Source organism: Microchirus variegatus, assembly GCF_963457635.1.
Source record: "Microchirus variegatus genome assembly, chromosome: 7".
Taxonomy (NCBI): domain Eukaryota; kingdom Metazoa; phylum Chordata; class Actinopteri; order Pleuronectiformes; family Soleidae; genus Microchirus; species Microchirus variegatus.
Window position 1 is genome coordinate 12,315,788 of NC_139808.1, and position 263,424 is coordinate 12,579,211.

A 263,424-nucleotide genomic window follows, 5' to 3' on the forward strand; every position below is an offset into this window, starting at 1 on the left:
TTTTGTTTGTTGGGTTATGTTTCTTTCTGTTAGATAATTACACTGAAAAAGAGAATCCTTATTTGTGAAAAATCATCAGTGCATATCATACACTGTAAATAGCATTCAAATGTATAGATCAACCATTTGCGTCCAGAAGATGGAACTCAAAGCTTATTGTATCTCTTCCTGAATCTGTGTCTCCAGACTTTTGCAGATTGTTAAATGTTTAATCCATTTTATTTGCATGACCAATGTCATTTCAAGTGACAACACGATTCAGGATTCAGGTCATGAAATTGCAATGTCAAGGTTGCTTTCATTTAAGAATGAAATTACTGAAGAGCATCTGGTTGGGGAATGCCTCTTATGCTTGTAATTGTGTTTGGTCATTATGTTTTTCCCCCATGATGCATTTTGAATGAACATGTGAGTGGGTAAAGCATTTCAATAAAAAGGTGTTTCCATCACACATTTCACTTAACCGTGTCCATTTTTTTCAAAGCAAAATAAGTCATTTTACATTTTCAGATGTGTGCTGTTATGTCCGTGTAGGAATCTTTATCCACTTTTCCACCTATGGTCCCAGCACGCCCCGCCTCAACACAGCTCGGCATGGTTTAGGTTGGTTTTCCACTACGATGGGCGGAGTCATCACTGCACGGCTCCATGAAACTGCCCTGACTTCATTTTACACGCGACGCACAAACGAGTGAATAGTGACTTGTAAAGCATTTGTTTTCAGTCTAATTGAATCATTGGAATCGGTTAATTAAAAATATTTGTTCAGTACTTTCTCCGGAGACTCCGTCTGACACAGTCTCTGGACTGAAATACAGCGGCAGGGTTTGTGATGCCGTTCGCTGGTCGCAATCAGCGGTGCTGTCACTAAATACACCAGACTCCTCTGTTAAACATTGCGATTTTAGACATTTCCATGGTAATTTTTGGAGATTAACCCACATTTGTTTAGGATTGTTAAGTATTTTTAACTGTTCTACAGTTCGGCATTGTTCTGCTTGATTCTTGTGTCTGACTTCCTGTGACGGCACTCTGACCAATCGGTGGCCGGCAGTCTGGCGACGTCAGGCATTGTGTCGCCTCAGCTCGCTTGGAACCTCGCCAGAGCAGGTAGTAAAAAAAAAATACCTGGTACCAAGTACTTTGCTAGTGGATATGCAACTTAACTGTGCCGTGGCGAGGCGAGCCGGTGGAAACGGGCCATTTGTCAGAAATCTGTCTCCTATCTCTCTCCAGTGTCTCTTTTTATTAAGCAATTATTTAACCCCCAGTGTAGACCAATTTACTTCTGCCCGATAGTTTTTCAGTCTGTTAATTTCACTGACTTTCAGCCAGGTCCACCCTCAAAGACATGCCATGAATTCACTTCACACATCCTCCTCTTTTTACGTCTGACTTGCTACATTTTTTTTTTTTGCTGTGTTGAAAGATGAAATTTACTTTATGGCTGCAGCCATTTGAAATGTGCTGTGTGGCTGAGTCAGCCGAGTACAGTGCTGCGAGTAATTGTGATGATAGTTGGCAAATAAGAAGATCACAATGCCATTTGCTGAGGCATTGGACTGCAGTGGCTGTTGAGGAAAAAAAAAAGGTGGGTGATTTTTGTTCTGATTACAGCACCACTGTTGTGTGTGTGTGTGTGTGTAGCTCTGGGATTAGTGGAAGCAGTTGTAAACAGCTGTGTTTTGGTCTGAAGTGCACTGATGTTGTTGCTTGGCTCTCATCCCAATCCAGGGAAGATGGTTTATTTATCATTGTCTGCATGTGTGCATATCTCTCTGACTGCCTATCTGTCACTATATGTCTTTCTGTTACCTGTCCCCATGCCTCAGCAAACATTTATATTTTGATAAAGCTAAACCTGACACTGCACGTTGAATTCTATTTGTTTGTATCCTTTTATATACATTTCTGAATACATAATCATCATTAAAAACCTATGTATGTACATTTGCATCTTACTGACACTTAGATTTGCAAATTTATTTAAGTACCCTCAAAGTATCATGCTCAACAATCCTTTCAGGTTTGTTTTGTTGCTTTGGAGTTTAAGTAACAATAAGTTCATCTGTCTGGTGAGAGGAACATATCTTTATTGCCACAGGAGGGCACCATATTCACACTATATGTAACAAGGCAGAGAATCCTTCCATCTGTTGAGAGGACTCAACAGGACAAAGACAGGTTAAGGAGAGAGGGAAGACAACGTGGGAGTCAGAGAGGTACAAATCAGGGTCGATAGATAATGACTGGACAGAGAAAAGTACAGAGAGCATCAGAGAAATATGCCAATGAAAGAAAAAAAGGAGGGAGGAGAGCAAGACAGGAGATGAATAGATGGTGGCAGAGAGGTAACAGATGAAATAAAATGAGGGGATATTGGATGCATTGGAAAGACTGAAAGAGACAAGCACAAATAGATTTGTCCTACTTCTTCTGAATAATCTCATGTTCATTTCATATTACTCATATTTATTCTAACTGCTGTGGACATAATCTACCTATTTATAATGTCTTCCAACCTCCACATTGACACACACATGCACAGTTTAATGAATTAAGCCACACATTTATATTGCTCTCTCTCTTCAACACCCCAATGTCTTATATTTTTCGTAAAACACCATTTGTCTTTTTTTTCATTAGTCAGTTTCTGACATGTTTCCACCTCCTCCACCTTGCTCCATTATTGTTTTTTCCAGCAGTTTCTTTTATATTATTTTTCTGTCTACTTTATGTTTGTAAAATGTCTTTGTCCCTTGAGTGTTAATAGCGTCAATGGAAAAACCTTTTGTGACTTAGTCGGTGCTGATGTTTACTGCTTCAGAATACCTGCTAATCAAAAAACACTAGCCAGTCCATCCATATATGGGGGTGTTTCAAGAGACTTTGGGGGGCCCAGGCACACATCCAATCCAAACTGGTCGTTAGTTGTCTAGAAGAGTTTGTAAAATGCATGGCCCTAACGTGTTGATGTGAAACTAAATGTTTCTTTAATGAAAACCATGAAAAGTACAAAAAGGCAAAAATAATGTCAATTATCAGAAAAGGGGAAGGGAAAAAACACAGAACTAAATAAGAAAACACCTGAAACACAGCTCACCTCTTCTCGCCTGAAAACTAGCCTAGCCTCACCCTGAAACACGGCTCACCTCGCCTAACTTCCGCTCAACTTGCCCATCGTGCCAACCTCGCCTAAGCAGGTACTAGTACCAGGTACTATCGCTTAAGGAAAAGCAATATAACCGTATAAGAAATACCATCTAACAAGATACAAGATGGCAACTAAAAAGATACAAGGAAAACATTGCTTAGAACCCAAAGTCCGTGAAAACAGAATGAACAACAAACACTACAGCAAAAAGTTAAAACCAAATGCATGTCCAAACATCACATGTAGATGGATATAATCATAAAATCAAATAGTTGTCTCACAAAATTGTTTTCGCTGTCGAACCAAAATTGTGCAGCTGTTTTACAGCCCTTTGGGCAATCCCATGTGGTGCCAACCTGTTGCAACATCCCTGATTGTACAGTTTATAAAATGTAACACTATTATCAGCCAAGTGTGATTTTTATCATTGATCACCACTTCAGACAGATGGATGTACTTGCCAAAGACTCTAGGAAAGCAGCGATGAATAGAAATAGCAGATGATTTGGATCAGCGCATAACTCACTGTCAAACATTGCACTTCTCTCTCTGATGAGATGAAACGGACGGACAAGCATTTACAGAAAAAAACAGGAAAGAACCATTTAAGTTCAAACCATGTGCTACTGACATCATACTGCAAAACGTCCATTTCTCATTGTCATCCCAGTGTTTTGCAGGTGGATGGTGTTGATCTGCTTCACAGGCTGTTCGCTTCTGCTTAACTCAAAGTGATGGATGATACTATTCTGGACTTCGTTCTGTAATATCCGTATTGTAATAAATGTGAACATTTTCTCTCCATTTTGCTTTAGTCACACTGAGCAGAGATAAACTATATAGGGGCCTTGCATTTTCAGGTCTGGTGTATTTGTTTTATTAAAAACATGGACTTAGCATAGTAGAAGAAGAATTTAGTAAATATTTGAAAGGATGATGAATGATAGACAACAATATGTGGCCTCAACAAGATTTTCAATCCATTCATTTGATCAAAGAAACAACTTGTTATTATTTAGCAGCAGAGATGAGACATTAAGGATGCAGGTTGTTAAAAGCATCGGTATTGCATACAACGTACAGCACATCTATGTGCAGCACATTTTTCCACTCAAGTTAAAAGTTATTTTAATATATATTTTTTTGCAGTAAAGGGACAAACAAAATACCCTCAAAGATTCAGTTTGCAGGTTCTCCCCTTTTCCAGATGTAACTTCTTAAATTTAATGAACAGGAATTCTCTCCTCAAATCCACAGGGACTAAAATAATCACAGTTTAACAGGAGGCTTAGATGAAGCCAAGTGCAGCAAGGACTCTGTAGTTAAGTTTAATCATCTCGGTACAGACTAGCAAGCAGGGACGAGAGTGGTGAGGGCAAACAGATACCAGAGTGTGTGCGCGTGTGTGTGTGTGCACTCGTCAACCAGCGTGTGTGTGTACATGTGCACAGGAGTTTTGGAACACTCAAGGGAGATGAGGCGCACCGAGACCTGGTGTGTGATTCACATTACCACGGGACAGCGTGGAAAGAGCTCAGCTCTTTAACGGTTTCACTGTAGGAGGCCAAGTCAATCAGAGAGCCAAATGGGTCGCTTCAAAGCAGTTTGGAGCACAGAGAGTGAAAAAAGAGCAGGAGACTAACACAGAAGTAGAAGGATACGGACGACTGCAGACAATGCTCTTAGAAAGCAGGGATAGAAGAAGAGACATCTCAATGAACAAACAGCAGGTAAGAAATTGGGGTATCAACAACAATCAGGGACGCCCCAAGCTGAATTTGATTTGGGATCCCACCTCCTCCCACCACCTCAGAGTAGACTTCTTATTAATTTGCACTTTTCATATCCAAAGTGACAAGTAAACTAGTTTTATTAATGTGCACTAAATGAGCAATTGTCAATTCCAAAATAAAACCAGACAACTTAAGCTCAACACTATTTAGATCTCTAAATATATCTGGATTTCCTTTTGCATCTTATCACAATGCATCCCCTATTACTCAGAATACCAAAACCCAAAGCATAACAATTAACACGCAGTTAATGCACACAAGCGAAGCCAGAGGAAAAACTGCCTCAACACATACTTTTTCATCCAGACACCCACGCATGCTTTGAAAGTCCTTAGGTCATTGTGTTAATTAATTTGCCTGTACAACAGCCCAGCATGGAGTTAATTAGAAAGTCTCTCACCTCCTGCAAGGCTCATGGATACCATTGTTTCTTCAGAATGCATTCAGCAGTGTGCACACTCACACACATACACACACACTGGGCAGTCTTTTGAAGTGGCCACTGAGTGAATGATGCAAGTAAATCTCCGCTTTGTGTCTGTTTGGCAACTCTTTACGGATGAGAAGGAATCATCCAGTCTGGTTATAAAGTGGAAAGAAAGAAAAAAGCCTTAGGTCACATGGGGCTGTTGCTGTATTACAGTTTTCCTTCAGCACAGCATGATGTCAGTTTTGTGACAGATAACACACTCTGAAACTGATCGTCAACATTCAGAGGTGCTAGTGACACACATTGGATTTAGATGATCAGGTTCAAGCGGCCTTGGCAGTTTGTGCTCTCTGAGTGCTTTAGTTGTCAGTAAAATCAGAAAATAATTTTTCACACTTACGTTTTTGGGCACTTGGGAAGAAGAAGAACTCAATTATTAACTAAAGCTCATGAGTTATCATTACAGTTAATGATTTTCAGCCCTACAGGCAAACACAAAAAAAGTCTTAAAAAGAATAAAAAAGTAGAATTAAAAGATAATTTTCACAGAAATGGTTTGATTTGGATGCTAATTTGAGCGTGTATTTGGAGCTTCATTTATTTCTGGTTGACCCTATACTGAAGTAAGTCTGGCAACTAAATGTTTTATGTTATCTGTTTAGTTAGTCTGTGTTTCTTGCATGAAAACCCCTTGTTTGCCTGGATTTTAGATCCATTTAGAGAGCGAGAGAAAGGCACTTTCACAAGAAAACAGCAGCACAGGTGCGTAGTGCATAGATATCACACAGTGGACCGTTGACACATTCATCATAATTCTCCACAGGATCTGAGACAGTCGCCTTGAACAGGCATCAGTCCACATTCTTTTTTAAGGCCCTACTTACAAACAAGACACAATACAGACATTACTATCACTTCCACTAATAGTAATCTGTCAGCTCAGTGGTTGGTTGGTTTGCTGCTGGCACTCACATCAACAGGAGCTGACATGTCAGATATTTATCTATAATCTCTGCAGTTATACACTTTATTTCTGCTCAACTTTGACTGTTTAATGATTTCTTTTGTTTTTTCTTCTTCATTTGGGGAAATTGTGCATTCTGAGCAGGTAACCAAGCAGGACAAATATACTTTTTTTGAAACGATAATCAGTTTTGAGTCTGATTCTGATAGGATGTCTGGTATATTTTTATTTCATATAATTAACAGCATTTTACACATGGCTGTAATCAGAGAAAATGTGCAGTAGGGGTGCACGATAAATCGTAAAAAAATTGAAATCTCGATTCACAACTACACGTGATCTAATTTCGGAGTTTCTCACCCCAAACACGGCCTTGGTGCTGCCTTCTCTCTCAACATATGAAACGCCTTCACGTCATTCAGTGGAGGCAGAAGCCCGTCTGCAGTTGAGAACAGTGGCACTGAGTGAGACAACATAAGAGAAAGTGTGTGCTAATGAGAAATAAATACAAAATGAATGGATGGATGAAAACCCAGTTAGTGACGAGAATCACACAACCACCCGACCCGAGTTTGTGCTGAAAAAAGTTTTGCATACGGATCGCAGGCTTTCAGCAGTGCTGTTGCATTTGTTTCCCAGCTGATGGAGCTGCTGTGAACAACAGATCTACCCTGACACTCCTGTACTGATTCCTGTCGTTCTTAAGCTGGATTTCTTTTCTTTCTTTTTTTTGGAGAAGCCATCTCTCTATCTTGCCATTTCAAACTCACTGGTTCACACGTCAGACGGAGTTTATTGTTTTGTTTTGGACTAACCCATGAGAACACAGACACCGACGAAGGCAGATCTTATCACTGTGGTACAGACAGTGATTCCCAATTCCCATTCTTAAAAATTCTATTTTATTTTTGTTTTTTTCTCCACAGTGGATCTGTTGACGACACCCACTGCAACAATGGTATCTATATAAATACAGACATACAAGCACTGTCACCTCTAATCACCACCCGAGTCGCCAGAACTCCCCCACTCTCTGTGTTCTGGGACCTCCGACTTTAAAATTAACATTTAGTCACTTATACCAAAATTTTCATTTGGTTTAAATGCATAGATCATTTAGTTAAATTATGATTGGTATCTTTGAGAAAATATAAAACATTGTGAAGAATGGTGAAACAAAATAGAAGCAGGGATTGATAAAATGCACTGAACTTCAACAGTGTCAACTAGCACATCATTTTGACTTTTCACATAGTTACCACGTCTTCTGATGGCAGCCTTCAAAGTTTGCCAGCAGCACTGACTGTGTAGTTAGTGAGATGATACCATATGCTATTATATATTAATATAATTGTATATATTTAACACACACATAAACTAGCCATTTCCACTTTATTTTGTCAACTCTCAAATTTACTGACACTCCATGGTGATGTATGTGCCTCTCTTCATTAAACTTAATCCATCCTTTAGCTTCACTGGACAATTATGACTTGGGCATCCTGTGTATGTGTATGTGCATGTGCATGTGTGTGTGTGTGTGTGTCAGGAAATGCTGCAGTATGTGCCAGACAACTCAACATTATCTTCTCTGCACACACACCACTATGCTCCTCATGACCCATTTAACTTTCTCTGTACACCACCGACAGACTCGTTACCCATGGCAACGCATTGGCTGGAACGCACATGTTTAAAAAGGGAAAATATTGTGTATATTTGTGTTACAAGAGAGAAAGAGAGTTAATCATAAGTTAGCCATGATGACATGAGAGTATTTTGTGTTTCCATGTACTTTGTTTAAAGTTATTAAGGGAAATGTGCTGCATTTACCTGAGTTTAACTGAGAATTCTCAAGATCAAGATGATACAACTTTCTCAGAAATGTATTACAAGGAACTACTTGTTCATCACTTTGCATTATGAAAAATAACTCTACAGAAGCAGTGCGATGCTCCTGCAAATGATTGCAAATGTAGGTCAAAGCAAGTTTGGCAGGTGAACTTTCAGGCCAGAGAAGTTGTTGCCTGCATGGTTTAACATAATCAGTCAAAATGGATACGTTATGCTTTATAAACAGGTATACTGAGGGTATAGGCCTGTGCATGGGCTCCTGCATTTTGCTGGCATTCCGCTCCACTTCCACTTTTAGCAAGTTTCTGTTTTTAAAATCCTTTTCCCTTAGGAAACAAAAAACAATAATGTGTGTGTTGCAAAAGTGAAAGGCGGTCTTGATTGTGTAGTCACTCCAGCCTTCTTGCCTTTTTCCCTTTTGTGGCATTTTCTGTGCAGGGCGTCAATGGAATACAAACAAGCCAAGTCATTTTCCCCCACCAGTAGAAAGATACTGGGAGAAGCAGCCCAACCCTTTTCTATCACAGACTCAGAGAAATAAGAATAAAATATTGTATTGTTAGACTTGGACTTGTGTTAAAAATCGGAGCTGCTTGTAGAAATGTGTTTCGATCGAGGATGCTTTGGTTGCCCACCGATAAATTGTCTGTGGAGAGAACAAAAGATTCAGAACACATCGATGGAAATGCAATGGCTGATTTCTGTTATAACGATATGCCATGAACTTGCTTGTCGTAAAAATACTATATGTGGTCTGTCTTTCAACTCCAAGTCTTCTTCATCTCTCGTGTTGCTTCTTAGACTATTAAATGGTCTGTAAGTTGTCTGTATTTATATATTGCTGCCTCTGGCAGGGTACTACTCTGTTCACCTCTATAGACGTATATAATAGACAACACATAAATCAGGCAACTCGTCTCCTCGCCAGCTGTTTCGTCATAAAAGTGAAGATGGTGGATAGCTGTTGTGCCTCGGATGGTAAAACAGGGTAACAGGAGGGCTTTTCTTTTTATTTACAAAAAACGCCTGTAGGTCTGTGTGTGTGTGTGTATATATATATATATATATATATATATATATATATTATTATATATAAATTAGGAGAGATCGGTAGATGGAGAGAAAGAGTTTGTTCTGCAGTTCTCAGCTATAATTTGTCCTACTTCCCTGTTCTGCTGCTCCCTTGCTCTACTTCTATCCACATTTACGTTTTTTCCATTACATTTGCACGTTCTCTCTTTCTGTCCCTTTCCCTTTCTTAAATACCTACAGGGAATGCACTGTATGTGTGTAAATGTGGATCTGTGAATAATCGCTTAATGTCTTCAGCAGTGCAAGACTCTTGTAAAAGTCACCTCAGCTCTGGCTTCTCATTAAAGCTACAATTGCTCTATTTCAGCTAGTGCTTATAGGCGCTGGCACATTGATTTAGCAAGAATCTCTCCAACAGCAGCTTTGCAGAAAGTATGCCCTCAGTATTTCACAGAGGAATTAAAGAACTTTCTAATATATTTACACTAATTTAGTTTGGGGTTTTTTTTTTGTTCAAGCCTAGCCCCAGCCCCTGACCCTTACAATATGGTGAATCAAAATGTTCTCTATAGGTCAGGCACAGTATTGCCCAGAATTCAACCAAAGTGTAAGCTAATATGGGACATATACAGCTGTGAAACCCTAAACATTATAGTCATGTGGCTGTTGAACTTGTAATGTTGATTGAGGATCTGGATTTCTCCTTAAGGCTCATTTCTGCCTGAAACCTTCCCACAAATGAAGCAGAACAGGCTGATTTAGGTTACATAGTGAATATCAGTGTTTAATTATTAAGTATTATGAATTGGTATGGATCATACACTTACTATTGATAATGCAACATTAAAATAGCACAGCAATAGCTGTATAATAGCAAAACAGTTCAACAAAAATGATGTGAATGCTAGTTCAGGCAGCCAACTCGAGCTGAATTTTAATATCCATAAGACATGTCATACTAGTTTTGGAGGGGTATTCAAGCTGTAAAATTTCCCATCTCTCCCTCTGCCTGCATCTATATACTGCCACTCTGTGCTCCCGTGCTTTAAGCTCCACCTCCACCCCAGCATCCACCTGCAGGCTCCAACTGGGGGGGTTTAAGATGTTTGCTCATCACTCCCCGACATGTCATTGTAAACATTTTTGTGGAGAGTAATAAAGTCCGAGCCTGGATGCCAAAACTAAACCATTTGCACTGGGCTGCAAACATTCTAACATTCAAACGTGAGTTGTCTGTCTTAATTATTGTGATATTATGTATTTGATTCTAATTTGCACCACATACTTTTGTGTTCTTTTGTTCCATGTCTGTTTTTTACATCAGGCGAATTTTATCTAGTGTCTGAAAACCTGCCTGATAATACAACACGCCACATTATAATTTAAGAGTTTGAGTTCATTAGCCATAATAGTAGATTATTGCCTGATAAGACAGCCATATGGGGGCAGGAAAACAAAAGCTAAGGAAGGCAGTGGGAGCAACTGATGGACAGGAGAGGGAAGAGATAATAATAGAGCTTTTTGTTATTCCATTATGTTATGATGCCATTTTTTGACAATGTAACCCTTGATATCAGTTAGAACACATTAAGTTTAGTTTTTTGTTGCACGCAGACGACATGTGCACATTATAGATGCAAATGATTTGGAATAAGTGAAAGATAGATGATGTGAAAGAATGGAATAGATGAAATAAACTATGTGAAGAGATATTAAATGATAAAAGAAAGGGAAAATAATACAATTATGCAAAAGATCATAAAGGAGACGATGAACATGATGGGGCCGTGGTGGCTGTTGTGGAGACAAAGAGACAAACTGCTAAGTGACAGAATGAAAATTGTGTGTGTGTGTGTAAGAGAAAGAGAGGGAGAGGGAGAGAGAGAGATAATGAAGTGTAGAGAACTGCAGCATGCAGCGCGCTGAGTCTTCTTTGAAACTGGAAGCACCGGCTGAGACTTTTCAAGGCTGGATGTGGTGAAATGGGGTGGGTGGGCGGGTTGAGGGTACAGAGAGAGAGAGAGAGCAAGGGGGATAGAGCAAGAGAGGAGGGAGAGAGTAGGTGTGCCATGTTTCCCTTCCTCCTTCTACTCCTTCTTCCTCGCAGTTCCATGTTTGCTTCATTCTTCGGGGTTTTCCCTAAGGTGAAGAAGAAAAAAGAGGAGAATAGGACAAGGAGGGAATAACAAGAAAAAAATAAGATACAGTCGATAATGGCTGAGCTGTTTCTGTGACAGAGACGAGAAATTGTACAGTTGTGAAAGTTATCACGATTCACAAAAGACTACACAAAAGGGTGTGAGGCAAAACAAAAAAAAAGACACGAAAAGGAGAAAAGAAGAAAAGAAGCGTGATTCGGCGAAAGAAAAGAGATTCCGGGAACGTGCACGGCATCTGCGGCTGACAGGTGAATCTCGGTTTGCCAACATGGACAAAGTGGAGCAAATAAGGAAGATGATGAGGAAGATGTCACCGAAGAAGAAGAGGAGAGAAGGAGGGGGAGGAAGAGGAGGAGGACCTGGAGAGCTTAAGAGCCCGGACCCCCTTTATGACAAACTCTGCCGCTTCAGCCTCTGCATCAGTGGTAAGAGGTCACACCCTTTTGTGTGTGTGTGGTGTGTGTGTGTGTGTGTGTGTGTGTGTGTGTACAGTTTCCACTTGGGCTGCTGTCTCGATGTGACTTTCCAATGTTGCAAAATTGAGGTTCGGGTAATCATAGACTTTAAATTGACTGTATTTTTAATTGTCTGTTAATGGCCCTAAGGCTAGTGACCTGTAAAGGGTTACCTTGACTTTCTCTTAATGTCAGCTGGGATTGGTGTGATATACAGTTTGTGTATGAATGTTATTGTGTCTCAAACAATTTTGAGATTAGAGTGCAAACATGCACGTCCATGCACGTGCTGTACTGACCAGAAATGTAAAATGCTGATGACACAGTAAATAGAGTAAATGGTTTGTATGTAGTGCTTTTTTCTAGTCTTGAAGACGACTCAAAGCTGCTCTACAGTTATGCCATTCACCCAGTATCGATGCCAGAATTTAGATACCTCATGTTCTTCAAAGACTTTGGAAAGCATTTCACTGAGATTTTCCGAGGATTTATTTTTTAAGTTTCTTTGATCATACTAAACTAGTAGAGAGAGAGATGAGTCTGAGTGTTGTTTTTTTCGAACCCCCATTTATATTTTATCAAACAATACTTCTATAATCACAGGCAGACTTCAAACTTCAGCAAACAACCACCAGAGAAACAATCGTTATACTGCGGGGCAGTGAACGGTACCTTTGAAAAACGAGAGGGGAACGTGAGTGTATCAAGGCAAACGACGGCCAAATCGCCGCTCTGTTTCAGCACAACAGATGTTTCTTTTCTCGCATAACTTTTGCCATTCGTTGGCTGCTTTTATCTCCTGTGTCGGGCAGCGACAGAAGGTCATAAATGTTAAGCGTGCCTTGAATGAGTGCTGTGGGTTGGACCAATGGATTATTTCACTGGTGCATTATTGTATTGGTATTTACCTCTTGCTCGCATGCTGGATAATAGTCATGCAGATCATCTATACCTCTGATTTATTAGAGGTAGTTTCACCTGTGGTCAACAGTAAGAAGTGACTCAGTTTTGATGGCCATGATATTTCTCTTTGCCTCTCAGCTTTTGCGTTTGCTTTCAGACCACGTTTGTTCTCCATTCCTCATTCCACTGGGGCAAATTTTAGTCCACAAATGTCTGCAGCTGTTTATCGTCATGAATAGATAAAATCTTTCTGTCACTTTGACAGCACAACAGTAACCTGAGATTTGGATTAGTTGAAGGTAGGGGAGCATGAAAACACGAGTCAAATAATAATAATAATATAATAATGAAACACCTGAAAACCTGCCTTTTTCCAATTTTCTCTCTGATAAGAGGTATCACATCCAGTAGTCCTTAAAAGCATGTTTAAAAAAAAAATGTAAGTCTCTCTCTCAAAGCCACACACAGCACTTGTCAACCTATCTTTTTAAGTGCAGGCAGGTTTGATTGTCTTCCTCTTGCCCAATAATTGTAGCAACTGACAGATGGCGATGGGCACAGTTCTCAGTTGAGACATGCAGCTATTTGCCTGTTGTCTCAGAACAATGTGTCTGTGCATGTGTGGGTGCTGAATATGTATCAGGTATTTTTATTTATTTTTTTAAAACGAGGGAAATGCAGGCAATTATGGGATGCTGGAAAATAATAACCTTGCCTTGAGGGCAGGTTGGACACATCACATCTGTCTCACATCTGTCAGATTTCCTCCTCCAAGATGGCTGTGTGCCACAGGTGAAAAGCAGCAAAAGTGCCAGCTGTTATATTTTTTCAAAATCAGAATGTGCACAGGAGCTGTGCACTGTAGCAGAAAATTCAAATTTGCCGACGGCAAATTGCTCGAAGGCCAAGGTGAGGGACAGATATAGAAAGTGTCTTGGATTAAAATAGCAGCCAATATGCTGACATGTGTATTGTATATGTTAAAAGGAACATGCTCATGTGCAGAGACATGATATAAACTGGCACTTGACAGTTTATGCAAAGAGGTGTTTTGGTAAAACGAGAGGAGACAATGTGGATGCAGTTTTTTGGGAAGGTGTTTTAAGGTGGGAAATTAAAATGTGAAAATGTATTGCGTGGATTTAAATATAGTACCATGATGCATTTACGTTTCTTTGACCTCAAGTTATAATTAAATGCAAGTTAATTCATTGAAAGAGTTTTTGATGGCACTGCCAATAATAAAAAAAAGTCTCCCCAATGATATTTTTCCATACAACACATATTTTCACATGCAAGGAAGAGAAGGGGATGTGTAAAGATGTCGTCAAGCAGAAAACATAGTTTTATAGCAAATCCTGGAGGAAATGTTGGACCCTTAGGGCGTTTTCTATCCACGTGGGGACCAAAAGCTGGTCCCCATGAGTTTTAGGCTTAAGATGTGCATTGTGTTTAGGTTAAGGTTAGGATTTGGCATTAACTGGTTATGGTTAAGGCTCACACTTTGTTCAAGCTGTTGTGTGTTGGACCTTTTCAGACTGCAGAAACTGGCAGATGATGCAAACTCGATGGGCAATCGGGTTGAAAGAAAAAAACAGCCACATCCTAATCCACGACTCAAAGCTTCACTTTACCTGGAGCTAAAAAACTCATATTTGGTTGTTTTTCCACTGCTAGCACCACCAACCACCAGTCAAATCAATCTGAGTGTTTTGTTGGGTTGTTGTTGAGTTATGCCATATTGTATTACATCATTGTATACTCGACACTGTCTTCCTCCTGTATTTTTTCCCTGCCAATTGAGTGTCTGTCTGAAAGTCTACCAGCCTGACTTGCTGATGTGCTTGTGTCACAGATTTCTAATCCAGTGAGAAAGCATCTAGTTAGTTCTCTATTTTAAAGTAGATGTGCCTATTTTAAAGTTGATGTGCTATTGAATGGCTGTGACATTCTAATTGAAGTGTCCAGTTTGCCATTAGCGTCTGATGCGCAGCATCTGCAACTCAGTCCAGTTACTACAGATGTGAATACAAACTTTGTGATTTAACCGCGTAGGGAGCGTTTAACTAAAATTAGGAATTATCTAAGTGGGCTTTATCTCTGACTCATTCTCTTACCTTACCATTCACCTCTCAGTGTGTTCAGAGTCGGACCAACAAGGATAGTAAAGGTCTCACAGAATCACAGTCACTGTCGTCTCAATAGACTTCTCTGACTCTTTGAGGGAGCAGACATCTCTTTATCAAGTCCATCTGACTCACCTGGCTCTGATAACGAATTTGGCAATTTCCTTCCCATTTGTAATGTCTGGGTCAAGAGGCAGACGTGTTTGATAACCCATCCACACAACACGATTTGACCAATACCTAGAACTATCATTACTGGAAAAATAGAGCCTCTGTAGCTCTGTAGCCTGTAATTCAACCAGGGTGTTTTATTAAAATTGTCTGATAGTTGAAAAGCACCATTTTCTCATAAACATGTAATTTGTTGTGCACAGTTTGGTTGACTGAAGATTCCCTAAATAGAGTTTGATTTGGCAATTTCCTTCTCCTTCGAAAAAAAATCCGACTGCAGGAGAGGTTGATTCATTTCACCTTCTGCACTGGAGCTGATGACGTTGAGCCATTAATAGGAGTGACTGAGTTGTGAAGTGCTGCTTTAGATGAGATCTGGGGGAAAAAATGAGAAACTTTGCAGTGGTTTGGCTGGATTTGGCTCAGTGTGGTCTCACTCTTTTGTCACGTAACTGTTACAGTTTGATAGTTTTAATCCAATCCAATATTTAATCTCTGCATATTTACTCTCTGCAGGGTAATCTCTGTTTGATTGCTCCATCTTTTTAATTGAGAGTGATGCAGACCAAAATAGACTGTTTAGCACTTGTTGCCTTGTTGACCTCTTAATCGTCTGCTGGATAGTTGCAGTATATGTTGTAAATGCAAAACAGACCCTGGTCAAGCTGGTGCATGCATATCTGCATTTATTTATTAAACAAATGTAAATTCATTTAAGAAATTGTCAAAATTGTTCTTGAAAACTAACAGATCCCAGGATGGTGTCAGGGAGAAGGTGAAGGAGAGAAACTCGCTGCATGTGTTGCAAAATATGTTAATACAAGTTTCACAGATTTAGGTTTTCATTCCATAGAAAAAAGAGGAGGGTTGGATTTTGGGTGGAAATTGCCCTGTGGCAATTCCTCTCATGTAATCTACTGTTGTTGCCCACAGGGAGCGCATTTCACACAACACCAATGTCTCTATTTGGTTCTATTTCACTGGATGCTGAACATGATTTGTTTGCTAATATAACTTTTGCAGAAACCACTGAAATCTTCCTATAAAATGTGATTCAAATTATCCAATTACGTATAGCATCAGTGTCTGTCAGTTTAAAGGTGCATTGTGTAATAAATCTAAAGCAACTGGCCATAACATATATGTCACAGAGACTCAGGAATAATGTTCATATAACATACTGAACTCACCAACAACAGTACAGCCAAAATATTTGCATTAAAAAAAATTTTTTTGCAGATTGCAAATCATGTTTATGTTTTGAAATCATGTTTTTGCATGAAGCGCCACCTACCGCCGTCTACCAATCATTGCAGTCAGTAGAGTCTCAGCTGCCGAGCAACCACGGGTTGCCAGTTGTGTCAGAAAACGAAACCTAAAAGACCACTGTAATTTGAATTGGAATGTAGTAACCATTTTTGGCCACATTCTTACATATGGTGCATTTAAGTTGCAAATATTCCACTACTGGTTGTGTTGTACAGTGGGTTTAATTCACAAGTTTGAGTTGAGTTGTATCTGTGCCACTTTACATTTAGTGTTACTTCCTTTGTGTGTTTTTATACAAACCTGTTCAGATATAGGACACAACACCTTTTTGAACCAAAGACAGATGAGTCCCACAGACCAGCTTAGTGAGCACAGGTCTCTGCTTTGAGGTAAATAGCCTCAGATGCAGGAGGGAAATAGAAACTGCTCCAATGCTGTTGTGCAAAGGGCTTTGTTTGAAAAAAGCAGCTACCGTTTTCCTTTCATGGCATCACGGGCCACTGGATTATGGCGTTTTGTTGCATTGTGGGATTGATTGTAGCAGTGGATGCTGTTGCATACTGTTACATCAGATGTTGAAAAAGGAGAAAATTGTTCAGAGAAAGGGTTGAAGTAGGATCGGGTGGGGGCAGAGGGAACAAAATAGAAGGATTCACAATGTGAAGAAACATTGGCATGAATAAAGAATGGGAAGGTAGAGGAAGGCGACTTTTGTAGGTAAAAGTTTTAGCAACATCAATTGGTGAAGTTGCATGTTGCTGATCACCCTTCCCTTTCAAGTATATAAGAGAGGAACACGTAGAGTAGGTAGGTAGGATGACAGATGTGAAAATGACAGATGGGTGAGGTAAAGAAGTAACTAGTGAAAAGATGTGATTGAAATAGAAAGATGAAGATTATCTATTTGTCTGCCGGTCCTTTGTGCTGTGTAAATATTTCTGTACGACTGTAAATGTGTTTGTCCTCTGTTTCTGCTGTGGTTTGTTGTTCATGTTTGAGTTTCTGCTTTGAGGTGTTTTTTTCACTGTTGTTGTGTTCAAAGTAACGGCTGTCAGTTGGCCTCCGCTGTGTGGGTATTCTTTTTTTTTTTTTACTGTAACCATTTTTATTTAAAATTCCTGTCTGTAAAATGGAGATGTAATGACCAAATCTTTTCATGTATCCTTATTTATTTCAGCAAATTTATTCATAGGCAGTTTCATTGTTTTCATCTTTTTTGGTATTGCAGAAATAATAATAGAATAAATATCTAACTAAAAATAGACTAAAATACTACAGTGATTCTGTGATTCTACTGATTCTGAATAACAATTATATATATATATATATATATATATATATACATACATACATATACATATATATACACACACATATATATATATACATGGTATATCTGTGTTTAACAGGTTTGGAACGCAGTTACATGACTCCACTCTCTATACGTTCAGAAAATCTGTCTACATTTTCAAAACTAGTGGCAGTTATTTAATGTTTTGTAGTAGAGCTTAAAAGAATGTTCAGGTTTATCAGAGTGTCATTCTTGATGTGACCACTGGAGTGTGTGAGTGTGACAGAGAGAATAATTCACATATAGCACTACAACTCCATCTCCATCTCCTTACCTTCTCCAATCTAGAAATTAAGACTGATCCCACATGTACACACAAACACACATATGCCCTACACTACATTCACTTTATACACACACACACATGCCCTTCCTTCACTTCCTGTTTCATCTCTTCTTGTCCATTACCTCCCATTTCCATACTATAATAAACCATGGCTAAGAGAGGTTCTCTTAATGGTTCACTTAAAACCCTTTTAACCCTGACTTCACTCCACAGTGACTTCCTGTGAATAGAGGAGTCTTTATACTGAAATTCGAAGCATTTAATTTGTGTCCATTAATTTGTCTCCATCAGTTGGATCTCGTTGATAGTGCTGTGTCCCCATTATTCACAGTTGTACTTTTTTATTTATTTATTTATTTATTTATTTGTTTTAATACACAAACATTTTTCTTTGAAGCACAGTACAAATAATAACAATCATTTCAGAGCATGCTGCGGTCATATTTAATGTTCAGTATGGTGTCATATTCCCTTATAATGATTTTACACTATTGCATGGAAATGTACTCACACTGTTCAAAATTCAAACGTATTATAGGAGCTAAAAGGGACAGTGCATATATTTTCATCCATACCAGAGATTACATATCATCAGACCATAGAAGAAATATAGAAAGGTGTGTAATGCCATTGATGGCAGTGCAAGAATCATGCCCCACAGCTTTATTCTAGAAGCCAGTAACAATGACCTGACTTACAATAATTGTATTAACCTTGAAAAATGAGTTGTTTGAACTGCAGCAATATTGATATGCATTGATTGATGGAGCGAAAGTATGATCCATCCCGCTAGGTGGTGCTTGGAATTTGCTCAGAATCAAAATGATCAGGAAGTGGAATTAAGTAACGGTTGAATCACTGATATTGTGAAGAAAAGTCTGCAAATATATTTTGTGGGACAGGGCTAATTAAAATCTGATTAATGTGAAGATATTGTTTTGTTATGCCTTGGTATGAATGTGTATGAAAAAAACAACTTACATTTCTGGATTAATGCCACAAGAAGCATCCAATCCGCTGTCAGTGCAACCTTGATATCCGACTGATGCAAAACCATGGGATGAGTTTGGGCTAAATCTGTCATTGCTTCTCCCCATTGGTTGCTGATTTCTTTTATTTTTTTTTATTTTCACTTCCAAATATCCAGTACTAATGTGATGCTGTTTTATAGTCGAGATCTGACGATGTGGCCTAGATTCAAGACGTGCACACAAACACAAACTGAGAGCGAGAGAGGGAGAGAGAGAGAGAGAGAGGAGGAGAGCGAACACAGACAATGTAGACCACATTGCTATGTGACACAGGGATGTGCTCTCAGAGCAGAATATTCACTAAGATGCACACACACATACACGATATAGTGCGTAGGAGGAGGGCTCACCCTGGTGTATACGCATGTGTATCGGAGCACTAAGCTTCTTGCTTTAAAATTAGCACTGATTTCCATTCCTGTAAGACTGGAGTGGAAAAATAATCGAATGGAAAAGGAGATTAGACGTAGGCTATAACGTGTATGCAATAGCAGGAATAGTAGATTATTAGGTGCATATTGATCTGAGACGGGAAACATACAGTATGTTTCCGAACATAGCTACAATGTTGTATTTGTGTAATCAAAGTAAAAGTCACAAAAATCTCATAATTGGTCATCTAATGCTTACACAGACATTGTGGTTTGCACATTTGTGCGTGGCACTGAATACCTAAGTATGAATTGTATCAGTGGTCAGATGCATCGTTCTTCTTTGCTCCCTTTCTTCCCTCCCTCAAACAGCTTCGGTTTTACAAGGCATCACAACAGATTATTATGTAGAACCTAATTACTCTGCGATGACCCATAAAATAAACATTGCATTTAAACTGCCGATCCAGCATTTGTACATAGTACTTTTATCACCCATTTGTACCCACAATATTTCAAGAATCCTGACTTGCTGTGGTCCATGTAGCACCTATTCATATCAAATAGAAGAGGCACCAAAATCCTATAAAAAAGGGTTGTGTTTGGAGAAAAACAGTAAAGCAATAGCCTTGGTTAGAAGTCAGTTTTTTTTATGAATTTTAATATTCCTATAGAATATATATATGTGATCAGGTAGGGGTAGGACCCAATTGGAGTACACTGAAATACATAATTAGTTGGAAGTGTCCTATATATTTAAAGGCAAGAGGATAAGCCACACGAAGGCAGGTAATGGCAAAGCCCACTTCTCTAAACAGGTTCAGAGTCTCTTGGGGTCTCAAGGAGGGTTAGAGGGGCCAGGCCGAAGGGGAAAACCCAGCGAGCAGTTGAGTACAGGGAGGCGAGTATGCCAGTACACACACACACAGTATCAGAGTCAAGAAACAGGCAGGTAAAAAAAACAAAAAAAAAACACAGTGAGCAGCCCCGGGAACAAGCAGACAAGAAACAGGTAGGGGTTGTGTCTGTATGTTTGCCTATAATTCTCTGAAGATGTGATTTACAACTTAATGTCTATTTTGGATCTTTGAAAAGCCAGTTTTAAACAGGATCATTCCCTTTGTGTGTTTATACATACATGCATACATTTATGTATGCGTTTACATTTTACGCATACATTTATACACAAACATTTATATGTGTATGTGTATGACAAGGCCTATGCACATTACATTATGTGTTCGTGTGTGCCCTGGAGTAAGAGCGAGTGGGAATCATGAATATTGATGAGGTTGTTTGCTGATGATGGATTGGAAATGTCAAAGAAAGAAAGTTGTACTATATGTATCCCTCAGGGTCCTGCAGGATGCCCCTGTCTCCTCACATCTTTGGATCTGCTGTGTTTGCTTCTCTCTGCTATGTTTACTTTAATTGCCTGCTGTCTGGTCAGACAAAGAGTAACACGTTAAAGCCAAAGGTGAAGGGGCTGTGAAGGCTTGGGTCTATCATGTGTTTCTGCAGCTCTTCTTATCATTTGTTGAAATCCCGATAGCCAACAATAAATAGTGTTGTCCGCTGATGTCTCTACTCCTCACAGTATTTTAATAATGACACATCTTTTCATTCAGACCACATGAGCCTTACCTGTCTGGTCACCAACTGACCCACCTGCACACACACTGTCTGTGTGCCTGTGCTTTTGCACTGTGAGTCTTCACAACAAAGCAGATAGGCATATATTATTGATACAGAGACATTTGCCAGAAGTTATTGAGTGACAGAAATATGACAGAGAAGGTGCAGGCAAAATTTTCAACTCCATACAGACAGATTCCAGTGGCTCAATGGCAGCTACCTATTCCAGACTTAAAGCCCCCTATAAAGCTTCTACTCCTACCAACAATAGTGCTTTATCAATAGAAAAAAAACTTCACCCAACAAGGCTCTGAGGAGAAATTCTGGGTTTGGTTTGGAACCATTAGTCACCTGGAGAGGGGAAAATAATTAGTCATTTACAATTTTGGCAAACAAATCAATGAATAGCCTGATGATATTGTCATTGTTCATCTATTAATATGATGATATGCAAATTTAAGTGATTGTTTTTGTTGTAATCCAGCCTCTGTTTACTCTTTGTTAACATAAATCATGCAACCTTTTTTAACCGCCGGAGTTTGTCTGTCTGTCTGTCTTTTGGTTAGCAATATAACTCGAAAAGTCACGGACAGATTTGGATGAAATTTTCAGGAACAGTGATTAGTGAATTTTGGGCGTGATCCATAGACGTTATCACTGGTTTCAACACTTGCTTTCTGACCCAGGCGCACCGGCAAGGTGTATTTTGTAGGCACTGAGCTGCCTCGGTGGAGGTCTGCACTCTCCGAGTGCTTTTCTAGTGTGTATGTTGCGTCCATCTGAAAAACAGTTGTGTCAAGCAGTACTATAATGCTGACACGGTTCGTTCTGGTACAGTATAGTGCGGTCATGAATGGTAAAGACCTGGCCAGGCTTGCGTTTCGACTTACCGTACCTTTACGACGAACAGTACCTTTACTCGGTAGTCTTACCGTACTATTTCACTCTGGTACCCCAAGGGAAGGGTGCCAAAAAATGGAACGGTGGGAGCTGGTTACCAAATTCTTTTGTGTTTTCAGTCATACAACCTCTTTGCAGCCGCCTCACTTTGTGCTCGTGCGACGATGCTGTTGTCTCTGCCTGTGTTGGCGTAAAATGAATCACTTTCTGTGTGCGACGCATCTTGTGACACAAGATCTAAACACCGCTGTTCTGATCAACACAGAGTGACTCATGTGGAGCTGAAAGGGTTTTTACAGCATTGCGTGAACTCGTTTGACAATGGTTTAAATGTAACTGACATTTCGTCTGTATTCAAAAGTTACATCCTGCAATTTTAAAGCTGAGGGAAATGTCTAGTTTCCTTCCATGGGCATTCACCTCCTTCCTCCTTATGTCATGAACACAGTTAGTGCACATTACACTGCCTAACCATGTCTTTGTAGATTTCTGATTTGGTTAAGTGTAGAATACTTAAAGAAATATCCTGGAATTAATATTTTAAATTGAGGCCTTTGTCACTAATCAAACATCAGTGAAAGCTGTCGGAATATAGAGATATTTAACACATTTTATTTGCATATTTCACCTCTCAGCAGCTTTATAGATCCAGTGTCTATAGGAATTAGTCACCTTGAATCGTGGAATTGCCAACTGCAGCAAATTCCACTCACCCCTCACTTTCCCAAGCATGTCAAGGATCTATGGTGGCCTTGGCTTATAGCAGAAAGGATGTCGTCCTGAAAAAATGTGGCAAGTCTTCCATCAGCTTATGAACTTCCCGTAATTGCAAATGTTTTAATGTTAGATGTGTTTTAAGGTGCAGGCAACGTGTTTACGAGGATGCATTATAAGCTTCTGCTTTAAAATAAGCAGTAAGCTCTGGCTGCAGTTTTTTTGGAAATTTAGAAAGATGGCAGAGCAGTGTGTTGGCTTCCTTAAAGCAAAGTCATTGCATGAGGTAGTATGTATGATTCTAAGACTATGAAAACCATTATGTCATAGTAGTAGTATAGTGATAATATACACATACACGTTTATGGGTAGTCTGTTTAACTTCTGCTAATAAATCGTCTTTAATGTTACAAACTGGACCTTTGAATGGGGATTGTTCAAAAGCTAATAAACTTAATTGCTGTTCCAAATTGTAAAATCACACAAAAGATTTGATTATCCATATGGTTTTAAACAATGAAAAACAAACGTCTAAAATGAATCCCCAAACTCTCTCTCTCTACATATATATTTATTTATGTGGTGATAAATGCAGTTTTATGAACAAACATCTCATTTTGAAGTCTGCATATGCTGGAGTAGTGGAATAAAGTTTTATCCCCTGCAAATAACATTTCTGAATTTACAAAACAGACTAGAAAATTGACACAGTGTACCTAAAATAGTGTGCTGCTATGTGTGGGTGTCGCTCCATTCAGTGTACACACTCTGCTGACTCTTTCGGTCTTGTTTTCCAAACTCTGCTGCATCCTCACGGGAACGCCAACACTCTGAGCCATGCAGTTCATGTGGCTGCTGATTTTATTTTATTACTTTTTTTATTATGTATTAATTTTTGGAAACCATAGTCTTTTTTTGCTTTTCCTTTTTTTACAATGCATGTCACATTAATTGTGACATGCATTGTAAAAAAATGAATTAATTGTCACACATTCTTTCTTCCTCCCTCCTCCTTTTCTTCTCCACCTCTCATGTGCCCTTTTTCGTTCTATTTTCTGCGAGCTGCAATCTATCCCCCCTCTGAAAACACCACTCTTTCCCCGTCTTTTGTTCCCATTTGTTTCATTTCTTCTCAACTTCCAGCCTCCGCTCAATCACAATCCTCATTCCCTCAATCTCTTTTTCTTTCTCCCTTTTTTTAAAAAATGTATTGTCCAATTTTGCTGTTTTCTTATCCACCTACCCGCTCCTTCCTCTGTTCGCTGCTACAGCTCCAACATGCCTCCCCCTCTCTGTCTCTTTCACCTCCTCATCTTTCTATTAGTCTTTTCTGCTGCTGAGCCCATGACACATGCTGCTTTGATCACTCTATCATTTTTTGTCATAGCTAAACCCTTAACTCCAAACCTCTCATGACACAGATACTAAGAAATTGGAGCTTGACAGAAGATGAGAGGTTGACTTGTGGGGGGGGGGGAAGAGCAAGTAAGGAGATTATTTTTGGGGATGATAAAGAATGAGACGGCAACAAAGGGAGAGAGAAAGAGAAAGGGCAGCATGAGTCAGTAAAAGATAGAGACCAGAGAGGGGAGGAAGAGAAGTCGTGTATTTACTGTTACGGAGTTTAAAAACAAACAAACATCACTGTAGTAAAAAATGTTTTTTTTTTATTCCTGTAGCTGGAAAATGGAAGAAGACAGGAAGTCAACTGTAAAAATACCTGATGTTAATTTTACTGACACCTTTAAAACTTCTGTCGTCATTTTCACCAAATATTATGTTGGCCGCAGAATTCATGTACTTGAAGTGTATGTTGTGATTATTGTCAGCATCAATGTAGCAAGTGTAACATATATGAAATCATGAATCTCCCCATGTATAGCCATGCAAGTAGTTCTGTACACAAGGGATGTACACATATAGGGAATATGGTTGTAATGTAATTTACAACCATATTCCCTATGTTCCCAGTACTAATATGTTCTGATTTTAACACCAGTCCATTATAAATCACTTGGTTTTCATCACCGTATCTGTAAAATTACAGAGGGAAATCATCTTTGGGTTGCAGAAAAGTAAAAACACAACAAGCAATGAATGATGTATAAAATGACAGGAGAGAGAGCAAAAGAGAGAGAGAGGGAGAAATAGAGGAAGGGAAAGAAAAGGAAGTAACACCACGAGAGAAAACAGGAATTACAGATAACAAATATATGAGCTAGGAAGAAGAGAGGATGAAGAGAGAGACGGAGAGTGAAGGGAGGAAGGAAGGAGCTTAATTTTATACTACTTCCCACACACAAAGAGAGAGAGGGAGAGAGTGAACAACAAGAGTGAGAGACGGAGGTGAAAGATAGAAGGGGGGGCTGTGTGATCACTTTCCCCTGGAAGAAAAAAAGGACTGGCTTGCTCTCCCTCGTCTCTCTCTCCCTCTCTCTCTCTCTCTCTCTCTCTCTCTCCGTTTCTCTCTCTCTTTCTCTCTCCATCCTTTCCACGCCTTACTATGTCAGACTGAGGAGGAAGAAGAGGAAGGAGAGAGAGAGGATGTTCTCGGTTTCGCTTAAGTGCCGCTTAGGGGTCATCAAACACCGAAACAAGGGTACTGTGTGCTGCGGCGTCAGCAGTGTGATTCTGTGTGTGTTTTGTTGATGTTTGTTTGGTCCTTCTTAGATGTGTTTGATGTTAAATACATGTGGATGCTAATGTGTTTGCATATTTTGTATCTGTATCTCAGTGTGTGTGTGTGTGTGTTTGTAGGTTGTGCATCTCCTGTTTGCACGTTTGTTTTTATGTCCGTTCTTTGCATATATCACAGGAAAGCACAGTATCTACTTTCTTCTCTCGCTCTTCCTTCTGCTCTTCCACTTTTTTGCAACTTGCACTTAATTTCTGTGAGCAAAAAAAAACAGACTGAATGTCCTGAAGAAACTGCTCACATTCTGACTGTGGTTTGCATTGAAACAAGTGAAATAAGATCATCTTCTCCCGAGTTAATGTAATTTCCGTGATGACGGTAAACACTGCGCCTCTGCTGCTGTGTGGCGAAATATGAGACACTTTAAGTTTTTTTCTCCTGTGGAGTGAAGCTAATCAGTTTCAAATCAACAAGTTTTTTGTTTTTTTTTCTATTTCTGGAGGACATGATTGTTTTCTGTGAATGTGATCTTCGGCATCTCATTGGTGGAGATGTTCTAGTCAGGGAATTGAGTTTGGGTGACTTATAATGGCAGAGTTGTTGAAGTGAAGCAGAAAAACACTTAAACAAACACTGACTGGCTGCGGGGCCTTTTACTGTACATGCAACAACTTTTGCACCTCTAAAATTCATTATTTTTGGTGGAATGCTATAGCGTGATAAAAGTGAGATAAATATATGAGAACCATCACAACTAATGTTGATGCAGATGGCTGGACACACTAAAAATAATGACCCTGGAACATTATTATTTACTAGGATGTTACTCAGATGGTGCTGAGGATGTAACAGCAAAGCTGCTGTCATTTGTGAGCTTGTCTCCATTTAAGACACGCACAATGATGAAAAATTAAACCCTGTTCCCCAAAGGTGAATTATATGTTAGAGTTTATTTAATGCAAATGTGCACAATTACTTTGTCTAATTTTGAAGCCCAGGGCTTTTCAACTCCTTTTTTTGTTTGGTTGTTGTTTGTTTGTTTGTTTTGGCTTTTTGATTAATTCATAATGTGTTTTTTATGTTTTGTGTTTCAAATGGTTATAAAGGTTTCTGAAAAATGTTAGGTGCCAGGATTTCTTGCACTCTAATAGAAAATATTACATCTTGAGTAAGATTGAATAAGATTTTTTGAGCCGAATCTTGAATACTGAAGAATAGTGTCCTGCATGTGCTGTGTGTGTGTGTGTGGGTGGATGTGCGGGTGTTGAGCAGTAACTGGCTGAATCAGTGCCAGTTCATGAAATTTTATGACTTGTTATATGAAACTAATGACTCTTGTTTTACTTTTACACATTCTCTTATTTTGTGAAACCGTAGAGTGGGAGAATGTTTTTGTGTTTTTTTTCTTTTATTTTATCGAAAATTGCTAAACTAATTGCTAAACTAAAAGTTAATTTGTGTGATAGGATCTTCAAGCAGCAGCCAGCGATCAGTGTTTAAGTGTGTGTCAACACTTAAAAAATGAATAAATGAATATGTGAAGTTGGCAACAAACAAACAAAAAACTATTACATAAACATTATCTCACATGAAAAATGCATGAAGTGCAACTTTACTGCAGAAATAAACAACACTTAGAGCTTGTATTTCTTTAGTATTTGTTGTTTCAATCTTTTCTTAAGAACAGCAAACGTGCACAGCGTCTCTTGTCGGGATTCTTTCATCTTGTTTCAAAAGAAGTAGTGACTCACTCTGGTGAGGTTCTCTCCCTGCTCACACTCTTTGAGGCATTTGTAGCCTTTGCTTATTTCTCTCTTATGTAAATGCTGTGTTTCCTTTTATTGTTTCAGCGCAACAACAGGATCAGTTGTTGCTTTTGATGGATATGATTTGATTCTATTAGATCATATTAGTCCAGTCCTCTCTAATTGCTCAGTATTTAATTATGTACCACACTTTAATTCTGAGTTGTCTATAGTACTCAGCCTTTAAATACAGGCCTTACAATCCCAAATAGACAAGAGGAAAAACTTAATGTCTTACCTAATGTGTGGTTTTTGCTTGCACCCGGCTGTTATGCATAACAAATAGGAGAAAGTTTGTATTTTTGTATTATAATTATTATTATTTTCTGATGAAAATGGAACCATAGCTAGCTTGGCTCAGTGATGTCAAGTGAAAAGTCACAGTGACAGGTGATAAATGTCATTCATTTGCAATTAGCTTTTCAGTTTGGAAGCAGCATAAGAAAGACAACGTGTTGCCCTTTCATAATTAGTACATGTTGCTGCTGCTAAATGCTTAATGGCATCACCTGCTCTCTTCAGACAAATGTGGCCTCTGTTCATTTCTGACTGACGTGGCCAGGGCAAGTTCTTCTGAGGGACACTCAGTGTTTTTACATAATAACCCTAATGCAGCTTGGATAGACTTACGAGTCAAAACGTTCGTCTATGGGTCCCAGGTGAAGTCTTGAGTCTATGTGGGAAAAATCCTACCCTGTAGGTATGAATCAAACCTGAACTGTATCTGTAAATAAGATGTCCTGCACTGTAAACACAACCACCAAACCTTACACTGGAAATTATGCTTTTCTTTGCATTCACATATCTCAGTCCGCAGATTCTCTGTGTGAATGAACTCACTGTTTGTGCTGTAGCATATTTGTGTGCTTGTGTTCTACCTGCGTCTGATTTCTCGAAGGAGGTGAGGCGTCTGTAAATAGGTTAGCTGGGTGTTTATGTTGTAGATGCAACATCCTTTGCAACTGTGCATAATGTACATGTGTGTGTGTTGTGTACAAGCATGTGAGATGCAAGCTCCATAAACTCTGACCTCGTCAGGAACACTAGAGACCAAAACCTCGTCTTAATGAGGCAGAATCTTATTCTTTTAGGAACTGGTTAAGTTTTGGACTGAAATTTAAATTGTGGTGTGTTTAAGGTTAGGTTTAGGCATTAAGTGGTTATGGTTAAGGGGGATAAGGGTTTTGTCAGTCTGTTGAAATGAATGGTAGTCTATGTCGAGTTCTTAAAGGCTTTATTCACACAGCTGTGTGAACTTGCTGTGTGATTAAACCCTGTCAACAGCCAGAGAAGATTATGTGTGTGTGTGTGTGTGTGTGTGTGTGTGTGTGTGTGTGTGTGTGTGTGTGTGTGTGTGTGTGTGTGTGTGTGTGTGTGTGTGTGTGTGTGTGTGTGTGTGTGTGTGTGTGTGTGTGTAGTTTTTTAGGACTGAGTAACCATGGACATGGGTGGGAGCTGCATGCATAAACATCATTGCGGTTTCACTTTTTGTTGTTGGCCTTTCTAGCTGATGTTTCACTGAAAAGCCTCACACCAGCTGCCCTGCTGTTCCCTGTCAACCCAGGTTGTCACCGTTTGAAAAGAGTAAAGTCCTATTTTCTCCTCCCCATTATCTTACAGTCCCACATTTAGGCTTTCTTTGTGTAAGCTTATTTCAGAGGTTGAAAAGAGTGGCAGAATTCTTCACCTTGGCTTTACATAGTTTGTTCTAAATGCATTGTTCGCAACTCACAGGGAGAGGAGACAACTGCTGAAATCGAGGAAAGTGTTCTGGATGAAATCCATATTTAAAATAAGGCTGAAGCGGCTTGAATGGGAATTGTCTATATGCAGGATTTCTACACACAGGCATGAAGTGTGCAAGAGGTGTTGCTGAATGCGTTAGATAAGAGTTTCCCTCAGTGCTGCTATAAACTTTTGAGTATCTACAGTTAAATAAGTGTGGTGCGTATGCTTTTTTTCTTTTCTTGAATCTAACAAGTAATTTAATATAATTGTGACAGTGGCTGTAAACTTTGAAGAATAAATGGTGCATATATATATAATTTGAAACACATAATTACTCCACAAATAATAATTAATGTACTGCAAAGTATTATTTCAATAAGGACATTTCTGATACATTTCACAACCTGCTTTTGACAACTTCAGTGTGGACATTAAGTGCAGCTAATGTTCACATTGACCGATAGGATAAGCTGTGCACATTGCTATGAGCTAACTCGGCTATCTTCGTTAGATGAGGAAAAGCTTGACAAGGCTAACAATTAGAAAATATCACTAGATACAGGACATACTGTATAAACACGATATAAAAAAAGCTGACCTCGTTTGACTCCGTGATGAATCAGCCTTTTTATGTGGGGTGGTCAACAGGGGCAGCAGCATCTTACCTGCTGATGAAGAGACTGGCCAGAATAGAGAGGTCAGCTCAGTCCTGGATGGTGTTGGATGTTAGTTAAGCTCTCATGGCTGATAGGAAACCAGTCTCACCTACTGCAGAACACATCACAATTGATTCATCAAGTGTATAAAGGAGACATATCACAGTTTAACAGCTTATAATATAATATAATAGGTTTGTGTGGAGTTTGCATGTCATCCCTGTGTGAGCATGGGTTTTCTCTGGGTTCTCAGGTTTCCTCCCATCGTCCAACAACAGGCAGATGTTGACACTCTAAATTGAACGTAGGTGTGAGTGTGAGAGTGGTTGTTCTTTAATTGTGTGTTTGCCCTGCGATGGACTGGTAACCTGACCAGGGTGTTCTTCCCCTTTCACCCTATGTCAGCTGGGATAGGCTTGAGCGGCCCTGCGACCCTCATGTGGAGGATAAAGCTGTAGACAATGAGTGAATGTGATGAAACAAATATAATACAATACAAACGTATAAGTAATGTGACTTAATAAAAAAAAGCTAATATATCCAAAGCCACACTGCTGCACTAGGATTTACGAGGTATTGCCTGTGCTTTAATCTCCCTTTAGTAAAAGGAAAACAGTTGGATGAACCAGTGACCTGTGTGTTTTTTTGGAATGGCTCCACTTTCTCAGCTGCTCTGTGGAAACTGCTTGATTGTATCCCTTCCTCTGAGCAGAGGCTTCCTGGGTGTGAGCAGGTAAAAACTCCACTGGTGATGACTGAGATCCAATAGACTGAAGCAGCTTGGCCGAAAACTAGATTGTCCTCCACACTTTTCTCCCTGTGGTGCTCTCCATGGTGCTGATCTGTGGTCTTCAGTCACTCCCCATGGTGATGAATGTGTTATATAGAGTATACGCACTTTCTTAACCTTGTCTTTAGGAGTATTAAACCTAAAACTTAAAACTTAGCAGCATGTGCACATGATGCACATTATAAAATATTATATATATATATATACATATTTTTTACAAACTTTGAACAGCTTGTTCTTGGAGGCTTTTAGTTCAGCACATAAGATCAATGCTTCATTAGTATGAGTTGGCATTGAAATGAGTGGTAAGGGATACAAGGTAGAGGTTACCTAACCTTGGGACTGAGACCACAGTTTTCCCAAATATTATATCACTGAATAAATCCATAGGTTTTCTGGTGAAATGGCCTAATGACATTCTTCATTGCCAATTTCATTGACTTACATGCACATTAACTCCTTGTTTGATCAAAATCAGTTATCATAGCTTAATAGCAGTTGCTAAGTAACATCTAATTGTGCTGTAGTTGTAGTTGTGCTGTGACTAAAATAGGACTATACAACATAAAAAATGTCACATGTTAACTTTAGTCTCCTGAGCCTGGCTACAGACTCCAACAAGAATACGATACTCCATTGATCCCTGTAGGGAACTTTTTTTTTAACATACCCAAACACAGTTAGGGCACAAATACTGGAACAAAGCAGCACATTTGCATCAAGCAGTGATTTATAATCCAGCCTCATCTCCCAGATTAAAAAAAAAAGAAAAAAAAAAGTAAGTGTGTATGTAAAAGTAATATGTTTCTACAACCCATGGGAAACATTGCAGTTGTAGGACATTTACATTTAGTTATTTGGAAGATGCTTTTATCCAAAGTGAAGTGGCATACGCTGCAGGCACAGCCATCAGGAGCAATTTGGGATAAAGTGTCTTGCCCAAGGACACATACATGGGATCTAACCCATGACCTTCAGACCACAGTTTAACACCAATTGTCAGAAGACTTGAGAAGAAGTGTTATCACACATTGTATGTGTTTTCATGGAGAGGATGAACACTATGAGGAATAACCATCATCTTTTTGTTCCCAAACATGTCCACAGGTTTCACACAGTGTTGTCACACCATGCATATAGGATTTTGTCATTAACAAATAAATTAGATCCTCACATTCCATTGTCCTAACTATTTCATGAATGCCAAGGCCTCTGGTTGTAAGCGTATTTATAAATAAGTGCCTGTTAATTCAGTCTGTTTTATTTTTGAAAGCAAGCTGCTACAGTTGGATCTGCAATGCCAACAAATCTCAATATATTTAGTAGTGTTTCTGTTTAGACTTTCTGTGTGTGTGTGTGTCTCCGCAGAAGTGGCAACAGATTGGCCTTTCAGTTAAACTGACCCAAACGGCAGCTGACAAAAAAGTCCTCAGGCGAGACACAGAGAGAGAGAGAGAATGCTCTGCCAACTTGATCATACCATAGCATTTTTGTTGTTGTTGTAAATTGAGAACATCAAATAGAGGTAGCATCAAAGGTTGGGGAAAACTGTCCTTGAAGATCTGGTCTCAGTGGAAGTACGTAGGCTGCCCCTGTCTATCCCTGCCTGTATCAGCCAATTTAGCAGTAGGGATGAGAAGAAAACAGCAGGACCAGCTTCAAAGTTCCAAGAACCTGATGAAGAACTAAGCGGGATGCCTCCTTCCCTCAGGGAGAAATCCACAGATGTCTCCACTCTCAGTCACTGCGTCACTCTGCCTCTCGTTCTAAAAGACACAAATACATACTTTATATACAGCGCACTGTACACACCTTGGGGGGAAAGTGCACACAATTTTAGTAAACATAAAGGGACATGCGGTACCCAGTGGATCATATCACATGCCGTGTTCAAAACAACAATCACAGCTTCCTCCCTATAATAAACAGAGACTACTTACAAAGATATGGAGTTGCCACCAGTTACTTATGGAGCTGATAGATAGTGATAGATAAATGTTTCATCAGAGCTAAATATGGAATGATGGACACTGTAGACATGCCTTTGTGACAACTCAAAGAAGAACAAAGCCTGTGTGTGTGTGTGTGTGTGTGTGTGCATGCATGTGTGAAGCCTTTCCTACCCAGATGAATAAACTGACCCGATTGGACTGATTTCAGTCACTCTGTGGTGATTAGTCAACCTTAAGAACAGCTGCGCTGGAATCAATCCATGTGAAATCATTCTCAAAGGGCTTCTTTCTAACTGCGAGGATTAATTACTCAAATGACACTTTTCATGTTTACCAATTATCATTGGTTAGAAGATGATAAGATCATGAAAAAGCTTCCACATTCTGCCTTTTCTTAAATCTCCCTTCACAGTCTCCCTTCCCATGTGATTCTGGACATATGGCATAACCCCCACCTGAACAGGCTGTACAAGGGACGTCCTGATTTGACACCACCTTCTCTCCCCGGAACAAATTAACATGCAGGTTAAATATGGGTAGAGAGAACGAGACGCCATTTGTGATTCGCACTCGGAATGCATAATGTAGCGGCAGTTTGCCTTAGGCTACTCGCACTCTCGTCCAACCTTTTTTAATTTTTTTGCAAAAACGAGGGGAGAAAAAATCTGCTGGACTGTAAATGTTTATTCTGTTGCGTCAAATATAGACTTCCAATTCTCGCCTGCAAAGAAAAATCCACAGTGTAAAGACCACCCTCAATCTCCAAAGATTAAATCCACAGGCATCAAAGGTATGATGCCTTTTTCCAAACTTGTCACTCATTTTAATGAACTCTAAAGATATCGAAGAGGCAGAAACTGGAATCTATAATGATATCTATAATAACAATAGAAGGTGTGTTTACTCACAAGTGAACAAATGCTGATAAAGCACGCCAAGGTTTTTTTTTTTATATATATATCGTAACAGCTTTTGTGTTGTGCTAAATATGGCTCCTGTGCATCATCGAGCCATATTTTGACACACCTAAAACAATTTAGAATAACAGACTGGATAAAAACAGTTTTTACTTTACCGCTGTATTTCTCTTTTCACATGTTGTTAGCCACTATTATTATAGTTTATAATGTGAAAGAATGAAAAAGAAAATATCTGTATTTGCTTTTGGAATGTTATATATCAGGTTTGTTTTTTCTTTCTTCATTACTTGTACCTGAACTTTTTCTCCTTTGTAACTGTTAGCCTCATTGAACCTGAGTCAACACATACAGAGTCAGTACATTGACTGGTTTAGGTATATTCACTTCACCATTATTGAGTCATATGTCTGTTTATGAAGAGCAAGGGAAACCGAGTAAGTTTTCCAATCACAATAAGTCTATAAAGTCAAAAAAGTTCAGCAAGGATGAGCTGTGAATATAAAGTACACAAGTTTCAGGATGCAAAGTTGCTGCCAAGGGTCGCGTGGAAGACTTAAGGCTCTCAAAGTGACAACTTTCGAAAAAGCTGGGGAAGGCACAGATTGCGGTTCGGTGGTTGTACAACATAGATGTGAAGCAATAATGTGAAAGTATTAGTAGTTTTGTCAATCTCTATTCCTGAAAGATTTAATGATGTAGGCTTAAAATACATGTGGTTGTTAAATATGGCCTTGTTATTGTTTTTTTTTTTGTTTGTTTTTTACAAAAACTATTATTTTGCTGCTTTTTGATCCAGTATAGCCTGTTCACATTGGCTTATTCTAATGGGTGTTGAACTTCTAACCTTATGTAAGTGCTTTGTTTTACCCATCGAGCTGAACGGGATTTAAAGCCATGCTTTGCAGAGCTGAGCCCAGAGGCTTTGTGTTGCTCACTTGGAGGAGAGTTATGACTCTAATCAAGCAGCTCTGGCTTTATATTTTATGTCGACTTGCTCTTGGATTCATGAGGATTTCATCAGTGCGCCACATCTCATCTCTGCATCTTTGCACTGATCAGCAGGATTGTGAAGCGTTCATTTGTTTCAGCTTGTGTTCATGACGGGAGGGTCACAAGCATGAACAAGAGGCTAATAATGAAACTGTCACTCGATAAGTTTCCAAACAGGCTGTAATGTGCATAGCCATTTATTTAGTGAGTCTTTAGATTAAAAAGATGCTCGGTCAGTGGAACTTACTGTACAGTATGTCAGTGGTTGAGAATACATCAGATAGAAATCTACTGTAGTTGAAATACATAACAAATAAATTCATCCATTATTAATATTACTTGTGCATTGAGGCTCCTTGAGGGGGCTTGAGCTAAAGGTTGTGACTCATTGGCTTTATTCTCTGGAAATGTTTAGATTCTGGGATCCTTAGACAATAATATGAGGCTTCCAGGTTAGAGAGAAAATAACCGGGCCAAACTTCCGTCTCCTGTTTGCTGAACACAGTCCAAAAAGACAATAACAATACTTTGGTCGATCTCTGTTACTAGATATCTGCATATGGATGTGCATAAATAAAATCATTGTTATGTGGCACATTCTGGTCAATATGACCCACCTCTTTTACCCGTCACATCAACCGAGGTCTGTTCAAACATCTGAACCTGAAACAGAAAAAAGTGGGCTTCTGGCCTCAAATACTGGTGCTTATTTGTGACTTTAAATTGACCATATGTGTGAACTCTGTGAGCGAGAATTTGTTGTCTGTACGTTAGGCTGGCGACCGGGTCAGGGTGAACAAGGATGGATTTAAGCACAGTGAAATCAGTGTCAGTATATAAATGTGTGAGAACAAATCTGTTAGAATATATAATCGGTATGTTAAATGTGTATTTGGAAGGGACAAAAGTTGCCTAAGCCATAGTGTTTTTTGTGTGTGTTGTGCATCTGCACAGCTGTGGACTCTACATTCAGACTGCATTTGTGCTTCCTCAGTTCATATGTAAATTCTCAGTTTTTTTTTTTATGCTTCTCATCAGTGGCAAAATCTTGAATTATAATTGTGGGTCTGTTGCCTTTGTGTTTGCCTGAAGGAAACACCACTGCTGTGAATATTTCAGACTAATTTTATTTGTCAAAGCTCAGTTTAATTCTCACCACAGGCCTTGGAAGAGAACAGTTTGCCAGTTGGACACCGTAGCTTGTTTTATTTGTTTGTAGTTGGCACTGGGACAAGGCGTGGATCTCAGCCGGTGACGTGTTTATGGTTGAACACGCCGTTATGCTCTGAAACGTGAGGTGGCATACAAATAAACAAGCTTTTTATAAGCTGGAAGTAAACGAGTAGCATTTCTCTCGAATGATGTCTGCTTTAGATTCATGTAGGGATTACGTTATGGACAAAACCCTAGATTTTGTATGTCTACTGACAGTTACTAATGCAGTGTTTATAATTAAATTGGCCATTAGAAATGTGCTGCAAATGTGCTGTTCTTAATGCATCTATTAATGTCTTTTTCTTTTGCTAGATAATTTGTTAATGTTGATTTATGTTACCAAATGGTAACTGTATTTTTTTTTTTTAATAATAGTATAAACTAAGCATTTTAACCATTTTGAATTATGACATCACTTCCTGTTAAAGCCTATATATGGTGCTACCACTTCCTGTTTGGTCACTTCCTGTTTGGCCACAAACAGAGCAGCATGAGACATGCTGTCCACAAATGTTTGTTCCGGTAAAACGTCATAGAAGCAGAATGGTGAGTTGATGAATTCAATGTAACTTGTTAAAAGTGATATATTAATTACTCTTTATTTAAAATTATTTATTGACAATTAATGTTGAAGTGTGTTAATTGGATATTATTTATAAATGACTTTAATAAGTTGCAATTACAAAATATGACAATCGTTTTTGATTTATTTTTTTGTTCACAGTTTTTAACCTCAAGCCTTATGACAAAGTCTTAAGTAAATGGTTAGGGTTGGTGATCATTGGCTATGGTTTTGTCAGAGTTCATACAACCTGCACACGTTTTTGTTTTAATCCTCTATCTAATAGGCTACATTTTATTAGTGAAAGTAATGAAATGATTGGTGGGACTATTTGAACTATATTTATTGTGCGCTTTTGTAATGTGAAGAGGATTTCACAACAACAAATAATATGAATTGTTTCAGAAACATATTACAGACCCGAGCTTTATTCCTCTCCCAGGAGCCTTCAGCTTATTCAGGGTTAGGTGTTTTCTCTCACCCTCATGAAATGTTGGAAAATCTTTGTTTGTGAAAAGTTTATTCCCTGACTGAGAACAAACACACTGGCCCCAAGCTCTTTTCACAGCTACTGTATCATACAACTCTTTCAGTCTCACACACAAACGCACCTGACACCTTGATGAACTCCTGTAACTCAGTGCTGCTGACACCTTCGTAACGTGTAATATTACAGCAGAAATGTGGTGGTGGTGGAGCGAGTTTTAATCTGTCCGCTGCCCCTCCTCGGGGTCCTGGCTCAGCCTTTTTTTAGCGGTGCTGTTGTATTCAAGTTTTTTTTCCTCCATCTACCCATATGTACGGAGCCCCCGAAGTGACATGAGAAAAAAAAAAAAGACGATTGTTGTTATTATTATTATTTTTTTTAATATTTTTTAAAGATTTCAATTATTTTTTTTTTTTCGTCTTTTTTTTTTTTTCTCATGTCACTTCGGGTCATGTGTTCTGATTACATCAAAGTAATTACAGAACAAATATTCAGAAATAAGCTGGAGCTATTGCTTTGATTGGAATGAATGCTTTTTCCATAGTCTGCATCCAGCAGTCTTGACATGATAACACATTGATTTACTGCACTGTCTCTCTGGTTCCAGAAATCTGGCCCATAGCAGGAGAAATTTACAAACCGCAGGGAAGTTGAGATGTATATATTTATATAGGGAGAGAGAGTCGGACTATGATGGAAAACTATCTACAATAAGGAAAATGGGTCTAAAAGGGAGTAATTTAAGAAAATGCTGGATCATTAGGTGATTGTTGATCTTGTTATTATACTACTAAAACCTTTAGGATCATGTCTCATGATTCATTTGGTGAATTTACAACAGACTTTAACAGATGATCTGAGGCAATCCCATGTTCAAGAGTGCCAATATTGATACTTGCTCTTTTAGAGTATTTCCTGTTTCCCTGTTTTATTGCACCATAGGGAGTTGTTTGCGGTTCTGGAACAATTGCTAGGAGGTATAGTGGAACAGCCAGTAAGAGCACTCACTCTCTCTCTGAATTGCCCAGTGACGGTCAAAGATTCATGTAATTCATGCTAAGAGGTGCAGACATGTTTTTTCTTTATCAGAAGTCTTAATGGAATTATTGTGCAATAAAAGACTGTAACTTTCAAATGAGAAACAGTCATGCTTAAATTAATACTTCACAGATCTGCTATATAGGTTTGTGCTATTAAAAAACTGGTAGTATTTTCAAATGATCATGTTTCTTCCCTCAGTTTCCTCTGAGCCGACAAAGATCTGTATTTCTTGTCATGAAAAAAAAAAAAAATCCTCTGACACAAATTGCATAATTTTTGCGACGGAAAGTCCTTGGCAGTTCCACTTTTATACCTGAATGGTACTATAATTAATGCCATTATTATAATGTCAGATTAGTCATGACTGCTGTGGGAAAAAAAAGGTCTGCTGTGCATCAGAAGTGGTGTATAATTTATGGAGTCACTGTAGTGTAAAGCTCACTTCATGCTGTCGTGCAATATAACAAAAGACACACTGATGCAGAATGTTATTCTTAAAGCCACGATACATAGCTTTCACACACGCACACCAACAACGTTGCTTTTATCTGTGGGAGCTGTCATATGAAAACACAACTCCCACAATTATTCTATACATCCTGCAGCACTCTAATCTATATTTAAAGCAAAGCCAAATAGTCACATTAGAGTCTTGTGATTTTTTTTTACCATGTTGTATTTTATTTTTATCCTATTTTTACTCTTATCTTTACGTTATCTTTCTTTTTACTTATTATGCCCATTCAATAAAAAAAAAAATCAAAATAAACTGATCAACTTCTCGTTATGAAACATAATTTAGCAAATAAGTATTCATGTCTGTCCCTCATGCAGTATGTTATAGGGCTGTCGACTTCATTTTGCAGTGTGTCCCTGTGTAACAATTTCTGCTGAAATATGCCGAAACAGTGGTGCCGTGATTGACGCTGCAATCTTAATTTATGCCAAAAGCATTTTAACTCGAGTTCACCGCATACTTAAACAGCGGAGGTCATAGATGAGACGGGAAGAAGAGATTCATCTGAGACGACAGTACGTAAAGTCGGAGCGCTTCTCTGACTGCACTGTCAACGTATGAAAGTGTCTGGCTGTGTGAGTGTTTTCTGTGTGAATCTTTGAGTCTTCCTTCCTCATAAAAGATTTAAAAATCATGTTTAGATCCCCGTAGCATTCTCCTCTCCTGCCTGTGGTGTTGCATCCTGGTACATTATCATCACCTGCTGATCTGTGGAATATGAGCTGTAATGTGAAGAGCATGTGTAACTCAAAAAGTCCCCAGGGTAAAACCAGCTTAATAATGTAACAGTGTGAGACAAAAAGCCTTTGTTCAATCTCAAGTAAAATACAATTTAATGAAATGACTTTTATGTTTTGGTATAGTACTCCAGGATTGGTGTAGCATTTTGCAGCTACCAGTGTAGTGTGCAATCACGACAAAGAAACAACTTAAAGAGCTTCTTTTTTTCTTTACATGAAGGGAAATCTGTCATTTATTCAGTCGGGGAATGAAGCATCAAATGAGCAAGAGGGAGTAGAGCTGATGTGCATTTATTTATTTATTTTAAAATTGCAGGAAGACATAAAAATGTCTGTGAAATGCGCTCACGGATAAGGATTGAAGGATTTCTTGTGAAGGTTTTATGAAACCGTGCGTCACATTTCATCTAATGCCGCCGTGAGATTGACATTTTGGGATTTCGGTGAAAACACGTTTGTGATAAACTGCATCCGTTATTCATGATGCTCAGAGAATGAATCCTTAGGGCCACTTGTGATTCCCCAATTTTAAAGATGACATTGATAAAGACTGAAATGTCTGCTCAAAATGTTGACATTCCGACGATACATTGCAAGAATTACGGACCCGTCTTCCAGTGTGTCCAATGGGGCGCTGGAAAAACGCCTGATACGGACAAGATACAATCAAAATTTGTTTTAAAATTATAGATGGTGCCTGATGGACCTGGAGCAGAACTCTGCTATTGTTAACATAACAGCTGAGTTTAATTTAAACAGTTTAATTGACTCTTTTCTGTTATCTTAACACTTCTAGACTGCTTGTATAAATAGCACATTACAACAATGTGATCCAACAGTATCTGTATTTCTTAAATAATAATTAATGTGAAGAATTAAATTATCTCCGCCGCTACAGAGGGTGAAGCGATGATCAGCCTGAAAAGTTCAGAGGCAAATTAGTATTTATGCAGTAAAAGGATTGGTCACGTTTTGGTAAAGAGTTGGGACAAAGAGTCAAGCAAGAGCCATGGTGTGATTTACTGCATGATGCTCATGCATTGCAGGAACAGCAGCCATGTTACTGCCGCAGCAAAATGTTTTTGCCAAAATGTTGTACCAATAAGTGTATGAACCATTTAGTGTTGAAAACCACAGTCAACCTCAATATTGATGATTTGTCATAGAGCCTGTAGATAATCAGTGTAGATGGTGATTAAAGTGCAGTTTTTGGAGCAATTATCAGCTGAATCGAATTCTATTGGCATCGGAGTTATTTAAAATGAAGACGGAACCAGTCTTTGTCCCCATTCAGTTTTCCTCCTTTTTTATTTTCTTCTCAATCTGTCCCCACCTCTCCTTTTCAACCTCCCCCCTCACAATATTTCCCCATTCTTTGGTAATTGATTATTTCTCATTTTCTGCTTTCCCTCTGCATCTCATTTCTCCTATGCAACCTCTCATTTCTTTATCTACGCCCTGTACCATCAGTGCCCTCTGCTGATCGATGGCAGCTTCACGGCACACTCGAGAGGCTGAGCAGAGTGTGTGTACTCTGTTATGTGCTTTTACTGTTTTTCACGTGCTGCCTTGTGTGGCTTCAGAATCTCAGTGGAACTGTAGATAGATCCCTCAGTGTCTGGCACAGTTGGACAATGGTTTAACTGAGCAGCTGATACTTTGTTCTTCATTGCCCAGCAACTGTTCCTCCAATTCCCGGTGGAAGAGATAGCGCTGTCTCTGAGATGTCTTTGTGCATCCCTTAGGTTTTCCTCATGATGTTTTGATATAATATTAAAATGTGCAGCGTGCATTTTGTCATTTGGCATTTTGAAAATCTTTTCCCCCAGGTGCCTATTAAGTGACTGTGCAAGAGTGATGATTATGCATACTTCATGTCATTGTTACATTCAATTTGAGTTCACACACTCTCTTTTTTCGTGAACATGCATTTAAATTGGCTTGCCCTGATAAACGTATGGTAGGCTATAACATATGCGTGAATTTAACAGAAATCCTGCTTGTTTTAGTCTACTTTGATTAAATATTTATATTAAGACTGCACGAAGAAAAGAAGTAACAATATAGTCTAACATCTCTCTGCTCAGACTATAAATTACCTCAAAGCCTAATCCTTATCACTCATTACAAAGACCCTGGTCTTATTGCTAAGCTGAATTAATAGCACACATTATAGACTGGGATCAACTCACGATCAAAGGGGATACACACTTTGTGGGTGTCTGTGGTTCACATTTAGCCGTTTCTTTTGTTTAAAGCGGAACTAGACCGGAAGTTCCTATTATCGCTGTTTTTTTTGGTGTGTAGCTGCGTCATTACCTTGTTTAGGAAGCCTGACGGTTCGAAACAAACAGTTCAGCCATTGCTGAGAACGTTGTGTTTTATTGTAATCTCAGGGCTCAACGAGATCACTGAAAATCCCGTAATAGTTACGTAAGCAGCGGTTCTCCTGAACAACCGATCGTCCTCCTCCGGGCGGTAGTCCGGGCACATCCGGTTGCGTACATTGAACCGCAGAAGAAGAATAACGTCCGTTGTGGAGGTGTTTCACGAGCAACAGTGTCTTCTGACTCTGGGTCTGACTCCGGTTTAAAGTCATAAAAGGGACTGTGGCGGGGAGTCGTGACGAAGCTATTTTTAAACACTGTTAAAACAATGTTTTGATAATGAGGAGCAGTGCATCCGCCGTTCCAGAGGGGGGAGCTGCGCTTCTGAGAACGGATGTGCTGGATAGTACTGGCCAATCACAAGACTCTGTCTTCTGGGGGTGAAAGTTCACTCTGAAATCTCGCAGCAAAAATACACTGTCAGAAAAGAGGATTTCTATCGGCTATTTTACAGCAACTAGGAGGTTTTTGACCATAAAAACAAGTTAATATATGTAAGTAGACCTCCATAACTAACATTTATGTGCAACAGGACCACTCTGTGTGACCTTTAACGTTTTGTATGGCAGTAATGCATGCATAAAGTTGCATCACTGGTATTATTCTGGATATAATCAGCCATTACTGATACTGAACACATTCATTCACTGACAAACAGCTGAAAAACACGAGCAGAGAGGACGGCCTCTAAGTGGAGCTCTGGTTTCTTCTCATGAAAAAAAAAAAAATGCTGCTGCATGAAAATGATGTATAGCGTCAGACTCCTGATACTGTGATAGTTCATGTGATAATGAGATTTTAAAATGTTCCATGGCTGTGGCTAGTACAAATGCATTTGATGATGAAAAAATTTTTTTTGCCAAAGTTAAAGCTGCTGTGAGTCATGTCATCATCTGGCTAATATTTACCTAACCTCATGTGTGCCGATGTTCGCTTCCCCTCCTCCACTTCTCCTTACAAGCAGAGAGAGCTGCCTCATTGTGGCAGTCTAAATAAAACCCTCTTGATCAGTAATATGTCAATATTTAGAGCTATTTTAACTCAAGTATTTATGCAACGGCAGCTTTAATCTGAAAGAAACTGGGCTGCTTTTGAAGGCTGTGCTGTCGCCTTGGCCACTGGGAAAGAAGGTATACTCATTCTAGCTACTCCAATATCTATGCTGTATCTTATATGTGGGCTCTCAAATATGTAATTATTATACAGGTCATTAGTGTCCCCAGAGCTTTAAATTGTGCTTTCCAACAGTGGTGGATGATATTGATGGTAAATGGTCTTTTCTAGTCTTGATAACCACTCAAAGCTGCTTAACCCCGTTTTCACCCATTCACTCACACTTTCATACAGTGCATCCATGTGCAGCACACATCTTTCATATCCATTCACATGGTGTCAGCACAGCTGTCAGGAGAAAGGTAGGGTTAAGTGTATTGCCAAAGGACACGTCGGCATGACCCCAGAACCTATTTAATGTGCAGATGAAAGGGCAAGGCATGATGATTTCAGGCCTGTAGTCTCTTTTCCGTAATGTGGCGAGTGAAAATAACTGTCACCTGCCACTTGCCTGCAAATTTGTTTTCATATGCTTTGGAGATAAAATCATCTGTCCATCCCCAGATACAACTAACATTGTTTAACTTGACTTCTGTTTAGTTTTGTAAAGATTTCTAATGCATTTGATAAATTATTTAAGAATAAATGAATTAAGTTTATGTTTTTTTCTTTTATCAATCATTCAGACTAAACAAGTCTCATTGGGTCTACACCTCCCTTCTGTTACAATGTCAATATGACAGAATGTAAAATGTAGGTATTATATTGTAATCATAGTAAGGACTGGCCTGATGCATCTGTTAATATTTTGCTCAGGGGCCCAGGCAGTTGCCTGAATGCCTGCCCTAAAGTATGAGGGGCCGTGTAGGCCATAATTCTTTTTTTTACCTCTCACATACACAATTTTACCTCACACATTCACAATTTTACCTCACACATTCATAATTTTATCTCACACATTCACAATTTTACCTCTCACATACAATTGTTTTACCTCTCACATGTAATGTGTAAAAACATGTAATGTATGAGGTAAAACATTTAATGTGTGAGGTAAAAACATTTAATGTGTGAGGTAAAAACATTTAATGTATGCGGTAAAATTGTGTATGTGAGAGGAGGTAAAATTGTGAATGTGTGAGGTAAAATTGTATGTGTGAGGTAAAATTGTGTGTGTGAGGTAAAATTGTGAATGTGTGAGGTAAAATTGTGTGTGTGAGGTAAAATTGTGTGTGTGAGGTAAAATTGTGAATGTGTGAGGTAAAATTGTGAATGTGTGAGGTAAAAGTGTGTATGTGAGAGGTAAAATTGTGAATGTGTGAGGTAAAATTGTGAATGTGTGAGGTAAAATTGTGAATGTGTGAGGTAAAATTGTGTATGTGTGAGGTAAAAGTGTGTATGTGAGAGGTAAAATTGTGAATGTGTGAGGTAAAATTGTGAATGTGTGAGGTAAAATTGTGTATGTGTGAGGTAAAAGTGTGCATGTGTGAGGTAAAATTGTGTATGTGTGAGGTAAAAGTGTGAATGTGTGAGGTAAAATTGTGTATGTGTGAGGTAAAATTGTGTATGTGAGAGGTAAAAAAAGGAATTATGGCCTACACAGCCCCTCATACTAAAGCCTTTTGCAATGTCCACATGTGCAATCTTGGTGTTGCACATATGTTTGTTCTTGCATCACAACAAACACAAACCGTTTTTGTAAATGTGTGATCACAGTTTTCTTTAGTTTGAACACCAGCGTAGAAACATTGGTGCATGCTATTTTGAACATACATGAGTGTTTTGTGCACAGAAGCAGACACAGACAAAAAAAGCTCCTGTGAAGCTTCTGATCAGGTGATCAAACTCCCCCTAGAAGTCTGAGTGACATGGGGAACACAGGTGTGTGCGTGTGTGTGTGTGTGTCTCTCTCTCTTTGTGTGTATGATGAATGTTTGATTGTGTCAAGGGAGAACTCTGACATATCTGGAGCAGAGACAGATGACATTTTGCTCATTAGTGGAAAAGGAAGGTGATGGATGGATGAGGAGTGAGTATGCAAGTGGGGAGGACGGATGGATACATAGATGGATAGTTAGACACAGTTTAATTATAAAAACATAAGGACAAATAAGAGTTGAGAATATGAGAGAGAGGAGGTTGAGCTCTGCAAACCTGATGGCAGAGAAAAAGGATAGTATAATCATTAAGATGGGAAGAAGAGGTAAAGAAGGAGAGGAGAAAGTGATGAGGGATATAAATCCTGGTTTTATATTAGATAGAATGGCGAGGTTAATTCGAGGAAACAAAAGGTAAAAGGGCTGGAAGAAGACAAATGGGTTCCTTCCTGTCTTTAGATAAAGTGCTAACACAATCATTCTGGATTGAAGAAAGTGTTTTGTCTAATAATCATCATAATAATTCCCCGATTGCAGTGATGGTGATTATGAATTATTATTATTATTATATTGCATTTATGGAGCTGCATCTTTGCGATGATTCAGAGAAGCCAAGTCAGTGGAAAGAGCAGAGCGTAGACATAAATTCAGAGAGACTCGCAAAACGTGGCATCTGCGTCTTCCTTTAAAGATGCATGAAGTTTTTTTTTTTGAGGAAGCAGATATGAGGTTTTCGTTTGCAAATACTCTAATAAAAGGAGCTGAGCCCACAGTAAGGAAGCCTTTGTCTTCTTGAGGCCACGTTGTGAAATTTAAAACTTCAAACGTACAAAAGCAGATCCATTTTCTCTGTATGGACACTTGGCATGTACAGCTCTAAGATGCTATGAAGAGAACTCTTTGATATTCCAGGAGATTTAATTTGCTTCCCAAAGCAGCTTCACATCTTTTCTAAGAGGAAACTCGGAACACGCTCTCATCCGACCGAGGCATCCTGCATTATTCCTAAAGTGGCTTTACTCAGCTAGTGTAACGATGAACAGGCACAACTTTCTGTCTTTGTCCTACTTTGAAAAACAGCAAAGTTTACCAAAAAAAGCAATACAACATGTTAATATGGGCAGATTGTTTCGGAGAAATTGGCAAAATTGTTCTCATCAGGTGGGAGGGGCCAAGTGAAGCAAGCCTTTATCCCTAAATAGCCGGGAAATTAAAAAGAATATGTATAATGTTGGCTACATGAAATGTACTTGATATGCACATTACAGGATGATCAGGTCAATTTTCATGCTTTTTTGTCTGAAAATGTTTTCCAGTTTAGTTTAGTTATTATATATTTTTTTTATTATATCTTTTTTATTATATTTGTTACTTTGTTTTTGACGTTTCACTGTTCTTATTAAGGATATTTTAGACAAAGCATAAAAAGTCCTCATTAACTAAGGGCACCAAAAACAAAATGGTGATATATATATATATATAAAATATGTGTATTAATCTCCGTAACATGGTAGTTTGGTTTTAATAAAAAAACAAAAACTTTTGTCTCTTTAGAATGGAAGTCAGCGGACTCCGCTTAAGTCATTTGGTTTTTTTTTTAGTGCATGCAACCTGTCTACTTGGTTCAGGTAAAATCACAAACTCACTCTACCAATTTTGTGAGTCAGTGACCCTCAGTAACCCCTGTCACAGCTGCTTCTGCTTCCATTGCCTTTGTGGTTATAGCCTCTGCCACCAAAGCAGCAGGGGAGCACATCCGACATGACGGGGAAAACAAAGGCAAGTCTGACCCTGAGGACACAAACTGTTTTAACTGGAGTTCATTACTGACTCGCAGAGGTGAATGCGCTTACACCACATTAGCTTAATGAAAGAATGCTCCCCCGTCTGAGGTTGGCCTTGCGTAAAAACCTTCTCTTCCCATCGTTGCTTATTATGGATGAGGCTGTTAACATTGTGGAAAAGCCTTGTTTGTTTCAGCCCACAGACTTTGTAGGGTTGTTGTGTTGTGTTGCTAGAATCGGAGCATCGGTTGATCTCAGATTCATAAAGGGTTAGTAAGAGTTGAACATTTGGGTTATAACGATTTTAATATAAAAATCGAGAACGCACCAGGGCCACTCAGTTCCACTCAGTGTCAATGCACCCACTTCTCTTGAAAGATATAAAAAATTTATTTTCCCAAGCTGCAACTTACATTCCCAGAAAGTATTATATTAATATGAAAATCATTTCATGCTTTCATTATATTATTGACCTCCGCCAAGGAGGTATATGTTTTTGCCGGAGTTTATTTGTTTGTTTGTCTGTTATTTAGCAACCTAGTCTGACCCAGACGTGCCCGCACGGTGTAGGCACTGAACTGCCTTGGTGGAGGTCTGCGCTCTCCAAGTGCTTTTCTAGTTTTCTATGTAGAAATTAGAGAATCCTTAAAAGGAAATAGGAATGTGTTGCCATGAATTGATGATTTCTTGGGGGTAAATAATCTGCTGAAAGAAAAGAGATGACAGTACTCAGCCATTCAGCTGTGAGAAACTGAATTTCATCAACGGGAACATTAGAATCTATTTAGAAATCTAGTTTTTTTTTTTTGTTAGTTTTTTTTCCTGATGTGCTTCTGTTGTACTTTGATTTAGTTTTATGATAAACAAATAAAAATGGCTTTTGACACTTGGCACACTTCTACAATTTAATCATTTTAAGATACATTTTTATACAGACAAGTTTAGTGGATGACGTCTGCTTTAACCCAGAGACCCAGTTACAAGAGCAAGTGCAGTGAAGAATGCGAGTCCTTCCCGCTGCTCTCCTCTCACTGAACAAACACTGTGTTCACAGGCTGTGGAGAACAAAGACACAAGGGCAGGTGAGACAGAATTCAGTAAAGACAACAATGTTATTTTATAGTGTTATTATTGTCATTTTAGCCATTAAAGACCACAGATATGATTGACAGCTACTACTGTCCAAGAGATGCAAGAGCACACCTTCAGATTGTTGCTGTTTAATAAAATGTGTGATGTAGATTTAATCAGTTTGTACATTTAAAGGACAGACCTGTGTTTGATGACACCAGGGACTGCTTGCAAATCGAAGAGGCTTAGAAATGAAGTGCCCACCTGTAAATCGATATTTGACCGCATAATATTTAAACCACTGTTAAAGCTTTATTCAAAAACCTTGGTTCAATTATCCAACTAGAGCTTTGGAGACGTATAAAATATAAAAATATCAACACCAATATATTTCAGAATTTCTCTGCAATTTAAAAACAAAAAAGAAGTCTGAGAATAATGAGCCCCATGTATCTTACCGAGCATGCTTCATTAACCGCTTTGCAACCCTGTGTGTGTGGATGTATGTGTGCGTCCACGACCCTCATCAAGTCTAGCAGAATGCATTAGGAATTCATTATTTTTATGTGTGCACATTTGTATTAGTCCGTCTATTTATCAAACGGGTCCAAATTAATTGCGGCAGCATGCATGCGCATATTTATGTTTCTGTGTGCTGTTATGTAAAGTTGCGCATAAGGACACAAAGGGATGTGCCATTGTGCAAGAACAAAAAGCATGAACTAATATGTAAAACAAGTAAAACTCAAAATTCAAGGGATGAAGAGTGCGAGAGAGAGAACACCTGCTTTAGCTTCATGTCCCTGTTATTGAGGGCTAAGAATTTCAGAAAACATAATTTTAGAAATGAGGTCATTTCGCATTTAAAATTCTTTTTAGACTGTTTAAAAATGCAGTCAGATAAAATAAGTCGATTTACATGCAGTGCATAAGTCAGAGGCCTGCATTTTGCATTTTTTTAAATATTGAAATTATTCTTGTGTCCTTGTCAAAGTTTGCTGTGAGATTTAATATAATTTAGTGCAGGGATTCTGCTTTTAGTTGTGGGCGCCTGGTGGGCTGTGAAGGTACTACAGGTGGACAGAGAGAACATAAAAATATTTCTTTGTTTATTTCTTTCTTTAAATTTCAGTTTTAAATTGACCTTGAAATAACTGTAGCACATTGATGACCAATTATAAAAGTAATCTAATGTAATAAAACAAAGCAGTGAGATTTAAATGATTAAATGATCTGTTATTTATTGTGCATCTGACCTTTCTTACCTCCTCACATTCTCTCTGGAACTAAATAATTAGTTTGGGGATCATAGTTGACAGAAGACTCCAGTACGTGATGGGTCAGTATAATCAGTGTCTGTCAAATGAAAGCAATCATGAGTAATTATATTTGTTGCCTATTTAGGACCTTTCCTATGGTATCAACGGCCAGTACTCTTCATGGAGACCAAAACCTGGTCATTATAAGGCAAAAACTTATTTGTGACAAATGACAAAAGTTCATAATATTTGAATTGCACTTAGTTTAAGGTTAAGATTAGACATTAACTTAGCGATAGCACTTTATTTAGGCTGTCCAAAAGAATGGATGTCGATGTGTTCTCAGAAGAGCAGCTTTGAAAAACAGTGTGCGTTGATTTGATTTTTGGTTAAAGGTTTTGTTTGACTCCAGAAGATTTCCTGAATTAGAAATGGGTTCTGGAATTCTCAGGTTTTGGAATGAGTGGCAAATGGGGTGAATGTGTAGCGTGTTGAGATACAGCGTGTAGTTTCAAAGAATCGTCTGTCTCCGTCGCTCATGTCTCATCTTTGCTGCTGCGGTAGCTCACACTATTTCCGTTCTTTGTGAAAAGAGACTCCCTCTGTTAACTGGTGTCAGCCACATCTTTGATTGTTAACAAGCTGCCCAAATACATACAACTCCTGCCCCGTTTGTCAAGTAAATTACAGCTCCAATAAAATTAAAGCCCTCACTGACTGTGCAGGAAGCCGTCAGGAGCTGGAACCTGTCAGCATTAGTCAGTTTACACCTGTGTGTGTGTGTGTGCTTGTGTGTGACTTTACTCCCATCAGCCTCTGTGCTTCAATTTAATCAGCTTGACATGCCAGGTGGGATGAAGTTAATTATCTTGACCTGACCCGGAGAAACAAATGATCCCAAGCTGTGGGTGAATTCAATTTCAGTTTATCACAGGCTAAAATGGTGGCGAGAAGACTAAGAGACGATATCAATGCTGCAGAGAAAACACTTCACCATATGAATGAACAGACGTGGAGGAAGTGTATAGATAATTCATTACATTCATTCAGTGTTCCTGTGCAGCATGATGGTACAGATAGACACCCAGAAGTCAGTACTTGATGTCAAAGGCTAAATACAAAAATTCACTGACTCTATGAGCATATGTTTGCATCTCCATAATTGCTCAAAAGCTATTGATTAAAGGATATTCATGGAAATGTAACTAGAAACCAAAATAAATAATAGTAATAATTTTTAAAAAAGGATAATACGTTTCCAGTGTGATCTTACAAAGTAAAGATGTGGAAACTCTTGCTTTCAAGGACATATGTGAGAATACTGTAGGATTATTTCAGTATTTCTGATGACAATGTAAATGTTATAAATCTATTTAGCTTCTAGAAGTCAGTCAGATTATCTCCCATGTATGTGGTGCAGAGTAAAGGAGCCAAAAGAACTTAACCAGGTAACCCTTTGGTCATCATTGTTTGTCCTTTCCGGGAAACTGACAGAGTACCGAGCTAATGGATTCAACAGTGAAGGATTCACAAAAAAAATAGTTTACTTACAAAACATTGGATATTGAAATGAACTCACAGTAATCATATCTGTCTTTAAATGTCTCCTCAACTGTGAAGTACACAAGAAAAGCGCCCAAAGTCAGCAGCTACACTTATTATATGTCCCCAACTGAATATAACTGCACACTCCTGACTTGACATGGCAATGTCCAACTCTTTGCTGATGTTTCAATTTGAAATATAGAGCCAAAGAAACGTATATTTTTAGCACACAATTTGAGGTCATGCTCTCGAGTGGATGAGAGATGGAAATAACACAGCAGGAGTTGGAGCTGGGCAGACTTCCACATCCTTCCTCTCACAGGGCCGTTCACTTCAGACGTTTCACTGTTGACACCGGAGAAAATGAAAAATGTATATTTTCCCTTAGATTCAGGGATTTTTTTTGATATTTCTGTTGGTGACAGCAACCTTGGAACTGGCTGCAAGTTAAATCTTTCAGGCATTGAAAAGAACTTAGGAAATTAGCAAGTGGAATATAAAATTAAAAGAAAATCGATTATGCTGAGGACACTTTGAAGAATAAATAGACTGATTACATCAGTGTTTCCTCTGTTAAAAATGCTCATTTTACAGTGGGTGGACACAAAAGCATCAGTACAGTCTAATGCAACAAGATGCAATCTTTGTGCAACTAACGCTCTTTTCTCTTTTTTTTAATTAGCAACTGTTTGGCTTAAGTTTAAATGATGATGCAAATAATTAAAAAATAAAATTATGGAGTGCACAAAATGAAAATCTGTTGGCTAGTAGTACACGCACCATAAATGTCTCCACACCCGTCATCAAAAGTGTTATTGAGGTGATGCAGGAAGGAGAGGAGGGAATTCTAATGACTGCAACAGACCTAAAGTTTGCCAGAAGACAACATTGCTGACGGCAGCTTTAATTGGACGAATGGAAGTTTGTGGTAGTTGATGAAAACCATAATAACAATTATGTAATGTTGACTACTGTATTTAATTTTATAATTTAAGCCACAGTGAAATAGCTGTTGGTTGCAAAAAAAAAAAAATTGCATCTGATTTCATTAAACTGTACAGATGCTCATGTTTGTGTCCACCCACTGTAGCATGAGTGTATTTATACCAGACAGATAAAATTAGTAAGCACAGAAATGTAACACTTACTCCTGATGCAATCAATCAGATTATTCTTCTCATTCATATTCCACTTGCTAAATGGTAAACGTCTCATCATCCGTTGGCCGTCAAGTGCACAATTCATGCATTTACCGTCAAACAGTTTAAACTGATGAGGGGGGTCTTGAGTGTTAATCAGAAGGGTCTAACCCCCCCAGACCCCCCTGTATTTTGCACAGTGGCTATGGCCCTACTCCCACAGTCCAAAGACAGGTTATTTGGAGATAAGTAGTACAGCTGATGGACCTGTGGTACATTGTTTAAAGTGCACAATGTATGTTAATCCATATTAAAGTTAGAGATGCATATTCATGTCACAAATCAAATTATGTTAAAACATTATGTGGTAGCATTTGTGTCTGTGTTCTCTTCAATTCATATGTTTCACTGCTGACACATGAAGATGTGAACACATTTGTTTTCCCCAGGACAAAAAAACCTGTGACACACAGCACTGCTGAGCCTCCACATGTTAAAGACAGACGCCTGGAGACTAGGCCTTTACTTCAACCATCATGTTACCCGATGTTGACAGAACACACTTGCTTGTTCATGGTGATGCCTGGGCTTTGTGGTTTCACATGCCTGGAAGCTGCCTGGTGCAGATGTAGAAAATAACTATATTTCTAACCCATTTCTGTCTCTCGGTATTCTTTATACACAGATGTGGTGGCAGATATGGTAAGAGTTTGCTGTGTGAAATTTTTTTTAATTTTTTATTTGCAGATACAAATATATACAGAATGTGTGCATGAGCTGGATATTTAGAGCTCAGTTTCACTTTCACTTAAAGCGGACCTAGACCAGAAGTTCAAATTAACTCTGTTTTTTCGTGTGTATCTTCTTAAGTATTACCTTGTTTAAGAAGCCCTGAAGGTTCTAAACAAACAGTTCAGCCACTGCTGAGAACTGTGTTGTATTGTAATCTCGGGGCTCAGCGAGATCTCTGAAAAAACCTGGTCCGGTTACGTAAACACCGGTTCTCCTGAACAGCAGATCCTCCTGCTCCGGGCACTGGTCCGGGCACATCCGGTTGCGTACATTGAACCACAGAAGAAGAATAATGTCCGTTGTGGAGGTGTTTCACGAGCGACAGTGTCTTCTGACTCTGGGTCTGACTCCGGTCAAAGTCATAAAAGGGGGGGGGGGGCTTCTGAGAGCGGATGTGCTGAATAGTATTGGCAAATCACAAGACTCTGCCTTCTGGGGGTGAGAGTTCACTCTGAAATATCGCAACTCAGGAACAGCATCAGAGAAGAGGATTTCAATCGGCTCGTTTACAGCAACTAGGAGGTTTTTGACCATAAAAACAAGTTAATGTATGCAAGTAGACCTCCATAACTAACATATATGTGCAACAGGACCACTCTAGGTCCGTTTTAAAGTTTGAATTTTGGGGAAAAAAGGAGAAACAGAATTCGACAAGCCTTTGTTGACTCAGCATGAGTTTTTGAGTCTGTTTGAGTGCTTGTTTGACATTTGGTTGCACAACAAGCCAGAAAAGAGATTCAGGAGTTGCTGTCCATGGTGCTGAAATTCTGTATTTAGTCATGTGGCTCTAATCTGCCTTGTGTGGCTTATTTATGGCTCAAATTAAACCGTGCCGTTATCTTCCATCAACAAATTGTAGCCTAACATCCAACAGCATTGAACACACTGTATGTCTGAATACATGAATCACTGTTCGGTCATAGAGAGGAAGTCCCAATACAAAACTGTATAAATCTGTTGTATCAGATTTATTGGAGGCAGCTTTGCAAATAAAACTTCAATTTGGCTTCTTTTAAGACTGCTTTAATGTGGCACTACAGGCTGCACTACTATACTCACTGCGAGTATGATTTAAAGTCATCAGCACCAGATCAAAGTATTTCCAAGCACAGCTTCACACAGCTACATACTGTAGCAATACGGGGTGATCGAAACGTAAATTGGTGCCGACTCTCGGGTTTTGAGGAGTTTTGGAGTATTTCCATCCATATTGGATAAACAATGAAGGTCCTGCAGTTGACCATTATGTATAATTACGAATATAATAGCAAATTCTTGAGAATTTCATATAATAGACGACTCTTAACCTCTGCACAATAAGGAACATGGTGCAACATTTGCAGTAAAAAGATTCAGACCAACAATTTGTGCTCAACACAAGACGACACAGAATGGATGGATGAGGAAGTGACTCTGGTCAAGTGTGATCACCAACCTAACTGGGGAGTCGAGGAAAAAGTAATGATCCAGATTTTTTTTGGGAAACTTTCATCTTGTGGCTGCACCTTTGATGAAGAGGGAGATAGAGAGAGGGAGAGACTGAGAGAGGGGAACCTGCTTCATAAAAACCCACTAGACACTGAAGACTAGCAAAAAAAACTAGGGCATCGAAAGTCCCGAAGGCATTGAGCTTCATTTTATTTTTTGCATAATCATGAGAGAAACATGAGAGGAGAAAGGGGGGGGGGGTGTTGCTGTAATTAAATTAGTGCATAAAGAAAATGAGGAGGAGAACATGTGAAAACACGGATGTCGGCTTTGTCAGAACAGAATTGATATCAGACAAAAACATTGGGCTCAGGGCAGAGTTGATTCAAATTGATCATTTCTTTACCCATTTAAGTGTGAAAACATGCACGCAGGCTGCAATTCATGTGGTGTCAGCGGGGAGAACGGGGGTGGGGGTGGGGGGGGTGGGGGGTTGTCCCTTTGAGAGAGTGAACTGAGGTAGAGGAGGAGGGGAGAGAGAGAGGGGAGAGAGAGAGAGGGGTGAATGCAAACAGAAGTTCTGCCTCCCTCTTCCACCTCCGCTTCTTCCATGAGGAGAGAGTCCATTCTGGAGTCTGCGTGTGGTAAAATGCTTTTTCTTCAGGCGATATTGAAGAGAAGGCTTCTTCTAAAAGGTAAAATTAAAGGACTTTCTTGTCATTAGTGTTATTTCTTTATTTGATTGTAAACCTACCTGTTTAACTTGACACGTCGAACCGATTCATGCTACTTTCCCCATTGCTTGTCCGCTGTCATTAGTCTTTAATTGATCTTTTGCTTGCTGCTTTTCTCCCCCATGGGCTCTACAACCAACTTCAAATCCCCTCATCATCAAGCTTGTGTTTTTGTCTGTCATCACAGATGGGGGACATGGGAGAGCACTTGCTTTCCTTTTCCTTTCCCCAGTGGCGTTTGTTTTTGTACTTTTAGTATTATCTGTGTCGTGTCTGTATCTCTCTCCCTGTGAAGTTGTGTCCCCACTCTTCTTATTTTAAACCTTATACTTGCCAACATAACAGGTAGCGAAGGTAGCTCAGTGGTAGTGCGAGTTGTCTTTCAACTCGAAGGTTGTGGGTTCAATTCCAGGATCTGCTAGTCTACATGCCGCTATGCCCTTGGGCAAGGCACGTAACCCCACGCTGCTCCTGACGACTGTGCTGGCAGAGTCTGAGTGATAGAAAATGTATTGCACATAGCTGTGAGTGAATGGGTGAATGCTAAATATGTAGTAACAGCAGTTTGATAGGGTTATAAAAAAGCGCTATATAAATATAGCGTAAAGTATTGTACTTTGACTCCACTTTTTTCATTTGTAGCAGTAAAAAAAAGATACTGTTCTTAATTGACTCCCTTTGCTTTGTCCATATAAACGCTATGTATGACTGTGACTATGTGCGTGTGTGTCTGTGTTGACACTACAACAGTCTTAAGAGCAGACCCAATTGTTTGTTGTGCTTTGTAGGACGTCAAGTTTTTGAATTCCGTATAATTAAACAATTTTTTAGCTCGCAGCTTTATGCAAGTTGATGATGTTGTGACTGGGAGATTTAAATGTGTTCCCTTTCAATTCAATGTTATTTCTCATATTACTTTTTCATTATTGTGTGATTGTTATGAGTCATTTTGAATGATATATGTGGTGCATGTCTGCGAGGGTGAGAGGAAGAGAGAGATGTGCCACCCCCCCCCCCCCACCCCCCTCCATATTCTCCTGATTTATTTATGAATTTGGGGATCTATCGCTTTGAAGTTAAGTCTAGAGGAGCAGTGCAGAAGAAAAAAAAAAAAAGGCAAATGGGGACAAAAACGCCGCCTGTCGGTCTGTCAGGGTGCACTGCAGCCAGGAGTCTGATTTCTGAATAACAACAAGAGACGGAGCAGGTTAGAGTTGATGATGTGAAAAGCTCACAGTGAAGAAAATAAATGATCGATCGCACAGTGTTATGACCTTGAGCTGTGTCACAGTTCCATCAAATTGGTATGTTGCAAAAAGCACACATAAGTACTGCACAAAGCACCACTGGTGACCTGTTGTTTCGAAAAAAGGATGAATGACATAAACATGGCTGTCTTCCAGATTGACTGGGGACGACACAATTCAGTAGCAAAGGCCAGTTTTGTCTTTGGAAAAAAGGCCAAAGTCCGAAACAAGGTATAGCTGAAGATGATAAACCATGGCTTCTCCATGTAACTTTTATACTCAACATATCTGATGCTTTTCATCCGGAGGCAATTCCCCTCGCAGTAGGGGATGGCCTGGAGTTGCCAGTTTACCATACTTTGGCTTTTACATTGGCATCTCTTCTGTCCAGGCTGCTGAAGCATCACAGCACCTCCTAGTTGTTTGAGATTAACTAATGACATTAGTCATTGACGTTAATACAAATTCCCTTTGTTGTGGTTCCTTGTTTGTATATATTATTTCAAGAGATGGGGTTTAAAAAATCCCAAAATCTGTATTTCACTGAAATTGTTCTTAAGTATTCTATGTCACATTTATAAAAGTCAACTTTTGTCAGTGGACTGGACAAACACATTTTTGGTGTGTGTTCTCGCTAATGGAAAGCCACTTTTCCCTGAAGTTTTTTCATGGCTTTTGGAGGTTTATTTCAGAATCAGCTGCTTGGAGTTGAGGCTTGTTGTGGAGTTTTCTGACATTGCAGTGCCATCAAACCTTTTTATCATCTGTTGCACAAATTGAAACGTGCGCTGTGGCTGAGCAAAATTCACTGCAGAGTTATTCATACAAATTCCATTTTAGACTGAAAATATCCATGACTACTGTTGGAGATCTATTAGAGATGAATATCGAGCTCGAGATTTATGACTGACAATTATGTGACAATGATTTACCTCTTTTTGTTCATAGATTTTTTTTTTGATAGCATTCAAAATCTTCCCACATTACATTGACTTTACTCTCATTATCCTCCCACTCTGCTTTTCCATTCCTCCCTTTCACTTTTATGTCTCCCTCCATCATATAATCCATTTCAGTCGTCATTTTCCACAGTATCGTCTTTTATTTGCTTAATACGGTTATGTAATTTCATTCTGCTGACTATTTCCATGTGTTATGACCCCAGGTATATTTCTTTTTATGGAACACAATTTGTGTATATATATATATGTGTACAAATTGTCATATTATCAGAACTGTTTGATCTTGTTCTTATATCTGATGATAAATATCTGCCTCCACAGTTTTTTAAGTTTACTTTTTTCTCTCCATCCTTCTATCCTTTCCCATGTCCCCCTTTCTTCCTGTCTACATCTTTTCTCCCTGTGTTGTTCCTCTTAGCAATGCAGATGTACTTACTTTGATTTTGTCACCAGAGATTAATTAGCACTTTATTAGGAGACTTATTTATACCTCCAGTGGAGAGAGAGAGAGAGAGAGATAGAGAGAGAGAGAGGGAAAAAAAGAGAAATATTGAGGGAGATGAGGTTGGAGAGCGAGAAGCAGGAGAGCGGGAGTGTAAGACCGATAGACTGAAGCAAAAAAGAGAATGTGAAAAGGAGAAAAGAGAAAATGTGTTGAGCTGGAGGAGATGATTTAAGCAAGGCCAGATTGAAATGGTGGGGAAAGGGAGATGAGAAACAAATTAGACAAAAAAAAAAAAGGCACGTCCAGAAGAAAAGGAAGAGGGTGTTGGGCCTGGCCTCAGGGATGCCGGAGCACAACATAAAAAACATGAGCGGAGAGTGTGAATTGTGAGACAACAGTGAACTATTTATTATAATTTACAGTGTAAAGTGACTCATGAGAATATATTTAATAAAACCACTTCAGGCTGAATCCAGGCCAAAATAAATCTCAACTTCTCACCGACCAAAAACTGACTAAACACCATCAAACAACAGAAAGCAAAGACACACACTGATCCTTTCCTCCCTAGCCAAGTGCTGCTCAAACAAAAGTGGGAATTCATGCCTACCGTACCGTGACTAAACACACTCATGAACTTTACAACACTATCTACACTGACCACGCGCTGCTCTTTGTCGGGTTCAACTTTGTTTGTCACTGTTGCCTCCGTGATTTCCCTCTGCTACTCTTCTTCTGGTCTCCCGTGACCACATCTGAATTGCCAGTTGCTGGGGAGAGAAGAGATAGATTGTGCGACAGGAGTACCCACTCCTGTACACATGGCAAATCACAAAACTGCACACACATATAGGCCATAACGGGTCAGCCATAACAAGTATAAGGGGACCCTAGATGTCGTCTTCAACGTCCATACTTCATTCTTGAAACAATATAATAACAAAGACTTCAAATAAAATAGAGACAGTCAATACACCCAACCTCTTCCTCCAATCTCCCACCGACCATCTGCTTCATAACAACCACTCCAGGAAATGCCTTTAAGAGCATTTTACCTGATTTGCAACCATGAATTGACTTTAAACTAGTATTATCGGGGGAGGATATGAAGGTAACAGACAGGATTACATTTATCTACTTGTTCAAGTTTGTGGCAGGAGAATCCAAAACTGATCAACAGAAAAGAGGCCAAACTTGAGAGCGCCATATCCGTGGATTGAGCCGCATCTGAGGCTGGTGTCATGGAACCTTATTGTAAAGGAGATTCCAAGTTAGTTATTAGTTAGTTATTTTTTTGTACAAAGTCAACCAGTTTTGTTTTTTTTATCACATAAGCCTAAAGTCTTGTTAGTACTTATTACACTTAACACATAGCTATAACAACATGGTGTTAAACATATTTTACATTGATATGTGTAAAATGATTTTTCAGTTCGGTAAATGCTTGCTTGAAGATTCATGTGGATGTCTGACTGAGTTTTTGTGCCTAAAAATAGCAGAAATCATGAGCATGAATTATAAATGAATTAGAATATTAGTGCACACTGATTGGCAAGAAGAGGAAAAGACAAATATGAGAGAAGGACAATGAGAAAAAGAGAGAGAAAATCCTTCACACTTTTTTTAACGCTGGCCTCATTATGTCAAGGCAACTTACAACTGAGCAAAATGTGGGATGAGGGGGTGTGAGGGGGTACGTGGGAGTGCTGATGTTTCCAAAGAGGAATAAGAAAGATGAGATGAGATGAAATGTTTGAAATTATTTTCTGTGTCAGGGTTTTTATGTGTTTGTTGTGAAAGCGTAACACATTGTCTTTTCCTGCAGACATGCAACATTAACAATTCATTTTGAGGAAACGTTTTTTTTTTTTTTTTTCTTTTTTAATACGAAGTCATACAGAAAAAGGCTTAAAGGGATAGTTTATGTTTATGGGTGGAGTATATGTGTCGTGTAAAGTATCACTTTGTGAAAATAAATATCAGATAATTGAGGATTGGAGTTTGTGAAAGTTAAAATAACCAGAAAAAGAAAGAACGCTTGTTTATCAGTGAAAGGCTTCACATTTCACAAATCTGAAGGAAAACAGTCAAATAAAATCCATGTTGAAGTGTGTTTGTGTAGACGGTTATAGCTCAACTTTGGTTGAACTTTCAGCATTTTCTAACTTCAGGTTATCCTTTCTAACTTAATCTCTCTCTGGTTTGTTGTGACACACACAAACAGATGGGTATATAGATGAATCATTCATGTGGTCTAAATTAAATCATTGGTAGTATGTTTTTTACAGTATTGTGAAGCATACGGACACCTGCTTTTTTTTGTCAGGCAACTTTATTAATTGATGGCTATTTGTGCGTAAAAGAGGATATCATTTATTCGACAAAAAAGTATTATAGATCCAAATGATCATTATTCCTATCATCATTTAACAAGAGCAGTACGCATACAATTGCTAACTTTAGCTTTTATGTTGATTGGTTAATCTATGTTGAAAAAATACTGCATGTTTTGCATAATTTAAAAGAAATGTCATGACACAAGCTTCTATAATCTCCTTAAATAAGCAGGCTAATGAATGCCGCAGATTAGTAATAAATCACACATCCCTTTGAGTCACTAATACTCCCTATGCAGAGCATCCAACTGAACTAGAAACACAAGAGAACTGCAAAAGAAGAGACAAAACCAAGAAAACACTGTGGAAATGAGAGGGTGAATTAGGAGAAGACTGACAGGTAGCTGGCATGGCAGAAAGCTGACATTCCACCAAGAAAGAGTGGAAAACAGATTTGGGATTCATTTGCATTTCAAACTCACTTGAAATCCAGCCAGCAGTGTAAAAAAAACCCTGCTGATTTGCACTCAACTTTCATCCTCCCTGTATCTCATTTCATCTCTATCTCCATTTTGTGCTGTTTTCTAGTTTTACCACAGGTTTAATCTTTCTTCATTCTGCGTTCTGTTTTTTTTTTACTCCTATGTTCTTGATTTTTAATTAGCCATTTAACTTCTATACATTTTGTTTCTTAAGGCTGGATAGTGTAGATTATTGAATTTCTTGTTGATTTGTTTTGATTGTTGCAGATTCTTGGGCTGCTGACAGTCGTCTGGTGAAGTGTCACAGGTTGTTACAGATGCACTTTGTTAAAAACTGAAATGTGACATCAGGTGCCATGGTCGCTCTAGTGGGGCTTGTTTTAATAAAAAGCATATGTGTGGGAACATAAGATTATTTCACTTTCTACTACACATTAGTACAACAACTGGCCTCATTTGTGCCAAAATCTAATTTAGTGTTTTATTTTCTTTCTTTTTTCAAACTTGAGCATAACATCTAAGTTTGAAAAGCATGCACTAATGAATTACCTTTGCCCAGGAGAGTCTGTTTTGTTAACTTTTTGTTTATTTGTCTATCAGCTGGATCACTCAAAAGCCATCGAATGAAACAATATTCATGAAATTATGGAGAGAAGCGGGGCATGACCCAAGAATAATTCACTCCTGGAGTGAAACTGAAGGAGTTGAAGAAGATATCTATTTGTTTATACTTTCACTAACAAGGTTATAGAATAAAGGTAACAAAATATAGTGAACCTATTGCTGCTCCACGTTTCTCTTGATTGAGGAGTGTTTCCTTAATCCACTTATTTTCCTTTCTTCTGACTCTCGTGGTTTTATTTCCTTCACAGAACACTTTCATTGCTCCCCATTTCTGTCTTTCTGTCCATCTCCCAGTATTCATTCCATGCGGTTTTTGCTCCTTTTTCTGTGTTGCTCTCAGACAGTTTTTAGTCTGCATCTGTCCTCATTTGTGTCCTGCAGTGCCGAGTGCTATTAAAATGATAGAATGACACAACGGGGAGATATAGACTCGGAGAGGAAGTTAGAGGGAAGTAAAGGGACTGAAAAAGAGGTAGAAGTGACGTTAAAATTGGGCATTGAGACATGCATGTTTGCAATATGTGAGCAGGAGATGCTTGATGTCAGACTGACCTACTGATATTAGATTAGGTGTTGCAATGAATTTATCAGTGGTGTCCTTCTCATGTTAGCTTTTGCTTGTCCAAATTAGCTTTGTATTGCAATATAGCGGATCAAATGTATTAAAAGTGTTTTATTCTCAAAATTATATTTTTCTTGATATATTATGGTTAATACACCTATTTATCTAGTGTATAGTGTCTAAAACATGTTTTCTAGGTATTTGCACTCACACTGCATTTTGATGCTCTTCTTTATAAGAGTAAAACAATATTGATTTGAACACAGTACTGTGCAGAAGTCTTAGGCCACTAGATGTGTTGTTTTAGCAATGCTATAACGACAATAGAGGATAATTATTTCTATTTCACTTTACTGGAACACATCCAGAAAATGTATGCAGTTTTTTGTTTAAAAAAAATAAAACATCCTCTACAGGTGTCAAGTATTTAGCGTGATACCCTTACACTTGAACAATAACACAGCTCTGTTAATACTGGAGTGGAACCTTCATTAATGTTACTGGTAAATCCTGTGTTTGTCCTACTATTTAGTTTAAAGAAATATCTGCTGTAAAAAACGTCTATTACGCCAGGTTTATTCAAGACCTGCTTGAGCATTACATACACATGTTGCATGAGTTCAACTCATTGACGGCTCACTAATATATAGGACCAGCTATAAGTCGCATCACTTCATTCCAAATTCCAGTGATTACAGAATTTGACAGCCAGAAAAAAACAACAGAGCTGGTGGTGCCTGAAATGTTTACAGAGCAATGTAAATAATGTGCAACACTAAAGTATTCGTTTGAACCACAACTCACAAAAAGCTCGCCCCCGGCCCCTAACTTAACCAGGAGTTAAGGCCACATTATACTTCTCCGACTGCATATGCATTATCCGTCTGCGTCATCTGACGGACACGCGCTGCAATTTCCCGCCCGATCAGTAGGGGTCGCTGCGCAAGCTTGTTGTGCTTCTGGCTACAGTGAGCAATGGCGTTGAGAGAGAAAGACTGTTGTTGTTGAAACCGTGGCAGTTTCTCACTTTTCTGTGTCACGGAACGCAGTTTTAAGATAATTTGAGGCGAGAAATTGGCCATTTAGAGTCTAAACATGTGCTGTGTGTGTTAAGATATGAAGTATTTATAGTTTGGCAGCGGCGTTATCGGCGGGGATGAGCTCCGCCTCTGTGGACGGTCGGGTGCGCACTGTGAGCCGGCACAGAGCAGCTTAGCTTGGCCTGTCCTGAGGAACAATCGCAGCTCTTGCCGTCTCCGTTGTCCCTTGACGGAGTGACGGACACTTAAAAAATATTTTGTGCAGTCGGAGACTACGTAGAGGCTCTTCGACAGGCTCTGCGTCGACGCAGAGTCTCTGCGTAACCTATGCAGAGCACTTTACGCAGAAGTATAAATTGGGCTTTAGGAGACTGAGTTGATTGACCAGAAAATGGTCATCATCGTCATCATCATCATCATCATCATCATCATCATCATCGCCCTAATTTACTCAACAGACTGTGAAACTCTTTTATGTCCGTGCAGAAAATGAGTTCCCTGCAGAACATAGCTGAGGGTGCAGTTCAGTTGTGTGGGGTAATGTGATCTTCTGGAGAAAAAGGTTGTCTGTGTATATAAATTATAAAACGCCTAATTATCTACAGAACAGAAAGCTTGAGAGAAAGACGACTTCCAGTTAATTTATACAGCGAATATGTAAAACTATGTGCTATCTGCATATATTTTACACAACACCCAAACTCTGCCCCTTTTATAATATGTATATTGAGAAAATATATAATTATTGAAGCTGCATCTAATTTTAAGTTTCTGTATGGAGAATGTCTGCTGAACTCTGATTGAGAGGGAAAATGAGTGCATGCATTCAGATCAGGTTGCCATTCTTTGTGCGAGTGTGTATGTGTGTATGTGTGCATGGTGTATCCTTGTCTAGACACTTGGAGGTGAGTGCATTGTTTTCTTAACCAGTATGTCTGCGTGTAAGAAGATTCCATATGTGTGTTCATGTGCAAGAGTGATTGTGTCTGTGTTAACGTGTGTCCGTGTGCATGTGTTTCCTGCTATGAGCCACAGGAGGCCATCATTCACCACTTTAAAGTACTTATCAGTAATTTGGAGTGTGGATTCATTTGTACTTGAAAACCAGATCGAGAGGGAAGTAGGGAGAGGGAGAAGAAAGCTAAAGAACTGAGAATAACACACAGAGATAAAATAAGAAAAAAGTATTTGGATTGCAAAATATGATTTCCTGAAGTGTGTGTGTGTCGTGCAAGCGTACGTGACTCATTTTCGTGATGACCTCTTTTGCCTCCTTCCACTTCTGCCCCCTTTCTCTGTTTCTCGCTTTTTCAAATCTTCAGAGCCTTAAGGAAGGAAACGCATGCACACACACACCGTTGTCTTTCTGTAGCTGTGGGGACACTCCTCAACATTTTTCTATTACTTTACCCAAACCTTAACCATCACAAGTAAATGCCTCTCGACCGTCACAGTAACCATAACATCCACTTTCTCTTGAAAGTTGGATTGGCAGAAAAGTCCTCACAATGATGGCGTTGTGATTACCAAAACTGGTAATAAAACTAAAGAAAAAAACACACAAACATTTCATTTCAACAGTTCATATTTCTAAAGATATAAGGACACCATGACACAATAGCCACTCTTGCATATGATGCATTTATTATTCACTTCATGATTATCTAATTAAAGTTAAGAAACTATAAAAAGCTGAGCTTTAACTATCAAGCACTGTGGGTGTAAATCAACTGATTGTTTGGACAATGATGCAATCACGCCTGTCACAATAATTATTACATAATTGGCTGATTGCAGTTATTATTTTTGATAAATTGTCATGATTGATTGAAAATTGCATAGCAAGAGCTGAATAAAGCCTACATTTTGGTTATATATCGTTTTTAAGTCAAAGGTGAATTATTTTGTCAAATTTGCTGAAAAAATAACATCAATGAACCCAACGACTGGCCCAATTCATCATGTAATATGTGTTACTGACTCACATGTCATAAAAGATACAGAAGAAAATCAAATTGTGAATTGAAATAAATATTCTGACTGGGAGAGCCTTGAAAATCGGCCACAGTAAGATTTAATTTTTATGTTTTTGGCCTGTGAGTCTCCCATTATGAGCCAGAATATCCCAAGGTGTGAAAAAAGTAGAAGTCTCGTTCTCTCTGAGATGATATGATTGGCATTGTTGAAAGGTTGTGATGAAATTACTGCACCAGTATCACCTAACACACCTTGTTCAATCTGGCTTTTTATGTCAAAATTAATAGGAAATGTAGCCTTTGACTTTGTGTTTGTTTCTGAATTAATAACACTTGATTGATTTGCTGTCAGAATCTATCAGAAAACTTTCCATTCACCCTCAAACAACTTGAAGGTCTGAATCATATTTTTTCCAGAAATGAAGGCGACCCTGCAGGGTCTGTGCAAAGATCTGAGTTCTCACCCAACCATCTAGTCCGAGAACAGGTGAACAAAACTGTGTTTGACAGGTTTTCCACAGCAATATTTCCTAACTGGATAATATTTTCCAACTGGATAAGACATTCATTTGCATACAAACACAGGGTTTAATAATGACCTGCAGACATCATGGTTTTCTGCAGCTTCTACGAATGTCCAGTAGAGTTTGGGAGTCGATTTTTTTAGTTTTGACAGAACTACTCACTTACACACAAAATAAATTAACAAAAGAAATACTTCAAATTACTTTAAAAATGTATTGTGTGCATGTGTGAGTGAGTTTGTGTTTTTACTTTAAATCCACCATTGTTTCACTATGAAAACAATAAGTATCAATCGCTGGTTGTTTTAGGGATAGTTTTAGGGAGAGTTTTTATATGTGATACTGACACAAGGTCACACCTGTCTGCTCTGTGTGCGTCTGTCCCATGTGTCCCATTTAAGTGTTGACTTTTTTCTTAACCCTTTAACACCGAGTGTTTTGCAGATGACACGTTTGCACAAGCGCAATTTACATACGCGGCGGTTTGAACTGTAGGACACATTTCTGGAAAGTCTCTGAAAGCTGAGAAGTTGCAAGTCAACTATCACTCACATTGTTTCGGGAAATCTGGAAAACAGAGTCTTGTACATAGTTTCCATTTTCTGGCCTTGGACATTAATACAAAGACTCAAAAAAATGTTATTTAAAAAATTGTTTTAATTGTTTAAAAAGTAAATTGTAAATAGCTGACAGATATAGAAAGTTATTCTGGAAAAATGCACTTAGTACCAAATCATAATTGCCTTAAAGGGACACTGTGTAGTATTTATGGGTTTATATGACCCAAAATCCACTTTTGTATACATATTATGTGCTCTTGCGTTGTCTAGTCGCTGTATAATATTCTTTGTTTCATTTCGTAGTGTTTCAAAAAGTCATGTAAAATAACATGGTCGCGGGCCGCTACTGCATTGCCACGACGCCATGTTTCTACCGGAGCCTGCAAGGACAAACGCGAGAGAACAAATCAAGCGTCGCTTTACTTGTAGTGTAAGTCCCGCCCACACTCTCTCGTCTGGTACGGCCGCGGTAGCTCGCTCTCTCCCTCGCCTCACGAACCTCATCTGCTGACACGGAGAAAGACGACGAGGACGACATTTGACCAGCTGCGGATACCGTAGCGCTCAGGGAAGGGAGGGGGTGAGCAGAGGAGCAGTTCTTTGTTGTAAATTTCAGCCTCTCCTCTAGATGGCACTATAAACGACTTACTTCACCTTTAACACAAACATCTGAAATATGGGAACACAGTGCTGGACAGAATGAATTACATTTACTTGTCAAACTTAATATGTAATGTACTGTAAAATTTCAAAATATAGATATTACCAGAGCTTTTAATTTCCTCTTCAGGACGTAACATGTTTCCCCACGCATGTCATCAAAATATGTCACTTTGAGTTATGCAGCTGTGCACACAACCAAAGACATAATGTCCTGGGTGCAATGGCTGAGATAATAACATGGACAAAATAATGAAAAAGATATATTTTTCTCTCTCTCTCTTTCATCATATTTTTGGCTGCTTCATACCTCCCTCACACACTGTCTATATCCTAAGCTTTCTCTTCAATATGTGCCCCCCCTCTCTCTCTCTCTCTCTCTCTCTCTCTCTCCCTCTCTCTCCCTCTGTCGCTCTCTCTGAGGTTGAGCAGTCGTAAGAGCCAGTCATCTCTTATCATCATCGCACTGTTCCCTGAGTGCCTGGCAGTCCACATCTCCTCCTCTTTCTCCATCCGTGTCCTCTTTTTTTCCTTCCTCTCTCATAGTTCCTTCCTTCTCTTCCTTCCCCTCTGTGGATGTTACTCTCATAAGGAAATCCATGTCAGCTGTCATGTTTTGTGGGCTGAGGGCAAATAGTGTTGGTAAGTGTTGAAGCCATAAGTTGAATTTGAATGTTGTCATGGAACTGACGGACTAAGCTCAGAATCCTGGTTGTTGTGGCATTTGGAAGTACATTCTCCAATCAGACGTTGCATGGATGTGCCATGGCATCAACCTGCTATGATTCTTAACAATGATTTTGTTGACCATGCTGTTTTATTTGTATTTTGAATTTTGTCAGTTCTGTCTGAAATGGTATAGCATGATGGTTTTCCACGCATACCTTTTGAGTAGAAATTGTTGTTTATTATCAAGTTCCGCCTTCTGAAATGATCATTTATACTCGATTTATTGTCGTAGCAAGATGTGCTTGCAGAAATGTCTTGGATTGTGTTCCTGACAAATGGAAACGATCTCATCCCTGTGGTTTTATGCATTTAACTCCTTTAGATATGTGCACTGACGTGTAGTACAGTCTTATGAAAAACTAGGTTGTAAATTTCGCAAAAGTTATTCATTATTCTGGGCTGTAGGCAACTGGACAAGCTGGTGGGGGGGAAAAAAACAGGTATTTAACAGGTATCATCCTCAAAGGTGATATACCTGTAGGTTTTTTTTCCCACCAGTTTGTCAGAACTGAAGAAGCCTCTCGGAAAGTCCAATCGCCTACAGCCAACTACTGAAGAAGACGATGACCTGGACGACTGAGAACCTTCACCGTCAAGTTCTTAATTCATTCTTATACCAATAAAAAAGTTAACAAATCATTCTATCAGGTATCACACTGGTGATTCAAAAAGAAAACAAACCAGTGCAGCTTGCTTCTTTTCCAATATAGCATGTTGTTCAAATGCTCTTTACATGTAGCTGTGACAACTGGAGACACACCTGTGAGGTTCAAGAGTTCAACTTCTAAAGAAATGTGAAAAAACACCATGATTGGCCATATGTGTCAATCATGTTTATGTTCTGAAAGATGTAACCTGAGGTGGCGAGACTTTAATGTGGTCCCCGTTGACGTTCCACATGTGAAAATCCTGTAGACCATCTGCTACTGCCTCTGTCACAGATGCATTGCTGCCTCTGCACTGGACATAATGAGAACACTCTCACTCAGCGTAGGCATGATTAAATGATGATAATTAACCGTTTCATATCTTCACTTTAAAAGATATTTGTTGTGCTTTTCAACCTATGATGTTTGATACTTTAGCCTTCCCTACCTCATCCTTCAGAGCTTGTGGTATATAACTCACTTGGTAGAGCTGCCATCCCATGTTGAGGCTGTAGTTCTCACTGCAGGCGGCCCTTTCCTGCATGTCGTTCTCCCCTCTCTGCTTCCCCATTTCCTGTCTATCTCCACTTGACTATCAATTAAAGGCAATAAAATCCCAAAACATAAACTTGCAATTTATATATGCAGGTTTCCTCGACATACATCAGTATCAGGCCCCTGAATTAGGACTAACTAACTGTATTTGTAAGAGCAGGTAAGTGGTTGTATTACTGTAAGCTCTTCCTCTGAATATTATACTTATATCGGATCGTATTAGCTGTCAATTTACTAACTTCATAAATCAAGTGAGATGAATGGTGATTTTTCTTTTTGCATATACATTTCTATTTGCAACAAGGCTGTTGCTCTCCGTCTGTACTGTAGTGGTTAGAAAACTGCACCAGGGTCATTAATAAGAGCCTCTTCCTATTTAATGCACCAACAAGCACAGTGACTATTTTACTTTATGGCCACAGAGACTTTGAGTGGATAACGGTGCTGTAACCCACAAAGCTGTTCTTTGTTTGTTTTGTTTTATTTATTTTTTTCAGCTTTATGTTGATACAAACACTGTTGTTAAGATCTATTTTTTTTCCCCTCACGGTCACATAACTCGGGGCGATCTTCTGTATAATTATGTTTTCTTGGCATTACTAATGTACAGTATAATGTATAAAATAATGCTCACTATTTCTGAACTTTGCATTGTTTTGAGTGGGCGTGATTAAATCGTTTTATTACTGTGGAAGTTATGACCACATAAAATCCCACCTGAGAAGAGATGAAAAATAAATGAATGATGAGGGCTTTATCACCACGGTGGCTTTCTGCCGACGCTTGAGTTCATCCACTTCATTTTCTGAGCATTACCAGGCTGACCACGCTGAGAGTTTAATATTGACTGTGACTGCTGTGGACCAGTAAGTGGTTGGGATGTTGTCATCAGCTGTGCATGGTGTGTGCAGTTTTCTCTTCACTCCGCCACAAAGTGCATTTCTCTCAGCATGTCGTAGCCATAAACCTCTCGGAGGGAGTCTCTGCCGCCATCACAAGTGTGACAACAATCCCGATTGGCTGCACACAGCTGTGAACCTTGAAAACGACGATTTCACTCGCGCAATTGGTGAGAAGGATGCATTTATGCAAGTGATGCAGATTAAATTTACGTTCCGGTCTTATTACCGGTGATGGAACTTTATTTTACGCAAATAAAGTTCACACTTTTTTGTAACAATAAGTTAAAGAGAGGTTATTGAGAAAAAGTAAAAAAAAAATGGGATCATTAGAGCTAAATTGATGACACCCCTTCATCACCACACTATCTTTCCCAGCCCAACACCAGATTCATACAGCCTGTAATTAACCACAACACAGTAGCAATTAACCAGCCTCATTATTGCTTGTTCCTTCCATGGCTGCTCTACATGAGTGGGTGAGACACAGGTGTGTGTGTGTGTGTGTGTGTGTGTGTTGGTTGATGATGGGGGTGTAAAAAAAATTGTAAGAGCTGACAGAGGTTGTGTGTTCGCAGATGAGGTATTGTGTCCTCTCTCTCTCTGCACTCCCTGTCTTTTTCTTTTAACCCAGTGCATTTCTGTGTGGCTTGCACCGTGTCCAAGCGTTTGTCGCAGACAATAGCTAATTACCCATCTTCACTACCTACAGCTTCATAATGACCGCAATCGGGAGGCCTTTGCATTCAACAATACCGGTGATGAGAGCTTGTCGATGTGTGTTTGCGTGTCCTCGCGCGGATATTCACACTGAGAGGAGCTGTACATTTTTACTGTGGTTTTCATGTATTGCTGTGTGTGTGTGCTTTATGTGACAAAACACATACAGCAACCGCATCTGTGAGTCTCCTACTGCACTGAAACAAGACCTACACATGTCCTCCAACTGGTCGTGCTGTAGCTGTAACAAACACACCTTGTATTCTTTTGCAATTATTGATAAATAATAATGAATAGTTCAATACTACTCCCCCTTTTTAAATGCCATTTCTTAATAGAATGCTGAAAGTGCAACCCTGTATTCACTGTGGACCATACCACTGCCGTTGCTGTTGGGCTCATGCACGTAGGAGTACCTTATAAAAAATATAGTCACAGAAAAGCACTGCTTCACAGCATTTTATACCACTGAAAATATTATGTGTGTACATAATGTATAACTCTAGTGTACAGTTAGAATGGGGTTTGTTTTTATTCTTCTTAGATGTTGCTAAAAACTTATTTCTGGCCACACTCTGTGAAGTACACCATGCAAATCACCTTCCGGTCCATCAGTTTTGCTTTTCCCAGAGTCAGTGCACTGAGGATTCATATTGTGTGTATCACACTGGCTTTAGCTCAATACCTCAATCACAGTCCAACTTTAAGATAAAAAAAAAAAATTGTGATTGCATCACTGACGTGCATTCTAAAGAACTCCTTTTGTATTGTCACTGTGAACGAGCAGGTGCCGGTGTCTCACACCTTTAACAGCAGCAGTTAATTTGCATAATGTATGCCTACAGGGTACTTCACTGAATAGCTGGTTAATTATAATTAAAAGGAAATTATATATATATATATTCAAATAGGAAAAGATGCCGATGGGTTCTCATCTGTAACTGTGACGTTGATATCTTGAAGGAAATAACGGCAGAGAAAGAAAAATGTTGGAAATTTACGGCAGCAAAATGTTAAGTTCTAACATCCAGAGCTTGAGAAGGGATCATTTAATTGACTGGGGTCTATATATCGAAACTCTGCAGCCTCAGTGCTCCTCCTGGTCTCTAGAGCACCAGATGATAAAGGACTCTGAAAGTAAACTAAACTTTCAGCACCCTCAGCACCTAAAGTGGAGCACTGCTATGGTGAGTTCACTGCCACACACTGCTCATATGGGCTGCTGTAGCCTCTGCTGTGTGTTTGTCACGTATAATACAGTGAGGTTAAACTTTGATCATAATGGAAATTCCTCACGTCAGAATTCTACTTTAGTGTTGTGAATGGTTGAGTTAATATGCTACATGTACAGCATGTACAAGTCATATTTCCGTGTATGTGTGCGTGTGTGTATTTTAAAAATAGCTGATTGAAAGGAGCATATTTGGTGTGCGTCAACCTAGGAGAGCCCCCACACTTGAGAAAGTGTAAGGTCATCACGGTTGCAGCAAGCAGATCAGAGTCCTTTAGCAAAGCTATTCAAGAGTGTGTTTGTGAGGCATATTATGGAGAAAGATATCTAATGTGACATAGTTACGCAGTGTCTGTACTCCAAAGTATCTTCTTTTTTGAAACGATAAGGAAATGGAGCAGCTTAGAAGTTATTAGGAGGGACCATTATAGAGATGATATTGCTGCTTTTCCTTCTTCCATTCTGTTGCTAACACTGAAATAAAGAACTAAACTAAAAGAAACAAGTGGTGCAACGCAAACACACTGCTCATGTAGCTCATGGCCAAGAGGGAAGGAATCGGGCTTGATAAAAAGAACTAAACTAAACAGAGTTGCATTTGAAGTGTATAAGATGAAATGTGCCTGAGAAACAGTGCTACCACTCTATCAGTGTACCTCATGGTCAAGAGGAAAGAATTTGGGCTTGTAAACTGAGGGTCACTGGTTCATATCCAAAGACAGTTCAAGGGCTAGGTGCCCCTAATCCCGTTTGTTCCACAGGCAAAGATAAGTGTTTTGCCCGGCTTGTCTGTGTTCATTGCTGGTGTGTAAATGCAGAGATCAAATTCATGAGCACTAATTGGTGTGTGTGCAAAGAATAACTAACACTTTGAACCAAGTCTTTTAAAAGACACAGCGTTTCACACAACTCAACAAGTTATTGTTGTAACAACTCTTGTGTCTTTTGGGAGTTTGTTCCAGGAAACCTTTCCACAACGCCTCAGGTTTTCTGATTTCCTGGCGAATAATACTGGCCTGCTGAGTTTGTAGGAGGTTTATTATTATTATTTAAGTCGGAGACCAGTGAGAGACCAATTTTCCCTGTGGTGTTTTCTGTGGTGTGTGTGATCACAGTGTGCAATCTTCCACATGGTTCTTTTATTGCCGAGTTGTTTCAATTCTTCTCTCATCTACGGAAAGTTAAACAGGGTTATATTACTCTACATCGATTTGGTACGTAACCTTAAGACATTCAGTTTTTTTTCTGTTTGTTTGTTTTTTTTAATACATACCAGCACCCTATTTGCAGGTGTTTTCACACAATTTACACCTTTACTCAGGTGTCTCGGAATCAGCTTATGATGATGTACAAATCTCTAAAATTTGCAAATCAGAACAAACGTACACAACAGTGGCTCCAACATATCTAGAATGCATATAGATAATTTTCACAACTGCATTACAGTGTAAGCAAGTTCTATAACCACCACTGATGTCCCTGAAATCTTGACCTCAATAAATATGCATGTGGCACAACCACAAATATGTTGTTTAATGCCAGAGCTGATGAAAGTAGTGTAAATGAATAAAATGAATGATAAAATGAGGCACCCTTACATATTTTAATTTCATTGCAAGGTTATCCCAGTGAATGCCTCTATCATTTGCATATAAATATCATCCAACCCTGTATTTACTTTCAACGCTGACGGAAATGAAAACACTGTTATCAATCAAACATCAGATTCATGGGAAGGAAATATATATACTGTATACGGGACCAATGGGGAGGCTGAGAGAGAAGGTGGTGGAAGAGCAGCACTTACCCACTGTGTTCAGATGGTGTGATAGTATCTGCGTTGTGTGCCTGCTGTCCAACAACATCCCCTTCGCAATGTCGCCCTTACATCTGCACAGAATGCTTTATAGTGCGACCAGCAGGGTAATTGTGGATTCATTTAAATGTGACAAGTATATCCGTATCTAACGAGAACAAAATACCTCATCCGTAGTTGTATAATCCAGCCTCTGCAGGTATAGAGCTTCTGTGTGTGCGTGCACTGAGAAATAGTAGCAACTTATATTTTAAACTCTCAAGAAAATGGATATCTATAATCTGTTATGAACATGTGTGGATGTTCGTCTCTGTGTGTTTGTGCTGTGCCAGGATGTGTGCAGGCTGTGCCCTGCCTCTGGTATTGGCTTGAGATTCTCTTGCAATCATAAAATGATGCTATTGATTGATTAACTTCCTTTTACTGATGTCATGAATGTCACAGACTGGAACAGGGACCCTCAACCCTCCAGAGATCCAAAAGTAAATAAAAAACTAGTTAAATAATATTCTGGTTCCTTAAATGGGCAACAGCTGGCTAATAATAATAATAATGATATAATAGAAGAGAATAACATGATTGAGGGGTCCTAATAGACATATCACAATACTTAACCTTCGTTATTTGACTAAGGGCCCCGTCAAGACATCAGGGGTGGATGTCATAGCTCCTAGGCACCCTTGAACACATCACAAAACCAGTGTTATTTGACTTCACGGTTAGATGAATAACATGAATAATGCTCGGCCCATTCAGTAATCCATCCTTGCATACGTGTTGCAATTGTTACGATCTCTTCCTGAAAAGAGGCTGGTGCTATAAACATTATGCCAGTGATCCTGTTGCAGGAGTCAAATCTGGCTCAATGCCTTGTCTATAACTCAACCTTTTCAGTAAGCTGACGGTGCCAGCAGTCATTAGCCTAATCACTTTAAAATTATTCACCAGGAGAGGCTAATTCATGAGAGCGGGAGAGAAAAAGCAGCAGAAAAGAGATCCTTAAAAGAAAACATGCTCCAGTCGAGCTGAGGTTTATGTTTATTCAAAGAAAAAATATTATTTTGACTCTAACTTCTTACAGATTATCACTTCCTAATGCCTGTTGTGATGATAAACCAGGCACTGAAGCTCAGCAGTGAGCAGTGGTTTGTGGGCTATGAGAATGAGAACTGAGGTTCCTCATTACCACTGTGAATCGAGTCAAAGAGACAGAGATGGTCAATTGCTCTTCATACTCTGTGTTACTCTTTGTGTGTCCATTGACGGGGGATACATTCATGTATTTTGTGTCTTTGCATGTCTGTGCATATGCAGGTACCAAATCCTGCACATGTAGCCCTCCCTGCAGCTATTATGTGTGTGTGTATGTGTGGGTTTGTTTTGATGAGCAGCCTCTGGGGCCCATTATGTCTTTGACAGCCTTTACAGCAGGAACGCAGCCAGCCAGATAACTTATGAAGGTGGTTTAAAGCAAAATTGAATAAACAACCTATGAATTATTAAACCTATTACACCTCTGTGAAGATTTGCTAAACTCCAAGACACAACAACCGTGGCCTCCTTTCCCCTGTCACTGCTTGAAGTGATTTCTAAGCATTACCAGTGGATAAGTGCTGCATATTCTTTGGACACGCATATAAAGCCCACAGGGAAGGGAATTGTTCCAGGTATGGAACATGCTAAATTAGTTGTTGAGATTGTATAAAATTGTTGCGAGAGGTCATGTCGCTTAACTAATGTGTTTGCATGAAAGCATTTGAAAAGGCCGTTGAGGAATGTAGAGACTATAATATATCATTTCTAAGATTTTAGGAGAAATTTGACCTGAATGAAAGGAAATCTGTGCTGACATTACACAGATGTTTTTCACATCGAACACAGCATCCCAGATTTGCCTCTGATCTTAAATGCGTTCAAGGGTTTTTCTTGTGAAGGCCTCACTACATTGGTAATAGATCATTTTAACTATTCTTTGGCATGTCTTACACACCTATATGAACCCTACAGTGTGCATTTGATTGATTGGTTTATTTTCTTTATTTTATTATGTTTAATGTATTTGAAAGACCCATGCATGCATTACATTTTGAGACCATTAGGAGGAGCAAAATATCCCCCTGCCTCTCCTCCAATGTTGGATGGAATTGGCTCCAGCTCCTGCTCTAAATTGCCTGGTGTGAATGATAATGTCTCTGTAGTACGGCCCTGTGATAGGATGGAGATCTGTCGAGGTTTTTGTTCAATACTAGCTGAGATTGGTTGCAGCTGACCCCATGACCCTCGACAATTACAAGTGATGCCGGTGATGGATAGAGGGAAATATGCCACAGGGTGACATTGGTTTGGCTTGGTGACAGCATCTCGAAGAACAAACTAATCAAAAAAACTATGGATGTATTTTGAAGGAGCATTAAAAGTTCACTAACTCTGTATTGCAGGACATGTTGCAATCTTTTCTCATTACATTGCACTTTTGCTGATGGCAAGCTGCTTAAAAATGTTGCTTTAGGTGCTGAGCCACTTTAGAAATATAGATCTATTTTGCAACTTTAGCAGGATTAGACATTTAAGTTGCTGACATTATATTAAATTTCAATGTAACCTCTTGAGTAAGGTGTGATAGTAATTGAGAGGATGCTTGTGAATTCTTAAAATATAGCCCACCCGTCTGCTGGAGTGGTTGTAAAGTAGGACACTTTGGGTGAATTCCAATTCCTTGCTTAACCCTCAATCTCAAAAATGCGCACTCCCTCTAGTGCAAGTGCTGTCCCGATTCTCAGAAAAATTAAGTTGAGGGACAAGTTTAAGGGTTGTATCGCCCTCAATATTGAGATTTTCCGAGACCACCCTTGAGAGCAAGGGCTACCCAGAATGCATTGCGTGTTTTGACAAAACAAAGATGGCGTCGAAAGCTGCAAAATGAGTATGCTACAAATTAAGTATTTTCTTTGTTAATAGAGATATAAAAATTATGAAAACCATTGTATTATCTTAGTTTAGGCCCATATTATAGATTACTGACGTCATTTTTGCGTAACATTTATTTTTATTTTACAATCTTTTGTCAATAGCCGGCCGGTGCGGACACGTGATCGTTTGCTATCGTTTACTTTATAATAATAAATGATCGTGACGTAAATGTGTTCTTCTTTTTTGGAGTTGACAGACTGGACGCAGCTTTCCCGTTATTCTGCCCCCCACAGTCTGAAGACGTATCTGCATTTACGGGGTGTTCCATTTCTAAGTGACAAAATAACCCTCAACACTTAGTTTTGAGGGCCAGTTAAGGGGTTAAGGTTGAGGGTTAAGAAACACCAACAGCTTCAGTTTCACTGTCACAGCTGTCAAACTGAGTGTGACGAGAAATACTCTATATCAATAACATCACTTTATATATAGTTTCTCTTTTATCAGTTAGATTTTAAACCAATGACACTCTATAAAGCTGGATTGCATTCACTGTCCATAAATTAAGCTAAAATGACCTGCATACAATAGCTAACATCTTGAGTCTGTGCAGAAGTGATCTACAGTACAAGTAAACCAGAAGTAGTAAGGTTTAGCAGCTACACTCAACATATCAGAAAAAATAACTCTTTAAAAAATAACACTCACACAGACTTTCAGCAGTGTGGTACATGATATTCAAGATTCGGTAGGTACCTTAATATTGTAATCTGGCCCTGCCCTGGAGGTTGGTGCTTTATGCATATGAGAAGGCTTTCGTTTTTTGCCGCTTCATCCAGTTTTACACACATCCTCACTGGTTTAAATAATCGGAGGGGAATATCAGGTCCCACAGACAAAGAAATAAATAGCATTTTGCTGTGCTTGCATCTGCGCTAAGCGCTTATGTTTTAGATTGTAAATGCTTGCTGTAGTTTCGTCGCATTTTAATGATCAATGAATATTTGATTTGTAAGCAAAATGACTAAATATGCCTACATATACAGTATGGAGTGGTAAAGCCCTCAGTCAGGCTTGTTTTGACTGAGAACAGTACCTTTTACTTGGTAGGAGGGTGGGGCGTGTTCTGTTCTCGATGGCCCTGTCGGTGAGATACGTATGGTGACATTGTACCGGTGAGCATACTGCATCGAACACAACACAAGAGCCAACAATGGAGGACGTCCAGCTGCTTAGTTTGTTTCTGCTTGGTTTGTGGCTGTTTGTATCAACAAGACGTCGAGCTTTGTGTGAGAATAGACTGCGGGGCGTTGAAGAAACACCGGTCAAAGGGGAGTGGCGCTTTTCTGTCGCTCAATCAGCTGACTGTTGTGGCTCTATCTCCAGAGAACTACAATTAGTTAGCAGTTGAAGATTCAGATATTGACACTTGCAGAGATCAGATTGGAGGCTTTTAGACATGTCATAGACATGACTTTAGCATGTGTGTAAAGTTGTGAAGTTGTCGGTGGTTACTTCTAACTCTGTCCTTTTTGTGAAAATGTTCCCACATTACACACTGATAAAATACTTATTGTAACAAAGAAGACATACTCATTTTTCTCTCTTTCTGTTTTGTCTAGATGATGGCCCATATGGAAAAACAAAGGATATCTCTGGACCAGAACAAACAATGGCCTGTAGAAGACACAGTATACCAGGTATATCCATCTATCCATCCAGACATTTATAGAGTATGAACACAATCACCTCTGCATCATTTTGTGATCATCTTAGTTCATGTGTTCCCTCCGCCAGAGTACATTAGTAAAAGCTCCTGGGCTTTTATGCAAATATGAACGGTACAAGGACTAATTAATGAATGAGTGTGTTTCTGCAGATAAAGAGTGTGCGTGTGTGTGCGTGTGCCTCTGTGTGTTGTAGCACCCACTGAGATGTGTTTTGAAGCACCTCACTGATTCGGAGTGTTGCTTGAAAGATTTGCCTAATCTAGACATTTATCACTCCAAAGCTTGGGCTGGGGGGTGGGGGGTGCCACACTGGGCAAGAGAGAAATTGAGTCCAATGAGAGAGAGTTCTTAGTTATTTATCTGTAGTACTCATGTGTTGTTTTCTGTTGGCTGTTGATATGCGATAATGGCAATGACGTGAGTAAAAACAATGGCGGGACAGATCAGCACCGCTCATTCAATCGTCCATGTATCATCATGGATGCATTCATTCATTAATTAAGAAAAGGGCTGAACAATTAATCGAAGATTTTATCTAAATCGCAATACGGCCTACTGCAATTATCAAATCGCAGGAGGCGAAACAGACTCAAGAGAGGATCTTTGTTTCTCACAGATCTGCACACATTAATCACACAGTAATCATTTGAAATACGTTTTTTCAAATGAGAATGATGGAAAGACTACCATTCCCTCTGATATTGCAAATCATATCGCAATCACAATTCCAAGTAATCGCAATTCGAAATTTTTTCCAATTCAGAAATATCATTCTCAGTTTCCTCTTCATTTAACAGAGCAGATTAAGGTGATCACAAGGTGTCCGCCATAACTTATCTTGTGATGTTGTGGAGTAGCTGCAGTGGCACTGTTGGCGACTGTAAATAACAGTCAATATGGCAACAAAACCCTGGGAGAGAGGGAGAAGCCCGAGAGTCGTGTGATGGTGTCTTAAAGAAACGAAGAAAATCTCCTGTTTGTGATCTCTTGATCCAAAGTTAATTCTCAGCCTCGTTCAGAAAGTGATTGTTCGTTTGATACCTGAAGCTATCCTCTCTACACAAACTTTTACCATTAACTCTTACTACAGAGTGATACGACGATGGAAGTGAATTGAATGTATTGAGCGTTATGCCTGTGTTAATTTATTTTCTGGAATGTATGCCGGACGGTATAATACTCTTGCTCACTGCACTTCTGTATGTAGATATTTTCTAAATGTGACTTTGATGACTACTGTGTGTTGGTTGATTTCTTTATTTTTTTTCACTGAAAAAACGATTTCTACAGAACAATAGGTACAGTGAAATATAGACGGCAAGAATCAGTTGAAATCTTTAGTTTTATTAAAAAAAAAACATATTCATCATTAAAGGTGCATTATGTAATAAATCTAAATCAACTGGCCATAAAATCCTCCTAATATGTCAAAGAGACTCAGGAATAATGTTTATATAACATACTGAACTCACCAACAACAACAGTACCGCCAAAATATTTGCATTAAAAAAAATATTTTGCAGACTGCGAATCATGTTTATGTTTTGAAATCATGTTTTGGCATGTGGCGCCACCTACCGCCGTCTACCAGTCATTGCAGTCAGTAGAGTCTCAGCTATCGAGCAACCACGGGTTGCCAGTTACGTCAGAAAACGAAACCTAAAAGTTAGGTTTCAAAAAGAATTTGAATGTCGTAACCGTTTTTTGGCCACATTCTTACATATGCCACCTTTAACTGTGTACTTACTAACATAATTACTAATAAGGGGCTAGTATGCTACTTATATATGTTAGTAAGCACCTAGTAAATGGTGAATATGTGTTCCTTCATATAAAGTGTTACCAAAACATGAAATTGTTTGTCTTTTAATAGTTACCTAAGATCATTTCTAATACACTTAGGTTACTCTGAAGAGTTAATTTGCTGTTTCTCATGTACATGATGTATTTTAACATTTTTGTCCGCTTTGTGAGTTGAATGGCTGCAGGAGGGTTTCTTAACTCTCATTAACTGATGCTGATTTTATCCGAGTTTCACATTTACATTTTAGTCACTTTAGTAGATTCTCTCATTTTGAGCAGACAAGGGAATCAGAGTCTCACTGAAGGACGCACAGCAGCAAATGCCCTTCAGTTAATCGTTCTTGTATCTTGACTTTGCTTTAATCCATGAATCAGAATGGAGCAAAGGCTGCCACTAACAACATATCTCTCTGCTATATTTTGTGTGTTTTTGAGTGTGTGTGTGTGTGTTTGTGTGCGTGCATGTGTGTTTATGTCCGTGTCCTTGCCTGTTTTGTTTTTGTGTGTATTTTGTCTTTATGTGTGCGTGTGTTTTTGGTTAGAAGCTCTGCGGGGGGTCACCATGGTGGAGCTGGTGAAGAAAGAAGGCAGCACACTTGGCCTCACTATCTCAGGAGGAACCGACAAGGACGGGAAACCACGGGTATCGAACCTGCGGCCTGGAGGACTCGCAGCCAGGTGGGTGGAAGAGAAACATCACTTATAAGGAAGAGGCAGAATAAATACTATACATTCAGTGTAGAATAGATCTATTTTTTTATAAAACAAAGGAGATAAGTGCTGCTTTTTCTACAAAGTACAGCGTCCAGATTTGACGTCCTTTCTCCCTATTTCTGTGTAGGAGTGACCAGCTAAATGTTGGGGACTACATCAAGTCTGTGAATGGCATCAATTTGACCAAACTGCGGCATGAGGAGATCATTAGCTTGTTAAAGAACGTAGGAGAGAGAGTTCTGCTGGAGGTGGAGTATGAACTGCCCCCTACAGGTATGTATAAGTTTTACTGTATTTATTGTTTCATTATTACATTTGTAAGCTCCATTAGCAAATCATGTTAATTTGACTAGATCACAGCAGCAACAGGGGGAACAGTGTGTATAAAATGATTTAGCAACTATAAACAAACATTATGTTCTCTCTCTTCCTCTAACCTCACTCTTTCTCACTATCCCACTCAACCCACAAAGCACCAGACAGCAGCTCAGGAGTTATATCAAAGACAATCGACATCTGTTTGCACAAAGAGGGGAACAGCTTTGGGTTCGTCGTGAGAGGTAACCGTCGGAAAAACAAACCAGTTTTGTGTCGGTTGTGAACTTTAGTAATCAACACCAAATAGAGAGACAGTGCTGTGCCTTGTAAACATAGAGACACTGAATAATTCCTTCACTTTAGTGGGGCTGAATTAGATGCGTAGCATGTTAAGATGTAGCTGTGTGCTCCCTGTGCCAAGAGGCAACTTTAAGCTCAGTCAAAATATGCAGTAACTATAGGGACAACTATATATACTGTATATATATAAGTCACCTAACAAAAGACTCCCCTGCATTTCATATACGTACACTATCTGTATACACAGTATGTTCACTGCTTGTCTTTGCAGTTAGAAAGTCTTTTCCTCTCAGCGCAGGGAGGAGGCACATTGTAGTCACCCGCATGTGAGGCACTATCTATGTTTAAGTAACTTATAAAACCCCATTACAACAATTGCACTATCCCTTTAGAGATAGAAATTGTGAATAGAGTCAATTTGTGCGTAATTTACAGCCATATCTGCAAAACCGAAAAATCATTTAGAACTGGTAAACGAATCATTTGGCAAGAAATGTGTGGTAAATTATACTACGTGCATAAAATGTGTACGGGGAACCAAAACAAAAATTAGCCGTGACTCATCTGCGGGTCCTAACCGAGTCTTTGGGAATCACTGCTCTATTGATCTAGATTGTTTATTCTATTATATTTCAGCTATACGCATAAACACATTTCCCTGCAGCCATCAGTTAAAGTTCCATTTTCACTCTTTAAAAGAAAACATGATTTGTTGCTGGTGGTCATCTTTCAGGTTCCTATTTGAATTTGAATGTTTTATTTTAGATAACTTCGTATTCTGAAAGAATAGTAACTGATGCAGTGAAATGATTATGACCACAAATGACATAAATGGTGTGTTCACTAAGATGAAGTACAAGCATGAGGCATGTTTTGCAATTTCAAAATGAACAATATAAAGGTTTCTCATGGTGGTTATCATCATCAACTTTCTTTTTCTTTACTGGCAGGAGGCTCACATGAAGACTGGCACAAGTCGCGCCCCCTAGTGGTCACCTACGTGAGGCCAGGTGGCCCTGCAGACAGGTCTGACTTAACTATGGAAAAATAAAATCACACAACACGTTATATTCACACTTAACATATACATGTCTACTGATACACTAACACATCACGGAAAATAAACATCACCATATGTACAATCAGAGCCTGATAAGTATGCTTTTATAGTTTATTTTCAAGGATAATAAATTGAGATAAATCTAACACAGAGTTCTGCCAGTTCCAGACAGAAGCTGGTGATTTGTCTGCGTCTTCATTAAAATATGCCCAAAGGGTAACGATGTCTTTCTTCGTGACCGTCATCTTACAGTTATTCGTTGCTCAGAGCAGGAGCAGCATGAATCACCTCGTATGCCTTTTAATGTTGTCATCATGTGTCGGTCTAAGTCTTCATGTTTAAGCAATAAGACATAAGATATTCACAACTTTAGGGTTCAAATGATGCAATGCAACTCTGTCAATCAAGAATATGAATTCCTACTCAATCCCCTCAAAAGAAAATATCCAACTGCAAAGACTTTTGCATTTTTTTTTCATTATAGAGTAATAAAGTAGTATTTGAAAATACAAAAAAAAAATGTAATATAATATTACATTATGTTAATAGATCACAGCAAGTTAACAACTGGACTCTGGGATGTTTGAGTAGTTAATGTTTTTGTCCTTTCCTTCATAATGGTTCAACATTCAAGAAGATTCAATAGAAGATTGAAGCTGTTCTCAAAACCTATGGTGAAATGTAACTGATATATTCCACCACTTTCCATTGGCCTTCTCTACAAAGCTTTGTGGAGGTTGTTGTGTGTAATGAAACTGTGAATTTTGGCTGTGCTGTGGAGTGCTGGACCATACATGTACCTCTCTGGTGTGTTGTGACAACTCAGGCATGGACAGGGTTTGCACAGGTCAGTAGTTTGGTTATTGACAGCTACTCCAACCAATCAATCCGTGTGACCTGAATTAAAAGGATATGTATAGTATAGTATTGCAAGGGCTGCACATACTGGCTTTTCTCACACACTTTGTTTATTGGAGGCTGTTAGGATGTGAAAATGGTTCTGTTACAAATTATAAACCCTGGCTTTAATTTTCACCCAAACATCTCTCATGGCTTAAGTTCTGAGCTGTTGTTGGACGCAGTCATTTGTCTTGTGTTCCTTCAACGATCGTAGTCAAAGTGAAAATAAAGTGCCACCATTTCCCTCTGAACACTTTTACAGCTCTAATCGTTTGATGCTTAGCCGGACCAAATTCTAATTGCACTCTAGCAGCAACTCTCTTCTGGGTTTCTAAGGACTCATTCGATATAACCCAAGACATGGGTTCATCTAAATTCATTGTATAGTGTAAAATTTGATCAATATCACTTGTGATATTTTCTATTACATTCCATTATTATAAGACAATTTGATTAAAGCTTCATGGATCATATATATAATGTGTGAATATATATATATTTATAGCCAGTCTGGGGCAAGACCAAGATTAACTTTTCTTACTTTTGAATTATTTTGCCCCTGAAGCTCATCTTTCACCATCTTAAGCAAATTCATCCTGAAAATGTAGGTCAGTCCACAGGACTCGGATGAGATAGTCATGCTGCTTTATAAACCCTATTGGGCCACATGGAGAAAACCCAATCTCCGGAACCACAAAGTCCCAGGAGTGCTGCCATTTTTTGCATTACCAAATGGGAATTAAAGTTGAAGTGAGAGAGCCACGGTGTTTTTTTGTTTGTTTGTTTGTTTGTTTGTTTTTTTCACAGGACAACAATGAAACTGCTTTCACTCCATCATCACTTGAAATAGACCATTTATAAATAGGAATCTTGATGCAGCCTTTCATGTCAATGATACCCCTGCAACTTTGATGGATATTTTTAGCATTGTTGATGAAAAAAAATATCCAAACCAACTTCTAGATGAAACATCTAGATATCTGCACCGACTCAAGGCTCTGTTTCCAGCCCAGAGATGTTGACCAATCATGGGATGAAAAAGGTCACTATTACAGCAAGCAATAAACACAATAAAATCCATGTCAGTATGGACAGAGCATTTCAGAGATTAAGGGATTATTATTAGATCAGTCACATATGACAGTTCTGTCCATGCTAGTTCAGGACAGAAGGCCTCCATTGGTCTATTATTTTTGTTACCCTGTCACCTTTAATGCAATTCATTTAAATCGGGACAGACCTACAGAGTAACAAATGATGGGTAAATAAAAGCATAATTTAATTTGTTGTGAACATAATATTATTGTCCATTCACCCGATGTCCAAATAACTGGAGAATTGTGTTCCTTTCTCGGAAGATTCATGCGAACCACCATGAGTTGAAACAAACAACGCAGTCAGTGAAATGTTTACAACGGCAGCAATTTTGTGCAATCAACTTGACGTTTAAGATTGGAAATACAGGAGACTGCAATGGTTGGAATCCATAGGCCCAAAGTCAGTTTTATATAGAGCTCATATCTTTCCCAGGGTTTCTCTTTCATGTGCAAATGACTCGAGACATCAGATTGTTTCGTTTAAATTGGAATTGTATGTTGTGGTCATATGTCATGTTGGCCTTGGAGTCACTTTCACCCTGCTCACCTTTTACCCAGGTTGGATCCAAGGGTAAAACCATTTTAGTGTCAACTTTTATTCAGACTTTTATCTGACTCCAGATTTTTCCTTCAGGGGTATTAGCGTCATACTTTACAACCTCTGGCTGGTGTGGTGACAGCTCCGTGTTACTCACACTCTGAAATCATGCATAAAGCATCTATCAGCTGTCAAACGCAGTCATCTGCATGAAAGTTTTAAAGTGCTACATCTCAATTTTTAGTTGTTTTGCGATGGAATGAATGGCTTTCTTGGAATACCTTTGAGTGCATCGTAAATACTCAGTCTGTGAAAAGGGATAATTACTCGACGTTATCTGAATGACTAAATTGCAACGGAGTTCCATCCATCTTATAATACAACATAAAATAAATCTAAATATTAAACATTAATGTTTCTATGTGAATATTTGAAGTGTTGGGAAGCACAGCGGTATAACCTGTGATCTAGAGCATCTCTTTGATCTCAAGGAGATGTTATGCATTTATGTAAATAAAGCACATTTCACCATTACATAGAGTCACTAGAGACAGGAAGGAGTGGTTTGAAAACAAAAATAAGAGGACGTATATGGAGGTAAATTTGAATTTCTTAAATAATTTGTTTTGAATTTAAAGAAATAGAATGGAATGGCTTTTTATTGTTATTAAAACAAGACATTTCACTAAAAAAAAAATAAAAAAATAAAAAATAGTAAGAACACTACAAAAGGAGTGGATATCAATAATAATTATTTTATTTTACCTTTATTTGACCAGATAAAATGTTTGAGAACCAGTTCTCATTTACAAACATGACCTGGCCATAATTAAGTGCTGATGCTATGACCGCAGTTGATTGGAGGGATGAGGGGTCACTCACTCTCTGTCTCTCCGTTTCCAGAGAGGGAACATTACGTACCGGTGATCGTCTGCTCAGTGTGGATGGTTTGCCGCTGCACAACATCAACCACAGTGATGCCCTCATCGTGTTGGCTCAGTGTGGCCAGGAAGCTCTGTTTCAGATAGAGTACGACGTTGCCATCATGGGTCAGAGACCACACACACACACACACACACACACACACACACACACACACACACACACACACACACACACACACACACACACACACACACACACACACACACACAGATGCATGAAATAAACCTTTGGGAATATATATTTGTAGACTGTTCTAAAATGCCACTGAAAAAAGAAAAGAAAATGGATTTTTTGTTGTTGACGTGCTGGCATTTGCTGCCACCGCAGGCTGAACTCTGACTTTTTCCTGGATTAACCTTTAAAACCTAACCACAGTGCATTGCTTAGATCACTTTGGGTGCTTTTCACAAACAGTTTTTTTCGCCTCAAACACATCTGCAGGATCCTCCTCTCTGAGAGTGAGAGCTACACTGCTGTGTTTGAGTGTCGCTTTTGTGATTTGTTTGTTTGTTTGTCTGTTTCATATTTAATCAGACACGGTGACAAACGCTTCAGGTCCACTATTAGTGGAAATTGCAAAGTCGCCAGGAGCAACACTGGGCATCATGCTGACATCGACCAATCATCAAAACAAGCAGGTCATTGTCATTGACAGGGTTAAGCCTGGGAGTGTGACGGACAGGTAAAAACACATACACACAAAATGTTAACACACTTGCACGTTTGATCTTGATTCACTTCCTATAATTTATATTGAATATATATATTGATTTTTTTTTTTTCTCACTTAGACTATAAGAAGGCCTAAATATCTGACTGGCGAAACTTGTTGGAGCCCTACATAATCTAATAAAATCTTCTGTTTTTAAAAATGTAATGTTCTACTCAAACCTCAAAGTAGAAGTTATGTTAGTACACGACAGCAATGCAATGTTGACAGTGACTTTAGTAAATCACCTTTCTGACCTTTTGATACCCTTTGACTGTTAAGGACTCTGCACTGACTTCCATTTATTCGGACATCATAGCCTTAAACTTACCAACAAAAGGTACCAAATACAAGCGGACACACACACACACACACACACAGGCTGTGTCCAGCCCTATAACTCACACAGACGGTAGGAGACAGGATTCTGCCCCCAGCCTCCGTCTGGCTCAAAAAATATACATGAAACGCTTGAACTTTTTTGTCAGGGCACAACCAAGCACTAAAATAACCTCAATCAACAGAGCGGTTTGACTGTGGAGGTTCACCTTATGTCACGTTACATTCGTACATGGTCTCCAAAGTGATTTTTGAAACATATTTGAAATTTGAACCACAGTACGAGGAGCCTGCATGGTGCCTGAGCCAATGTGCTGCTTTCAAACCTATTAACTAAATGAACGAAAGAGGCAGTTGACGGTGGGATAATGTAAAAATATGTAACTTTTGAATGGAAAGGGAATGTTCGGTCCTCCAGTTATGGTGTTTACTCAAGTAAAAACACTTGAGCTGATGTCATTATCATATTGTGTTTTTTATCGTGAGTTACCCTGGTATTACCACCATTTTTCTTTCACAGATGTGGGGCGTTGCATGCAGGCGATCACCTGCTGTCCATAGATGGAACATCGACGGAGCACTGCACCGTCCTTGAGGCAACACAGCTATTAGCAAGCACAGCAGAACTGGTCAAATTGGAAATACTACCCTCCAATCAGACAAGGCTGGCAGGGAAACAGCACGACACAGGTGGATAGAGTTCAAACGTTTTGGTTTTTTTTACATTCATTTACATATGGAAAGCATTGAACAGATGCAACAGCTTTACTTTAAGCCATTACGTCGTTGCCCTCTGAGCCCACGTGAAGCGATTCATGTGCAAACTGCAGTTCAACATCAGTGTGGGTTGATATATGCACATGCACATAAATGTTATTTTAAATTTGGCAAAACCGTTTTCCTATAACACATAAAGTAACCACTACCATGCAAATGAAGGCCATTGCTGAGTATACTGTATATCTTTTTTTAAAATAACATGCAATACACAGACTCTCTGCATGTGGAATTTGCAGAGAAAATTAGAAACTGTTTTTTTTTTTCTCTACACTTTACTTAGCCAAGTTTATATGCTATATATAGTAGGGCTGCAACTCACAATTATTTTGGTAGACTAATCACTTGATTATTTTTTTCGATTAGTCACAATTATTAAGTTTACCTCGTCAGAGATATCTCAGCTACTTTGAACCCGGCTCTGGCTCGCAGGGCTTTGGCCTTTATTTGCAGTCAAATCAGTTTCAACCACTTCACATTAGACGTACGCTTCTCTGCTTCCACTGTCGGTCTTACTTATATCCACTGAGGACATTTGTGTGCCGGGAAAAAATGCTTGCTGATGTGATCATTGAGAGTTTTGTCTTGCAGAGGCAGCATTCCACTTGTTTTTATGGTTTATTGACCCCCGCCAGGAGGTATATGTTTTCACTGGAGTTTGTTTGTCTGCCTGTCTGTCTGTTAGCAACATAACTCGAAAAATTGTGGACAGATTTGGATGAAACGTTCAGGAAATGTCCGCAATGGAATTCAATTTTGGGCGTGATCGGTAGCCATCACTATTTTTAACGCTGTTTTGTGGGGGGCTGAGCTGCCTTGGCGGAGGTCTACGCTCTCCGAGTGCTTCTAGTCCAAAATGAAATGTTCCCACCATTTTTGTTCTTCTTCGTTGGTTCAGGATAGAATCGGTGTAGATAATGGGAGAATTAGGTCTACTGCCCCCATCACTTCCTGTAGCACATTGCAGTTAGTCGACATGGCTTGCTAGATACGCCGTTTTAAACAGGTTGACAACGCATCATCACTAAAAATCAGCATCGTTGCAGACATTATATTTGTGTGTTTGTATTCATTACTAATAATTACTACTACTAATAATAATAATAATTTTTTTTTATTATTCTGACAAATCGAACTTTTTTTAGAACATTGAACAAAAAAATATTTTTACTTGCCGTGTTGTCTCACAAGAACGCTGATTGAGACATTTTTTTGGCTGCAGTGACAGCTTTGTGCTTAATTAGTTGTAGGAGTGTTTCCTCACCCGTGGTCGAGCAGCGACTTCTCATCTGCAGGAGAATTAGTGCCAGTGGATTCACAGGGGGAAATGCTGATGCCAATGGCGGCTTTATTATCCCAGGTTGATGCTGCACAGTCGACAGATTTAAGTATGAAATATCTGCACTACACACACAGTGGTAGGTACACATCTAGAAACATGTGACTGTATATAACATGTGCACAGGTTCATGCACATGACAAAGCTGCCAGAACATGTATTATTTACGTCCTTTTTCTGTGTTTGGAAAAAATTGTTTTAATTTTTCTATGACCTGATTAGAGACTCGAGAGAGAGGATGAAAAACACTGCAGGATTAAGAGACGGGGCTGAAAGACTGAGAATAAAAATGAGAAATTCTAGACTTTAATTAGACTGAAACTTTTCACTTCAGGCTACTTTCTATGCAGATTGTATGGGGCAGTCGTTTTGGCTTGAAATGAGAAGGAATGGAGAAGAGGGAGCGCTAAATATAGAAGAAGCAAATGAATAGGAAAAAGAATGACAGGGAGTGTAATGGCAGGATGATATTCGATTAAAGTCATAACTGCTCTCTTATAGTTGTCAGCACCTGCTTATGGCGTCCTTCTCATAATTCATTTCAAACACATTTTATTTGCATAACGCTAATTCATAACATACATTATCCCAAGACACTTTACGTAGTAAGGTCAAGTCCTTTCAAGTATCACAGAGAAACCCAACAGGAACACAATGAGAAACCTCTTCGCGACAGTGGAGAGAAAACAAATCCTTTCATGATGGGATGCTTCTGACTTGTTGTATGCGTGAGTCAAATGAGTTGTAAATAACTCCAAGGTTCTTTGCGGTAGAACTGGAGGATGTAGTAATGCCATCCAGGGTTATTAAATGTTCTTTAGTGGTGGTGCTTCCCTAAGGTATTTTGTGCCAGGGACCATAACTTTGGTTTTTTCTGTGTCGAGAAGTAGAACTTCATGCGTCATCCAGGTCTTTATGTCTGCGAGACATTCCTGAAAATTCACAACTTGATTGCTGTCAACCGACTTCATGGATTTGTATAACTGTGTCATGTGCATAACAATCCAAATTTAGGTTGTGTTTTTTTTTTTTTTAATAATACTGCCTAGAGGAAGCATGTGCAAGGTGGAAAGAATTGGATCCGAGAACCCAACCTTGTATTTTTTCACTTTTAATGTCTTCTCTACTTATCTCCCATCCTTTATCTCCTCTCCAAAATATCCCTCATTTCTCATCCTGTCACTTTCTTATCTTATGTCTCTTTCATTTGTCTCTATGTGGTCAAATATATGATTTCCTTCTTTATTTCAGCTTCTCCCTTATAATTATGCAGCTACCCAGTCTGCATGTCCATGTGGGCCCCATAAGGGTTATATTCGGGCTCACAATATGGGTCCCAAGCGGGTTTGTCCATGTGTGAAAAATGGGCCTTGCAGCCCATATTGTCTAACTGTTTAACTATTGGGAAATAAAAATTTACAACCCCAATTAAAAGTGATTAAAATCGTGTAACGTAAAAATGTGTGGTGTGTTCGCTAAACCATCTGTTTGCCCAGCAAAATTGAAAGCAGGTTTCAAGCTCCTTTGTGTATTTTTTAAGGGATTTCGTTACCTTTTTGTCAATAGTTTTTGTTGTTTCTTTAAAGTTAGGCTTAGGTTTCATGAAAGACAGAAGTAATTCATTGTTGTGTGTTTCTGTGCTTGCCTGTGTGCGTGCATGTGAATTCCAGTGAAGGTCCAAAAGTCGGACCACCCACACTCCTGGGACCCCTGTGTAAACTTCTGTCACCCTTTGAACTCCACCCTGTCCAATACAAGCTCCACCCTCAACAAATCATGGACCGCCTCCAACAATAACACCATCAGTAGCCTTGATTACTGCAAGTGTAAGAAAAGAAATTCTTAATTTTCCTCTTCATCCATTCTCTCTATTACCATCCTATTTCACATTGAATATAATGAACTATTAATGCAATGATTATTCCTATGTCCTTGTATTTTCTCTCCTACCTCTAGTAACTCATGTACATTTAACCCTTCTTTATTTTTTTTGCCTGTGCAATGCATTGAGGGAACAGTGGACATCATGTTGTTGTTTTTTTGTTTCTGTTTTTGCAGCTCTAGTGTCGGCTAGCTTCTCTCCTGGTTCTACAACCACATCAGGCCCGAGTAGCCATAGCTCCAACACTTTACCAAGGCCTTCAGTTCCCATGAGTCCACGGAACTCATTGCTAAAACGACGGCAGAGAAAGAAAGAGCACAAAAGCTCCTGTAGGCTCCATAAATATATCCGTCGACCCATGTTCTTTATTTTCGTTCTTATGGAGAATATTGATCAACCTCACACATTTTGTATTTGTGTGTTTAGTATCGCTGGCATCCAGTTCGGTGGGTCCAGGTGGTCAAGTCGTTCACGTTGAGACTAGTGAGGTAGTCTTAACGGGTGACCCACTCAATGGTTTTGGTGTGCAGCTTCAGGGAGGAATATTCGCAACTGAAACACTGTCAGCACCCCCGCTCATCAGATTCATAGAGCCCGACAGCTCTGCAGAGAGGTGAGCGCAATAAATTGATTAACTTCCCGTCTAGTGTAGGATTCCTGGTTTTCACCCTGGTGGCTCCGGGTTTAACTCCTGGTATGGGAACTCTGCGTTCACTACTGGTGTGTAATAAAGTATGGGTTAAATGCTTAAATTAAAAAAAGATTTTGCACAATTTTGTTCAGGTACGTCTCTAACAGTGGGTGATTTTGGCCAAATAGAACTGTGCTTTTATTATTTTTTGGTCAGTTCTTATTATATTGTCTTGAAGAATGATCATGAAGAGTTTAAGCTATGTTTCACAGAAGGAACTGAACTATTTATGTGGATGATTCATGATCACGTGTGGGACAGAAGACAAAGTTAGATATAATTCATTGTATATATTATATTATTGTAGCTGTTTTGGTACGGCCCTGAATTTGTATCACTTGCTCAGTTTTTAAGCCCTTTTAAAGACATCTGTCTCAACAAGTCTTTGAGAGACGTATGATATATATTCAGTTTGTATGTAATCCATTAAATGCCAGTTAAGCATTAACAAATATTGAATACATAATTTATAATGCATGAATACTCATTAGTATGTAGTTTATAAACACAGTTCTAAATGTTTGACTCATCCCATCAACTGAGTCCAAAAAGCTGCTGTACTCAAGCAGCCAATCAGCATCCACCTCCAACAAACGATCTCTTTGATTGACTTAAGGCCACATTATACTTCTTCAACTGCGTAACCACGGAGACCCCTCTCTAAATTGGCCATTTAGAGTCTAAACATGTGCTGTGTGTATTAAGATATGACTTATTTATAGTTTGGCAGCGACGTGGTCGGCGGTGATCAGCTCCTCCTCTGTGGACGCTCGGTGCGGACAGTGGCCGGCACAAAGCAAGGTTAGCTCGGCCTGTCCTGAGGACCAATCGCAGCTCTTGCCATCTCCGTTGTCCCTTGACGGAGTGACAGGCACTTAAAAAATATTTTGTGCAGTCGGAGACGACGCAGAGGGCTCTGCGTAACCTAAGTAACCTACCAGGGCTTTACCAGGGACTGCTCTCTCACCTCTCTCTGTGTGTCCAGCAGTCGCTCAGTACATGCCAACACTTCAGCACATTGAGTAAAACATGTACAACTGTGTTTATGAACTACATACTAATGAGTATCCATGCGATATAAAGGATGAATTCAATATTTATTAATGCTTAACTAATGCTGATAGTGTCTGCTGGTTCTGTGGTATAATAACAGTAATCTGAATGGCTTTGTGTTGTGTGTTGGTGTTCAAACATTTTGAATCCTTTATTCACATACACACACACACACACACGTCGGTGGGGATTTTGTTAATACCCACCTGCATGTGTGTGTCTGTCACTTTAGTTCATGCAATTGTGTTCACAGCATCGACATCTCTGGATGCTCAGTTTGCATTGTGTGTTTACTGATGTTCTCATTATATAAGCAGCCTCTCTCTAAGTACTGAGTGTGTTTCTGCACCCTCAGGCCCCAGTGCCCATGCTAACAACACTAATTAGCCAGCTTCCGCTCTCCCACGTCAGAGAGATCGATTAATACCCTCTTTTCTGCCTGACAGGGTGAATCCAAATGAACCCCCTCGCACCCTAAATTATACTCAAGTTTATCCTCTTTAACTCCACAAGTTTTGTGCAGCGGTGAAATTCAAGAACCGTTAGCACTATAGCCTGTAATTATCCTGCATTAGTGCTGCTAGAAGTTTCATTCATTCATTCATTTTCACAAGAAAGAAAAAAACACTGAATATTGTCGACGACAACAGATAAACATTTAAAGGTGGTTGATATGCTGAGGCAATTCCTCTGGTTTGTGTGCAAATCTATCAAAAACTGAGCCCACCTCTTACTTGATTCATAATGTCAACATTTTCCTGAAAATGTGATGGTCTCAATTACTAGTTTCAGGTCTTCTTCAATTCAACGTGATGTCCATTTTCTGAACCACTGTCCCATTTACAGGTTGTACCGTCCACTGGTTGCAAGTGTAGGCGGACGTACACTGCAAAAGCTCTCTGTCAGACCAAAATGTTACTTCTATTTACAAAAACCAAGATAGTGTTGGATGAACTGCAAAAACGTTAAAACTCTGTCCACCAAAGACCTATATGCATCTGTTAGGGCACCTTCAGTCAGAGTCAGCAAGCATTCAGTATTTTTCACTCTGCTAATTTTTGTGGGAAAAAGTGACAGTTGGTGCATCACATTTGATGCAGACATGACAAGAACACATTACAACTAAAGTACCAGTTGTCGGTAATGCTTCACAAAGTTTCCAAAGTCTCTCACAGCATGATAGAACTGCTGGGATAGCTCATTTACCCATGTTTTGGTAAGTCAAGATGCTGTGCTGGAAGAGGAGAGACGGGACACGATGTGAAGATTAATGCTGGATTATGAAAGCCTTGAAGCTGTAAATCTAATATAATCATCTTTGAGTATTTTCATTTTTACCCTGATACCCTTGACGTATATTAGCAAGCTGTCGATGAATTTAACTCATACAACCTGTGTACGTAAATGCTCGAGCACGTCTTGAATAAACCTGGTGTAATAGACCTTTTTCACAGCAGATATTTTTCAAGGTCACACTAATTACATGACACTTTAACCTGGAGATGGTGTTCATCATTTCTGAAAGCTCTGTTACTTTCTTAAACTGCATAAATGTTTCCTGTATTTTCTGGATGAGTTCCAATAAAAATGATTAGTAAATAATTATTCTTTATGGTCATTATAACATTGCTAAAAACAAATCTAATTTGTGGCCTAAGAGTTTTGCATAGTGTAGCTTTAAGTGTGTGTTTGAGCTTTAATTGGGGTTATGTTTTTTGAGGACTATACGCTTGAGCGAATGTTGTCTTTGGAAAGAAAAACCTATCGACTGATTACTTTTTGTGGTGAGTTTTACTTTGGTTCAATGAGCATCTTAGGAACTGATGCTTTTATTATTTATTTATTTATTTCCAGTGTTGTTGTAAAACATTCTGAGAGGCTTCTCCTTGAGTTCACATGCCTGTATCTCAAAATCTGGAATACCACATTCATAAAATACCTCTTGGAGGAAAGGTACTTACGCTTTTCATGACTTAAATAGTCAGCACTAACACGCGTGACTTTTCTCACTGCAGTTGCACTGATTTATGTTGCAAAAAGCCAAGTTTTGGGGGGGTTGGAGGTTTTTGCGAACAGAAATCCAAACCGCAGCGCTGGGAGCTGCAACAGCTAAAAATAATACAAAAATGACATGTCGCACAGCAGGGAGTAAGAAGCTGCTTTTGGGATCATCCTGCCTCTTTAAAGGCAAACAGAAGACATCCGTGGTAGGGTGCTGCTGATCATTAGTACACCTACATGTAAGATGTTTTTCCGCTTGCGTTCTCAACTTGGGGGAGGTCATATCTGAATAGCTTCAGTAAGTGACAACAGCATTGCATGTACAATATGCACGAACCCTCATGATGTTTGTGGCAAACGTTGCCTCCTTATAGACACCAGGAGAATGCTATTCTGTCCATAATTTAGGTAAGGCAGTGGGTGGCCTTTCCTTTGTGTTTTAAACCAGTCCTATTTTTCTGCACAAAACCCATCCCCAGTGTCTCAGAGAATAACACAATCTTACGGGTCTATGAGCCATATCCATAGCACACTATCAGATATGTTTGCCCTCAAAAGTTTCTGGATTCCTCCACAAAAATTGTCATCATTTATAAAATGGCCTATATATTACTCTTCAAAGTCGCACTCAAACATACAACACAAACATTCGGAACATGTCCCACAGATCCAGGAGCCTTGCAGACTACCCTTCATGTCCATATTTTACTGAAGCAGAGATTTCAGTCAAAGCTCGGAGAGATGAAATGGAAAAAAAAAGTGTAGGTGGATATGGAAACTGGAGCTGACTGTCAGAATGATAAAGAATATGTAGGCTCCTGCACTGGCACTGTGGGGGGGGGAAAAAAAGGATAATCACGTAAACTAAAACTCGGTAAAGTTATATTTTTGAAAGAAAACTTTCTATGTGTGGTGATTTTAAAGGGGACATATTATGCTAAATCAACATTTTAATCATTTAAATCCTTATATTTGGGACTCTGGAGGCCCTATCAGTCGACAAAGTGTGGAAAAAAGATGACTCACTCATGTTTTTGTGGTCCTCCTCAGTCTAAGTACAGGAGATAAAACACGCAATGTTGACTTCCGCACTCACTGGGACGTCACAATGAGCTAAATTCCTGGAATTGTCTCGCAGAGCTCCACTTTGTCCGTAAAACACGCAAGAGTCCTGGTGAGGGCAACATTATCCGAAAACCGGAAGTCCGCAAAGTCAGCGAAAAGTTCTATTCTTAGCTCCACAGTCCAGTACAGAGTTCTACACAAACTTCCAGCCTCAGAGGATTTATCTGTCCAGTGAATACATGTTATATATGATGGCAATGTGCCTGCCAGTAGCCTCTGTGGCTGATGTCTTTTCCTGTCCCTTAAGTTTCGTTTTACTTTTTTATTAAGGTGGACCTAAAGAGAAACTACTAAACAGAGTGTTCTGAACAGGGCTGTTTTGGCAGGGTGATTGAACTGCTGTGGTGCTTCATCCTTCTGGTATTTTGACCAAAGCATGTTACAGACATGTTCATTAGGACACCAGGGAACTAGGTTAACTTGTAGAAATAGGGTATATAAATGTTTTGACATCACCGTGGTAACTTTTGTTGTAGGTGTGGCCTGCTTCAGGTCGGAGACCGTCTTCTGTCAATCAATGGGATCGCCACAGAGGATGGGACTCTGGAGGAAGCCAACCAGCTTCTCCGAGATGCAGCGCTGACCAATAAGGTCACCCTGGAGATAGAATTCGACGTAGCAGGTGTGTGAAGTTAACAGTAGGTTATCATACTGTACAATTAATAATGGTATGTATTAGTCTTTGTTGTGACCTTCATCATATAGCTTACAACATCTACAAGTCTCAGAATAGTTGTGTTGAAACAATAGGTTAAGCCACATTAGAAACAATTATGTTGCCTAGGTTTTGGTGTTTTGAGAAATTGAGGGTGATGATATCCTTGTTTTGAATGTTTTAACACAATCTGTAACCTGTGTTTAGGTTTGGACACAAAAAGCATCTAATTTGGGGTTGTGAATGTGTTTGTGCTACAGAGTCGGTGGTGCCCAGCAGTGGTACTTTCCATGTCAAACTGCCTAAGAAGAGAGGAGTGGAGCTGGGGCTCACCATCAGTGGTAGCAACACACAAGCACGCACACACAGACACACAAACACACAAACACACCAAATCTCAAAGTGATGTATTTTCTGTGTTGAAGACCTGCTTGTGGAATGTCAGAGAACCCATGAAACGCACAAATAAACATGCGTTTTGCAGTTTTTCTCTCTGGTGACACACTAATCTCAAGACAGTGGCCCCACAAAATAATTCCATAACAGTATGTGGACGAGCCTTTTGGACATTTATAAGTGATCGTTTGATTTGAGGCTGTTTTGCATTGTTGAATCTCAGTTAATGCATAGGACAGTAAGTCTGTGAAAGCTAGAATTAGTTAAAGTGCCACCATGTTTGCAGGAAAAGTTTCTGAAAAATGGAAGGAACCAGTGCCAGTTGCCAAAAGTTCACTGCACTCTTTTAATCCACAGAGATCAAGCACTGTATCACAGAACCTGACAGTGTTCTAAACCTGCAGTGTAAAATAAGCAAGAATTTTAAGTTAATTAGCATTGGAGTCTGCAATGGTGCTGAAGATAGCATCCAGATGTGGAGATTCCGGGTCGACGGTTGCGGGGAACGTTATGGAAAACTTAACCTACAACGATCATGCCCCCAACTTTGTCAAATAAAATAAAGATTTTACAGTAATTCTTTACATTTTAGTCCAACACGCTTTCACACCAGTAACACTCACTTTAACGGTAAGAGGTGTAAAAACTAAACACTCATTGTAAATTATCTTTCCCCCTCGCGATAGTCTGGCTTTATGCTATACTGTATCTGGAGTAGTGAGGGACATGTACATGCAGCTGCTTGGTAGAAGAGTCAATAGGAACATCTTCCTCTGCCTTGTCCCCTGATTGGTCAAAGTCTCCCCTAAGAAGCCATAATACACCAAGGCTGGAAAGGCAAAATAACTGATCACATGATTTTGATGACGTTGTAATTACTCAAAATGATGTTGCCTACACCAGGTTGAAGTTAATTGCCATTGATGTGTCTTAAATGTTGGCATGGACTCCACAATGATCTTGCTCCAAATCCAAAACTTACTTGTGATTATTGGTAGTTAAATTGTTGTGCTGCTGCTGCTGACACCATGATTAAAACACTCTCTTAACTACATCCAGTGTTTAATAATGATGAGTCATAAAATGTGTTTATGATGCGTGTGCAAAGATTAATGGCTTTATTTGTACCAGCATTAACTCAGTGACGGGTAGACTGTTGAACCTGGCGCGCATTTCAATGTCTGGATTAAAGATATAAATGCGTAAGTATGTGGGCTATTAGAATGGATTGAGCACTATTATGATCCACAACCATTATCCCCAGACTGGCTGCGATAATGTAAATGTTTTTTTTTTTAGGGAGGTAGCTGTGCCAAGTATAACCAATCCTCTTCCTCTGTACATTTTCAGTTTAAGCTCGTCTGGAGAATCATTGTTTCATTCAGGGGCGTTTTATAAGAAGGACTTGTATATAATAAAGGAAGCTCAGTAGAACATGTTAAATTACTTATGTCATTTCTGACAGCTCTGAGGTATAGATGATAGCTGCTGTGACTGTTCTCGAATCTGAATTGATGGAAATTGACTCATCTTTATTTTATAAATGCCTTGAACAATGGATGGCTCAAAGAATGGTGCAATGGCGCCATCTACCAAATATAAGTGTTGATATCTGACAGTTTAAAAGAGCAACGCATGTGAACTCCTCCACTGGTTAGTGTAGATTTACAGTTGGAATTGATTTGCTGCTGATATTAAAACATTGACATATTGCCCAGTGTCATGTCATGTTACAGTCGCACCATTACAGATGTATTTATTGTGTCCTTTTATCATTGGCAGTATTTTAATTAGCAGTGGTGGAAGTAACAACTGTATTCGACAGATATTGTACTTTGTTGTTTATGTTGACATCTCCGTCCACAGCCAGTAAGAAGGCAGGTGAGCCCCTCATCATTTCTAACATCAAGAAGGGCAGCATGGCTCACAGGTATCTTACATCTTCTATAGTATTGTATTCCATGTTCTATTCCATTCATTTTGTCATCTGTGTTTGGGTCTATTCGTATGATTTTCTCATCATCGTACTAATTTAATTATAATTAATACCGATTTGTATTATTTTACTCTCTCGCACATCTTTTTTTCCCCTCTCCCTTCTCACCTCTAGGACAGGAACACTGGAGCCTGGTGATAAGCTGTTGGCCATTGACAACATCAGACTGGAGAACTGTTCTAAAGATGACGCAGAGCAGATCCTCCAGCAGTGTGAGGAGCTGGTCAAACTAAAGATACGCAAAGATGAAGATAACTCAGGTATAACTATGCATTAGTTTAAGTTGTGTTTGCAGTTTATGTACATCATTATTGTAATACGTATTATTATTATTGTTGTTGTTGTTAATATCATTAATTAGACTTGTTTTATACTTTATCTGGTTAAAGATGGGCACTTTCAGTGTTTGTCCACTGGGTGGTAATGTTGGTCTTCATGTGAGATACTGGAAGCTTTATATTTCATTGAGCTTATTGAGGCAGGAGCTGCAGGATACCAATTGAAAATCCAACGTGAAACGATAACCACAACATGCAATGAGAACACGCAGAATCTTAAGTGTCATTCTGCACTGCATTGTTGTTCAGTGTCATTCTGCACTGCATTGTTGTTCAGTGTCATCTTGCATTTGTGCGATTCGACGAGTTAAATGAATGTGTCTGAGTGGTTCTCTCTGTGGTTTGATGTGATGTTGAGGGATTATGTAATCATGCTCGATGATGACTCAGAGTGCATAGTGGCACGCACATCCTCTTAACATGTGCACACATTTGTACATCTATCAAAGTAAGGACATTCATAAGGACTTTTTGAATTTCCCAGCCACTTACACTAAGCCACTCAAGCCTTAAACCCGACCCTTACCCTCTAACATTTGCCACAAAACTAACAATAGCCCATAATGAAACTAATGGAATTAACCCATTATTCATGAACCTCTCCATTGTGGGACTAATGAAGGACTATCTTATTTCTTATCTCTTATCTTAATGTCTTCCTCGGTGAGGTCTAACACTCAAACTGATCCTCTCACTGTACAATCATACAAGTACACATGCACACACTCAGAATTGTGGAAACATGATGACGGGGCAGTCTTCTCCTTGGTTACCTAGGAAACTGTTTTCTCACCAGGGTTAACATACTTCTAGACTGAGGTGTTTTGTGTGAGTTTGTGTGTGCATTTGCATTTTTATTACCTCTTTGGGAACTTGTTCAGAATAAACACTGACCTTGTCAGGACCAGTAGTCATCATCGAGACCATTTCTGGGCACAGGGGAGATGTGAAATGTACTCCATATACACTTTTTCTTTATTCCTATATTTCTTTGCTAGATAATATTAAGATGTAGCCTATTATTCAGATAAAAAAAAAAGATACAATAACATACAATATTTTGTTTTCAGCACTATAGTCATTGGGTCTGGTTATTGACAGCACTGGTGTATGAATAGGATGTTAAAGTGACACACTATGTTTTTTTATCATAGTTAAAAATGTTTGGTGAGTGATGGAAAATATTTGGTTCACTGAGTTGAGAGTTTGCATAATACACAGTACCATTTGTATGATTTACTCCTGAGAGCTGATGCATTAGAATACCACATGCGTGTGCGTGTGTGTGTGTGTGTGCGCGTGTGCGTGTGTGTTTTTACCAGATGAGCAGGAGACGTCAGGCAGCATCATCTACACAGTGGAGCTGAAGCGGTACGGAGGCCCTCTGGGTATCACCATTTCAGGCACAGAGGAGCCTTTTGACCCCATCACTATATCTGGCTTAACCAAGAGGGGCTTGGCCGAGAGGTACATAATCTCTTTCTCTGTTTCACACACACACACACACATGCATTTTCTCTCTTTTTCACTCTCTCACACACACAGCTGTGGAGCAGTAGAAAATCCCACAGATTTTATTTCCATTACAGATTTTCCCGTCATTACGTCAGGACCAGTGCAGCATTCAAATATAGTATCTAAAATGATTATCATTAAAATAATAATATCCAAGATAATGATTGTGCTTCCATAAATCAATTTACCAGATGCAACTATGAAAAAAAAAAAATGTCTATTGAAGCTTTAACATGCTGTTGTCGATCACATTCACTGTGGCTAAATTCACTTCTTCTAGTGGGAGTTCTATAAAATCTAACTGGTAACTGTTACCCATATAAAGGATATACAAGTGGTTTATCATATGTTATTAATTTTGTTTCCATTTTGAATGATGCACAATACACCATTACCCACGATTTATAACAAAAGACCATCTATTTTTCAAGATTGTTACTGTTAACCACCTTTAAATGCGCCATTATGTAAGAATGTGGCCAAAAACGGTTACTCCATTCAAATTCAAAGTACCGAGGTCTTTTAGGTTTCGTTTTCCTGACGTAACTGAGACTCTACTGACTGCAGTGATTGGTAGACAGCGGAAGGTGGCGCCACATGCCAAAACATGATTTCAAAATATAAACATTATTTGCAGTCTGCAATTTATTTATTTTTTATGACAATATTTGGCTGTACTATTGTTGTTGGTGAGTTCAGTTTGTTATATGAACATTATTCCTGAGTCTCTGTGACATATTAGGAGGATTTTATGGCCAGTTGCTTTAGATTTATTACATAATGCACCTTTATATCTTAGTTATGTGTTATTTTTTAACACGGGCAAAATAGGGGTATGTTGTAACATATAAAACCCATGGCCATTGTATAGTGAGTTACTAACTCTAACAGTCAAAAGAGAGTCTTATGCAGTGCCTAAAGCTAGCTATTGCAGAAAAGTGTAAAGTGTAACTAAGCCACTTTATTTCTAGTAAAAGCCACTGTATATGTCTATCTAATAATGTTATTTGTTGATCCAGGTGCAAATATTCAGAGTTCAATGTAAAATATTTAAATTGTACATGTTACAATAAAATGTATTTAACTACTACCTCTCTAACAGCTAATGGATATTGTCAAAGGCTATTTTAGACCTTGTTTGCATCACTGGGTCACTCTTACATCACTCTCTTGTCCAATCAGAGCAAGGCTCATTGTCCCAGACTCCCCATGTGAAGCACGGTGTGAGCAGCTCCTTGTTAGATAGCTGCAACTTGGGGTCAGATTTCACTACCAGACCAGTGCTCCCACTGCGCTCCCCCTTCTTCCTCCTATCCCTCACTCAGGGCTCAGCCCACTTCTTTTTCATTTAAACTTTTCTTTTCAAATCAGGCATTGGGTGCTTGTCTGCAGAATAGGGGGTTTAGTTACATCTTAATATATGAATTTGGTCATACAACATAATAAATCAAACTTTTGCGAGTAAGGTGACCATCCTGTCGTCATTCAAAAAGTATGGACTGGCGATCTGTCCAGCGTGTTCCCTGCCTTTCTCGCTATGTTAGGCCCCAGCGGCCCATGTGACCCTCATGTGGAGGATAGAGACATAGACAATGAATACATTAATTAATTGGTGTGCTTATTCATGAGTTATAAAGTGTTAAGTCCTCAATATTAACATAATTATATATATTACTGCATATAATTTGTTATGCATATTATATAACCCCTTATAACAAGTCCTATTATTAAAATATGCAGCTTTTCCCTTTTAAAGAGATTCTGGATATCACCTCATGTCCATAGCAGAGGAGAGTGAGCAATAGGTTTCCTGTCTAACATTATATTTCACAATAATAATAATAACAGTAACGTCAACTTTTTTGAGCAGGTCACTTGTCTCTTCTGCAAAGATTCTGTTCAATTTTGTCAATTAAACACTTTGTCTTGGCTTTCTATCAATGAAAACAGCTTCTTTTCTTTTCTTTTTACTTGGAACAAAATCATTGGAATACAAATAATGTTTGTGAGGTTGGAAAAAGAAAATTTCACTGCCTCATTAGTATTTGTCTTCTTCAAGCCGTGCTTTAATGAAACAGAAACTACATATAAAACTCGGAAAGTTTTCTCACGAAAACACACACCACACCTCTTTATAGCATGCGCATGCGATATGAGTGTGTGAGATAAGCGCTCAAAATAAACATCTCTGTCAAAGTAGGCCACGACTTAAAGGACTGCTTTACATTTATAGCAGGTTTACAACAGTGGCCGGTGATAGATGGGTGAAAGGAGCCACTCTAATTTGGTCCGCAGTCACCTTGTTATGACCATGAACTAGTCATGTGGTTGTTTTATTGGGCTGCACTCTGTCTGTTCATTATTGGCTGCTTATCTTTTAACGGTTGTAGGGGGAGTTGGGGGGGAATTGTGTGAAAGGCAGTTTACACTTATAAATATTCTGATATATATATTATGCATATTTTTTTCTCGATCAATCAATGTATTGTTTGGCTGTTAGTGTTCCAAACAATACTGTTTACCAACTGTAGGGGGACCCGAGAGCACATCTTACTTGAAGTTAAAAAGTTGTATAGTTTTGCTTGAATGTCCCTTTTCTGTTGCTTTTGTGATGCCCACTGTGCATGAATGTGTATGTCCAGGACAGGGGCTATTCATATAGGCGATCGGATCCTGGCCATCAACAGTGTCAGTCTTAAAGGCAAGCCGCTGAGTGAAGCCATCCACCTATTGCAAATGGCTGGCGAGACGGTCACCCTCAAAATTAAAAAACTGCTCGACAGTAAGTACAAAAGGTTTTAATACACCTTATACATTAGCACAAAGTGGATGCCTTACATTTTAGAAAAGATTACCGAGCTACTGACTTGTTTTCAGACTTTCAGGTAGACACTTAAATCTGTCAGGATCTCTTTTATTTCAATATTAGGTGACATACTGTCAACTTGTGTCCTTGATGAATACATATTCAGATGTTGCCTTGTGTGATAGCTTTGTTGAAAACAAAATAAAACCCCAGAGACAACCCGACTTCTGAACCGTCTGAAAATAGATACATTGCCTCAGAGTTTCTCTCCTTGCTAATATTTTTGTAGAACAAAGCTAATTCGAACCACTTTTTCTCCAAGAAGTAGAGGACAGGAAAGAAGGAGAAGACTTGACGGAAAACGACCTGAGTGACCCCGAGGAGGATGATTTGACAGACAGTCAACAGACCAGCAAGCTTTCTGAGCTGTACTCCACCACCATACCCAGTGTGGACTCTGCCATGGAGTCATGGGATGGCTCAGGGCTGGACGCTGGCTATGGCAGCCAGGGTAAGTGGTGGTTTAACACATTTAGACTAATGGATTCAATTGGACATTCACTTGTCTTTAACCTCGAAATGAAAATGGAAACTGCAATCTGTGAATTCACACCTTCTCCTTGTCAAGGTATGTACAACAATCAAGCCCTTGGTATTGCCCTTCATCCTCACGAGTGGCGTAGCACCAAGCAGCAGTGCAGCACCACACCACCTCTTGGACCGAGGAAGAACTATCCCTTCAGCGATGGAGGGTTCAGTGAGGATGACTGGGACAAACCACCAGGGTAGGACTGAGGGTTGATTTTTTTTTTTTTTTTTTTTTTTTTAAAGACTTTTGGTGCTCTAGCCACTGTGCAAAATACAGGGCGGTCTTGGGGGGCTAGATTAATATTCGAGACCCCCCTCAAAGGCAGATTTTGAGGGGGGGTCTTAAAATAAATACACCTTTAATGTTGAAACTGAATTCATCGTTTTTGTTTATGTTTAAACAAAAAGAACATGTTATTTTAATTAAACATGTTACAGTGTAATTGGAAAATTTGTTTTTTTTTCCACTAAATGTTTTTGTAATTTTCGTTTTACATATATGATCTACATAAATAATACACTTTGCATGCAATCTTATCCTTTATAACCAGACCAAATGTAAATTATTTTATTGGTAATTTTGTATTGTAATGTTTTAACTATGCTTTCCAAATGGCGCTATGTTAAAGGCCCACACAAGCCCACATCTGACAGGGAAGATAGCCAATACTGCAGGGCGGCACCTGGAGTGGTGAAACAGTATTGGGCAACAAATGGGAGATGGGACCCCCCCCGGTTATTAATTGGTATTTTGCACACTGGCTCTAGCACAGGGTAGTGTTTGTGACTGTGGTTTGTAATGCCAGTAACAGAGTCTCTGGTGAAGTGGAAATTTCAGTTTGAAGGCTGACTCATGTAGTCAGCGAGGGTGACAGATCTGGATCTGGAGCGTGAGAGAATGTGTGAGAGTGTGCATGTGTAGTGATGTGTTATGGGGATAGTAGCATTTGCCGGCATTATGTAACACCAATGCAGAGAAACAGGAAAATAACCATGTCAGTTGATCATCAACCGTAAAGACAACTTTTACGTAATAGAGAAAATGCATTTCAGATCAACCAAGACTTGGCATTGGGTAACCAGTGGTGAGATGAGATCATGTTTGTGTTTGTGTTTTTGTTTGTGTGTGTGTGTGTGTGTGTGTGTGTGTGTGTGTGTGAGACAGGTTTATCAGCCAACAGCCAGATGGTATTCTGCTGGATCCTGATGACAGTTTCTGGTGTCAGGCACTTGAAGACTTGGAGACCTGTGGACAATCAGAACTCCTAAGAGAGATAGAGGTCAGTCGTCATGTTGGCATTCACTCTAATTCATGCAGTCATTAGCATTAGCTTCCTTAACCTCAAACATTTGCATCACCCCAGGGTCTTGGTTAAACGTCTCCCACAAAGGGGTGGGAGCCTTTTTAGTCTCTCGTAAGTGTGTTTAAGGATCATACAGTGATGCTAGCTGTAGGTAATCAGTCCCTGTTGACCCTTCTAACCATGGTAACATTGCAGTCGCCTGTACAAACCTGATAATAAAATTAAATGGTGCTAAAGGCAGTTCTGCTGTAGGCAGTGATATTCAGAGGAATGTTTTCTTACTAGATCACCTTTAAATTCTTGTCTTGAAGGTAACCATGATTACATTTTTAGTTTGCATGTACCTATATTCTGTATGCATCTAATAAAAATTCCCCAAATTAAAAAATAAAATAAAAATCTAATTATAAATAGTCAATGCACAAAGCTGCTATATGGCCTCGTTACTCACACTTTCTTTCTTTTTACCTGAACTATACAACCACAACCCAACACGTACTTTCCATTAAGTTATGCCAAGTTTGAGTGACTGTGTATTTACTTGTTTAGGCGTCCATCATGACGGGCACAGCCATCACTCTTGGCGTAGATGGTATCAATAAGCCTCAAGCTGAGCCCATATTGAGTCACAACAGGATGAGCCCATTGCGAAGAAATTCTCTTCTGCACCAAGGAAACCTGCTCCACCAGGGCGCACGCCTCCACCAGGGGATCCTACTGCATGAGGGCGCACACCTGCACGAAGAGGCCCAACTTCACCATGGTCAGTGGCAGTAAAGGGAGAAAAATAAATGTATAACTCTACTTTAGTCTCAGCTAAATTGTTGAGAGTATGTTGTCACACATCAAGCTTTTATTATTTAAAATGCTTGTTCAAATACTGTTAAATGTGTTATTTAAAATAGACCTTCACCAGGAGGCCCACTTTAACCAGGAGGCTCACCTCCACCAAGATAACCAATCCCCCCTCCTGCATCACGAGCCAAAACCCAAGGCCTCATTGAGAGTGTCAGAAAGAACGTGGGAGTCTCGAAGGATCAAAGAGGAAATGCAGGGGATTCTGTCCCCGACGCCTCTGGAACTGCATAAAGTGAGTTCAAACCTCTGTCAAGAGACTCCTTTGATGTAGTTTCTGCTCTTTAAAAGATGGTGATAAGATTAGGTGAAGTGGGGCCTTCAGTGCAGAGTAAATATAACTGATGTTATTCTTTGTGACAGGGACAAAAGCAATTCAGGAAATAAGCTTTTGATTTTTCTCGTAACAAGCATTAGGGAAAACCTGGCTGCAGCCAGCTTAGTTGAGCATAGAGACAGGGGCATGGTATAGTCTTACATTTTAAATCAACACACAACTTTGTATGTTGTTTGTTGAATTATTTGAATAGAAGTTAGGGAATATTCTTGACCTGCATACGTTTCTTTTGCCTGGGGCCCATAAATCCCTTGAAATGCCCTCGTTTGACCATTAACTATCATTTTTGATATAGGAAGCCGGAGTAAGATGACGGACCTCCCAGAATCCATGCATGAAAAGTCACTTTCTGGGCCACATGTCATCTTCATCAGCGGCCATGTTTCTGCATTGTTCGCCTGTCGTGAACAACTGTTTGCAGATTTGCACACACAGCCAGAGCAGCTGCACCAGCTGCACACATTAAAAGCATTAAATGCTGCAGCTCATTCCCAACTGTTGAGTGTCTAGGAAATGTCCTGTCCTCTTAATGGTCTGTCTGCCACGGAATACAACTTTGAGCTTGTTTGACTTTAAAATGCCATAGAAATGACTTTGAGAGAGACATTACATTTGTATGGCGATATAGTACAGGATTTACAGAATAGCACCCAACACACACTTTGGTCTATATTATGCTGGCAGCTCACACTTGTACAGCGCCAGCCCAGAATATGAAATACATTTATGTGAAGGGAAAGGATGCATTAAATTGAATCATTAGCATTTTGGCTATTCAACTGATGGACTCATTGGCCATGAGCCAACATGCTTTAATAGCATCTCTGTAAGGACAGATCATACTTCCATATTATCATTTTGTTTACACATTCTGTTTTCACAGCAGAAAAGATGGGCCTCATTAGTATTTAAAAAAATATTTATATATTACATATCTATTTATTCAATTTATTTTAAAAGTAAAATTTAGATTTATTTTAATTACAATTACAAATCAAGCTGACATTCGTCATCTGGTCGAACACTGCGTGCGTGTTAATTTATCATATTTATTATACATGGCTTTATAAATGATGCATTTTTCAGTTGTCTCCTAGCTCTCAGTCTCAGGCTATGAAAATAATTTTGTGCATTAATGATTTAATTTGCCTGCTTAATTTACTGTGTTTCCATGTTCCTCAAGTGAGTCAGTGGTCTGAAAACATCACAGGAAAACTTTCACTACCATTGTCAACTGTTTAAAAAGAATACAATGAGACTGTTCAGACATTCTTTGCCTTGCTGTGTTTGGAGAATGACTGATGTGATCAAATGGCCTTCAGCTGTTGTCTTTATGCGCTGTATGAAAACCTCAGTCAGTGAACTGCGTGTGCCAACTATTTCTTAAAGCGTGCAATAACAGACCACAGACCAGTGAGTGAGTTTTAACTGCAGGCTTATTTATGAAGAAATTACATAAATAATTAAATATTATTTAAATTATTAAAAGAAACAGTAGCAATGGATGGTACCAGAACATTTTTACAGACACACATACACATTTAATAGATGACTTGTTCAATCTCCCTTCAACCATTCAGAATGAAACCAGAATCTCGGGTTTGAGTCTTTGAATCTATTTTGAGTTTATTAGGTTTTCTCATTTTAAGTTTCTCAAGTTCTCATTTTATCTAATTTAGGCCTATTTATGAGTTTTAGTTCTATTTCAACGTTCTCTTTAATTTGCTTAATCCGCTCTATTTAAGCTTTAAATCACTTTTATAAACCCATCAATGTAATACCAATTTGGCACACAATAAGGAAAAAGTGTTCATAAACAAAAGAAAATAAAGTTCAATAAAGAAAAATGTATCAAACATACAAATCAATCAGATCTCACGGATCAATATAATCAATAACTCAAATTTCTTCAGTTTGATATATAAGCAGTCTTTTAAATCCTTTACCAGTCCAAATGAAATTCACTGTGTGTTGCTGCAAAATCTGTCAGTTCTGTCCTACCACGATCCCAGTGTCAGAATCAATATCTTTATCCACGTGTGTAGGTGAATTTGCAGCACAGGTAATCCTTGTTTCCACGGCTCCAGGTGTATTCACACACCAGTGATCCCGACAAAAAAAAAAACCTGGCCCTAAAATGACAGCTCTGCACTCGCCTTTTTCTCCGCCGCGAAGCAACTTGATGGTCTTGATTTTTTTTAGCTCTTGGCTACACAATTACACAAATGAAAACACAAAATACACAGCATAACAGTTGCTGCTTTAGCTTAGCTGCAAGCAATATCGTCTTCACACTGAACTCATATGACAAAGGAATACCTGCTAATACACACACTGAAAAATAGCTTTTCCAAAAGTGCAATACAATATCCTCCCAAAAATAAAAGGAAAAACAAGGTGTAAAACCTCAAAATAGTCTTTTACTCCTATTTATGTTCTCGACTTTTCTGTCTGTAGCATTCTGCTCTTGCTCTAATTATTCTCCCTCCCTCCAGCAAGCGGCGCTGTAGTCACTTGACCGGCACTTATTAAAGGAGCAGTAAGCATAAAAATAATGATAAATCGAACAGTGAACTGCTTTTATGACATTCTGTTGACATTCAACACAATAATTATTATGTTTGCTTACTTTGAGGTTTGATCTTAAGTTTTGATCAGTTTATTGTCTTATTCATCTAGGTTACACCAAGTAAAGTATTGACTTTCACTAAAACAACCTCATTTCCTTTTGTTTTTCATCTGCAGGTCACAGTGATAAAGGACCCAGAGAGCGACGACTTCGGCTTCAGTGTGTCAGATGGTTTCTTGGAGAAAGGAGTTTATGTGAACATGATCAGACCTGACGGACCAGCTGACCGAGCCGGCCTCAGACCTTATGACAGGATCCTACAGGTTTAATATTTGACAGCGCTAACATCCATATCAGGGCCTCAATGTAGAACAAATACACAGGGTAATACCAAGAAAGCAGGACCCGGCTGTCATGGCTTAACACGGCAGTAAAAAATTGCAGAAACCGGTCCCATAAAAAGAGAATGAAACATGGCTGGCAGACAAAGTTGAATGAGCAGTTGGTGTTATCCTGCATTTACGTCAAAGATGAAGCACATTTTCATTTGTGCATTACTGTGCAGGATTGTGTTTGCGAGCATTGCTCCCACCAGTACACACAGTATTTAAATTGCTCAATCACAATGCTAATTGGATTTTCAGTTATATTTTAACTTAAACAAGATAAGTGAATAACTTTATGGATTAATTCATTGACTGTACCTGTGTCTACTTGAGTCTTTAGATATTCCAAGTCCAAGGATTTAACACCAAATAGTAAACAGAGCCTGTTTACAACTTTTATTTATGCATTTATTATAGCTTTTATTTTTTGTTTTTTTCACAAATTCTAAATAATTAGTACCTTGTATAAGAAAGGTACAGTTTCTGACAAACCACAGTTATGAACCATCAGCTGTAACTTTTACCAGAGCCTCCATTGTCTGCGTCTCTGTTGCTCTCCAGGTGAACCACGTGAGGACGAGGGACTTCGACTGCTGCCTCGCGGTGCCGTTGATCACAGAGGCCGGAGACAGACTGGAGCTGGTCATCAGTCGCAACCCGATGGCCAACGATGACCCAGAGGACAATAACAATACTTTAGATCACCCACTAGACCTGTAACACATTCACAGAGACAAAGAGACGGATTGTTAAGACTTACATACACATGCACACACACAGGTGCAATAATTCTTCTACACAGAGATTCCTCTAAGAACACACAAAAAAATGCATGGCCACACATTTGCCCCCTCCCATTCCAACTAGGTTGAAGTTTACTGGTACAAAAAAAACTAAGAGAGGTTCCCATGACGACCTCCAACTGCTGATAACACACAGACAACTGTATTTGTCTCATCGGACATTGATTCTTAAAGTTTTCTTAAAGATTTTTTTTTTTTTTCCATTTTAGAAAAAGGCTAATGAGACTCAGTAGAAAAGCCAAACAACTTTCTGTTAAGGGATTATAATTTGTGTTAGACTGGGGTCTGTACAACTGTAGCCATTTTAGAAGTCCATGCTGCTGGTATGATCCTGCTCGCATACTCCTGATCCAGTGAAATTCCAGGTTTTCCCAGCTGAAACTTAACATTGAATACAACTAACAAATCCTAAGATGAGCACAGCAATATTTTAAAAGAAGAAAATATTTTTGTCACCACATTATGGGCAGCCATGGTTTTAATCTCAACACAAGATAATTATTCTTTAGATAGTGATTAGATATTGACTATTAATCTGTCATGATGCCTGAAACCAAAACTAATTATGTCACAAGCAATTTTCCCTGAATTTTTACAGGGACTTACATTTTTTTTTTTGATATTTTCTATTGCGAGCAGAATTGTGGCATACAAATATCCAAAACTAGTAGTTCTGCCCTCATTTTAATTTTAGAGAGAACATGATTAATGTATGATCTGTTTGGTGTAGGGAATGGCTCCAACTCTTGACCCTCGGCTTCATTAGCATTTTAAAATGTTTACAGTTATAAAGGATAAAAATGTGGTACAAGAGTTGCTATACACTTTTCCTGAACTAGATTTTTTTAGTTCAGTCAGCTGTTCTCAGAAGTGCTGCCTGCATCTAACATCACTGGTGTTATTCCGTTGTGCTTTCCAAACCAAGGGGCACAGTGCTGAAGCACGGTTCGGTGCGGGTTCTGGAGACTTAATTATCCGTTTTGCCAACTTGTCTGTTTTCCGCGTGTGCTGCGAGGAAATCTGGCCAGGAAATCCATTCACGTCCATTATAAAAGTCTTAAAAAGTATTGTTTTGATATGAATGGCCAGATTGTGATGAATGAAAAAATGTGTATCCCAAGTCTTGCTCCATCTCTTACCACAATCGCTCCCATCTTTTCCTATCCATTGCGTTAGAACAATGGAACAAGGGCCTTTCCGCATGGAGTTTACATGTTCCCCTCCCCCATGTGTGCGTAAACGCGCAGATTTGGGGAGGAGGCAAATTGGACACACTAAATTGACCATAGGCGTGAGTGTGAGAGTGGGTCGTTGTGACCTGTCTCAGACTTCCAATGGCAAGAAGAATCCAAAACATTTGCAAATGTTGGCATGGATGATTGATCCGAGACAATGTAAGCTGGAGCAAATACAGCTTTCCATTCCGCGACTCTATGGCATCAAATCTAAATCAACTGAATGATTGTTCTGACCCCACCTCGTCTCTACTCTCCTCTCCTCTTAATTTTGGTTTGGTTTGCTAACGGCAGATTCCTTCCACTTCTGTCACCTCCTGTTTTTCAAGACGTTCTCCGATTCCTGCCAAAACTCTCCTCTCCCTGGTAGACTGAATTTTTACAGGAATGAGTCGAGCTGCTGCTTCTGCAGTGTATTTGTAAAGTTTTTACAGGTTAGACGGTAACGCTAACAATACTGTGTGTGTGCGCGTGTGTGTGGGTGAGCAAAACTGTGACGACATACACAAGACGGGAATAATATGAGTGAAAAAGAGTGAGTGAGAGCAGCAACAGGACCAATCGCAGCTTCTGTTGGTGCATCTCACTCTTTCCTCACATTGTTACATAACGCAGTTTAGTTTCCAGCTGCTCCCTTTTGGAACATCCGTGTGTGTGTGTGTGTGTGCGTGACAGTGAGTGAGAGAGCTCGGTGGTGTACATTTCACTGTACAGTGGTGATATTCATCATGACTGTTCACCTTCCTTTCAGAAACCCCCCCCGATGAGACTGAAAACAGTATGATCTCAAGGTTTTCTGTGAGAAAACCTGAGGAAAGACAAACCTTTTCATAGCGAACGAACAAAAAGGGTTTCGACTCTTTCAAAGCACTTACTACAAAAGAGAAGCACACTGTTGAATACCATGCACTGTAAGTATTTTCACGTTACTCGGTAAACTCTCGTCTCAGTGTTTGTTTTTTTTTAATGCAGTAAAGTGGCCAAAAAAAAAAGAATGATTTAAAAAAATGTAAATGGTTTTGTAAAGCAACGACTAAAAAGGACAAAAATTGCAAAGTCTTTTAAAAAAATATTTAGGTGGTTTATATATATATATATATGTATGTATGTATGTATGTGTGGTCAGTCATTCTCCCTATGCATTTCTGGGTCAAAGGTCAGTTTAAAGCCCAATCAGGAACAGTCGGTCTCACAGAAAAGTTTTTTTCTTTCTTACATTTTTAATCAATCTAATTTACTGTAGTAAATTGAATATTAATATAGTACTGTGCAAAAGCCTCAGGGCTCTACCAGCTTTGTTGTTTTTATGTCTGTCCAATTTTGTTCGGAGTGATGTCACCGTCAACAAACAGTTTTTCCCAGTAACATTAATGATAATGAGTATAAGGGCAGGTCACACTAAATACTTGACACCGATGTGTAGAAATGTGTTTGTTTTAAAATTATTTCCGGTGGATATGTTACGTTAAAAGGTTCCATATTATGCAAAATAAACGTTTTAATCATTTAAATCCTTATATTTTGGGAGGCCCTATCAGTCAGCAAAGTGTGAAAAAAGATGACTCACTCATGTTTTTGTGGTCCTCGTCAGTCTAAGTACAGGAGATAAAACGCGTAATGTTGACTTCCGTGCTCATTGGGACATCACAATGGGCTAAACTGGAATAAACTGGCTTACTGGAATTGTTGTCTCGCAGACCTCGAGAGTGCTGGCGAGGGCAACGGCATCCGAAGTCCGCAAAGTGTGCAAAAAGTTATATTCTTGTCTCCAGTGCAGCACAGAGTTCTACACACACTTCCAGCCTCAGAGGATTTATCTGTCCAGTGGATATGTGTTGTATATGAAGGCAATATGCCTGCTAGAGCCTGCAAATGATCACTTTTCCAAATGCTAACGGCTGTTTAGCCAGGGTCATTGAACTGCTGTGGTGCTTCATCCTTATGGTATTTTGACCAAAGCATGTCACAGACATGTTCATTAGGACACCACGGAACTAGGTTAACTTGGAGAAATAGGGTATAATATGAGTCCTTTAAAACAAACAAACTACATGGTCAGTATAGCATTGCTAAACAACATAGTGGCCTGAGGCTTTTGCACAGTACTGTAAATGACAAATATTTATGTTGCAATGCAAATGTTTATGTTTGTAAATTGCATTTTATGACACTGTCCTGTTTTTACTCTGAAGATATTAACAGATGTCACTATAATAATCGGGCATTTATTACATCAGCTGCATCAGCTTCGCCAATTCTTTCCCGTCTGCCCCCTTACACATTTGAGGTTTTTTTGTATGGTTCAACTATAACATATTATACAAATATTGTGCAATGTGAACTTGTCATTCAATAATCTACCGCACTTTGCAGGCCCCAGGAAGTTGAGTCGCACTTCTATTTGAGATAAGAACAATCAATTCTTCAGAACACTTTGTTTGTTTTTAAACCCTACATGGATTGTTCTGTGGGATCTAATTTACAAAAGCAGATGCTGTATAAAATGACTTGTTTTTGGATGGTTTGTTGGTTTTACATTTCAGAAAAACCGAGATACTACATGACCAATTAACTTCACTTTAGCGAGTTGGCAAATTTGTTGCCCCAGAGTTACAGAAACTACCAGGCAACCAATAATTATGGTGAGTTTGTATAAGATTTGTTAAAATGGAAAACAAGTACTTAAAATAGTACAATTTTTTTCAAATTCAAGAGTAGTAGTTTACTACTCAGCAATCATTGGCTTATTGATGGACAACATTGCTACTGTAGTAAATGGTCAGCTATAACCATACTGCATAAAAAGACTATTGACTATCTCTTTTATGTTATTCAGGAGTTATTGGTGCCATATCCAGATTCTTTAACATGAGTCCAGATAATTAAGAAACCATTGCCATTACTGTAAACACAACATTTGAGCCTCTGTTAGTATCTTTGATGTTCTCTTATTCACGCGTCTCCAATCTTCTCTAAATCCATTGAGTGTTGAATGTTAAACCGTATTATGATTCTGGATCGGGTCCTTTCCTTTAAAATATATGCGATGTGTTTACATTGTTTTGTTTTTTTTAATTGTGTAAAGTTCTATTCTATGTAATATAGTATTTTTATACGGCAATATTACTCTTCCAAAAACCGGGAAGAAAACGCAACACAAAAATGAAGAAAATGAGAAAATAAAATGTATGTCTTTATTGATGTCGTCATTTTGTTTCGTTTTTTTCTTTGTCTATGAAACAAGGAGTGCACTGCTATACTTCTCTTTTTGAGAAGAACACGAGAAAAGATCAGAGATAATAAAAAATAAAATATCTACTTTTATTACGTGGCTCTGTTTATTTTTTTAGTGTATCTTTGTAAACAATGATAAAGATTTTGAATGCTTAACTAGAACAGTTTAATCATTTATACGGCTCATTATATCATGCCATTTATTTACTTTTTTTTAATCACTTTTACACTATGCCCTGCTATGTGGTCAAATGTTTTTCAGATCATTTTGTATTTAATCTTAAGTCATTGTCAAAACTAGTTAATTTATATCTATTAAACTAGATTAGTAGTATTTAAAATACCCACTTTCCTGATGTGGTGGTGATGTTATAAATGCCTTACACGGAGGCGGACAGATACGCAGCTTCATTACTTGAGTAAAAGATACCCCTTGCTAAAGGTAAGTAAAAGTACAGTACAGTACAAGAGTAGTACATTTTCTAAATATTGCATTACAACTGCCACAGTGCTTACATTTACATATAGAAACGTTCTACATGGAGTTATGAAAAATGTTAATGTTACAGTTTTTCTCGATTGTTTACACACATTTTCTGAAACCTTGCCTCATGCTCTCACAACTCTACACACAAATCCAAAAAACACACACACAATGGGCAAAACCCCTCAATTCTCCTGCAAAATGAAACTTTACATTCAAAACCATGTTATTTCTTCTCAAAATGGTATTTAGTTTTCAAATGACACAGACAAACCATCATATGAAGAGACATTTATAAGAACCAGTTGAACACTGATGTGCTCAATTTAAAACACTATGATGAATGGAAAACACTTCTTCTCCATTGATCATTGGGCCTTTTTTTTGTTTAGTGTTACACTTACTACAGACAGTACATACATAAGTGTGTAAAATATTTTAGAATATTGTTTTTATAGGCCATGTGATGGATGATGGAGGATGAAGCATGGATTGTTTTTATACTCAAAACACACAAATACACAGTAACAAATATATTTTATTCCTATTTATTTCCCACAAAAACAATGTACACAGTGTCCATCCCAACCAACACACAGTTGCACATACAGTGGTCTACATACAAAACAGAACCCTTTTATGCTAACGCACTGATTGCAAATTGTAAACCTGTGTGACAGGTGTTTTCCCATGTGATGAGTCAGTTTGCATAGTAGGGAAATTAACTGTATAATTTTGAATGACAGTGTGTTCCTTGTGAAAACAAGAGATTTTCTTCATGAAAATTGTGCCAAATGCAGAGAATTGTGTGTAGTGTTCTGAAAAAAAGTGTGTTTTACAACTGCAATTTGAGTGTAAAGCAGGAATTGTGCTTGTAGTTTAGCAGAGTTGGTTCAGGGGGTTGGTGCATGGGGGTTACCTGTTGTAGTCATTGTGTCTCAAGTACCAGTATTTGTGTGTAAACAATTGAGAAAAACTGTAATACCTTGAAGAATGTAAAGGGAATTGAAAGTAAAATCAAGTAATTTTCATCTTTTTACCATGTTGCTTTATTTAACATTACTCACTTGCCCACAAGGAAATAACGCTCTGACAAACCTCTGCTAGAGTTTGAATGGATTTTTTGCATCCAGATTTGAACCTGACTGTTAAACACACATCAAACTGCATTACTACTGCCACAGTGCAACTAAATCTGACCATGGAGTTGTTTTTTTTTTGTTGTTTTTTTAGAAGAAGTGACGGGTACTTGCGGTTATGGATAGAAATGTTTTGGAGTAAAGAGTACAATATTTGCCTCTCAAATGTACTTGAGTAAAGTCATGAGTACTCCCCAAAAATGATACTCAAGTACAGAATCAAAATTGTACTTGAGTGCTGTACTCCGTTACTGTCCGGCTCTGGCCTAACAGTACATTTTGTGGTATTTTCCTCGAAATTAATTTAGCCATTTTTAAGCCTAACTTTACTGTGACTGTTTTTTTTTCTGTTTTAACACATTGTCTCAAGTCAATTTGCACTGTAAGGTCTGCATCGTAACATTATTCTATTATTATATTTTAAAAAAAACGTGACATTAGCACTTTGTGTCAGAGAGAAAAATCTTTCGACTGGAAGGAAGTTGAAGCAGAATATTTTTTCGGGAAATGATACAAAGCCTAATTTGCATAAAGGAACTTGTTTTAAACTGTGGTTTCATCTCAAATTACTCCAAAATGTAAAGGTTTGAATATGTTTAAGTTCATATTGGAAATCTGTATACAAACCTACGGATGGCAATGTTTATCTAGTTTAAAATGTGTACATTTGGGACTTCCTCTTTAGGGGTCTGAATGAGGTAGGATGTGTTTTGTTATCTGTGTATATAACATGACTTTTCTCAATAGCAGTCTATGTACAGTCACACACTGTGCTGTACATTCTGCTGACTTAATTATTCCCCAGTCTACTGTTACATAAGCGTTCCGACCGGTACATAATAGTTTATACATGGCAACAGCACGTGTTAAAACAGTTCTACTGCCAGTGAACTTGATGTACTCAATGACACACAGAGTTGGCACATGCCGGTGTGTGTGCCACGCACTCGCAGTGTTTCTGCGAAACACAAAAGAGGAAATTCTTTGTCACAGCACATGTCTTCGGGATGTCTCGCTTCCACAAGCACTGATGACGAACGAAAAATAATTATTATGTGTACAGACATTAAGACTATAGATAAAAAAACACTCAAAGAACATCAGCCAGAGTGTTTGCTTTGTCATTTTTGTCATAAACAATGAAATATTTGACTTTATAATCCACCTCGTTAACTTATGTTGTGACGTAATATATCTTCAAACATAAAATGTACAACCAGAGTAATAGGTATGAACGTGTGTGCTATTTTCTGTTCCTTTGGCTGTATTTAAAGAACACAAAGCAAATGTACCCCCAAACATGGATTCGACCAGGATTCTTGTATTTGCTTTTGTGCGGATGCCAAGAAACTGTCGTGAAGATGAATTAGTACAGAAGATTCTCAGCAGCTCCGTCTATTCTGGGAGCTGGCAGACAGCACATGGAAATATCAAGCAATGTGTTTCTTTCTCTGGAGTACCAGTTATTTAAAGGAGACATCTGACGCGTTTTTTACTTTTTCCCTTTCGTGCGTTATATGCAGAGCATGTGAGCAGCGCAAAGTGATGAGAATTTCCACTCGGAGCTGTTCTCTGCGCCTTCCCTCACAGCTGCTCCAATGATGTAGCTCACTGCTCACTCCAAAAAGAGAAAAAATAATTAATATTTCATTAGCCTTAACTGTAGCACGGCATCCAAACAGCTGAGCAGCAGAATGCATCTACAGTATGCATTATAAGGTTTATTAATATTAGTATAAGTCAGACATGGCTCAAATTAAATGCATGATTTGAGATCATAGATTAGATGTTAGATAAATGTGCCACTTGATGCTTGAGCCAAATTCTTTAAGCATTTGCTCCCATGGTTGGTTTAACAGGTGTTTTGTTAGTGTAATGGGTCTGCAAAGTTAAAACTAAAGCACAGCGTTAAAGTGTGCTACTACCTATACATGTTAATTACGGCTCCTACTGGTGATGAACTGCCTCTTCAAATTTAGCAGGCACATCATATGACTGTACCCAGAAAAGACTTTTGGTTTGCATAATAAACACCAATAACAGCAGGTGTAGCATCCTCAAATATAAAGCCACATAAGGCACGAGTGGAGAGTTTGCCTGGTGGACACTGCATCCTGAAATGCAGAAGGAACCTCTCCTTGTATTCACTCAAGAAAGATGAAGAGTCAGTGGTTTAAAATCATTCTTATTTGATTTTGACTCTTCTGCACAAGTATGACGACAAACTTCATACTCGCGTCGCGTCAAGAACTGCTTCTGGGACAAAGAGTAGTTCATTGCATGGCTTTTCTTGGACATTGTGAAAACACTGCACAGTATCACAACCAGTGAATATGCTTATAACAATAATAATATTGAGCACAACAAATGTGATCACTATTATTATTATAACTGCAAGATGTAGGTCTTGTTTTATTGTAAAACTGTGGGAATTGTAGCGACACTTCACTAATGTGCTTTATTACCAAGTTGGAACCAACATTACAGTTGAAGTAGGATGGAATACTTCATCCTTTCTTTGTTCTCACTCTGCTCAGCCTATTGCCGCTTGAGGCCACCGTATAAAGTTTGGCTCTATCTATCTCACTTTCCTGTTGCTCTTTCGCCTCACTGATAAGGGCCACTTCCTGTCCACCTCACTAATAAGGGCCACTTCCTGTCCACCTCACTAATAAGGGCCTTTGCAATCATTCCAGCCCTTCTCCTTGTCTGAAACTGCCCTTTGATTCCTCCTCTTCAGTACTTGCCAGTCCCTTTAGATGCCTCTCTTACTCCTACTCCTTGCTTCACCCTTTGAAGTGTAACACTACATAACACTGGATAATGATCACTCCCAACTGACGATTTTCCTAACACATCCCAGTCACATATCCCTGCTAAGTTCCTTGGTATCAAAGTTAAATCGAGTGCTGACATGTTCCCTATGTGTGCATGTAATATATTCCCTCTACCATCATCTTTTTCTCTTTTAGAATGTCTTCAACGTAGTGTGCTATGTGCATTAAAGTCCCCACATACCGACACCCTCTTACCATCTAACCCCTCACTTTGTGTTAACCTCTGATCAACATTCCTACATGGATTGTCATAATTAATACTCTCTCTTGTGTTCATATCTCTACACTTATATTTTTTCAATGCCTATACCTACCTCCCTAAATGAAATACCGTCTAATGCTGCCCATCCTCCCCTTTGAGTTACAGTGAAGCAACAAGTGCCAAATGCAAACGTCAAATGAATAATAGAGATTAAACACCAACATCATTTTCTGAAGACAAATTTTTTAATAAGAAATAAAAAAAAAAAGAAGTTTTACATTTTGGTAAAACAGTTCAAACACATTTTTTCTAGCTTACAGGTTGGCCAAAGAAATAAAAAATAAAACCTTTCAAACTATCTTTTAAATGTTGCTTTTTTTTTTTTTCCTTCACCAATAATTAAAAAACATTTTCATCATGTACATTCTCAAAAAGGAAGGGCTGGTATTCGGTTTTATGTAGGAAGGACAGAGGCAGTGTCACCAGAGACCGTGCTCAGAGTGAGTGATGACAAAGAAGGGAAGAGAATAAGCAGGACTCCATTTCCCAGAGGCCTTAGTGCTGAGATTGCCATCATTCAAGTCATTTCGCGAAAGAAACAGGATTTTGGAGGCTTACTTAATATTCTGAGTCCTGTCCTCACAAATGAAAATGTATATTTAAGCTAAAGATTTAAATAATGAACAAGGACTTGCGATAACGTTGGTTGTTTTGAGTGGAAACGTGATCTTCAACTTTCAAACCAAAGAGAAAAAAAAAACACATGATTTTTGCATTGACATGGAAACAAAATGGAGGTAAAATGGGAAAGAATAAGATGCTAAAACTACTAACTTCCTAAACAGGATGTTCTGCCATTTCTGTGTAACGCAACGGTAACTTCAGTTAGGTCTGATGTTGCATCTTTATCACAAAAAGACTTTTAGTCCCACGTGACATGGGTTTTACTGCAGTTAGAGTTTTCTACTTATATTAAATAAAGCACTAATTTAAATAAAACATTAACTGCTGGAGTGGGGATTGGATTTAGATTACAAGATTTAGATATTGCATATGACGTTTTAAAGAAGAGCCCACGTTTGATATAGTGTAATCTTTCTTTTTAGCTCATTTACTGCTTTTGTTGCTGAATTGTCAGCTTCCCAAAAGTAGCCCCGAATGACTCCCAAGATGTTTGTTCCATCAAAAGAAAATTGGACGGACTGAAACCTCTTTGTGCATCATAAATGGAATCAAACACTTTTTTTTTTTGTTGACAGACTTAACTATAGCCCGTTGAGGTACTGGTCAGATTTTGCAGACACTGCTGATTGCAGAGTGGGGAACGTCAGATGTGGCGTGCTTTTGGAAACCCACCTGATTATTAGCAACATAGCAGTTTAGAGAGAAGCAGGCACCTGGAGACTGTGGGCTTAGTGGCAGTGTTATCAAGTCTCATTCCCCCGTCACAAACGTACTGTTTAGTATTTTGCAAGATAATCATTGTTTTATCTCAGTGCATTTCAAACCACGTGATCATTGATGGAATAGTGGTTTAGTTCCACACTGCAGAGCTTTTCGTTTTCTTATTTAAATTGCCCCTGAAAATTCAAACTTTCTTTTTCAACAATTCACAAGCTTATATCCCACTGTAAAGGTCAGTATGCACCTTTTGTGGGCAAGAAAAATAAAATACAGCGAGAAAGATAAAAAGTAATCTACAACGTATTGCACATAAATTGTAGCTTTTTTCTGTTTGCTTGATTCTGATTGCTAGTTGTACATGTTACTCAACGACAGATTCAAAATACACTATATTTGGAATTTCAAAAAAAGGCAAATGTGACAGATACAATCGAAAAAACAAAAGAAAAAAATAAATGCTTGATTCATGGAACAAGATCACAAAAAGATAAAGAAACTAATGTCTTTTTTTTTCCAACCTAAAAAATGAATCTTCAGAAACTTTTACATTCACCCGGAGGTGACTTTCACATTTTTCAACATTCCGCAGCAGAAACATTGCTACTCCTTAAGTTCTCTTGCAAATTCAGAATCTCTGAGAAAAGACATTGGTGAGCTTAGTTTTGCAGAGGCTCACTGACGGGAAGTGTAAAAAGACAGAGGGGACTGGAACATACTGCGAATACACACAGATAGGCAGATTAAACCAATACATATGTACATGAGTTAATATTTGCGGGTCCCTATTTTCCGTCCCGAAGGAGAATCTTAGCACAAAGGAAAAGATTTTGTATGTGAGAATAATGTGATATGTAATTTTTACAGTATACATGGCCAAAATGTAAAACAAAACAAAGAAAAGGTTACGAAATGTAAAACATCATACATGCCCATAGGAGGGTCTGTGCAATGTTTTAGATCTAAGAACAGAATCAAATAAGTCCTTTCATCCTTGCACCAGAGAAATGACCTTAAACTTCCATAGATTATAGGAAGTGATGAGTTCAGAACCTGCGGGTGGTTGTGAGACTAAAACAATGACAGAGGAATTAACAAAGGATACATGAGAGATGCTAAGATACTTCAGGGGAACCAAGAACCAGGTCTATTTAAGAGCTTAAAAATAACTGAAGCTTTGTATCTGAATTAAAAGAAGAGGTCTACATTTGGGAGCTTGGTGAACAAATTATGTGAAAAGCTGTATGAAAATAGTCTCCTGTGGATTGGGTTTCATAAATCCCTTCTAATGATATGAGCTTGTTTAATGTCTTCATATTTAATAAAGTAGCTGTCAAAAGCTGATAGATAAAGCATGAAGATGTACAATCACATTTGCTGTAATGCTTTTAGTCAAATTCCTGCAAAGACAAACGTTTAACGTGTCTGCTTATGGGTGTTCTAACAGTACACAGATACTTTTTCCTACAGGCCAGTGAGAGCTCTGAATAGAAAATGGCAGTGTGGTTTTTTTTGTGTGTGTGTGTGTGGGGGGTGGGGGGGGGGCTTCATATGATATTAAGTCCAAATTAAACCAACAAGGTGGACAAAACAGGCAGTCGAGGTGTGAATTATTTTTTTCTGCGTGACAGAGAACTGATGCAATGGCCTTTGAAGCTTGATAAAAACGCCTTTTCGATTGCTACCATTTGATTTCAGCTCTTTGTCACCCACGCTTGGACGCCAAATTTTTGTAAATGCTGGGGATAATAAGAGCACTACAGAAAATGCCCTGAGTGGATGTTTCGCTGATCACGTACACAGTGGAGACCGCTTATTACACAAACGGTTGTACACCTGTCACATTATCTGCTTTTAGGTGTTAATGGTTTCGCTTTCTCGATATTATCGCCCCTTCTTATTATGAAGAATGTAATGTTTTAATTTAGTTTGAAAAAAAAATTAAATAATAATCAGCCAGAACTGCAGAGGCAGACACTGTAAATGTAACATGTTACCACATCAGTGACTGACAGAGTTTAGATTTAGCTAGTTTCAAGGGTAACCATGTCAACGGGTGTCTGTAGCCACCACAATATTAAAATGAGTATACATAACCAATCACTTCATTCAGGTGTACCTGTCTGTCACTAACTGCGTACCTGCACGTACCAGAAATGCGTACGCTGCTGAAGTAGAAGTACAATATCTATTAGAAAATAGCTAGAAGTCAGCGAGCGGAGCTTTGACAAGAGACCAACGAAAGAGGTTGTCAAAGTGAAGCTTTGCCAGACTTACAGACTCAAGCTTTAATAGTCTGCTGTGACCTGTGTGAGCTCTTTTAATAATAATAATTGATTGTAAGCAGCACTGACATCCAATTTCAGCTGCAGTGTGTAGCACTCTGAGGTTTCCTCATTGGAAATGATCGTATCCATCCCTCGCTTTTGCTTTTTGCGGGGCAATGTGGTGGTCGCCATGGAAACCTAACCAAAGTTTGTCAGTCACCAGCTCTTATTTGTCTGCAGCCAGCTGCCACATTTCACAGTGTCCGGGCAGGAGTTTGGCACTCGGATTAGTTGAAAGGCTGACACTGGTTTATTTACTGGACGTATCGTCCAACCAATGGTGCAAAGCTTGTCATAATATAGTTAATAGCCATTGGCTACAGTGGCCTGCCTCGCTGGGTTTTAGCAACTCAAATACTGTCGTTTTGTATATACAGAAGAAGAAAGCTATATAACCCCCCCCAACACCTATAAACTTACAGTTGGAGCCATTGTAGAATTGCCATTTTATTGTGTAAATTGAACTGTTTGATAAATATTTGACCCATACCCCCATATGCAAGTAAAGTATATGGGTAAAATCAGTTGCATTGATGTTGTTTTTTTGTTTGTTTTTTTAATAGATGATATTACACACAGTCATTAGTAGGAGCAACGCTGTAGAAATTCATGACAGGGACGGTACTACAATGGCTGCCACTGTAAATATGTGATTTGTATAATAGCTCAGTATTTTCACCAGATAAAAGAAGTGTTCCTTCTTCTATGTAAAACTACAGCAATAATCACCAATAGTGAATACCAATAACATTATACTCTTAATGAAAAAACTCTAAACACTGACGGAGGAAAACACTAACAATAATGTCACTTCCTCAGCCAAAAATAAAATAAATCCAATCAAAAACTGTAAGCCAAGAGTGCCTAGTGCAGTCACTTATGTACTGTAAACTGGTCTAGGACAGAGAAAGATAGATAGAGAAGTAGATATAGATAAACTGATAAGCTACTACTGTACAGTACGGCACAGACAACACACTGAAGGGTTCAACCTCCACATTTCAAATTTCAAATCCTTTCAGATCCCTCTCTGAGCAGATTTTTCCAATCCAGTCTCACTGCTAGTTTCACTTTGACCCGTGATTTTTAGCTATGGCAGATGACGATATTTGTGCTAAGGAGCATTTAAGAACTACAGGTTTCTGTTTTTTAAGGTCATTGGCTATGGCAGTGTCAATTATGTTTATCTGATTTCTCTTTTTCTACTTTTTCTTTAAAGGTGCATTAGGCAATTTTGCAATCAGTGGTCCAAAAATATATCAGCATTTCAGCATGTTCATCAATAGCAATTCAGCTGGTCTATGATTATAAGGAAGAGGGGTGCTGTAAAGGAAAATAATTTAATTTTGGTGGCTGCAGCTTTGGATTTTCATTCTTTAATTTTGACTTGTCAAGGTTTGCTGACTAAGAAATATTTGATACCAGAAACAGAAACAACCGTTTACAAGATATAACATTTGTTAGATTGGGACACTTTCCTTGTGCCAACAACATTTGGAAAAAGGGGGGAAAAAAGGTTTTAGTTAATACTGCTGTACCTGAAGAGTTTTTCTTCTGATTTATTTTAAAAACAAAACAAAAAAACAGTCAACTGAACATAGTCAACCAGAATAAACCAAAGCTGAACCCAATGGTACGATATGCTTTCAGATAAGTGCAGAAAAGTTAAAGTTACATTTTTGGTCATCGTAGAAGTTTCAGAAACTTTTTTCATATTGTGGCTACGAAAGGCAGTTTGATTCCAAGACTTAAAAAAACACGTTCTCCCTTCATTTTCTACAAAAGTAGCTGGTGGACCAAACAGACATTTACCAGCACAAGACCAGAGGCTGGTGCTAATTTGCCACTGTGTCTTTAAAGAAGACAATGGTGGGACACATTATTTAAAAAAGAGCTTCTAAGTATTTTAGAAATAGATTTGAAATGTGATTGCTACCCTCATAATAAAACCACCAACAGCAAACTACTTCCAAAGTACTCCTAAAAGATTTGAAACAGCAACATGTTTTTTTTCCTTAAAACCCTTATCAGTCCACCAGACAAACAGACAGACAGAAAGCTAACTAGCTTTAGAAGCAATTTAGAGAACATGAGAGGAGAGGAGAGGAGAAGAGAGGAGAGCAATCTCATGGAGGGCCTCCACCTCATTCTTTTACATCATTGTTTCTACGATGGTGTGGGTGGGGGCCTTCATCAGCAGCCCCTGGTTCCCATTGGGATCCAGTGGGTAGGTGAGATCCTTGGGGCCACGATGGTCGGCAGGACGGGAGCTGGCTCCACCACGAGCTGGTGCTGCCACCGCCTTAATCCTCTGCAGGAAGAGAAGATTGGAGAAGTGTGAGGTCGTGGCAGGTCCACTAAATGTACCGAGACTGATGGCAAGCGAATTTAACAGTCTTAGTGGACCAATAAGGGACATGGACGAAGAAACCCACTTCAGGTACTTTTGAATGTCGACTGGCAAATTTGACAAACTTCTACGTCGCGTGCTACCTCATATTAATCATCAGGGTACCCACCGCATGCCTGTTGATGCCGCCCAGAGACTGGCTGAGGACCAATCGCAGCCCTTGCCATCTCCCTTGTCCCTTGACGGACACTAACCGACGTAGAGCACTTTACGCAGGAGCATAAAATGGGCTTAAGAAAATGGGTGGCCATTGTTGGTGGACGACGACATTTACATTACAGAGACCATAGCGGAACTCAGTAAACGAGGAAACTATGAGCAAAACAGCTGCATTGCTAATCACCATTTGGCTACACAACCCACCTCAATGAGTGGCCCATCAGACTGAATGATCTTGATGACGACCACCATAGGAATGCAGATCATGGAGGTCAGAGCCAAAGTCCATCCTATTCCAATGGCCCAATCAGGATACTTATACAACTTGTTGTACGTCAGTCGCTTGAATTTGACCAAGGAGAAAATAAAACAGCTCTGCAAATGAGAAGGAATAAAAAGGTTGCCATTAGGCTTGATTTACAACGTTAAATAACATGATTCAGATCAGAAGTCGTTGTTAGATATATTTTTCAAGAAAAAAAGAGTGTATTATTTGAGCTTAAATCACTGGAGCTTACAGTATATATTCATCTACAATTGAACACAACACTGTAACCATTTGAGATAAAATGAGAAGAGGTTAGAAGAGAAAACTGAAAGAGCATGTGACTGTACAAGTTTAAGGAAGTAGAGGAAGTCTTAAAATAAACACAAAGAAATGTAAAACTGGTCATCCATCGTCTGTTCACTGAAGTTCACTGACAATTACAGTTAACTGGATACAGTATGAGACGGAACTCACCGCACACAGTAAAGGGGTGACAACAGTCCAGCTCCACTTCATCCATGGATTTGGTCTATAGCCAATCATCTCCTCAACAGCATCATAGAAATTATCAACGCCTATGAAGACAGTAAAATACATTTGGATCATCTTTGCTTAAGAACAAAAACTTCTACTACTAAAGAGCACATCTGGATTACTTCAATTATTTATTGTTTATGGTATTTAAAGCAAAACAGTGTAGGATTTCAACCCTCAAATAGTGTCTCCAAAATCACTCCTAATCTTAGTAGTCCTATAGCTCTTTGAGACAGGGCACAGAGAGCTGGACATCACATTCAATGCATGGAGACATTAGGAGACAATGCAGTAGAAGCACCAAGATCCTGAACACAAAACAAAAAGCCGATGTCTTTCATGTTTGCTTTTCGGGATTTGCTTTGAAGGGTGGTACTCACCATAAACCCAGGCAACAGCGATACATTCAAAGAATGCCACCCACAGAAGGCACACACCGCTAGCTGCATAGTAATCAAACAGCTGGAAAACATAAATGCCACCCTGCAAAGAGGCAGACAGGAAGAGAGAGGTTACCAAATGACAATTTTCAGTACATACATTTTTCTTTGTTCTTAAGCCTTTTTATTGCATAGGGTTTTCGTACAGGATGGCAGAGAGGATGAGGATGGGTGAAGATAAATCTGACAACAAACAGTCAAATAATAATCATCTATAGAGACAGGTGCATGTAGAGAAACTGTGGAAAGTGGATGGGAATAAATAGCTAAATTAACATGGGTTTAAAGGTCTACAGCGTTTCCTAGGGCTGTTAACTGCATACTCTAACTTGACCATGACTGTAAGACTGTATGACTGTTGGTCATATGTTGGCCCTGCGATGGACTGGCAATGTGTCCACGGTGTACCCCACCTTTTGCCCTATGTGGGATGGGATTTCCCCACTATAATGTGGATAAAGTGTTGGATAATGAATACATTGAATTAATGAAAACTGTAGGATAGTGGAATATTATTTCCGTTACTCATTTGAATGACAGGGAAATATCAGAAACTAAAGAAAAGGAGGAAATAGATAGGAGACAGAAAGGGGGAAGAGATGAAAATTTGGAAAATCCATGTCAGGTCTACTGTATCTATTAATACTGTACTATTACTATTTACTATAAGTTGCACAGGTTCCCTCTGTTTACATCATTCCTTCATGTGTTCCAGTAATGATTACTAACGCTGTCCTTTACATGCGAGGTTCTTCAATTCACTTCTCGCAGTGCTGTTACCTTGGTAACCATGGTGAGTCCCAGCAGGTAGCTGATGCAGCAGACAATAGCGATGAAGACCTCTCTGTGGTAACCCTTCCTTAGGAAGGACGGATACAGATCCACCAGTGATGTGATCTGCCCTTCCACCTCCACAAACTGCAAGGAGAAAGACACAATTATGTTTTTACATGCCATATCAGGGTTGCAGAACCTTCTAGGCATTAAAATCACATTTGTTTTCCCTGATAATGTCCAGACATTTGGATCAGAACACTTTCCAGAATGTGTTGTTCAAGAATGAAGAACATACCAATCTGGACAACAACACAAGAATGTTAGGTATGAGCTCGACTCAGTGCCATCCCACTTTATTGGGCAAAGGACAGCGGGGCATTAACACACGGTTATGTGAAGGTCAGGTGCCATTTTATTTGTAGATTATGGGCTTTTATTTATAGATGAAGATGAGGGTTTTTCACTATTAAGAAGTAAAGTGAGTTTACAACTTAAAGGACACTTTATATTACGGTGGACAATGAGGACGTCTTGTGCAACAGTCACTTCTTTAACATTTGACTCCAACGGTGTTTATGTATATGTGCGACAGAGCATGTGCGTCTGCTGACCTGACTGTCGAGGCCAAGCAGCAGCAGCATAATGAAGAAGAGAATTGCCCAGACTGTAGGGAAAGGCATCATGGTTACAGCCTTGGGGTAGGCAATAAATGCCAGGCCTGGACCTGCAGAGGGGTGGGGAGGGGAGGGTAGGGAGGGGGTGGTTGGTTAAAAGAGGGGCATGAGAAGAGGCAACATTAGTATAATCTGATATGGTCATCTGATCTGCATCTACGTCGTGAGAAAAGGCCCCAAAAATGGAGACGCAGAACCAGATGTGAATGCATTTAATAGCAAACTTACTCTATCACTTACATCAAACCAAGTGTTAACATATTAAGCATCTTAAGTATGTTTAGCATATCTTTACTTACCTCTGACCTCTTTTGTAACACTATTGAAATTATGAAATGTCTATAACCTTGAACACCAACACACTTTTCATAATAGCATATAATGAGGAGAAAGTTCAACATTATAATGAGGAGAAACCACAACAATAACAAGTTAACCTCAACAACAGTAAAGAACATACTGTATAGTAGATTGTAACTATAGCACATGCATTATGTAGTGGATAGATTACCAAAAAGACCACAATGCGTCAATGTACTTATTTAACCATGATTCATTTTTCCACACAGCTCAAAGTCTTTAACATGTCAACGGCTAGATAAGCTGAATCAAATGCTTCTTGTTTTTCTCAAGCCATTTTACATTCCAAGATAAATTGAGCATGTGTGTTTACTTCATAAATACAAAATGGCTCATATAAAACCAGCAGGTGCAGTCTGTCATATCAGATAAAGAGCAAAGCCTTTTATATTTCCAAGGTCCAAACAAGGTCAAACAAGAAAGCAGTGGTAACAGCAAAGCAGATTTGCAGCCGACAGCAAGAAATATAAATATTTTGCTGTTTTTTAAGTGTGTATTATAACAGGGCATCCAACCAAACATAGCAATAACTCAGACAATATAGCATCGATATTCAATGGAACAGAATCCACATCACATTTTGATAAGTCATCACAGAATTACCATAATAAAATAACTTTTTAGTTAATTCTTGGGTCAACAGAAGTCGCTTACACAGCACTGCAGAAACCCATGCAGATATTTGACCTTCATTCAGACATATCAGGAACAAGCAGCCAAAATACGGCAGACTTACTTTAAATATTCCTAAACCTTTCACTTGCTTACCTGTCAAGGCTTTGGCCTGATGAAGGCAGTGTGTTTAATCAAATGTGGTGATGATTTTTGAAGTGGGGAATGTGAGGGCTCATTTGATTCTATGAGACCCCAGACACATCTCTTTTCTTCTTGTTACAGAATATTAAAAGTATAACTCGTACTCGTAGTGTATTCCGTTGACTTGACCTCTATATTTAACGTATGATCAATGTGTCCATTTAATCAGGGTGGAAAACATCCATGTTGTTTGTGAGTAGGGAGGCATTCAGGATGGCTCTGTCTATTTGTTTTTTTAATTGGTGCTAATCTGCATTTCTAGTCTTTAGTAACCTTATCTGGAGCATCATTTCTTAAAACACAACCAAACTGGTTGATCTTGATGTAAAAGTACAAGCTGTAAGGACTTAAAAGTAAAAAATACTTGGCCCTGATGATATATGTCCTGTCATTCACATATTACAACAAGTTCTCACCTAATGTCCGACTAAATGTTTTCAACAAGTATGGAAGAATGTAAAATATATCACAGAAAATACAGAATCAGACTTTCCACACAAGCTCAAACAGTTATTACAGAAAGTTCCACTTTTTCTGGTTATACTGTTGAAACAAGCATCATTATTTAGTTTGATTTTACTGAAAAATCCATTGGACTGGACTGGACTGTACATTTACAAAACAACATTGCACTGCCATGAGGCTCCAGCAAACCTAAATATTGGCCTATTGTAAGTTAATAGAACTCAAGATGACAATTACAACTGCTTAAAAGCTTTCCCACACCCAACACCTCAATCTCCACATGGCAAACCACACAAATGTTGAGGCACTGAAAGACAAACTTCCTTACCCAGCAAAAGGTTGAATAGTTTTCCATAAACATTTTTTAATACCATTATATTTGGTGCTTGTGGTCTCTTACAGTAATCTCAAATATGGCTGACAACTCTCAACTGCATGCTAGAATAAAAAAACCCTGCTCAAACCAATGATAACACCATTTAAGTCACTCAAATCACATCAAAGGCCATGGAGACAAGGAAAATCTCAGAACCAAACAAGCACAAGTCACACAGCGTCTGTGCTTTAAGTTGAATAGTTAGCTAATATCTGTAACTGTTGTTCTCCGTGAAAAAAAAATCCATCATCCATTCCGCTTCCTTTACTGCGCCAATAGACCGACCAACTAACTTCGTGATTCTCACATCCTGCTTTTTGTCAAAAAGTGTTTGGTTTCGGGAAACTTCCATATTCCGATGCCGTCATGTGTACCTAACCAACGAATCCTCAAGATTCCAAATGAATTCAGAATCTAAATATTGGCTCTTTCTCTTTTGGGTTTCATTGCTTTTTTTTTTTTTCATTATTTGTTGTATAATTAGTTAATCAGGAAGCAGCGCCCACCATCACTGCCGCCTTTACAGAACCCTCGTACCTGACACTGCCACATCAGAAATCGCCACCCCTTGCTCTTGTGCCATGAAGCCCAGGACGGAAAATATTGCGAAGCCAGACACAAAACTGGTACCACTGTTGAGGGCTCCCAGCAGCAAACAGTCCCTATGTCACACATATGTCATGAGGAGGATTTGTTAATGAACACACAAGGATCCCTGCTATCTACTGCTAACCCACTCACTGAAACTGGCACCTCACCTGTAGCAGTTATATTTGTACTTGTTGTAGCTCCCCAAAGAAGTCATAGCGCCCAAACAGATGGCGTAGGAAAAGAAGATCTGGGTGCCAGCATCAGTCCAGACCTGCAAAGTGAGACAGAAAGGCTGAGGCCTGCTGATCCAGGGAAATATGGGACACGTAGAGAAGCATTTGTCATGTCTGTGAAGGTTCTCAAGTCATCCAGGTCATTGGATCCTAAGGAGTGTACTTGATTGAGCTTTACTGGCAAGTCCAGTTGCCGATATGTGCACTTCTCAGGAAGCGGTAAATAGAAGCGGTAGAAGATGGATGGATGAACATTCTTGTAGCAGCATGGCACATTTAAACCAGTAGAAGCTCAGCTTCAATTGAGTGGAGGGTATAATGTGTGTGTACGAATTTATGAATAAATAACTGGGTCTGAAATGATCTTCCCCTTTTTCAAAGACCAGCAACCACCACCAAATTGCATATATGGACAATTGCATGACATAATTACTATAACAGGATTCCCATGACCTGAGTTTCTCAGTCAGCAAAAACAGAAGGACCTACCTCTGGGTCTTGCAGTTTAGTGAGATTCGGGTACAGGTAGAACTTGATACCATCTGCAGCACCTGGCAGTGTCACTCCACGGATCAACAGCACGATAAGCATGACAAATGGGAATGTGGCAGTGATATAGACCACCTGACAAAAGATCAAAGATTGCACATTATCAACACACTCAAAATCCTCTACCTTGTACCCTTGTTCCCCCGGTAGTATTAACTTTTGTCTGATTTGTCAATGACAAGGCCCACAAAACATAAGAGATTTGTGTCGTTTTTCCAATGTGACCACAGCAGACCACAGGCCATCCCTTTAATCAATAAAAGTATAGTAATACTGTCTGTTATTTGGAAAAAAAAAACAGTGACCACACTCTTTATTACCAAAATTACAACGTGTAGCAACCAGGAAGCATAAATCAGGCCAAACCAATTAGAGTCTTGAGGCAATAAAAGGGGTTGTCTGGAATTGATTGAGCTGCCTCTGGTCTTATGGCCAATTGATGTTGTTGTTGCTGTGGCAGCAAATGAATGAATGAAACAAATGAATCTAAAATCCCCCCCTGCAGACATTTCCTTCAATGTTTTATAACAGTTAAAGGTGCATTATGTAATAAATCTAAAGCAACTGGCCATAAAATCCTCCTAATATGTCACAGGGACTCAGGAATAATATTCATATAACAAACTGAACTCACCAACAACAACAGTACAGGCAAAATGTTTGCATTGAAAAAATATTTTGCAGACCGTAAATCATGTTTATGTTTTAAAATCATGTTTTGGCATGTGGCGCCACCTACCGCTGTCTACCAATCATTGCAGTCAGTAGAGTCTCAGCTGCCAAGCAACCACGGGTTGCCAGTTATGTCTGAGTTACAAGGGCGGAAAAGTAAAACCTAAAAGACCTGGGGCCTCATGCATAAAAGAGTGCGCAGCTTTCATACTGAAAGAGGGCGTACTCACAAAATTTGAAAAGTACGTACGCAAAGGAATTCTCAGATTTATAAAACCGTGCGTACGCCGAGTCCTGCGCACCTTCTCTTTATACATCCCATCAAACGTGAAACTGAGCGGAGGTGAATGAGTAACACACCACGCCCTCGTTCCACCCACAAATGAATAAACAAATGACTCTAAAACGCCCTCTCTGACGCCTCCTTCCTGAAGAACAATGACAAATGCCGCAGCAAAGGAGGAAAATAACATAAAAAAATGGGAAGTGTGAGATCGATTTATGATGTATAAATTTGAAAAAGATATATTAATATTTATTGTTTGTTTGATCATTTGGAATTAGATATAAACACGAAGGAACAAAATGTGAGGGTCACCGCGGCTGCTCTCATATTAATGTTGATGTTTAAAAAAACTGGCTGTGCATTGATAGTTGATCCTGTGGGTGTTGTTTTTCTGATGTAACATGTTTGTTTAGACAAGACTTATCCATGTGAGCTGAATTTATAGATCATTTCAACAATCTATAAATCTGTCAGTGTCACGCGTCATCATCCAGTTACGCACACGCGCATTACGCACAGAATAAGCAGATAGAGTTACTGCATATAATGATTCATTACTGTCACTGATTGTGTCGTGGACGCTGGGGAGGGAGGAATTTTCTTACAACAAATGAGTTTGTAACTTTATTTTGGAGCGTTTAAAACATGTTAGACTGGTTACACTGGCGTGTGTCCATGCGTTCACGTCAGCAGCTGGGTGTATATTTACATAAAGAAAAGATTAATTTGTGTTAAATCAATTTCAGTTATTTGCTCAAAGTAAGGCTTAGAGAAAAGTGTGACTCACACGAGCGCGCGCGAACACAATTCTCACGGCAGCTCGAGAGTTTGCGCTGCAGTCCGCTAGGTTCAACGCCAAGTACATTTTTATAAATGCCATCGTGTGCGCGAAAGCAAGCGCACGCCGTCTTTTTGTGCGTACGCACGGTTTATACATGAGGCCCCAGGGTATTTTTAATTTGAGTGTAGTAACCGGTTTTGGCCACATTCTTACATATGGCGCCTTTAAATAGATATAGTAAACGTGTTATATTTCTGCCATAAATTGCAAAACTACATATGATCTAACGCTGATTGTCAAGCAACAACCTCAACTATAAAACATGCATCTCAAAATGGCTAAGACTAAAAGATTTGTTCTGTTATTTTTATCCATCTGTAGAAGAGTATTTCAAGTTCAAAAGAGGGTAAATCTAGTATACAAACAGTAGTGCATTAAAGACACATTATACACATTATTAGCTACCTTGCCAGTGGACTTGACTCCCTTCCAGATGCAGAAAAAGCAGATGACCCAGACAAGCAGTAAACACAGAGCCAGGTCCCATTTAATATGGCCCATCTCCTCAATACCATTGCTGATCCCCAGCACATTGCGTCTGTAAAATAAAATACAAAGAACTCTATTGAGCACATATTCACCTGTGCAACTTTGAAAGGGCACTTCATGACAATGGTGATTTTTTTTTGAAAAGCAGGGCTATTCTTTTGTAGATGAAATGTAATCCTATGTGTGGGAACTGGGGAATGCACATCTGTGCGTAACTAATGACCCCATTAGTAAAGTGTCAGCCACTTCCTGTTTCCTTACAGTTGACCAAGTTGTCTTTGGCGGGGTTTCCCACACTGCCCTCTCTTGCATCTGTCTGTTTTGCAAGTTTGTCTAGACTCTCTAATATCAGCCAATCAAAGTAAAACAAAGTCTATAGTGGTAACTATGATAAAGTTCTAGTCTTATATATTTAATTGCAGCACATCTTCACAGTTGCAAAGATTCTTTCAATATGTAAAACATAATCAAATATAAATGTAAGTGTGTGTAAGGTTTTAATGTAACTCACTCCCAGAATTCGGTGACAGGGGAAGTGAAGTTGGAGGAGTTGGAAGCCAGCCAAAGGGTTTTGTTATTGCGGTAGGTGTCCTCGATACAGCGATCGGTGTTCCACGGCTGATTGCACTTGGCCCAGGGAAGCTCTGGCTGAAAACACTGAAATGCAACAAAAAGCAACAATTTATAGTAGTGTTTCTTAGCATGTAGACAGCCACTCTTCCAGTCAAGAGGTTAGCGTTCAAAGTTATCGCGTTATATTTGGGCCACATTTGTGAAGGAACAATGTGAGATTTTGAGAAATTATACGCGAGCAAAACATAATTTAAATTGAGCAAACAAAAATATATTCTGTGGTCAATACATGAATTATCGTGTTTGCAATTATTCATTTTAACGTGCAATAATAAACCCCTCTTACAAATGTGCCACAAAATCAACCAATCAGAGACTTGGAGAAGCTAAATTTAGATTGGCTGTTTCATCTCCAATCATATCGCTACTAGAGGTATTTACAGCGAACATTGACCAGATGGAGTTGTAAAACTTTTCGGTCAGTATTTTGGTTATTATTTACTAATAATACAGTGTATTATAGTGCTGTTGTTTGGGTTAACATTATATCTCCATGTATCTTGAGATATCGTCTGTTGTGTGACAGTGACATTAGTTTAACTCACCCTTCAGGACTACTAGACAAGAAAGAAGGATGAGGTCTATTGTATAAGTCTGTGGCTTCTTGACCTCTTCTCTTTTAATATTCCCTTTTTTCTGGATTTTATGCTATTTGTGTTTTCACAAAAAAAATCTAAATAAACTAAAAGAATAACTCACACATGTGTCATGACATTAGTAAAATAACCCCAAAGTGTATCTGTTAACTAACTAACCATAACTTTCTCTGTTACTTATATACTACCTCATCAAGGACATTTAAAAATATTTCACTTTTTATAATCCTTGGATTTTGATGGGAAATTATGGCTATTATATTTTTAATATTTAAACCTAATCCAAATATTCAGAAGATTTTCCAGGAAAAAAAAGTTTCTACAACAAAAATAACATTCTTCTAGTCAATCCTGAGGGTAAAAATAAATCTATGCCAAACTGACCAAATAAATCATCTTCAGTATCTCTACAAATGCAATGTTTTTTGTTTATTAGTTGTTGTTTTTTTCCCTAAAACATACCTGGAACAGGTAGTAGAGGCCCCAGGCCAGGATGACGATGTAGTAGACATTCAAAAGGGAAACGATCACAATGGAGGCGTAACCAATACCTTGAGGGGAATAAAAAGGTCATGACAATAAGAGGACGGAAACAGGGAAAGGTCAAAAGGCAATATAGATCACAGTATGTTCATAAAATAATGTCATTGTGTGTTTTTGAAAGAACCGCTGTTTGTACTGAAAAGCTTTCCGCTGTTTCTTTATACCTTTTTAGAATTAAATAGGTTACTCTGCGTAAAATAAAATGCAGTATTCAACAATGAATAAAAAAACGATTAAGTTGATAAAAACAGAAATAGTGTATTATTTATTTCACAGAGAAGTTATAGAGTTTAAAAACAAGCCGCATGTGACAGCAAAGCAGGATTAAAACACATATTAAACAAATACCATATTTAATAAAATGAGAACATTAACAAGTGTTGATTAGAAGATAAACACAACAACATGTTACTTCCTGTTTGTGGGTGGTGTTTTTTCCTGCTGTAAAACACACACATAGACACAGAGCGGGCCTATAATGGTCGTGTTTTAGGGATTTAACCTTCACTGGTGTTGCTCTGCACTTGATTTGACACATTTACCAGAGCAATCGGCTGCGTCAATACTGGCCTTGAGACACAGGTGGTAGTAAACACAGTGTGTGTGTGTGTGTGTGTGTCGGTCTGTCTGTCTGTATGTGTCTCTTTGTTATTGCTACTTTGAGATAAAGTGTGTCTTTGTGTATGTGTGTGTACATGAACCCTTAACCCCATGTGTGAACTACTTCGCCTTCATATCATGTCCATTTAATTACTCAGCTAAAAGCACACATAGGTTTGCACAGCTATTCATCTCAGGACACTACAGCCTAAAAAAAAGCATCATCCCTAACCCCTAAACCATGGGTGTCAAACTCTGGCCCGCGGGCCAAATTTGGCCCACCGTGTAATTTCATTTGGCCCTTGAGGCAATATCAAATTAACATTAGAGCTGGCCCGCCGGTATTATACAGCGGCAATCACGCTGAGTTTAGCCGGCGATTTGGCGACTTTGATGGTCAGTATAGCGGTATTTTCAAATTTATTAGCTTGTGGAAAAAGTTAATGTTGATATTTACCTCAGAAGGCTGCAAATAGAAAAGAGGCATTCAATGTTTTATTTAAATTTTATTTGATATGCCATTGATATTTTTTAATTATTATTATTATTATTTGAAACTCGATTTTGCATGTCACTATAAAGTTATATAAGCCTTGCTTGTTCAATATTCAATGCAAAACTTGTCTGGGTCCCTATTAAAAGATTCATTTGTTCAACCTTGGCCCGCGGCTTTGTTCCGTTTTAAATTTTGGCCCACTCTGTATTTGAGTTTGACACCCATGCCCTAAACCATCACCAGTTACTGCCTAACACTAAACCTTTGGTTCTGCCTTTTTAGGACCAGGTTTTGGTGTCATGAGGCCTATTGCTCCGAACAAGGTCAGTGTTTGGACTAGAAAAGGTCCGAAAGAGGTAACACACACAAGTACACACATACACACACACGCATGTTCAGATCACATGGAACAGTGCTGATCAAACAAACAGATGCTTTGCCTCCATGATGTAATTTCTTGTGCTCATTCGCTGACCTCGGCTGACCTCTCAGTAACGAGACTGGAAGAAGCAATAGGGTTTATTTAGGGTCTATTTGGTGAATTTGAGTTTGTATTGAGTGTCATTTCGTGCCAGACTGATTTATGAGCTACAGTTTTGGGTCATATTTGATCACAGTGTCGAAGCTTGACTGAGTACTTGTGTGTGTAAAATGTTTTTTTTTCTGTTTTATTTATAGGGAAGACCAACAGTAACCATGGTAATGGCTGCAGGTCACATTAAATAACAGATTTAAAAATATCATTTGAGAGAAACAATTGGTTGTGCCAAGTTCAGTTTGTGGTAGGAAATACATACAGTGCATGGTAAGCAATGACTTCTTCTCTACCCCGAAACAGAGTCATGTGCTGGAGGTTTTCTTCAGCCCTTAGCTATCAGTCATCTCCATCAGTGGATGGAGACTAGAGAGGAAAACCTCTCCATCTGGTTACCTAATTTAGTTGTAGCTCATTGCCACTCCACATCTCAGCTCAGAGCTGGAGAAAATATGGAACTATAACTTTCCCTTTCCCTTACCCTAACCCTTTCAGAGGTCGCCAGCACGCCATCACTTCCTGAACCCCAAGGCTACCAAACTGGGGAAGGGATTTATTCTAAAGCAAGACAGACTTGAATTAATTTCCACCAGATGCAAGATGTCTCCCATCTAAAGAAAGAGGCCATGGTATAATATGCCGCTGGAATCATTTGTTCATCTCTTTCCTGTTGATTCCTGTGTCAACATTTTTGATGTTTCCAGTGTGACATTTCTGTACGTCAGCAGAGAACATCTTGTACAGCTACACTGAACTCATCAGCACTTGACATCATGTTTGGGGCTGGTTCCATCCTTTAATCTCACCACCACATTCCAAAATGCTATAGTAGCACATCCAACTCACTCCCTTGTTTCCACCATTATACTTTTCCTTTCTACATCCGCTGTCCCGTCTCCCTCTTCCCCCTCCTCACTCTGTCTTCTTCTCCATCCCCCTTTTTTTTATTTATCTCCCTTTATCTCTGGTCTTTATCAATCCACCTCTCTGCTCTGCTAACTGGTCTACTTATTTTCTTTCTCTGGTGCTCTGTCTCTGATGTGTTGCACCGATGTTGCTGTAGCAACGTGTGATTCAGGACAAGCTGTACACCATCTTATGAGTGAGTGTATGTGTGTGTGTGTGTGTGTGTGTGTGTGCACGCGGCATCAGAGGGATATAATATGTCTGAAAGGAGGACAGAACATGTGTGCATGTGAAAGTGAGAATAGTAGTGCAAGTAAATAATTAAATCAAGATAATGAAACAGTGACGATAAAATTACTGAACCAAATTTATAAACATGAGGATAGAGGCCTCAGTGTGTTGGTTGCCTGGTAACAGTTGCAGGGTAAAGTCTCAGCAGTCTGGAGGCGAGTCTGGTGTGACGCAGCCTTATGTTGCACAGCCTCTGTGAAATTTAACAGAGGTTTGGAAAATGGCCTGAAGTTGGACAAAAAAAATGGCTGGAGGCACTGAGCTCTGTGCTCCATCACTGAAATCAGTGAGACTGAACAACGATGAGGGTTAGGCAGACTGGGGGAGGAGCTATAATCACAGGTCTTGATATGGCAAACGTAAGAGATAACATGTGATTCATGTCATGGCTATAAGAATTGTCATTTGGATTGTGTTTCTGTCCAGTTTATCATTTATTTTGCTCCGTATTTGGTCTCCACATGCACCTGGAGGATGTCTTTTTAGCTGCACAATGCTCCAAGAAATTCAGTGTCAGGTGCTAAGCAGGTCGGGCACAGTGGCTTTGCCTTTGACCTGCCTACTGTGGCTGTAACTTGTGTTAATGAGAGTGAACCAACAAAAGAGATTTGTGGTCTGGTCAACTTAAAAAATGAACCGTCATAAAGGGCAGGCGATATTTTGTGAAAAAGGCTCCTTAATACATGTTTTTTTTAAATTTTATTTTACATGTGTGCAGTATCAGTAAAATACAAATCTTAATAATCAAATACGGTATATTCAAATGGATAAATAGCCTAAATGTATTTAACTTATTGTCATTTTTTGCCTTTCTAACTTTATTTTCCTCTAGACAGTGAAGGGGGAACAAGACATAGAGTCAGTAAATCAACCAGGTGGGAAGCAAACCTCGGGACCTGCTGCTCAGGCATATGCAGCCCTTTTCCACAGTAAAATGCCCTAAAATAACCACAATTAAATGAATGAATGATGAATAGTCTGCTCATTCACAACATATATTTATCTTAACACTTCCTATCCTTTCGGCACAACATACCAGTAAAGATGGGGCAGAGCTTCTCCCAGCAGGTGATACCACCCTCGGAGGTATACTGACCCAGGGCGACCTCCAGGAAGAAGACTGGCAGACCACCACCAAACAGGAAAATGAAGTATGGGATGAGAAATGCACCTGCAAAATGACATTTAAGGGACAGTTGTCAATAGTATGGAGACAGAAATGTCTCTTCGTGAAAAAGAAATCGTGTTATTTCTTAAAGTCTTACCTCCACCATTTTTATAGCAGAGGTACGGGAAACGCCACACATTCCCTAAACCAACAAAGCCACCAGCTACAGACAGAACAAAGTCCAACTTGCTGGCCCACTTCTCCCGTTGGGGGTGTTTGCCCTCTGCTTCATCCTCAGGCCGAGTGCCTGGGCTCTTGCCAGGAGATGGTTTCAGAGTGTCCTTATGGAAATCCTTCAGGCACTGGAGCTTCTCTTTCTGAGCCATTCTGTTAAAAAAAAAAACAAGATACAGAGATTTGAATTGATGATATGTATAAAAATGATGGTATCTTTGTAATCTATTAAACAACAGAAATCATGTGCTTAAAGAATGCGATACCATGCAAGCAATAACAAACGCTTGCATCGGCTTACACAGAGTATATTGACTTATTCAAACATGTAACCACAGTTTGGTCAGAGAGAGATTCAAAACTTGAGACTAATGTTTTTTTTGTTTTTTTTGTTTTTTTATCTGATGAACACAGCCTTGCTTTCTATAGCATGGTTAACTTGATGTATTTGTAGTAACAGAGCTGACTGTGGGCTGACGCTGCTGTCGAATTAATTTGTTTTTACATAATAGCAACGAGCAAAAACCGTACTCATTCCTCCATGTATTAACATTTCATTTTGCACCTTAATGTGAACTGCTTCCCTGACACCAAAGCAATAGTTCTCACATCTTCAACACCAGAGCTAGCAAAATGCCTTATCAAATCATCAAGGTCAAGCCAGTATGAGACGAAGTAATGAAAAGGTTAGCTAAAAATAAAAAAAAAGCCCAGAAAGCAAATAAAGAGATTGTGTAGATTAACTAAACCCAAACTCTTTTTTTTCCGCCTGCCTTCTTCATTAGAAGAGCGGTGCAGACAGTTAAACATATCATGCCTTTATCTCTTTGCATCGACTATCTTCTCTTTTCTGTCTCGGCCATTCATTCACTGTCTTCCTGCAGGTCTGAAGACAAGGATACACTTGAGACAAATCCCCCTGTTGCTGCCTAGAGATTCATACATGTTGTTTTCCATTCACCATGCACAATCAAGAATTTACAGTGGTATCATTGGTGCACTCAGCATAACAATACAAACAGCGGCGAACTGCAGCAAGTGTCCTCGCATGTGTAGCTATGTGTGTATTTGAGGTTTCCTCAAACGAGTTAATGATTGCACAAAGAGAGACATACACAAATGAGTATTCATGACTGACTTCCTACATAGTTAATTAATAACGCTGAGAGGAAACTGAAAGCACTGGCTTTGTGGGGGTTGGGGGCGCGCACATGTGCACATGTATGCATGTGTGTGTGTGCAGAGACTGTATGTGTGAGTGACTGTGTAGAAGCATTTCCTGCTTTAACAGCTAGAGGACTCGTTTTTGTCTGTGACAAAGTGTTGCCATCAGTAGAATGTGTTATTACTACCACTGTTGAACCAAGTTTACATTTCAGCTTGAATACATTATGAAAAGCGAGAAAGCCTTGCATCACTGCATCTGACCACGAAGAGAGTAGTTCAAGAGGAACCTGTGTTTTGTGTGGGCTCAGTGGATAGATATGATGCAATTACAAGTGTATGTAGCAGAAATAAGTATGTTTTTTGAGAAGGGCTTCAACATCATAAAGTTCTTGATGGCGAAACCAAATCGGCTGATGTAGTTAAAAGATGTTTTTTCATAGATGTGTTCCAGACAGTTGCGCCTTTGGAACACATCCGATCTGGCAGGTGTCATCTGGGGGATCCCCAAGAAATTATGTAGTTACATGATGTAGTTCATGCCTCGTTCAGGACCTGCCACAACCCTGACACATATAAGTGGCAGAAAATTGGTCGAATTGAGGGCTGATCGTAAGCTGCAGCAGCTGCCACGGCTAATAAGCCAAAGAAAGCACAGAAGCCAAGATGTGGAATTTTCCCAGTTCTCGAGGAGAGATCTGCCTTCTGTAAGTTATGGAGGCAGTGAGAGTCATCGGAGTGTTTCAGATGACAGAGGAGATATATGAGCTGGACATGGTGTTGTTGTTGAACCGTTGCCCACAAGACAACCTCCAGAGCGAGACCGGCCGTGGGAACCGCAATGAAATTTTTTGGACGATTGAAAGTTGAGGCCAAAGGCTCAGTGTATAACACTAAGACTCATTGTCTGTGTGTGTGTTACTGGACGTGGATACACTGACTTAAGAACTCAGCCGGTCTCTCTCTCTCTCTCTCTCTCTCTCTCTCTCTCTCTCTCTCTCTCTACACACACACACACACACACATACATATATATATCTTCCTCTCTCCGACTTCACTCCCTCACCACTTACATAACACCCTTTCCTATTTTAAGACCATGTACATTTCCACTGGGCTGACCGCCTGTTTCATTCACTCTCCTCCCTCACCTCCTCCTCCTCCTTCTCTACTCCACATTTTGTTCACCACCCCATCCTCTCATTTTCTATCTCCCCCCCTCCATTTATTCCTCTCTTCAAGTTTCATCTAATCGAATCCCAGTGAAATCAGTGGATTACAGACTCGATGACAACACACTGACTGTGTGTATTATTCACCCAACAATTGACAGGAATCTTCCTTTTTCTTCCTTTGTGTAAGCATTCCTCCTTCATTGTTTTTCTTAATCCACACCTCTCTACCGCTATTGTGTCACCATCATCCTCATTATCAGCCCACCATCAGTCTTCTATCACTCCCTGTTCTCCACGTAATCTAATTTTTCATGTTATTTTGACCATCCCTGTTCATCCCTCCTTGGTCTCTACTCCTTGTATACCTTGTATTCCTCTCTTTTTCTAATTTATTTCTGCCTTCCATGTTTCGCATCTTTCTTTCTTTTCACCGTCACTGTAGAGAGTGCGATAAAAACCATGTTAACCGGAGAAAACGAGACAATGCGACAAAGACGGAGACAAACAAATAAAGGGGCAGTGTAAAATACTGTGAAACTAAAGAGCTGTTGAACGTTAACTGGAAAAGACAAAGGGAGTTAAAGAAAACCAAGCAAAAAAAAAGGCATGGCCTTGCCGAAACACGTACTAGGTTGCTGAAATTTAATTGTGTCAGAGAATTGGACAATGTGAGAATCAGAGGAAATGAGGTGAAAATAGATGCCACTGATATGGATAAGAATCATCTTTGCAAGATCAGAGACGGCACAGAATAATGGACAGAAACATGGGTTTTAACAGAAAATGGGACAGACATATGGGAGCAAGAGATAAAAAAGTGAAAGAAAAACAGAGACATACTGCCAATAAACGCCCTGCCATCTAAACCATTGCACATGGGTCTGCTTTTGTAACAGTTGATTTGGTAGGTGGTAATCACAGTGTATAGACATAGTCTCTGGGTTTGGAAGGTGGAGCCAAACTTAAGTGACTGAAACAAGCGTTATCTTAATGGCCAACAGGAAAGGACTCCACCCTACTATCTCAAATCCAAGATGGCGCTGGTCAAACCTGACACCTCTTTAAAGAACACGCACATCCATCAGTGCTGCAATGGGAGCAGGTGCATTTGTTATTTAAACTTAAACAATGAACAGGAAAAGAAATATCAGTATCTCACATTGACGTATCACAACAGTATTCATTTCTACATTTCTACGTAGCACCCTCTCTTCAAGCGTGTGTTTGATGCAAAGATCAGAAAAATCCAACACATCTTTGGAAAAACCACGTCTAACAGCATCATGGCAACAGTCAACTAGCACCGAAGTGATGACTTCAATCAGCCTGTGAGAGTATGAAGACGTGCACTTGGTATCCAGCTACAATATGAGCCAGCGTGTCTTCTGCTGGTGCTAGCTATAAATCACTGTGTGTAATGCATTCCTCATTGGCTGCCAAGGCAAATGATACTGTAAGACTCTGCCAGTCATTTCATTAGCTGTTTAAACCATATCTACAACACAATTATACAAAACCATCAAGGACTAATGAGGTGGATCTGATGTCACTGACTTACTACAGTGAATGTACTGCATGTGGGTCAGTGTTTCATGCTGGTTAATATAATACGTACAGTAGCAGTGATTTTCAAGGATGCACGGTCATAAAAAGTTTGGCTGCCGTGTACGCGTGTTTATTTACTGTGTCTCCATTTGCCTCTCTCACCTTTCATTTTAAGAAGCGGCTGTGAGAAAGTTGCCTTGCCTGTGCCTGAGATTCCACCAAGGCACAAACACACACTCCTCTTACCTCAGGTTACCGACTTAATACATGATTTAACAGCAGACAAGCATGCAGGTAATACAGCAGCTTTGGCAGGCTGCTGTTTCTCACAAGTCAATGTACGGAGGATGATGCACATTCAACCAGTACATGAAAATGCAACCACTTAACATAACTGGACCTATTTGTTTCCCTTGAAATGCCCTTTGGCACACAGGAAGTAGCGTATGTATTCAAGTCATTCTTTTTTTTTATAATCAGATAAAACTCTGGGTTCCTGCCAAATGCAAAGACTGAGCACAAAGATAAAGTGCGACACCCACGGGGGGCTATAACTCTTTTCAAGGAGAAATGCTGGGATGTTCTTTTTCTGCTACCTTTGTCCATGGGTCATGTGACATTTAAAGTGCATTAAATATCAGGGGTGTCACGATTCTCCTAATCCTTGATCTTTTTTTCCCCTCTCTTTTAGCAAAGATGGTTGTGCCAAATTTAGTCCTGTCTAGTTTAGACTTGGATCATTGGTTTTATGTCATGATAACTCATATGATATTTGAATTCCCATTTCAATTGTCTAAATAGTGTCAGGAGTGATATAATGCCCATCATTTGTTTTCAATGTACCAAACTAAGGCCTTATTCTCACATTTAAATCATTAATTAACAATAGGAATGTAACAATAACCAATAAATGCTTAACTCCAGGGTTTTCTGCCACCTCATAAGGTCTCCCGTATGACGTTACAAACATGCCAACAGCGCTAGTTATCACTTTAGCGCGAGTTTCGAGGAGACTTGTTTTCATAGTTGCGTCTCTGTCCTTACGATGCATGCATAGATAACATGACATAGTTTACACGCCGTGGTTTTCTGTGTTTCTCATGGGGGACCGCAAAATAATTCCACACTAGCGGGGAGGGGGTTCGAGATGTGTCGCCCATATCTGCAGTTGCCATAGTTACTCTTAGTTGGCAGCAGCTTCAGGTTAGCGGGGAAGAGGTGGCTAGAATGGCTACAACCACAACACTATGGTTTTTTCCCCCCTCTGGCATGCCTGCAGGACGTCACACTAGTGGCATGGTTGAATACTCGATTCCACCTTTGCTTTCAAAGGTCGAGATCGAAATGCTGTTTTTTCGATCGATATTCCATTAACAATCGATATCATGACACCCCTATTATTATTTTTCTCCGGTGGCGTTGCTAAATGGCAGCCATGCTCTGACTAGGGTGTCAGCTATAGCGGTAAAGTGAAAACCTTTGGATCTAAATAAAACAAGTCATGTGAGGTTTGAGGTTTGGGGGGAAGAAAACACTTTTCACCACTTTCTGACTATGTATGGACTAAAAAACTAATCGAATAATCAACAAGTTAGAACTTTAATAAAAGCATCATGAGCTGCAGCTGTAGCTTATCCTTTTGTGGCGCACTTTGCAACTTTGTAAAGAAAAGTGCCTTTTCTTAAAGATTATTATAGCCATACATTGTCAAGTGTCTGGTTGGGAAGTCACCCATAATAATCTGAGCTCCTGTTTTTAAAACTCCCTAAATGGGGATTTGGCCGGTGCCATCTAGTGGTGTCACCAGCAACCAGGGTCAGGTTGAATGATACCTGGTATCAGTCACACTGATTTCCATTTATACATTATGTGTGATGCTTTATCGTCTACTTTCCTCTTAATGAAAACATAATTTACAAACTTGCGGAATTTGCCCACTGATGGCTATTCAATATATTCTTACTTTCTGGTTGGCTTCAGGGAGTAAACCAGAAGTCCACCATTTGTAAAGAGCATACTGAGGTTTAAGGCTGCTATCAGCAATGCAACTGGCTACCTTTTGCCTGACATTCCTGTCTCTCGCATTCTCCTCCTCACTCCCTCCATTACTTTATGATTGCATTTATTCTCAGACAATCGACCTAACCTTACAAGCAGAGAGATACACCTCTTTGTGGAGTCTGGTTTCCTGATTGGATTGGAAGTGCTGTGATATACTGGAAACATTTCTCATAGATTCACAGTCAAATTGAGACCGAGCAACAAGTCCTCCGACTGAAACGCCTGAATATAACCCATAGGTGGTGGTTTTAGCACACCGGGATTTTTCAATTCAACTAAGCATAAGTGTAAAGCCCAATTTATACTTCTGCGTAAAGTGCTCTGCGTAGGCTACGTAGAGACTCTGCGTCGACGCAGAGACTGTCGAAGAGCCTCTGCGTCGTCTCCGTCTGCACGAAATATTTTTTAAGTGTCCGTCACTCCGTCAAGGGACTACGGAGACGGCAAGAGCTGCGATTGGTCCTCAGGACAGGCTGAGCTAAGCTGCTCTGTGCCGGCTCTCAGTGCACTCCGGGCGTCCTGACAGAGGCGGAGCTGATCCCCGCCGATAACGCCGCTGCCGAACTATAAATACGTCATATCTATACACACACAGCACATGTTTAGACCCTAAATGGCCAATTTCTCGCCTCAAATTATCTTAAAACTGCGTTCCGTCACACAGAAAAGTGAGAAACAGCCACTGTTTCAACAACAACAGTCTTTCTCTCTCTTTCTTTCTCGGACGCCATTGCTCACTGTAGCCAGAAGCACAACAACCTTGCGCAGCGACCCCTACTGATCGGGCGGGAAATTGCAGCGAGTGTCCGTCACCACGACGCAGAAGTATAAAGTATAGTATCATGTGGCCTTTAGGGTGATTAGGGTTGGGGAGTTAGGGCTGAAAAACACAGGACTAGGCAGTAAGTTACAGACTTATGACTATGTGACTAATGATGACACACTAAAAACCCATTTTGACTAAGCCAAAGTGCAATCCTTTGAAGCTACGTGATGACGAAAACTCCCAAGCTACCACGGTGCTGTTATTTAAGCTATGTTTCCATCATGGTACAGCAACAACAACGAACAATGACATCGAACGGAGCAGCTCTATTCCTGATGGAAACGCAACAAAATACATACCATACCACAACGAACCATTTGTTCCATGCCATTATACTACCACTAGGGGCGCCTGTTTTCATAATTACGCTTCATTTGAGGACAGTCACAGACTTACAGATCCACACACTGAGCAAATAGAGCTATTCAACGATGTGACAATTCAAGTAAGATCATTTCATTTAGCAGAAATTGCAGCTGAAATGAGGTACAATCACCTGATTATATGAATTTGTGTTTTTTTTTATCATGCCAAAATAAGCCTCAGGCTGGGTCAGAAGCTGCAACATGCAAATTCACCATTAACATACAGTACCTAGTGTAAATGTTACAAGTAAAACAACACATTAATAAAAGTGACTAATAAAAGGTTATTTATAATCTATAATAACCATGTGTTTTATACATTCACTTACTTTGTTTAGGATGCATTGCTGTGTGAATATCTTTGGTGAATTATTCCATCGCCAATGAAGAATGAACTCTTGGTAATGATCGAGTGTTGCGTCTGGTCTAAAGACCAAAAAATGAAAACGGAAGCACCTGCCATCACTCGTGACACGTCACAGCCCGTCATAAACGACATATCAGAGACTCACACTATGATGTCAGAAAGCAATGACAATACTAGCGTTTATAGAGGTAAACGTGCGCCACGCAGAAACCGTTATGTCTCCTGAAATGTGTGGTATAGATGCAAAAGAGGCAGATCGTTTGCTTTCCAGACACTGTCAAGTAACATGCGGTCGTCGTGCACTTGCAAAATTTGGGCATAAATTACATGACTGCGCCCTTTTTTTTCTTTCGGCTGCGAATTTCAACAAAGCAAGAGCAGACTGAGGCTGAGGCAGAGAAATCCACAAGAGGAACCAGAGAGACAGGGAGGCAGCGCACAGTGTGCAACGTGCGCTTGAAGAGCATCCCCCCCCCCCCCCCCCTTCTCCGCTCCGGTTTAAGCGACACAAATAACGGTCTTAGACAAAATGAAACCAATAAACAAAACAAAAAAAGGCGCACACAAATCAAAGGACTTATATAGAGGAGTATAAGAGAGAGTCTGAAATGGATAAATACATCGACAAATCGCACGACGTCTGTCTGTGACACAACCAGCAAATAGGAATTCACTTCAAACCAATGGATGCCTTCCGTGCACATGCACGTGTTTAAACAGCGCTCCTCATATAATGAAGACACGTTCGAGGGGGGGAAATAAACAAAGATCACAGGATCAACGTCGCTCGTCTTTGTATTCAAAGCACTTAGAAAGAAATACATTCCAAATACACCGGTCATCATCATCAACCTGGAGCGCACAACCCGGAGCGTACAGAGAAAGACAATAGAGAAATTAGTATTAGCTTTAAATCTACATCCCATCTTCTTTGACAAACACACACACACACATGCATTCACACCACCAAAAAACACACAAGCAACAAACGCAATTTGTTATAATAAACACGCATAGACTATTATTAAATTTAATTATTTAAAAAAAAAATGGAAATAAATGCATTAACATCATAATTCTCATTCAAAATCATCTTCCATCAGAACCGTTATCTCCAACCTTTTGCTTTATAGCCGTGCAGTGAGGGTGCCGCTTCTCCCTTTACCTGCTCTGCTGATGTGATTTTCTTTATTATTTGTGTCCTTTTAATGTCCTTTGAGCGGTGTCCCTTGTCCGTTTCCACTTGTCTGTGTCCCCCTGTGTCTGAGATCTGGATGCGTAGGTAGCCTGAATTTTATCCTATTTATAAGCCTCTGTTTCTGACCTTTGTCTCTTGCAACGGTGGGGGGGACCAGAAACATCAGCGGCAGTGGAAAATCACCGGCCTGCCTCTTCTTCTGCTTCTCAAAGCAACAGGAGAGCCGTGTGTGTGTGTGATGCCTTCATGTCCCGATGATAACATCAGATTATTTTACTGCGCCGCTGTAGCTATTCTGGCCGTGTTTTGACTTCAGATGAAGGTTCTTGCTGCTCAAGGTTTGAGTAATTTTCCCCAACATTCTGTGCAGATTGAGAGGCATAATATTTGCCACAGTGTCACTTCCATATACAATACACAATTTGTTTTGTTTTTTAAATATACAAGTCATTTAAAACGTAATTAGCGACTACACTATAGCTGAATAGGTTTTCACAACAACATTGTGGTGGTTATCCAAAAACAATAGACGCTCGTGTCAAATTTGAAACACTAACACGCTTTGTTCATTTTATGATCAGCCTCCAGGCACAAGAATCCATCGCTGAGTGACACAGAGACGGTTTTGATTCTCTAAATGTAGTGGAGAGATTTCCGGGCAGCACATGAACGCACCGTTGAGGGGGGAATTAAAGTCATAGCCCCCCCCTCACGATCCGTTTTTTTTTTTTTTTTTTTTTTTTTTTTAATTTAATATATATATCTTAACCTGCTCTCATTGGCACGCGCTCAGAATTCGAGGCGCGCTCCCGCTCAAAATTTGAGTCGCGCTCCCGCTACAACGCCCGCATCCAAACCCCAAACACACACACACACACACACACAACACACGCACACCACACCCCCTCCCCCATTACCCCCGCCACGCTCGCGGCCGAGAGCAGAAGCCGAGGAAAGAAAGAGGCTCAGTGTGAGGAGTCTACATGCTGTAGATTATACATGTAGGTTTTTTTATTTTTTTTACTACAAAACACGTTTTAACCATAGTGTCCAAAAGAAGGTTCTTGATAATAATAAAGGCCTCATTCCATTTGGCTAAACCTGTTCCAAGAGCCTGGTACTCAATTATTGATCTGGTTTAGTGCAAACAAAAGTGTACTTTTCTCTTTTTCTTATTTACATGTCTGCAGAAGCACATGCTGCTCTTTGCTTTTTTGGTGTAAATGAATGAATAACCAGGGCCGTTTCTAGCATTGTGGGGGGCCTATGCAAGATGCTGTTGGGGGGGGGGGGGGAGTGGGGTGCTGTTGGCACTTCAGCTTGTGCGGCATTTGCGTGGGGACACAGCCTATTCTCTACAGTGACTTTTCCCTGTTTAACTAAGGCCTAAAATGTGGTTTTAGTTAAACATTGATCCGCTTGTGTTCCAGATATTTGATTCTTGGTTCTAATTTGACTGAGTTCCATGTTTATGCCTTTTGACGATGACAGCTATTACCTCTGAAAGCTTAAATCAGAGGTTATGTTTTCACCTGCATCATGTCCGTCTATATGTTTGTTGAAATGATTACGAAACAAAACACTTGATGGGTTTTTGCGAAACTCTGTTGTGGCTCAGGAAAGAATGTGGTGAACTGCGGTGCAGGTCAGTGAAGGATGGCTTGAGTGAATTTCAAGGGGCTGTCTGGCCTTGATGGAGGTATGTGCTCTCCACTAATAAAATGGATAGAGATAAAAAACGGAGTGACCACTTGTTGACTGCGAGCATTAACCTATGCCCCCAAAAAGTCCTTATCTCTAGCCCTTGACTGGGGGTGACTGTCACACCTCCACTGTCTTTTACAACAGAACTGCAAACAGGGTTTCAAATGTGTTGTAAAGATAATCAGCTATAAAGAAGTTCAGTCTTTATTTGTCTGTTCAATGTAACTGTGCACTCAATTGCTGATAAATAACTGCTCAACAGAAATAGATCAGTTATTTAAAGGTGCCATATGTAAGAATGTGGCCAAAACAGTTACTACATTCAAATTCAAAATACGGAGGTCTTTTAGGTTTCGTTTTTTGACGTAACTGGCAACCCGTGGTTGCGCGGCAGCTGAGACTCTACTGACTGCTATGATTGGTAGACGGTGGTAGGTGGCGCCACATGCCAAAATATGATTTCAAAAACGTAAAAACATGATTTGCAGTCTGCAAAATATTTTTTTTTAATGCAAATAATTTGGCTGTACTGTTGTTGTTGGTGAATATAATAAGTTATATGAACATTATTCCTGAGTCTCTGTGACATATTAGGAGGATTTTATTGCCAGTTGCTTTAGATTTATTACATAACGCACCTTTAACTTAATTTTAAAATGTAATGCTAATGTGGATAATTCTTACATTCCCTTCCACGTCAAATATTTCCCAACTTAGGTTCTTCTGGGCGGATCCCAGGCCATCACACAAGTTTTAGCGTCACTTCACCAGGTTCCCGTTCATTTTAGAGGACATTTTTAAAAATCCTCCCTCTTACATCTCTGACCTGAATCTGTCTCACACACTCGCCCGCACCCTTAGGTCTTCAGTTAGTTGTTCCCCCACACAAGCTTTAAGACCAGAGGGGGATCGACATTTTCAGGCAGTGGCTCCCAAACTAGCCACACGGTTGGTGTAGTGGTTAGCGCTCTTGCCTTTGCAGCAAGAAGACCCGGGTTCAAGCCCCCAGTTGAAGAGGGTCTTTCTGCATGGAGTTTGCATGTTCTCCCCCGTGTGTGTGCGTGGGTTTTCTCCAGGTTCTTCGACTTCCTTCCACAGTCCAAAAACATGCAGATTAGGGGATTAGGTGAATTGGTCACTCTAAATTGACCGTAGGTGAGAGTGAATGGTTGTTTGTCTCTATATGTGGCCCTGTAATGGACTGGCGAACTGTCCAGGGTGTACCCTGCCTATCACCCTATGTCACCCTATGACCCTCCAATGGAGGATAAAGCGGTAGATAATGGATGGATGGATGGCTTTTAGTTAGACGGGGCTTTTATATAGCTTATGTGGTCTTGTGTCTATGTTTTTATCCATTGTCTTTTTGTGTCTCTTATATTATTAATTGTATTTATTTTATTGTAAAGCACTTTTGTTGGTCTGTGAAAGGTGCTATATAAATAAACTTTACTTCCTATAGACAGTGAATGATTGCGGTAAGGTTCAGGCACAAAATGCACGTGACATGTGGAGTCAAGCACACTTGGATGTCTTCAGAATGGCATTAAAACACTGTGATGAGTGCAATGCTTAGCCTTGACCAGGTTTTCCAACAGTGGTCTGCTGCTTGACTGATAACTCACTCGCTTGTTTACACAGCACCAGTGAAGTTTTTTTCTTTTTGTCTCCAAACTGCATGTCTGGGAGAAACTATGGCTGTTACATAAAGTTATTCAATAATGCAAAATGAGTTGTTTTGGAGGCTTATTTTGTGAGACAGGTTGCATAATGGTATGGATAGTGATGGAGTAAGCCAGCAGTGGTTGGTTATTAACAATCCTAGCCATTTGTCTCATTGGTCTTACAAATAATTCATGTTCAAAAGCTATGCACGATTGGAAAACATTACAACTAAATAAGTGCAAAGGCATGATTCATTCTAACTGTGCACAGAAATGTGAAATGTGATTTCTTTCTTTCAGTCTGCAGCCACAATGAAGCCCACTATGCCCCATTCCAGGCCTGAGACACCATGAAGGGTGTTGTTGTATTTCCACAGCCCTGTCAGTATCATTGGATGAGTGGTCACCTGACAGGAAAAATGACAAACATCTAAATACCATTCTTCCTGAAAACGTGCAGATTTAGTCAAAGAATAAACCCAGGGCTGTGTTGCTTGTGCGACAGTGTAATCAGTAGTTGTTCCCACTTTATTTTGTTGCTGGTGATAGCATCTAAATGTGTTTACATTTCAGGCCCGCAGACGGATTTGCTTCTTGGTATATTGACGTAAACTCATTGAGGAATTCGAGAGGGTGAAAAGAAAATGAAAGCATGACTCGTGTTTTAACCCTAAGCAAAAACAACGGACTGATGATACAGACAGCAGCGTGGGGAAGAGCAGGAGAGGGCGCCGTTAAACTCAATGCCACCGCATTTCAAAAGCATCTTACTTTCTCAGAAGGATAGTTGACGGTAAGTGTGGATGACACATACTCGGCGCTGACTTCCTCAAACACGTGGCCGTCACATGGATCCAGCGCGAGTTTCACTCTCACTGAAAACATAGCTGACAGTGAGAACACATGGAAGCTACTAAACGAAAGCCTCACCTAACAAAAACCTATGCCCACTTCAGCTTGGGATTACTTAAGGGCATCACATTTATTTGCTGTTAGATAGTCTTTTCTACCAGGAAACTAAAGAGAGTGATTTTACATCCACCGCTGTCTCCACCAGTAAGTTAATGAAGTATAGCATGAGTTCAGTGGGGAAAATGTTTTCCTGCTTAAGTTGTGGTGTATCTATTTCATCCTCTCTTCATGTTCTCACATGTATACATGCTTACCCAGTTGTTGCCAGTCAATTGAAAGTATCCTGATCTTCGACACACATTCGTTTCATTTGTGACAGATGACCCAGGGCATGCTCTTTATCTGTGGAACAACTCCTTTCTACTGTAGACAATCTTTGCTTTCTTTAGTAGCAAAGTAGCAAACATTCCACCAAAGGGACATGTATGGAGAGCAGGTGTAAAAAAAAAAATATACATATATATATATATGTATATGTATATTTCTAATGAGTGACCAAATGATATGGAGGGTGAACAGGTAGTTTTAAAAATGAAAAACATGACAAAACAAACCCAAAAGAAGCCACCTTTTTATTTTTCTAAATTTGACAATAAGTGAAAGGGTTTAGAGAGAATGACGATCGTCAGAAGAAGACATGACGTTGCCTTTCTTCATCTGATGTTGCAGTTCATCAGTGTCGTCATCTCCACTCTACCCACATGATGGATCTAGAGCCTGCTATGCAATGGATGCATGATTGGTTTTAATCCCATATTAGTAAACAGGCAGTCCAGAGATTAGCGCCTGTCATCTGACTGCCCCAGCTGGCTAGGCAGAGGATTAAACTGAAATAAATGCACCACTTCCTAGTAAACTCCTACAGGCAATGGGGGCCTCTTAGTTTCTGAGCAAAATAAAATTGGTCATTTAAGTACACAAATGCCGCTGGAAGCGTAATAAGTTCATTCAATCTTAAAGTGACACAATGTAGGCATTCAACCTTCAAATAATGCCTCCAAGATTCATTCTGATGGTGTGTTTTCACGGTGTTCTATAAATGAACCCACACCACGAAGGGGCTTGGAAATGACCTTGGAAAGAAGTGCAACTCTGACAGAGGAGGTTTTATGGTTGATCAAACAAATATGGGCAGGATGTCCTGTTCATCATGATATTGCTGCAGCAGTTTGTTTTATGATCTACCTTCGAGTGCACAGTTGAACCTGCAGGAAAAAAGTTTCTCTCTTATTTTGTATTGGAAATTCGATTTCAGTTATGTCCAAAAATATGGCTTCAGTCTTAATTTTTGGATTTTGCTGAGTTGCTGTTCACTCCCATGCAAATAAATACTGCTTTTCATATTACATAACAGTTAAATACGTATTTACCTTTTGTCATTATTGCGTCTTTATGTTTATAAATGCAAAGATGCAATAACAGAGGAAAACGGTGTGAGACATGCCATGTTGATCCCCTGGTATTAATGCTGTCTCTGCACGAAATGGAGATGATATAAGAAGGATAGGGAGGGCATTACTATTGAGACATTGCTGGCATGCTTATGATTGTTGCCATGCAACTTTTGATAATGTTGCCATGGAAATAATCATCACTGCTGAGTGTGAGACGGAAAGTCGATCTGTTGCCATGGCAGGGGCTTTATTTTGCAGGGCATTTTGGGAGAGTCTGTTTCTGTGTCCATGTATCAAACAATCCTCGTTTAGTCCACAAACACTGATGTGCATCATGAACCTGTGAGCTGTTGTGTTCGATATAATAAAGTTGTCCTTTGAGAACACTTTGTGTCGTGTCCAAGGACTGCAAACAGAAAAAAAGTTATTGGTCTCATCCAGATGCAAAGGGACAAAACTCTCTATTTTGGGGGCATAACTGCCAAATGACTCACTAAGACTTGTGGACAGTGATGATTTAAAATGCAAAAGCAGCATAAACGTGCCTTTGTTGTGAGGTGAGTGCTGCCATAGGTGCCATGTTAAGATTCTGATTACATATAAAATGTCAATAATGCTATTACTACCAGGTCAAAAACACATCATTTCTGTGCTTCTGTCGTTAGCTGGATTTGTTTGTGATGACTAAAAGCTTACATAGAGTGGTCCTGTTGCACATATATGTTAGTTATGGAGGTCTACTTACATACATTAACTTGTTTTTATAGTCAAAAACCTCCTAGTTGCTGTAAACGAGCCGATAGAAATCTGTTCTTATTGAAGCTCTCATCAGCCGCGCTGTTTCAGACAGAAATCTCGCCCGGAGAAGACAGACTGTGTTGTGATTGGCCAGCCAGCGTAGAGCCTTCCCAACTGTCTTGTGACTGGCCAATACCCGGAAGTGACACAATCAGCACACCCGCTCTCAGAAGCGCAGCTCCCCCCTCTGGAACGGTGGATGCACTGCTACTCATTATCAAAACATTGTTTTAACAGTGTTTAAAAATAGCTTTGTCACGACTCCCCGCCGCAGTCCCTTTTATGACTGACCCGGAGTCAGACCCAAAGTTAGAAGACACTGACAACAGACGTTATTCTTCTTCTGTGGTACAATGTACGTAACCGGACCGGGTTTTTTCAGAGATCTCGCTGAGCCCGAGATTACAATGAAACACAGCATTCTCAGCAATGGCAGAACTGTTTGTTTTGAATCTTCAGGGCTTCGTAAACAAGGTAATGACGCAGATACACGCAACGTTAATTGGAACTTCCGGTCTAGGTCTGCTTTAAACAACGTATTACTCTATTTAAGGGCCTTGAATGACATAAAAATATTGTTCAGATTTATCGATCAGGTATGTACCAGCTCACCCATTGCTCGACCTATTGCGCCGCGCTAGTTATTCTTTAGCCCTATTCAGACGGGATTAGTTTTACATGAGGAGGTGGAGCAAAGTAATTATTACCAGAGCTTCTGAGTGATTTTAGTCCAGTCCGACAGTGTGCCATGTCAGTCATTATTACTGGATGATGTTAGTGGCGATTACGGCAACTTTTCCCTGGGGTGAAAAGGTCCAGAAAAATGACCCCAGGTAATACTAATCCTGAGCAAAATGTAAAATATGTGGGTAAATTTTCCGTCATCTCCTGTTTACAAATATTTTTCCTCAGATTTTCAAGCTATGTCGAGGGTCTGTGCTTGTGATGGCAATAAGCTGCGTAGTATGCGACAGGAGACACCACTTGGTGTCTGGGAAGTCGGGGGGTGAGGTTGTTCACAGGTAGCCGGTGTCGCGATCACCTGGCTTTCCCTCCTGCATTGGGCCTTTGTCAGTGCCCCAGGTTATTGGTGAGGATGATGCAAAGGACATATGGAGAGATTTACCCCGTTTTACCCTGATTTACCCCTCCTAATTGTGGTAGTTTTACTGAGATTTCTTTTACCATGTAAATTGGCCATTAATATTACAGATGCCCTGTGGTAAAGTGACTTACAGGTAGGTAAATTACTCCACCTCCCCATGTAAACTAATTATGTCTGTATAGTGATTTAGGTTACTTCTTGTTACAAAGGATAACTAAACTTCTGCTAATTAAGTCCTGGAACTTATCACACTTCACCCCACGGAGTGGGAGTGGAGTATTGTTTTTAGTGGCTCTGTCTGTCTGTCTGTGCTTCCACACTTGCACTTGCCAACATGACCAACAGAGGCCGCCAGAGGCTTTTTGCATGAATGGGCTTAAAGGGACACAGTGTAGTATTTATGGGTTTATATGACCCAAAATCCAATTTTTTATACATATTATGTGCTCCTGCATTGTCTAGTCGCTGTATAATATTAGTGTTTCAAAAAGTCATGTAAAATAACATGATCGCGGGCCGCGGTTGCATTGCCACTGTTAGCAGCGAGACGCCATGTTTCTACCGGAGCCTGTAAGGACAAACGCGAGAGAACAAATCAAGCGTCGCTTTACTTGTAGTGGAAGTCCCGCCTCCACTCACTCGTCTGCTACGGCCGCGGTAGCTCGCCCTCTCCCTCGCCTCACGAACCTCATCTGCTGACACAGAGAAAGACAACGAGGACGACATTTGACCGGCTGCGGACACCGTAGCGCTCAGGGAAGGGAGGGGGTGAGCAGAGGAGCAGTTCTTTGTTGTAAATTTCAGCCTCTCCTCTAGATGTCACTATAAACGACTTACTTCACCTTTAACTCTGCCATCTCTGATTGCCGTGTTGCCCATTGAACTAAGTCTCTATCTTCCTTCCATTGTCTTCCTTTTTGGAAATGCTTTCATACATGACCCTGCAGTCTTTAGATGATTTAATAGCTTCTTCACAATTATGTTCAGTATCATGTGCAAAGTGTCCCGGGAACATTTTGACCACTCGTTTTAAGTTGTAACGGAACAAGCTCAAACCTTCCAATACTTAAAAAGGAATTATTTGCATTGTGATATACATATTATTACCCATTCTAGTTTTATTTGAAGATGTGAATACTCGGCGTGTCTGTGACCCCCTTCCACGTGTTACTTAACAAAAGAACTCATTATTGCCATGTGGCTGGTCAGAGACTTAGCATACAGACTAATCAGCGTCTCCTTAGTGAAACATTATCCAGTTGGCTAAGCTCCTGTTCTGCAATTCGCTTATTAAACACTCTAAGTCACTTATTTTTTTCTCCTTAACAGCCTTAAAATCTTTTTCAATTTTGGGGGGAAAATACTGCGTATTCTCTCTCTATTTCTCTTTAAGACAATCCAAACAACAGCGATCAGTCTCTAACATTCAAATTTTGCTAATAAATCTCAAGGACTCCTCTCTCTCTCTCTCTCTCTCTCTCTCTCTCTCTCTCTCTCTCTCTCTCTCTCTCTCTCTCTCTCTGCCTTATCCATGTTGTTTTCTACACACCTCAATATTTTGTCAATCTCCCTCATTCTCCTTCTCTCTCGTTCACTCTCTGTCAGGGATAAACTCCTGCCCTCAGGAATGTGTTGATCCCTGATCATGGCTCCACTTTAGCTCATGGCTGTTGGTTCACTTTGCTTGACTGGCTCTCTTGCCCCTGCGACTCAAGTTTCTCTCCTTTCTTGGTCATTATGCGTTCACTATCAGAATAATGTGGGTTCACTGTGTTCTCTTCTGCTCATCAAAAAAATAAAACGTTCGACCTTGGTCAGCCTTTGTGCTGAAACAAAATCCAATGCCAGGAATGCGAATGTGTAAAGAAAATGACATCAATGTTCATGTTACTCCAGATAATAATGTATCGTAATGTTCCAGTGCGGGATGTTATTTTTTTTTTTCTCTCAACTTCCTTTTCATATTTGCTTCGTCAATGATTCTCTCTTCATTTTATGATTCTTCTCATTCCTTTACTGGAAATGAGCACAAGTCCCCAGATGACTGCTATGGCTGCTTTTGCATTGTTTGACATTTATTAAATAGCTTTATTTCCTTTCGTGTTGAAAAGCACCTTTGTCTGGAAAAGTACGATATGAAAAGGCCATTGTTATGATGTATGCATGTATTATTAACAGAGTAGTAGTTTTTCTGATATGTAGCCTGCTCTAAACTGCACTTATCTTAAATCTGCCTTATTCACCCCACTTTTTTTATTTTTACTTAATCTTCCTGTATCCATTATCTTTTCCACCCTTGTCTCCTCCTCTGTCTCATTTAATCTCATGTCACTTCACTGCTCCGCCTCTGTGTTCTTATCAGCATCCCTTTGCATTCTCACGCTTAACTTCAGCTCATCTGACTCTCCCCTTTTCTTGCTCCTTCACCAATGGCCTGCTCCCATTTTCACCTCCTTTCTTGCCAACGTCACTATTTCTTTTCTTCTCCTTCCTTTGTCTCTGTTTTCTGCTTTGCGTTCTCCTCTCATTTATTATCACTCATGTCAGTTAACTCCCTCCTTTTACACTCTTAAACCCGGGGTCTTTACTCTCTTCACAATTTTGAATCCCTCCTCCTGATTTTCTTTAATGTGTGTTTTGTACATCACTGCAGGAGCTACAAGCCAGCAGGAAACAGATAAGAAAGGGTTCATTTCTTAATCAAACCTGGCAGGCAAAGCCACACAAGTTTCAGTCATGAGTTCCTGGGAGCAGAGTGTCATGACCTCCTTTGCGATTCAAAAGAGGGAAGTACGTTGTGGTATTTGCTGTGTTGACATGAAGCGAACTATTGTAGGCCTGTGATAGTCATGTCAGCATTTAATTATGCGAGTGTTTAAATCTACATATTTTGGTTACTGAAAGAAACCCATTGTTTGGGCTTGAAAGATGAATTCATAGGTTAATATCTTCCTGTTTTGAGGAGGACTGCAACTGTGGTCAGCTTGGATTCCACAGGATCTATTGTTCACCCATAGCCCCCTCTCCCTCTGCTTTGTTATGACCACAAGTATTAAATCAACAAAACGAAAAAGGAGTCTACGTTCTCCATTTGTTTGGTCATCTTGACACTGTAGCCAAAATGTGATAGTAACAGAGGTCTCTCTGACGGAGCAATGTCAGGAGATGACTCTTGGTCCCTTTGAAACGAGACAATATTTGAAGGAGAAGGTAGAGAAGAGCAAGAAGTGAGGGGAACGGCAGGTCATCCATTGGCAATCACACCATAGTCATGCCCTATAACCAGTGGTATGTGATCTGAGTGGAGCTGAGGAATTTTGACCAGAGTGTGTAGGAAATGAAACAGATAACAAAAAAAAATGTATTCAATTACATAATAATAATTAGCGTCACCTTATCTCTCATGAATGCTTCATTGTCTATTTGACGTATAACCCATGAGCCCATAAGAACCAATGGGTTGTGAGTCATAACCCATGAGGACCATATTTAAGAAAAAGGACAATGTGGACAACATGACCTAAAACTGTTGTAATTTTCTCATAGCATTGTACCAATGGATTAAATTTTGCAACCAGGAGAATTTCCCTCCAGCCATCTATCTATAAAGCAAGTTGTGTCTGTGTCTGTCTGTCTGTGACGGGCATATCTCGCTGACCCTAACATTTTGGATATGGTGTTGAGCATGGCCCGATGGTCTGCATCCTTGATTTTAAAAATTTTTGGAGGATTTTTAATTTTCACTGATTTGTCATGCTGCACTTTCGCTGATTTATCACGCTGCACCAGGCAGGCAGCAGCTCATCAGCAGCAGCTGTGCTGTCTGGCGCAGATAGGTGGGAGTGAAGAAGCTGTCCTCACGGTGGGTGAGACACTTTCACACGGTTCACCGCAGAACATGGTGTTATACTGAAACGACGAAGTCGGTGTCCTTTCACCAATACGCGAGCACATGTTTATTTTGCATTAGCATGCTACTACTTTGCAGCTAACTTGTTGAACCCATGGATGTATTATATGAACTGGATAGAGCACCGCCCCTTCGCTTCCGTTCATTCCTAAGAAGCTGCTCACCCAGCGCATATGCCCAAAAAGTTTTTTGACTTCCGCGTTTATTTCCGGGTTATGGGGCCCATAGAGCATGCGCAGTAGTGTCACTACCATATAAATATCTATAAAAGCCTGTGTCCATGTCTCGAGGTGTCCTGTGGACACTATTACAGGCGTCTCTTTTACTATTGCGGTCAATGGGAAAATTGCTTTTTGGGCTTTTGCGCTTTTATGGGGTTTCCTGTTGCAGTACCCACAGTGGCCACCATGTAAAAATTGTCTTCAAGGCCGAGGGGGCGGTGCTCTATGCAGTTCATATTATACATCCATGGGTGAACCTGTTTCCAAAGGTAAGCTAGCAAGGCTACGATTAGCATTAGCGTAGGGATAACATAATACAAACACTGTGCAACCTCATTAGGCACAACGCAAATGTTTTAATTGTCGATTAGCATTAGCGTAGCTAGCTGCTGTGACGGTTCTGGTGCACAGGCCATATGTTTGACACCCCTGGTTATGTTAGCCTTTACGTTCCTTATCATACATTACCATAACTGAAAAATTTGCTTCAGCTCCCACTATAGGAATACTTTATTTTTACGGGCACTGCACTCGTTCAAAATAATGCAGGTTTCAGGTTTTAAACAGATTTAAACAGAGACCTGAGTAAAAGAGACAAAAGAGTTACCACTGTAATTATCAGGTGATTTTTATTTCTTTCCCAACCCACATCCTCTGTCTTGTTCTGTTGCTGGCATGTCTGTGATGTCACAATTTACGCACAGGTGACGCAGAGGGGGAAATAAACACCACAGAGCAGAACAACCACTGGCAATTGAGAATGGTGTTAATCGCCTTTTTCAGCAGCTTCACCTGGTTTCATACACCCACTACATTCAGTGTGAAACTGGTTTTAGAAGAGAGTAAGAAAAAAAAAAAGAGGTACATTTGATTTTCATTTCAGTAGCTTGTCACAGGCTTGAATCCAGAAATGAAAGGCAGCCTGTCGAGTCCATCGGTGTCGTCATTGTTGGTATTATTGTTCTCTCTCTATCTATCTCTTCCCCTTGTCTGTCTACCTCTCACCCCCAATAACAAGCATGAAGTGATGGCACAGGTGCTTTTGTTGATTGAGCCGATTACATGTTGACCCGAGGGAAGTTGAACAAGATTTGAAGGTCTCGTTCAGATAAAGTGCTGCACGGGAAGTGAAATGGCAGTTGTAGTGGTTGTTTTTTGTTTGTTTTTTTGATGACAATGATGATGATGATGATGATGATGATAAGCTAAGCTTGGAGGCACTTGTCTTTATTTTAAGCCACCCTCTCCAACGTTCAACAGAGCGAGTTGGCTGTGAGCAGTGGGAATGATCTTCCTTTGCAGAGTGTTTTTGCTCAAAAGTAGAGGCAGAGAGAGACACGGACAAGACAGAGATGTAGGACCAGTGAGTGAAAAGGTACATTTCAAAGAAAAACAACTTTACATCACATCTGTGTCATTACCTTTTTTTAATGAATGGCACAAAAGTAGACACTGCCAAGTAAAGGTTTATTCAGTTGAGGCTTGGTTGGCAGTGTGCCACTGGTTGAGCAGCTTTGGTATGCACAACAAGGAGGAGCACAGGTAAACTCAGGTCAAGGATAAAAGGATTTGTATTGTAACAATGGATTAAATTTTGCAACCAGAAGAATTTCCCTCTCTGTCTGTGACAGGCATATCTCGCTGACCCTAACATTTTGGATATGGGTTGAGCATGGCCTGATGGTGTGCATCCTTGATTTTCAAATTTTTTGGAGGAATTTTAATTTTCACTTATTTATCATGCTGCATTTTCGCTGATTTATCACGCTACACCAGGAAGGCAGCAGCTCATCAGCAGCAGCTGTGCTGTCTGGCGCAGGGAGGTGGGAGAGTGAAGAGGCTGTCCTCACGGTGAGTGAGACACTTTCACACGGTTCACCGCAGAACATGGTGTTACACTGAAACGACGAAGTCGGTGTCCTTTCACCAATACGAGAGCACATGTTTATTTTGCATAAGCATGCTACTACTTTGCAGCTAACTTGGTGAACCTGTTTCCAAAGGTAAGCTAGCAAGGCTATAATTAGCATTAGCGTAGAACATACAGGTAAACTCAGGTCAAGGATAAAAGGATAGCTCAAGAAAACTATGTTACTTATTTGCTGACATGTGGCCAAGAATAATCTGGCACTGAGTGGAAGAAAGACCAGGGTTTATAAGCAGCGGTGGATGAGGAGATGAGACTTCAGCCTTCAGCTACTAGCCATGTCCAGCCACTGCTGGAGAGCAGCACAAAAAAACAGGAAATAAACGAAGGAAAGCACTCTAAGTCCATACCATAATACTATACTCTCATTATGAGGGCTATAATGTAATAAAGCAAAGCAGCATCTATTACATGTGAGTGAATCGGTGTGTGTGTTGTTGCTGACACTGTCCCCACCAAATCAGCACATACGCAGGTATCATTAAGCTGCCAGGACTATTAGCATTAGCTGGAAAAAGTACAGACCTGAGAGAGTGGATGTCATATAACTTGAGGCAAGGTCATTCTCTGCCGCAGCATCGTTCATGCGCCACAACGTGAGTACACATGCATGGGCAAACCGGCATCAATGCTGCTCAGTACCCTCTGCTTTAAGTGAGTTTATTCCAGAGTTATTTTAGACGCACCCCGTGGCAAAAGGCATAATGTGCTTTCAAAAGAACAATTTCAATGACTTTTACTGGGACATATTGAATCCTGACACAAATTATGAATGACAAAAATGTAGAAGAAAGAAATACATACAAATACAAAATGTATGATTGATTAAAGTGAATAAATAAACAGTAAAAACAACTGTGAAGGAATATTAAAATGCATCTTTAGGTTTGGTGAGACACTGTTTCCTCTGCCTGGCCTGACTGATCATCATTGCTTTGCAGGCACTGAAATATAGTTCAAAATGAAAATCAATAAACTCAGACTACAGCTCATGTTGCTCACTTTCTAATGGCTCATTAGTTCATTCGACAGATAAGTACAATACATCCTTACAATATGGTTTGTATGACATGAATGACTAGTGCACCACATCATTGTCTTCATGGCAACAATAGGTACACAAACGTATGGTTTAGATCAGGGCTGTGAAACTCATTTCAGTTCGGGGGGCCACACACAACACAATGTGATCTCAAGTGGGCCGGACCAGTAAAATAATATCCTATAAAAAAACAAATCTTAAATTGTTTTCCTTTATTTTGGCAGCAGCTTTAGAGAGCAAGAGGAATATCACCAACATTCATCTGACAGGGACAGAGAAAGCTCAACCATCAGGTTGCCAAACAAGAAGCTGGACAGCTAGCCATGGCCCGGGATTGGAAGATGCTAGTCGATATTGGCCAGCAACTAATTTTTCCACCTGAGATTGCAGCCACCATCCTTAGGCCAGACATGTCACTCAAGCGCAAGAAACTGCGCTACGCAGAACTGGAGGGCCTGAACTGAAGATCATCCGGTTGAAGTGGGATGCAAAGGTTTTGTGGCTTCTTCCACCATCAGGCTGCTAAAAGACCTCGATATCCATGGACAGGCTCTGCGACAGACAATTAAATCGGTCTCTGAAGTGGCCAAAAGAAGCAGCCAGTGGATGTGGATATGGGTCATGCGGAAGGATCCTTGCTGGGCCCAAAGAACAGCAGGACCTGCTCACTATACTATAAGAAAGGTATGCGGTCAGCTTTAGGCTTGACTCAGGGGAGAGGACGCCCCTGCCTTGCATAGTCCCGTGGGCTGCATCATTTAAATAACCAGGCAATACTCATGATTGGGCATGGGTCACAAGCTCAGGCTCGATCACCCTGTAGCTGGCCACCTTTGATGAGGGTGTCTAGTGTTGAAAGGCCCGAAACACCCCCCAATTCAAAGGTATACGACTGATGATGTGTCCCAAATTTACATCCTTCCCATGGCTGAGATGTAGCTCCCACGCCACTCTCAACATCAAGGCAAACCTCACGTCACTACCATCTATTGGCACAACGGACAGTTTACCATCACGTCCCATGTTTCGTGAATCTAATGAAGTGAGAGAAAAATGAGGGAAAAAAAGGGCAATTTCATGAATATTATGCCTAAATTTACTATTCAGACAACCTATAGATGACAGGGGATCTACAAAGGCACACACATTTAGTCACAGGTATCTGCAAGTGAAAAATATTTTATTTCACATTACGATTAGATTCTAATTCATAACACATTTATCCTGTGGGTTGGATTGGACCCTCTGGTGGGCCGGTTCTGGTGCACAGGCCATATGTTTGACACCCCTGGTTTAGACATGGAATAGTTATTTTCCGTTTTTTGCTAATTTGTGCATTACTCAAGCTGTTCATTACTATATGTAGTGGAGTATGACAAAATTTCGATGAACATCTTTGTTGTACATAATTCTTCCTGCTCCTACATTATCTATAAAGTTGAGTTGGGCTAATGTTATGCCATAATAAGTGCAGTTGAATGAATGGATGAATTTGTTGTGCCTCTAAGGCCCTTATTGCTGCAAAACACCAGCTCAGACGAATATGTACCTGTATCAACAGCAAGATCCTTACTACTGTCATCAAATCTTATTTTATTTGTGCCAAATCACAGCATTTATTATCTCACATCATATCTTCACATCATAAGGCAGAAATCTTACAATATTAATGCGATGAGAAAACCATCAATGAGCAAGCACCTGAGATGGACAGCTGACGAGGCAGATTCATCTCCCCTCATTGTTTTTACATGTGTACTTAATGACTTGGAAATCCTGCATTCCGTAAATATCAGGCGATTTAAAAAGGCCAGCTGTCGTCCTTGACAAGATATTAAGGGCTGAATTTCCGTAAATGTCACAGCACGTATGCAATGGTAGGTTAGACTCCATTCTGGGCAAATTCTCTTTCAGAATCAGATGTGCTTTTTTTTTTAAGAGAGGTGTACGAGGGCAAGCTGAGGGATATGAGCTAACAGCTGGTTGGCATGGAAACAAGAGCCGGATGGGACTATGCAACCGACTCCAGACAGACAAGGTCTTTAGCCTGGCAGCCTGAGTAATGCTGACACACAGATGGGATAAGGTACAGAGCGAAATGTCAAATGTTTTATGATTTTCCTGTAAACTCTTAGTTTTGAGTCTGTAATTGTAAGAGTGTAAGAATTAGTTGCGTCTAATGGTGAGAGTGTAGACCGCAATAAATGGAGGTCTCCCCCACTTACCTCTCCCTTTCCCAGGCATATATATGGTGGCCTCTGCATGCTAATAACTCTGTCCACTATCCCATTCTCTCCGCCATTTTCCTGTTCACGTCCGTTCAGGCTGCTGAAAAAAAAATGTCGGCACAAGATGAAGCCATTATTCACTGCCCTCCTAACTACTGTGGGTCTGTGTAGGGAAGACACTTTCAAATGTTTAAGCACAAAGTTACAGTTGTGTTCTAGGGCCATAAGAACCCTCATCACTCTTTCTTTACAGTTGTATGTATCAAATTTAAACTGTTTAAACTGTAAATCCGCGGTTACTGTGTAAACACTGCAAAGTGTCACCATTAGATGTCTGTCTGTCTGTTGACAGCACTAAATACCTAAAACTAACAAAACTGTCTTTGTGAATTTATTTCATACATAATCCTTTTGGGGTTCATATGAAGTAGGTGTTATTTGAGACAGTCTTTTCATTCATTCATAATAACATGTTTTCAATTTGTTTTTGTTAACCTTGTGGGACACAGGGCTGTGCAAGCATTTTGTAATGTAGTGACTTGGGTTGAGTTGGTTCATCTCAGTGAATCAAACCTTAATTGTGTTTATTTTAAAAATTTTGCTCATGTTTTTGCTCAGATTGAGCTCCCTGAGACTCTTGGCTCACAAACAAGGTGATGTGTCTCACGAGGACTATGTATTATTATTATTATTATTTTTGATGTTGTTATGTTCATTTATTTAGTCTGTTGGCTATTTGATTTTTACCTGGCACACTAACTGCATCCAACCTCAACAGTATTGTGCACATTTTGCACTTCAGCCTAATTTCTTGTAGACTGTTATATTTGATTGATATTTGGTTGTCCATAATACATTCTTAAAATGCTCCGTTTTTATGACACAATGCTTACTATTATCACCTTTTTAAACTTGCACCTGGCAAAACTAAACTAAAACTAAGCATTTGCAAAATATAAAAACTATTTATGCTAATTAAAACAAACTCATTTTCAAAACAAAAAAGTCAAAACTGAATAAAACTAATGAAAAATCCCAAACTATGATAACCTTTTTGACTATCCAGGTCGCCTGGAAAATGCATTAAGCTTTTTGGAATGTATGGCCATAGGGTTAGGGTTAGTTCTAAATGCAGCTGTCATGACATAAAATGCATCATCTATATAATGCAAAAAATGATTTGGGTTGTTCTAAATTTTATTAACAAGCGCAGTAGACGTATTACTTATCTCAGGTTACGATTCCATCGGCGTGGGTTCATCTGTCATTCATTTAGCAGCTTGCTGTCTACAGTCTTTGATGGAGCAATCTGAATCTTTTGTGACGGGTACGTGATCGCCCAAGCGTATGTTTTAATTTGATTTTGATAAGAATCTACTCGTTGATGAAATCACAAAACAACATCGATTTCAGTTTAACACAGGACGTCCTTTTTTACCGGTTTAGATGCGTATCAATCTCTGACTCTTGTGTAATATAGTAATAGCTATACAGTTCTATACAATTCAAAACATAAACATTTCTGGTGTTGGTATGAAAAAAGCAGATGACAAAGTGTTTCAGCCTTGGCACAGGTCTGCGCCAAACACACCTTAAACAGACTCTGATTGAGTAGCTTATTACACAGAAATAACCTCAGGTTTTTCCCTGCATTAATCATAAAACAATAACAGTATTACCTTGAAACTAAAGCTTATAGGTGTGGGGAATTAGGACGGATTAATTTAAATCTCAACATTTATTCTTAAAAACAGCAACGGATGAAAGAAACTGAAATTGAGAGAGAACAAATTATATTTTTGTGACATTCTGAGAAGAGTAAATAATAATCTTAATAGAAGTTGCTACAGCATTACATGCAGGTTAATATCACCTGTACCACTGCATGTACAAGTCAGTGTTTCATCTGTGACAGCGGCGGGGGGGCAGTTACCTCACACTGATCACAGGAATGTGTTGATGGAAAAGAAGGCGGTGCTGGAATTGTTCCCAGGACACAGCAGCGGTCTTAGCCAGATTTGTCTCTGGTACCATGCAGAGAGCACGACAAGTATCCACCACAGTGACACATACCCACACACACAATGGAAGGTGGGGGGGGGTTCCCTTCTTCTTCTTCTTCTCCTTGTTCCAACTTCCCAGCAACATGAGTAAATATCATCTCTGTGAATAATGACGCCAGAGGTAAAAGGGATTCTGACATGGTCATGTTATTTATTTATTCATTTATTGAATTATTTATTTAATCATCTTGAATTATGTTGTGCATCTAAGGTCCTTATTGCTACAAAACACCAGCTCAGAGGACATGTACCTGTGTCAACTGCTAGATCAATTTTTTTCAAACACCAAATGCCCAAAATAAATCAAAATAAATTGGCGTCAATCTTATTAGATACTGTACTCTATCATTAACATACAACATAGGTCCCTAATACTCAACTCTGCGGAATACGACAATGGTATGAACAGTATCTGTAAACGTATGATCGTTTGTGTCAAATGCTTTACACGAGTCAATAAATATACAAATACTGTAACACAACTCAATAAATCATTGTTACGTCCCTGTAAAGTCCAGGGGATGAGGAGAGTAACAATGTAAATCAATGAATTATACAACGGACAAACTAAAGTAGTTGATTGTCACCATTAACTTAAACAGCCAGAACAAACAAAGCTTAAACAATCAAAGTAAAATACAGCTTCCCTCCTCAAACAAATAGTTTTGGAAGTCCGTCCATCCACTGTCTACCATTTTTTACCATTGCAAACTCTACAAAGTGCAAAAAGGCAACAACAACTTCGACAAATTCATTTTTGGAAGTGTTTCAGAAAATTGAGGAAACAAAGACCCAGATCTACAAACTGATACATTATGGTTGTCACAATTTTATGGATTGGAACTCATTTGCACTATTGCAATGCCGATAGTAATATAATTAACCACACCCCAAGTAGTCTTAATATGTTAATTGAACAACCTGAAACCTTAGGAAGTGTCATACCTCTTTTTTTTTTAATGCCCAACATTGTACATGTATTCCTAAATGAGACTCCAGCGTCTCCAAGTTACAGAATCAGACTCTGGAATCTTCTCTTGATGTTCTCTTCCATTCGACTTTTCACTTGCGAGCGGCATCATAATTGGCAACAAACCAATCGCAGGTTTCCTTCAGAGCTGAAAGTGACAACAACAAAAATCAGTGTCAGTCCTGCATACGTCATAAAATTGTGTATAATGTGCACATACTGATAAAAATCAGCCTAGCCACTGTAGATTAAGTGAGCATGGCCCATGAACCCCATGAAACATACTGTAAATTTCCCTTGCTGTTGGATTTTGTGTAACGTTTCATCAAGTTTATTCATATCAAACAGAACAATAATTCAGGATTTACTAGGGTCCTAGATCATCATCCACACAAATGGCACTTTTCCACGACACAGTTCCAACACGACTCAGCTCGGCACGGCTCGACTCTCGGTTTGGTATTGTTTTCCATTACTATAGTACCATCTCAATGTGGGCAGAGTCAGCTGCCGTGACGCCGATTTATAAGCGACACACACACAAACTAGTGACTGGTAAAGCAGTTGTTTTCGGTGTACTGAATCATTAGAATCAGTTCATTCAAAATATTTTTTTTACAGAATTGTTGAGTCGAGGAACTGTGCGGTGAAAAAGTGCCAATAGAGTAATTTCATAAAGAAAGTTCCACCTTGATTGAAGGGTGTGAATTTGAAGTCTGGCAGGTGTTGCTGGAGCTTTGCATTGCTGGCTGTCTTCTTGAATTGGCCATCTGCTTTAGTGGTATCATACTACAGGTCCATGGTCAAGGAAACTACAAAACTCGTAGGAGACTGGACTTGCTTGAGTTGAGCTGAAGACGCACCAGCACGTCAGACCAAAACAAGGGTGATGTGTTCGTCAGCACAAAAACAGACGATGAAAGCACAATATCAATGTGTTGAGATCTTGTACAAAATGCAAAATTGAAGTTTATAGCAACTTTGCTGAAAACTGGAAGGATTTAAACAATTCTTACAATGCGATTCTCGTCCACATGGACATGGAGTTTTACAAAGTTATTTTAAATCTGAAAAATACAAAATTATAAATGTTATAAATAAATACAAATTGAAATAACTATCAGTTAACAAGGATAGATTAAATGCAGAGGGCAAATGCCCGATCACTAGTTGGTATGTGTGCAAATAAAACAAATTCTAATTCTAAAAGGATACTTGGACTTCTCCGTTAAAGTCCATTGCCCGGGCAACTGCTTCTGCAGCTTCTTGGATGGACAATTCCTCTTCCTCTCCAACTGCAGACACAACGCGGTCAATACACCGTACATAGCTTCAATATCAGCATCTTGCATGTGCCATGTATGATGACTCACCAGAGAGGATGATCGGGTCAACCTCTGAGTATTCGTACAAGACCCACAGGAAGAGACGAGCCAAGTCCAAAGAGTAAATGAACTGTCTTCTGGGTTTACCAGAGCCCCAGACCACGAATGGCTTCCCCTCATCTAGCAAAACAAACAACACAGAAAGTACATGATTAAAATTAATCCAATAAATACATTCAATTGGTAAATTCATATTGCAAAGCCAGATGTTTATGACCACATCTATGTCCCTTTTCATGCTAAATCACTGTCGCACGGTGTCATTAGCTCTCGTCTGTGCATTCTTGTGCTACTGTTCTAACGTCCCTTGGGTAGAGAGATCTGCTGCTGTCCCTCACTTAGGTTTTAAACATAGGCATACAGTACTGCAGGGAGGTCCCAGAAAAGAGCCATGACACCAAACAATAACTTATGACAAACATTAAATAAAGCATGTTTTGACTACACTGCTCCTGACTCAAGTCCATACTAATTTATAGTGTACACCATCATAAAAACACAATCTATCAGTCAGTGTCATTCATGAAAAAACACATTCACTTAATCAACTTAGTGATATTGTTAATGAGGGGAGGATTATGCCCCACTAACAGTGAATGATATATACAGTATTAGTGAAAAAACTTTAAAGTGTTTCACCTCAGGACAAAGACGGTTGGATTGGTGCGTGACTACTTATTTGTATATGAAGATGTGACTTACTTTTAGCAATGTACGCTTTGTGGATGAGGCCTGGCAGCACATGCCCATCCTCGATGCTGAAGTTGTCATGCGGACCAAATACATTGGTGGGGATCACAGCAGTGAAGCAGCACTTGCTACCTTGTTCCTCAACGTATCCCCTGTGAAACACACATACTTACGTCATTTGTAAGGGTGTCACAGTTTGCAATTTCTAGTAGTGCAACAGTATGTGTATATATATATATATATATTTATATATGTTATATTATATTATAACATTGAATTAATCATTTTGGGTTCACATTTTTGACATTTGAAAAACACTGGCCAACATTTTTCAACATTTTATGGCATTTTATGGACCAAAAGGTTAATAGAGAAAATAATCGACAGATTACTCCATTATGAAAATAATTGTTAGTTGCAGCCCTATTGTATGATGTATTATTTATCAAATGTATAGAAATGGGAACAGATTCAGGAGCAGGAATCACTGTATATGCCACATCTCACGTTTGATTCATGAAACGCAATGGCTGGAAATGATCTTCTCATTTGAAGACCACGCCCCCATACAGGATATTCATGGTGGTAGAGACCTTGCCCCTTACGTTTACAACACAACATTACACAATTGAGAGTTCACATACCTGTTTTGGATATCAATCATTCTCTTTGCATAGGAATAGCCAAAGTTTGACTTGTGAGGTGGACCGTTGTGGATCTAGTACAAAGACGATAGAAGAAGGGAAGAGTTAGCAACTGAGCAGGGAGGCGAGTGTGGTGCAGTCTGAATTCAGGAGACTCTTACCATGGTCTCATCAATAGGATATGTGGTCTCATTAGGAAAGATGCAGGTGGACAGGCATGACACCACCTTGACAGCACCAACCTCATTCGCTGCCTGCAGCACATTATCATTGATGTAGACGTTCTGTCTCTGCAGGGACAAGACATGTCAGAAGGTAGACATGTGACGTATGTACAGAACAAACATTCAAGTCAACACAAATCTCCCACCGAAGTATTGCCTCAAAGTAGTACACATATCTAGTTAGCAGTGATAGTAAATAAGCAATGTCCTCATACATAAAAGTCCAGGTTGCACTTCATGTTCCGAAACAGGCCTCCAACCAAAGCGGCCAAGTGGATGACATGGGTTGGCTGATGCTTCTTAAATAATGCAAGTGTCTCATCTGGGTCCCTGAAGATACAGAACCGTGAGAAAGCATGATAAAATAAATGCAGGAACAGTTTGTGAGTTTTCTTTTGTGTTTGTGAAGGTACTGATACATCAGTGCTGTTTCAAAGATGTGTGGCTCTTACATGAGGTTGGCATCTTTGGAGGAGAGAAATATCCACTCTTCCCCCTCCTTGGCCTCTCGCTCTTCTTTGATCACATGCTGTATGGCATTGCCTACCATGCCAGACCCCCCTGTCACCAACACCTTCATTGTAAATGTGTAAGTGCTGTGAACACAGACACAAATATAGTTATTGAGGCATACACAATGAATAGCTGCAGAATGCTGCTGCCGCTGCCGCTGCTGCTGCTCAGGCTGTGCTATTCTTGTTGGACTTGTCTTGGCAGTTTGATTATCTGATTACTGTTGTGTACTTTGTGGGCCTTGAGGAGCATTTTGTGAAGTTATAGTTTGGTTTGGGCTTTGGCACATCAGCACCGCACTGTCATTAGCATCAGGAAAAAGATTGTGCAAGAAAGATCCATGCAGAAAGACTTGTAATGTAGTAATAATAATAATAATAATAACAACAATAACAATAATAATAATTTTAATAATAATGATGATGATGATGATGATAATACAAAATACTAATGATAAATATGTAATTATAATAATTATACAAAAACCTTGTCATTTACTCTTAATGTTCGAATTTGTTTCCGACTTTATTCTCGAAACTTTTCTTTGGACCATTACGACCTTATTCTCGAAAGATTAAATATTGTGTCTCTTCAATTTGGCCCTACAACTCCATACTAATGTTAATAATAGGAATAATAATATTGAACAACTTCATTTTTTTTTTTCTAATGCTTAAAATAACATCTCACATTTGCCGGTAAATATAACGTAAATACTACAGTGTCGCGGTACAGTTGTATAGTAACTGTTTGCTTGAATTTAAGGTATTGTAACGTGAGGGTTCGGTGTGTGGTGGTTGGATCACTCGAGATATGAATAAACAGACAGATGGAGATGGATATTTAGTCAGAACCCCAAAGGCAGATTCAGCTAATTATTTAAGGATTTTAAACATGCTGCTGTAATTACAGTATTTGAACATGTAAATATGCAAATAATAATGAGGAACATAACTGTGTAAATAGCTATCTGTATACACAATTTCTTTTTAGTAAATTAACTAAAATATATAAACTAACAACTTGTAAACCTTAGAGTATTAAGGCTTTGCAGCAGTGCTCAGCTGTGATTACTGTGGCAAGATCACCGTGCCTCTTTTCCGATTTCCGTTAATCAGACATCAATAACATGGAACACACAGAATATCCTTTTTTTTACTATATCTATATTGATATAGGTATCGATATAAATATATATAGATAGATAGATGTAGATAGACATACCTATGAAAACCTGATTCCACCGCTGTTTCTCTGCGATCCAACGCACAAGTCAAGGAGTGTAGGATGAGTGTAAACCGAGGATTACAAATGCAGTACAATTATAGACAGTTTACCATTGTCATTGTTAGAGAATGTTGTGGAACCTGATTTGCCAAACACCTGTGATCTGTGATTGGTTACAGCTCATCTCGATGAAGGGTGAGCAGTTATAAAACAATAGTTGAGCTGTGGTGTAGACTCTCTAGAATCGGGGGGATACCTGTCATAAACACATATAGGGAGGGAGGAAGAACACAAAGGGGAGGGGGAGAAAACAAAGCGATTGTCGTGATGAAGTGTGAGTCATGGCAGTTTCCCACAGCCGTGCAGTGATGGCTCTGCCCATGTTGAGGAGGTGCTATCCTAACAGGAAACCAAGCATAGTTTGCACTCAATGGGCTTCTCATCAGCTGAATTTTTAAAAATTAAAGTCGTCGAGCTATAGAACAAGCACTATTTCTATGCAGAAAATAACGAAGCACTGAACAGTTTTGTACAAAACCACCATCTTTGAGAGTCAAAGGTCAAATCAGGAGAAAATAGTAGCAGAAATACCACACCTCAGTTGCGATAGTTACACCCTGTAGCTTAAACACACTATTCAGTTTTTACATACAAGTATCCTCAATTGTTATTATTACTTTATTTTAATTTTTTCTATTATTATTTGCACATTGTTTGTTGCCTGATTATGTTCCTATTGGGCCACATACATAAAATAAGAAAATATCCTAGGAGGCAGACCGTATATCTCACTCTTCATTCATTATGATGCACAGTATTTGTATTGTATCGTTATGTCTACATTTCCAACTATCATGTGGATGTGATGTAATATTCAATGTAATTATAACATTGGTTGCTGTGCTTATGTGCCTTACCTCCAAATAAAAATATTAATAAAAAAAAAGAAAAGATCCTCAACAGGTAACACAAAAAAAGAAAAAAAAAAAAAGAAAAAAAATACCACACCAAGTAGAACAACGTGTCTCCGTCGTCTGATTCTTCAGCTTTACATTGTTCACGACGTTCAACCCGTTAGTAGCTATTGGTGCCAAAAAAGCAACAGGTGTTACAGGAGGATATAATATTGAATATGTACAGTAGGTTCCCCATAAACAATATAGTCATAGAGCTTTTTTATCCTTCTGCCTTTTAGCCACTGTCTCAAGATATTTGATAAAAAAAAAAATTAACTGATCAATAGTTTGAAAGAATGAGATTGCTTGTGTATGTGATGAAAATCATTCCTGTGGGGTGGTGGAGACAATGAAGATGTGAAAAAAGTAGCACCCCCACACAAAAACATCAGCGTAACTGATCTGCACAACTCACATCAGGGGGGTGAGACAAGTCCTACAGAGGAATTTGACCAGGCATGTGTGTGTGTTGTGGTAAGCCTGACATGCTTCAGTTAAATTGAATGAGAAGTTGAAATGATGGGTGTAACCTGGGCTCACCTCACCTGGGCTCACCTCACCTCACTCTAGATATGAAGAAACAGCCAGATGTAAACATTTTACAGACCAAAAGTTGAAGAGGAAGCGTATAAGTTAAGAGGGTGTGCTAGGGCGTTACCAAAACCAATTAAGGCAGAATTTTCCTTTGAGTAATTACAGTATTAAAGTAAATGCAAATAATAATAAGGAACATAACTATGTGCCCAGGGCAGATAATGCGCCTTGAAAATGACATATATCCATAGGTATGAAAATTCTGCCTTAATTGGTTTCGGTAACGCCCTAGCACACCCTCTTAAGGGGGGGTCCCAGATCTCCATAACGAAAAATAGCTGGAGGGTTTTAATTATATGGCTGTTCATAGTTCCACATACCTATCTCACATACAAAGTATGGGCCGATTTGGCTGACCCCCATCTTCCCACCTCTGCCTGGTTTTGCCTGGTTTTCTCGTGCAATGACTCTTAAAAGCACTGACTGCAAAAACTAGTTGAACAAAAAGAAAAAGTTGCTCTTGTTTACTCACTCAAAAACCTTTTCAACCGCACTATGAACATGTATTTGTTCCTGTTTTCTCTTTTTATTTGTAATGTATTTGCTTTTCATGTGGAATGTTGCAGGACAATCTTGAAAATGATGATGAGGTGTAAGAAGATGAGGTGCACTTGGACAAGATGAGTCTGCAAGAGGATGCAGTGAGAGACAGGCACCTGCTCCAGTAGCATTTGGCAGGTCATTTCATCATTAGGGAAACAGAAACAAGAACCACTCTGGGCTGTAATTGCTTTGTGCGCAGGGACGGCAGCACCAGAGAATATTTCTTGGAAGAGCAGGGAGGCCATGAAGAAGCATAAGGCTGTATGATTGGGTTCGAGGTGGTGGTTAATAGCCAGATGTCGCTCTGATGGCAAGCAGCATTTGTTGTATTCCTATATTATCTCAAATTCTGATTCTAAAGCCACAACACAAACACAAAAGCCACAACACAAACACAAAAGCCACAACACAAATACAAAAGCCAAAGCCACAACACAAATACAAAAGCCAAAGCCACAACACAAATACAAAAGCCAAAGCCACAACACAAATACAAACGCCACATAGAGCCCATTCCGGAAATATTTAACTACTTCAAAATACACACGTGCCACTGTTAAATTAATACCGTCATGTAGCGTATAGAGTCATACTTTCCAAACAATGTGTCTGAATGCAAGCGCAAGTGCGGAAGGTCTGCATTTGAATATGAAAGCAAACCCTTCAGTCTCTAGTTCATGAATGATGAGACCAGGGAACTGTGTTCCTGTTTCCTGGCTGGGGGAAAACAGATTTAACAGATTTAAATAACTGCAGCCACATCAGAGTCATTTTTAGTCCGAGTGTGAACACAAAGCGATGTGGCCTCATCATATCAGAGCTGCGGCGATTAGAAAATATTTCTGACACAAGTGTGAAGGCATGTAAAGCATGAAGTCATTTATTTGTTGACGGGGGGGAAGGGCAGATCCTGTTTAAGTACTCTTAAGAGCAATGCTTTAATGTGCTCAGCATTGCAGATTGGTGACATCTTACAGTGAAAGAAGCTGTTTTATTTACAGGCTGTTCACTCGCTCTTGGATGTTGGATAATACCAGTCTTTTCTTTAATTTAAGATATGTTCAAATTGAACTTGGTAGATCTTTTCATGTATCATCAGAATAGATGCATAGACTCTCTTCGAGACAGTCAGACAGTGGGTTTTTTTCACTTCAAATCATCATCGTTCTGAAATGTCTCAGTTCACAAGTCTTCTTACCGTGTTCTCCTTCTTCCTATTACATACATGCAAAATCAACTTTTTAATAAGTTAAATCCTTATATTTGGGACTCTGGAGGTCCTATCAGTCAGCAAAGTGTGAAAAAAGATGACTCACTCGTGTTTTTGTGGTCCTCCTCAGTCTAAGTACAGGAGATGAAACACGCAATGTTGACTTCCACACTCATTGGGACGTCACATTGCGCTAAATTCCTGCAATTGTTGTCTCTCGGAGCTCCGTTTGTCCGTAAAACACATGAGAGTGCATGCGAGGGCAACGGTATCCGAAAATTGGAAGTCCACGAAGTCCACAAACTTTTTTGGCCGACTGTACATCAGGATGTGCAATACTGCCCTCTACAGGGGAAAACAAATTATATCTGCAGATCAAAGTTCTTCTTCGTCTTTTTCTTTTTCCTGACTATTTCCATTAGGCTACACACCCTCCTCACCAGTGAGTACATCAGTGGTGGACTGGGTCATCTTTCAACTGGAAGGCCATCGGTTCAATCCCCAGCTCCTCAAGGGTGTGATCCGGAGCAAGACAGTTAACCTCAAGTTGCCCCCGAGTGGTCATGATGACTACAAACGTGTAATATCCAGACTATTTTCTAAAGTCTGCCAACATGAAGATTATTAAGCACTGTATGCTCTCTTTTAAACACGACTGTGACGGTAGTTCTTTGTTTCACGTTTGGAAAACTTTGCAGGGAGATGGATGCTGGACATGAACACACTGGTCGGGCGGTTGAGCCATGCACAAAGACATCAAAGTTATTGATACAAATGAACCTTCCTCAGATCTTCAAATTGTCATGACATGAAACAGTGAAGTGGTAAAGTATACACTCTCCTCACATCCTCAGTGCACTCATGTATTTCTGTTCTTTGCAAGCAGCAATCCCACTAATGTTCTTCTACGAATTAGAGTACATAGAGACTTGTCTGAAGAGGAAAAGAAAGAAGACTATTAACATCAACAACAAGCATTTGTAAACGGTTAGATCTATGCTGCCCCCATGTGGTTAAAATATTGAAATACAGGTGTTTAGCGAAACACCTATACTGTTAATTCAAGAATTCTTAAATGTAATTTTGTGGTACTTGTTCCATATATCATTACATGATTACAGGGAAATTGTGTACTTTGTACTTTGGCATTTATTTGCCACATTTATGTAATTATATTACAGTTTGAACACTTCAAAACCATACAGGGATACTCATTCTCAGTTCATTGCTAAGTTTGAGAATTCTAGAACTGCAAATGAGATTTAGGCTACCTTTCACAAAATTCAAGAGTCATTTATTGTTTCAAATCTCCTATTTTATTCAAATTTACCAAAACCAAATGATTCATATTCATGTTTGCACATGTACAGATAATGTACCCCTAATCCCAAACACAAAACAACAAAATTATTATCTATATATAAAAAAACAGAAAAAACACTCAACAGAAACTCAGAGAATGTCCCAAATATTCACAGATCGTCGGTTTGGAGCAACTGCAAGACATTTACTTTGACAAGATCAGAGGTTTCACTTGAAGAATACATTTCACAATGAAGATGCACATTAATTCCCTCTACTTTTTTTTTATTATGATTATATTCTTTTTCCAATGAAAATATGATGGGGATCTGGTACTTAAAAACAATGTGATCGAGAGGAAACCAAGTCTTCTCCAAAAGTTTAACAGTAATAATACCCGTTTGTGTAATAACAACAAAAACAGATGAATGAAGGCCTAATATCACCACAATCGCAAAAAAATGATTAACCCTTTAAAAAAAAAAAGAAATCACCTCCAAGTTCTGTTTCATGAGCCAAACCATGTTTTTCATCTTTCCAGCCACTACAAAAAAAATAAAAATCAGGCAAATTTCTGACCTTTGAGTCATCAAAGTAAAATAGGGAAGGTGATGATGACAGTCTGAACCACAGGGGACGTTTTTAACCCTCACTGTATTTCAGTCTATTACGACGGCACCACCCTCTGCGAATGGTGGTGCGAGAAACCTTTGCAGCTGTAACCGATGCCCAGTCTCCCGCAAATGGTCAGTGTTAGCCCACTCTGAGAGGCGGAGCTACAAGGACCACGCCATCTCCTCGGACAAACAGCATTGGAATGTTCCTCTTGGTCGACTAAAAAGGACAAAAAATTAATTAATTAACTGCGGGGGATTAACTGATAGTCAACTGATACTTTCTACGACTTTTTAACTTGACTAGACATTGGGAATTCAGTTTTGTGAGTATACTGTGAAGCAGCATGACTGTATAGTTTCAGTAAAAGAAATCATGCTGTACCTTGTAGAGTTCTTCATAAGTCTCCTCATCGATCTCCACCGTTGTCACAGTCTCCTCCACGTCACCTAGGATCATGTTCAGATGTTGGTCGTAGGCCTGAAAACACAAACAAAAAGATGATTTACTCTTCCAGTGATCTCTTGAGAATCTTAACACTTTCTACAGATCATAACATGGAGGCCAAGCTCACTGCTCAAAATGGTTAGCCTGCTGCTCTACAATCACGCACATTGACAAACTTTCGAAACTTTGTTGGCAGTGTGTACTTGCGTGTGTGCGCGCACATCTTACATGTAGTCGCCCGCGGAGCTCCCTGTCGTTTCGCATCTTGACATAGATCCTCTCATCAAGACTGAGCCTGATCAGGTCAAGTGGTTCCTCTACCGTGTTGGTGGTCGGTTGCTGCAACAAACAAATGGCATGTGTCACACATGAGACAGTTAGATACAAGAAACTTTCAATCATTCATTCATCTTAAACTGCTTTCTCCTCCACATGAAGGTTGTGGGGGGCACTGGTGCCAATCCAAGCTGACGTAGGGCGAAAGGCAGGGTAGACTCTGGACAAGTCGTCAGTCCATTGGAGACCAACAGCCATCCACTCTCGCACTCACGGTAAATTTAGAGTGTCCAATTTGCCTTATCCCCAAATCTGCATGCTTTTCATCAAGAAAATGAAAGAACAAAAAGAAACTGCCATATGGATTGGATGGAGTGACAGAAATGGCAATGTGAATTCACTGCTGGAGCTCAATGATTGTTATTCTGATCACATGATCATCGACTCACATCTAGGGCTACTATTTTGATATTTTGATGTTCAAACAATTAAAACAAGCACTCTAATTTTTCAGCTTCCTAAATGCACATATGTTGTGGTGTCTTTACGCCCATGAGTAAATACACACTTTTGGTTTGAGGAAAAAACATGATATTTAAGTACTTCATGATTATTTTTTCCAATATATTAAGGACCAAACCGCAAATAAGCAATTGATGAATCAAATATTTAAATACTCGTTTCAGTCCTAAAAGATTTAAATAAAATATCTGAACACACTCAAAATGTGTGGGTACATGATGAAAGGTGTTACTGATACTGCTCCACGAAGAGCTAAAGGTTATCTGAGGACTAAGTTATGTTACAGAAATATTTTATTTAGTGGTAACTATGTAAGCATGTTGGGCGAAACAATCTACAGCTAGCATTTCATACAAAGCTCATTCAGCGTGTACATAAATAATACAGAGATAAATGATGTGAACTTTCTCTTTGTTTGTTATTTAAGGTACAGACGTTTGAATGTGTGCCTGGGTTATCTGTATAGTTTTTGTTTTGTTTTATTAAAAACTGTTTGTTTTCGATGCCAAACAACCACTCAAACACGTTTGGCACTACATGCTAACCAAGCTAACGTAGCTGAGTCGGGTCACAAACAATTTCGGGCTATGAACAACGCACAAAGCAACACAACGAAACACTAAAATGTGCACATGGACAAAACTGCCTGATGCTGTTTGTTCAGATTTTAAACGTTTGCTTTAAAACAGTAGGAATTAAAGCGGCGGCACCGACCTGTTCTACTTCGTCCGCCATGATTTTTAAGTCAGCGTCGTGTCGCCACTCTCTCCAGAAGTGTACGGAGGTTGCCAGGTCCGCTAAAAACACGCGCTTTGGTGTCACTTCTGAACATATCAGACATCTCTTCCAGATGTTTAAATGCAATGGATACAGTTTTTCATAAATCGACAAATCACAATCGAATTGAAAGTTTGTTTTGGATGAAATACTTAATGTATTTGATCTTCCTCACAACTAATTTTTAATTATATTGTATTTACTAAAACACCACTGATTTATATGCATTTTTGGTTGAAGTATCTTCTGCAAAATCTTATCATTTATAAATCAAAATTTTATTGCGATTTTTGTTTGTTTGTTATTTAAATAACCTGTTTCAAAGTGTTTTACAGACACCTGATCTGATATAGTAAATGTTTATTTGTTATTATTTTATTGTTTTTATAGTTTTTTATGCTTTTCTTTCATTTCCATTTTAACGTGTTTGTTGGTTTTTATGTAACTCAGCTTATTTTAATCAAAGCTTACTTAGGCTTATCTCTAGGTAAAAGCTTATCTCTATTGTTGTTATTATCATTAGTAGTAGTAGTAGTAGTACTGCTGACTAAATACTATGTCTACTAGTAGCAGTCATAAGAGAACAGGACTGAATAATGTATTGCTATTTTTTATCTCTATGTAAGATTTGCATTGGGACTTGTGGATACTGTCCCAATCCCATCCCATGTGTACTGGAGGATAAAGGCCAAACTTGGCAACCCATTACGTACTTCCAAGCGGATAAGCAGTGTCACTTGTCTGACCGTCTCTCCTCCCGCTTTTCCAGACCTTTCCATCCTACGTGTCTTCAGTCTGGCAGCTGTCGACTCAGCCGTCCAACGGCGAGTTTTTATTTAATCTTTTAACTTTACTCTTGTTGACATTTATTTTCATTAATACACGTTTTTTGACAATGTGGCGTAGTAAGTCGAGTGTGGCCACTGTAAAGCAAAAGCTTTCCAGTTTTACAGCGTCAAAATGTTCAAATGTCGAGTCCCAGAGGAAGGTCACAGGTCAGTAGTTGTGTTCAGTTTGCACCAGAGTTTTGTTTAGGTTGCGAATGGAAACGTGTCAAGACACGTTATCCGGTTCTTTTTGTGATAGGACTAGTATGTCAGTCGTCCGAGGTCATCTTCAGGAGTTAGCTGTAGGCAATTCCACTTACTGAGTAAATGATGTAAAAGAAGAAAAAAGTGTGTGCTTGCACCTACAGTCTGTCACAGAGGTGATAATTCTGACAATCAATCTTTTGAATGAGTGGTTATTTATTTTTTAAATTTTTGCTAAATATCTATTTTGCCCTCCACAATGGTTGTTATGTGCCCAAGTCAGACAGTTAGTAGACGTGGTAGAAAATGGTGAAACACTGGGGGGGGGGGGGATCCTACAATATCTTTGTAAATAGAAGTATTTGAGGCTTCTTAAGGCCACATAGTAAAACTGAGGTTTTGGAGATGTTTAAACAGGTTCTGTTAATGCCTCATCCAACTACGTCTTAATCATAGGTCCAAAAATGCAAAATACATTTATACATATATACATGTATATATCGCTCTCCTGCTGATTTTGTACTCAGTCTTAGTTTAAATGCATTATTGTCTTTTATTTGTGTGCCTCCTCTCCCAGTCCAGGCCAGTGTCCCCATACTGGTTGTTGGTGCAGGTCTGTAGAGGCAGAGCAGAGCAGAGCAGTGGTGTTACCCATTCCGCACTCAGCTGCAGTGTGGCTCTGTGGTGGAAGAGATCCCTGCTACAAACCAACATACTCCGGCTGATTTGTGGATCAAAGCTTGTAGTTGTATACTTATTTAAAGCAACAATCGTGCTACCTTCACCATTCAATAACAACTTCAAACTCATGTTAATGGGTCACTGACATCTAACACGGCGCCGCATTCATTGGCACTCTGCAGTGTATAATGTATAATTTAAACTGCCAGGCCCAGTAAGTTCAATAATTATGCTAACCTGAAATTTAAAAAAAGTTAAATTGTAAATTATCAACACGGGATTTGTGTGTCCACACATAAGCAACCCATACTGTACCTTTATTTTGTTTGCTATGTTCCATGCTGTAGTGCAGCTCCTGTATCCCTGGTTTTGACATTGATGTGTCGGAGCGTCATCTGTGAAACCCAATGATTGATTATATTGTTATTGTTGACCTTGTTGAGGTATTATTTCATACACTTTTTCCTCATAGATTTATGTTAGTGCTGATTCTTTTCTAGGCATTTCTCTATTATGAGTATGTTTCTCATAATTGCATATACATTTTGCATATGATTCTTTACATAGGCCTTTGAACTGTTAGTCTTTCAACTTTGTGCTTTTATGTTAATTTATGTATTTCATTCAGGGAGATTGGAGTATAGGCCTCTGATTTTCTCTTAATGTGTAATTTGTATACCTTTTTCATCTGGAAAGCACTTTGTGATAAGCATATAAAAGTGTTATAAAAATAAATAAAATGTTCACCAAATGTACTAGTGGTAGTGCAGTGATACTGCTACTGTAAGAGAGACTTAATCCACCATCTGTTTCCTCCTCCTCCTCTCTCTGCTCTCTCTCTTCACTACATCTTGCAGGCTCCAGCATGGGAGAGACTGGCCACTAGATGGCGTCCAACAGCAGGAAGAATATTGAACAAACATGGTGTTTGTACAAATAGTGGTCTCCACGGAGCTGACACAGGTCCTGACTTAAAGATATAAGGCCCATTCAAGGGACATGAAAAACAAGAAAAACAAAAAATGGTGCCCAGGTTCAATGTTCACTACTGGTGAATAAAAATGATGGGTTAAATGCAGAGGTCAAATTCACTATCACTAAATGGTGCATGTGTAAATACAACTCATTTCAAATTCTAAATATCAGATAAGTAGGGCTACACTGCATGTTAATAGTGGAGGATTAAAACAACCCACTATTACTCTCCCTGGCTTCTCATTTCCTGTCATGCCACCTTCCCTTGAATAAAGGCATGGACACCAAAGAAACAGAATAATAATTGTAACAATTAGATAAGTTGCATCAAATGAATTTAGTTTAATATGCACCATCTCAGTCTTCCCAGGACGTGCGTCATAGTCTAATGGCTAAAGATTTGTCTGACAAATAACAAATAACTGTGCTGTGCAGAAAAAAATATGGCAGCTTCCAATTGCATCATATTAATGTTCCTACAGATCTAAAAATAAAGAGCAACAGACTTGGAGACTTGTTTTGATGTGTTAGTCGACTGGTGCCAGTTGTTCCTGCTCAGTCCTCAAACAGACTAGTCACTCTGATCTCCTGCGTCATCTCCTCCTGTAAACCTCTAACACACTCTCTCACCAGCCACAAATGACTTACTCAAACGCTATTTTTTGTCTCTTGTCAGAACTGCTTCTTCAAGCTGTTTTCGTAGAAATAAAAATAAAAGTGTGGTTGCAACGTTATCACATTATAATGTAGATATGTGATAGTGTCAGTGAGGGGGAAATAAATAATGTACTGTATATGAAGAGTAATTAAGTGCTGGATATGAGAAAGCATGGATCTGTTAGGTTGCACTGACCCTTAGTTTTACCCCACAATCAATAAACGTCATCCAGCCTTTCACATTAATGACAGCCTGATTTATATAGATTTAATTATGGATGAAGCCGAAGCTACTGGAGCAGACTGAAATACGGATGAATAAGAACATTCACATGCTGTATATGTATGCATGTGCTGGCAGAAACAGACACACAGTCGTTTTTAGTGGCTCAATGGATAGCCACCACCAGCCATTTTTAATCTCATTTGTGTAAAATAAAGGGAAAACTGTGGTGTAGCCTTTGCAAAACCATATACCATACACAACCAACCAGTGTGCCTGTCACAAACCGACCTGCCTATCTGTGCACACTCTGTGCCCTTGCAGCGCGTTACCAGATACTTCACAAAAAGCTGGCAAAGCACATATTCACGCGCAAATGCACATTAATTCATCATGACATTCCGCATGCACATAGATCCTGTGACAACATTGGTTGATTAATCTGTGTTGAGGTTTTTCTGTGAGATCCAAAATGGCATTTTGTGTAGGGCTTGATTCGAATGAGCAACATGTTTGGCACCGTTACTTTCTCAGATATCACAGTGTCTCTCTGAAGTTTTGGGTACCAGAATTAAGTTTCTGTTTCACAGTGTCCCTTTTTGCTTTCTGTGACAGAGACAGATCAAATTAGGCCGTGGCCCACTGCCAACTATTTGGAGCAATTAGAATTAGAACAGGCAAAAATAATAGCCATCTATATTGAGGCTTATCTTTTATCATCTCCCAAAAAAAATATGACGGGAGGTGGGATAGGGGATTTGTCAGGAAAAGAAATCAAGTGCAGTATAGCAGAAAATTTGAATTTGAGAGTACATCTACATCATGTTCAGCCATGTCACAGAGCACTCTGCATGTGCAAAGTAACACACAGAAAAAAAAGAAAATGGCAGAGCGAAAAGGTGTGATGAACTTGTGGATGCTTTCGGATCGTGTCGTCGTCTCTTTCACTTAACGTCATCATGTCAGTCGTGATTATTGGTCAGGTCAGGTACCACGGTGTAGTATGTCATGTCTGTCGGTCACATGATGGCACAGTATGGATTTATGGCCCTAGATTGCCTAATGTGACATACTGTTCATCATACAACACCAAAAAGATTGTGTAGACTAACCTTGGCATATGGTTGGTCCATAAACACTTCCCTTCTAATAATATCCCGGCCCCCCAATCTGCTATTCTTCTTAGGACGCTGCATTGACTTACATTCATTTGGACAGCCTAAGCCTTATCCCTGACCTTAACTAAAACTAGTCAGTACCTACTTCTAAGTCAGATCAAAGCAGTAAATGAAACTAGTTCCACAGAAATATGGTTCTGCCTCATGAGGACCAAGTTTTGGTCTCGACGAGGATCACTGACCCTGACAAGGTCAGTGTTTGTGCCATAAAACACGTAAAGAGATACTAATACAAGCACACACACTCCAAAATAAGGTCTATAGGACACACAAAGTTGTATTTAGCCCTTGAAAGGAAAAAAAGACAAACGCCTGCATCTGTTCTGCAATACAGATTTAACACCAGGCCTCATCTATTGAAGATAAACTGTGTATAAATATTTTATTTTTTTTGACCAGCATCAATAGTACCATGTGTCAACACACACAGCTTTGGACACCATGTTTGTTTTCAGTTTTGTCCCTGGCTGTCGATGCAAGTGCTTGTTTCCCATCAGCCATTTCTTTCATCTGTAATCACCACAGTGACCATTGTAACAAGACAAAAATATATTCTCTGGTTACATGATATAATGTGACAATGATAAATAACACATATAGCAGCATATTTTCCTCCATAAAAAGACTGACAAAGAATTGATCACACAACTTCTTAGATACAGAGACTCAGCTCTGCATTGGTGACACAAGCTCCTCATTAAAAGTGAGAGGTGATGACCAATATGCACCACGGAGGAAGAGCCTGCGCATATATCTAGGGTAGTTGCACATGATGAATATATTAAAGCCCCTTTTGACAGCCGCAATATTTTCCTGCGCATTAGGGCTTGTTGCAGAATGAGGGGATCATTTATTACACAGCTCATTAGACCACAAGCATTTGCTTCTGTATGACATGCATACAATCTGCATAGAGCACTGCATTATTGTGGAACGGTCACTCTCCCCTGTATGTTTTTCCTGTGTCTTTCTGCACTGGGACAACACAATCTCATGGATTTAAAGGGACAGCTCAGGTTTTTGTTTTATTTTTAAGTAGAGGTGTGTGAGGTAATGAAGTGGTTTTTACTAACTTCTTCAAAGTATATGCAATGGTGACGTGTAAATATGTTTGTCCTTTTGCTTCTGTCCCTGAGATATATTCAATCTATACAGTGCACTGCTCATTGAGTAAAGGAGCTCAAGCTGATCATGGCATTATCTGCTCCATCACAATATTAGCTCCATTATCTAATGGGTGAGGATATGACTTGCACTGCTGCACTTACAGTAAGTCTGCTGCAACGCCATGTGTCATCAAATATATCTCTCTCCATTACAGACCCACTCACTGGGTTAGCTATAGCAGAGGAATAAATGGAAGAGAGAAGAAACTAAAGAGTGATACATGATTACAATGCTGATTTATTATCACTTTATTAATCTCCATTATAAGAACGCAGACTAATTTTTCTTCTTGCTCTGTTAATCCCTTCCACACACACACACACACTGCCTGTGTCCACTTTTCTTCTTTTGCACAAAAATGGCCAATGTGTGCATGATTTGTCGTAGTCAGAGAACTTTTGTTAGAGAGTTGCTAAACCAGCGCAGATTTTGTTTTTATGACGCTGAACCAGAAAGCTGGTAGTATTTAAAGTTGGTTTTCTTTGTTGCACTAAAAGCCAGACGGTGCTGTGATGCAGCCGGTATGTAGCCTAACCAGACGTGGTTGTGATTTAGTTATTTTTCTATCTTGTTGTTGCACTCTGAAAGTATTTCTTGTTGCAATATGAAGCTGTGATGTTGCTCACCAGAAGGTTGTTCTTTTGTGCACTGAAAACCAGCAGGTGCTGTGAATTTGCAATGTTATCCTGCACTGACAGCCAGTATTTGCTATTGTTGTGAAATATATATATAAAAAAAGTGTATATAAAATATATATGTGTATATACAGAATAACAGTAATAGCTCAGGGCAAAGTCCGGCCCACTGGCCGAGCCTTCCAAAAATGTAGTTGAACAGTCCTGCCATACAGTATATTCATGTACATGATTCAACATTATTCTTTTTTTACCTCCAAGCATCTCTTACTCATGATACGGGGCCCCTTGGCGTCCATCATAATCGCTCTAGATTAAGATCAGTTGTTACAACAGCAGTGCAGAACACAGAAGTAGAAAGAGAGAGAGTTTGGGCCCATCCCAATACCGCCCCCTTAAAATTTACACTTGGTTTTGAGTGCCCTCAACCGTAAATTCCTCTCGTTGAGGGAAGTGGAATTGGGACACCACTACATGCAAATTAGCGCAGTGAACGTAACGAACGTGCTAACCTACGTCACATGTTGACAATTCCACCGGTGGAGCGCTCTACTATTTTCATTCAGGAAAAATGCAGGCGGATCCAGCTGTTGTGTTACCTGTTGCATTGGCTATGTTTGGTTTTTCTCCGTCCTCGTAAACGCTATATCACAAATGTGATTGAAATCTGAAGTCCAGGGTATTCGTGTTCAAGTGAACGCCGGTACACACATCCAAAGCACTGACAAAACTACCCAGATGTAGCAGAGCTAGCTAGCAGCTATGTTCCTATGTTCCCCGTTTTTCCCAAAAAAGGTCCACTTTGTATGTGACAGGGGAACATAGGACCCTTTTTTTGTAAAAGGGTAGGGTTAGGATTAGGGTTAGAGAAAGGGTCCTATGTTCCCCGGTCACATACAAAGCGGGGAACATAGGACCCGGGGAACATAGATACGGTCCCCTCTCTCGAAGCACTCGGCAAATAGTCGCTAGCTCGCTAGTTAGCTAGCTGCTTTCATAAATCGTCAGTTATTTTCTGACATTAGCGGTCAAAGCTCAACGGTCCTTTGTATGTATATCAAACCAACATATTCCAACACAATTCGACATTGTAACGTGCTTATTTGTGAAAATATAGTACAACGGAAATGTTCCTCGGCAGATGTGGCCCGCCATCTTTGTTGAAAAATATCAGCCGGCTCGCTGATTTCGCAAAGCATCATGGGTAATTTCTTTTTTCACTTCGTTATAAGCCCGCATCAGAGCTCACTACATTTTGAGGGTTGATTATAATGGGAAATCGCACTTCCCCTTGCTCCCCCTACACATGAATGCGCAAAATTTAGGGTTATGGCAAAAATGTAGGGTTAGGGGAAGTATTGGGACAGGGCCTTTGTCTACCACAGCTAAAGTAGTGTAATTACTGTGTGTTGTGTTGCCTTGTCCCACAGGATAGACTTACACCCATGGTCTGTTTAAAGTCTCAGGATCGGGAAAGTGAAGCCAATGTGGAAGTGCATGAAACGTGTTTTGTCTTGAATCGTTGGCGACTCTCTGTGAGATAAAATAGTTTACTTCTCACTTCCTTTATAACATCAATAGGCATGTTCCTGGAGAGTATATGGTCCCAGTCACAAGTTTTAGGGTCTTACCATCAAAAATAGATGCAGTAGATGCTTTAAAGGGGTCATATTATATCCTATTTCTCAAAGTTAACTTAGTTCCCTGGTGTCCTAATGAACATGTCTGTCACATGCTTTGGTCAAAAGGATGAAGCACCACAGCAGTTCAATCACCCTGCCAAAACAGCCCTGTTCAGAACGGTCTGTTTAGTAGTATCTCTTTAGGACCACCTTTAAAAAAAAGCAAAACGAAACTTAAGGGACCGGAAATGACATCAGCCACAGAGGCTACTGGGAGTAACAGCAGTTAGTATTTGGAAAAGTGATTATTTGCAGGCTCTCGCAGGCACATTGCAGTCATATAGGACCACAAAAACATGAGTGAGTCATCTTTTTTCACACTTTGGCAACTGATAGGACCTCCAGAGTCCCAAATTATAAATACAAGGTATTTAAATGATTAAAAAGTTGATTTGCATAGTATGTCCCCATTATGTGGCTATAGTTTGATTGGCCACTGATGTCCCTCCCACATGACTTTTTTTTTTGTTGCACATTTAAAGGTTCAGTGTATGAGAATGGGTGACATCCAGTGGTAACACTGCAAACTGTAACTGCATCCCTCCCTTTTCCATGCATTCAGGGAACTACAGTGGCCTGCACTGGTAGAAAGGATGTCAATTTGCTTGGATAGTAAGTTTCAGCTTCAAAATATCCTCGTCCATTTTTGTAAGATGGAGGCCTCCGTGTTTAAACACACGCGCTACAGAGCTTTTCCACAACAACAAAAGAAAACACAAGACCAAAGGATGATTCAGCAGTATGAGGGTATATTTGTCTTCCAGAACAGATAATTGCTACCCTGTCCCTACAAAGTAGCGTCTGTGTGTATGTGCTTTTTTTGGAGATCTAATTGTTGTTGTTTTTGGGGTTTTTTTCAACTAAATCACAGCTTCTGCGTCACAGGATCGGGATTCAGCAGTATTACTGGAACAAGCTTATTTTACATTCACGATACATTCCGATTGAAAAAAAAAATACATGCAACATCTGTTATTGAACAAAGTCAAATTATTGCAAACAGTCTAAGAGAAGTTATTGCATGTACTTATGTAAGAATCTCCCTAAGAAACTCCCTAAATACAGAAAGAAAACGCAAACTGTCAGTACATTTACATGATGCCAGTAATCATTTAATTATCGTGTTTGTCCTGAGCTGGAATTTCTCAGTGTTGGACTAACACACCCTGACAATGCTGTTGAGAATCAAATGACTATTTCACATATACGTTTATAGACTTTGACCTGGAAATCATTTAGGAAGTCTAGAGTGGTATACATTTTTGAACTGGGGAGTACACCAACTTCATGCTATGCAATAATATTTCAATTATATAATTGGTTCATGGATGGAAGACTAACAACTAGCCTCCAGCTAAAGTTGTTTTTGTCTTTGACTTAAATGTTCAAACGCCTAAAACTAAAGTATAAATGTGAACATACACTTCGTTCGATAAACTGATTCCCCCGCTAGTGTTTGTATCCTGGGACAAGGACAGTGGTCCAATTAAACGACATTGCATGGCAAGGCACTATAGTAGCAGCCATTCACCTGCTGCTTTTTTAAAGAAGTCAAGAGGTGAATGAGGGAGTAGAGGAGATAAATAAGTGGGAGATATTGGGGAGAGCACTGACCTTATGACAGCTTTACAGTATTGCAGGCGCATTTACAACTCTCTCAGCCACATGGAGGTCCACTAGAAAATAAACCGTGTAGAAATAACGGCTTATCTAGAAGGATCAAGATTAGTTTGTGGGCTGCAGTTTGTCCAACACCGTCTTGTTCCTTGAAACCAAAAGCCATCACATTTCGACGAGAGGGTGGAGCTAACATCTTACTGAGAGCACTTCATGGTCACACCCAGAAGCACACACTCCTTTATTGGTCTTTAATGGGACTGTAGTTGCAAAATGCACATCATTCTGTATTGGAGAATACCTTAAACTAGTCATTAATTCCATAAAGAATGAAGTGAAATTGACTGACCCAATCTAAAGGAGTTTCACACACATAAATAGACACGAATGAACGAATGAGCTGCACATTAATAAAACGAATACCGCTGTGTGACTCAGCTGTGACATATTCGCAGATGAGTGGGAGCAGAGAAAGGGCTCCAGAACTGAAGAACGTCTGTCACTTTTATTTCCATCTGTAGGCTCTCGTGGCAGTGACAATGTTGTTGTGAACGGTGCTTCATGCTCTGTTCTGCCACTGTCCCACTTCTCGCTCTCCAGCCTCAGTTTTACTGTAAAACGGCACAAATAGACATCAAATAGCAGAGGTGCTGCAGCATCCATAACAGCTTAGAGTCTGCAGTGCACATGCTGAAAAGAAAGCATCCATTATTCCCTTCTGTCATTCTATTGTTTCATTGTATTTCATAATTTTGATGACGTGATTTTAAAATGATGTGTAAATTATTATATCAATGACAAAGTTAGTTCATAGGTTGTTGTGCCCAACTGAACCTTTAAAGGAAGTCTTCAGGTAGCATCAAAACACAAAAGATGTTTAGTTCATCCATTACTCATTCTGGGATAATACCATTTACATTATTAGAATAATACTGTAATTACTTTATTTTTTATTTCTGCCACACACTGGACCTTTAACCATGTGTTAATATTGTTTCAAAATATGATGACGGTCCTGGTTATTTTTTTCCTCGCTGTGTAACAGCTTCCTCTGCTGATCCAGGCTGAAGAGAATCCAGAGCCAGAGACAGTTGCTCTTTTCACTGTGGATAGCTACGAACACACTGTCCATTGCCACGTCTGCACGATGATGTCACACGCTGTCATGGGCAGCCAGAGAAATGTTTTCCTCTCACACTCACACTGACTCCAATCTGTTTTCACAAGACAGGACATGATATCTATATCTATTGTAGGGACCTATTATGGGGACAAAATGCAAGTCCCATTTGAGTAAAACCGTACATCTTGGGACTAGAGTTTTGGGAGCATGAATAATTAGAATGCATCAGACGAAATCATTTTCATACATTTTTCTTTCAAATCTTGGTATGTACCTGGACAATCTGGTGAGGCAGTAATGAGCATTTGCTGGGGCAAGTGTTCCAAGTATAGAGGTGCAAATGTATGAGTATGCATGTGGCACAGACTGTGCAGTCCCAGCCAGTGATGAGGTCTCAATTCTGGCTCTCCATCCTGCAGCGATGGCGTCAGCGGCCACAGAAAAAAGACCAATTAGACGCAAATACATACAGAAACTGTGATCTGTGTGCAAATGTGTTGCGTTTCAAGCTGTTTGTAAGGCTGGAGTAATTGGCAGCGTTGCTGAAATGTTTTCTCAAGAAAATGGCCAGCGTGTGTCCGTGCTGTAGCGTCCCCAGTTACTTCCTGTTAAAATGACGACGTACGACGAGGGCCGTGGGGTTTGTTACATCACTGAGGTGTTCAGCGGTTGAACGGAAGAACAATAGAAATCAACACAAGAAAATAAGTGAAGAAAAACACCAAAAAATATGTTGATTAATAGCAGATTTGTGACAAAAGCACCAAAGACGGGAATAAAGTAAAGCTGCTAACCCGGAAAACAATAACCACCCACTATAAAACCTGAGAAAAAACATAATTCTGTGGACACAACTGAGCTGGCAACAGCAGAATCATAAAGTCAAAGAGCTGCCAAATGGCCAACTGGCACTGGCTACCTCTCCGTTCCAAGTCTTTATACACTTGACGCTGATGAGCAAGCCAAGAATCAGGTGTATGTGTGTGTGTGTGTGTGTGTGTGTGTGTGTGTGTGTGTGTGTGTGTGTGTGTGTGTGTGTGTGTGTGTGTGTGTGTGTGTGTGTGTGTGTGTGTGTGTGTGTGTGTACTTGTATCTTTGTGAGGACCAAAAAACATGTAGAGGTTTTAGCTGGTCCTCACATTCTTGACTTTTTGAGGGTTAAGACTTGGTTTTAGGGTTATGGTTATGGTAATAGCATTAGGATTAGATATTTAGTTGTGATGGTTAAGGTTCGAATAAATGGCTAAGAATTACAAATGTTGTGCAAACGTGTGTGTGTGGTGGAGTTGCTTCCTCTGGGATGTAATGACATCTTTTGTATGTTGCTCTAAATAAAGGCTTCATCATACTCTAACTGTGTCAGGTTCAGGTCAGGTTTGGTCAGCATGAGTATTTTTATACATATATATATATATATATATATATATATATATATATATATATATATTCTCTCGAGTCACACTCTATCACAGGAGCCACAAGTCAAAGTTATTTTTCTAATGGTCACTGTGATAAAAACAGCACATGATATCAACATTGTTTTGTGACGCTATTTTTTATTCATATTGCTGAGGAGTACTCATTTACTACCCTCAATCCTCAGCTGTAATAATGATAATGGATCATTCACAATAAATCATATGTTTTATAGTCATAATAGTTCATCTGGTGGTTTAGATTAAAGTTCCAGGTCTGTGGATGGGGAGACAGCCACTTCTTTTCATATTTGTAATGTAATGGTAATTTTGTCACATATATATACTGTATATATATATACAGTATATACATACATATATACAGTATATATATAAATATATGCAAACACTATGCATGTAGAATTGCACAATATCTACATGCTGTAAATCAACATCAGCCGATTCCTAGTCTATAATAATTGACTTGGCTACTTAAGCCTGATTGTGATCTTTAATTTCAGAAGTGATTATATTTGTTTCCTATTTTTCTAAAAAAAAAAATAAAAAAAAAATGCAAGATTTATGCAGCATTTTAATACAAATGGGAGTGTATGATTGATGATTCTAATCAGGCTGATATAATAGAGAAGGGCTTCGTAAAGAAGACCTGTTTTTTGTGATTTATAATAAAGTCTATGTGGTAATTGCGGTCTATTCAGCATGACATATATGCATAGAAAATAATGTTTAATTACTTCCAACTAATTTAAGGTAATCCAAATACTGAAGTTAACCTGACTTGTTGACAGTTCACTGCTCTGCTGCTGAACCCCACTAAACCTGGTGAAACAACAAGTTTCCTTGTAACTAATATAATCCAATACAGCACAGTGTTCTTCAGCCAGTGACTCACGGCGAACTTACTGAGTAAAAACTTATTTTGGAGTCTTGTACCTTGATGATCACACCTTTCTCGTCGCTTTCTAGTGGCAGGCAGGCATGACTATTCCTGTGCAGCCTGCTATGCGCGCACAGCGGGTGACGGATGGAGTGCATGTGAGGCAGCTGCTGGCTTATAGGCAGGAATCTGAGGCACACACATGCAAGAAACCCGAGCCAGTGACGCTTGAACACCAAATGGCTATTTTGGTCTTCAGACACTCAGAGGATACATTTGGCTTTGTGTGGCTGTGTGTCACAGAAATGATTCTCATGAACAGCATTGTGCTCAACATTTGTTCACTGACGTGTAAATTCATTTACTAAATAAATGAGTCAGGGTTATCTTGATGTATAGAAGTGTTTAGATTTTTTTTTCTCTTAGACGATATATTATGAGGAATGGATAGCTGTCCATAAATAGTTTTGTCTTTGTTTGTTGGTTGTTTTTTTAAAATTCCCATCTTGATATTATTAAATGTTTCATTTAATTCTGTTTTATAAGCCCTAATGACTTCACAGCAGTAATTTTATGATTTAATCCCATAATAAAAACACATCAACAGCCTGTCACTTAATCCACAGTAATTTTGCTCTAACTTCATTGCCCTAAGCTGATTATGGCTGATGAACTCTGCCTCTGTAAACTTACACCAGTTTTACATATTATAGGCAATCACCAGGGAACATGTTGAGGGAAAAGGAACAGGTTAGTTAGTTCATTTCTTTTTATTATTATTACAAACACAGAGACTCGTTTTAGATGCACTGACAGTTTACATTCTTTAAAAATGCCATCATCTTTCAATACTATAAAAACAAACAAACAAAACAAGAAATGATGTTTAAGATAGTAGATACAATCTACATGATTTAATTCCATTATTTATAAGTACATTATTTAACCCATTTTCATCTCAGTAATTTTATTAAACACTATAATAATAAACAAAATAATAATAATAATATTAATGATATAAACACACACAGTTAACCATGTTTTTTTTCTTATTCAAAGGAAAACATATTAGATATATTATTCATAGATTTTGCTACTTTAGTTCCCATGTAGCATTTAGGCACTGTGAATTGCCTGAACATCGGTTTCAGTGGATAATTACCACGTTGACTGACATGATCGCCTATCTGCTGATTTTACTCTAGACCAGGTTCCAAACCCCAGAGCAGGGGATTAGTATGGGCTGAGCTACATGAGCTACACAATCCCACAGGAAGCAAGCCTATTAATTTGTTTTACAATTTTATTTTCCTGAAAATGTCAAACTTTTTATAACATATGACAAAGTAAAAACCTGCTGCACTTGCCACTCACATAGTTGTACCATATAATCTTGCAGAGACTCAGGGCTTTATGTCTCAACATTACATTCATAAACACCACACAGTCACCATGAGCTGAACAACTAGGTAAGGAAACAGAAATAAATTTCGCTGTCGTGCAGTGTACAAGTGAGAAAGCTGCGCTCAAATTGTACTTATGAAGGTATGAATATGAATCACAATCATCCATCATCATCGTCATTATCATCATCATCCAAGAATTCACACGCTTATATTCACAAATATACAACGACTAAAACGGCTGGAGCCAGTCAAACACCTCACATGTTTTTTGTTGACCCACAGTCACTCAGCCTCATACATTCAGATGATCAAAGCACAAAGGTATTTGAACACACACACACACACACACACACACACACACTCACACAGTGAGCAAACACAGTGGCTTCATGTCTAGGAACTTGACTCACAGCAATGGCCTGTTTGTAGTTCAGCATTATTTGTCTGTAAAATAAATGCTTAAAATGCAACACACCTGTTACCCCAGATCCCAGAGGGAGAAATTCCACTCTCCAGTGTGTGTGTGTGTGTGTGTGTGTGTGTGTGTGTGTGTGTGTGTGTGTGTGTGTGTGTGTGTGTGTGTGTGTGTGTGTGTGTGTGTGTGTGTGTGTGTGTGTGTGTGTGTGTGTGTGTGCGTGTGTGTGCGTACGTGCAGTAAGCAGAATGTTGACACTGGAGTTTCCTGTCTCACGTGGACATTACTTTACTGCCCTCCCCTATTTAAAGGCCAGTGTGGAGCCAGAGGGTCTTCAGCAGGAGATTAAAGCCAAAGTCCTTGCACTCTTCACGCTGAAGGCTCACCCACTGACCGACTGATGATCTGGATGTTTTTGTGAAGAGCCGTCCCCCCCCCATAAAGCTTGAGATGCTTGGACTCTTGTTCGAAAACAGCTGCAGTACTTACACATATCTTGGAGAGTAAGGCGTTTTCTTCAAGCTGCAGCAAAACACTTTATCAAACAGAAGACATTTTGATTCCTCTCAGTTTTTGGTACTGTTTTTTAACTTAAATTTTCGCTCTAAAGATCCATAGAGGGTCGAGGAACGTTCAAATCCTTTTGCATTTAGCTTATCCGTGGAAGTTGGTGAACTATAAACACATGCTAACTCTTTCAATGCCTTTCTGAAATACTAAGAAGAACCTAAATAAGCACCAACTTCTAGAAAAAATCCCATCCGGTATCCTGTCATCATGAGTAGCGGCGGAACCACCGTAGTTTCACCACAGGAGCCTCCATCTTTCAAACGGGCAATACGGAAGATAAAATGTGCCGCTATGGTGTCGTCTTTGGCAAAGAGCTGGCAGGGTTGGGCCGTAGATCATGCAGAAAAGCAGGATGCTATCCCGAGTGGCTGGATGCCTTCATCTGTCATGGAGGAAGACCAGAAAGACTGCAAACAAACGGTCAAACTGACTGTCACCCCACGCGTAATGGCAAAAGATGCTTCCGACACCAGCGGGAGTAAGATCAGGACCTGTTCCGTCACCAAGACCATCCAGCCCAAATGCTGCGGGTTCACCTGCAGTGAATTGGTCAATGCCATCAACAGCAAGATGGAGTCAGGTCCAGAGGAGAGCAATCAATATCTCGGCAACGAGACCCTGAAGAGTTCAAGGAGTAGCAGTGTGGACACAGAGGACAGTGGGCTTGGAGAGGAGGCAGGACTCAGCAGCAGCAGTGAATCCAGATTGAGTGACATCAAGACCAAAAAACAAACCAACAGGCCCAAGGTAGAGCGATTTTACATCAAATGAAGTGTTTGATGAAGGGAAAAATCTGGAAATTTAAGGATAATATAATTTATTTATATATTTCACTTCTATTTGAGTTGAATTTAAAAATAGTGACACCGATTCCCTTCCTGTCCTATCCTTGCTGTCTATAAAAATCTAGCCATATGTGTATATATATATATAGGTTTAACATTGCCTCCATATGGCAGTTTCCAAATAACCTACTAGCTAGATATACAGAGGGAACTTTTCATAATTTCCCTTACCAAGTATACGAAAAGACAAGAGAAGACAGTAAAGCTCAATCACTTATTTCTCTAGCGAACTTCCAAAAACATTTTATTTTGTAATAGAGGCCATTTGCAATTTGGTCCATTGCACATTTGAATGTGAAATAAGTAGGCTTACAGAAAAGATAACATGACCATGCATGAATTACCTTTTAATTACAAATATAAGTGTGAAGCAATGGGTTATAAACATGTTTTGACAACACCCTTATGAGTATGTGCTGCCCCGCTTTAGCTATGACCACAATAAATGTCCCATCTGTCCCTGTTTTAAATACACAGCGGAGCATAAATATTCTCACAGCTTGAATTAAACATGGTAAAGCAGAAGTCCCTTTGATGTCACCTGAAGAAACCCAACCCCTTCACAGACACCAAACAACAGTTGCATAACTGCAGTACTAAAACCTATAAAAGGCAAAGAAGGCAGCCAAGAAGCCTCTGGTGTGTCAAGGGGCTCCAACTCATAAAAACACAAGCTGGACTGCAGCGCAATGGAACATATGTAAATAAATAGACTTCCACTGCAATATGTTCTTACTCCTGACCTTCAGGTGGAATCGTCAGTGAGGGGAAGACAGGGTGACGGCAGTGAGGAACAGTGATGTGAAGGAAACACGGAACAAATTTTCTTTTTACGTTAGCTGCGCTCGGAGCCACCAACGTACTTCTACTCACGGAGACTTGTTAAATTCATATTTCTGTTCAATGTGGTCACAATGCGTCTCCGATCACCTACTGAAGTGGTTCGGATAACAAGACTTTACTCAGGTGTATTTACACCTGGGCTTACAAGTGGTCAGGTGCTATCCGATAAAGTCTTCATATCTATCTATAAATTCTGTTATTCGCATATCCCTCGAACTGATGGTTCGATTGATTACAAACTGGACAGGTGTCTTGCTACGGGCGTGAGTAAGTGCGGTGCCAAGTTACTTGACGTTGTTTGGATAAGTAATGCGAAAGATATGGTTATATATATCAGTAAAAGAAGCACACGATGGCTTTCGCGGCTCTACTGTAGCCACTCCCCCTCTCACTCACACAGCACTGTGGGCTACCTGAGAGGATAAGCGGGCCGTTTTGGCAGAATTGAATCAGCGGGTAAAAACTTAAGCGAGTGCAAGATGTGTGGGTGATTATTATGTCTGACCTCAACAATAAAGACTCCCTGAATGCGGTGTGCTTCCTTTGCAATGAGGCCGCGGATTTTGCAACAACACTCCAACAAACACAGTTACGCAGTGGCTCTTCAAAACTATGTAAAACATGATGTGCAGTAAACTGACACTTCGAATAGCCCAGCCTACTTTGGACAGTCTTTAGACTTTGAATAAACAAACAACGATTCCAACTGCAAGGTTCCAAATTTAAACTTGCGATAATGGTCCTGAATTTAAGGACGTTCCAGAATCCCACACATGCAAAGCACAACCAGCTACAGACAACAGACAAAACAGCGCACCAAACCGACAATTACTAAAAACACATACAAAAACAGATTTTTCACAGGCACTGCCCTAGTTAAGGAATTACCTCAAATATATAATTCAATTAAATAATTCAAAACTTACAACGCAAAAGTAAAAAGTAGTCTATATGTGGAATGGCAATTGGCTAAAGATTAAAAACAATGGAAAACAGTAGAGGGATACAGGTTCATTATCACTTAAAGGGTTCACAGAGTTTTGTGGAAGGTCCTTCAGTTACAAGTCTTAGCTTTTCATAGATCAAATACTGAGAAGTATCAATGACACTGATCTGAAGGCCTGGCAAGCTGAGGAAATACCAACAGACGATGAGGGAGAGAGAGAAGACATGCAGGGAGGACAGAGGATGAAGAGAACACAGTATAAGGGCTTGTATCAGAAATAATTTAAGAGAATCCTCAAAAGTTTCTTATGGTATCGGCTTTTTATCCGCACGTAACTGGAAATAATGGCACCCTTATGTTTGTGTACATACAATCTCGGGCATTAACAGAAAAGCCGATGTGTTGACGCGTTGACGTCAGTGGCGCAAAGTCACGCAAGTTGTGTGTATTATTCCCCTCTCACTGTGTGTACACACAATGCAATCTCTCTGAATTAATTGAGAGTTTTGTACACAGAGGGCAGCCGGGCCGCAGTCACCTTGATGTTTTGTTTGAGCTTATCATTATAAATATGGGTGTACACATTTATATACTATATACTATAGGATACGTACTGTATTTATATATATACAGTGAAGTTAAATGCAGCGCAAAGTTCATTGAATCAACTAAACCAACCTGTTTATTTAGGGCTAAGTTTATTTAGAGACATTTATGTTCTGCAATGTCACTGTTTCATCTGCTCTAAAAAAAAAAAAAAAGAACCTGAAAGAGCAGTCTTTTGCTTTCTTTTTACAGGATACATATAGTTTATAATATTATGGAAAAGACATTAACCTGCTGATTAATTTATCTCCAGATTAGGATTGCCACGATGAATGACATCAGAGGTCGCTGGCAGCAGTGGTCGGAGCAGCACATTGAGGGCCAGAAGCTCAACCCCTTCAGTGAGGAGTTTGACCATGACTTTGCCATGGCTCAGCGTCTCTGCAAGGGCGACACGGGCTACGGGCGACCCAAAGACGGCTCGAAGACGGCCGAGAGGGGTGACCGGGCCCAGAAGCACATTCACAGGGAGATGGAGGAGTTGGTGTGGATTATCAGAGACATGGGCATCAAGGATAAAAAGGGACAAACTATCATTACCTTCGGCCGGCTCTTTGACCGCTATGTGAAGATCTCTGACAAAGTGGTGGGCATCCTGCTGCGTTGCCGCAAGCACAAGATGCTGGATTTTGAGGGGGAGATGTTGTGGAAAGGACAGGATGACAATGTTATTATCACACTGAGGGACTAAAGACAGATGTAACGTCTTATAAAAACAACCACGGACCTGGCCAAAGAAACAGCTGCAGCCAGGAAATGGAGGGATATTTGAGAGAGGTAGAGGACAGAATGGTTAGGTTCAGTGAGAATTAGGTACACATGGGGGAAAGACATTAAAATGATATCTGTATATGAATCTGGTGAATCTCAGGAATTGTGATTAATTACTGTAATTAAATTTATTACACTTTACACTTGCACCAGAGCTAACAGGTTATCTGGTGAGGGGAAGCTATCTTTAGCATGCTAACCATGCTCGCCTTGATAGGTATGCTAGTGCTAGAAAGTAATGCTGGGAAGCTCCACTCAGGCTGCGGTTAAAGAAACTCACTGTTGTTTTTAGTTTCATAATTCACCGAAAGAAGTCATTTCGTTTAAAAAATATTGCTGATGGCTACAGAGCAAAGTGACCAGTTGTCATTGTCTCTTGCCTGGTCATAGATAGCTAATATAGGGCAAATGAAGTGTTATATTAAATCAGCCTAAAGTTACTGTCTAAAAGGGTTTAAATCGTTTTAATGTTGCTAATTTACTTTTCAGCAAACCATGAAAAATATTTTTGTTGGCAAATGTGTGTCATGTCAGCATCTCTAGTCTAGTTGGGTGCTGTGAACTGTTCTCCAGACTGAGTGAAAATCCTTATAAAGTTATGTTATGAGCACTCACATGTGGCGTTTTATGTGTTATGAAACCAGCAGTAGCAAGAGGTTTATTCAAAGTGACATCATTTATGTATTTAAAAAAAAAATGAATATGTTAGTTACTTAAAATAGTTTACAAGAAAATGAAAAATGAAAATGATTTACCTCGCTTAAACAACTAGGAGAGACTTCAGTGGTGTAAATTCTTTCAAAGTAAAAGCATCTGTCTGTAAACATCTGTAAACTAAAACTGTGAATTTAGATTCCAGCGGTTTTGCTGTGCTTAGAGGAGGAAATCAGTTATACATTTAAATACTTAATACAGTTAGACATTTTAGACTTTTTTTTTTTTTTTTTCTGCAACTGCAACTTTACGTCAGCATATAACAAAAAGAGCAATGCTTGTTTAAACTACACCAAACAGATGATTTAGCTTCTCAAACACTTTTTATTTCATTTGTTGAATTCACCTCCACATAGCCATTTTTGTATCTGGAAAAAAATCTGATATCTAGACTTCATAATACTGTTTAAATGACCAATCATTTAATGTGGAATGATTGACTGGTGTACTTGTTAATAACCAACCTGCCTATCTATACTGTTAGCAAGTCATGGGAAAATAACAGAAAGTGCAGCCAAAATGTGCTGTTCCACGACACACAACGTCTAGTATTTCAGGGGATTTGTTTTAATGAATGAGCCCACAGGGAGGGGTAGGATGTACCCGATGCAATTTGTTAAAAAAAGTGTCACCTTTTCCACACTTAAACTGCTTTCAGACATGCACTGAACTCTGGAGCTCCTCCGGGAGATTACCCTGAGGTGCTGTACTGTATAAACACAAACGCTCACAGGAGTGATTCCAGAGGTTTTTTTCTGACAGCTCGTCCTCCTCGCACAATTTCTGGTTAATGTCCGAGTGAGCTCATGTGAGAACTCGGCAAGAGGAAAGATGCCAACCCCCTCGCCTGGAGATCTCTGAATGCTTATTAAACACAAACTCTCTTGCTGCATTTGTGAAGCGCAAACTCCAGAAGATGAGAGAGTTAATAACTGAAAACAGCTCCACACACTGAGCTTTAAGATTAGTTCTTAAAATCCCTATTATACATTATTCCTATGTAGCCCGGTCTAAAATAACACTGGGTTGTAAACAAGTTCAGAGTTCCTCCACATTTTCCATTTCAAAATTCCATACTTTTCCAGACTCAAATTTACATACTTCTCTGAGGATTTGTCAGTCAATATTAAACATGTGAATACCAATTGTTAGATGCTTATTATGTAAATAAATGTTTTTAAAATCTACCATCCCTCATTTTTAATGAAGCCAGCCCTCGGGAATACTTGCATCAACCCATGACACTGTCACGGCCGACAATCGGTGGCTGGCTCGACGACACATATGGAAAATAATAAATAAATGAGAATGCAGTTAGTAACAGTAACCTGATTAGTTTCATATCATCTACAGGTAGGCTATGTTGCGTCAGTAACTTGTTTTGATCTGTTTAATATATTTAATTTTAAATATCTGGAAACAACACAAACATTTTTCCATACTTTTTTCCCCCCTTTTTCCATACTAATCCAGACCTGGAAATTACCCAAATTAAATTCCATACTTTTCCATGCTGCGTTAGTTGATCTGTTCAATAATAAAAAAAAAAACAACGTTAGTTTCATAACAAAAGGTTAAATTGATCGTAAATCATGTGTTTGTAATATTATTTCACTGTTTCTTTTCGTTGTGTCATTTATTCCTGTAAAGCTTGTCAATTGGTTGCCCGCTCAGTTGTCATTTAACTGTCCAATCGTGGTATACCGGGGTGGGACATGCAGTCGGCAGGTTAGGAATGACTGAGAAAAAGATACAGGTGATTTCGCTGTAATGAGTTTGACAGCGGTATATGGACATATAAAATCACACAGAAGGTAAATGTTTATGTTGTGATAATCACGGACTGTGTCGCTGCTAATAATAATGCAATGAGTCAAATGCTAAACGTAATTAGCGATTAGCTCGCGCTAGCTTGCTAACGGTTGCTTACACATGTCAAGCTATAGTAGCCTCACATTACTTGTTGTGCTAAATTGCTGTTGTTTGTTAAGTGAACTCGGAATGAGTTCACGGAAGCGCATAGAGACTGTCGGTATGACGGGTTAAAGGACATGTATGTATGTATGTATGTTCGCCAGAGTACAGGACCAGAATACTCTTCTGTGAGCGGCAGGTGGCGACTGTGAGTGAGAAGCTACGTGGGTCAAGGCCGCGGTCACGGGTTTCTCTTTTCCTCTCTTCATCATCCATAACCTCCTTATTATCATCTCCACACACACATCGCACGCCAATTGAGGACGGGCAGCGTGAGTACAAAACCAATTGCGTTTATTTATTTTATTTTGCTTGTCTAAGCGAGGCGTTTTCAAAAACTGCTTTGAGTCTAAGTACAGTGTGGTCATTTGTTTGGGCATCGAACTGTTTGTTTATTTCAAGATACTGTGAATGTTTCTGAAAGATCTGAATATATTTAAACATTTATATGGGTGCATTGCCTTTAACAAGTGATAAGCTTGGTTTGTGTGTAATACACTGGTTTATTTTTTAAAGTACTCCATGTGTGAGTGATATTGCAATTAATTATAAATATTGATTGGGTTTAATATAACTATTACTACTATATTGAGTGAACCAAATAAAGGGACCAGCCCACCCATATTAAACCATTTAAATTCATATTAATTCTTAGTAGGATGCATCATATTTTATTTCATGTTCTACCAAGTGGAGGCACCAAACAGTTAATTTAATCAACTTATTTCTGAGGCGTAAAAGTACATATTTCGTTACAGTTATTATTTTAAGTTGATACGGCACCACACAACTAAAAGACAACAATTCATTGTAGGTATTTTGAGTCACATGGGTATGGTGCTATACATATGATACAGGGTATCCGCGGGGTCTTAAAAAGTCTTAAATCCAATAATTTGAATTTTAGGCCGAAAATGTCTTAAATTCTCCTAAAATCTCATAAAAGGTCTTAAATACAATTTTGAAAGGTCTTAAAAATCGCTAATGTTACTTTTATTTAAAACATGCATAAATTTCAGTCTCGCTTTGAAATGTTTCTATTTTTGAGGATGCGATAACATAACTACAACACGGAACTAAAGTAGGCCACCTGTGCTGCGCGTGCAACGGTGTGTTACAGTTTAGCATAGCAGCAGAGAAAACTTGACGAAAGCCCAGATCTAAGCTTGATTGCAAGTTCAACGATTTGTGGCTCCAATTTTCCTTCATGTCTTTGTACTTTTTTGCCAGTATGGATTTGAAATGGGCCTTAAATTGTATTCATTATGGTCTTAAAAAGTCTTAAATTTGACTTCTTGAAACCTGCAGAGACCCTGTGATATAATTCCTTGTCCAGTGTCTGGTAATTTCTATGCCTTCCAGACTTCAGGCTGGAATTGACTGCAAAGGATTTGTAACCAAGTATTCAACAATGAAAGTTTAATTTATGATTGTTTAGTTTGTCCAATTACTTTTGGTCCCCTAAAAAGTGGGAGGCACATATAGAAAGTGTTGTAATTCCTACACCGTTCACTTGATTTGGATGTAAATGCCCTCAAATTAAAGCTGAAAGTGTGCAGTTAAAGTACATCTTGTTTGTTTCAAGTCCATTGTAGTGGTGTATAGATCCAAAATAAACTGTGTCGATGTCCAAATATTTATCGACCTAACTAGAATTGGTACCTATCATGACGCATCCATGTACATTTTGAGCCTTGAAACAATATATAATTTAATGCAAAATGGTCTGATGTCACAACATGGTGTCTTCGCTCTGAAATGTCTACAGGGTTTTTCACACTTGCTGAAAATCCTTGGGGAAGTTTCCAGAAGTTCATGTCAAAGCCCTTAAGCACTTGCTGATGCTAGAGTGAGACAGTCTTAAGCCCTTGTGGACTTTGTGGCTGTCAGTGTAGACAGATCACTGAGCTTTTTCCACTTTTCCTCCTCACTTCACCCACCTCTGCAACTCTGTTTTGGTTGAGACCGATGTTTATCTTCTGCAGTTGAATTGGTTTTGAATCAGTGAAACACATGACACAATAGCTATTAATAGTAATATTTATTTTTGTACAGTATATAATCTTATCAAATATAAGTTTGACTGAAATTATTATTAACTTATGAAATTAACTCTATAAAATGTAAAGTGCACACGGATTGGGCTTTAACACCACAAATGACAATCTGTTGAGTGCAGAATTCTGCACATGACAATGTTTCACTGTTTTTCCACTTGTTTATTTATTCCCAGTCCTCTATTTCAACTACTGACTGTCTCTCTCTCATTGCAAAAAGGGCAGTTGTCCTTGCACAAGGACCTTCATGCTTGTTTAAAAAGCAGTGCTCTGGCCCAGATGGGTTATCCATGGTGTGTCCTTGTGTTCACATGGTTTGTTGTGGTTCAGTATATAAAGATTTTCATGTTACACCCTCCAAAGAGATGTCAAATAGTGAGAAAATATCCTCACAGCAGGAAAAGGGTCTGTACACTGCATCCTCATGGAAGTCCAGTAACAGGGACAGTTCAGGTTCTGACAGTTTTTGTCTCCAGTAAACTAGCAACTTGTTAACAATAATATTGTTAACAAGTTTAAAATCACATCATTACATATTATGTAATGATGTGATTTTAAACCAGAGCAGCAGGGTTGTCCAAACTGAGGTCCAGCCAGCTCTCCCACCTGACCCAGAGAAAAAAACTCCAGCCTCATGAAGCCATCCAGAGAAAGAGGTTCCTCCCCAGCTGGGAAGATCTAAAAAAAGAAACCATGCAGGACTGGAGCCAGTACAAAGAGTACCAACTGCTGCTGCCTCAGCTTTTTTAACAAGGTCCACACAGGGAAAGAAAGCACTTAAAATGCAGGAAAGGAGGAATAGTTCATCATAAACATTGATAAACCATGTTTCAGACCACAAAGCCTCTGCAGGATTCAGCAGGACTGAGGTCTCGACACCAGGACTGAGGGCCAAGTTGAAAGTCTCTGAATAAACTGGAGGCATAAGGCAGCGCCCATGCCGGCCAGGTGGACCAGACCCTGTCCAAAAAAAAACCTCTCTGAGGAGCCCAATGCTACTTCTCTGATAAATCACATTTTCTCTTTGTATTTGAGATGGAAGACTAGCTGGAGGATCAATACAAGCCAACCAATGTCAGTGAAGATGAGACCCAAGTTATTTATGATGAGGACTCGCCCTTGGTAAGACATTTTTGGCAAAAGCCATTTTTACTTCATTAGGCATCCTTTGACCTTTCTCTTTGACACCATCCCCATTTTCCCATACGCGGTGTCATCACCCAGAAAACCCCCAGATAGGTTACATATCAGGTTACCTCCCCAGCCTCTGCCCCCCATGACAGCCTCAATTGTTCCCAAGTTCACATGAGCAGAGGATAAACGAAACACTATTCACATTTTTTCCACCAGTAAATCAATATCTCTGCGAATTCACGGTAACAATGATGTCATCAGCATAGCCCGACAGTTTAAAAGAGACAACACAATCAGGGAAACACACACCACAATCTGTTCTTAGTTTCTGTGGCAGACTCTTGATGGCCGGAGAGAATAGCATGTCACAGAGCAGAGCCCTGTCTCATCCCCCACTGAATACAGAAAAGAGCACTTAAACCTCCATTGACCGTCAGAACACTCAGTGTCAGTATGTAGAACCTCGATCATGGCCATAGACCTTGGGTTGAATCCAAAAGCAGTCTGCCACAAATACTGGTGTTCCACCCAGCTGCCGCCGCCCAGCACTTTTCTCCAGGCAGGAGCGAATTAAATGCCCCTCTGTACCACAACCAAACTGTGTAATTAAATCCTTCAGTTTTGAAATAAGATTTCAGCACATCAGAGTTGTCTTTTAGTACCATGTTACCCATGTCTCAGCAGAGGCGATTTACAACCCAGAGAGAACTCCTATTGCCAGCATTTTATTTTTAATAAATGGTGGAGCATCGAAAATTGTGATTTATTTATTCTTTTGCTTGGACAGAGTAGCGGCAGAGCAGGAGTGAAATAATGACACCTGAGTGAACCATATTATTCACAACTGCTCCAGTGAGGAGGCAGACTTCACACTGCTCTAACCGACCACCTCTCCTCCGGCCAAACTGACGGCAAGTCAGCTTATCAAACTCTGCACAAGAATCCAACACACTTGTCAACTGGTTTGTGTGTAAGAATGAAATGAAAAAAACTTGACACTCTGCTCACACCACCATTCTCACAGCGAGCGAGAAAGAGAGAGAGAGGGAGATTAATACATCCTTTTCAGTTTGGTCGCTTGGGAGTCTGGATGTCTGCCAAAATGGTGTGATGTGGAAAAACAGAAGGAGAGAGGGACAGAAGGAAAGGGAACAATAGAGACACTTTAAGAGAAAATAATGCGGAGACAAGAGGATGTAGAGGGAGTATTTCATCATGACAGACAGTCTAAAGCTTCATATTTGCTCGTCCTTAGCTGTCAAACAAAATGAATCCCTCCTTTCCTCTGCTTCCTTCTCCAGCTCCCATCTCATTCTTATTACCATGATTTTCCTCCTCCTTCTCTTCCTCCCTCTCCCCTGTTTCTTCTTTTCTATTTTTACTTCCATTCTCATCTGTTCCCAGATGAGTTTTGCAGGTTTTTAAGGTTGAGGAAGGTTTTTTTTTCTTAGTTCAACAGCTCAACCTATACATGTTGTGTGTTTATTATCCTCAGAAATGAATTCTATGCTCCCAAGGATGCAGTCAGTACAGTGTGAACAGTGTTTATGAGGATGTGAAACAATATTCTAATGTCAGCCTTGAGCTGCCTTGAACAATCCTTCACACATTGATAATCATTTTCAAACCTGTGTCAATGCAAGCTTTCTCATCAGTGATGGTATTTTATAGTCTGATAATGTAGCATTTATGTCATTGAAACAAAGTCATCTTTATCTCAGAATTAGGGATGCACCGATCCACCCTTTTTCACTTCCGATCCCGATACCTGACTTTAGATAGCTGCCGATACTCCGATACTATTCCGATATGGATGCTCTGTTTGCTTTAATATTATTCTTATCATTGTTATTACCATTTTGATTATTGGGCTTTAATAAACTCCTTTATACAGGCAAGTATGATATGTACGACTGTTACAACGTTTACAGCGACTTTACAGACCCCTGGCGACACACACACACACACACACACACACACACACACACACACACACACACACATGCACACACACAGTGAGCGCAGAGCAGCGCACACACAAACGGAGTCACAGATGAGCTGTGAATGTTCAATCTCCAAACACAACGCGATGCCGGCGTTTTAATATTTTTTTTCGCCGGCCAAATTCACGTGACAACAGCCAAAAACCGGCATATATACTGGCTGACGTGAACCCTGGCTTGGAGGAGTGTGATTTTCATTGTTTTTATGCCGCTGTCAGAACTGTTCTCCTCAGCGAGCAGGCGTTTAAAACGGTGACAGCTGGGATTACGTCGGCTGCAGGTTGCGGAGCTGAACTTCCTGGTTAACTCCTGGTCAATCATGCTCGCCTGCTAGCTGGCTGTAAACTGTGGAATGGATTTCCTGAACGGAGTCGTGCATCATTACTCCGCGTCTCATCGAGACACGCCTCGCCTCGCTTAAAAGTTGATATTTCAATTTTGGGGAAATTAAGGCCCTTAAAAATCATCAATCAATCATCGTCTTAATCACGATTTCATGAGGTATTAAATTTTGTCCATAGCATTTGACTGCGAAAGTTACGCATGAATGTATTTATTTTCCTCCCCACGTTTGATGCAATGCGTAGGTCGGGGCCGCACGTGTACACGTTACACATCTTGCGAACGCTATAAAATAATAACTGAAATCACACAAAATAAACTCCCAAATCGTCAGATATGTTAATATGTTATGTAAGTGAAGTATGTGTTGCAGATTACAGCTTGAAGTGGCGATATGGTCTAAAAATATTTTGAGAAGCTCTCAAAAGTCTTAAAAAGGTATTGAAATTAACTTCAGGATTCCTGCATACACCCTGATATTGCCTCTGCTGTCTCTCCTGTGATTTCAAATGAATCACATACACAAATAAAAACACATTCAACTATTTTCCTATCCTAGCTGGAATAGATACACCAAATTGGTCATTTATGTAACAAAATAAGTTTTCCAAATATACTTGTGTCTTAAATGACTCGCACATATCCTGATAACATTCAGGTTGTCAGCGTTTCTGTACATAAATGATAAATCGAGCAAATGATGAAAGTTTGAAATCCTGTCGCTGCTGACGTTTATTAAAAGAATTAACGGTGATGGAGCAGTGATCAAAATAGTTAAAATGGAGGTGTAGTTCTGTGCTGTACTTACTTGCAATTACTTCAGTAATATAATACAGTATATCCCAGGACCCAACCCATCACCAGGGATGAAACGTATAAGTACACACTTATTTTTAATTGCACTGTTTAAAGTGAATGTAGCAAATCCTTGCAGCTGACTAGACTTCATGCCTCAGTGTTAAAAAATAGTGCACAGTCACTGAAATGTATAATTTCCCCAGGTACTTTACCAGTTAGTGTTCAATGCATTATACTCATATGTGAATTGATGTATATTTTTTGTACCCGATAACCAGTGTGTTTTGGTTTTACTGTCAGGTACTAGCTGACACGCAACTCAGTGGATGCGCATCGGTGATAAACTTAGATTTTCCATTGCTTTGAGTTTGTTTATATTACATGTACCTTACAGCGAGAGAGAGAACAATCTGGACTGTGTTACTTTGCATTTCTGCATGCTCATACTAAACGAGGGTCTGTTTTAGTCGAGTGTTCCACGTGTGTGTACTCGAACTCACATTCCATTCCAGAGGCCCCCATTTGTATGTCCAATGCTCGTATTCCGCGAGCAACGGGTTATACAGCATATGTGCGTGTACCAGCAGACCTCCTCACATAACCTCAAGCAAGTTTCCATGGTTACCATCTCCTTCATCAGCAAAACAAGAATGTGCCCCCAATTGGACTGGATATTTGTGCTACAGCAACTTTGCACAGTCGAACTGTATGGGCCCAAACCCATAGAGGTGATTTCACATTCGTATGTGTCGGCTCAAGATGCACATGACATGGACCATAGGACTTCTGCAGTGACCTTGGCCTGAGTCTAAATTACCTGGGCTATACCAAATATTTTATCTTTTAACTTTTCTTCAATTTGCCACTGACAGTTTTTGGGAAGTTATCATAATTCATGACACCATCTCCTGTGTTTTTGATTCCCTAAACATAATATTCAAACCGTTCATTCATTTGAAGGTAAACTTATTATTAGGGCTGTCAAAATTAACGCGTTAACACACTTTCTTGGCACACACAGGGTTTGCATCCAATTTGAGCCCAATTTACGTGGGCTGCTCTCCGCCCTAGCGGCGCTACGTGGTTGGGGCGCACTGAGGACAGTCCGCTTCGATTGACAGTCGTACTGGGGGCCGAGGGCGGCGGGTGGCAGTACGCTCAGTGAGTACATGTGTCCGTGGCCCTGGGAAGTGACGAGGTGTGGGCGGGGGGTCGCTGTAAAGCAGACGGTCGGAGCCGCCTGCCACCTGTACTCCGAGCCTTTCCAAGCCGGTTGCAACGCACCGCCGCCGGTGGTGGGTGCATGCCATAAAAAAACAGGTAGGTACTGGCAGTGGTTTGGTTAGCTGTTGGCACTACAACTAACTGGTTTAGATTTAAAAAAATGTATTTTCCTGGGATTATGGAACACTTTTTGTCAGCATTACGATATAAACAATTTGGTAACACTTCTGGATAAAAGAAAAACATAGTTTATTGGTCTTACACATGTCACTATCATGAGCAATAATGTGGGAAAACTTTAGGTTTTCACTCTGTTACCTTTGTCTCACAGTTCAATATTATTAGTTATACACATAAATTGCTTAATTATGTCTGTTTTTTTGCAGAATGAAAAACTAAAAGCCAGTGAGGGTGGAAAAAGACTCCAACAGAACTACATTACAGTTCTTAAAGACGGTAAGATTGCAAATGTCCTTTTAATTTGTTCATTTTTTTAACCCTACGTGATTGAAACCACATGGTACCATTATGACTATTTAGACATCAGTTAAGAAACAGTAACAATATATTTCAACATTTCTAAGTTTAGAAAATAAATCTTGTCCAGAAAAAGGTCAGAGTATTAGAATTATTTATGTTTCAAAACACTTTTTTTTTTATATCAGCATAGCAGAAATTTATTAAGAACATTATGCAAAGTGATAATTTACATTAAACATTAAGCAATGGATTGAAATGTTAATACTGTTTTGTTTTGCCTTGTTTTGATGTGTCCTCAGTCCTTAACCCTGACAAATTGTATACAGATGTGTTTTAAGGCCTCTACTTACAACTGATATCATAAACGACAAGGATGAACAAAGTGATACAATCACATTATTAAATGGACATTAACCAGGACTAATCCTGCTTGCAATCTTTCGCTATACAGTGGAGTTCACAGCACACACACGACTTTCAGAGTTGTAGGATTGCTGTTCAGTTCACACCGTATGACGTCATCTCTTGTGATCTAGAGTCGTTCACACTACATGACTACTTTTGCCTGGGTCTACTCCAGATGTTCTTCTTGTAGCAGTCTGAGTTTTCACAGACAAAGATCAAATTTCAACCAGAGTGGAAATTGTAGAGTTTGATTTGGTCTCACTTGTTTAGCGGTTGAGCACAAATTCTGCTATATGTTTGTCTGGCCATTGGCAACAATCACTGAGAGACGTATCATGGGAACTCATCTTAAGACAGTTAGTGGAAAATGTTCTTGCATGGGACAGCTGGATGTACATGTTTACAACAAAGACTTTTTCCAGAATCTGCAACCGTAGCCATCATGGACAACCCATCATTAACTGCATGCTGCCATGCTGCAGCAGTATGGCAGATCCAAAGAGGAACTGTTAGGAAAGTATGTTAACTGGTACACATTAATGTACCATTATAGCCATTAATGCTTTATAAAATATGTTGTACAGGCAGCTGCTGCAGGTAGGACAGATGGGAAACCTCTGTGATAGTTACCACTGCAAAATGTACATTCTGCATAAATCCTTGTGTCAGTAGATCTGCACCAAATATAGCTCTTTATCATGCAAAATCACTTTGATTTTAGACACACAGTCCATTTTCTTGGACACCAAGCCAATTCCTTCACCCAGAATGTGCTCTGTTTCATGGGTTACTAACAAGAGTATTTCATGCCATGTGTGTAAACTCATTGGTCCTCAGTTGAGTAATCAGCCCTCAAATAAGTTTCAGTTTTGGCACAAAAGAACACTGCCGACAAAAACACATTCCCTGGGTCACAGTAAAACATATATATTTTTAATATATATTAGAATTTTACTTATTTAATATCAACCTTTTATATTCGCTTTATTAATAAAAACCCCTGTTGGTCTAACTACCAGTCCTTAGATTAAAGTCCATGCTACTACTGTAATTTGAGCTGCAACCTTAAACTGATCCAGCATTATGTTTTTTTTCTTTTATAATTAGAAATTCTTATTTTAAATTTCAGTTTCTAAATTTCAAAAAGATTCTCAGAGACTACGTAACACCCCACTTGGAATAAGATGTGAATGCGTTGCAGTCAAAGAACAGACCGTACAAAAGTGATTTTCAGTTCATGTGTTCAAATTTTAAAGATATTTTAAATCACAATAATGCTGTTTAATTTTTCTCCTTGCTAAACAGAATAAAAAGTAAAGCTTTATTTTATTTTTTTCATTTTTCCAAATCTCCTGATGTGAAACCTATACCATTTAAGTTAATTTGTCAAATCTCACTTAAGTGAAAACCTCTAGCGTTGTCTTCTTCTACATTTTGAACTGTGCAACTAAAAACTACAATGACTGGATATTTGTTTTTTGATTATTGCTTTACAGAATGTAGCTAATTTGTTTGAAAATTTATCAAGTATTAACAAAGTATTAATATCCCTGCAATACTGCTACTGGTAAAACAGATTAAGAGTAAAAACAAAACAAAAAGATGACTCCATATTATGATTTCTCTTGAATATTGTTTTTTGAGTGTAGTACAAATTTAGTTGCCTTGGAGAAAGAAAAAAAAATCCTCAAAATGTGGTATTTTATGCCCATTATCTCTTTTTATGCTTGCTGTTTGTGACAGAAATAAAATCCATACAGAGACTCGAATGCTACATATAATATCTATGTTCTCCTCCTGTTCATATTGGGTCTCAATCCAACATGAGGTATTTACTTTGTCCTCTTCTGTGTAGCATAAAGCTCATGCTTCATTTTATCAAGTTGTCTAATTAAATAGACATTTTTAATCAGTCATGCGAATACTAAAAGCTAATGCTACAATCTTATGGTTAACTATCAAGGCTATCCCTCCCCTCCCTCTGAGTTTTAACGTAATCGACTATCGCGACAAACTTTGGCTCACTGCAAAACACACAAACACCCATATATTTGTCTAATAAAATATGAATCATAAAGTGACCAAATTAAAGACATATTTCACAAATGAACTATACATTTCCTAACAGTGTGCACATTATATTCCCTTTAAATTCATCCAATATTTGGGTCCTTTTTTATTTTGATCTGTGAAACCTGACATCAGTCCAGACAGATCCTTTTGTTTGGAGGATGCAAAGTAAATGTCATGCTTCCTTTTCCTCCTCCTCTTCCCTCTACTACACTCAGGGGTTGTAGCAGGTGACTTCATGGTCTGTTTGATTAGGGCTGTAATGCTGTTGTCGCATGTTGTGAGTGGTTGTTTCCGTTCGTCCCTCATGATGGCACATGCCTTAAGGTTAATGAAGAAGAGTAAGGAAAGGACACTTGCTGGTAGAGATTGGCACATTTGAACAGTTAGCCAAAAATAAAATTAAGAGAGAGAGAGCGAGAGAGAAGAGACATCTGAAAAGTCTACTTGGATCTATGATCTACACTTAAACTGGGATATACAGCAAGTTTTCAGTCCCATACTGTCACAGGCCTGATCCTCAACACTTTGTGCAGGCAATACTGCCTCTGCACTCGTAGAATGACAGAATAGACCATAATGTTTGTACATGGCTGCCGTTTTTCTTTGACATCACGCTATCTGCTGCTATCAGCAGAATAGTTATTGCTTTCACATTTGGTTGTGTTTACTCTGTCTATGAGATGAGTCCATTTGAAGTTTCTGAAAGGTCTGATTCATGAATTGTAACATTTGTGTTAAAGTTTTGGCACAGCCCATTGCAGTTTTGTATAGATAGTGAATTAATATATTGTAGATTTAGTCGTAGAGTTCAGAATTCAATTTTTGAGTGCCGGCTATTTTCCCTTTTAGCATTACGTTAGTGTTACCAACGTGCTAGCTAGCGTTGCTGTTGCCTGGCAACAGTGTGCTCACAACTATTATATATCGCTTTTGGATTCAACTGAACCTAACTGAATTAGGTTTTGGAGATTACATTTCAAATTTCCTACAGATTCAAGAGACAGCCAAATGAAGTGGGGACGTGGGTCACATTTATCTAACTGTTCAATTTCATTCCTACCAAACACAAGAGCCGATTTAACTAATGCACAATCTTCCTTCGTTTTTTTTTCTGATTGCAATGAAAACGTACAGGCCCTTTAAATGTTATGATGCATGGTCTTTGGGAACTCAGAACGTGCTTATAAGCCATAAACATCCACCACAGTGCTAACTGTGGTGGAGGACAGAAAGCCAGCAATATGCTCAATGTGTAACAGAAAAAAAAAACAGATGACTCAAGTCAGTCTGTTCAAAATGTCTTGGTTGGTTTAAACAAATAAGCTTAATTGTACTTTCTAAAAATCTTCCGTCTTGATCCATCCACCTGCAACCTACTGTCCCCGATGCTCCTGCAAACTGGGAGGCCGGTGTCTGATGACATTCTCTGTTTCCCTTTGGATTTGTGGATAGACAGAAAACACTCAGGGGGGTGTCCAGCCCCATTATGAAGACATGGAAAGACAACAAGCAGTCCTGGGAATAAGAATCAAAAGGCAGGCTGAGAAGAAGGTGCGTAGCTGAAGCAAAGCTGAGCTCGCTGTGCGTGGGGTGGTCCCAGAAGGACGTGATCAATGTCGGCAACTGAGCCCTCCTTTGAAGTATTCTCATTAAGTACTTTTTTGTTTTTCGTGAAAGAGATCTGAGGACAGCTAAATGTTCTTGTGAGTCTGAGGGGCGGTCTGTTTGCAACAACAAAAGAAAAGTGCTTCCCATGAGTCACAGGAAACAGCCTGACACAATATCAAAAGAATTACAGTACATTTCCAGTGAGTGCCAGAATTTCCTATTGATCTGTAAAATAATTTCCCAATTAGGAGAGTGATTCATTTCCTGGTGTGGAGCGACTTGATGAAACGCCCCGTGTATACAGTAAACTACTTGCTCCAAGCAGGTAGTCCCTTGATGACCTACGCATAGGTCAACAAGTTTTCTACATATATTCTGTATATATACAGTTGAGACAGGAACAGAATCTTAGGTGCAACAACAAAAACTCCTATCTCTGTGCGAGTCTTAGGATCGCTCACAACAGGGCCCGATGGTGCTCTCCAGGGACATCTGGGAAGAATGGCGTATGAGTGGTGCCATGGTTGGGTCCACCATGGAAGAGGTAGGGAAGAGCTTGTACCAGCCAATCACCATCGTGCTGAGGTCCAGCTCTTCCAATAAGATACGAGCTACACCCATGAAGCATTTGCGGTCCATTCGTCCATAGTTACCCCAAACAATCACCTAGAAGAAAGTACAATCATTGTATTAATTAGTTTCTTAGCCAAACCTTATAGTTCAGATTTTTAAAAAAGCAAAGCTGCTCAAAACTCTGAGTCTCTCCCAGACGGCTGGGCTTCTCACCCTATCTAAGTCAGTATTGTCGTAATGAAGATCGACTGGTAGATTGAGAGCTTTGCCTTTTGGCTAATCCTTGAACAAGACCCGAGATACTTAAATTCCTTCACTTGGACTAAAGTCTCATTCCCCATCCGGAGTAGGCAGTCCATTGGTTACCAACTGAGAACCATGGCCTCCAATTTAGAGGTGCTGATTCTCATTTCCACACCAGTGAGTCCAGTGGGCAAAGTAGCTCTCAAATACAATTATTATGCTAAAGCTTTGATGCCATGTTTGCGGGTCAGCCGAGAGAAGCTGTCATCATACATGTCGGTGTGTGAGAGGCCAGCTGCCACGAGGCTGCACATACAGTACAAACACTCTATCACTCATACACACACCAGAAATCAACTGTGAACCCATACAGTATACGCACACCCTATAACATAAACTGTGATAAACCACTAATATTTACTCGAAGAAATTTAGAACATCTATCACACTCTCCGAACCACTCTGCACACACAGACAGAGAGACAGGAATGTGGAGGAGAAGAAATAGATGGTAATGGAATGGCTGTGTTAAAACGCTAAAGTCTATCTCCAGATGGTTAGATGCTAATATTTTGGGATGGAAGGTGCTTGATGTGAGCTGCGCCTAAAACATGAACTTGGACAAATGCACATGCTTCATTCACAATAAATAACCAGAGCTAATTTCTCCATTCTTGAACGAGTTTCTGATGCTGGAATAGCAACCTTTTCACTGAGGGGATGTATATTTATATGTATAACAGCCACTACTGCTTTACTGCCCTCCCATTTTAGACTTTTTCATTGAATTACTACTACTTGCAACATTACCTACATAATATGGGCACTGGAGAGAAATCTTGATGCCATAGAAAACAATGGCATTCCAGATACAACAGTAACAGAACATGGCGGTGTGCAAAGGCTACTTGAAATGCTTGACATGTCTCTCTATCTGGTTTGACACCAGAAACTGCCACTGGACAGATGAGACAGAATAATATGAAAAATTAAGGGGAAAAGAGAGAGAAATATGCAGCACTGGCTGAGAAATCTATCACCCGCTGTCAAAAAGAAAAAAAGAGATTTTAATAACAATACCATTGTATTCCTTTGCTAATTTCTTTTAATGTTTTTGCCCTCTTTGATGACATTGGCAGTGACCTATAGAACATATTAATATGAGAGAGGTGTTCTTAAATAGAATAAAAACATCCAAATGCACTCAGAGATCAGAAGTGAGAGTAAAGAAATCAACAACATGTTTGAAATAAAACAAAATAAAAGATTACATGCAGCCAGATAGGAAGTGCTAAGATAGGAAACGAGCTGATGACGTGCAGAGTGGATGAGAGGAGAAAGACAGACAGCTGATAATTAGAAAGGAGGCGTTTAGCAGCTAATGACGCTGTGACAGCAGCAGCCGCGTGTCCTCCGGCTGTTTTTAAGGCCTTATTACTGATCCCTCAACAGCTCAGGACAATTTAAAGCTGTAGAAGGCAATATATTTTTGGCATTATTTATCAGTAGAGCATGATTTCTGCACCTACTCTAGGCTCTGACTGGTGAAATCTGATCCATGATGGGAGACTTTGTCCAATCCTAGGACAGTTTAGGGTGAGGGACACTCTCATTGGCTGTTTCACAATGCCTTTTCACAACGCCTGTACCTTCATTGACCTAAACTTCTCAAAATGTTCATATTTATGCTCTGAATAACACAAACAAACAAAACGATTCTCACATGGTATCTGTAAACATTGAGTTCTGGAGTAGAAAGTTTCTGAATGAACCTTCAGCAGTGCTGGGCTTTGCTAAATCAGGAAGTGACAAATTGAAAAAGCGCTGCTGATTTCAGCGATTTTCATTATGCAACGTGAATGAGTTTGATGAAACTCAGAGGACAGCGACACAGACAGCGGATAATTAAGAGGGAGGCATTTAGCAGTTAATTACACAGGGGAAGGATCAGTGGAGCAGCCTGAGCTACAGGCCCCTGAACGCACCACAGATTACTGAGGAAATCGAACACGTGTCAGGTTAAAACATGCTGAGTGCATGCGAAGGAAGGAACATTTTTGATCCTGAGAGCATGTTGGTTTGATGTTTTTTTTTTTTTCACAGCCACTGCCCTGCCAGCATGTGTCGCTATGCCCTTGACTTGAGTTTTCATGTGCAGATCTTTTCTGGCCGGGTCTCTTGTCTCACGTATGAAGTTTCGAGCAGATCAGTCAATGTACGACAAAGTTACAGGGCACTTCCTGTTTCATGGTGAATGGTCAAAGTTCAGTCCAAATTCTTATGGTTGCTGTGGCCATAAGACCTTTTGTTAAGTTTTCATCTTTAATGTGTTAAATACTAATTGACACATTTTTTGTTTCAACGTCGGCACAAACATGCTCAGACAAGTTTGTTCATTGATGGAACATGCAAATCGCCAAGATGGACGCCAAATTCAAAATGGCTGAGTTGAGGCCATGGTCCCAATAATAGACTTTTTTTGTTTTGTCTTGGCTGTGGCATGTTTCCACTAAGTTTTGTAGAATTTGGTACAACTTAGTTTTGGCTTTGTCTTATAGGTTTTCACCTTAGGGTGTGCTACTAAACCATGTTTCACCACTTTCACGTATATCTGGACCTGGATGATCTGCGCTCACCTGCACCACCTTCCCCTGTGGGCTCTCAGAGAAGACGAGGACCTGGTTGTAGAGGGGATCCAGGCTCTTCCTCACTGACTTGGTCTTCTTCTTGGCCACACAGATGCCGTTCTCCAGGAGGTAAACTTTGATGTAGGGTGCTGGAATAACAGCCGACAGAAAAGTTGATTCCTTCTGGGAATTTTTTTGGAGGCTTCCAATTTTTTAAATTTCAACTACATTAAACTTCTCTTCACTTTCTATCTTGTCTCATGTTTGTTCTTTGCTTTGTTCATTATCCCTCCCTGTTTGATCTCGCCGTCCTAGTTTTTTTTCCCACAGTTTCCCACATTGTGTTTTTGCTGATGTTGTTTTGTTCTTATGCAAGTGTAGAGATCAATGGCTGGTTTATTATTATGTAACCACAGTGTTAATAGTAGTTGTTACACAATCAAAAAAGCTGTAAAATGTTATATCACGAAGACTTGGACACATTAACTTAGTTTATTAATCCACTCTGTTTGTTGTATTTATTTATTTAAGTAAAAATAATAACAGTAAACACACTGTAACATATACACAGCTCATGACAGTTAGTATTTTTGAATACTATTACACTAAACTATACATGTGCACGTATAGGATTAGTAACGTGTGAACATGGGTTATTGTCACGATGGAGTGTTCATTGTGTGTTTATTCGTCTGTCTTGTCTATTTGTGGAATGTGGGACAATAAAGACAAACCTGAACCTCAAAGGTTGACTGATCTTGATTTATCTCTGGTGTTATTTTTGAGATGAGCCTGAGTTGATTTTGACTGATGATTTTTCTTGACATTCTAGCAGACTACAGACTGACCTGGAGGTCCCTTTGACCCTGGTTTCATTGTGAGTCCTCTGGCCTGGACAACCTCCACCTCCAGGCCTCCATTTCTCTCCATCAGACCGATCTCTACATCACCTGGATGGAGAATGAAAAACACAGGTGCACTTTAGCAGCGGGGTAAATGTGTTTTCTCTTTCCACTCAATCAAAGTCATATTTGAAAGTAAAAAGTTCAGCAAAATGTCCCCAAAAAGACAAATGCATTCCCTTTGAAAATGATGGAGACCAGATGATGTCCTAAGTTATTCTGGGCTCTGTGACATTATATCATGTTGCTGTGGAGCCGGTCAGTCTCAATGTTGTCAGGCCAAGGACACTGCCTGAGTGCCAGTAAGGAAACTGACCTACTTATGGCTGATCACTGCTCATCTTTAATTTTTCTTATTACCTCTTTCAGGGACATTTAGTATAGCTGCTAGATTTGACCCTCAAATCTTGATAATTAGGAAAAGGGATGATAGAAGGGGAGGGAATATTTAGGCTATACAGAATTCAAACAGTAACATGAAGTCTGGTAGTTCATAGACACTTATACACTGTCATAATTGTTATTTTGATTATCATAATGTATTCTATTCATTGTTCTGTGCCCCATAATCATCATAGCATGCATTTATTTATATTTATTATACCTTATATTTTTATATTTCTTTACATTTAGCACAAAAACTGCACATCCTCTCTCACCCATGGAGGTCGTCGCCAGTGTCTGTCGTCCAACAAACTGGGCTGGTCCCATCCCGTCCAGGAAGTCGCTGAACTGGGCATCAGATGCCAGACACATGCCACTGTAGTTCAAACTGCAGAGAGGAAGAAAGGGACGAATGGTTAAAGGTGAGAGACTGATGATGATGATGATGATGATGATGATGATGATGATAAACCCAGACAAAGGAAGAGAAGAATACAAGACCCACCTAATTCCAGATTTGCTCAATGAAATTAATCTGAACCTGCCTGTTCATTAGTTTGACCCTAGTGACCTTGCTTTGTGTGTGTGCAAAGGAATCAACTCGGAGTGCTTTGATGGCAGACTGCCCGTGGTGTGTCTTTGTGTGTTTTAAATCTGTTTACACAGTTTGCACATGTACACTGACTGTGCTGTGAGAAATGAATGAAAATACATGCCCATTAAAAACACCACATTTTAGATTTTGACAAATTCCAATAAGGCTTCTCTCTTTCTCTCTTTTGATGCAGCAGGTCATAAAGAAAGCTGGGTTTTTACCTTTCGTCCCTACTCCTGTGTCTTTTCATGCAGCTGCGGAAAATCAAGCTGGAAAACCAGGTTGGCACGGACCTGCATGTGAGTGTGTGTATGTGTGTGTGTGTGCAGTAGTACTATGCAAGCACTGCTGGTGTCCTGGCACTTTTCTCACTCTCATAATCCAAACCCTTCCTGACTATCTCTGTTAGATGGATGACCGTAAACAAACAAAGGAGCAAGTTGCAAAGGTGCAGTTACGTCTCCTGCAATGCAAATGACATGGCTTGGAGGTACTTTCAGAGAGTATGCTTCACTTCACTGTCACATAGATCCTGACATTCTGTATCCCCCACATGCATGTTCATGTCAACACCATCACTGTTATTGAAAATTACACCTGAGTATGTTGTGCTTTTTGGCACCAACCTAACTTTATCTAATGGATTCTTACTCACTTGCCCTCGGAGCCATAGCTGTTCATGCTGTCCTCTATGGACTCGTGGCTCGCCTGACGGACAGTCCGACTGGGCATCTCCACAGCCAGACCGGTCTCTGTGCTCCTCTGTATGGCTCCCTTAAGCTTCCTGCCGTCAGTATCCACTGTAGAGGAAAACATATAAGCACAACATAAATGCAGCTGCTGTGGAACTTTGAAGACAGCGTTTGGAGAAAACCGAATCACTGAAATGGTGTCCTGCCACGTTATTAACATACAGTGGAGATAATGAGGCAGCTTTGTAGGGGATATGCACCTCGACAAAAATGTAGGCACACTGTATTTTTCCTTCAACACACATATGGCTGCCTGAATTGGTTGTGATTTTTATAGTATTACTTTATATCCTTTACTTGGCATGAATTGAATTGAAAAAAACTACCACTATTAATAATGTGTCTTGCAATTAGATCTGGATCCTGCAGCCCAGTAGTCACAGGTACCTGCAGCACAAGCACGGGGAGGTTATTAATAACAAGCAAAATTATTTTTGCAGAAGTCATCCACATTTCTGTCTGAGTAGTCCATAAGTAGGTGAACCTTTGTTTATATTTCATCTGCTGTGACTTCATCAGTGTCACAGGAAAAACAGAGTGATAAGGGATCAAATTTTACAAGGCCAAAGATAAAAAAGTGAATTCCTCCTCCACTTAAAGATGAACAGACCAGATAAATATATATATATACATTTACATATATAACTTATGCGTGTATTTGGTATGTCTTTGACATAAACACTTTATTCTTAATCTAAACTTAAACTAACCCATAATGTAATTCAATCCTAACCCTATTATTACATAAAGCACCTGAAAATGTCCCTCTCATAAACCTAAACAAAAAGTGAATGTATGGGACCTGCTTTTAGTCCTACATATCACTACATATTCCAAGTCCCCGCAACAAGACTTGGCCCAAAAACACTTTAAAATTAAATTGAGACCATGAGACAGTTTATTTAAAAATAGTTATGAGGTATCTTTCTTTGACTAAACTAAAGATAACATCGATAAAACAAAATCCATATTTCTGCTCCTCCCAGCTCTCAGTGATGTTTGAGGTCTCTATGTTTCATCCACTGATCTATTTAAGACTATATACTGTATCTGTCTCCACTGTTTCAATCACCTTAATGGACCGAAAAATGCTGCGCACACACACGCATACCCACACGGTATGAAGTTAGTTCTTCAGTTATTAAAGAACGACCTAGAATGATTCTATTTCTAACACGTTCACATGGGAAGGGGTGCTGGCAGATCTGGGTTACTGCCATTGTTTCCTGATTGGTTACATATGATCAGTGATCTGCTGTTAATCCAGAGCAGCACAGTCATTCATCATCACTGCACAAAGGTCAATATGACTAGTTAGGCCAAAAACTGTACTGTAGCTTTAAAGGTAAGCTACTACATCTGATGTCCAGGATTCTGTGATGTGATTGATATAGTGTCTAAGTGTTAACTAGAGGTTACACTTAGACAGTTCCTTATTTTACTTTTTAAAACTTCACAGTCTTCATGCTGGCTCTGATCTGAATAGCCATAAGTTCATCAAGATCATAATTCATGAAGCCATAAGTCATATTTAGTTGAGTAATATCATTGGTAACCACCATCGACATGTAACTGTTGTTGTTTTATCATGCCACAGTTCATTTCACAGTATCATTTCAGGAAATGTCTCCATCCACATGAAACCACATTAAAACGACTCTAAACGCAGTACATGGTGCTATGTACATGGCACTATGACACTTTATAATAAGCACACACTATTAAGCATTAGTTGAGCATTAATAAATATTTAATTCATAATGTATAAAGCATGAGTATTCATTAGTATGTAGTTTATAAACACAGTTAAATGTTAAATAAATGTTTAATTTGTCACTTAACCCAAAATGTGAACCTAACTTAACCCTTACCCTAAACCACATACAAATGAAAATTTGCCAGAAACATGCTTCATAAATGATGAATTCAGTCTGTAACATTTTAACTCTTTTTCCAGTTCCAGGCCTAATACTCAAACTGTGTGATACTGGTCAAAGACTGCTGGATATGACATTGGAAAAAAGAAAAAAGCAACTCCAATATGATCCATAAACTGTAAGTATCAAATCTTCTTGGTGACATAAGTGACACAGCCATGTTATTTTCACCAAAAGGGAGAAAGAAAAAAGGTTGAGTTCTTGGCTGACACAGGCTTACAAAATAAAGAATAAAATAAAAAATTGGGTCAGAATGAGGTTGTAATGCGTGTGTGACCAGATGAGTGACCTAAACAGCCACATAAAGACCTTTTATTGAGTTGTAAAATAAACTTCTTAATCCTAATCTTGCCCTGCTGCTGGATTTACAAGCCACCAAATCTGCTTTACTCGATGCAGCCAAATGTGCACTATTGTAGTAAAAACGGTCACAATGGTGACATTTTTCTTTGGTCTAACTTTAAAAAAAGACAGAAACCCATTGTTGATTTCTCTATTACAAAAACTTAACTTAAAGTATAGAAAACTTGTCATAATGTTCATTATCTTATAGTTTGTTTCAATTTAAAGAACAGATAAAATGTTTGAAATGTTCCTGTAAAATGTGCTCAATATAATTTGTTGGAAGTTGGTTTAATTTCTTCCAAATTGGTGATTTATTCTGCATGTGTGCATGTATATTTGTGCTTCTAAATAAGATAGCTTTGTCTCTGTGAGGCTCTGGTTTACTATTAAACTTTTTGATTTTGGCCCTCCCCCACCTGTTAGCGGAATAAGTCTTTTTTTGAGGGTATAGGTCAAATAGAGGGTATAGGCGTGCGTGCGTGCGTGCGCGCGCGCATGCGTGCATGAACTCCTGTCACCTCTCATCACCACTTGTGTATTGATGCAGAGCCAGGGTTACATAACTAACACAAGGTGGATAATGGCTGGAGACACATCAGCCACTCAGCTTTGCTTCGACCCTCTCATGAAATCCTGATGGGATATTATCTCAGTTTGCTTCAATCCAGCACAATGTGCTTCATCTACGGTGCAGTGCAAGGCAATCTTACGAAACAGTTACGATAAAAGATTATGCTGTAGAAGATTGGCTGCTTTTCTTATTTGCATTTCTCCAGGCTCTCTTCATCACCAACATTTTTGCATAATATATATAACGTTGGACCTGCATTGCCTCCTCTCTTTTTTTTATGTGTCTGCATCTCTGCGCTTTCAGCATCTGCCACATTTTAAAGCTCGAGATTATAATTTAATTCTAAAACACACTGTGTGTGTTTCACAGTGAGCAGAGAAAACAAACATGTGAGGGGAAGTGCAGGCACTGGTCATTCTGCACCAGTTTTTAGTCTATGACCAGCTGTTGTTGTTGTTTATTTGTTTCCAGATGTTTCAGGACTTAACTCTGGTTCAGTTGAAAGTTAAATCTGGTTGCTCCCTATGTCTGCAGTGATGGGAGTTGTGATGACCTATTTACCCCTCAGTGGCCTATTTTAAGAGAACATGGGTTAGAACATGATCAAACCTTAGCAGGATATGATTTCACTATGAATGATTATTCTAATAAATAAAAAACCTGTTCTTGTCTGTACCTCTGGAAAAGAAAAAAACAAACAAACAGTTAATGTAGTTCACAGCATGTGATGTAGAGCACCCACTGTGATGTAGCACAAAAAAGTGTGACGTGACGCACCAAAGTTATGATGTAGCAATCAGAGAGCCAGGACTCATTAGATTTCCTCCCAGCAGAGAAACATTAATGAAAGCAGAACAGATGCAAAAATAGCTGCTCCATGTTCAGACACTTTATCTGGCCAACACACTGACTGACAGACAAGGTAGGTCACACCCTGTGGCCTAGTAAAACAAATATAGACCTGTGCAAAAACACGGCAGGAAGAGACAATGTTTTCCAGCATCAGCGTCTCTCCTCGGAGAATTCACACCTTTCAAAACAGGCTAGAAGCGAAATAAAATATGCGGCTTTTATTGACGATGAATAAAGATGGACAACACGGCAAAGCGATGTAGTACGTACTGTATATGGGAAATAAAGTCTGTTTTACGCTTCGTGCCCGTTCCCGTGTGCAAATCGACTATAGCGACAAATCCAGCAACTTTCTGTCATAAACCTAAATACTTTCCGTGAATTAAATAAACTCCACCCTTTGTTTTACCATTCTTTTACACACAAAAATAGCAGGTATAGCTTTGATATGGGATTATTGCCTTTTGTATTGAAACCCTTTGCAAAGTTTTAAAACTCACACATCTAGGGCTCTGTTTGCCTCCCGTGTCGTCACATAACCCCACAATGAAGACAGTTTTGGTACGTCTCCTCCTCAAAAAAACAAACAAACAAAAAAAACAGACATGGATAAAACATCATGATGTGTTTAAGCTTGGCCTAATTTCACTATGGTACAAGACAAATTCCTCTGCAGGTGATGTACAGAAATTGTTGATCGTCATCTTTACTCCAGCTTCTGTGAAAGACATTTCATCTGCTTCTAGTTTTAGGGAGAGTTTTGGACTTAATGCTCCGGTAGTCAACATAATGTTACTTTAACTTCTGCGCCTTCTTTTCCTTTTGGCTGCTCCCTTCAGGGGTCGCCACAGCGAATCAACCAACTCCATCTAACCCTGTTCTCTGTATTCTCCTCTCTCACAGCAACTAACTTCATGTCCTCTTTCACTACATCCATACATCTTCTCTTTGGTCTTCCTCTAGACCTCCTGCCTGGCAGTTCCAACCCCAGCATCCTTCTACCAATATTCACTATTCCTTCTCTGTACATGTCCAAACCAACTCATTCTGTCATGACCTTATCTCCAAAACATCTAACATGTGCCGTTACTCTGATTAACTCATTCCTGATCCGATCCCTCTTCGTCACTCCCAAAGAGAACCTTCAACATCTTCATCTCTGCTACCTCCAGCTCGGAGGTCTTTTCCTCAGTGCCACTGTTTCTAGACCATACAGCATCGCTGGTCTCACCAATGTCTAATATACCTTGTTGAAGAATACGGGGAAACTCATTTCAGAGAGAGGGCACTACTGTTGGCTTTACTAAAGCAGCACATACTCTACATGGCTGCTGTGCAAAGAGTACATTGGTAACACTTTCCCCAATCATAGTAGATCTGTGGGTCAAGAAAGGGAAAACCTGTAGTCTCTTGAATGACCATGGCCACTTTGAATAAAAGGAATCTACAGACGTATCACATGACATTTTCATCACCTTTTCCTGGGGAGTTTACTGCCTCAATGGCTAGTTTCTAGGGCTGGGATGAAATCATTTTGTTACATTGATTGTATCACAAAATGTAGGTGCTACAATTATTGCCATTTGATCGTATTGATAATTAAGTTTCTTTTTCCCTCTTAAACCAAAATTGAATGGTACGTTTGACACAATAACCGATGAGCCATATTTCCAAAATCAGTTCAGATAGCATATCGGTGTCAGTCGGATATTTATCCAAACTGAAAGGGCAGAGGGGTACATAACATTTACAAAGTTATTTAACTGTGCCATTTATCTGCCCTTTCTAGTAATAAAACAAATACGCTCAGGCAAAGTAAAGTTTTTGTCATATTTGTGTTCACTGAGATAGTACTGTAGGAAAATAAAATATAAGAAACAATACAGTAACTTTCAGCTAACAGATAACACTGACCAAAATACTAAACTTAATCAATGAAAAGTTCAAATTAAAAACAACTGCAAAGCAACCATGTGTAGTAAAGCATGTGTCAGTACTGATGGAGCATTTTAGTGACATCTCAAAACATTAGTATTACAATCAACAATGTTTATTGCGATACTGACTACATCTGTAATTTTTCCAACAGTAAATCATCTATTGACCTCTTGTATCTGTATCTAATGACACTCGCCCAAACCTCTGTGGATGATTCAGGTGTCAGATTTAAAAAAAAATATATATATATATATATAGATGTACTGTAACACACAGTGAGTAAAAAGTGTCACCATCAGGCTGAGAGAAAATCCAGCATGAGGTCCTTGTCAGTGTGAGAGAGAGTTGAAGTAGGATCCTGGGAGACACTGAAAGATTTTAGCATTAACTTAAAAAATGACTTTCCTGCAGAAGTGATACAGACACATGACGACTAAGGCTGGAGATGAACAAGAAGCTGCTTTTAGAAGCCCAGCACCCAAAAAAAACCAGACAGACAATACATAATGTTGTGGGCTGGAAGATAGAAGCAGAGACAGCTGATTACTTTAAGTGGCAACGTAAGCTACAGGCAATCTAGGCACCGATCAGACCAATTACACTTTTTTGAGTTTTTGGAGTTTTGCACGTTGCATACAATCACCAATCACTATCTGGGAACTCTTAAAGATGCAATTATAGAGGCTAACTGACATAACAATCATGCTGATGACAATCGGGTCAATAAGACACAGGGATGGGGTGAAGGTGAACTATAGGTAAAGTGCAGAAGATGTAGTAGGAATTGATTTGAAGCTGTTTATGCTGGTATTTGTGTGCATGCATGAGTTGATTTTACATGTCACATGGTTTCTTCTTCCCCACTGAGGAAATTATTTCAGGCAAATTGAGTTGGATGCTTTCTAAATAGAGTGACCTGGGGGTCAAGGCATTGATTAGCACTTGCTGCTGTCAATTCCCTGGTTAAACATTTGGCATTGATTAGACAATTCTATGGTAAAGGTCTTCATTTATCATTGGTTTGTTGATGACTTTTTAACCTGCTCCACTCAGGTTTACACGCTCTGGCATAAGATGAGATAAGATCATCCTTTATTCGTCCCACAATGATCTGTCAGAGCAGCCAAGGCAGTTAGCTAAAGGTAATAAATAATACATTTCCACATCGATGAATGTACAATTATGGAAAGATTGACTCTCTCTTCTCTCTGCCACCACCTATGGTTATCCCTGGTCCGAGCTGAGTCAACTCAACAAGTAGAGTTACATTTTTAAAACAAAAATACTGTACCTTCACCTCATGTTTAATCTGTTAGGTGAATGTTATCGCTCTTACACACTAAAACAAACACACTACCGTTCAAGTTTGACCAAACTTGACCAAAATGAATAGAAAATATAGTCAAGACATTGACAATATTTAGAAATAATGATTTTTATTAAAAATAATGATTTTGCCCTTTCGTCAAAGAACCAGCAAAACTGTTTTCAGCTGTGCTAACATGATGGGTTTTCAAGGGTTTTCTAATCATCCAATAGCCTTCTAAAGCGATTAGCAAACACAATGTACCATTAGAACACCGGAGCAATGGTTGCTGGAAATGGGCCTCTATACACCTATGTACATATTCCCTTAAAAATTTGTTAATGTTATGTTCATTGAAAAAAGTGCTTTCCTTCAAAAATAAGGACATTTCTAAGTGACCCCAAACTTTTGAATGGTAGTGTACATTCTGTCTAAAGCATAAATTCAACATGGATGAATGTACGATTAACACGGAGTCTGAAGTCCAATCTAATTATAATGCAGAAGTGTTGAGGCTAGGGGTTTGATTTGGACCCAAAAGCGCATAACCCTAACCCTTAAGATGGGAAATGGTTTATGTACGAAAAGTATTGAATGAGCAAAGGGCAGGGATAAAGTGGCTGTGGGAGAAGTGGAAGTCGATCAGGTGGCTGGATATCAGTACTGGCATCCACTAATGCCTCGTGTTTGCTCATTGTGTGAATTGTTTGGGTTTCTCTGCTCTCAATGATGTTGTACAGCGCCTCGAGCTAATGTATGTTGTGATTCGAAACCAGCTGAACAATCTGGCGATGAGCGGAGGAAGAGTCGAGGTTCTTGTACTGCCAGGTGATTGGGGATGATCTGACCCAGCTGTGGAGACTAATCAGGCCAGGTGAGGCACACACACACACACACAGGTGGAGGGGAAATGGATAAACATAAAACCTGGAGTCACTGCAGAGGATGTGACAAAATGAGCACAAAAGAGTTAACCTGGTTAGAAAATTTGGAATTCAAATCTTAAATCAATCATGAATATTATGAAATGCAACCTAATCATAATGGATATTAAGTTTTTTTATTTTTTTTACTTAAATGAGTACTGCTGTTAACACAATGATACAATAAAATAAAATACTTATCAATGTGAGACAGATGAGAGTCCATAAAAAGTGTCTCTTCTATTTATATCATTATTTATATATTGAATCCCAACCTATTCTCTGGGAATGACTGTTAAAAACGTCTTTTCTACGCACTCCGGTCAAAATTCCTCAGCCCCAATCTGATCATATACCCTGCTAAACACCAGAACAGTATTTCTGATTTTCCTCTAAGTACCACCAGAGGAAGCTTGTGTACCACTGGTGGTACACATACCACAGTTTGAGAAGCATGGATTTAGATGATAAAACCCAGAGGAAAATGTTTTATAATGTTATAAATCAAGCGAGATGAGTTATTTTCTCATACAAACTAACCTATTTTAGTCGCCCTAATGAGCATTCAAGAGTATAAGTTTTAGGCACTTCCACATTGGCCTCACCTTCTGGACCTGGAGAAAACACCCATTTTTAATCCACAGTCTATGGACGCGTCCTGATCAGGAAAGCTCAGGTGTCGCTACACTAAACGTTTCCTTCTGCCTTTATACCTCTGGTGAAAGGATGTAAAGACTTAAACTCAATAAGTCCTTACATTTGCTCCCACACAATCTCGCACTGCTGAGACGAGCTGAGCGCAATGTGTTTTAAGGCAAAGATTTTAACTCCAGCATCCTCATTAGCGTTGGGAGCCGTGACTGGACAGCTTTGCCATTTTGCTGCAGGGTTAGTAATTCGCTGTAAGGTCATAGGGGCATTAAACAAATTTAAAAAATGATTCTGAACATACACACCCATGCATCTACACACACGCACACAGTCCTCTGTACTCTATTATAACTGACATTGTAGTGGTTTGTCCTTGTCAAGGTCTGCATTGAAAGCACTGGGCTGCAGAGAAAACATGTCCAACAATGACTTTTTTAAAATGAGGAAAATGCCTGAGCAGGGACTTTTGGAAATGAAAAGGCTTCTCTTTAGTCTCAGCCATAAAAAAAAAGACCTGATGGAATTAGAAACGGGGCTAAAGAGAAACACTGACAGCCAAGTAAACTAATGAAATTGTTTCATGCTGATGACACAAGTACATTTTTAGTTTGGAATTGACCTCAAAAAGCTTCTTTCTCCTTTTCTTTCTTTCTTTCTTTTTTAACAGTATCTGTCACTGAAGTTCATTTCAAACTACATTTTGCTTGAGCCACTTCATCCAGCCTCCCTGTGAGCACTTAACACTAGAACATCATTCATGCTCTAAAAGTTTTATAGTATCAGATGACAAAAAAATTGATTTTGCTGCTCTTGTCATTCCTCGAGGAGGCCTCCTAGAATTCCCTTTAAGAACACATATCTACAAGGTTTATAATAATGATGATAAGTTCAGGCACAGAATAATTTTTCCCAATCATACATTTACTGTATGATAGGATTATTCATCAAGTTATTAATAGGTATGTTTTTGTGATTAAGTGAGCGCAGAAAATCTGTATATTCAAGCTTTAAATCAAATATATCATTTATTTCCTCAGGGTAACATGAACTATAAAATAATTCTTGATTCGAAACTTGTAATTTCAATAGTTTGAGATGGGTTTTTTTTCTCTTTATATATGAATATATAAGATATATATCTTATATATGAATATATAAGATATATATCTTATATATGAATATATAAGATATATTCATATATAAGATATATATCTATTTAGTATGTATATTAGCAGCATTGCACTGAGAGATTTTTTTAAACAAAGAACTCATGGCAAGGCACATGCCCTTGAACGCTCCCCACTCCTGAACAGCGGGTGCAACATCCAGCTTCTCGCCAAATGACGCCTGGATGAGGCAGCAATCCTCATCCAACAGCAATGAAATATCGTGTGTGCAGAAAAGTGCTTTTTTTCACAGCTTTGTGCCTCATCATCAAGAGACGACAAAGTGTATGTGCTAAATTAAAACAGTAATGCTGCCGCATTCGGGAGTCGTTCAATCATTGATGTTCCAACTCTTATGGAGCTTTTTTTAAACAATGTGATCAAGACATTACACAGAAGATAAAAAGATAACAGATGGAAAACATTATTGTTTATTTATTTAGCAGCAGATAAAGGGTCAATTGTGTTAAACAGTGTCATATCCTAACAATATTACTTTCAAATAGATTAGTTAGTACAACCTGATTAAGGCAGAGAATCATAAAGTTAATTTGATTCAGATTTTCAGTCTGTTTTTTTTTTTTTCCACTTATATTTAATTTGCAGAAGGACACCAACGAGATGAACACCAGTGCTATTACAGCCATGTAGGTTTTTTTTTCATATATGGAATTTGCTTTGTGCGAATAACCATAACAATACAATAAAGCTAAAGACAAACGTGTACACCTGTCACCTGGCATTCAATGTATTCAATTGTAGATTTTTCACTGATAACCGTCTTCCCAGATTTGACGCCATCGCCTACAAGCTTCCACACTCGAGGAAGCTATGTGTAGACATTATATTGCACTCCTGACAAAGGAGATTTCTGGACATAGCAGTATATTTAAAAGACACTTATGAGGAATTCATAAATCATGACATGTTAATCTCTGCATCAACCTGAGTGGGCATGACTTGATTATTGATATTATAGTCTTAATATTTAAAGACGATAATATGGGTATTTCACAAATGATCAGATAGATAGATAGATTCATACTATCTCACCTGCAGCATCTCCAGCATCAGATTGTTTGTCTAGCATCATGTGATTTTCTAATCTCTTGGTAATGTATTTATAATTCCTCGGTCCTCTCCTCCTCATGTGCCTGCTTCTGTACATCACAGTGTGAAGCAGTGTGTTAAAAGAACCACTGCAGCTCCTTCATCAGACTTAAACAAGTTGCACAACACCTTCCCTGCTGCCTTGCTGCTCGGTAAAAAGAAAAAACAAATGAGCCTCCACAGCCTCCACCTCCTCTTCCTCTTATTCCTCCTCCCTATAGAATAGACCTCCTTTCCTGGCAGTCCATTTTTTACTCCTGACTTTTCTGGGTCATCTCAGCTCAGAAGCACACCAGAGACTTCTCTCCCCCCTCTCACGCTCCCCTCTTTCTCCTCTGACACATGCATGTTTCTGCCTCATTCTCCACACACTGTGGCCATAATCACAGTGTTCCTAATAGAAATCTGTACTCTATTTTCCTTTAAAGCACCACTGTTTTACACCCTTGTGAGATTTACCTGGAAACCTAATTCTATGTCTTCTCTCTATACTTCTGTAATATTTGCGTGTGACCTCTATGTCATCTCACAGCAGGGATGAAAACAAAGAGATGGGGTGATGGAGGAGAAAGGACAAGAGGTCACTGAAGGAAGGACACAGATGATAGATCCAAGAGGAGGAAATGAAGAATAAAACCTATGGTTGATTAGCAAAGAGTGCAAAAGATACCAGGTGAGACATTACTATTCTCAATTCTCTCTTCCTCCCTCCCTCATGTACTTTCACTTATATCACTCCTCTATCCATCCCTCCATCTCCCCCTCCGTGCATGTGATCCCTGGTTGATTTGTGATTGATCCTGAGCTCCTCTCCTTTTCTTCATTCTCCTTTTTCATTTATCGTATCTTTCCTCCTCAGCCTTACCTTCTCAGGAAAGGACACTAAGCATCTCTGTACCTTAGCTGCTATTTTGATGTAGTAACTGATGGATAACACACATCACTCAAATCACACACACATTCAGCCAGCACTCTCAATCAAAACCTGAAAAGCAAAGGATCTGTATTGTCATTATATATCATACTTAAATTGCACAACACAATTATGAGGTCAGATGGAGGGAAGAGTCTCACCGTGGAACCATGGAACCAACGTACCATGATACCTTGCATGCCACATGAGCTTGGCTTAGGACATTGGTGCCAGGTACGGCTGCCAAGCCCCCAGACACATATGCTTCATCCTGCAGCACAGTGGCATCACTCATCAGCAGTTCTCCGTCACACATCAACCCGACACTCGCCTCCACCCACTCCACTCTGCCTGTATTCTCTTCTTCACCTCATACATTTTGGCTATATCTCTACTCCTTGCATCTTCACCGTACCACCTGACTCCCTGCCATTCACACACAGATAATCTGTCTTGCTCCCCTCTTCTCTCCAGTGCATTCCTCCACCACTCCAGGCTCTCTTTCACATGTTCCCTACTCTCACTTCACCGTTTAACACCTAATTGTTCATCTGGACTTTTTTGGTGCCTATAAAAGGACCAAAGAATATCCTGTAACTAAGTGCTTTTGCAGATTTTTCCAGAAAAAACTTCCAATATCTGGCAGTTATTTACAATTTACTGGATGATGAAATACTGTTTTAAAGATTTAAACACTGCAGTTGTACACAAACAACAGATCTTGCATGCTAAATTTAAAATATTTGAACAGTGTAAAATACACCATTTCTGAGTCTTTCAATGTGCAAAACCTGGCCAGAAAATGGAAACCATGTGTTCATCCCACTTGCTCCTCTCTGGGGACACTGATTCTCCGGCATCCTGAAACATCACATGTGGAATTACCATAATAACGACATGTTGGCTTTGACTTGCAACTCCTCAGCTTTCAGAAACCGTTGAAATTTTTCCTATTGCACAAACCGTTGCGTAACTTTGGTAATGCAAAGTGTGCTAGTGCAAACGTGTTCAGTGTTTAAGAGTAAAGATTACAGTATCATCTGCAAACAACATAGTCCACGAAGACTCATCTGCCAACCTGTCCTCTCCATCACCAATGTAAACAAGAATGGGCTCAGAGCTGATCCCTGAGGTAATCCCACCTCCATCTTGTCACACCGACTGCAAACCTCACTGTCCTCACACATCTTGCACCACCCTCACATACTTCTCTGCCACTCCTGACTTCCTTATACAATACCACAGCTCCTCACTTGGCTAAGCTTTCTTTAGCTCCACAACACAGACACAATGCAACTCCATCAGCACTCTCAATCCACAAATCACATTTATGCTACTCTTTCTTGGCATCAACCCATACCGCTGTCCATTTGTGTAGGTAAAGCCAATCAGGGGAAGAGTGGCAAAGGAGCTAACTAACGTATTACTTATTGAAAGTACTGATTATATCTTAATGAAACAGTGTTTATGTTAGGATTCCACAATAGAGGTCACTAACAGGAAGTGACAAAATGACAGCAGCAGTAAACACAAAGAGATTCATGTGGTGCTGCTGTTAAGAGATGAGTTCTAGTAAAAAAAACAAAGTCAAAATGTGAACTTTTATATGTGAGGAGATTTTATGAGCTGTTAGAGCGCTGCAAAATAAAATAAAAGTGAAATAAATGCAACAATTTGTTTGACCAATCAGAGATGTAGCGTTGTAAGCTTCCTGAACTGTAATACCCCCCTGTTCAAGAGGTAGGACTTTTACTGGACCAAAAAATTGGATACCTGCTGGGAGACATAGGAAAACAAACCAGAGCTTGAAGATGAGAAGATCTAAGGGGCAGTAAACAAAATCTGACAAAAAGTTAATTACTGTAAACGGATGCGTTAGAAAGAGTGAATACTGAACGATGATAAGAGTCAGAGAGACGATCATCGTGACTAAGGGTACATTTAATTTTTCAGGTTTAACAGTTATGCTGAAGATTCACCTCAGCTGTCAGCCTTACACCAATAGCTGTGAAATTTGACGCCTTAGCTGCTAGACAACACCTACATTGAGCCCTGTTTATGTTTGAATCACCATGGTGTGGACCTCCACAGCACATCCTACCAGCAGCCACAGAGACGTGAAGAGTTGGTGCGCAGTAAGTGTCAATATAATATGCTTTTAAACACTTGGCGGCAAACACGGAAACTTGTTTGTGGATAAACAGGAAGCCCCGCGAGATAACATCCATTTAGATGCATGAAGTGGTTACTTTGTGTCAAACATCGTAACCTTTTATCTACACATCTATTTGTTTTCAAACACATAGGCTCGAGAATGGCTCTAGATCTGGAAAGTCACTCTGTATCTTAAACTGTTACAGTTACTCCATAGAAGTCCTCTCCAACCGATTGGTGCAGTTTGGTATGGTACAATACAGATTTTTAACATTTCCATTAGTAGTAGTACCAAAGTAACCAACCCCAACCATTCCATTGGCACCCTTCCCTTGTGGTACCAGAGTAAAAAAAATACAGTCTGATTGGAGCGACAGAAAAACGTTACTCCCTTGCGATCGGTGTCAATATCCCATGGAATTTGAGGCAAATGCCCACAGTCCATTCTCATACAAAGCTTGACGTCTTGTTGAGACAAACAGCCACAAAGTGAGCAGGGAAAAAAGAGCTGTCTTGTCTGCCGTGTTGCGTTCAATGTCCTCGTCTGTTGTCTTCGCACCGGTACGACATCACACTACGTATCTTGCTGATGCAGCCGTCGGGCACAGCCCACCCTCTGCCTATCCCATGTAGAAGTACTTGTCTTAGTTGAAACGCAAGCCTGACCGAGGACTTCCAAACCATACCTTACTGTAACATGATGGAAATATGGTACAAGCCTACATGACCATGTCAGTCTCTGTGGTCTTGTAGAGCTGACTCTAAATGGCACCATCATTTGCAAAATGAATCATTTATATTGTGCTGTGTTAAAGAAGACCTGGCACCAGTGATTGAGACCATAATCACCACAGGACATTTTACTGACATTATTAATCTTAATGGGTCTTAACAATGCGTTATTCGCATTGGCTTCACTTCCCAAACACATACACTAGATATCACTAAATATGTACAGTTGTTTTTTTATACCGCTGAATAAGAAGTGATATTCATTATATTTCCATCCATCCATTATCTACTACTTTATCCTCCACTGGAGGGTCGTGGGGGGGTGCTGTGCCTATCTCAGCTGACATGGGGCAATAGGCGGGGTACACCCTGGATAGTTCACCAGTCATTCGTTATATTTGCTAAGTTATATTTGATATAAGCCAAATAGGTGACACTTGAAAATAAGTACACACTATTAGCATTAGTTAAGCATGAATAAATATTGAATTCATCATCTATAACGCATGAATACTCATTTGTATGTTTATTTATCTTTATTAATGCACTTATTATAAAGTGCTACCGCCAAATGTATGCGACAGGAGAAAAATGAGAGAAAAAGCGAGGGGGGGTACATGCAACTCAAAACTGAAAGCCAGTTAAGGAAAATCTAAGGAGGGAAAGACAGGATTATTAAAGTGAAGAGTGGATCATGGTTGAGAGTCAAAAACCTGACAGAGACAACAAGGCAGAGAAGGAGAGAGAGAGAGAATTAACCTCCATCAGACTTTATTTAGCTGCAGTCAGCCACAATCAGCAGCCATATTAGCATTTAATTAGACTGAGAGCCACAAACCACAGCCTGCCGCTCTGCTCTGATTACCTCACACACTGCTTTCATATCTGCATGTGTACATTTGAGGACATATGTTTGCATTTGTACTAATGGGTGTAAAAAAAAATTGCGGATAGACAACATGGGACAATCTATATTACTAGTCTGCATGAAATTAATGTATGTGTATGTACCCCGCGATACATTAAAGGTGCCAAAAGTAAAACTTACCAACATGACATGTAACATAATGTAAACACATTACATTACATCAGATCAGATCATGAGTATGGTGTAGTGGTTGGCACTCTTGCCTTTGCGGCAGAAAGAGCTGGGTTCGTAACCCCTTCAGAACAACGGCCTTTCCCCGTGTGTGTGTGGGTTTTCTCCCACAGTCCAAAAACATGCAGATTAGGTGAATTAGACAATCTAAATTGACCAGTTGTGTCTCTGTGATGGACTGGCAACCTGTCCAGCGTGTACTCCTTGTGTCAGGTGGGATTGGCACCAGCGCCCCCCGCAACCCTCATGTGGAGGATAAAGTGGTAGAAAGTGAGTGAGATCACAAGTATGACAGGAAAGTTTTCAAATGGGTGCTTCTCATGAATATGGCAACACAACGCAGCGTAATTATATACTTGGTCCACTTGAGTACTCTATATTTACAAAGGTAATATTTGACCTCCACCAGGAGGTATATGTTTTTCGCCAGAGTTTGTCTGTTTGTCTGTCTGTAAGCAACATAACTCCAAAGTTGCGGACTGATTTGGATAAGATTTACAGGAAATGTCCGCAATGGGACCAGGAACAAGTGATTTTAATTTTGGGTCTGATCCGTAGACGCTATCACTATTTTTATCACTATTTTGTGGGGGGCTGAGCTGCCTTGGGGGAGGTCTGCGCTCTCCGGGTGCTTTTCTATTTCTCTAGTTTTCCAAGAAACTTATACAACACATGACATATGTTATATGACATCATTTAAAGACAGCAAAATTCAAACGATGATGACGTTAATGTGTTGTCAATATTTTAATCGCGAAAACAAAACTAGAAAAGCACTAGACCTCCGCCAAGGCAGCTCAGTGCCAACAAAATACACCCTGCCGGCGCGCAGCGTGTACAGATCACGCCCCAAATTGAATCACTTGTTCCTGGTCCCATTGCAGACATTTTCTGAAAATTCCAAAAAAATCCTGGCGGAGGTCAATAACGGGAGATAAGATGGAACTGAAGCCACATACAGACTAGTACGGTCATACTTTACTCTCACAGCTCTGCATGTGTGAGCTTCAGCGCAGAGGTGCAATCATGTTAAATGCTAACAGAACCCATGCATCTCTCATGCACTCGATATTCAAATCTTCACCACCGTAGGTTTCCTAGTTTCCTTCCTCAGCCCAATGACATGCAAATTGGGGTTAAGTTCTTTTGAGTCTCTAAATTGACTGTAGGTGTGAAAATGAGTGGGAATAGTAGCCTGTCTTTGTATTTTGGTTCCTGTGATTGGGCCCAACCTGCCTCTCACCTAAGCTCCAGCTGCCCTAATGAAGCGCAAAAATATGCAATGAGCCCCCTGTGAACTGTTTTATGCTCCACTTTGCCACCAATTTCCCATCATGTTATCTTTCTTCTTCTCTGTTGCCTTTGCCCTCATGGGTTCATATTTCCAAACTGGTACATCACTAGACTGTGTCCCTGAATAATGCCCCATAGTGCCTCACAGATTACTATTGAGGGGTAACGTGAGACAACATGTCTATAACTTTATATCACAATGCAATTGCCCCCTTTGCACAATGTATTATCAGCCTTGTGGTGGCCATGTTGGCTGTCTTGTGAGCCTTTGTTCCACTCGCTTCTGTAACTCGAATTTCTATCGTTCTGTTCCTATTCCTCACTGTCACTACTTCACTGTGTACCCACATCACTGGAGTACAAACCTTCAGGAACTGTATTGTCATCACTGAGGTGAAAAGTATATTTGTTTCGATCACTAGTTTATGCACTGTTCTGTTACCTTTATTAACATACACAACACATTTATCATATATATTCATTATGTTTTTTTTCCACCATACAAAACAAAACTACATGACATAAGCTGCGATGTGATATAGCAATAATATTATGTCATCTGATGCATAAGATTTTATCTCGTTATAAATGATATAATCCAGGTCTCATTTTAGTTTTTTCATCTGTTGAGAGAGGTCTGATCTTGCCATACTGACATGAATCAATAGTCGAGAAGCAAATCTATTATATAGCACACAACATACAGAGAATGTTCTGAAGTTTTTTAAATGACATGCAAACAAAATCACAAAGTCAGCTGTAGGACATGTAACTTTGGCTTCCTTTTGAGTGATATGATCTCTGTCATATTATTGATTATTTACTCACTGGAACAAAGAATCTACTCTATTTCTGGAAAAAAAAATCTAAGATTGTGCTTTCAAATACTCTGTTCTAAAAAAAGAAACAAATACTTTAAAAACGACTTGAATTCTTCGTTCAGTTGATAAATGTAGTTGCTCGTTTTGAAGACATGAAGCGGAGACAAGCAGAAAATCACTCATTTTAAATGGAAACCTGATTGTATTTTGTTTATTTATAAAAATGTTTACTTCCGTCTGTCTCCAAAACTGCTGACAATTAATTTTCTGTGCGTTGTCTCATCTATTAATCAGTTAATGGTTTCAGCACTCAATGATGTTGGCTTGGAATTGCCAAGGGAGCAAACACTTTATTATATTAAACATTATTTTATAAATGTAAATGGCATTTATTTGGGGAAAAGAAAGCATAAACACAGTGATAAACAAAAATGATGCACATGGTTTTGGCAGGACTCATGTCGCCTGAGCTGCACTGGATTTAAATTCTATGCAGCCTCTTGACATGTGGATGCACATGCAAGCCAGAGAGGTGACAGATATTGTGTCTTGTGTCCCATATTTTATGTATGGCTCCTAAATCTTGGTATGTGTGCGTGAGGAATTGCCACTCACCACCATCATCCTCATCGAAGGAGTTCATGCAGGGGAAGTAGATGGCGAGGGCCTCGAACGACGCTGATAGGCTGATGCGACTCTGCGATCGCTCCATGTAGAGGCCCGCCGTCGGCCCCGGGTCGGCCGGCTTGGCCAAGCGCGGCTGGGCATTCTTCACGCGGAGTACGGCTCGCGGCGTCTTGGATGGCTGTCAGCTGCCCCCCACGGCAGATCCACCTCACCCCGAAAGAAGAGTGGAGCAAGAACCCAAAGATTCTTTTTGCGCCGTCAGGAATCAGCGCTGAAAACTTAGCTGCAGCAAAAAGTTGCGTCAAAGAAAGATGTCAGTCTTCGTGTGTCAGATAAGATGCATGCTCCAATAAAGCAAAATCCTCCTTGAGGTGAAATTATGAAGCAAAGTATGTCTCTGTTGGTTGCACACTTTTGATCGGCTAATTGTTTTCACCGTTTTCTGTGAAAACTGATCTAGGACTTTGTGTGGCAGAGTTGAACCTCTCTCTTCCTGTCATCCCGCCTCCAGTTTCCAGATTCTTGTTTTGCTTCCATTCTCACGCAGACGCCCATGGACATCCTCCTGTTCATCCCTCTCTTGTCTTCAGAAGTCCAGCTGACAGCCTGATGGACTCGACAATGTCTGGCAGGAGAATCTTACCTCACGCTGATAAAAACCTTTGACAGCAAAACTCCCCAAACTCTTAACGTCAATCCAACATCCTCTGCCTTATTGTGCATTCACACCTCGAATGTCTGGTCTTTCTCAGATCCTGGTGAAGGAGGGAAAATGGGAGGAGACAATATTGGCGGAAGGTGATGTCGATGCCCTGTGCGAGACGTGTTGCTTTTCCGACTGAATCAAAGCTTTTGGTTTCTGTTGCGTGGCACAGTCCTTTCCTTGCACTGACACGGCACAAGAAGAGAACCTGACTTTCAAACCACGGGAGACCGTGGCTGCAGGAGCTGTTGCAAATCTGCTTTCGTTCCCAACCGCAGATCAGTCAGGAGAGCATCAGTTGCAGCAACAACTGCAAACGAGGGCAATCTGTTGCTTCTGCTTGGCTTTGAACAGTAGCACAGATAAATGCTCTAATGATGCTGCTGCTGTTGCAAATGTTCTTAATGTAGTGTTGCTGTCAGCGGCGTGTGCTGTCCTCCTCTGTCCTCTGTTGCTGTGCCAATGCTCCACTGACTGTCTGCTCCTGAGAAGGGAAAGAACAGAGAGAGAGAGGGAGCAAGAGATGAGGAGAGCATGGCCGAGAGAGGGAGAGAGAGAGGGGCTGTGCTTTTTAACAGCTTTGAGTGGATTCATTCACTGTGAGAGAAGGGAGAGAGAGACCAGGGTTGGGTGGGGGGGGACATGAGGGAGCACAGTGTTGCTGGCAGCCCGACCAATCACACGGTGGATGAGGGAATATGGGTGTGGCTTGGTTAAAGCAGAAGCAGAGGACAAGTTTGCAATATCTCCCTACATCTCTCTTTCTCTCTCTGCTCCCTTCCTTGTGTGCCTTGCTCTTTTCTTAGCAAAGATAAACATAAATGTATTGATTATAGTAAATTTTGTCCAGAGGCAAAACAAGGCATCATAGGCACAATGTGGGCAGAAACACCCTCACTTATTTCCTAAACTAAAACCGCAGCGTAACGATCAAAGGAAAATACTACACACAGTGTAAAAGCCCCAGTTTCAAAGGTAAAAAAACCCCACTAAACAGCCACTAAAATCTGCCTTTTGTCTACAGTGTGAATACAATCAGCAGTCACTCCCAGGTCAAATGACGAGACACAAGGTCTGGCTTCAATCAGAAGCTGTGATGATGTATGTGCAGTTTGAAAGAGGGACCGATGTATAAGATTATATCCACAAGAACACTGTCACTGGCCACCATGGTGGTTACTTCTGTTGTTTTTCTCGCTTCCAATTTGATTTTGTGTGCATTCATGGCATGACTTTTCTTCTGTCAATGGGAAGGGAGTCGATCATCTTTGGTGTGAAGGTGATGTTTGTGTCTGAGGCTACATCCACACTATTTTGATTTCATTTAAAAAAGCTTAAATTATACTCTGCATACGCCCATAGACTGTGCAGTTTATAAAAATGGACTTCCTGTCTGTAAAATGAAGCTTGGGAAGTCAGAACAAAGTAGCGTCGTGGTGACGGATAGGCGCTGCAATTTCCCGCCCGATCAGTAGGGGTTGCTGCGCAAGGTTGTTGTGCTTTTGGCTACAGTGAGCAATGGCGTCCGAGGGAGAAAGACCATTGTTGTTGAAACAGTGGCCGTTTGTCACTTTTCTGTGTCCCGGAACGCAGTTTTAAGATAATTTGAGGCGAGAAATTGGCCATTTAGAGTCTAAACATGTGCTGTGTGTGTTAAGATATGACGTATTTATAGTTCGGCAGCGACGAAGTCGGCGGTCTTCAGCTCCGCCCTCTGTGGACGTTCGCTGCTCACTGTGAGCCGGCACAGAGCAGCTTCGCTCGGCCTGTCCTGAGGACCAATCGCAGCACTTGCCGTCTCCGTTGTCCCTTGACGGAGTGACGGACACTTAACGCAGAGCACTTTACGCAGGAGTATAAATTGGGCTTTAGTCTGAATGGGTACAAATGGAGACTTTTGTAAACAATGATGCAGTTACCCACCTTCGCTTCCAGTTTAGATCTCCTCAGCCACAACTTCACGATCAACTGTGAAAGAACAGCTCTGTTAACACTTTCACCTCATTGTCAGTCAGTCATGTAAATCCTTTGTTGTTACATTTTACCATTGTTGTGTCTTGTTTCTAATCCTTAACCCAAGCAACAACTGCAGAGGGGAGAATGTTTACACCATCATGTCCATGCCCAGTGTGTCTAAGTGGCCATGTGATGTACATTTTCAGATGTGTCATTCTGAATACAGATTACTTCTGATGACAGAGATGAAATGCTCCTCTTAAAACAGATCGCTTTTAACTGAAAATGCTGTATTTGAATAATAATCTAATAGTATAAGTTGTGAGTACATGAAGCGAATGACGTTTGTTCTCTTAACTAATGAGGAGATAGTTAAGTTGTCTCATCTGACCTCTGTGGCCTCATTAAGCCACTTTAAGAAGACTCGTACAAGCTTCGTGACTGTGGTAGTTATCGACCTTATTGCTGGCATATAATGCAAAACATGGGATGGAGGAACCACACGTGAGGAGAATATTTTAATAGCTCTCTCTGTTGGACCAAGAGTTTAAGGCACAATAATATATTCACCTGTTTTTATTGAGCAGTTCAAACAGTTTAATGTCTTTAAAGAACAGATGCTTTCAGCAATGTTTCAGTGGATAAAAAGAGGAGGTTTAGAAATCATGACACCAAAACACATCCTTATAACATCAGCAGTTTGCTGCACTGGGAAAAATTGCAGAAATGGCTTTAATTATTTTGTGTGTAATGTCGCAAAAGACAATCAGTGTTGAGCCAGGGACAGAAATGGTTGAAAGAAATGGCCACCTCTAGTCATCTCTCCTCACAAGTATAGAAAGACGTGCACACGCAAACGTGCACATGGGCAACAGCTGGCAGAAATGATCAAGTTGTTGCTTCGTACAACAGCAGACTTCATTCCACAGTGTCAGCTTGACAAATGATTGGTCAGAAAACAACAGGCTGATAATATATCATAGCACATTTATGAAAATGCCAGAGTGTGTTTATGACCAGGGGCCGCATGTACTGACTGTTGTATATACAATATATACGTGTGTGTGTATATATATTAACCATTCATTCCTGATATACCATGTTGAGATTTGATTTTCGTAGCAAAGGATCTGTTCTCTGTTATTAAGTCTTTAGTTATATGGGATGTTTCTTTAGGTAACATATTTATACCCTCAGCCTCTGAGTTGAATAGAAAAGATTGAATATCATATTCTGTAACTATTGACTTTTGAATATCTCAACCTGGGTGTCAGGGCTGTTCCTCCATGTTAAGAAGGTCACTAAATAGCTTAAGCCTATATCTGCCATCCCTGAACTAAGGGAGGGACGAGTTAAATACTGTGTCCTGAGAATCTTAATTCTATGGTAAGTTTCACTGGGTGCTATTCATACCTTAACCTCTGAGTTGGGCCGAAAAGATCATGCTTTAAATCCTCTGAATATCTCAACCCAGGCACCAGGGCTATTCTTCCACGTTAAGAAGGTTTAAACCTGCTGCCTTCCCTGAACTAAAACCAATTTGAGATTCCTTAGTGGCAGAATTCAATCCTTAAAATGTTAACTTTTTATTCTCGTCAATATTTAATCATAAAGTTATTTTAATTACTTTACTTTGAAAAACCTTAATTTAGTTCCGGAAAGACAGAAGTCTTTGAGGAGATATTAACAAGTGTTTCTAAATATTCCCTCCCCTGCAATATGTGAGGTGCCAACGCAAACAAACTTTGTGGTGCATTAGTGAGTTTTATGAAGATATAACTCAGCTCTCAATCACCCTGCTGGTCCACTCATATATGCTGGGGTTTATCATCTGTTTTCCTCTAAATGCAAACATCCATCCATCTTTTACCACTCTATCCTCCACATGAGGGTCGTGGGGGGGGGGGGGGGGGGCGCTGGGCGATAGGTGGGGGTACACCCTGGACAGTTAGCCAGTCCATCGCTGGAACACATAGAGAGAGAAACAACCATTCTTAATGGGAACATGATTTACAAAATTGACATCATGTTCTATTGAAGACCTGAAGCTATCAAATGATACCATTAACTCCTCGGGAAATTGGTTATTGACATTGTAAATCAGGTGAGAAGTAGGCCCATTTTCCCATAGACTGCCGTTCTAAATGATTTATTTTTTGCAACCAGTTGAGTCGCCCAGTGATAATAGGGAAACAAGCAACTCTTTATTGTTTCGTGAGGGTTCCATCGGATTGGATCGTGCAGGGGTGGGAGGTTTGTTATTGATTTTTTTTTTGGTGAGTTCAGGCTGTGTGTTTAAGATTTAACTATTATCGAAGACAGCTTCATCTGTTCTTGTTTGAAGTTCGCCTCTTGCAAAAACTCAACATGGTGCCAGCCAAATCACAGTTCTGGACGATGAGAAGCAGGAATTCAGATTCTTGAGTGACATCAGTGACAAGTTGCCCACGGCTCGTCACTTTGCATTATTTACTGCAGCTGGACTTTTCATTCATTCTGCAGAAAAACGGGGCCTCAAAAAGACTCAGCAGCAAGTTAATCCTGAATTTGCTAATGTACAACCGTGCAGTATCAGCCCCTCAGTGTAGGACTTGGCTCATGTCTATTACGTTCAGTCAGCAACCTCCTCATGTCGTATAAAAGGCTCTTTACACAACAGTGACTCCATCCTTGTGTGCTCTGCTGAGTGTATACTGTGGCCAGTGAAGTGCACTGCTATTGTGTTGACAAGTGCTTGCCGTGAGCATGCTGTCCAAGTGCACCTTACCACGGGAGTGTTAACCTTTTATTACCACAACCTGCCACGGCCTCTGTCTCTGCCTCTCTTGTGTCACTTCCTGTCTCTGGATCTCCATCTGCTTGTCTGTCACGGCGTCCTCCTTCTCGGCATTCATTCATCCGTCCTGCTGCTGTGGACAGCTGTCGTTACTTGTGTCCTTATGTCTCATTAGCAGTTTATTTGTCACCTGCCCGTCCTTATACTCTTTAATGTCTGTTTGAATCCAATTTCCTGTTAACCTTTGTTTTTTTTTTTACCGTCCCCAGTTTCTTTGATTTATTGATTTGTCTGTCCAAACTGTCTCTGCATGTCTGCTTGTATGTCTTTTCTGCACGTAAAGAAAATAACAAAATTTACATTTTAGTAATGGCGTACGTCGGAATTTGATTCCTGGTGGTGACTCCTGCCTTTGATTTAATTCCTCAGAATAAAATCAAATCTTTTGCTGAAGCTTTTCATTGCTCCTTTTTACATTGTATTTTACATAACAGCCACAGACTTAAACTGACATCTTTTTTTTATTATTAATGCCTCCTTTTCATGTAATTTCCAATGCACAGACATTTTGCCCTGCATCTTAGCTTGTGGAAGAAAGTTAAATTTACTGCCAGTGTCTGCACACACAAACATATTTTGCATGGTTTCACTATTACCTGTCTGTTTTCTGTCTCCAGGTTTTGCATGTTTCTGATCAGTCTGATCACTTCCGATACCATGGGCCACTTAAATCAAGTGATAATGTCCTTTCGGGGCTGAACCTTGACCTGGATAGTGATTGGGATAGGACCTGAAGGTCACATGGAGTCTTATTACTTGGCTGCCTGCCTGACTAAACTGGGGCGTTTCCAAGGCAACTGCAAACTGCGGCAGTAACGTCACGATCAGCTGACATTGATGTGAGATGACACAAGACTATGCCCAGAAAGAAATAGAGCCCAGATAGGGAGAAGAGCGAATTGGAAAGGGGAAAGAGGTAATTAAGGGACAGATTGAGAGCATGACGACGTCTCCAAATGTTATATATGTAAAGTGTAATTCTGAATAAGATGAGACAGGGACACAGAGGGGTCTTATCGGTGTTCAAATCAGTTACTTTTGGTTTCTCTCCAACTCTCCAGACGCACATATAGTCATGTAGTCTGCTGAGATTATGCAACTAAATGTGTGTTATTCCAAAAATAATCCTGCCTTGCTCGACGTTAAAATTGAAACTTGTATAATAAGAGTGAAGAAGGACCCTCTGTCGCTCCTTTCCTTTCTGTTTAGACGTCTCTTATATGACTTCTTAACAGTCTTGTACCAAAATCCCACTCATGATTTTGATTAACAGCCACAATATTGTAATTATCCAACATCAACTGTGTTTGATATTGAAACATGGTTTTTGCAGGATGTGAAGTAGAAGAAATATACTACCCACAATCCATGTCTATAATCTTTATCCTTCCATCTAATGTAAAAGCAAATACTCGTCATTAACATGTAAATGTTTACCAGGACAAATTACAACAATCAGATTACTCAGCATCACATTACATTTCATTACATCAACCACACAGCACACACAGCAGCCATGATTTTTCCTTTCTGACTTGCTGCAAACACAAATTGACTTTCAGAGCCTGTGTGTGTGTGTGTGTGCAGAAAAATACATTATCTTTTCCCGGAGCCTCACGGGAATCAACTGCAGTATGTTCACACACGGCAGCAGGTGTAAGACGCAGCTTGGTGATGTTTAAGCAAGCGTTTGGAGTTGTGTTTGTATCTTATTCCCCTCCTAATTCAGCTCTGATTTTTGTCAGGCTCTCAATAGGGACAATTTCTAGCCAGGAGTTTGCCCCCCCCCCCCCCCATTGTACGTCTTTGTATTGTTGAGCCCCTGGGTTATACAGGTGTAAGAACTGTTAGATGTCCTCACATAACTTCAAGCAAGTGTCCATGGTTACCATCTTCTCTGTTGTCTTGTCTTTGACCAAAACAAGGCTGAATACAACCTGGACTGGAAAATGGAGCTGCATTTAGGCATGTATGGAATGCACGGTCACAAAATGCTACGTTTGTAAGCAAATGGCCAGCTGTTTACGACCATAGTGGTACTCGTGCCTAAGAGTCAGAGTCAAGTGTTTCGTTAGCTGAATATTCTGGACGACATTGGCCTGAGGAATCTTGTGAAATCTTGTGTTTCTCCGTTGTGCGATATCTATGAACACACACATACACACACACACCCTGACGTCAGTCTGTCAGTCGTGCTGTGTCTCTGAGGTCCATCCAGCAAGAGACAGAAGGCTGAACAGCCAGAGGTAAAGATCTGCATCAAGCTACCACTGTGAGTTTGTGTGTGAGAGAGACAGAGAACCAAAAAACTAAATAAACCACACAAAGTAAGGACGTGTTGTGAAAATGAGGACAATTTGGCTGGACCTCACGTTTCAGAGTACCATAAAAGTGGTATTAATCAGTTCATACTTGGTTATAAGCTTGGGGTTAGGTTGTGTTCTTGTATTTGTTGCTTACTGAGGACCAAACAAATCGTATAAACCATACGGAGTGAGGACATTTTTGGCAAAAGAGGACATTTTGTCTGGTCTTCACATCTTTAAAGGTATTTTGGGAGGTTATTACCTAGGGTTAGGGTAAGGGTTAAGCACTTAGTTGTGATAGTTATAAGGGTTAGGGACGAGGGAATATCTATGAGGGTCTTCACTATGAATGAAGCAGAAACGTGTGTGTGTGCATGTCTGTTTCTGGGTCAGAGATCAGGAGGTGAAAATACAGAGACAGAGAAAGCAAGTGATCAGTATCTAAAGGTAGTTGAAACATACATGTGATAAATCATATACGTTCTGATCTAAATAACATTACTGCTCTGTTACGTTCAGCTCATGTATACAAACTCATTTTCTATTATTAGATTTGACTTTTTGATAAGATTATTTATTTGGTCACACAGATGCAAACGTTGGTCGGAGGTCAATGGTAAAGAGGGAAGAGATTTGATCGTTACTGACAAACTCAAAACTGATTGTGAACCTAAAACCAAAACTTAACATCCAGTCTTTAGAGAAAGTGAGGACAAGAACATTCCTTTTTTTTCCCCATTTTTTGTAAAAACACTGTTTAGTCCTCACAAAGATATACATCCAAGAAACCACATATACTCAGAAACATGGGCCTGGGTCCTGCTACAGATTTAATCCAATCTCATGTTGGGATAATCCCATGAGGCTGCAGGTTCAATTCTTCATCCTGCTCGATCACTCACTCTGTGACATGTGCATGCATGTGTGTGACTATGTGTGCTGCATGTAGTGGCCAGAGAAAGGAGATGAAGACAGGGAGAGGAATAACACCTGAGCTGAAAGCTAAAATTCTTAAATGGCAGCTAGAGAAAGAGAGGATCAGGGGAGAAATCTGTATTTTAGTGCAAGTAAAATATTCTGGTCCATGTTGGAAATTCATAGCACAGGACTCAGACCATCTGTCTACCTCTCCTGTTTGTTTACAACCTGAACAGCTGAGGCAGCAAGGCAAGTGACTCACTATATTACATTAATATATCAATTTAATTTTATCAATCCCAGTGCCACATCATGAGACGCATGTTACCATGGTGCAAAGCCAAACTCAATTGGGTTACCCTATGTCCCAACCAAGTTCAATATATTTTAACTTTTTTATTAACTATCATCAATATTGTTTCATACTTAAGTTGTGAATTGTACATGACTGTAGAATATTTCACTTTATGTCCACCTGGTTGTGTTCTGCTGCTGTGACATGTTTCCACATAGGAGAAATAAAATGTAAATGTGTGAGTTTGTCACATACTGTACCTTAGGAAAAGCTTTCACTGGTCCATAGAAGAAAATTGTTGGGTTTGTGGGTGCATACGTGCTGAATTTCATTGCCGTGTGTATTTCTGTCTGCAGGTACATATTGTCCAAGTGTGGCCATGAGTGTGCGCCAGCTTCTCTCAGCGAGTTACTAATATTATCACTGCTGCTGGCTCAGCTTGGTCCCCACTCAAGCACACACACACACACACACACACACACACACACACACACATACAGCACATTAAGTGATTAATGTTCCTCGAGGAGTCAGCATTCATCATGAGCAGTTGTGATACACACACACTTACCAGGTTATAACCACATAAAGCCTTTTTCAGTGAAATTGTTTCGTTAAAATGTGTGTCGATATAAATGACATCACAAGTATGTTTTAATTAAAAATAAACAACTTTTTTTTTTTTTTTTTTTGTTTACAAAACAAAGTAACGTCACATCCATTGGATAATAATAATAACACACTTTGCACTTTATAAAGCTCCTGTGAGTAACTTTTAAATATGATCGAGTCGCTGTTACATTTAAACCGTTGTCAAATTAGTTCACATGATCAGCTCGTCACGGCATTTACATGCATGTTAAAAGTCCAATTTTAGTCAGACTAAGACAATAATTCTGTTTTTGGTAGCACTTTATATGAAGGAACACATAGTTACCTAGTTAATGGTGAATATTATTCACCATTACTAACATATATGAGTAGCATTTGAGCCCTTTATTAGTAATTATTAAGCACATAATAAACACCGTATTACCTTATTCTACCTCTATTCCGACATGAATTAAGATTTTTCTTAAATGACGTGACGTACTTAATATTGACTAATAAAGGGCTAGTATGCTACTTATGTGCATGTTAGTAAGCACCTAGTTAATGGTGAATATGGGTTCCTTACATCTTAAAGGGACACTGTGCAGTATTTATGGGTTTATATAACCCAAAATCCACTTTTTTATACATATTATGTGCTCCTGCATTGTCTAGTCGCTGTATAATAGTTTTTGTTTCATTTTCGTAGTGTTTCAAAAAGTCATGTAAAATAACATGGTCGCGGGCCGCGGTTGCATTGCCACTGTTAGCAGCGAGACGCCATGTTTCTACCGGAGCCTGTAAGGACAAACGCGAGAGAACAAATCAAGCGTTTCTTTACTTGTAGCGGAAGTCCCGCCTCCACTATTTCCGCTTCGTCTGCTACGGCCACGGTAGCTCACCCTCTCCCTCGCCTCACAAACCTCATCTGCTGACACGGAGAAAGACAACGAAGACGACATTTGACCAGCTGCGGATACCGTATCGCCCAGGGAAGGGAGGGGGTGAGCAGAGGAGCAGTTCTTTGTTGTAAATTTCAGCCTCTCCTCTAGATGGCACTATAAACTACTTACTTCACCTTTAAGTGTTACGCTGTTTTCTTAATGCCATGTAAACAAGTTAGTCAGACTAAAATCGAGGTATTCTTAGTCAGACTAATATACCTGGATAATGCAATTCATAGTCCGATTACTCCTGCATCTATACATCGAACTGGAACAGGACGTGGTGTTCTTCTCATGCACCAAAATTTCCTCCCCATTCTTTTACCCGGAATAAGAAGGAGACAATGCATAAACTGCTGTTGCTGGAAATCATACTCGGACTCAGCAAGTTGTCCGATTGCCTGTTTTACTCAGACTACAACTTTAGCTGGATTAAACTGTGTATGTAGACCTGTTGCGCATTTCTTAGTTTGGTTGACCTGGAATTATCCTTTTGCTCTGCAGGCTCTCCTGAGGAGTGGGAAAGGCCTGAGTTCCCTTCTCAATTCCTGCACAATAGAGGCTTTGCAACAGGTACAGGCAAACACCACTGAATTTTAAACCGCTGATTATGTTTGTCCACAGCACTGAATTTTATGATTTGATATATGTACAGGAGACCACACCATGGTTGTAACCTCATTTCATAGGCCCGATGTCACTAGCTTGCTTCAGTTTGGTTCAATTCTCCTCAGAAGTAATCTTCAAGGCTTTTAGACATTTTAGATGAAAGAGGGGAAAGATTCAGAGTCTAGAGATAAAGAGGAGTGAGGAACGATGCTGGGAATAACGCCAGGGACAGGAAAAATCCAGGCATGTGATAATGTGTCACTGAGATATTTTGATGTCCTCAGCATCACGACTCACATTCAGTACCTGAATTACAAATTGACAGAATACAGAGTGGCTCCAAGCTTCTGTACACACCCAGTGATCATCAGTCATCTGCTGCACAACCTGCACAACTTCATGTTTCATGCAGTTTATTATGCAGCAGGCGGTGTGTGTGTGTGTGTGTACTTTCATTTCTATTTATGTGAGGACCAAAAAAACACACACCTATCTTTGTGAGGACATTTAGACCTTGTGGGGACTTTGCTTGGGCCCCAACTTTGAAGTTGTGGGGTGTTTTTCAGTGTATTAATTATATTAGTTATATTTTCAGACATCATTTTAAAACATTGAAACAGCAGAATTAAATGCTGCTGTTTCAAAAAGAAAACATAAATTAAGAATATCTATTAAACTGATATCTGAAGCTGACTACAGATTCTAAGCTGCATTAATGAGGTAAATGCCTGTCAGGACAATGATTTAACTTTGTGTAGGCCTTCCATATTTTTGTTTGTGTGTGTATAACTGCTTCATAAAATGAACTTAAAAATACTAGTGCAGTGCCCATAGGAAGTATGTATTCCTATGGGAGCTGAAGAAGATTTTTCAGTTATGGTAATGCTTGATAAGGAATGTAAAGGCTAACATACTACAAACACTGTGCAATCTCATTAGGCACAACGCAAATCAAATACGTCTTGTAAAGAGATTCCAGCGTGGCTGACAGTTGTAGCGTGCTGGTGTAGCGTGATGAATCGGCGAAAGAGCAATGTGACAAATCGGCGAAAATTAAAATGACTCCAAAAAAATCAAGGATACACACCATCGGGCCATGCTCAACCCATATCCAAAATTTTAGGGCAATCTCACTAACGGTCAGCAAGATATGCCTGTCACAGAGAGACAAACAGACACACACACAGAGACACAACTTGCTTTATAGATAGATAAAATCATGTAACTATTATGCCACTAACCAACCTGCACGCACTGGCAGTGTAAGCCTTCTCTTGCGAGCAGACTTACCAACTGTGACTTTAAGTATTTTCTCTCCATCACAATGGTCAGAGTGGTAAAAAGCTAAAATGAGAACCAATCTTTAATTCATGACTACTCAGTCGTGATTTTGCACCTTTTTTTTTTCTTTTAGTGCCACAAAAAAATATTTTAGAGTGTCAGACATAACTTGATACTTATTTATTTCTTCTGAGTAATCTGTGCAACACTTGTAGATGTGCCGGCTGGCTGTGTGTTTTTGAGTGGTGTGCTTTCAACTGTGTTTTCTCAGTTTCCTAGGACAAATTTATTTTGCTTATTTTGCTTATGATTTGATGCCATAAAAAAATGGGTTGGTGCGTTGGTGGGACCTTGATATTTAAAACATTTATTCTGTGGCGGCCCAACACCATCACTGTCAAGCAATCAGGAGAGATGTAACCCGCACAACCTCTGATCCACTCACATGCCAGCGCAACACAACAATCATTAATTAACATATCTCCAAAGAACAGACGTTACAGGTGGACAGTAATGCAGGTGTGTGTGTGTGTGTGTCCCTGTTCTCGTTGTGCTGCAGGTACAGCAGGTTAGAGAGAACGTACCGTCTTCTCAAGGACACAGGTGGTGTTTCACTCTTACACACTCACACTCATGCAGCCACATTTACATCTTTCCGAGGCCACACTTTTGACATGATGCATTTCCGAGCCCATTTCATTAATCATAACATGACCAAAATCTCATTATATCCCTTAAAAGTCTTGATTAATATATAAAATGTTCTAAGATTTTGTGGTAACGCACAGGAACTCACAATAACGCAGTTTCAGATGTCCAAAATTTGGAATCTTAAATAATAAAGTGTGTTCTGTAAAGTTAAAATGGATATATCATGTGCAGGTGCTTATGAGACACCACTGTGCGTCCAAAACACACTGTCGCAAATGCATTTTGTATGAGCACAAGTTTTAACACGGCATATAAATGTGATGATGGCGTTGTCATGTTATGTAAGGTTATTTCAGGTAATGTTGCCTTTTTATCATGTTGAACCAGTCTGGTTATTCAGTTCACCTTTGACCTTAGCATCAATGAGAACGAGAACAGTTGTGCTTTATAATCCCAGTAGATTAGCAGCCAATCTAGCACCAACAACAACCATGTTCTGTTCAAAGTCACTTTTAATCACCTTTGTTCCACATTCTGTGGGAGGGAGAAGAAAATACAGATTATGCTGACTAAGATAAACAGAAGAAACGGTAGAACATTTCTGATGTGAGCTGTAAATCAAGGGTGAAGATAAAATGTAATTTCCTTCCCACAACATACTATTGTCACCTTAAACAATCTGATGAAAGAAAAACACTAAATATAAATATTCCAATTGTAGAGAAAACCTCTGACATCACAGTGTGCATCAGCAACTCCGAAGCGATTTCTCTGTATTTCTGGTGTATTCTCCGGCTCCTTAATGTTACCGTTTCTTTGTGCATATAAATATCTCCTTCACAGATGAAGATCAGTCCCCTGGTGGCCAAAGCAGCGCAGGTGGCGCCGCGCCATAAATAGCTCGAAAGCCATTGTCGTTTGTTGGTGTGGCATTTTCATCGTAAAGGTTAGATGTTGCAGATGTTAGTGGATGCATTGGGCCTGCGGTGCTCCTCTGTTCTGTGTCACCACCTGCAGGTGTACTTTTTGTGTGATTTGTGAGAGCTGATCCGAATCACATGTACTGGATCTCACTGCTCCCCGATTTCACTCTCTCTGTACAACACTGTCATGCACTGCAAGGAACCTTGGAGTTGTTTTTGACCAGGACATCACACGTAAAATGATTTCATTATTTCCAGAACAGTTGTCTTCCAACTGTGAAACATCATGAAACCTTTTGTCCTCTGTACGTTGTCTTTTCTCTCTATGACCTCAGACATGTGACAGCAGGATATTAATATTAGTAGTAGTAGTGGTACTAGTATAACCTCCCTGTGCTCGCTCTACAGGTACTTGTGACTCCTGTGCTGCTATCCCCCCATTTTTCCTTTCACCCCAACCCGCCAAGGCAGATCGCTGCACATCTTTGAGTCTGGAGAGATTTATCCTTGTTAAAAGGGAGTTTTTTTCTCTCTCTCTCTCTACCAATGCAAAACTCATTGCGTGAACTGTTGTAACCACAGGACAGATAAATCCTCTGAGGCTGGAAGTTTGTGTAGGACTCTGTGCTGCACTGTGAAGCCAAGAATAGAACTTTTTGTGGACTTCCGGTTTTCAGATATCGTTACCCTCGACAGCACTCTTTGCATGCTTTATGGACAAACGGAGCTCCGTGAGACAACGATTCCAGGAATTTAGGGCATTGTGACGTCTCAGTGAGCGCGGAAGTCAACATTGCGTGTTTCATCTCCTGTACTTAGACTGAAGAGGACCACGAAAACATGAGTGAGTCATCTTTTTTCACACTTTGACTGATAGGGCCTCCAGAGTCCCAAATATAAGAATTTGAATGATTAGTAGTTGAAAAGTTGATTTTGCATAATATGGGACCTTTAAATAATGATTATAGACTCCACCACATCTATAAAACGCACTACATCTTACTTGTTGGACATTTCAGCCTAGTTTTAGAGAGAGAAAGTGGGACACACAGCTCATATAGAAACTAAAATAAAATGGAGCTCAGACTCAGTTTATCACCTTTCCATCCTCTCTCTCTCCCTTTTGATCCTTTCCTCACTGTCTTTTCCTCTGTCCACATATCTGTCTCCATTACTTCGCTCATTTTTCACATCTTTATCCGTCCTGCAGTCAGTTCAATCAGGATTCAATCAGCCTTGTACAAGAGGAGAAAGTGATGTGATAGAAATGAGTTTCCATTCGGGGGAAAGGAATTGCAGGGCAACACATGATCCGACGCGTGATTTATGGCCCACAGTAACAATAATGTCATTATACAGGGATTCTGCAATAGTCAGTATACTGCAAGACTATTATCCAACAGTACATCATATCTGTCTCAGTGAAGTATACAAAATGCCCCTCGAAAGGTAAAGTGCAACATTTGAAGGAGTTGTCTTCCTGTTTGTTTTTACTGCTGTTCACCATTACCCAACGGTTTAAGTTATGTTCACCTATATTTATTTTAAACCAATTTATATCAATATTTGCCACCGGAATTTAGGTAATTGTATCTCATGAGTCTAGACGAAGCTACAGTATATGGTCGTATCATTATTTTGTCCTGTAATGTTGTCTTTATGTTTCTCAGGTAAGAATTGTTGACCAGACATGATCAAAAACAGCCTTTTTTGCTTTGTCTCCATCTCTCTGTTCGTGATCAGCGATTATCACAGCATGACAGGATGCTTCTTCTTGGAATGAAGTCATTAAGTTGTGGTGAGATCGATGCATGTGACAGGTCAGTGCACACACACTCACACACACACACACACACACACACAGGTTTTCGCATCCATTCTTCATAGAACACTGCATCGACTTTCAATCATCTGGACAGCCAAAACAAAGTGTTATTCCTCACCCTAACCACAACCACTTAATGCCTAACACTGAGTTTAATCTGACCACAATTCAAAAATCATCAACAGAATTGATTCGGCCTCAACAGAACCAGGTTTTGGTCTGGTCAGCAGAAATGGTCCTAAAGAGGTAACAAATACAAACATACACTCACTCACTCACTCACTCACTCCTCCATCTGCTCCTCCTCTCTGGGAGTCCATTGTTGATTTGTGCTGAGTCATCAGGATTGTATTCTGTCATCGTTCATCCCTGCAGATTTCCCAGAAGGCCACTGACATCGTCCAGAGATTATAACACTCTCCCATGAGATGCAGCCGCCTCAAGAGAGAAGTGGGAACATGTGGTGAGCAGTTATTGTTTCCTGTCTTTTTTTTTTTTTTTTTTTTTTCTTCAATCAATGGCACTAATAGGAAATGTTGCAAATGTAAGCATCATTTATTACACATATTTGACACAACAACACATGAGCTACTACATATTACTACAACTGCTGGCTGCAAAAATTCCATATCATTGAATTCATATTGATATGATGTTGATTTTCTGAACTAGTGACTGATTGTTCCAATCCAATTAAGGATCAAATGACTAAAAATGCCTTTATGAGCTTCAAGTAAAGTATATTATGTCTAAATTGCAAAAGGAGAGGGGTGATAGAATGATACAGTATACTGTGAAATGTATTTTATTTCACCTGACATTTAATTTGTTTGTTTTTCTCACATTACAAATCCAGTCATTGTTTACTGAATACATACAGGTTTGAAACCACAACTGAAAATTGTGTACTAAGAATTTAACATTGTTATATCAAGTCAAAGTCCTTCCAGAAAAGGATTTATATCTGATAATGGACAACACGATAACAGTGAGTTTACTCAGCTTGAAATTAGCACGGTGAATACGAGGAAGAAACAATATCATGCTATGAGTGATACTTAATCACCTGCAGGCCGGTATAGTAGACCGTTTTCCAGTATGTCATCATGCTGTGTCATACCTGTAAAATTGGATATACCATGTAATTGGGCGAATGAGGGACTAAGGATCAGGCTGGTGATGGTGATATGGAAACAGAGCTATGCATTTCTCATGGAACACAGCCAACTATAGCGTCAGGAAAGTCTAATGGCGTGTTTCCACTAGCGTGACATGACTCGCATCGGCACATCACAGCACGGCATGGTTATTACTGCTTTTCCATGAGCGATAGTACCTGGTACCTGGTACTGATACTAGTGCCGTCACAGGAAGAGGCACAACGATCAAACCGAACAATGCCGAACTGTAGATTGTTTAAAAAGACTTAACGATCCTGAAAACGTGGGTTAATCCCCAACATTTAGCAAAATCTCAATATTTAACAGAGGAGTTTGGTGTAGCGACAGAGCTGCTTAAAGTCTGCGATCACGAGCAATGAGCCGCATCACTAACACTGCCTCTGTATTCAGTGACTGTGTCAGACGGAGTCTGTGCTCCGGTCATGCAGGAAGTACTGAACAAATGTTTTTACTGAACTGATTCAGGTGATTCAGTTACTCTGAAAACAATTGCTTTACAAGTCACTAGTTTGTTTGTGTTGTGCATAAAACAAGGTCATGGCAGTTTCATGCAGAGTGCTGTGATGACCCCGCCCACTTTGAGGAGGTACTATATTGTAATGGAAAACCAACCAAACCGTGTAGAGGCGAGCCGAGGCGGTACTTTATAGTGGAAAAACGCCATAAGTAAAGCTATTGGTGTCTTTAGACAGCAAAGAAGAGATAACTTTTTTTTACTGGTGATTTCAACATAGAAATTATATACATTGAATTATTAATCATTCATCCAAAATGTACACACTGTGTATAAAAACAGATGTAGTATTTGAGTCTGGAGAGTGATGTTTACACTGAAGTGCCCGCAAGCTGTATTATGTAAATTTTGCCTATTCTTCTCATTTTGATAACATCATTTTAAGGTTATCAGTGGCAGTCACTACACTCTTAGAAATAAGAGTTCCAAAGGGGTCCTTCTACAAGGGCTGAGGTTCTACCTGGAACCATTTGCTTCTGAAAAACCCTTTCAAGAAGAAAGGGTTTTTCAAGAGTTCTTGGTAACACTAATGGTTCCAGTAAGAACCATTTTGATCCAGAGAACCCTTTAAAACCCCTTTCCTGAATAAAGGGTTCTTAATGGAACCCTCCAAAAGGGTTCCAGGTGAAACATTTATAAAAAAGGTTCTACCTGGAGCCAAAAAGGGTTCTCCTATGAGGACAAGTTCTACTTAGCACTTTTATTTCTAAGAGTGTAGGCCCCCTTGCTCCACCAGAAGCAGGAGGAAATCGGACAATCCACAGCGAGTGTCCTGATTTCTACGTGCTCAAGCCAGGTGCTAGCCCCTCGTCTGGAACCTATGGAGATTGCCTTGCTGTTGTGACCGCGTCTCACTCAGACAATCCTACAAAATGTCCACACCCAATCCTCTGGACATCACAGTTCATGTCCAATATAAGAAACAAAATAATTTTAAAAATGCAGTGCTACAGTTGGGGAGTGGCTGTTTTACTGAATGAACAAAAGTGAAAAGATTGCACACACAAAATAACCAACATACAAGGTCCATCCATACCTGTCTCATCTCTCTCTCTCTATCCCTCATAGTGAATGATGTGTAAACAGGACACGGGCGTGAAGAATTGAACCTGATTGGAGCTGCAGACTCCTGGGATTTCTCTTGTACGTGCAGAAGTCAATCTGCAGCAGCATATAAGGACTGATGATTACCGCATTCCCAACATGTACACAAACGTAAACAGGCCAAATCTCAATTAACAGAGTCTGTGTCATCTCCATCGCCATGGTCTCAGCTGTAACCTTCAGACCAAATGGTTGTGTTGGGGGCAAGAGTGACTGCATTGATTTTCTGCACATCTTTCTTCAGCTTGGAGCGCCCACAGCTAGAGCTGCGTTCGAGAACTTCATAACATATTGATTCAAACTCTGTCATATTGATTGAAGACGGCGGCGACTCGACTGCAACATGGCGACGCAGCTCCCAGTCACTTTTCCGGACGGCGACCGATCCAGAGGTAAAAGTTATCTTCTACATAGTAAACCTCAAACTGGTCATGTGTTTCTTTTTGTCGCTGTTGGTTTGTTTGTCGTTTGTGTTATTTACAGTCTGAGCGTAAAGCCCCGTCGACACACAAATCAATTTTCATCAACCACTGATCACTAAGATGAGAGTCCTTCATTAGTCCCACAGTGGAGGAAATTTGTCACGGCAGCAAAGACACTAAAGAAAATGGTAATAAATAATAAACATGTATTTCCACAAGTGAAAGTACAATATAGAAAGATATTAACATTACGACTAAGAAAAGTTAAAATAGAATATACATTATAGACAGTTACCAGAATATATACAGTATGGGCTTGATATTTACAGTATAAACAAGGATTGAATATGTATTTACATGTAAGTCACTACATCACGGAGTTACCTTCAAAGACACCTAAAAGTTACTGACTGCTGTCTCGTCCAAATGTAAGCCAAACGATTCAATCGCTGACCGCTGCTTTACGTTTAAAACCACAGCATCTATTTGCTATGATCTTGGTCTTTAAATTTAAAATTAACTGTCTGCTGTGCTCTATATTTCAGCGTTTCTCAATTCTGGTATAGTCAGGAACAACTGCCCTGCCTGTTTTAGATGTTTCCCTGCTCCAACACACCTGATTCCAATAGTCATCAACAAGCTCTGCAAAAGCCTGGTACCAAGCCATTTATTTGAATCAGGTGTGTTGGAGCAGGGAAACATCTGAAACCTGCACGGCAGTGGTTTCCCGAGGGCCAGGATTGAGAAACACTGCCTCCTATAGCAACAGCTGATGATCTCCTTACTTCTCTAATATCAATATTAAGTTTTCATACATACTGCAAAAAAAAAATGGACGTCATGTCTCACGTTCACGTTTATCAATCACAAGATTGTTCCATCGGCAATCACGCAACTACACAATCTTTCACCAAATGGTGCCCTGGCTAGTGTTGACTCATCATGACAACACAGTGGCAAGCAAAACATGACGTCTATTTTGTTTTATAACCTCAGATTTAGCAATAATTATAACTTGCAAAATTCAATTTAAACTTGTTTAAAAATGTTTTTTTCTTGCCTACACTCCTTCAATGTAATTGCAGGCAAAATGACATTTATAACCTATATTATAATATTAAAGCCAGGGGGTGACAGATGATTTGGAGTCATTTATTGGGCTGTGATCCAGTCTACCTTTTTTTACAAGTGGGTTTTTGTGTCCACATACATTAAGTGGGGTAAAGAACTGTGTCTTGGTCACCGCCGTGTAGCCTGGTTGATTGTCGTCCTGAGTTCATTTGTAATTAGTGGGAGAAAATATGTTTTATTGTTTCATTTGTTGATAATGTGCAACCCACTTTCTTTCACAGTCTTCCATTGTCTCCTAATGGATGTGATTGTCTGCCGTCTGTGTGTATTGTTGTTAACAGTGTGTGTGTGTGAGAGCTTTGATTATTGCTGCTCTGTGCTCCCTCAATCACTGTGTTTTCTTTGAGTTATGTTGCTGAAGAGCATAAGTGGTTCTGTTCCTGATGACTGAAGGACTCAGGTGACCTGAAAAGAAAGCTAAGCATATAGCTGTCCTTATTTCTCTAACCCAGCAACAGTACCCGGTTACCTGAAGTGAAGTCATGTTTCAGGTCTTCATCAGCAACACACACACACACGCCTGTATCCTCGAAATTAGAAATGAGCTATTAATATGAATATGAAGTCATCCTAAAACTTTCACTGGAAAAATTGTTGAGTTTCATGAGCCAGAAGTGCTTTACTTCTATAAATTTCAGTGTGACCAACATATCCAAAATGACATGATGGAGCGCTTTGTGATGGTGAAGGATGATGACGATGATCTTAAATAAAACTTTAAAAAAACATTTTTTTTTACGTTTTTACGAGATTTTTCTTTTCAGAGTCTGTTTTTATGCAATTTATTTTCGGGCCTGTTTTTACAATATTTTTTTTTTCGGGTCTGTTTTTATACAATTTATTTTCGAGTCTGTTTTTATGCAAAAAAAATTAGGGGACTGCTTTTATGCAATTTTTTTTACGAGATTTTTTTTCGGGCTTTGTTTTTATGCTATTTTTTTCCAGGGTCTGTTTTTACGAGAGATTTTTTGGTCTGTTTTTACAATATATTTTTTTCTGGATCTGTTTTTATGAAAAAAAAATTTGGGTCTGTGTTTACGAGATTCTTTTCCGGGTCTGTTTTTATGCGATTTTCTTCTGGGGTCTATATTTTCAATATTTTTTTGACAGGTCTGTTTTTACGAGATTTTTTTTCAGATCTAAAACATGTTTTTTTTTTGCTCCTCAACACATCCAACAGAAGCTGGTATGCTTCCATAGACGAGAAGCTCCAGGAGTAGCCCACTAGCTCTTCTGCCCAGTCGGCCTGCCTGACCCCATATGGTGCTCACGCTTTCAAGAAAAAGTCACTGAAGGTAACAGCAGATCCGAGTGTTCTTTTTTGTCTGAACAACCACAAAGTCCTGAGTGAACAAACTAATAACGATTCCATAAATATTACCTAAAGACAAGATAATCTTCCATTGTCTCAAACCCAAAGCAAAGTGAAACTGGAAACTGAACAACTGGGACATCTTTGCTTTCAATTCAGCGATCAAGATGCTCAGAAAAAACAGACTTGGGGGTGTAAAAAATCTCTTAAAAACAGAGCCTTCATTAAAAATGACATTGGCTGAATGTAATGCACTTCTATACTAATCTACATGTATGCACAGATTTATGATAAATATGGTAATAAGTGGCGATTAGTTAAAAACTCCCAAAGAGAGGAGGCAGTGCACGTTGGAAGAATCACATTAAATCTACAATCTTTTGTCGCCATCTAGTGGTTACCAAAGGGACATACAGCACAGAAGAGTCTGACCTGTGATGAACAGGCATGTCTCAAAATGGAATTCTGTCAGCATCTGACTTTTGTTTATCTTTCATTCTTCTATGTGATTTTCATTCAATTTAGGTTTTAATCTTAATAAAGTCTTACACTTAATGAATAGGTGTCCGTGGTAATAATAAAAACTCAGTATTAGAAACCTTATTTTTCATACAGGCAATCCATCAATGACAACAACAATAATACATATATGTATGTATGTATGTATGTATGTACAAATACTGATCCTAATATTAACATAACCACTTTAAATTTGTGAATAACAGCATGCACATTATGGGAAACGGCAAAAATAAAGAAAGAGGTGAAGAGATTGCACCTCCTTCCCTCCCATTCCTCCACCAAAAACCAAACATGAATGAACAATATAGTAAACAAAAAAGACAGAAGGCAAACTCTGACAGCAGCATCATGAATTTGGAAATAAAACAGATAGATTTTCTGCAAATCAACTGAAACAACAAACCGAGAAATCCATCATCACCTCAATTATCAATCCATCTGGAAATATAACACAAAACCCCTCCATAAGTGATGACTCTTTTAAAACATTTTACTCAAATCTCTACACTCCTGACCACAACAACTCACCTGAGGAAGTTTGAAATCAAATGACCAAAGCTTTCCACTGCTTGCTTAGCAACACATCACCCAGACCAGAAGGCTATGTAACCGCATGAGTTACAACCAAAACAATTCCTCCAAAATCGTCCATAATGGCTTCTCTTGATGTACGAAAGGGGACTGGTTCTTTCTCTTCGAGTCATTAGGTCATTTTGGTTTTCAAACTTCACCAGCTGGATTACAATTCTCTGTAATTCACCCACTGCATCTGTCACAACAAATGGAAACAAACTACAAAGAGGAACTCAACAAGGATGCTCATTATCCCCCCCGCAACTCCAACCTCTGGCAACCTATATTAGATAATCCAAACACATAACAGGTATCCAATCACAGTCACTTCATCATAAAATCAGTCGACACACAAGCAATATTTTATGATACCTAACAGACCCAAATACCTTGGAATGCACGTCTCTCCAAATCTCAATGAATTATTCAAACTGAACCCCACTCCATTATTACAAGAAATAAAACACACCCTGAAAAGATGGAATATGTTGTTGTTATCCCTAATGGGGTGAAACTCAGTGAACAAAAAAATGAACATCCCATCCGAATCATCTTTTTGCCATGACTGCTGGTTCTCCTCCCTTACTAGTGCAGCCACCAAATTTAATTGGAGAAAAACAAAAGACAAATTTAAACTGTTCACCCTACAAAATGCAAATAATAAAGTAAAAAATACTTGGAGCACCAAACTATCATTCATACTGTCTTTTTCATGGATTACTGTAAATCCACCGCTGGATAAATAATTAAAATTCACCATGGCTAGAAATAGAAAGCAACTTGACTCAGAAACTGAATGTCAAATATCTCCTAATATACCAATGAGAAAAATCCATGAAGACGCTGCTACAAAAGCAGCATTACCATCAATACCACTTTATACTGTATATCTGCCTGGATGAGCACTGATGAAATAACTTCTCACCATCTTTCTGCACGCCTCTATGGAGCAATCCCATGTTTAATCAATAATAAACGTTGCTTTTTCCACCTGGATTGAGAGAGGAATAACCTGCCTGGGTCAGCTATTCAATGGTGGCCTGCTCATGACCTTTGACCTTATTCAAAAAGAATATAACATACTGCACTACTCCCACTACCAGTACATCCAATTAAGAGAAGTCCTAAAAAGGAAAAGCAGCCACAGTCTACAATCACTCAAACCTAAGAAAACCTGATCCCAAATACATAAGACTCCTTGTTTACCATGATAGTACACTTTCAATCCCTATAAATACATGGACCACCGATACTGACAGCCTCCCATCAGAAATCAATTGGCCTAACATATGCAACAATCCATTTCCCATGACATGTAACTCTAAAACCCAATTCATTCAGTACTAAGTTATTCAGAAAATCCACCAAACTACATAAAAACTGTACCAGATGGGCTTCAGCCAAAGAAATACATGTTTATATTACACAAACTCAGTAGACCATGACTTCCATGCCCTCTGGATTTGGCCACCCATCAAAAACCTTTGGTCGGAGGTCATGGCTATCAGAGATGCTTGGCCTCGGCATCCCAGCCCGCCCGCTTATCACATTGCTCGGTGACCCGTCCACACGACATATATATACCCTCCCCATCACTAATTATTGCTTTTTCTTACCATTTACCATTGCCAAAAAGACAAGTCTCTGGTTCAATTTACTAACTGATGATCCACACCTACAAAAAACTTCTATAAAGACAACATCACATATTTTGAAAACACCTGTGTACATACATATATATATATATATATATATATATATATATATACATATACTGTATTCAATATTACAATATAATTGCATAATATGAATAAGCTGATGCAGACATTGAAACATTTGAATGTGGATGAACCTATGTGTGTGCACGCACGTGTAAGTGTGAGTATGTGCACATGTGGTTTGTGCAAAATGAGTAGGAGTAAGTATGAGTAGTACACACACACAAGAACCAAAGAAAAAGCTAAGCACTATTATCTCTTAAGCTTAAAGAAAAGAAGGGCAAAATCCTCATCATTCCACCATAGTAAAAGGAGACATGTGGTGAGGGGGTGGACACCTTTACCATCCTTTCCCTACACGGGACTGTGCCGCCACATGCTGGAGGGACACTCTCCGTCCCCCTACATTATCCTGGTGCGATGTCGCTTTACAGTATCTTACCTACACACATAGCATAATAATATAAATACCTTACCTAAAGAGCCAGGTGCACAATATATTAATTTGTAGTCTATATGTGTGCATTTAAATACATTATATCCTACTCTTCTATATTTATATAGTACAATCTTAATGTATTCCACTGATCAAGACCTAAACCTTCAATTCCTGATGCCAAAGGGAATGATGTCATCACCTGCTGTAGAAAACTGTCAGATGTGCACAGGACTTCTTATTAGTTTTTAGGACACAAATTTATAAGTACTCCTTTATGTCTGACTGTGTGGCCATGACTGGGACAGTTAATGCTTCATTGCTGAATTAATTGCGACTTGGATGATTCATTTCTCTGTCTGAATATATTTTCTGGTTTCTTTGCTCGTCCTATGATAGTAAACGGAATATTCTTGTTATGTGAACACCAATTGAGGACAATTTGAGGTTCGGGTAACAATTTATTCAACAATTAAAATAAAATAAATAATAATAATCATTCGTTACAGCCCCTAGAATTGAGTGTCAAGTATTTAGTTAAGGATGAAAATATCTTGATGATTGACAAATATTTTACAGATGATTTGAACATGAAATAGTAAAAAAAAAAAAATGTGTTGACAGGTTGTTCTATTAGGTGCAGCATGAAAGCAGTACTTATCTTGCAAAAGGGCAACATTTAAAGACAAAGAATAGTGATTAGTGACAAAAATGTGGGAAATATGTTGGAATTAAAGTAAAAATAAGTACAAATGTGGGTTTCTTTTCAAAATTGTCTTTTCGTCTTTCTAGACGAGTAATGTGACTGTATACAATTCATAATTGTAGCTTACACTGTTGCACTGCGATATGGAATAATTAA

General features: G+C 39.5%; 7 protein-coding genes across 8 annotated transcripts; 2 read left to right on the forward strand and 5 right to left on the reverse strand.

Annotated features, from left to right (window-relative positions):
• Nucleotides 1-11,654: 11,654 nt before the first annotated feature.
• Nucleotides 11,655-108,413, forward strand: grip2b (glutamate receptor interacting protein 2b; the record flags this gene model as incomplete). The annotated part of the gene is made up of 25 exons (XM_083892812.1): nt 11,655-11,811; nt 76,250-76,327; nt 78,703-78,838; nt 79,002-79,147; nt 79,348-79,434; nt 80,443-80,518; nt 83,991-84,136; nt 84,567-84,714; nt 85,601-85,770; nt 88,867-89,022; nt 89,255-89,407; nt 89,505-89,691; nt 94,425-94,570; nt 94,864-94,944; nt 96,866-96,929; nt 97,110-97,255; nt 98,656-98,800; nt 101,491-101,630; nt 101,977-102,165; nt 102,283-102,439; nt 103,408-103,522; nt 104,096-104,309; nt 104,452-104,636; nt 107,484-107,630; nt 108,255-108,413. The coding sequence occupies 25 exons, from the start codon at nt 11,655-11,657 to the stop codon at nt 108,411-108,413; spliced, it is 3,528 nt and encodes a 1,175-aa protein (XP_083748938.1).
• A 9,446-nt stretch (nt 108,414-117,859) lies between these two features.
• On the reverse strand, nt 117,860-132,523 carry LOC310929819 (sodium- and chloride-dependent taurine transporter-like; the record flags this gene model as incomplete). The annotated part of the gene is made up of 11 exons (XM_083892668.1): nt 117,860-123,666; nt 124,129-124,299; nt 124,667-124,767; nt 125,107-125,209; nt 125,947-126,084; nt 126,555-126,667; nt 129,172-129,296; nt 129,393-129,496; nt 129,948-130,082; nt 132,212-132,344; nt 132,519-132,523. 11 exons carry the CDS (start codon nt 132,521-132,523, stop codon nt 123,508-123,510), a joined length of 1,287 nt encoding a protein of 428 aa, XP_083748794.1. The 3' UTR covers nt 117,860-123,507.
• A 279-nt stretch (nt 132,524-132,802) lies between these two features.
• LOC310930062 (sodium- and chloride-dependent taurine transporter-like) lies at nt 132,803-146,996 on the reverse strand (the record flags this gene model as incomplete). The annotated part of the gene is made up of 5 exons (XM_083892957.1): nt 146,906-146,996; nt 138,161-138,390; nt 137,932-138,066; nt 133,987-134,075; nt 132,803-132,952 (listed from the first exon to the last, which is right to left on the reverse strand). Exons 2-5 carry the CDS (start codon nt 138,387-138,389, stop codon nt 132,803-132,805), a joined length of 603 nt encoding a protein of 200 aa, XP_083749083.1. The 5' UTR covers nt 138,390; nt 146,906-146,996.
• Nucleotides 146,997-166,968: 19,972 nt separating this feature from the next.
• On the reverse strand, nt 166,969-170,399 carry LOC310929696 (GDP-L-fucose synthase-like; the record flags this gene model as incomplete). Its single annotated transcript, XM_083892540.1, has 9 exons — nt 166,969-167,024; nt 167,566-167,665; nt 168,092-168,171; nt 168,250-168,381; nt 168,964-169,079; nt 169,578-169,669; nt 169,757-169,885; nt 170,035-170,149; nt 170,272-170,399. 9 exons carry the CDS (start codon nt 170,397-170,399, stop codon nt 166,969-166,971), a joined length of 948 nt encoding a protein of 315 aa, XP_083748666.1.
• A 5,815-nt stretch (nt 170,400-176,214) lies between these two features.
• lsm3 (LSM3 homolog, U6 small nuclear RNA and mRNA degradation associated) lies at nt 176,215-178,759 on the reverse strand (the record flags this gene model as incomplete). Its single annotated transcript, XM_083891926.1, has 4 exons — nt 176,215-176,998; nt 177,164-177,259; nt 177,455-177,565; nt 178,739-178,759. 4 exons carry the CDS (start codon nt 178,757-178,759, stop codon nt 176,918-176,920), a joined length of 309 nt encoding a protein of 102 aa, XP_083748052.1. The 3' UTR covers nt 176,215-176,917.
• A 15,459-nt stretch (nt 178,760-194,218) lies between these two features.
• On the forward strand, nt 194,219-199,093 carry abraa (actin binding Rho activating protein a). Its single transcript, XM_083892413.1, has 2 exons — nt 194,219-195,221; nt 197,968-199,093. The coding sequence occupies exons 1-2, from the start codon at nt 194,682-194,684 to the stop codon at nt 198,403-198,405; spliced, it is 978 nt and encodes a 325-aa protein (XP_083748539.1). The 5' UTR covers nt 194,219-194,681; the 3' UTR covers nt 198,406-199,093.
• A 14,651-nt stretch (nt 199,094-213,744) lies between these two features.
• rims4 (regulating synaptic membrane exocytosis 4) lies at nt 213,745-237,929 on the reverse strand (the record flags this gene model as incomplete). 2 transcript variants are annotated; one of them, XM_083892476.1, is made up of 6 exons in its annotated part: nt 213,745-213,963; nt 216,750-216,889; nt 217,589-217,690; nt 218,302-218,414; nt 219,277-219,421; nt 237,803-237,929. In XM_083892476.1, the coding sequence occupies 6 exons, from the start codon at nt 237,894-237,896 to the stop codon at nt 213,745-213,747; spliced, it is 813 nt and encodes a 270-aa protein (XP_083748602.1). The 2 variants fall into 2 exon arrangements, with proteins under 2 accessions (XP_083748602.1, XP_083748601.1); XM_083892475.1 differs by having other exon boundaries at nt 237,800-237,896.
• Nucleotides 237,930-263,424: the final 25,495 nt, after the last annotated feature.

Coding starts and splice junctions, on each gene's coding strand:
- abraa (XM_083892413.1), top strand. CDS start 194,682: ATGAGTAGCGGCGGAACCACCGTAGTTTCACCACAGGAGCCTCCATCT. Junction 195,222..197,967: donor AACAAACCAACAGGCCCAAG/GTAGAGCGATTT, acceptor ATTTATCTCCAG/ATTAGGATTGCCACGATGAA.